Here is a 252,287-nt window from a genome sequence, read left to right on the forward strand (position 1 = left end):
TTATATTGTTTTGCAATCCTTTCCTCCACAAGGTGATACTATAGAAGCCACTGACAACTAAATCAAATCAAATCCAATTTTATTGGCCACATACACATGGTTAGCAGATGTTATTGCGAGTGTAGCGAAATGCTTATGCTTCAAGATCCGACAGTACAGCAGTATCTAACAGGTAATATCTAACAATTCCACCACAAAACCTAATATCTAATCAATTCCACAACCAACTCTAATACACACAATCTAGTAAAGGAATGGGATGAGAATATTTAAGTATAAAATATATGGATGAGCAGTGAAAGATCGGCTAAGATGCAATAGATAGTAAAGAATAGATAGTGAAGGATACAGTATACAGTTATTACATACAGTTGAAGTCGCAAGTTTATATACACTTAGGTTGGAGTCATTAAAACTTGTTTATCAACCACTCCACAAAATTCTTGTTAACAAACTATAGTTTTTGCAAGTCGGTTAGGACATCTACTTTGTGCATGACACAAGTCATTTTTCCAACAATTGTTTACAGACAGATTATTTCACTTATAATTCACTGTATCACAATTCCAGTGGGTCAGAAGTTTACATACACTTAGTTGACTGTGCCATTAAACAGCTTGGACAATTCCAGAAAATGATGTCATGGCTTTAGAAGCTTCTGATAGGCTAATTGGCATTATTTGAGTCAATTGGAGGTGTACCTGTGGATGTATTTCAAGGCATACCTTCAAACTCAGTGCCTCTTTGCTTGACATCATGGAAAATCAAAATAAATCAGCCTTCAGAAAAAAATTGTAGATCCCCACAAGTCTGGTTCATCCTTGGGAGCAATTTCCAAACGCCTGAAGTTACCACATTCATCTGTACAAACAAGAGTATGCAAGTATAAACACCATGGGACCACGCAGCCATCATACTGCTCAGGAAGGAGACGCATTCTGTCTCCTAGAGATGAACGTACTTTGCTGTGCGAAAACTGCAAATCAATCCCAGAACAACAGCAAAGGACCTTGTGAAGATGCTGGAGGAAACAGGTCCAGAATAATCTATATCCACAGTAAAACTAGTCCTAAATCGACATAACCTGAAAGGCCGATCAGCAAGGAAGAAGCCACTGCTCCAAAGCTACCATAAAAAAGACAGACTACGGTTTGCAACTGCACATGGGGACAAAAATGTTACTTTTTGAAGAAATGTCCTCTGGTCTGATGAAACAAAAATGGAACTGTTTGGCCATAATGACCATTGTTATGTTTGGAGGAAAAAGAAGGATGCTTGCAAGCCGAAGAACACCATCCCAACCGTGAAGCACGGGTGTGGCAGCATCATGTTGTGGGGGTGCTTTGCTGCAGGAGGGACTGGTGCACTTCACAAAATAGATGGCATCATGAGGCAGGAAAATGATGTGGATATATTGAAGCAACATCTCAAAGCCCTGACCTCAATCCTATAGAAACTTTGTAGGCAGTACTGAAAAAGTGTGTGCGAGCAAGGAGGCCTACAAACCTGATTCAGTTACACCAGCTCTGACAGGAGGAATGGGCCAAAATTCACCCAATTTATTGTGGGAAGCTTGTGGAAGGCTACCAGAAACTTTGACCTAATTTATAGGCAATGCTACCAAATACTAATTGAGTGTATGTAAACTTCTGACCCACTGGGAATGTGATGAAAGAAAGAAAAGCTGAAATAAATCATTCTCAACTATTATTCCGACATTTCACATTCTTAAAATAAAGTGGTGATCTTAACTGACCTAAGACAAGGAATGTTTACTCTGAATACATGTCAGGAATTGTGAAAAACTGAGTTTAAATGTATTTGGCTAAGGTGTATGTAAAATTCCGACTTCAACCGTGTGAGATGAGTAATGCGAGATACTTAAACATTCTTAAAGTAGCATTATTAAAGTGACTAGTGTTCCATTTATTAAAGTGGCCAATGATATCAGTCTATAGGTTGGTAGCCGCCTCTCTGCGCTAGTGGTGGCTGTTAAATAATCTAATGGCCTTGAGATAGAAGCTGTTTTTCAATCTCTCTGTCCCAGCTTTGATGCACCTGTACTGACCTCGCATTCTGGATGGAAGCAGGGTGAACAGGTAGTGGCTCGGGTGGTTATTGTCCTTGATTATCTTTTTTGCCTTCCTGTGACATCAGGTGTTGTAGGTTTCCTGGAAGGCAGGTAGTTTTCCCCCGGTGGTGCGATGTGCAGACCGCACCACCTTCTGGAGAGCCCTGCGGTTGTGGGCGGTGCAGTTGCCGTACCAGCACCTGTAAAAGTTAGTGAGGGTTTTCGGTGACAAGCCAAATTTTTTCAGCCTCTTGAATTTCATAATTCCTATATGTGTTCATTAACCAATTCAATTGAAATCACTCTGTCTGTTTCAAAAAAATTGTAAGATCCTTATTTGCATAAAATAGACAGAGACCAGTCTTATTAAAATTAGATAGTAGTATTTATTCTCGGAGCGCACTACCCATAGAACAATGTACAACAGTTTATATATCAAATATGACGTCATTGGTTATAGAATGAATCTCCTCCTCTCGACCAAGACAAAGCAGGTTCAAAAGTGTATTCCAACCCACTAGCGCACACTCCCGACACACACACTATATCAAGATTAACTTCTGAAGTCTCAACATTATCTATCATTACTTTAGCAGACAGTTCCAGATACGGAAAACCTGGAGAGGCTCTCGCTGTCTTATTTAATCGCCACAGAGTTATAGCTGAGTGGGTTCAAACACAAGTTAATGATCCTCTTTTGCTTACTTAAAACACACAACACATACCTCTCCAACAAAGTTGGAATGGTGTTTATTATGTTTAATTACTCCTTGTTCATGCTACATAATCTCTTCCTTATGAACTAACATTATTAATCAGATATTGTAAAACAGGGTAGAGTCGAATTAGTTATAGTTATATTTAAATGTAGATATTGTTTAGTCATTATTCATAAAATTCCCATCACCTCTTGAGGTTGAAGAGGCACTGTTACGCCTTCTTCACCACACTCTCTGTGTGCGTGGACCATTTCAGTTTGTCTGTGATATGTACACCGAGGAACTTAAAACTTTCCACCTTCTCCACTGCTGTCCCATCGCAGGAGGTTGCTCCTTTTGCTGTTTCCTGAAGTCCACAATCATCTCTTTTGTTTCGCTGACATTGAATGAGAGGTTATTTTCCTGACACTAAACTCCAAGGGCCCTCACCTCCTCCATGTAGGCTGTCTCGTCGTTGTTGGTAATCAAGACTACCACTGTAGTGTTGTCTGCAAATTTGATGATAGAGTTGGGGGTATGCATGGCCACGCAGTCGTGGGTGAACAAGGAGTACAGGAGAGGGCTGAGAACGCACCCTTGTGGGACCCCAGTGTTGAGGATCAGCAGAGTGGAGATGTTGTTTTCTACCTTCACCACCTGGGGGGGGCGGCCCGTCAGGAAGTCCAGGACCCAGTTGAACAGGGCGGGGTCGAGACCCAGGGTCTAAAGATTAATGATGAGTTTAGAGGGTACTATTGTGTTGAATGCTGAGCTGTAGTCAATGAACAGCATTCTTACATAGGCATTCCTCTTGTCCAGATGGGATAGGGCAGTGTGATGGCGATTGCATCGTCTGTGGACCTATTGGGGTGGTAAGCAAATTGGAGTGGGTCTAGGGTAACAGGTAGGGAGGAGGTGATATGATCCTTGACTAGTCTCTCAAAGCACTTCATGATGACAGAGAGCTACGGGGCGACAGTCATTTAGTTCAGTTTCCTTAGGTTTCTTGGAAACAGGAACAATCTTGAGCTACGTGGCGACAGTCATTTAGACAGTAATTTAGTTCAGTTACCTTAGGTTTCTTGGAAACAGAAACAATCTTGAAGCATGTGGGGACAGCAGACTGGGATTGGGATTGATTGAATATGTCCGTAAACACACCAGCCAGCTGGTCTGCGCATGCTCTGAGGACGCGGCTGGGGATGCTGTCTGGGACGGCAGCCTTGAGAGGGTTAACACGTTTAAATGTTTTACTCACGTCCGCCATGTAAATGCAGAAGCCGCTCACTGCCACAAAGCATGAACTACACAGGTACCAAGTCCAACAACATAAGGGCCTGCTCCGTCGCCTGGATTTGGAGCATAGATACTATATGAGGGGGATCGAGCAGCAGCAGAGACAGTACTACAGGGCACTGGGGAGACTGGGGCCTGGCTGCTGTCCCTCATACCAGAGGTCTAGAGCAAAGACTCCTTGCAGCTCCACTCTTCCTACCCTCCACAGTGCACAGACAGGGAGCTGGAGAATGGGGTGCACCAGGGCCCAGATGGCCACATATTTGGATGGGCAACCTTGACGTTTGCAGATATAAGACACAGACACATGGCCATGATCCAAACGATGGAACCCTTCAGGAAATGGAAACACATGATGTTGTCATCTACATGTCAGCCAGACAACAACCAAGAGCCTAGCTGGAACCAGTAAGATCCAAACAGCTCACAGGTCATGAGGTCAGCCAGCATCAGAACACAGAGTGCATCCACACAGAGGTTTAAACAGTTTAACAAAACTGACAGATAATAGACAACCTACCCACCACTATTGGTGCTCCAAGAGATAGACTAGGACTTGTAAACTGAGTGACAGACTTGTGAGTGACCACCATGTGGCTATGCGAACCTGCATATTTGGTCAATAACGTCAGTAAAATGAGAAGCAGTGCCAATGCATGCCACATGGTGGTGTTATTACACTTTCTATTGAGGACGTAGACCAAGCCTACATACCATATTTGTGCAGTCTATGTTTCACACAGTAACCTAGCCTGCATGCATTGTTTTCATTTAAGGCTAGAAAGTAACCTATATTTTAAAATATATGTTTATTAAGCATGCCAAATGCACTACTTTCATTTAAAAATGCATATTAATACTGTTGCAATTTCATGTTTCGTGTTGTAACCATGGGCCTACGTGTTTTAGGACCAGTACTGGTCCATGCATTTACTTTAAACGAATCAATGGACCGCATTTCGGACAATGCACGTAATGTCAGAGTAATCAGCGGAGCCGAAATGGCGTCCTCTGGTCACAGTTCAAGCTGTGAAAGCTCGTGCGCAAGCCAACTAACTACTGAACGATCCAGAGGAAGTGACTGGTGATGTTGTCCACACCTTTCCGGTAGATCAGAGTAGCGTTGCAACTCGGATGAAAAGGAGAGAGAGGTAGACGAAAGCGGTTTGCAAATTACTGAGAGAGGAGGGGGGAAACAGAATGTAATATATATATTTTGGGAAGATTTGTGTTAAAAATACACGGAACGTAAGTTGCATTTTTTTCAATTTTGTTGAGCTATCCACAATGCAGCATGTAGGTAGCTAAGTTAGCAAGCTAGTGTCAGCTAGCTAGCTGTTAACTTGCTAAGTTGAGCTTTCTGACACTCCTCATGATCCTCTTCTGTTTCAGGGGGACAAGAAGGGATTTTTTTATTGAATCAATGACCTTAGTCGCCGGGACTTTAGGAGAACGGGCTCCTACGAACGAGTGTGTAGCCCAGCGTGACGTTTGATGGAATAGCTGCAGAACATTGCCTTTCTCCTCCGGTGGTGTTGATCGGAACAAGGACGAGGAGGGGGACCTCGAGACACATTCACCAAGAGGAAGTAAGAAGTACCGCAGGTTTTTTGGAGGGCCTATTTGACTTCCTTGCTCTATCAACAGATCCACTACCCCGCCCCTCCCGACCCTGAAGAGAATAGAAATCAATAGTATGAACATTTTGTGACCGCTACAATTAAGTAACAATATACTTAGACGGCTTGTCATACAATTTACTTATCTCACCTTTGGGTACACATTTGAACTTGGATGTCTCAAACTCTGAGAATTAAGTTATGAACAGCAATACTACAAGTTAGCTAATGATTTGCCACCAGGAATATTATTGTTGCCAGTTTGAGATTCCTTTCTTTGGCCGACACATTGTGAAGCATTGATAGACCCGCACATGACTCAGTTTGAGCTTCATATTTCACACCATGTCCATTTGTAATTAGTTGCCTAGTTACGCCCGGTTAAGCAAATAAAGTTAACCTGCATGGTTTTGACATTAAGGAAGTTTAAAAAGGAAATATTGAAGAATCCAACCATTTTGTTTCATTTTGAACGGAATATTTATGCACTGTTTACATGATGGGGAAAATGCTATCGAAAATCTTTGGCAACAAGGAGATGAGAATATTGATGCTTGGACTTGATGCTGCTGGAAAGACCACCATCCTTTACAAACTGAAACTTGGACAGTCGGTCACCACAATTCCCACAGTTGGTTTCAACGTTGAGACTGTGACTTACAAAAATGTCAAATTCAATGTATGGGACGTTGGAGGCCAAGATAAGATCCGTCCCCTGTGGCGACACTACTACACGGGCACTCAAGGGTTAATCTTTGTTGTGGATTGCGCAGACAGAGATCGCATTGATGAGGCCAGGCAGGAACTCCATCGCATCATTAATGACCGTGAGATGAGGGACGCCATCATCTTGATTTTTGCCAATAAGCAAGACCTGCCCGATGCCATGAAGCCACACGAAATCCAAGAGAAACTAGGATTGACCCGCATTAGAGATAGGAATTGGTATGTTCAGCCCTCCTGTGCGACCACGGGAGACGGACTATATGAGGGGTTGACATGGCTAACATCAAATTACAAATCCTAATGATTGAGTGATTACTGTTTTAGATTCAACTACAAAAAAGTCAAATTGAGGCAAGTAACACAACTTTACTTCTCAAATAAATATATAATAAAGAGAAGTTTGATCTCCATTTATTTTTTATTACTATGATGACCCTATAACTAATTTATCTTTATAAACTTGGTTTTCTGGCTTATAGTTTGCTTCTACTTAGTTCTTGAGAACCCAAGGTGTCTTAAAGCCGGTCCCTGTCTTGGGTTCTTAGCTGATGGTATGGAGGACAGCTGGCTCCATGTGAACTACATTCCAGATGCTCCGTTTTAACCTTTAGAAACTTTAATAATCCTTGCTTGCGATACAGTTTTGGAAACCTTTAGTTGCAAACTTTTAGATCAGGGTGAAATAATCATTCAAATACAAATGATGCAGTTTAGCAAAGTTGCACCTGGCATTGTTATTTTTTAAACGGCCCTCTGCCGAGGTATGAAACTTCCTCCCCGGTTAAGGTAAATTCACACTGCGGAAGCCATGTAGCGTACAGGAGGCTCCTTGTAATGCGCTCCGGCATTCAACGTACTTTTGTACTACCTGAACATTTTGGAGAGCTGTACCATTCCTTCCGCAACATGGGGGCAGTGTTGCCGCATGGTTCCTTGATCTGACCAATGCTGTATGCCGGGCTCTCCAACCCTGTTCCCCGGAGAGCTACCCTCCTGTACGTTTTCGCATGGAGATGTGAGAAGCTAAAAAGGCTAGCTATGTTTTTAGTCAGGCTAACGCCAGCTAGCCAGGCTGCCAACTAGCTACTACTAGCAAGGGAAGGCGACTCTTCCTTGATTTCACAAAAGGAAATGACAAAAATAAAAAATAAATGCTGTCGCCCCCTTGTGAATTAGAGTGGGAGCGGTGAAGATATCATTTTGCCAACAGGGGTCCGCTGCTCCAAAATTTGCACGCACGTAGATCAACAAAGTGAAGATTGTAGTAACCTTTACGCGCCATTGGAGACTTTTGAAGTGGAAATTGGAGGGGAGAAAGTGTAGCCTGTTGGAGGCAGTGTTCTTGAAAATACAGCCGGGTGCAACTTTCCTAAACTGCTTAGAGTACGTGTATATTTTGTATTTGAAAAAGTTCCAAATGTTTCCAAAACGGTATCACGTGCAAGGTGTATTTGAGTTTAGGCAGAGCATTTGTGCAGTGTTGGCATTGAGCCAAGTCCAATGGCTCAATGTAATGCAGTGGAATTGGAGTCATGAATAAGTGTTAGCTTCTACTCTGTAGCAAGCCTAGGGGACATTATGTGGCTTGATGAATACCAATTAAATGTGTTCATAATTCAAAGCTACAGAGATTACCAACTTTGCCTATTCTTTATCACATTTTTATATATTTTCTAACAGAGCTGGATTTGTATTTTCATTAGGGCTCAAGCTTGGTTCATGTATGCTTTAAAGATACTGTTGGATTGTGAGTAACATAAGGGTCTGATTCATAGTTTTTCCTTTCAGAACTAAAGTCTGATGTTTAGTCTAGCTTGTTTGGGACAACTACAACACCTTATATTAAACATGTTTTTAATACAGAAACCATTTAGCAAATGTAGGTATTTGTATTGACAAACACTGCAAGGTGTGATTTAAAAGTTTCGCCATTGCGTACATTTAATTGTCAACATTCTGGACATTGTTGTGACAAAATTGTCAGGAAAGACATTGACTGTGTCCGAATACCCATACTTGCATTCAAAATAGTAGGTGTTTTGGGTATGCAAAAATGTTTCATAGTATGTGCAATGTCAAATTGTGTATGCCTTAAATGCCAGGATGTCATACTCATTTCGGGTATTTCATCTAGTAAAATTTACTGCACACTATTAAGGAAGAGAATAGTTTTTCGAGACCCACTGGTGTTTGATAAGAGCTGATAATCAGATATGGCGATGTGCTTTACCAAAAATAAATGAATGGCAGGAATCAATACAATTTGAGCATTAGATTATGCATTCTCAGTATGGATGAGCCTAGTATGTTATTTGTTGCTTACTGTATTCGATTTTACTGAACAGTACGTTCTAAATAGTATTTAGTACGATTAGTAGACAGTATGCAGTTTTAGTAAGTAACAAGACAGATTTGGGACACAGCCAGAGTGTAGTGCTTAGACTCACCATCTGGAACCCAGTTGCACAAGTGATTCCCTATAGTGGGCTATATTGTGAATTAATTGGCCTTTTTGTGTACTCGTGTTTTGATCCCAGATTGTGCTCAAGCAAACAGGTCTCCGTTAACCCAAACATGCTTTTCAGAATGCAGCTTTTGTTCATAGGGTAACATTGATGGTTATGAAGCCAATGGACTCAATATTTCCAAAGGAATGTCATTCAGCTCTGAGCTCTCAACCTACTACCATTCATATGTCTCAGGATGCGAGACCTTTTACTAGCCTGTATCTACAGCATGAGTACAGAAGTATAGTAACCCTTCAGCGGAGTGGGCCTGTCATGCAATGGGAGAGAGCAGCTCCCTGGTGAAATTATGTTTTGGTTCAGCTCTCTTATTCCTATGTTGACTTGGAGAACCATGTACAGAACAATGTCATTGTAATGTCTAATTAAAAAAGTAATTTTAAATGTCTAATTTTCTTATGTTGATCATAACTTGACCAAAAGTGATTTAATTGAATAAATTGCCTTCATTTTGCTCGACTCTGCTTTGGCAGCAGCTAATGGGGATCCATAATAAATACAAAGGAACACAGTTATCATAATACACAGCTTCCCAAGGACTCAAAATCCATTATAAGAAAGTATGTACAAAATGCTAGAGATAGGATTGTGATTGTTCTTTGCTTATAGTTTACCACCCTTGAGGAATGATTTATAATATAACTTGTTCTCAACCTGCCTACCTGGTTAAATAAAGGTGAAATGACAATTTTTTTTACATGTTTTTAACAAATCTAATTTTCCTGTGTTTTTCAGCATTCTATTCACATTAGGTAATGACTCATTCTGTTATTTTATGTGAAGAACACAATGTCTTGTTGGTGTGTTGCATTGAGACTTTTCAGGCAGGTTATATAGCTGTCCACCCTCAAAGCCTTTTGGCACTGTTTGCCACCATTGAATTGGGAAATATGTTTTTCTTTTTACCCCATATACAAAACAGGAAGTCAAAATGGTCTCAGTGGAATAACTACAGAGCCACATTGCTAGCCTGCATTGGGGGTTGACAGGCTGCATAAATGTTGGAGCAATACAGCAGTTTCTGAATTCTGTCAGCTGTGGTTCAAAACAGGCTGGAAATTTAATAATCCCCCCCCCCCCCCAACCCACCAATATTTGTTTAGAAGGAACATACTATGGTGCATGCTGACTGCAAAACAAAGATTAAAAAGCTATTTTTAAAAAACAATACATATATGTTTCTTGGGATAGTGTACAATATTGTTTTAAAAAAACAGACCAACATCTGCTACCAAGTTGTTGTCCTCTCCAGTAAGCAATCCAGCTGTGTGCTGGTTTATATCTTGTCTGGGGTCCTGTGAATATTGTAAACTGTCCACCAGATTGGTTAAAATCAGAAAAACATGTTTTTGTTTGTAGAAATTGCCCTGCTAAATGTGCTTTCTTTTTCTTGAATTGGGTTTTATATTTGCCTAGAGGTAAATGTAGATTAAGGAATCAAATTAAAGGTCACAATGTGACAAGGTCTCTAGTTACTCATTAATTTCTATATTATCCCACACCAGGCAGTAATGGTGCCTTGTCTTTCTGGGTCTCACTAGGCCATTTCCTAATTGTACCAGCCCAAGGTGTTTTCCAAGTCTTGACTTAATGAATCTTATTGAGTAGTCCTCATTACAAGAGTAAAAATAATAGGGCCAGAGACTGTAGCCTCTATACTCAGACACACTGACTCGATCAGCTGAAGAACCAGCATGAATTTATCTGGTTGGCACATGCTGAAGAGAGATGCCAAGGCCATCGTCTAGTCAACCTATTGGTTCACTAAGAGTCCAAAGCCCAGAGAAGTAGAGGCAGGCTTGACTTTTAAACCTAAGAAAGTCATAGGACAGATGCACAATATCAGTGATAGCCCAGGCAACGGGAGGTTGTCATACAGTTGCGATAAATTATATGGCTTCGTTTGACTCTGTGTCTAATATGGACCGCTGCTGGTTGGTGTATTTTGACTGACACTGCAGAAGCCCAGGCAGTGGTGTCACATCACATGGGACACCAGCTGATAGTCTAGCTTCAGGAAGTTATGAATCATGCCCTTGCTACTATACACCCCACACAGCTGAGTTAGTGGATATATACATGTTCACTGTTCAGAAGCATTTCTAGTGTTGTCAATAGAATGTATGGCATACCATGAACATTATTACTTAGATGGAAAAGGATGAACATGTTTCAGCTGTGCTGCCAAACTGTCTCTAAAACCTGCAGACAAGTTTGAGTTCCAATGTGGATTTCTCTTTGCTTGCTAGTTGCTACAAGTCAGGAAGGGGTTGTTGGTGGGTTCTCTAGCACTGGGTGGCCATTGTTGAGAGGATGTGGACATTGTATGCGGAGTGCGGTGTGGGAAAGGACTGATGTCCAGAAATTATGTTTGATGAATTGTGCCTTGTTTAAATACAGCACCATCACTGTACTGATGAGGATACAGTTACATAGTAGGGGGAATTTGAACCTGAGCAGGATTGTGGAAGGAAAGGGGTGCTCGAACTGGCCCTAGCATTTGGTACAGGATGAGTTTCATACTTATTTGTCAACAAGGCCCAGGGATAGGTCTCCTGTCCCTCGACATAGGATGGATGGTTTGGGTAGAACATCATCAGCCTGGGATGTGATGGGCATCCCTCAACAGTGGGAGGAGAGTGATCCACCCCTCGATCGATGTTGAAGGACGGAGGACTCGCAGCATCTCACAGAGTCAATATCTAGCAGTGCCACAGAGAGGGAAGGCAGGCCTCTCCTGAGATATTTATTGATCCCCGTTTTAAACTGCAGTGGCTTGGTGGGACTGATGAATACATTTTAATAGAATTGTTCGAACCCCACATGCTTGTTATAGGGCAGGACAAGTCAAGACAGACCAAGTCCCTCCAACTTTTAAGTTTTCATGGTCAACTGTCATTTTTAACATTATCAATCATTTTCATATCGGTTCTTTATTGTTAATTATCTGACTGATTGGATTGCATTTCTCTAGATGTCATGTATATAAAACATACTGATTGAGTGTTTGTATATTAACTGGTTGCCTGAAATAGTAATGTGAATGTAAATACAAATAGTGCATGCACTGTGGTGCACCCCTACAATATATACAAAATATATATTGCTTATTGTGCTGAAGTCTTATTTCTTGTGGTCACGGGGTCTATGAATATGATTAATCTGGTGTGCCCCCTGTTTTAACAATTAAAAAAATAATAATAATTACAATTCACCAGCAATAGGACTCCATTGGAGCCAGACCGAGACAGACACTGAGGAGGAGCAATGTAAGGAATGCTTTAGTTCTCCCATTTAAATCTGATTAAGGACAAAGGGAGTGTTTACAGTCCTCACAAAGACAGGATTGATGCGGGTAGGCCCTGGGGTTTTGGGCAACAGAAGATCGTTAGTTTTATTCAACAGCAATGGGTATTTCCTTTCTCAGCAGCACAGCACAGGACAGTGTCCTTTTATAGATTTGATAGGTTATGTATATAAATAAATGTCTATCATTTAAATTGAACCTTTATTTAACTAGGCAAGTCAGTTAAGAACAAATTCTTATTTACAATGACTGTGATCACTGTATCCCATACATTTCAGAAAATCTGATTTTGAAGTTAACCACGCTGCTACCACTCATGCTTAACCCTAACCTTAAATTAAAATCAAAAAGCTCATTTTAGTTTTCATGAATTTTTTAAATATAACAAATTTTGACATCGCAGCTGGCCTATTTACAGGTAAGCGGAAATCGCTCAGTACACGACCATTGACTGTAAAAAAAAATATGAACGAATTGTTTCCTATGAAAATGCTCAGTGGTGTGTTTGAAGACCAGGAAGTGTAATTTCAGCGTGTCACCGTCTTGCAACATGGGGGTGTTTTTGGAAACATTGCAATGCCCAGTTGGAGCTGCGTCTTTCTTTTTCCCAACCCAGTTAAGCCAAAACCACGCCTCATTATTCAGAGGGCCGTTCTTCAACGCCTTTGAGCGCTCTCCATGTCCGGGAGTGAATATCACGTAGCACACAATTCCAGTCACTGATTAATAACATTTGCCCTTCTATTTCGAGATTGAAAAATATAACAACATAATGTCGTGGACCAAGCTAGCCATTAACGTCCCTTAACGCTCAAAGACCGATTCAATGGCTGTAGTATAGCGTATTCGACTGAATGATTAGCGAATAAATATTTGAGAAATTGTGAATAATAAGCATATGCTTTTACCTGATAATACACTACTAATGATAATATAAGAACCCCAAATACTGAGCTAGTAACGTTAAGTAGCCTAAGTTAACTTAGCTAACATTTTCTCAATTGAAGGTCAGCTGAGTTCTGAGACATTTTTGCAACTCATTGAAACTGAAAATAAATACATGGGCAAATGTTACCAAACATGATGATAATAATAGGCCTTTATTACGGTAGGCAGCTAATTGTTAAATTACACTCCATCCTTACCAGGCGCTGATCGCCTGTCAGTGAGACAACGCTAGCTAGCCAATGTGAGCATAGAACGCCCCTCTGAATAACGGGGTGTGTTTTTAGCTTAACTGCGTTGGAAAAAAGAAAGATGCATTTGAGCTATTCTAGGAAGTGATGTTGCAGGCTAGCTCAGTGCTGCCCCCTCATTGAATATATCAAGTTGAAGGCTGACTGAGGTACTGCAGGCTGCCATTAGCTACTAAATTATCCTTTTAACTTCGTCTGTATGAAATTTGAAAGTAATTGGTTCAAGGACATACATCTGGTGAAATAGAAGCAATTATTGGTACCATGATTGTGTTTGATGTTTTTTTATATATCCACTAATATTGACCACGAAGATCGCCATTTCCCCATTCACATTAATGGGGGATCCTGTTTTCTGGAAACAATGCCTGCAAATAATTATCAATTACGGTCCCATTCTCATTTGCTTCCAACGGTACCAAAAATTAGAACAGGTTATCGTAGAAATAGTTTTAGTTACTCAGCTCCATGGTCCTGGAGTTCTCTCCTGAACATTTAAAAATTTGATCATCTTTTTTATTTTACCAGGCAAGTCAGTTAAGAATAAATTCTTATTTTCAATGGCGGCCTTCCAGAGAACAGTGGGTTAACTGCCTTGTTCAGGGGCAGAACGACAGATGTTTACCTTGTAGCTTAATAGTCCAATGCTCTAACTACTAGGCTACCTGCCGCCCCATCTAGTTTTGTTGGTGGAGTTTAAACACTTGATCAATGTATATATCATAGAATAGTGTAATTGTCTTTAGGACAGCTGTTTTTTTGGTCAAGACTTTTGTGTTTTTAACGTAATATGTAATTGTTGTACTGTATGTGTGTTTATAAACTCAGCAAAAAAAGAAACGTGGCAGGGTTCCACTTTTTCAGGACCCTGTCTTTAAGATAATTCGTAAAATCCAAATAACCTAACAGATCTTCATTGTAAAGGGTTTAAACACTATTTCCCATGCTTGTTCAATGAACCATAAACAACTAATGAACATGCACCTGTGGAACAGTCGTTAAGACACAAACAGCTTACAGATGGTAGGCAATTAAGGTCACAGGTATGAAAACTTAGGACACTAAAGAGGCCTTTCTACTGACTCTGAAAAACACCAAAAGAAAGATGCCCAGGGCCCCTTCTCATCTGTGTGAACGTGCCTTAGACATGCTGCAAGGAGGCATGAGGACTGCAGATGTGGCCAGGGAAATAAATTGCAATGTCCGTACTGTGAGATGCCTAAGACAGGACAGACAGCTGATCATCCTCGCAGTGGCAGACCACGTGAAACAACACCTGCACAGGATCGGTACATCCGAATATCACACCTGCGCTGGACCAGACAGGACTGGCAAAAAGTGCTCTTCACTGACGAGTTTTGTCTCACCAGGGGTGATGGTCGGTTTCGCGTTTATCGTCGAAGGAATGAGCATTACACCGAGGCCTGTACTCTGGAGCAGGATCGATTTGGAGGTGGAGGGTCTGTCATGGTCTGGGGCGGTGTGTCACAGCATCATCGGACTGCGCTTGTCATTGCAGGCAATCTCAGCGCTGTGCGTTACAGGGAAGACATCCTCCTCCCTCATGTGGTACCCTTCCTGCAGGCTCATCCTGACATAACCCTCCAGCATGACAATGCCACCAGCCATACTGCTCATTCTGTGCGTGATTTCCTGCAAGACAGGAATGTCAGTGTTCTGCTATGGCCAGCGAAGAGCCTGAATCTCAATCCCATTGAGCACGTATGGGACCTGTTGGATCAGAGGGTGAGGGCTAGCGCCATTCCCCCCAGAAATGTTCGGGAACTTGCATATGCCTTGGTGGAAGAGTGGGGTAACATCTCACAACAAGAACTGGCAAATCTGGTGCAGTCCATGAGGAGGAGATGCACTGCAGTACTTAATGCAGCTGGTGGCCACACCAGATACGGACTGTTACTTTAGATTTTGACCCCCCCCTTTGTTCATGGACACATTTTTCAATTTCTGTTAGTCACATATCTGTGGAACTTGTTCAGTTTATGTCTCAGTTGTTGAATCTTATGTTCATACAAATATTTACACACAATAAGTTTGTTGAAAATAAACGCAGTTGACAGTGAGAGGACGTTTATTTTTTTGCTGAGTTTAGTTGTTTAATGTTGTTAGTATGTAAGTTGTTGTGTATGAAACATTGTTCCCCCTGCTGCTATTGGACCAGGTCTCTCTTGGAAAAGAGATGTTATCTCAATGAGGGGAAAAAACTACCGCGGTCGGCCTTTAGCTTGAAATCCTCAATGCGAGGGGGCAGTCATTCTCTCCTGGACAAGATTCATTACACTAAGGCTGTGGTGCAAACTCATAAAAGACACACCCTCGTCCATTTACACTCGCCTTATGCCCTTGGGGGAATCCCCGTCGCCATCTTGGAGGATGGTCCAAATGATTAGCCAAGCAACCTTCGCCCCTCAGCCCTCGTTTTTAGTCGGCTTTGCGAGTGTACAATTATGCCTGAAACTCTTCATAATTCAATTCGTGACGATTGTACATCCGTTAAGAAAGTCAGCCAAAACTTAAAAACAACATCAATGGAGAAGTCAACATACAAGTGTAAGTAAAAACGAATGCAAATAAGTTAGAAATTGTGCTACTAATGCACATGATGGCACAACCATGTCTTGTAAATATGTTTTTGTTTGGTTATCTTTTGGAAATTGTAGGCGTTTATTAATATTTATAGTTAATATAAGTGGACATGCAATCATAATTGACTGTAGCGCATATAAAGCACCCACAAGCTACTGGTGGCTGAAAACACAATCATTGCGGGATGAACAAGTGACAAATTTCCAGTTGACCATGGACTGATTCTGGCTCATTCAGTTTCGGTCAGACAGGTCAGGTGACATCTACCCACATGATAAGGCACTGGATAAATGTATCATACAAACCACATGCCACAAGCAAATGTGCACCCCACACAGCTGAGTTAGTGGATAAAAACGTGTTCACTGTTCAGAAACATTTCTAGTGTTGTCAATAGAATGTATGGCATACCATGAACATTATTACTTATTACTGGAAAAGGATGAACATGTTTCAGCTGTGCTGCCAAACTGTCTCTCAAACTTGCAGACAAGTTTGAGTTCCAATGTGGATTTCTCTTTGCTTGGTATTTGCTACTGGTCAGGAAGGGGTTGTGTGATTTACAGCACTGATAAAACACATACAAACACTTAAACATATGCTTACTTGCATTTCCTCAGACACAGTTAGTGTGCTTGTGTGTTGGTGTCAACACACACTCCATCACCCTCCTCCCAGTAGGAGCTCAGTCAAGGGCCTCCATTAGGACACTGATTGCAGTTTAATTGGGCAGTATTGACTACCGTGGGTCTCCCTGATTCATTACTACCAGATGATCTCTACAACCTTTATGACAGCCATACGAGGACAGAGATAGTCAGCCAGGTTTTACGACCATTCCTCTGTGAAGATGAGACCCCCTGCCCCCCTCTTTATTCCTGCTGAGGTTGGCTGAAATCCCAGAGGCTTCCTGAGAGGAAAAGATGGCTAGCAATGGGTTTTCATTCTTTTATGTAAGGAAGGGAGATGTGCATTCGGAAAGTTTCAGACCCCTTGACCTTTTCCACATTTTGTTATGTTACAGCCTTATTCTAAAATGGATGAAATTGTTCCCCCCCCTCAGCAATCTACACACAATACCCCAGGTTTCTATACATGTTTTTTTTTTAAATACATTTGCTATTTCATTTACATAAGTATTCAGACCCTTTACTCGGTACTTTGTTGAAGCACCTTTGGCAGCGATTACAGCATCGATTCTTCTTGGGTGTGACGCTACAAGATTAGCACACCTTTATTTACTGACAGTTTCATCTCCATCTCTTCATTCTAAGACTCAATCCTGGACACTCTTACTGACAGTTTCATCTCCATCTCTTCATTCTAAGACTCAATCCTGGACACTCTTACTGACAGCTGTGGCTGCTTTGTATGATGTGTTGTTGTCTCTACCTTCTTGACATTTGTGCTGTTGACTTTGCCCAATAATGTTTGTACCATGTTTTTTTCTGCTACCATGTTGTGTTGCTACCATGTTGTTGTCATGTTGTGTTGCTACCATTGCTGTGTTGTCATGTTTTGCTGCCTTGTTATGTTGTTGTCTTAGGTCTCTCTTTATGTAGTGTTGTGTCTCTTGTTGTGATGTGTGTTTTGTCCTATATTTATATTGTATTTTTCGTCCCCGCAGGAGGCCTTTTGGTAGGCAGTCATTGTAAATAAGAATTTGTTCTTAACTGACTTGCCTAGTTAAATAAAGATTAAATAAAAATATAAAAAATTGTTGGGGGGTTCCCATTCCTCTCTGCAGATCCTCTCAAGCTCTGTCAGGTTGGATGGGGTGCGTCGCTGCACAGCTATTTTCAGGTCTCTCCAGAGATGTTCGATCGGGTTCAAGTCCGGGCTCTGGCTGGGCCACTCAAGGACATTCAGAGACTTGTCCCGGAGCCACTCCTATGTTGTCTTGGCTGTGTGTTTAGGGTTGTTGTCCTGTTGGAAGGTGAATGTTCGCCCCCAGTCTGAGGTCCTGAGAACTCTGGAGCCTGTTTTCATCAAGGATCTCTCTGTACTGCTCTGGTCATCTTTCCCTCGATCCTGACCAGTCTCCCAGTCCCTGCTGCTGAAAAACATCCCATGCTTCACCGTAGGGATGGTGCCAGGTTTCCTCCAGACGTGACGTTTGTCCTGAATGCCAAAGAGTTTCATCAGACCAGATAATCTTGTTTCTCATGGTCTGAGAGACTTTTAGTGCCTTTTGGCAAACTCAAAGTGGGCTGTCATGTGCCTTTTTTACTGAGAAATGGCTTTTGTCTGAACACTACCATAAAGGCCTGATTGGTGGAGTTCTGCAGAGACGGTTGTCCTTCTGGAAGGTTCTCACATCTCCACAGAGGAACTCTGGAGCTCTGTCAGACTGACCATTGGGTTCTTGGTCACCTCCCTGACAAAAGCCCTTCTCCCCCGATTGCTCAGTTTGGCCGGGTGGCAAGCTCTACGGAGAGTCTTGATGGTTCCAAACTTCTTCCATTTAAGAATGATGGAGGCCACTGTGTTTGTTGCAACCTTCGAGGCTGCAGAATTTTTTCGTACCCTTCCGCAGATCTGTGCCTTGACACAATCCTGTCTCTGAGCTCTACTGACAATTCCTTCAACCGCATGGCTTAGTTTTTGCTCTGATATGGACTGTCAACTGTGGGACCTTATATAGACAGGTGTCTGCCTTCCCAAATCATGTAGAATCAATTGAATTTACCACAGGTGAACTCCAATCAAGTTGTAGAAACATCTCAAGGATAATCAATGAAAGCAGGATGCACCTGAGCTCAATGTTCGACTCTCAAAGCAAAGGGTCTGAATACTTATGTAAATAAGGTATTTCTGTTTATTTTTAATACATTTGCAAACATTTCTAAACACCTGTTTTCACTTTGTCATTATGGGGTATTACGTGTAGTTTGAAGAGAAAATATAATTTATTCAATTTTAGAAAAAGTCTAACATAGCAAAATGTGGAAAAAGTCCAGGCGTCTGAATACTTTCCGAATGCACTGTATATTTTCATGCGTTTGTGTAAGGAACGAAGATGTATATTTACTTGGTAGATGTTACATGGTCAGATGTCTCAACAGTTGGGATTGGCCTTAGATGCTTTGCCAAAATACCTTTACCACAGAAGGTGGAATGATCATGGATGTGGTCATGGAGCATGTGTAGTGCCAGTGCTCCAGGACCCAATAAAACCACTGCATATGACAGGGAAATGGAAAAGGATCAGGAAGCATGTGTTCACTGAACTTCAGTGTTACCAGTGATGTACAGCCACGTGTTCTTGGAACCCTGCCACGGAAGGTTCGATCATCAGTATCACTTGACTTCTGTATGTTAAACTGACATACCAGGAGGGCGAGAGCATAACTATATGCAAAGGGAACAGCTTGACGTGCACACCCTTTCAATGGTTTCTCCAAGAATGTGCAAGACAAATTCATCAGTTTGTTGGGCCGGTGGGTATGGTAACGCCCTAATGGGGCCAGTGGAGTGGTTTTGGTAACACTGAGGTTATTTAGTTTGAACTGTTTCCCGTAGTGGAGTTCTTCTATGCTATTTGGAAAGGGGAAGACGACGAAGAAAACGAGAGACCACAAACTTGTGAACAATTTCACATTGCACTCTTGGCCAGGTTGAGGTCTTTGCCCTCTAGGCAAATATTTCATATTAATATTTCAACAAAGGCATGTGGATAAACATGGTGAGTAGTACAGCATTGTAGACATGCACTTAGGCCTCACCCCTGTCTGTGGTGTTAGGCTTATTAAAGCATCAGGCCCTGTGAGTAACTCACCTCTGGCCCACTCTCTTCTGCTCTTAGTTTGGGCTGAGTGTGGTCAACTGATGGCCCAACGCTGGAGCTTACATTCAGCCACCACACCCAGGGGGATAAGCAGTGTGGTTTGTGAGTCACACACACAGTGACTATGGTAGATTATTTGACATCTGCCAAGTGGTAGAGGGAGCCCCACTCAAAACCACATTGCACAAAGCTTTGTTGGGTAACTGCTTATCCTCAAGTACAGTAAAACATCCATTACGGAATCTCTCTCCTCTGGTAATCCCAACCCACAATGAGTTATAGCTACCTCTGACACACTGTCAATAATATACACACACAAAAGTGCTCAGTTTAAAGATGGGACAGGAAGTGGTTTTGAATTTAGCTTTGGGTTTCCTGCCGGGGCTAAAATGCTTGAATGAAGTCATACTTGCAAGCTCTCAGCAGACCAGGGTGAAAAAAATACATACAGCTGCTGTCTGTGAGCAAAGTATTGACTTGAGGTTGAGGATTGGTTATCACTGCTGAATGTATTTTAGTTTAAATACATAGTAAATATTGAAATGCAGTGGACCTGTTTAGTGAGAATTAGGGCCAGAAAGTCATAGATGCACACTGGGCATAGCTCCAGAATACAGAGGTTGAATAAAGTCCTGTTATAAATGATTAACGACTGGTGGTCAGTGCTCTTTAATGTACTGAGGTGGTGACATGAGCCTGCTAACCACCATAGCAATTTGATCCATTAAACAAATGAAGAGTCCAGTCTAGTTGGCAGCTTGTGCATTGACCCATAATCAGCAACAGCAATGCATTATGCCTCACATAACACTCTTTTGTAAGGAACCCGGTAGGGGGCTTCTATTTCTATCCTACTCTGTGAAAGCCTCAAGTTTGTCTGTATTGGCCCTCTGGGGTATTGCAGTATATCTATCACAGCTGTGTAAGGGTGTGAACACACAGAAAAGCTGATTTATACAGTATTTGTCCCAGAATGTCTGGACTCATATGCAGAGAGCACTGTGTTAGACCAGCTGTACAGGACATGAGTAAAGAGTGTCTGATCTCCCATTCTCTTTGAGATGTGTTGTATAGTTGGAAGAACAGCACTCTAGACTATACCTGTTGTTGAGGGGAAAATAACTCATTTATAAATCATTTTCTAGTTGGATGTTTTACCCTCTTTTGAGGGTATGCGTGCTTGTGTGTACAGTATGTCTTTGTATCAGATCTTGTGAGTCAGAGGGCCTGTATTTGCCATGCACCTTTGTTAAGTAGAGGTGCAGCACTGACCTACCCAGTGTGGTGTCTGTCCACCTCTGTTATAATGGGATCACTTAGATGTGCACCTAGAACAGAGAAACTTATCGTGCTCAGTTGAGGTTAATTGACTGATACTGACACCTGGGCTTTGAATAACTGTCTTTCATTATCTATGTTGAGTAACTATCATACGCATATAAGTGGTGCATTTCAGCGACTGGTGTTTGGTGGTGATATTCACTGAGTGTCACTGGCGGCCATGATCAGTGACTAACCTACTCCATCAGTGACAGGCTGACGGATATAAGACATTCACCGCTCAGAGACTTCTCATTACGCTCCATCCACAGAGGAGCTCACCACCACACTGTCACACTCAATGTCAGACTCTAATTGGAGCAGTGGTGTAAAGTACTTAAGTAAAAATACTTTAAAGTACTACTTAAGTCGTTTTTTGGGGTATCTGTACTTTACTATTTATATTTTTGACAACTTTTACTTCACTACATTCCTAAAGAAAGTAAGAGTACTTTTTACTCCATACATTTCCACTGACATCCAAAATGACTAGTTACATTTCGAATTGCTTAGCAGTACAGGAAAATGGTCCAATTCACGCACTTCTCAAGAGAACATCCCTGGACATCCCTGCTGCCTCTGATGTAGCGGACTCAATTAACAACACATTCTTCATTTGTAAATGATGTCTGAGTGTTACGATACCAAACCCGTAAATAAAAAAAAAGAATAAAAGGGTGTCATCTGGTGAGCTTAATAAGGAATGTAAAATTATTTATAGTTTTACTTTTGATACTTAAGTATATTTTAGCAATTACGTTGACTTTTCACACTTAATTATATTTAAAACCAAATACTTTGACTTTTACTCAAGTAGTATTTTACAGGGTGACTTTCACTTGAGTCATTTTCTATTAAGGTCTCTTTACTTATACTCAAGTATTGGGTATTTTTTCCCCCACTCAATTGGAGTAGTGTCAGGGTTCAGAGTGACAACGTGTAGGCAGCCAAGCTGTTGGGCCAGTAACCGAAAGGTTGCTGGTTCGAATCCCAGAGCCATCAAGTGAACCCCCAACAACAACTGCTCCCCGGGTGATGATGTTGATTAAGACAGCCGTTGCTCTATCCATTCAATCTCTAGAATTGGGCTATGCTTCATTGGCACTGTACACTCCTTTCTTATAGAACTGAGCTTTGAAAATAATCAGCCATCTGTGCCTTCTTATCCAAGACCGGGACACTGCTGTACACAATGCAAATACAAAACATCACAATAAAATGTTATGCTCTATTTAGAACATTGTCAGATAATTTTGAGCTTTTGTGTACATGACTCTATGGGCCTGCCAGTCTGAAATCAGAGAGTTGGGTCTGTAAAAACAGACAATGGGGAAGGAGGAGGTCTTTCGGGAGGGATTTAGTCAAATCAGAGCAGTGGAGGTTGATGGGAGGAGCTATAGGAGGACGGGCTCATTGTTATGGCTGGAATGGAATCAATGGAACGGATTCAAACATGGGGTTTACATACATTTGATACCGTTCCATTAATTCCATTCCAGCCATTACAAGGAGCCTGTCCTCCTATAGCTCCTCCCACCAGCCTCCACTGTATCAGAGGAGCCCCACTTTTACACTACTGGTACCAGTCTATTTTTAATCATCTCAATCTGATTTCTATTCTTAAGTAGTCAAGAAAATGTGTGTTCTTTTGTGGAGCAGCGACAACATCTCCTGGCTAGGATGAATTGGCAGCAGCTTGATGAGGATGACACAAAGGCTCTTCTGTGTCACTAGGCTGTGATGCAGCAGTCTCTCTGCTCTCTCTCACTGTCTGTGGAATTTATGCAGAGGTTTGGGAATGTGCTCCAGAATGGCTGGCACCTTTACAGAGCACTCCATAACATGAGAATGATGACCTACATGCAAGACTGGAAACAGTAGCCCCATCACATGATCTTCATCATTATGACTTAATGTTTTCCCTTTTCACAGAACTGTGAAATACAGAGGAAGTGGTATTTGGAAGTTGTATCTCACAGTAACAATGTGTAGGCAGGTTTACAGAAGTATGCTCCACATTGAGGATGCTCCAAATTGCCTCTGAAATACTAAAAGTATTTCCACCAGCAGTCCTTATTGGGGTTTTTTAAGCAGTAATATTCTGCTTGTCAAAAATGTAATACGCTAAAAAAATTTAATAAAAAGGATTCTCATATACACTGGACAGGTGCACACATACAGTATAACTATCAATTGAAACAGTCAGGTCCAAAAAGATAAGTTCATCATCAGAATGCAGCAATCACAGCGCTCCTCTGGTCATGGCAGCTGTTCTCATTTCAGTGAAAGCCTTCTTACTGTAGTGCTAGCCTAAATAAAGAAAACGAGGATACATTTTAAGAGAACGTAAGCGTTAACATTTTATAGCAGGAGAAATTGTAAGGGAGAGGAGAGAGTGGGACAATCTGAACTGCTGCTCAATGACACCATGTACTGGACTTCCCCTTCATCCCTCTGCCCTGTCATGCCCTGTCCTCACCACCCAGAGGGGAGGAGGATGACACTCAATACCGGCTCTGTGTCAAAGTAATTAGGCTAAACATATCCTGGCCAAGGAGAAGAGGGGATTGAATAGGAAGCCCTACAGTCCAGTGGCACTTGGACAGCATACAGAGGGAGAAAAGAGAGCCACTAGCAGTAATTCTCAAATGATCTGTTTTGGTTATTTATAGCAAAGGCAACAAATGGCAATTAATCTCTGTACAATTGCCACATTCCTCCTGCCTTTTCCTGTTGAGTGGAAGGACTTAGAGGCTATGTATTATCAGCCAAGAAGGCCTTGAGGGATATGAGGGTGGGGGTCTGTGATTCATTCAACTAACATGCACACTTTCATCTGTCTCCTGTGTGTGTTTGTGACTAGGACATTTTAGAATGTACAGTATGTGCATTTGTAAAAGGTTCTGATATCCAGCACTTTTTTTGTCTCTCGAGTGTCTTTTTGATAGGAAAGGGAGGCGTGTGTATTCTGATTTGGTTACATTTTTTTATTTAGTCACATGCACATGTAGTTTCAGTGTACAGTGATTCTTAAGCACCGAGACCCCAACAGTGCAGGTGTGAATGAAACAACAATTGTACTATATGTTTACAACTGTGACAATGATAAATCTACAGTAAATCCACTGTTTAGTCATTCAAAATTGGATTATGGAGAATTCATTCATTCGCTGTCCGACCGCTTTAGATTTAAAACAAATCTCTTGGTATTCACTTTAGATTACAATCCTTTTTAAATCTGAGAAGTTTTTTTATTTTATACAAAATGTCCTACTTCAACAAACAAGGCCAAACTCAGGGGAGTGAATAGTATACATCACAGATGGTCATTTAAGCAGGTTTTAAGATAGTAGGTTTTTCACTGCTAAGTGGATCACTTGATTGAACCCAGACAATGACTATCCCTATTAATCATCATTAATGAATCTGCCAAAATTGATTTAGAAACAAAAATAAAATAAAAATATAAAGTAATTAGTCAGCAAACACTTAACATGGGGATTAACCCCGACTTGCTTGTTAGTAAATGTCATTGAGTCTCTCCATATAGCTGAAGAGAGGGCATTGGAATCAGACCTGCCAACCAACAACACTACAGCCCCACTATGTAAACAGAGATATGCATGAAAGGCTGCGAGGGGGCCCATGCATGCCTGTGGGAGTATGCAGCGCGCTTCATGGTTTATGCTTGAAAAAGAGAATCTTCCTACTAATCTGGGGCTTGATGAGGAATTCCCCCTGCATGGAGGGCCATTCAGGGAAGCTGGCTCTATGCTCGATCTACTTGGTGATGCATGAACATTGAACTACAGTATGGAGTATAGAATAACTATGACATGTAACATGGTAAATTATTTGGTGGTTCATTGTATTAATTATGGTGAATGTCTACTTTAGCTTAAATGTTAAATCTTAATCAAATCAACATTAAACATCTACATTTAGAAATGTTACCTTTCCATGTTAACCAGCACAACTTGCTGTTTCGCACTGTGAGCAACTATTGCCCCCTAGTGCTCAGAAATGGAAGTAACTGGTCCTTTCTTTGGAAATCATCCTGGGCCTCATCTGAGGGTCATGTGCTTGATTACCCCCAACACTACATATTTTTGCTGTGGCCTCAGACAAAAACACCTGATTCTACTTGGCAACTAATCATCAAGCCTTTGACAAGTTGAATCGGGTGTTTTTGTCCTGGGCTACAACAAAAAATGTGTGCTGTTGGGAGTACTTGATGACCAGAGTTGGGAAACACTGGTTTAGTGTACCCATCCATTTGAGGCATATGAAAGGCAGTGGGTGCCAATTCTAGAAACAGTTCACCTGAAAAGGACAGAGCTAGAACCATTCCCATCCACCAGGCCTGTTCTGCAGCAATCTGTTTGCATGGAGTCCAGTTGCTTCCGAGTGGCACAGCGGTCTAAGGCACTGCATCTCAGTGCTAGAGGCTTCCCTACAGACCCTGATTCGATTCCAGGCTGTATCACAATCAGCAGTGTTTGGAAGTCCCATAGGGTGGCACACAATTGGCCCAACGTCATCCGGGTTAGGGTTGGGCCGGTTAACAGACTTGCCTGGCTAAATAAAATCATGCAGAATAGAACGAGCAGGGTATTGCTCAGAGCCAGTAGGATTTAACGTTCAGTGCTCCATGCTGTGCACCAATGTGTAAGGGCTGGACAGGGCGCACACACTGAACAAATAGCTCAGTGCATCACAGAGAATAGTGATTGTCTGCTATCTACAGTGCCTTCAGAAAGTATTCACACCACTTGACTTTGTGTTACAGCCTCAATTTAAAATGGATTAAGTTGAGATTGTGTCACTGGCCTACACACAATACCCCATAATGTCAAAGTGGAATTAGGGTCTTTTTTTTTTCTCTTTTTTTTTTTTTTACAAATTAATTAAAAATAAATCTATTGTCTTGAGTCAATAAGTATTCAACCACTTTGTTATGACAAGTGTAAATAATTTCAGGAGTAAAAATGTACTTTACAAGTCACATAATAAATTGCATGGATTGTGTGCAATAAGTTATTAAAATGTTTGAATGACTACCTCTTCTCTCTACCCAACACATACAGATCACTGTAAGGTCCCTCTGTAAAGCAATGAATTTCGAACAGATTCAACCACAAAGGTTTTTCAATGCCTCGCAAAGAAGGGAACCTATTGGTAGATGGGTAAACATTTTAAAAAGCAGACATTGAATATTCCTTTGAGTATGGTGAAATGATTCATTACACTTTGGATGGTATATCAATACACCCAGTCACAGTAAAGATAGACGTCCTTCCTAACTCAGTTGCCGGAGAGGAAGGAAAACAGCCCTTACCACGAGGCCATTGGTGACTTTAAAAGTTATTAATGGCTGTGACAGGAGAAAACTGAGGATGAATCAACATTGTAGTTACTCCACAATAGTAATCCAATTGACAGAGTGAACAGAAGGAAGCCTGTACAGAAAAATGGCTGCATCATGTCATGGGTATGCTTTTAATCGGCACGGACTAGAGAGTTTTTTAGGATAAGAGAAACAGAACAGAGCTAAGGCAAAATCCTATAGAAAAACCTTGTCTCCTTTCCAACAGACACTGGGAGACTAATTCACCTTTCAGCAGGACAATAACCTAAAACAAAGACCAAATATACACTGGAGTTGCTTACCAAAACCATATTGAATGTTCCTGAGTGGCCTTTATATCAGATTTTAAAAAATTGATGGCAAGACTTAAATGGCTGTCCTGCAATGATCCAACTTGACAGAGCTTAAATATTTTTGTGTATGCAAATATTGTACAATCCAGTTGTGCAAAGCTCTTAGACTTACCCAGAAAGACTCACAGCTGTAATCACTGCCAAAGGTGATTCTAGCATGTATTGATTCAGGGGTGTGAATACTTATGTAAATTAGATCTGTATTTAATTTACAATAAATGTTAATGTTTCTACAAACATGTTTTCACTTTGTCATTATGGCTAGTGTGTGGGGACTGGTGAGAAAAATGTTTTAAATTTAGGCTGTAACTACAAAATGTGGAATAAGTCAAGGGGTATGAATACTTTCTGAAGACTATATCCACACACTAGCACTCTGCTGCTGAACATGATATACACTGAGTATACAAAACATTAAGAACGCCTGCTCTTTCCATGACAGACTGACCAGGTGAATCCAGACTGACATGGATGTCACTAACCACTAGCCGGCAGGGTAGCCTAGTGGTTAGAGCATTGGACTAGTAACCGAAAGGTTGCAAGTTCAAATCCCCGAGCTGACAAGGTACAAAATCTGTCGTTCTGCCCCTGAACAGGCAGTTAACCCACTGTTCCTAGGCAGTCATTGAAAATAAGAATTTGTTCTTAACTGACTTGCCTAGTAAAATAAAGGTAAAATAAAAATAAAACTTGTTAAATCAGTGTAGATGAAGGGGAGGAGACAGGTTAAAGAATACTTAAGCATTGAGACATGGATTGTGTGCCATTCAGATGGTGAATGGGCAAGACAAAATATGTAAGTGCCTTTGAACGGGATATGGTCGTACGTGCCAGGCGAACCGGTTTGTGTCAAGAACGGCAATGCTCCTGGGTTTTTTATGCTCAACAATTTCCTGTGTATTAAGAGTGGTCCACCACTCAAAGGACATCCAGCCAACTTGACACAACTTATAGCCTGTGTATGACACTTTAATTAGCTAAAATTATATTTCATTAACTTCTATTAAAAATTAATTTAAATCATCCCACAAATGTGTTCCAACAGTTAAATACTGCAATGAAAAAAACAATGTTCTGAAGGAGAATGTTTTCTTTTCCTTTTCAAAGGTAGACCCAGCGAAATGACGTTGCCACGTTCAGCACCACATATATTGCGATGAGTGAGATGCAAGACTTCGCTTCCACAGTCACACACAGTATCTGCACGTGTACGAGTTTGCGTCTCGTGGTACGGGACCAAAACAGCTGAGAAGTTTAGCCTCACGCTTCAACACTCTTAGCTGCTGCGGAAATTGATCCCCTATGCTGTTTACTTTGTGCACCCAAGTCATATCGTGGAGTCTACCTCTAACTGGGATTTGTTTTAGAATCATGGTGCAATGAGTATCACAGTCTGGTAAAACTCATAGTCCGTACTAAGACAACATGGATATATCGATAAAGGATTTTCAAATGAGTTCTTTCAACATTAGTGCTCTCCCCTGGGGTCCATTCGATTTAAATTACAATGTGAACTGTACATGAGTGCAATTCAATTATTTGTATACCACAACCCTGACAACCACATATACACAAGACACTCATTCACTCAAGACAGCTCTGCGAATGTGAAGGATGCGGATGTCAGGACTGTTATACTCTGGGTCCTGCTTGTTCAAAGGGATCTCCTCAGACTGGAAGTCTTGTAGAAGCAACTGATTGGACAACAGAACAGAGGAACAGCACGTCATTGAAGAGGAAGATGGTCATAAGATCTCCACAGAAGAAATGAAAAGTTCACATATAACAGCTAACTACATTTCCTTACACAACAGTATATATGATAACAAGAACTGACAGATTTCTCACCTCAAAAAATTGTTTCTCCACTTTGGGGTTGACACCCACTGTGCGTTGCTCATAGCAGCATATGATGGTGGTCTCTGGTCCAACCAGGTGCTTCAGGGTTTCCACCAGTGGCTTCACGGACTAAGTACAACAGACAGTAAAAAAGTTATTTTTCACCCATGTATTGAACTCCAAGTAACTCATCCCACTATCAATAGTGTTGTATTACTAAATGTGTTGAGTAGCTGTATAGGTGTTCAAGCAATAAAAAGCAAGTCCAACAAAAAATGAGCCTAGGTTAGTACCCCCCAAAATTAAAATTGCACAAATTCAGTATCACAACAGTACAACACCTGTTCATAATAGATGCAGTCCGCCATCAGGATAAAATGTGGGTGTGGTAGAAACTCTGACACATTTTCACCCCTTTAAAAAAGGTAAGAGAATTCCACATGAGACATGAACAAGGCTAGATTACATGGCCCATCTATAGAAAAGCCATGGTTTGCTTACACATTATAGCCTACTGTGATAACTATGGTTGTAGTTTGCCTTCTCTTAGGAAATAGAATCTATATTAACTAACAAGTACTGGGATAAGTACAGTACAGACCATTTTAGTACCTTGGCTTCGATGGATCCACTGCTGACAAGTTCCTGGTTGTCTTGGATATTGACTTGGAGTAGAGACTGCAGGTCCTCGAGGTCTGTCACAGTAACCTGAGCCCTACGGGACAGAAAGAGAGAGGGATTAAGACAATATGTTCATTATTATTAAAATAATTTCATCAATCAGTTCTGTACCAATGTAATTTCAGACCATTCGATAGGTAGCGAACGTAGCTATGTATTTATATACAGTTCAGCTAGACAGAAACGTTAGCGAGCTAACTAATGTTAGATAGTTTACTTTAGTTAGAAGCGAAGCAAATAGTCAACGATTCATATAGATAAAAGGCTCACAATAAAATGTAGTAGCTAGTTAACGTTACTCACCCCAAAGATGCTGCCATAAGGCCCACAACTCCTGTTCCTGCTCCTAACTCCAGAATGTTTTTGCTAGCCCACATGTTCACACCCGAGCAAGGGTCATACAACGGTTTAGTTTCTAAATATTTTGACAGGACAATTGCTGCATCCCACACCACACAACCGACGTCTCCTTTAAAGCACTGTTTGATTTTCAAGACAGATCCGTCGTTTTTCTCAACGTCTCTTGTAAAATAATTATTGTGGTGTAACGTATGCTCCGCCATCTTTTCTTCTTCGTTGAGGTATAACGGCGGTTGGCATCCAATAAATGTTGCATTACCGCCACCTCCTGTAGTGTTATGAATACAAAAAAAAACTAATATTCAAAATATAATTTTAAAACAAATAAAAAACACAAGAAATACTCTACCATCTAACACTACACTCACAAATAATACAACATAATAATAATAAAACAAAACTCCCACGTCTTCCTTGTTTCAATTCTCCATATTTTAAAAAGGCTAATCTGAAAACAAGGCTCCCTAAATTCAATCAGCATATTGATTGCGCAACCCGGGCTGGCAAAACCCTGGATCATTGTTATTCTAACTTCCGCGACGCATATAAGGCCCTCCCTTGCCCTCCTTTCGGAAAAGCTGACCATGACTCCATTTTGTTGCTCCCAGCCTATAGACAGAAACTAAAACAGGAAGCACCCATGCTGGTCCGACGCTGGTCCGACAAATCAGATTCCATGCTTCAAAATCACGTGGACTGGGATATGTTCTGCATAGCGTCGAACAACAAAATGTATATATACAATGATTCGGTGAGCGAGTTTATTAGCATCGGTGATGTTGTACCCACAGCGTCTATTAAAACATTCCCCAACCAGAAACCGTGGATTGATGGCAGCATTAGCGCAAAACTGAGAGCAAACCACTGCTTTTAAATCGGGGGTGATCAGAAACATGACCAAATTCAAACAGTGTAGCTATTCCCTCCGCAAGGCAATCAAACAAGCTAAGCGCCAGTATAGAGACAAAGTAGAGTCGCAATTCAACGGCTCAGACACGAGAGGTATGTGGCAGGGTCTACAGTCAATCATGGACTACAAAAGACAAACCAGCCCCGTCGCAGACCACGATGTCTTGCTCCCAGACAGACTAAACAACTTCTTTGCTCGCTTTGAGGACAATACAGTGCCACGGACACGGCCCGCTACCAAAACCTGCGGGCTCTCCTTCACTGCAACCGACGTGAGTAAAATTTAACCTTTTAACCCTCGCAAGGCTCCTGGCCCAGAAGGCATCCCCAGCCGCGTCCTCAGAGCATGTGCAGACCAGATGGCTGGTGTGTTTACGGACATATTCAATCAATCCTTATCCCAGTCTGCTGTTCCCACATGCTTCAAGAGGGCAGCCATTGTTCCTGTTCCCAAGAAAGCTAAGGTAACTGAGCAAAATGACTACCGCCCAAAATGACTAGCACTCACTTCCGTCATCATGAAGTGCTTTGAGAGACTAGTCAAGGACCATATCACCTCCACCCTACCTGACACCCAAGACCCACTCCAATTTGCTGACCGCCCCAATAGGTCCACAGACGACGCAATCACACTGCACACTGCCCTAACCCATCTGGACAAGAGGAATACCTATGTATTCCTATGTTCATCGACTACAGCTCAGCATTTAACACCATAGTACCCTCCAAACTCGTCATTAAGCTCGAGACCCTGGGTCTCAATCCCGCCTTGTGCAACTGGGTCCTGGACTTCCTGACAGGACGCCCCCCAGGTTGAGGGTAGGTAACATCTCCACCTCGCTGATCCTCAACACTGGGGCCCCACAAGGGTGCGTTCTCAGCCCTCTCCTGTACTCCCTGTTCACCCACGACTGCGTGGCCATGCATGCCTCCAACTCAATCATCAAGTTTGCAGACGACACTACAGTGGTAGGCTTGATTACCAACGACGACGAGACGGCCCTCAGGGAGGAGGTGAGGGCCCTTGAAGTGTGGTGTCAGGAAAACAACCTCAATGTCAACAAAACAAAGGAGATGATCGTGGACTTCAGGAAACAGCAGAGGGAGCAGCCCCCTACCACGGGACAGTAGTGGAGAGGGTGGAAAGTTTTAAGTTCCTCGGTGTACATATCACCGTGTGGTGACAATGCCTCTTCAACCTCAAGAGGCTGAAGAAATTCAGCTTGTCACCAAAGAAGGCGAGGTCAGTACAGGTGCATCAAAGCGGGGACCGAGAGACTGAAAAACAGCTTCTATCTCAAGGCCATCAGACTGTTAAACAGCCATCACTAACATTGAGTGGCTGCTGCCAACATACTGACTCAACTCTAGCCACTTTAATAATGGAAAAATTGATGTAATAAATGTATCACCAGCCACTTTAAACAATGTTTACATACATTACTCATTTCACATGTATATACTGTACTCTATACCATCTACTGCATCTTGCCTATGCCATTCGGCCATGACTCATTCATATATTTTTATGTACATGTTCTTATTCATTCCTTTACACTTGTGTGTATAAGGTAGTTGTTGTGAAATTGTTAGGTTAGATTACTTGTTAGATATTACTGCATGGTCGGAACTAGAAGCACAAGCATTTCACTACACTCGCATTAAGACCTGCTCACCATGTGTATGTGACAAATAAAATTTGATATCTCCCTTCTCAGGCTCTAGGGCCTGAGAAGGTGGTACGGCTTGTGACAATATAGCATGTAACTTCTTCGCCAAGAAATCTCACAGCCCCAGGAACCGCTCCTCCGTTTCCACAATGATTTATTTATTCATGGGCCTTCTCTCCACCTTGGCAGTGTCATTTATCATTGTAGCTATAAAGGCCACAAAATCCACCTTCTTAACCTTTAAAATGTCAGGATCCTGCTGGTGAAAGGCAACCCCTGCACCATGCAGTGAAGGCCTATCCACCACCATGGACTCTTCAAGTGCCCCCATTCACATCCTCAACCCTTTTAACAGCTGCTGCACATATGCTCTGGATAGCCCTGACTTTGGACTCCTCATTCTCTTTCACCCTTGTGGGGCATTTGAAAGATGTGTCTTCATGGTTCCCACCACAATTGCAACATGTCACATGTTCATTAGTTTTATAACACATAACATGATATTTTCCACAACTTGGACATCTTGGCTTCTCCCTTCTGCAAACACTTGAAAGGACCTAAAGCTTTACAATGATCTCACTGAATTAGTCTTGGGATAAAGGCTCTGACTCTGTAGTTAAGATACCCTAACTGCACTTGAGTAGGGGGACTTCATATCAAAAACAAAAGAACAGAGAGACTTCACTTCTTCATTCACCACTCAATTCATCCAACATGCATCAATCACTCCAGGAATATTTATAGTCTCTTCAACATCTACTTCCCACGATATTCCAGATATAACCTCTTTGATGGGTGCCCTGTTCCTAAGAGACACACACAACCCTTCAAACATATACATTCGAGTGAGACGCAACACATTTTTTCTGATGCTCAGAAGCACAAAAAATCTAAACCAGCCCGCCTCTCATGATCCTCACAGCCTTCACTCTACCCAGCACTTTCTCTACCAGTTTAGATATCTCAAATGGATTCCTCAAGATTGGTAATTTGATCAGCTGCTCATTTACAAGCCATACTCCTACAAGACACAATGTGATATTCTCATAAGTGTAGTCTACTTTGCTCCGTTTTCCATTCTTTTGGACAATATTCGAATTCTCCTTGATTCTACCGCCATTAGATTCAGAATCCACTTCATCGTCCGCTTCCGCATTTGGCTGGCTAACTAGCTAGCTCCGTAGTAGGCTCCTGCCAAAGACAGTACAGGTTTAGAAATGGCCTGCACTACTGCCACTGGCAACAATGTAGTTCCTCTGGGAGATTTTCTGGGGTGTATTCATTATGCCGATTCTGTTCTATGGTAGGTCCCTTCCCGTTTCATTCCGTTTGCTCCAGTTTGGTTCTTAAATGGTAAATGTAATGAATACACCCCTGGTAATTTCTCTCTGAACGCCATATTGTTCTCCACAGTTGTTTTCCGCTTCCTTATTATGGCCACTGTGACGTGTAGCACCTCTCACCAGGGGTTTTTAGTTCTCCTTGCTCTTTTACCTTCTTCAAAGTTGGTAGGTTGCTTGGTAGTGGTACCCTCCTTGGCAACAAACTTGGCAACCAAATGGTGATGATGATGAATTATGGTGTGTGGGCCAGACAAACATGACCCTGGCAAATTATTGTAATGTTTGCTTTGCCTTCGCGATGACAAACGCAACATCGTTTGTGGGTGAACTTTGCCTGGCATTGCGCTAGTGCGCTGAATCTGCTAGCTGACTCGCCCCCAATGACCTTCCACCTAGGCCTGGTGGGAAAGTTTTGAATGAAGGTTACCTGAGCGTTGAGGTAGCCATCAACGCAACATGCAATAATTTAAACGATTTTACTGAGTTACAGTTCTTATAAGGAAATAAGTCAATTGAAATAAATTCATTAGGCCCTAATCCATGGATTGCACATGACTAGGAATACATATATGAATCTGTTTGTCACATACCTTTAAAAAAGGTAGGGGCATGGATCAGAAAATGAGTCAGTATCTGGTGTGACCACCATTTGCCTCATGCAGTGTGAGATCTCCTTGCATAGAATTGATCAGGCTGTTGATTGTGACCTGTGGAATGTTGTCCCACTCCTCTTCAATGGATGTGCATAGCTGCTGGATATTGGCGGGAACTGGAACACACTGTCGTACACGTCGATCCAGATTATCTCAAACATGCTCAATGGGTGACATGTCTAGTGAATATGCAGGCCATGAAAGATCTGGGACATTTTCAGCTTTCAGGAATTGTGTACAGATCCTTGCTACATGAGACTGTGCATTATCATGCTGAAACATGCGGTGATAGCGGTGGATGAATTGCACGACAATGAGCCTCAGGATCTCGTCATGGTATCTCTGTGCATTCAAATTGCCATTGATAAAAATGCAATTGTGTTCGTTGTCCATAGGTTATGCCTGCCCTTACCATAACCCCACCACCACCATGGGGCACTTTGTTCACAACTTCCACTCGCCCACACGACGCCATACACATGGTCTGCGGTTATGAGGCCGGTTGGACGTACTGCCAAATTCTCTAAAATGACATTGGAGAGGGCTTATGGTAGAGAAATTAACATTAAATTCTCTGGCAACATCATTGTTGGACATTCCTGCACGCAGCATGCCAATTGCACGCTCCCTCAAAACTTGAAACATCTGTAGCATTGTGTTGTGTGTTTTCTGGATCTGTTAGTTTTTTAGCAACCTCTAGTGGCAGTTTAAGTGCAGCAGTGTAGAACTAACCTGTTTGTGTCATGTGACAGAAAGCCATTTCAGAAGTGAAGCAATGTGTAAGATGTACAAGTGTGACAGAGTAGTTACAATCCTTCAACATCCTTTATAAGCATTGTAAAATGCAATGTCTGTAAGTATATTTGTTTATTAACACAAGATAAATGCTTATCACATACATTTTATGTTTCTGTAAAAGATTAAAAACTGAGTTAGCTGTTTGCTTCTTTGCATTAGCTTCAGTGCTATTTCTCTCTAGGGACACCTAGCTTAGCAATATCAAGCATAGTTGCATTCTAGTAACTTTATCTTTGACTCTAGATTGAGTATTCTTATTCCTTATTGCGTACATTTAGTGCAGTTATTGTGTAAGACATTCTGTGCTCTATACTACTGTAACTGAAAATATGTCATTTTTTGTTTGTTGCAGTTGCACACTGTGATTCAAGTAAACTTCCAAAATGCCAGCCTGCTAGTGAAAAGACAGGCATAGCTACCCGTAAGAGAGGAACCTCCACGTAGAGCAGCAAGGATTTGAGAGCTAAGGGGCTGTCATCTTGGTGCAGAGCAAACCATCACGACATCGCCAGCTTAAGTCTTGATCCTCCGTGCCACACTTACCTCACATCCTAGCAGAAAGTAGTGAGGAAAATGCTATGCAGCAAGATGAAAACAGAGAGCTTCTCCTTTCGGAAAAGCTGACCATGACTCCATTTTGTTGCTCCCAGCCTATAGACAGAAACTAAAACAGGAAGCACCCATGCTGGTCCGACGCTGGTCCGACAAATCAGATTCCATGCTTCAAAATCACGTGGACTGGGATATGTTCTGCATAGCGTCGAACAACAAAATGTATATATACAATGATTCGGTGAGCGAGTTTATTAGCATCGGTGATGTTGTACCCACAGCGTCTATTAAAACATTCCCCAACCAGAAACCGTGGATTGATGGCAGCATTAGCGCAAAACTGAGAGCAAACCACTGCTTTTAAATCGGGGGTGATCAGAAACATGACCAAATTCAAACAGTGTAGCTATTCCCTCCGCAAGGCAATCAAACAAGCTAAGCGCCAGTATAGAGACAAAGTAGAGTCGCAATTCAACGGCTCAGACACGAGAGGTATGTGGCAGGGTCTACAGTCAATCATGGACTACAAAAGACAAACCAGCCCCGTCGCAGACCACGATGTCTTGCTCCCAGACAGACTAAACAACTTCTTTGCTCGCTTTGAGGACAATACAGTGCCACGGACACGGCCCGCTACCAAAACCTGCGGGCTCTCCTTCACTGCAACCGACGTGAGTAAAATTTAACCTTTTAACCCTCGCAAGGCTCCTGGCCCAGAAGGCATCCCCAGCCGCGTCCTCAGAGCATGTGCAGACCAGATGGCTGGTGTGTTTACGGACATATTCAATCAATCCTTATCCCAGTCTGCTGTTCCCACATGCTTCAAGAGGGCAGCCATTGTTCCTGTTCCCAAGAAAGCTAAGGTAACTGAGCAAAATGACTACCGCCCAAAATGACTAGCACTCACTTCCGTCATCATGAAGTGCTTTGAGAGACTAGTCAAGGACCATATCACCTCCACCCTACCTGACACCCAAGACCCACTCCAATTTGCTGACCGCCCCAATAGGTCCACAGACGACGCAATCACACTGCACACTGCCCTAACCCATCTGGACAAGAGGAATACCTATGTATTCCTATGTTCATCGACTACAGCTCAGCATTTAACACCATAGTACCCTCCAAACTCGTCATTAAGCTCGAGACCCTGGGTCTCAATCCCGCCTTGTGCAACTGGGTCCTGGACTTCCTGACAGGACGCCCCCCAGGTTGAGGGTAGGTAACATCTCCACCTCGCTGATCCTCAACACTGGGGCCCCACAAGGGTGCGTTCTCAGCCCTCTCCTGTACTCCCTGTTCACCCACGACTGCGTGGCCATGCATGCCTCCAACTCAATCATCAAGTTTGCAGACGACACTACAGTGGTAGGCTTGATTACCAACGACGACGAGACGGCCCTCAGGGAGGAGGTGAGGGCCCTTGAAGTGTGGTGTCAGGAAAACAACCTCAATGTCAACAAAACAAAGGAGATGATCGTGGACTTCAGGAAACAGCAGAGGGAGCAGCCCCCTACCACGGGACAGTAGTGGAGAGGGTGGAAAGTTTTAAGTTCCTCGGTGTACATATCACCGTGTGGTGACAATGCCTCTTCAACCTCAAGAGGCTGAAGAAATTCAGCTTGTCACCAAAGAAGGCGAGGTCAGTACAGGTGCATCAAAGCGGGGACCGAGAGACTGAAAAACAGCTTCTATCTCAAGGCCATCAGACTGTTAAACAGCCATCACTAACATTGAGTGGCTGCTGCCAACATACTGACTCAACTCTAGCCACTTTAATAATGGAAAAATTGATGTAATAAATGTATCACCAGCCACTTTAAACAATGTTTACATACATTACTCATTTCACATGTATATACTGTACTCTATACCATCTACTGCATCTTGCCTATGCCATTCGGCCATGACTCATTCATATATTTTTATGTACATGTTCTTATTCATTCCTTTACACTTGTGTGTATAAGGTAGTTGTTGTGAAATTGTTAGGTTAGATTACTTGTTAGATATTACTGCATGGTCGGAACTAGAAGCACAAGCATTTCACTACACTCGCATTAAGACCTGCTCACCATGTGTATGTGACAAATAAAATTTGATATCTCCCTTCTCAGGCTCTAGGGCCTGAGAAGGTGGTACGGCTTGTGACAATATAGCATGTAACTTCTTCGCCAAGAAATCTCACAGCCCCAGGAACCGCTCCTCCGTTTCCACAATGATTTATTTATTCATGGGCCTTCTCTCCACCTTGGCAGTGTCATTTATCATTGTAGCTATAAAGGCCACAAAATCCACCTTCTTAACCTTTAAAATGTCAGGATCCTGCTGGTGAAAGGCAACCCCTGCACCATGCAGTGAAGGCCTATCCACCACCATGGACTCTTCAAGTGCCCCCATTCACATCCTCAACCCTTTTAACAGCTGCTGCACATATGCTCTGGATAGCCCTGACTTTGGACTCCTCATTCTCTTTCACCCTTGTGGGGCATTTGAAAGATGTGTCTTCATGGTTCCCACCACAATTGCAACATGTCACATGTTCATTAGTTTTATAACACATAACATGATATTTTCCACAACTTGGACATCTTGGCTTCTCCCTTCTGCAAACACTTGAAAGGACCTAAAGCTTTACAATGATCTCACTGAATTAGTCTTGGGATAAAGGCTCTGACTCTGTAGTTAAGATACCCTAACTGCACTTGAGTAGGGGGACTTCATATCAAAAACAAAAGAACAGAGAGACTTCACTTCTTCATTCACCACTCAATTCATCCAACGTGCATCAATCACTCCAGGAATATTTATAGTCTCTTCAACATCTACTTCCCACGATATTCCAGATATAACCTCTTTGATGGGTGCCCTGTTCCTAAGAGACACACACAACCCTTCAAACATATACATTCGAGTGAGACGCAACACATTTTTTCTGATGCTCAGAAGCACAAAAAATCTAAACCAGCCCGCCTCTCATGATCCTCACAGCCTTCACTCTACCCAGCACTTTCTCTACCAGTTTAGATATCTCAAATGGATTCCTCAAGATTGGTAATTTGATCAGCTGCTCATTTACAAGCCATACTCCTACAAGACACAATGTGATATTCTCATAAGTGTAGTCTACTTTGCTCCGTTTTCCATTCTTTTGGACAATATTCGAATTCTCCTTGATTCTACCGCCATTAGATTCAGAATCCACTTCATCGTCCGCTTCCGCATTTGGCTGGCTAACTAGCTAGCTCCGTAGTAGGCTCCTGCCAAAGACAGTACAGGTTTAGAAATGGCCTGCACTACTGCCACTGGCAACAATGTAGTTCCTCTGGGAGATTTTCTGGGGTGTATTCATTATGCCGATTCTGTTCTATGGTAGGTCCCTTCCCGTTTCATTCCGTTTGCTCCAGTTTGGTTCTTAAATGGTAAATGTAATGAATACACCCCTGGTAATTTCTCTCTGAACGCCATATTGTTCTCCACAGTTGTTTTCCGCTTCCTTATTATGGCCACTGTGACGTGTAGCACCTCTCACCAGGGGTTTTTAGTTCTCCTTGCTCTTTTACCTTCTTCAAAGTTGGTAGGTTGCTTGGTAGTGGTACCCTCCTTGGCAACAAACTTGGCAACCAAATGGTGATGATGATGAATTATGGTGTGTGGGCCAGACAAACATGACCCTGGCAAATTATTGTAATGTTTGCTTTGCCTTCGCGATGACAAACGCAACATCGTTTGTGGGTGAACTTTGCCTGGCATTGCGCTAGTGCGCTGAATCTGCTAGCTGACTCGCCCCCAATGACCTTCCACCTAGGCCTGGTGGGAAAGTTTTGAATGAAGGTTACCTGAGCGTTGAGGTAGCCATCAACGCAACATGCAATAATTTAAACGATTTTACTGAGTTACAGTTCTTATAAGGAAATAAGTCAATTGAAATAAATTCATTAGGCCCTAATCCATGGATTGCACATGACTAGGAATACATATATGAATCTGTTTGTCACATACCTTTAAAAAAGGTAGGGGCATGGATCAGAAAATGAGTCAGTATCTGGTGTGACCACCATTTGCCTCATGCAGTGTGAGATCTCCTTGCATAGAATTGATCAGGCTGTTGATTGTGACCTGTGGAATGTTGTCCCACTCCTCTTCAATGGATGTGCATAGCTGCTGGATATTGGCGGGAACTGGAACACACTGTCGTACACGTCGATCCAGATTATCTCAAACATGCTCAATGGGTGACATGTCTAGTGAATATGCAGGCCATGAAAGATCTGGGACATTTTCAGCTTTCAGGAATTGTGTACAGATCCTTGCTACATGAGACTGTGCATTATCATGCTGAAACATGCGGTGATAGCGGTGGATGAATTGCACGACAATGAGCCTCAGGATCTCGTCATGGTATCTCTGTGCATTCAAATTGCCATTGATAAAATGCAATTGTGTTCGTTGTCCATAGGTTATGCCTGCCCTTACCATAACCCCACCACCACCATGGGGCACTTTGTTCACAACTTCCACTCGCCCACACGACGCCATACACATGGTCTGCGGTTATGAGGCCGGTTGGACGTACTGCCAAATTCTCTAAAATGACATTGGAGAGGGCTTATGGTAGAGAAATTAACATTAAATTCTCTGGCAACATCATTGTTGGACATTCCTGCACGCAGCATGCCAATTGCACGCTCCCTCAAAACTTGAAACATCTGTAGCATTGTGTTGTGTGTTTTCTGGATCTGTTAGTTTTTTAGCAACCTCTAGTGGCAGTTTAAGTGCAGCAGTGTAGAACTAACCTGTTTGTGTCATGTGACAGAAAGCCATTTCAGAAGTGAAGCAATGTGTAAGATGTACAAGTGTGACAGAGTAGTTACAATCCTTCAACATCCTTTATAAGCATTGTAAAATGCAATGTCTGTAAGTATATTTGTTTATTAACACAAGATAAATGCTTATCACATACATTTTATGTTTCTGTAAAAGATTAAAAACTGAGTTAGCTGTTTGCTTCTTTGCATTAGCTTCAGTGCTATTTCTCTCTAGGGACACCTAGCTTAGCAATATCAAGCATAGTTGCATTCTAGTAACTTTATCTTTGACTCTAGATTGAGTATTCTTATTCCTTATTGCGTACATTTAGTGCAGTTATTGTGTAAGACATTCTGTGCTCTATACTACTGTAACTGAAAATATGTCATTTTTTGTTTGTTGCAGTTGCACACTGTGATTCAAGTAAACTTCCAAAATGCCAGCCTGCTAGTGAAAAGACAGGCATAGCTACCCGTAAGAGAGGAACCTCCACGTAGAGCAGCAAGGATTTGAGAGCTAAGGGGCTGTCATCTTGGTGCAGAGCAAACCATCACGACATCGCCAGCTTAAGTCTTGATCCTCCGTGCCACACTTACCTCACATCCTAGCAGAAAGTAGTGAGGAAAATGCTATGCAGCAAGATGAAAACAGAGACATGGAGAATTCGATGCACAGTCTATAAGTTCTTGCTCTTACAAATCAGTCAGTTCGAGGTCGTCAGCCAGTTCAAGGGTGCCAAAGCGAGAGCCAAAGAAGAAGCAGCGCAAGCCAGAGCAGCTTATGCAAAGAGAGAGATAGGCATTAAGGTTGAGAAGGCCCGCCTCAAAGCTACCTTGGAAGCCCTGCAGGAAGAGAACATGAAAAATGCTTATTTTACTGAGGCAGAAATACTGGAGGCAGCTCTACAGGAAGTAGATCTTGGTTTAGCTGGCAGGGTCTCACCCCCAATCCCACGTCAGAAAAGCCTTCAGCACACCTTAGACCACGCTAGCCTTAGTTCAAGTCAGCAGTTCAACAGAGTGAGGGACGAAAAACCACTTGACTCTGCCGACACAGATACATCAGATAACATGCCCTGTGCCACCAACCAAACGCAGACAGATGAGCAACTTACACCAGGTCATACGATCCTGGCCCGCACAAGCAAGGGATACAAGAAGGAAGTCACCAGCAGTCTCCTACTCGTTCCCGTGGGATCCCCTTCAGAGCCTCTACTCAAGGTGACCATGGCATAACCCCCACCACCTACGACCTTGCCCGCAGCCAGTTGGTCACTACCAGGTTAACCACATTAGATTATAAACCTATTGGGCCTGGAAAGCCTCCTTCAGTCAGAGTTAGGCCTTTCAGCGGGAGAGGAGCTTGTCATTCTCATCAAATGGCTTGGTGCAGAGTCCTCCGAGCAGGCACGCAGAACAAAGGCAGTCCATGTCAGACATCCTCCACTTGCGTTGATGATGCTCTGAGAGAGACTTGAAGAAAGCTACGGCTCACCCGAAGCCATTGAAAGGTCTCTCTGCCATGTTGGATCACTTACCCAAGGTGACAAATAAAGAATCCCAGATAATCTGTGACCTTATAGATCTACTATTGGAGCTTGAAGCTGCAAAGCAAGATGGCTACCTACCTGGTTTATCGTTCCAGGACACATCCAGAGGGGTGAGCCCAATTGTAGAGAAGCTCAAAATTCAAGCTAGAAAACCACGTCACCTTCCCTCCATTCTGGGTGTTCGCCAACTTTATCCATAGAGAAGCCAAAGTCAGGACAGACCCCAGCTTTAACCTCTTCTCCTCCCATGCGGCAACCTGTCAGAAGAGACAAGCAGCAAGACAGACATGGGAAGACAATATCTGTCCACAAGACAGTGTCTTCAACTGAAAACACGGGGAATAAGAAGAAACAAGTGGATTTGAATAACCATTGCCCCATCCACAATAGGCTCCATCTGTTAAAGAAGTGTAGAGGTTTCAGAGATAAGTCCCTAGAAGACCACAAACAGTTCCTCAAAGAGAACTCTGTGTTTTCAGTGTTGCTCTTCCACAAATCATCTCGCCAAGAACTGGAAGGAAACGGGGGGAAATGCAACAAATGCGAAAGTGACCGGGACCACTCAGCACTCCATCCCGGCCCAGCTCCATGGAAGTTAAGCTCATCCCCTTCCTCTTCAGAGCATGGCGGGGAGGAAGAGGAACCGGCCAATCAGGAGATCACATCGAAGTGCACCAAGGTGTGTAGAGAAGAAATGAGCGCGAGAGCATCCTCCAAGATAAGCCTCGTTAATGTGTTCCCCAAAGGACGTTGTGAAGATTCCAAAAGGATGTATGCTAAACTGGATGAACAAAGCAATCGGTCTCTAGCAAGATCAGAGTCCTTTGACATTTTCAAAGTCAAGGCGTGTGCGGGACTCACAGAGACAGCCAGTAGGAGGGCCTGTGGTTACGTTGTGGAGTCAGTCGGTGAGAAGATGAGTCTCCGACTTCCCACACTCATCAAATGTAACCTAGTCCCTAACAACCACTTAGAAATTCCCACTCCAAAACACAGCTCGCCACCACAGTCATATGATACGCATCGCAGATTGGATCTGCATCGCAGATCCCACCTCTGGATCCTGACAGACATACTTCTCCTCTTAGGCAGAGATGTCTTTTTTTTAACCCTTTTTTCTCCCCAATTTCGTGGTATCCAATTGTTTTTAGTAGCTACTATCTTGTCTCATCGCTACAACTCCCGTACGGGCTCTGGAGAGAAGAAGATTGAAAGTCATTCGTCCCCCGATACACAACCCAACCAAGCCGCACTGCTTCTTAACACAGCGCGCATCCAACCCGGAAGCCAACCGCACCAATGTGTCGGAGGAAACACCGTGCACCTGGCAACCTTGGTAAGAGCGCACTGCGCCCGGCCCGCCACTGGAGTCGCTGGTGCGCGATGAGACAAGGATATCCCTACCGGCCAAGCCCTCCCTAATCCGGACGACGCTAGGCCAACTGAAGAAGAAGCTCAGTTACGGAGCACAGCAGCAGATCCTCGACGAGCCAAACCTGCAAGACAACTCACTGACACTTACTGCAGAGAACCTGGGTCAGTCAATCTGCTGTGGCACCACTAGCGATCACAAACTTGCACCTTCGATCAACGACACGAGATTCCTTCAGATCATGGACATTAAGGTCTGCCAAGACAGCTCCAACAGCTGGGTCACGCCCTTGCCCTTGCCCTTCCAGACACCCAGACGACAGCTGCCTAACAATAGGGAGTACACTTAGTCATCTCACCTCACTCCATTGTACTCTAGAAAAGCGGCCTCAGATGAAGGAGCACTTCCTCGAGTTTGTGCAGAAAATGCTCCTCAACGACCATGCAGTGGTAGCTCCACCACTCCAGGAAGGTCTAGAATGCTGGTACCTCCCTTCATTTTGAGTCAATCACCCTAAAAAGCCAGACCAGATCCGTGTGGTGTTCGACTCAAGTGCACCATTCGAAGGAGTCTCCCTCAATGATGTACTCCTCACAGGCCCTGATCTCAACAACAGCCTGCTGGGGGTACTCATGAGGTTCAGGAAAGAACCCACTGCTTCGTGTTGAGGGAGGATCACAGAAACTTCCTCCGCTTCCTGTGGTATCGCAACAATGACCCCAGCAGTGACATTGTGGACTACAGAATGTGTGTCCATGTCTTCGGCAATAGCCGTCAGATTCTGTCGTCATATACGGCCTAAGGAGCGCTGCCAGGGAAGAAAAAGATGACTTTGACCGCAATGTGAGAAGGTTCATCGAACGTGTGTTCTATGTCGATGACTCACTGAAGTCATTTGCAACCGAAACAGAAGCCATCAGTGTCCTTGAGCACAGGAATATAAACCTCCTCACTGATGATCTCCCCCTACAGCACAGTCTAGAAGTGTGTTGGAACATCACAGCAGACATATTCACATTCCAAGCTGTAGACGACAAGAAGCCATACACACGCAGGGGAGTGCTCTCTACGGTCAATAGCCTATTTTAACCCACTTGGCTTCCTAGCCACTGTCACCATACAAGGCATGCTACAACTCAGAGCTCTATGCGAGCGGAAGATTGGGATTCACCCCTTGCTGCAGACATGGAAGAGGAGTAGAACAAATGGAGAGATTCACTTCAAGACTTACAGGAGCTACAGATACCTCGCACCTACACGTATTACTCTACCTCTAATGTTCAGCTCAATGAGCTTTGTGTCTTCGCAGATGCATCAGTGAAAGTTATCGCAGCTGTAGCTTACCTGACGGTCAACACTCAAGATGGAAAAAGTGAAGCCAGACCTCACTATCCCAGAGTTGATAGTTGAGGAGATGGATCTGAAGTTTGACAGCATCACATACTATTCGGACATCAAAGTGGTGCTTTGGGTACATCCACAACCAAACAAGGCAGTTCTACATCTATGTGAGCAACAGAGTTCAGTGTATCCGGCCAATCATATCCCCAGACCAATGGAGTTACGTGCCCACAGATCTCAACCCAGCTCACCATGGGTCTAGAGCCGTAACAGTAGCCCTCCACAGCAACATGACATGGCTGTCAGGACCAGACTTTCTTCAGAATCCAGCCCTGCACTCCTCCAAACCTCTAGTGTTGTTTGACCTTATCAACTCTGCTTCTGATATAAGCCCACAGGTGACTAATGTCACTCAAATCTCCAAGAACCTTCTGAGCTCCAAACGCTTTGAGTGTTTCTCCAAGTGGAACAGTCTCATAAGGACAGACGCACACTTAATACACATAGCTCGGACCTTCTCTCAGCCTGCACAATAGAGCACCTGCCATGGATGGCACATCTGTCAGAAGAAACCCACTGAAGAATAGTGTTAGAATTGCGTCAATTCGAATTTGGTATCAGGATAAATATGACAATGAGTCACCGATTGTATACTATGTATTTTTTATTAGCTAAGCAATAAGTGGTAAATGCAATTTTCGTATATACGGGCTCTCTGTCCCACCTCGCAGGGCAAAACAGAGAACTGACTTGTTCCTGACAAAGATATTATAATATACCCTGATGACAGTAGTAGTTCCGGCTTCCGAGCCGGCCTGTCAGAGTAGAGACTGGGCATGGTTTAAACTCACCAAGCCTATCGTTGATTGTTGTCGTACGAGCTGGTACCAGCCCCCGGGCGCTCCAGTTGATAGATGTAACTTGCTGTGTCGAGTATCTATGCGCTCATTCCCTAGATACCGTTATCACATATCTGGTTTCTGTTATTGTTAAGTTTGAGTTCTAATAAAAACAGTCTGTGGTTTGCTACACTACGTTCTATATGTGTCCGTTTTTATGTTATTCTGTATTTTTCCATCATGAAAAAGGCCCATGGTCCTGAAACTGTTAACAATGTTTCAAGTCAGCTATGTTGCATAACACCTACATACATCCACACAAGCCAACAGCAGATAATATTCAATCACATATATGGTAACAGGCTATAGTGCATAACACAGAATCGTCATAATAGCTGAAAAGAGCCCAGACGAGTGTTATGCAGAGGAATTAGGTGCATAGCAGCAGAACGCAGTCTTCCTACTGACAGCAGTCTACGAAGGCTGAATCCTATCGTTGACAGTGATGGACTGCTCAAAGTTTGCGCGATTTGGCCTCCATCTAAATTAAGAACAAACGATGTCAACCCCATCATCATTCCAGGTCGTCACCACCTGGCAATCTTGCTTGTGCGTCACCACCATGAGGCTGTGAAGCATTGAGAGACATTTCACAGAGGGTGCCATCCAAGCAGATGGACGAAGATGCTCCGTGGGAAGACGGAACACCAGCAGATGGCAGAACTGCGAAATGAGCGGCTGCAGGTAGCACCACCTTTCAACAACGTAGTTGTGGACGGTTTCGGCACATGGGCGGTGGTCTCACGCCGCACCAGAGGAGGACATGCCAATAGCAAAAGGTGCACGGTGATGTTCTCTTGCACAAGAGCTGTTCACATATAAGTAATTAAATCACTAAGTCCTTCCAGCTTCATAAACGCCCTGGGAAGATTATTCTCAGAGGCATAGCAAAGCAGGTACGTTCAGATTGCGGTACAAACTTTGTTGGTGATACCGAGACCTGAGGATGGATTGATCAAGTTCTAGTTCAGAAAGCACAGAGATGTATCTCCAAGAACATGTACCTACAGTTGAGGTCAGAAGTTTACATACACTTTAGCCAAATACATTTAAACTCAGTTTTTCACAATTCCTGACATTTAATCCTAGTAAGAATTCCCTGTTTTAGGTCAGTTAGGATCACCACTTTATTTTAAGAATGTGAAATGTCATAATAGTAGAGGGAATTATTTATTTCAGCTTTTATTTCTTTCATCACATTCCCATTGGGTCAGAAGTTTACATGCTACCAAATACGAATTGAGTGTATTGCCTTTCAATTGTTTCACTTGGGTCAAACGTTTCGGGTAGCCTTCCACAAGCTTCCCACAATAAGTTGGGTTAATTTTGTCCAATTCCTCCTGACAGAGCTAGTGTAACTGAGTCAGGTTTGTAGGCCTCCTTGCTCGCTTTTTCAAGCAAGGAGGCCACACGCTTTTTCAGTTATGCCCACAAATTATCTATGGGATTGAGGTCAGGGCTTTCTGATGGCCACTCCAATACCTTGACTTTGTTGTCCTGAAGCCATTTTGCCACAACTTTGGATGTATGCTTGGGGTCATTGTCCATTTGGAAGACCCATTTGTGTCCAAGCTTTAACTTCTGATGTCTTGAGATGTTGCTTCAATGTATCCACATAATTTTCCTTTCTCATGACACCATCTATTTTGTGAAGTGCACCACTCCCTCCTGCAGCAAAGCACCCCCACAACATGATGCTGCCACCCCTGTGCTTCACGGTTGGGACGGTGTTCTTCGTGTAACCGATGTGAAATTGCTAGCTAGTTAGCGGTGGTGCACGCTAATAGCGTTTCAATCGGTGACGTCACTCGCTTTGAGACCTTGATGTAGTGGTTCCCCTTGCTCTGCAAGAGCTGCGGCATTTGTGGAGCAATGGGTAACGATGCTTCATGGGTGTCAGTTGTTGATGTGTGCAGAGGGTCCCTGATTCGAGCCGGGGAGGGGACGGACTAAAGTTATACTGCTACATTGATGCTGTTGACCCGGATCACTGGTTGCTACGGAAAAGGAGGAGGTCAAAAGGGGGGTGAGTGAAACCGATGTGAAATGGCTAGCTAGTTCGCAGTGGTGTGCGCTAATAGCGTTTCAATCCGTGACGTCACTCGCTTTGAGACCTTGAAGTAGTGGTTCCCCTTGCTCTGCAAGAGCTACGTTTTTTGTGGAGCGATGGGTAACGATGCTTCGTGGGTGACTGTTGTCTGTGTATGCAGAGGGTCCCTGGTTCGCGCCCGGGTCGGGGCGAGGGGACGGACTACAGTTATACTGTTACATTCGGCTTGCAAGCCTCCCCCTTTTTCCTCCAAACATAACGATGGTCATTATGGCCAAACAGTTCTATTTTTGTCATCAGACCAGAGTACATTTCTCCAAAAAGTACGATCTTTGTCCCCATGTGCAGTTGCAAACCGTAGTCTGGCTTTTTTTATGGTGGTTTTGGAGCAGTGGCTTCTTCCTTGCTGAGCGGCCTTTCAGGTTATGTTGATATAGGACTCGTTTTACTGTGGATATAGATAATTTTGTACCTGTTTCCTCCAGCATCTTCACAAGGTCCTTTGCTGTTGTTTTGGGATTGATTTGCACTTTTTGCACCAAACTACGTTAATCTCTAGGAGACAGAACGTGTCTCCTTCCTGAGCGGTATGATGGCTGCGTGGTCCCATGGTGTTTATACTTGCGTACTGTTGTTTGTACAGATGAACGTGGTACCTCCAGGCATTTGGAAATTGCTCCCAAGGATGAACCAGACTTTATTTTCCCATGATGTCACGCAAAGAGGCACCGAATTTGAAGGTAGGCCTTGAAATACATCTACAGGTACACCTCCAATTGACTCAAATTATGTCAATTAGCCTATCAGAAGCTTCTAATGCCATGACATCATTTTCTGGAATTGTCCAAGCTGTGTAAAAGGCACAGTCAACTTAGTGCATGTAAACTTCTGACACAATGGAATTGTGATACAATGAATCATAAGTTGAATAATCTGTCTGTAAACAATTGTTGGAAAAATTACTTGTGTCGTGCACAAAGTAGATGTCCTAACCAAATTTCTAAAACTATAGTTTGTCAACAATACATTTGTGGAGTGGTTGAAAAACGGGTTTTAATGACTCCAACGTAAGTGTGTGTAAACTTCTGACTTCAACTGTAGGTGTTCAACCTACCTCACTCATCCCATATGGGTGGTACATGGGAGCGGATGATTGGCATTGCACGTCGTATACTTGACTGCATGTTCCTCCAACGTGGATCAAGCCTTACAAATGAAGTCCTGACAACACTGACGGCCAAGGTCATTGCTGTGATGAATGCCAGGCCCCTCGTCCCAGTATCTTCAGACCCAGAACAACCCCTTATCCTCACTCCAGCTGTGCTCTTGACCCAGAAGACTGTCGTCCCCCCTTCCTCCACCAGGCAAGATCTGGGACGTAGAACTCTACAAGCAAGAGTGGAAGCAGGTACAAAGTCTAGCGGACACCTTTAGGAACAGGTGCCGGTGGGAGTATCTCTGCACGCTGCAGAGCTGACGTACGTGGCAGGACAAGAGGCTAGATCTTAAAGAAGGGAATATGGGGGAATATGCTAAAAGAAATTAATGGCCAATGGCCATCGTTGTGAAGACCCTTCACAGCCGGGATGGGATGGTGAGGAAAGTCAACTTCATAGTTCCCTCCTTGACAACTCTGAAGATCTTCTCTCGGCCTATCTCCGAAGTTGTTGTCCTTCTTACTTCATAATATCCCAGTGGTCAGAGTTAGGTTTATATGGGATCGTTAATGAGTGTTCTGGACCTGTTCGTTGTTTAGCACCCCCTAGTGGCAGTTTAAGTGCAGCAGTGTAGAATGTATCTTTTTGTGTCATGTGACAGGAAGTGTGTGACAGTTACAATCCTTCAACATCCTTCTTTATAAGCTTTGTAAGATGCAATGTCTGTAAGTACATTTGTTTATTAACACAGGATAAATGTTTATCACATAATTTTCCTGTTTCTGTAAAAGATTTAGTTAGCTGTTAGCTACTTTGCATTAGCTTCAGTGCTATTTCTCCCTAGGGACACCTAGTTTAGCAATATTAACCATACAGTTGAATTCTAGTAACTTTATTTTATTTGACTCTAAATGGAGTACTCTTATTCCTTATTTCATAAATTTAGTGCAGTTATTGTGTAAGACATTCTGTGCCCTTACTACAGTAACTGAAAACATGTATTTTTGTGTTTATTGCAGTTTCACACTGTGATTCAAGTAACGTCCAAAAGCCAGCCTGCTTCTCAGACTATTTTTAAGAGTGTTTAGTTAATTGGATAGCTGGATAAGGACTACTGTATGTTTAGCAAGTCCAGTATAGTGTGAAAAAAACTGTACATTTTAGAGTGTCCTTTTACTGTACCCAGCACAAGGTGCACCTGTATAATGATCATGCTGTTTAATCAACTTATTGATATGCCACACCTGTTAGGTGGATGGATTATCTTGGCAAAGGAGAAAGCTCACTAACAGGGATGCAAACAAATTTGTGCACAACATTTGAGAGAAATACATTTTTAGTGCATACGGAAAATGTATGGGGTCTTTTATTTCAGCTTATGCAACCAGCGTATAGTTTCTCTAAATTCACAAATTTGAGGACTGCTAAATTCTGTCAATAAAGCTTATACACATTTTTATATTTTTAATTACAAGGCACAAGTGACTCATTATTTTGAGATGTACAGTAGCCTAGTAACTTACAAGTTGATTGCCTTTCTTTGACCCAGGTCAAGTGAATCACAGCTTCAGAGGGGGAAGGACATTTTAATATGTCCCACCCTCTGGCTCCTTGTTAGTGGGACTTCCAGACCTATAGGGGGAACCCCCAGACTTAGGAGGACCCCAGGCTAAGCTGGGGCTGTAGGAATACACTGCATAAATGCCACAGACTGAACCCTCTGGTAAAGCTACAGCTCAGACACACACAGAGGAGTTGGTTTTCACTAGGCTGTCGCAGTTTGAGAGTTTAATTATTCCGCTCTCTCCATGCCTGCAGTGACCACTGGCTGCTCCTCTGTGACCTCACCACTGCTGCCTCTGTGATTGTTGCGGTGGTAGAAGGGCATGGGTTGCGAGGGGAGAGTTTGGCATGGCCAGTATCAACCTGAAATGTGCAGAACTGGTTCTCTCAGTTTGCAGACACTGGGACCTATGCCAAGGTAGAACATAGTAAACAAACAGGCTGAATTAGTTTACTATCGGCAGTATCTCAGAACAGGGAGAGGCAGGCAAATTCATCTCCATGAGGCCTAGCTAAGTGCATGGTTATCTCAGTCTGTACTAAAAGTATGTTAAACTTGTCTCTCATCAACTTCCAGGTTATCACCAAGGTTCACATCCTGGTGCCACTGGAGATACTAATGCCAGACACTGCCAGTACTGCCAGTGAGAAAGGCAAAGGGACCAAACCATACAACCTCATCACAGAAAACATTCAGGTACTAGGTGGTCTGCCCATACTGCTGAAGTGAGACACCTTTGTTATGTCTTATTTGTTGCCTAACCTTTATGTTTCAGTCAGTAGCTTTCACTGCAATGAGAGAAAAGGGCTGGAGTACATCCAGCAGATGTGTGCCCCAGAGATACTTGGAGTTCCATCTATGCACCCAAATCACTTAAAGTGAGCTTCAAAAGGTAGTGAGCAGACTGCCATGACCACTCGGGCTCCTGAGTGGCACAGCGGTCTAAGCCACTGCATCTCAGTGTTAGAGGCGTCACTATAGACCCTAGTTCGATTCCTGGCTGAATCACAACCGGCCGTGATTGGGAGTCCCATAGGGAGGTGCACATTTGGCCCAGTGTTGTCCGGGTTTGGCCGGGGTAGGCCGTCATTGTAAATAAGAATTTATTCTTAACTGACTTGCCTAGTTAAATAAAGGTTACACATCAGCTCAACGTCTGCCACTAACCTGGAGTTGGTTGTCAACAAAAGGACCACAGGTAGGGGGGCATGTCAGAAGTATGGGTTGCCGATGAGCTTTAGCACAGCTCGAGGGATCATCCAGATGAAAACTGGAGGGGTGGCTTCACCTGATGGGAAGATCCAAGCTGACTTCATCAAGGTACCTCTAATAGCCTATTTGAACACCTCTATAACTGGCAATACTGAACAATTGCAATGATGAATAGGTTATACAGAGCTTTAAGTGAGGGAAACTCATTACAAGGTGTCATTGCTTCATGTTCATTATTTAAATTGGGCTGTACCTGTCAGAATTGCTGTGGCTCTATATTACAACAACACGCGTCAGCATTCTCTATAGTAATGCATTTTTATACCTTTGTTGTTTTTTATAAATGACTCTTCCCTCAGGTGACAAAGCACAAGGGCAACTACAGCTTCACCACAGCAGACCTGATGAAGATGACTGATCTCTGTGAGTAAAGAGGCGCCAATTGACCCTTTGCTAAGCAAAGACCCCCTTAGTTAATATTGCAACCTCGGCCATAATTTTTCCTGGGAAGCCCAAATCAAATCGTTATTTGTCACAATACAACAGGTGTAGACCTTACAGTGAATTGCTTACTTAGAAGCCCTTAACCAACAATGCAGTTAAGAAAAATATAGTAAGTGTGAAGTAAAAAATAGCCAAGTTAAAAATAACAAATAAAAAGCAGCAGTAAAATAACAGTAGCGGTACAGGAGTTACCAGTAGAGAGTCAATGTGCGGTAGTTAGTTGAGGAAATTGAGGTAATATGTACATGTAAGTAGAGTTAAAGTGACTATGAATAGATAATAACCAGAGAGTAGCAGCAGTGTAAAAGAGGGTGGGGCAATGCAAATGGTCTGGGTAGCCATTTGATTAGCTGTTCAGGAGTACTTGGGGGTAGAAGCTGTTAAGAAGCCTTTTGGACCTAGACTTGGTGCTCCGGTACTGCTTCCCATGCGTTAGCAGAGAGAAGTCTATGACTAGGATGGCTGGAGTCTTTTTGACAATTCTTAGGGCCTTCCTCAGACACCGCCTGGTATAGAGGTCCTGGATGGCAGGAAGCTTGGCACCAGTGATGTACTGGGCCGTACACACTACCCTCTGTAGTGCTTCGCGGTTTGAGGCCGAGCAGTTGCCATACCAGGCAGTGATGCAAACAGTCAGGATGCTCTGGATGGTGCAGCTGTAGAACCTTTTGAGGATCTGAGGACCCATACCAAATCTTTTCAGTCATCCGAGGGGGGGGGGGGGGGGAATAGGCTTTGTTGTGCCCTCTTCACAACTGTCTTGGTGTGTTTGGTGTGTTCATTTCCGGTCACAACTTGCAGACGTGTTTACGTGTTGCTGTGTGTTTTGTTGCCAACCTTACTTTGATACCTGACAACTTTACGGTTTTTACTTTTTAATTACCGTTTATATTTTTCGTTTTTCCCTCACTCAACTTTTTTCCATTCAACTTTTTCACTCCGGACGCTTTATCTGGACATGGTTCATCAGGACTTCCAACAGCCGAAGCTAAGTAGTAACATTAACATGATGCCTTCTACTTGCAGTCACTGTATTCATAATATACAGGAGAACGATCGCCTTAAGGCGAGGATAGCTGTGCTGCAAGCCCAGCTTCAGACGCAATCTTTAGGCAAGGGTAATTTCAGTGTAGGAAAGGATGAAACAGCGTCTGTGCAACCAGTAAGTACAGATAGTAACGTCAGTATAAATCCCCTTGCACGGTCCCAGCAGCAGGTCAACTTTCTCATGGCTTCTGGAGGGAAATGCTGTAGGAATGCTAGAATTTGTAGATAATTGGCCCTCTTTCTGGGACTCACCCACAAACAGGACCAAGCCTGGCCTGCTGAGGAGTGACGGACTCCATCCTAGCTGGAGGGGTGCTCTCCTCTTATCTACCAACATAGACAGGGCTCTAACTCCTCTAGCTCCACAATGAAGTAGGGTGCAGGCCAGGCAGCAGGCTGTTAGCCAGCCTGCCAGCTTAGTGGAGTCTGCCACTAGCACAGTCAGTGTAGTCAGCTCAGCTATCCCCATTGAGACCGTATCTGTGCCTCGACCTAGGTTGGGCAAAACTAAACATGGCGGTGTTCGCCATAGCAATCTCACTAGGATAAATACCTCCTCCATTCCTGCCATTATTGAAAGTGATCGTGATACCTCACATGTTAGATCCCTTATTTCAAAGGCAGTTATAGTCAATGAACTAATCACTGATCATAATCTTGATGTGATTGGCCTGACTGAAACATGGCTTAAGCCTGATGAATTTACTGTGTTAAATGAGGCCTCACCTCCTGGTTACACTAGTGACCATATCCACCGTGCATCCCACAAAGGCGGAGGTGTTGCTAACATTTACGATAGCAAATTTCAATTTACAAAAAAAAGAAGACATTTGTCTTTTGAGCTTCTAGTCATAATCTATGCAGCCTACTCAATCACTTTTTATAGCTACTGTTTACAGGCTTCCTGGGCCATATACAGCATTCCTCATTGAGTTCCCTGAATTCCTATTGGACCTTGTAGTCGTAGCAGATAATATTCTAATTTTTGCTGACTTTAATATTCACATGGAAAAGTCCACAGACCCACTCCAAAAGCCTTTCGGAGCCATCATCGACTTAGTGAGTTTTGTCCAACATGTCTCTGGACCTACTCACTGTCACAGTCATACTCTGGACCTAGTTTTGTCCCATGGAATAAATGTTGTGGATCTTAATGTTTTTCCTCATAATCCTGAACTATCGGACCACCATTTTATTATGTTTGCAATTGCAACAAATAATCTGCTCAGACCCCAACCAAGGAGCACCAAAGGTTGTGCTATAAATTCCCAGACAACACAAAGATTCCTTGATGCCCTTCCAGACTCCCTCTGCCTACCAAAGGACGTCAGAGGACAAAAATCAGTTAACCACCTAACTGAGGAACTCAATTTAACTTTGCGCAATACCCTAGATGCAGTTGTACCCCTAAAAACATTTGTCATAAGAAACTAGCTCCCTGGTATACAGAAAATACCCAAGCTCTGAAGCAAGCTTAGAGAAAATTGGAACGGAAATGGCGCCACACCAAACTGGAAGTCTTCCGACTAGCTTGGAAAGACAGTACCGTGCAGTATCGAAGAGCCCTTACTGCTGCTCAATCATCCTATTTTTCCAACTTAATTGAGGAAAATAAGAATAATCCGAAATTTCTTTTTGATACTGTCGCAAAGCTAACTAAAAAGCAGCATTCCCCAAGTGAGGATGGCTTTCACTTCAGCAGTAATAAATTCATGAACTTCTTTGAGGAAAAGATCATGATCATTAGAAAGCAAATTACTTTTTAAATCTGCGTATTCCCCCTTCAAAGCTCAGTTGCTCTGAGTCTGCACAACTCTGCCAGGACCTAGGTTCAAGAGAGAGACTCAAGTGTTTTAGTATTAAATCTCTTGACACAATGATGAAAATAATCATGGCCTCTAAACCTTCAAGCTGCATACTGGACCCTATTCAAACTAAACTACTGAAAGAGCTGCGTCCTGTGCTTGGCCCTCCTATGTTGAACATAATAAACGGCTCTCTATCCACCAAATGTGTACCAAACTCACTAAAAGAAGCAGTAATAAGGCCTCTCTTGAAAAAGCCAAACCTTGACCCAGAAAATATTTAAAAAACTAATCGGCCTATATCGAATCTTCCATTCCTCTCAAATTTTAGAAAAAGCGGTTGCGCAGCAACTCACTGCCTTCCTGAAGACAAACAATACATAAACTGCTTCAGTCTTGTTTTAGACCACATCATAGCACTGGGACTGCACTTATGGTGTTAATGACCTTTAAAATGGCATCAGACCGAGGCTCTGCATCTGTCCTCCTAGACCTTAGTGCTGCTTTTGATACCATCGATAACCACATTCTTTTGGAGAGATAAGAAACCCAAATTGGTCTACAGAGACAAGTTCTGGCCTGGTTTAGATCTTATCTGTTGGAAAGATATCCGTTTGTCTCTGAATGGTTTGTCCTCTGAAAAATCAACTGTACATTTCGGTGTTCCTCAAGGTTCCGTTTTAGGACCACTATTGTTTTCACTATATATATTTTACCTCTTGGGGATGTCATTCGAAAACATAACGTTAACCTCTCTGCACACCGAACCCGCTACATAAATAGTCATATTAAACATTCATGAAAATACAAGTGTCTCACATGGGTCGAAAGCCTAGAGTCTTGCTAATCCAACTGCCTTGTCAGATTTTAAAAAGGATTTACTGCGAAAGAATACGATACGATTATCTGAGGATAGAGCCCCATTAAAAAAAACTATTTCAACCAGCACAGGTGTAACATCACAAATTGCAATAAAATAAATTGTTTACCTTTGACGATCTTCCTCTGTTTGCAATCCCAATGCTCATTGTTACACAATGAATAGGCTTTTGTTTAATCAAATCCATTTTTATAGCCTAACACGATACATTTTGTGAACCGCTTGTGTCGTGAATTCCGTCTCATTCCATTTTCGACGACACATTCGATGTAAATACACATACTAAACGTGACTTTATCCAGTCATGTTTGGTTTCATTGCAATCAACTGTTTTTTTGTAACACAACCAAACGTGATGGGTCATTTCGCGGGACGTATTGACTGAAAGAAACCGATTTGAAGACAACAAGTAATGACATCATTGTGCACCAATAATATGACCGCTGTTTCGTTGATTGACTGTATTTTAACCCAATGACCACTGATCGTCTTGAAATCTAGCTGGGTAGATAGCCAATGAGCTGAGGTAAACGGCAATATGTAATGTTTATGTGTTGGAAGACCAACCCATGTAGTAAACTCCGGCGTAAAGAGGGTCATTCGCCATTGAAGATTCATACCGGAAGGAGCCACACATGTTACGCACAGCATTATTTTGGTAAAGCGCATCTTCAGCTGTTTATATATCAATCAGTATGGCGACTAAGTCAGGGAACGCTAAATCTAAGTCTAGATATACAGATGTCCACACAATTTTAGAAGAAATTGATCGGGAAAGTGAGACAGAGATTGTTGGAGGACGATTCATTTAGCGATTCCCAAATGGAGGAATATTTTTTGAACGGAGAGGACATCGTTTTGGACTGGTAAGTTCTTCTCATGCTAATGCCGTTGTTTGAAATTACTAATATAAAATATTATTTGTGATTTTTTAACATTTTAGTAGCAATATATAAAAATGCAATGAAATGTGTAAATTACACGTTGGCTACACATTGTGTGACCCATAGCCTATGTTTGTGTGTGTATATATACGGTACATATTGTGGATTAGAGGGAGCATGGCCGAGATGCGTGTCTGCCGCTCCACCCCACCCCCACGTGAAATAGCCTATTTGAGGCTGTTGGGGGGGGGGGCAGGCCCACAACAATGGCCAAAGTGAAATGGAGACAGTAGATCTAGCTGGTCTGTCATAATATAAATGAGACAGTAGATCTAGCAGGTCTATAATAATATATTCAACCTTTTGTTCCCTGTACTCTATATATATCTGTTTATTATACCTGTTGATACAGGGCTCATATGTGAAACTATTCTAACTGAACATTTTCTTTCACAGTGACACTGACTCTGAATGGGAGCCCACAGTGCCAAGGTGTCCATCCCCCACTGAAGCTGGTTCATCCAGCCTGAAACCTGTTGTCTCAGCGCTACTGGGGCATGGACCGCAAAAAAAATCCCCATTCCAACTACAATAAAGGACTACAACAAGAGCATGGGAGGTGTGGACCTGTCAGATGCGCTGCTAGGCTATTACAATGTTCTCCATAAGATGATGAAATGGTACAAGACTTTCTATCATTTCATCGACATTGCTGTGGTGAATGCATTCATCCTACACAAGGAAATGGCTAAGAGCTGTGGAAAGCCCCCCATCTCACAGCTAGCCTTCAGAGAGCTGCTCATCAAGGAGCTCGCTGGCTACAGCACCACGTTCTGGCCCCTCTACCTCTGTCCCTTCTGCTCCTGCCACAAGTGGTGTTCCTCTGCCCAAATGTATTTCTGCAGGCATGGATGTGCCTCAATTTTGGGGGGGGGGTGTGTTAGAATACCATTTTGGTATTTTGTATATAGTTATTCCATTCAAAATGTATAACTTCACCAATTTGGCCACTTGGGTACATTTGGGCTACTTGTGTGGGACACCTGGGTGACTTCATGATAAATGTCATATAGCACAGTCATTTTGGAAGTTATCATTCTGAAAGTACGGTTGCTGTCTTAAGTTTTTCACTAAAATTGTCCCCATCATCCTATCTGAATGTTTGTTTTGTCTTGTTCATTTTAAAGATGATACAACAATAAAAAATTAAAAAAACGTATGTTTTTTTCCATTGTATTATCTAAATCAGATCTATTGTGTTATATTCTCCTACATTCAATTCACATTTACACAAACTTCAGAGTGTTTTCTTTCAAATGAAACCAAGAATATGCATATCCTTGGTTCTGGGCCTGAGCGACAGGCAGTTAGATTTGGGTATGTCTTCAGGCGGAAATGGAAAAAAGTAGGTGGGTAGCTGCTTTCACTGCTATGCGGATGACACACAGCTGTACATTTCAATGAAACATGGTGAAGCCCCAAAATTGCCCTCGCTAGAAGCCTGTGTTTCAGACATAAGGAAGTGGATGGCTGCAAACTTTCTACTTTTAAACTCAGACAAAACAGAGATGCTTGTTCTAGGACCCAAGAAACAAAGAGATCTTCTGTTAATTAATCTTGATGGTTGTACAGTCGTCTCAAATAAAACTGTGAAGGACCTCGGCGTTACTCTGGACCCTGATCTCTCTTTTGACGAACATATCAAGACTGTTTCAAGGACAGCTTTTTTCCATCTACGTAACATTGCAAAAATCAGAAACTTTCTGTCCAAAAATGATGCAGAAAAATGAATCCATGCTTTTGTTACTTCTAGGTTAGACTACTGCAATGCTCTACTTTCCGGCTACCCGGATAAAGCACTAAATAAACTTCAGTTAGTGCTAAACACGGCTGCAAGAATCCTGACTAGAACCAAAAAAAATCATATTACTCCAGTGCTAGCCTCCCTACACTGGCTTCCTGTTAAGGCAAGAGGGCTGAATTCAAGGTTTTACTGCTAACCTACAAAGCATTACATGGGCTTGCTCCTACCTATCTTTCTGATTTGGTCCTGCCGTACATACCTACACGTACGCTACGGCCACAAGACGCAGGCCTCCTAATTGTCCCTAGAATTTCTAAGCAAACAGCTTGAGGTAGGGCTTTCTCCTATAGAGCTCAATTTTTATGGAATGGTCTGCCAACCCATGTGAGAGACGCAGACTCGGTCTCAACCTTTAAGTCTTTACTGAAGACTCATCTCTTCAGTGGGTCATATGATTGAGTGTAGTCTGGCCCAGGAGTGTGAAGGTGAACGGAAAGGCTCTGGAGCAACGAACCACCCTTGCTGTCTCTGCCTGGCCGGTTCCCCTCTCTCCACTGGGATTCTCTGCCTCTAACCCTATGTCAGGGGCCGAGTCACTGGCTTACTGGTGCTCTTTCATGCCATCCCTAGGAGGGGGTGCGTCACTTGAGTGGGTTGAGTCACTGACGTGATCTTCCTGTCTGGGTTGGCGCCCCCACTTGGGTTGTGCCGTGGCGGAGATCTTTGTGGGCTATACTCGGCCTTGTCTCAGGACGGCAAGTTGGTGGTTGAAGATATCCCTCTAGTGGTGTGGGGGCTGTGCTTTGGCAAAGTGGGTGGGGTTATATCATCGGATGGGGCCACAGTGTCTCCTGACCCCTCCTGTCTCAGCCTCCAGTATTTATGCTGCAGTAGCTTGTGTCGGGGGGCTAGGGTCAGTTTGTTATATCTGGAGTACTTCTCCTGTCTTATCCAGTGTCCTGTGTGAATTTAAGTATGCTCCCTCTAATTCTCTCTTTCGCTCTCTCGGAGGACCTGAGCCTTAGGACCATGCCTCAGGACTACCTGGCATGATGACTCCTTGCTGTCCCCAGTCCACCTGGCCGTGCTGCTGCTCCAGTTCTAACTGTTCTGCCTGCGGCTATGGAATCCTGACCTGTTCACCGGACCTGCTACCTGTTCCCGACCTGCTGTTTAACGCTCTAGAGACAGCAGGAGTGGTAGAGATACTCTTAATGATCGGCTATGAAAAGCCAACTGACATTTAGTCCTGAGGTGCTGACTTGCTGCACCCTCGACAACTACTGTGATTATTATTATTTGACCATGCTGGTCATTTATGAAAATTTGAACATCGTGGCCAGCCAGAAGAGGACTGGCCACCCCTCAGTCTTGTTCCTCTCTAGGTTTCTTCCTATGTTCTGACCTTTCTAGGGAGTTTTTCCTAGCCGCCGTGCTTCTACACCTGCATTGCTTGCTGTTTGGGGTTTTAGGCTGGGTTTCTGTACAGCACTTTGAGATATCAGCTGATGTACGAAGGGCTATATAAATACATTTGATTTGTTTGGACCATGATAGTTTGTTGGTGATGTGGACACCAAGGAACTTGAAGCTCTCAACCTGTTCCACTACAGCTCCGTTGATAAGAATGGGGGTGTGCTCATCCTCCTTTTCCTGTAGTTCACAATCATCTCCTTTGTCTTGAACACATTGAGATAGAGCTCGTTATCCTGGCACCACACGGTCAGGTCTCTGACCTCCCTATAGGCTGTCTTGCCGACAACACAAACTTAATAATGGTGTTGGAGTCGTGCCTGGCCATTTAATTATATATATATATATATATATTTAACCTTTATTTAAATAAGCAAGTTAGTTAAGAACAAATGACAGCCTACCAGGGAACAATGGCCTTGTTCAGGGGCAGAATGACAGATTATTTTACCTTGTAAGCTCTGGGATTTGATCCAGCAACCTTTCGGTTACTGGCCCAACGCTCACTGGGCTACCTGCCGCCACCATGCAGTCTTGGGTGAACAGGCAGTACAGGAGGGGACTGAGCACGCACCCATGAGGGGCCCTCGTGTTGAGGATCAGCGTGGCAGATATGGTTACCTACCCTTACCACCTGGGGGCGGCCCGTCAGGAAGTCCAGGATCCAGTTGTTTAATCCCAGGGTCCTTAGCATAGTGATGACCTTTGAGGGCACTGTGGTGTGCTGAGCTGTCGTCAATTAATGGCATTCTCACGTAGGTGTTCCTTTTGTCCCGGTGGGAAAGGGCAATAGAGATTGCAACATCTGTGGATCTTTTGAGTCAGTATGCAAATTGGAGTGGGTCTAGGCTTTCTGGGATAATGGTGTTGTGAGCCATGACCGGCCTTTCAAAGCACTTCTTGGCTACAGATGTGAGTGCTATGCGTCGGTAGTCATTAGTCATTCATTCCGTGTAAGGCAGTTCCCTTACACGGAACCCAAACTGGCTGCGCACGTGCGCCATCATGTGCCATTGTGCAAAAATGTATTTTGTCCCCCCACACCAAACGTGATCAAGGCACGCAGGTTAAAATATCAAAACAAACTCTGAACCAATTATATTAATTTGGGGACAGGTCGAAAAGCATTAAACATTTATGGCAATTTAGCTAGTTAGCTTGCACTTGCTAGCTAATTTGTTCTATTTAGCTAGCTTGCTGTTGCTAGCTAATTTGTCCTGGGATATAAACATTGAGTTGTTATTTTACCTGAAATGCACAAGGACTTCTACTCTGCCAATTAATCCACACATAAAAGTCAACCAAATCGTTTCTAGTCATCTCTCTTCCTTCCAGGCTTTTTCTTCTCTTGACTTCATATTGCGATGGGCAACTTTCATAAATTAGGTGCATTACCGCCACTGACCTTGTTCGTTTTTCACACCCACTTGGGTATAACCAATGAGGAGATGGGAGAGGCAGGACTTGCTGCACGATCTGTGTCAGCAATAGAACTGATTTCTATTTTAGCCCTTGGCAACGCAGATGCTCAATGGTGCGTGCAATAATTTAATAACATACATTTTTGCCATGCTTGCGTGTGGTCTGCCATTTAGTGTTCTTGGGCATAGGGACTATGGTGGTCTGCTTGAAACATGTTGGTATTACAAATTACAAACTCCGTCCTGGTAATCAGTCTTCCGGAACAGCTAATGCTCTCATGCATGCTTCAGTGTTGCTTTCCTCAAAGCGAGCATAGAAGTAATTTAGCTCGTCTAGTAGGCTCGTGCCACTGGGCAGCTCACGGCTGCCCATTTAACCACTAACGAAATCCCCTCACATTGATCCAAATTAGGTTTAGGAAACTCTTGGGTATGTTGTGGTGGACTGTCATTATAATTGCTTTACGGGGAACCTGGTAAAATTATGTTTGTAGTATAGCTAGCCACTGAATGGCATTGAATTCAGTCAGCGTGCAGTGAAAGCTATAACTACTTTTGGAGCAAACCAGTGCTCTCAAATCGTATCCTGATGTCAACAGCAGATGAGAGTTGTATTCATAACATTGCTAACTTAACTAGTTAACATACATTTTGAGAAAAAAGTTATATTAAGTGACTAGCTTAGCAACGTTTGGTGGTCAATGAGACAGAGAGCTAGCTAGTAGATAACCAACTGAACTTGCAAACATTATAACAAAAGTATAATTTCTGATTTAAAAAAATACTCAAACAGGCTCTGCATTTCAGCAATCACAGTAGCAAGTCGTCCTGGTACACAGTAATTATTTAGCCGTTGAAACATTTTTTTTTTTAGCCATTGCACTCACTGGCTTTCATGCGATATAAACGTGAGCTTGTCCAAGGTGTCCGATTTGATGACAGTTGCTATCCATTGGAGTGCTGCCATTGGTTGCCCAAAATTATGGGGAAGAGCTACATTTTTCATTGAATAATGTGATCATAAAAATAGTTTCTTTGCTTTGTTCTGATTGACCAACCTACCGTTTATTTCTGTATTTATCAAGTGGCATGAAATAAAACTGGGGGAAATTGGATGTACTGATTGTTTACCCAGTAGATGGAGCTGTTTGGTTTGTTGTGGAGTTTTAGATCATGTTGACCTGTTTACACCTGTCTCTTCCCAGGGTGGTACCAGCTGCTGAGTACAGTTCATGAGCATATCCACTGCCTATACAAGCTGTCCGATGCTGTGTCTATGCTAGACATGCTGCTGTCACTAGCCAATGCATGCACCAAGCAGGAAAGTGAATAAATGTAATCAATTAAACATTTTTCACCCAACATTTCTGCAATAGAACATAAAAACAGTTGTTCAAATTCATAGACACGCTAACCATATGATCCAGTCAGATTCAGGCTATCCCTGGAGTTGGTTGACCTCAGTCTAGTCAGTATCTGAAGAAACAACCACCCACTCACCCTTCTCACATAGCAGCCAGTAAATGCAGCATGATTGAATACAGTGCGTCAGCAGTAGCGCCCTCTCTTCTCCTCTCTGATTGACAAAGAGGCTGCTGTGCTCTGCTGTCTATGTAACATTGGTTGCCCTGTCAGCTTCAGTTGTCTGGGCAGCAGCCCCAATAGCAATGTGGTTGGTAACCACTGGCCCCCCCAGCTGTCTGAAAGGATCTCTGTAGAGACACGTGCTGACTGCCGGCCTTCTCCGTCTCATTCATCTCACTTTCAGATGACCCGAGTTACGTAACCGTTACTGTATTTGACCAGACCAATCTCTCTGCATTACACGACAACTGTAGATGTCTGTTTTCACTGCATGTACTGTACGCTAGTAGTGTTTGGAATTCACATGAAATTAGTAATAAAATAACAAACGCAACTGAATTTCATTCACAGCAATTCAACCCAGATGGATTTTTTAAAATTGACCAACAATGTAATTATCAATTATCAAAGTGTTCTTCCTGAAGTTATTCTGCTCTGTGCCTGCAACGCATCCTTAGTTCACAGACACACTGGCCATCAAGCAGGGTCGTTACCCCATTCTGGATCTTATCACTGGCCAGCAGCCCATGTGCAACAACAGCTACATCTCTGAGGGCAGCAACATTGTCATCATCGCTGGGCTCAACATGAGCGGCAAGTCCACCTACCTCAAACAGGTGGTGCTGTGCCAGATCATGGCTCAGATAGGTAGGTGGAGAAACCACACACTTCATTCAAAATGGAATGTTGTTTTATAGTACCTGAATTAACTTAATTTTCAGTGTGCCAGTGTTGTAACCATTCAACAGGCTTACTCACAGGTTATTTATATAATGAGTCTGATTTGTCCTAGGCTCTTTTGTGTCTACTTCCGCATTTCTGAACAGATTTGACAACTTTAAGACAAACTCCTCAACCTTCATTGTGGAAGTGAAGGTGGTACATTTTCAATGTACAGACTTTTTGATGCAGTGATATGGTATGGACTTTTAAAATCTTGGCAAAATAGTTGTTTCATTTTGTCTGGGTATTCCCAAGGTCTCTTATATAATCCATAATGTGAAGTGACAAATCTCTCATCATAGACGCGCTTGGGCGTAGCACCAGTGCTGAGTGGGGCGTAGTCATATGTCACTCTATCTGCAAGTTCCTCGTTAGCCTCAGGGTAGGTACACTGTCCAACCAGCACAGTGCCTCTGTCTGAAACAATAGATGATTAATTGGATTGTTGTGTATGAATCATAGAAGCCTTAATTTTCTTTGACTTCCTGTTACTTGCACTGCTCAGATCAAACTATCATCAGTTAAATGTGTACTCCGCTCTGTTTCCCTGGCGGTCTCAGGTGTTCACTCTGTTTGCCACACACTTCCTGGAGCTACAGTATGTGAGCTGGAGACATTGTACCCCAATGTGGAAAACCAGCACATGGAGGTTCAGCACACCTGCACTGGCAACACGGGTACAGAGAGTGTTGTCTACACTTTCCTGCTGAGCCATGGAAGCTCATATTTCCTAGGGTAAGGAAATATGATTAAACATTCTTAAAGGGGAGCTGAACTTCCTGATTTACCCTCGGTTGCAATTCTCCTCATTAGGAAATGCGACTGAGGCAGGATTTAAATAAACCTAACCCAAGTAAAACTGTTATGGTGCCCGTTACTCTGTGACATACCATTTTTTCCCCCCTAATTATCTCACAAATCTCAGTTTTGGATTAGATACTTTTACCAAAATGATCCTATTAAACACTAAGTAAATTTTAGAATAAATGTTTGACTCATTGATGCCACAAAGGCAGTTTTCAAAAGGATAAGATGCTTATTACGTAAGGTTACTCTTTAACATTGTCCAATCATTAACCTAAATAGTCAAAGGTTTACTGTAATGTTTAACTTGCAGTTCTGAGGGCTGCAGAGATGATTGCACTGCCTACAACCATAATCCAAGAAGGATTCCAAGTAGGCTATTTGTTCTTGTTATTTAGATCAAATGTACCTCCCATCTTATTCTGTGGTCCCTGCTGGTCTGTCAACCTGTCTTCCTCCTCTGTATCACCTGGCCACCCGGCTCCTGTAAACATCCAGGGACTCCATACTGGACCTTGACAGCCTGCGAATCTATCTAAAGGGCCCGAAAAGACACTATGAAACAGAAGAACATGTGTCCATGGAGACAGAGGATGTCAGGTTGAGATGGGTCAATGAAGGAGGTGAGAGGAATTGAAGAAGCTTGTGGATTTCAATTATGCTGTTCGCTACAAAAAAGGTTAAATAAAAATATCCTATATGATATTAAATTACAAGTTGTTAGGTGTAATATTTTCAATGTTTCTGTAATATTTAATAAAGAGTTCATTATTAATGTGACATTAAGTGGGACAAGGGCCCAAATGTAAACAGCCATGTAGGTTTAAAACCCCTAGAGCTAGCATGGAAACCTGACATAGTATTTAATTCTACGTCGGGCATTAATGAGCATTTGGGTCAGGAAAGTTTCCTCTCATGACCACTACAAGCCAGCATGTTGAATAAAATTGTATTTTAACTTACTTTACCGGTTGTCCATGTGGTTTTTGCAAGTAGGAATCTGTAAGAATAATTACAACTATTCAAAGCGCTGGTGGTAGTGCATTCAGATTTCTATCACCTCAAGCATCACAAGATAAATACTTGCCGAGCTCGTGCATGTGTTTACATGGTTCTTGGCATTCTTATGGTGATAGAAATCCGAATGCACTACCAGTGCTTTGAAAAGTTTAATTATGCTTTCTGGTGGATATTGTCCCACATTCCTACCCGCAAATAGACCAACCGGCAAAGTAATTTAAAATATAATTTAACACTTTTGCTTGAGGTCTTGAGGAAACTTTCATAATCACTAATGTATGCCCGACATAGAATTAATTCAATTCAATGTCGTGTTTCCAGGCTACCCTGGTGCACCCGGGGTGGTTGTAGTCTAATCGGGTGCATAGAGCAAGAGGCCATGCCTTCTCCACATCCTCTTATCCAGTCCCATCCCTTCATTGAATCATACGCTATGTGCTGAGACAGACCGACCCGCCCCCGCGAAACCGAAACACAAGATACGGGCTTGGGTTGGAGCTGCTCCGGGGAACTCGCCATTTCATTTCAACATTTAGGGAACTTTGGCACTAAGATACAGGTATGTGCATGGCATTTCCTCCTACAACATTTCTTTTTAAACCGATCTAGTCATTCAAGGATTTTCGTAGCTGAAACCGTTATCTGGGCCTGGCACTGCCTGAAAATAGGGACGCGAGAGTGGGTCAGAGATTTCAGAATAGAGGGGGCGCTAGGTCACTTTATAGGCGAGGCCTTTTGTTAGGATTGGCTTCTCAGGTGCTGTACACTGGGTTGGGTTTCAGAATAAAGCCAACATTAGCTGTGATTTTCTTTAAACGTTATTTGTAAAATAAAGTATGTGTAGTTTAGACTAGAGTATTTCACCTATTTAAAATATAGAATAACGTTAGCTGTGTCCGTGCATCTCGAGACGTCTTGTCAGTGAGTGACGAGCCTTTCCGCAAATGTCACGATTCGTAGCTGGCAAGTTAGCTGGGTTGTTGAAGAAAAGCTAGTTAACTAGATAAACGCCCAGACCGCCCCCACCCCCCCCCCAAAAAAAAATTGGCCTACCCCTTTTGTGCCTATAGCTAATATGAGGTAGGCGTCACTGGAAATCCAGAGTGGTTAGCTAACTAGCCACCAACATGTGCGCCCCTTGTCAAATAATGACATTAGCACGGCTTTGTAGCTAGCAGGTTCGTAGCCATCGCGTCGGTATATCTTAACCAGGATAATTTCGCTGTCGTGTCCAACTCCGGTGTACGTTGCTAGCTAAGTTAACGTTAGTTATATAATACATTCGCATTATGATTAGCTAGTCTAGTGTCACTAGTAGTGATTAACGTTAGCTAATAGAGTAATATCTAACCACAGTGCTGCACGCTAGCTTACTTAGCTAGCTAAGTTACGTGCAAGGCCATGACATGTTAGCAAAGACTGAATATTATCGTCTTGAAACGGAACTGATCAGCCTAAGACTAGGCAATACCAGAGTTGTGCTTAGAACATATGCTACTAGTCTGTACTTAAAACATGCTACAAACATGCCTTGTAGGCAACTTTTAGGTGTAAAGAAATTACATCTGTAGAATAGTTTCATTAGCTAGCGGTTTACATCATTACAAGCTATGCAACGTTTCACTGTTTCAATGGACAGCAGGATGTCTTTTGAATTGTTAGGCTTATCACATGATCTCGAATAGTGATTGTTCGGAGCCTCACGTAAAGGTACATTTGTCCTACCATCTGTAGTAACGTTAGCTGTTGCGATTGAAGAATGAGTAGTCCTTGAGGTATGTGTTTAACTACAGGTATTTTGAAAAATGCTCTGCATGTCATAACATTTTTACTGGGTTAGCTAAATCCCCCAAGTGCTGTGTAATTTTACACAGACAGTGACTTATGATAGGGGCCCATCTACAAAATGTAGTGTATAACATTTGGGAAATGCTCACCTTATGTTGCAGCCATTAAGAATTTATACAGTAGACTATATACTTCCATATTTCCACCAGTCCTGCCTGCATCACTGACCAAGATGCTGTTTGTATTGTATACAGCACATTCATAGAACCACGTCATCACCCATTTCACCTTTGAGTGAGGCCTTGTTCTCTTCCTGCATTCTCTGGCTATGTAAAAATGGGGAGATGCACACAATTCTCTCCTCCCACTCCCCCAGTATCTCATCTAAATTTTTCATAAACGGAGACCATTAAAGAGAATAGATCATTTAAACGATTTACAGATTGAGGCATTTAGGACCAACTGCCTTTACCACTCCCCTGCACTTTCGAAGAGGCCAGTGCAAGTATTTGACCTGCTCCTTAAGTCATTGAGTAGAGAAATTGTCACTGGTTAGCCTACTCACAGGTCATTTTCCTTACATCAGTAGTGATTGGTCAGTTAGGACAGTGTGCATGGAAACCTCTAGTGAGTCTTATTCCAGATATGGCTTGAGGGGGTAGTTCTATTTGTGTGCACACACAGGACTGGCTGCTGAGATACCTTATCAGCCTCTGGCTCCAGAAAGGAGTATTGTGGGATACTGAACTCACCCACGCTAGAGTAAACCTCATGGCTTTACCTGGATACTGAGGGATGTAATGGCTGGTTCTAATCAATGTCACCGTCTCCCGTGCGGTTACATGATCACCAATGTGGTTATTGTGGAAAGTCGGATGAATATAAGTTAATTAAAATGTTTACATGCTTTGCAAGAACAATTTCCCCAATCCTGTTTACATGGACATCTGAAATATGCAGAAAACCAGCAATCAAAATGAATGTTCTACCTCAGCGAACATTATTTTTGCAAAACATTTGAGTACAGACATCTAAAGTTTGAAAACCTCATGCGTTCGCTGTTCCAGACACACTAAAGAGAGGCCTGCCCGGCTGGTGCAGATCAAATACACTGCCGATAAGGTTTTTACATGTTCTAACCATTAGAAAGATTGCTCAGAAAACCAGGTTATAATTGGTGTATGCTTACTTCAATTTTGATCTCACAGATTTAAGCTAAGCATAGTAAAGTGACTATTGCATAATCTGCCATCAGTTTTAATATCAAATGATTACTGTGCGTGTAAACCGTATCTGTTGGGTTTATTTGGAAGTTGTAAATTATGCTTGTTCGAGAATATAGGCCCTAGAGGACCAATACTGTATTTTGATGGATCCCCATTAGCTGTCAAGGCAGCAGCGACTCTTCCTGGGGTCCAGCAACATAAAATCGTTAGTTTAAATACGTGACACTTCATAACAGTGTAATACCTCAGGCCACCACACATCTACAATACAAAATCCATGGGGCGGCAGGGTAGCCTAGTGGTTAGAGCGTTGGACTAGTAACCGGAAGGTTGCAAGTTCAAATCCCCAAGCTGTCGTTCTGCCCCTGAACAGGCAGTTAACCCACTGTTCCTAGGCAGTCATTGAACATAAGAATTTGTTCTTAACTGACTTGCCTAGTTAAATAAAGGTCAAAATAAAAAAAGATACATGTGTCTTGTATAGCCTTGTCCCTTCAGTCCCTGCTGTGCCATAAGTTGTATTTTTTAAATTAGATTCTACTACTTCATCAGTTGCCTGATTTAGACTAGAGTTCCATGTAGTATTGTGCGCCTCCCATAGGCTATTCTTAATTTGGGAATTGTGAAGAGACCTTTGGTGGGATGTCTTGTGGGGTATGCATGGGTGTCTGAGCTGTGTGCTAGTGGATTAAAGGACACCCCGGTGCATTCAGCATGTCAACACTTCTTACAAAAACAAGTAATGATTAAGTCACTCTCCTCCACTTTGAGCCATGAGAGAATTACATGCATGTTATTAATGTTAGCTCTGTGTACATTTACAAGCCAGCCATGCTGCCCTGTTCTGAGCCAATTGTAATTTGAGGTCCCTCTGTGGCACCTGACCACCTGATTGAACAGTATTCCAGGTGGAACACAACTAGAGCCTGTAGGACCTGTGTTTTTAGAAAGGCAGAGCAGTGCTTTAATATGGACAGACTTCCCCATCTTAGCTATTGTTGAATCAACATGTTATGACCAGGACAGTTTACAATCCAGGGATATACAAAGCAGTTTGTCACCACGTTATTTATTAAAAGATTTAGTGAATGTCCCAAATACAATGCTTTTAGTCCTAAATACCTTTATTTAAACAGGTAGGCCAGTTGAGAACAAGTTCTCATTTACAACTGCGACCTGGCCAAAATAAAGCAAAGCAGTGTGACAAAGACAGTTACACATGGGATAAACAAACGTACAGTCAATAACAATAGAAAAATCTATGTACAGTGTTTGCAAATGTAAGATTAGGGAGGTAAGGCAATAAATAGGCCATAGTGGCAAAAATGACAATTTAGCATTAACGCTGGAGTGAGATGTGCAAGTAGATACTGTGGTGCAAAAGAACATGGATGAGGTAGTTGGGTAGGCTATTTACCGGTGCAGTAATCGGTAAGCTGCTCTGACAGCTGATTCTTAAAGTTAGTGAGAAGTCTCCAGTGATTTTTGCAATTCGTTCCAGTCATTGGCAGCAGAGAACTGGAAGGAAAGGCAGGCAAAGGAGGAATAGGCTTTGGGGGTGACCAGTGAAATATACCTGCTGAAGCGTGTGCGTTGCTATGGTGACCAGTGAGCTGAGATAACGTTCTACATTTCTGGAAAGGTGGATTTTAAAAGAAAAAAAGAAAAGTAGAAGCCCGGAACTGTTTGGGCACAGACCTGGTTAGTTTGACAGTACACTGCAGGCCATCTCTGCAGTAGATTGCAACTCCGCCCGCTTTGGCAGTTCTAGCTTGATTGAAAATGTTGTAGTTGGGAGTGGACATTTCAGAATTTTGTGGCCTTCATAAGCCAGGATTCAGACATGGCTAGGACATCAGGGTTGGTGGTGTGCTAAAGCTGTGAATAAAACAAACTTAGGGAGGAGGCTTTGATGTTAACATGCATGAAACCAAGGCTTTTACTGTTACAGAAGTCAACAAATGAGAGCACCTGGGGAGTAGGTGCAGTACTGGGGGCTACAGGGCCTGGGTTAACCTTTACATCACCAGAGGAAGAGTATGATAAGGGTACGGCTAAAGGCTATAAGAACTGTACGTTGGGAACAGAATGAAAGGAGTAGATTAGAGTCAGGGCATAATGTACAGACAAGGGTATGGTAGGATGAGTACAGTGGAGATTAACCAAGGCATTGAGTGACGAGGTTGCATCTCTGGAGGCACGAGTTAAGCCAGGTGAGGTCTCCGCATTTGGTGGGGCGGGTTGGACAAAAGAGCCGTCTAAGGCATGTTGAGCGGGACTGGGGGCTCTGCATTGAAATAAAACAAGAACTAACCGAAACAGCAGTAGACAAGGCATATTGACAGAGGCATAAAGCTATCACGGGTGTTGATCAGGAGAGCTAAGACAACGGGTAAATGGCAATGAATGGGCAAAGTCAGTTAGGTACATACAGGACCGAGTTTAAGCTGGGGCCGACCAACAAAACGAGGTGCAGTGTTAGTGAACAGTCATCAGCTGTGTAGCTGAGTGATCATAGGGTTCAAATCAGCAGAAATAGGTGAGTCAGGGAGCCGTTCAGTAGTCGCTACTACGCTAGGTGAGCAGGAGACACGGCGTTCAGAATGCTAGCGGGCCAGGGCTAGCAGTTGGGTCTTCAGCAATATCGTAACGGAAAAGCCTGTTGAAACCACATTGACGTTTACGTCGGCAGACCAGTCGTGATGGATCGGCGGGGCTCTGTGTCAACAATAGAGTCCAGGGCAATTGGCATAAGTAGTATTGTAGCCCAAGAATTAGCTGGTAAACTTTGTCAGCTGGCCGGGAGATGAGGCTAGCCCAAGGCTAACTGGTGCTTGCTTCGTGACAGAGGCACTAGCCAACAATAGCCACTCTTTTGCAGCTAGCTAGCTGCAATGATCCGGTGTAATGGTCCAGAGCTTGCGGCAGTAATCCTGTGGTGTGGTAGAGAAAAGAAGTCTGATATGCTCTGGGTTGATATCACGCTGTGCAGACTGGCGGGTATTGACAGAGTTAGTTACACCAGCGTTTCTACAGAATGTCATTGTCGGTGAGGTGTGGACATTTTGCAGGTGAAAGATTGTTCATTTGCACAATTTTGTAGCATACTTTTCTGAAGGAAGAGCTGCATGTGTACACGGAGCAGAGGGGAGGAGAAAAACGCTAATAGGAAGAACGGGGGGAAAAATGATATCTGTACAAACTCATCCAGAGCTCCCCGACTTCTGGCAGAAAGACATACGATATGATGGAAAACATGAAGTTACACTTGTAGGAAATTCACATGCACCGCACAGAGACTCGCAGATATAGAACGCTATGGACTCAGTCTCCCGTTGTGCTATTTACAAATGTGACTGGTCAACTTCATAATGTCAAATGTGACGGTGAAATAAAGAATACAATCTCCCAATGTATTTCACAAGTTGACTGCAGGTATTAACTAAAAGTAGCTACAAAACATGTATTGAAAAACGTCATACTCCGTACAAATATTTAAGACGCAACATGTCAACTGTTAGTCCCATGTTTTATGAGCTGAAATAAGATCCCAGATATGTTCCATATGCAAAGCTTCTCAAATTGTGTGCACATGTTTACATCCCTGTTAATGAGCATCTCTCCTTTGCTAAGATAATCCATCCACTTGACAGGTGTGACATATCAAGAAGCTGATGAAACAGCATGATCATTACACAGGGCACCTTATGCTGGGGACAATAAAAGGTCAGTTGTCACACAACACCACAGGTGTCTCAAAGGGAGCATGCAATCAGCATACTGACTGCAGAAATGCCCACCAGAGCTGTTGCCAGAATTGAATGTTCATTTCTCTATCATAAGCTGTCCCACAGCCCTCACAACCTCAGACCACGTGTATGGTGTTGTGTGGGCGAGCAGTTTATCCGCCGTCATCACCTCATGTTTCAGCATGATAATGCAAGGATCTGTACACAATTCCTGCAAGCTGAAAAATTCCCAGTTCCTGCATACTCACCATACATGTCACCCATATTTGGGATGCTCTGGATCAACATGTGCCAGTGTTCTATTCTGCTTAAGAGGTCTTAACTTTCACATCTCCAATTGTCCCAACTAGTGTTTTCTGCTCTTGCAGGACAAGACTGAAATAACTGAGGGTGGGTGCTCTGGTTTGGTGCTGAGAGTTAACACACAAGACAGTGCCAGAACTGAGAAATAAAGTATAAAGAAACATGCTAATCAAAAAAGGCCTTTGTCAAGATCTATAAAACTCAGAATATAAGAAAAGGAAGTAGTCTAAGTAAAGTGTCACTCTGATTGGCAATAAACCTACAAAGTTAATGTTATACATGTTAAAAATAATTATAAAATAAAAAACACCTACTTCAGCACCCAGTACACACAACAAAGGACTTAAGCCACCACAAACAATGAGGTGAAAAAAACCCCACACAAAAACAGCTCCTTATATAGGTGAGGAAGGGAGAGGAATGCTGATTATCAGAGTGAGTTCAGGTGTGAGTTGGCAGGAGAAGGGGTGTGTCCAGAGGGTAATTAGGGAATTGGTGAGGTGGCATACTCCTTCAGGGGCTTGACGTTAATATATAGAACTCTTAAATATTGGCATGAATTCACCTTTAACCACAACAACCACGCAAAATGTAGCTCATGGGCAATTCCATGGTAATGGAGACTCAGATTTTTCACTTTAAAATCTATACCAAACAAAAGCCATTGATTTCAAAGTTTAACAATCCATTGAACTCTATACGCAAGGACTACTTAACAATTTCCACAGAATTTGACAAAAACACATTTACAAGAAGAACTGCAGATAAAATGCTGTGTTACTGTTGTTTGTTTTCTTTCTGTGTAAATTGTCAAGTAGTCATTGTGCATAGAGTTGTATGGTTTGTTAAACTTTGAAATCAATGTTTTTTGTTTGGCACACATTCTAAGTGAAAGATCTGAGTCTCCACGGTAAATCTTGCCCCCATATGCATTCGTGCTCTGTGAGAACTCACTTGAATACAATTTATTTCTAATTGGAGAAGTTTTGTCATCGGAAATGGTCTGAAGCAATCTCTCAGAATGAGGAACAAGTGAATGATAAGTTAGCCTTACATGATGACAGTTGTTGGATATCTATCTGGCTGCTTGCTGGACTATGTGTGTGTTTGTTTGTTTGTGCATGAGTCGGTGTGTGTGTGTGTGTCAGGTGTGAAATAATGGGAGAGGTTTTACAGGCCTAGGTGAAACTGACTGTTGCACCTCAAGCCCATCAGGCCCAGAGAAGCACTGCAGCGGGAAGTTATTCTTAATGTATTATCATGGGTAATCTGCTTAATCCAAATTAGGGCCTAACTAAGAGGCCCAGCATAGGAGATGTGCTAGCTAGACAGAGGGGGCTGAGTCCTGTGCTATTGCTGACACCAATCTGAATCCAGAGCAAGCGGGTATTGTCCTGTCAGCCACGTGCGCAACTGTTTGTATTGTTGACAACAATAGTACACTTCAAACTAGACCATGCCCCAGGGCTGAAATGTTTTAATTTCCACTCAGTGTACAAATAAAGTGATGCCTGACTAAGTAAAACAATCTCTGTTCAGGTGGTTGTTGGACAGGCATTTCTTTCTACTAATGTTATTTGGCAATGTAATGATCCTCGTGGTGAGTTTTACCACTATATTGTCTTCCACTATTGTGGTTTCTTGAAACTAATAGAATACAACCATTTCTGCAGCACTCCACCACCAATCAGGCCTTTATGCTAGAGTGGCCAGACGTAAGCCACTCCTCAGTAAAATGCACATGAAAGCCTGCTAGGAGTTTGTCAAAATGCACCTAAAGGACTCTGACCATAATAAACAAGATTGAACTCTTTGGCCTGAATGCTAAGAGGAGGAAACCTGGCACCATTCCTACGGTGAAGCATTGTGGTGGCAACATCATGCTGTGGGTATATTTTTCTGCAGCAGTGTCTGGGAGACTAGTCACAATCAAGGGAAACATGAACAGAGGAAAGTATAGAAAGATCCTTGATGAAAACCTGCTCCAGATTGCTCAGGGCCTCAGACTGGGGACTAAGGTTCACCTTCCAACAGGAAAACAACCCTAAACACACAGCCACGACAATGCAGGAGTGGCTTCAGGACGAGTCTCAATGTCCTTGAGTGGCCCAGCCGGAACCAGGACTTGAGCATCTCTGGAGAGCTCTGAAAACAACTGTGCAGCGACGCTCCCCATCCAACCTGACAGAGCTTGAGAGGATCTGCAGAGAAGAATGAGAACTCCCCAAATACAGGTGTGCCAAGCTTGTAGCGTCATACCCAAGAAGACTGGAGGCTGTAGTCACTGCCAAGGATGCTTATGAGTGAAGGGTCTGAATACAAATCAAAGTCAGAGAGGCTGCAACCTACATTGAGACCCAATCCCTTGCTACTTTAATAAATGGATCACTAGTTACTTTAAACAGTGCCAATTTGAAATAATCCTTACATATCATATCTTCTACATTACTCATATCACATGTATACTACCGTTCAAAAGTTTGGGGTCACTTAGAAATGTCCTTGTTTTTGAAAGAAAAGTCCAGTGTCTGTGTTCTCTAGCCAATCATAATCTTTTCTTTTTATTGACCAGTCTGAGATATGGCTTTTTCTTTGCAACTCTGCCTAGAAGGCCAGCATCCCGGAGTCGCCTCTTCACTGTTGACGTCGAGACTGGTGTTTTGCAGGTACTATTTAATGAAGCTGCCAGTTGAGGACTTGTGAGGCGTCTGTTTCTCAAACTAGACACTAATGTACTTGTCCTCTTGCTCAGTTGTGCACCGGGGCCTCCCACTCCTCTTTCTATTCTGGTTAGAGCCAGTTTGTGCTGTTCTGTGAAAGAAGTAGTACACAGCGTTGTACCAGATCTTCAGTTTCTTGGCAATTTCTTGCATGGAATAGCCTTAATTTCTCAGAACAATAATAGACTGATGCGTTTCAGAAGAAATACCTTTTGTTTCTGGCCATTTTGAGCCTTTAATCAAACCCACAAACGCTGATGCTCCAGATACTCAACGAGTCTAAAGAAGGCCAGTTTTATTGCTTCTTTAATCAGAACAGTTTTCAGCTGTGCTAACATAATTGCGAAATGGTTTTCTAATGATCAATTAGCCTTTTAAAATAATAAATAGCTAACACAACATGCCATTGGAACACAGGAGTGATGGTTGCTGATAATGGGCCTCCGTAAGCCTATGTAGATATTCCATTTAAAAAATCTGCTGTTTCCAGCTGCAATAGTCATTTACAACATTAACAATGTCTACACTGTATTTCTGATCAATTTGATGTTATTTTAATGGACAAAAAATTTGCTTTCCTTTCAAAAACAAGGAAATTTCCAAGTGACCCCAAACGTTTGACCGGTACTGTGTATATACTGTATTTTATACCAGCTATTGCACCTTTCCTATGCCGCTTGGCCATCGCTCATCCATATACTTACATGTACATATTCTCATTCACCTCTTTAGATTTGTGTGTATTAGGTAGTTGTTGGGGAATTGTTAGATATTACTGCTCTGTCGGAACTAGAAGCACAAGCATTTACATTTACATCTCACATTAACATCTGCTAACCATGTGTATGTGACCAATACAATTTGATTTGAGTAAAGGGTATGAATACTTATGTAAATGTGATTTATTTTTTATTTTAAAACATTTGCAAAAAAGTTTAAACCTGTTTTTGCTTTGACATTATTAGGTTGTGTGTGTGTGTGTGTGTGTGTGGGGGGGGGGGGGGGGGGGTTGATGAGGGGGGGGAAGGAAAAAACAATTTAATCAATTTTAGAGGAAAGCTGTAACGTGATAAAATGTGGAAAAAGTCAAGGGGTCTGAATACTTTCCGAATGCACTGTATAAATAAAGTCCATGTCTCAAGGCTTAAATCTTTCTTTACCTGTCTCCTCCCCTTCATCTACACTGACCACATTACATGCACACCAACATCCCATTATTATTCGGGATACTCAAGTATTCTGTTTTTGAGTTGACACATATCCCGAAAATGCTTTATCCCGGTTATGAGAAACCCGGATAAGATGCCTGGGCAATGCTAATCTAAGACTGGATACTGTGCATGTAAACAACTTATCCTGTTTTACTGTCGTTTTTTGCAGTCTGCTCAGTTTTGCATATCATGGGTGATTTTATGTTTTCATTTTATTGTCAAACAAATTCATTCAAAAAGTAGACTATATGCTCAGTTCGATCCACCATAATTTTGCCTACTATAATGGGTGGCAGGGTAGCCTAGTGGTTAGAGTGTTGGACTAGTAACCGGAAGGTTGCAAGTTCAAACCCCCGAGCTGACAAGGTACAAATCTGTCGTTCTGCACCTGAACAGGCAGTTAACCCACTGTTCCTAGGCCGTCATTGAAAATAAGAATTTGTTCTTAACTGACTTGCCTAGTAAAATAAATATATATATTTTTACTGCAGGACACTTTCATCACCTAATTTAGACATTTCTGCTTTGGTAGCCATATTATAATTCACAACATTTGGTAGCCATTTGTCAACAGTAGTTTGATACATGTAGCTTCTTTTCTGCCACAACTTGTTGCCTCAGAAGTCTAAATAGAGTAGTGCTCAACGGAATATTGTCTTACATAACTAGATTACTAATGCATGCATTCTATCTAACGCTGGTAAAGTTGTCTGTTTTGTTTAGTGACCGGGGAGAAAACAGTGGAAAGATTAGTCCTGTGCAAAATGTCCAAATGTCATCAGCTTGACCGGTTTTAAGGAAATGAAAAGTCCACACTTTTCTGTTAAGACTTCGGTTTGTCTTGGGTGCATATTTTATGTGGTTGAAATACTATCTGCTTGCATAACACCAGTGTCAAAAGAACACATAACATAGCTTTCACATTTTCTCAAGAAATGCTGAAAGGAAGAAATCCTATTTCTCCACTCTTGTTCCCGAGACAAAATTAACATTTGTTGTATAATTTCACTTCAAGAAATGTATAATTCTGCAGGAGTTAATATTATTATAGGCCGACACTCAGTGTGCCTATTTCAAATACTATTCTATTTAACCCATATACTTAAATTAGGAATATTCTGTTTATTCATGGCTACAAGGATACTCGTGAGTGGGATAAGACCTTAAGTGGGATATGAGCTACTATACGCATGTAAACACTGTGCGCAAACACTGTGCTACTGTACGCATGTAAACATGGTCACTGATTGAATTGGATTTAACAAGGACATTAAGGGATCATAGCTTTCACCTGGTCCGTCTGTCATGGGAAGAGCAGAGCTGTGTTTGAATGCTCATACTAACTCTACTATTTGTGACGTAAATGTAGTATGCTTACTGGTCATAGAATGGATCTAGTTAGAATGCCAAACGTTCCGAGATGTCATACTACATTCGCCAAAATACGAAGTATACAAGCAGTGGACACTATTTCTGTGATTTTAGGGCCCATAATGCAATTGATCAGAAAATGGGCGTGTCTTCACAACGTTTTCAGATTTTTTTTTGGGGGGGGGGGGGGGGGGGGGGGGCGGTTTATTAGGATCCCCATTAGCTTTTGGCTACTCTTCCTGGGGTCCACACAAAACATAATACAGAATGACATAATACTGAACATCAATAGACAAGACCAGCTCAGACAGAGCTACATACATTGCAGAAATCGGTGGAAATATGCAGCCGAAGTCCAACAAAAGCGGATACAAATTCATTGCTTTAACTAATTATGACAAATGTTAAAATGTTGAGCAATGTAATAAAGTAATGACTTTTCAAATAAGTTACCTTAGACGCTATGTCGGCTGACAATTTGTTAGCTACACTATCCTTACGAACCGCATAGAATATCATTACAGCAGTATGTACCACCGGTATGTTAGCTAGCTGCCTAACGTTAGTTGGCTATTAATACATCGAACTTACCTGTATATTAACTATATGCTATCTAACTAACTAACCAACGTTTATTGACTTGATTATTCCCGTCATAATTAGCTTAGCTAAGTAGTATAGTCGGGCGTTAGCAATGGACATTCGGGTGCGTAAATTCGCTCTGGCTATCTACTCCGATTTCAGCTCACTCTTATCTGAGTGTACCAGAGACCAGAATAACTGATGAATCTACGAACACTCAACACCTGTTGAATATGGTCGATGGTAGTAAACGTCGGCAAAAAAAGCATAATTCAATTGTTGCCAGCAGCACAGTCAACGCTCTGAATAACATGAAAACAGCTTAACCGACTGCTGCTTATTTTTTGCTCTTATCTCTTACTTTCTTTGTTGGTATTTTCTTAAAACTGCATTGTTGGTTAAGGGCTTGTAAGTAAGCATTTCACTGTAAGGTCTACACCTGTTGTATTCAGTGCATGTGACAAATACAAATGTATTTGATTTGTCAGAGTGAGGTGTTCTCTCATTTGTGTCTGGTAGTAGCAAACCAGTTAGCTTGGGTGATTGACTGCCGTTGTATGGTCAGAATGCTCAGATCAACCCTACTTCTCGGCCAGAGCGTTCAGTGTACGCTCTAAGAGCGAAATGCTCTGAAGTAACAAACGGACAATCTGACAAAGCTTTGAATTTACTAATGCCCAGAGCACACTGAGCACTCTCTGGCACTCCAGATTGAATTTAAGAATGCACCCGAAGTCGTAAAATGTATAGCTAGTAATTTGTTATGCTAGCAAAAGGTTGCATAGCAACCGCATCATCTTCTGGTAGACAGGCGAGCACTAGTACACACAACTGAAAGGATACCGTTCTTTTACAGTATACTAAAATGAACTAATAGTATGTAGTATATACTCATTAAGTATGTAGTATACAGTATGTTAGTATGGGTATTCAAACACCGCTCAGGTGTTTCTAATGTTTTGTACACTGTTTATGTCCAGCATCCTGTGTAAATGCTAAGAGACATGCGTAGGCTTTACCTTGCTTGACAACGACATATTGCTGTGTCTTGGGCCTGCCAGGAGAAGAGAAATTTTCACCTCCCAACAGGCTGGTGCAAAACTGCAGCTGCAGCACTGGGACAATATTTACACGTTGGTGTATTTTTGCCCCTTGCAAAGCCTTCCTCTATTGAGTTTAGAGTGTCATGTCACCCTCGAGGTGCAATCCATCAGGGTGTCCATTTTGTTTCTTTCATCTAGCTAATACACACACTATGGACATGATAAAAGGTAGACAGATTAATTCAGTGCATATTGTTTCTCGTAAGTACATTGTTTATAAGCGTTACCACCTTTAGTAGCTAGTCTACCGTGTTTGTGTGTAAAGAAAGTGTTAGGCTGTAGGCTAGAACAGTGTACTCTACTAGTCTAATAGACCCTATCACAGAGATGAGAGGACTATGGGTGAGGGAAGACACAAAGGTGTCCTTCGTACATGCTAATTACCCCTCACACACACACACACACACACATTCCCTCTGCACAGGGCTGTCTCCCTCTGACTGCAGATAACCTCCAGCAGTTGTCATATTTCTTACCAATAAATGTATGCAGTGTGGAAAAGGCATTAGCATTTTTGCTGTAGTATATCAAACCCATAACGTATTGAGGAAGTGTCAGCAGCAGCGCCAGCGTCCTCTTATTAGGGAGGCACTGGGAGAGGTGGAATGTGTTCTGGCACCACAGCTATTCGTGTCAGAATGATCTGGGATGTCTGGAAGCGCCTGTAGCTGTTCATCTTGTAAATCACGTTACCCCATTTCCCCTTTCACTGGGCTGCCCTGGCATGGATGGGGCTGTGCCAGTGTCTGACTGGCCTTGAAGTTTGGAATTGACCTAGTCCGTGTGAGAATCAACTTTTTCATCTAAAATATGTGGCAACGAAGAAGAGGTATAGGACATTTAGGAATGAACTGATCAGCTATTTTGCTATGCATTATTTGCAGCTATGACGCATTTGTTAAATGTCTTATGTTGACAGTTGGCTTATCATGTGCATGATACTCATGACTCATTCTTGCTCTGTCTCTTCAGAATGGCGCTGGACATCTATGACTCTCAGTACTTGGTGATCCTGGCCCCATCCCTGGTCATCGCCCTCATCTTCCTCTTCTTCTGGCTCTTCATGAAGGAGACCTCTTATGATGAGGTGCTAGCCAGGCAGAAACGAGATCTCAAGCTGCCACCCTCCAAACCAGACACTCGCAAGAAGAATGACAAGAAAAAGAGCAAGAAGAAGGAGAGCAGTAGCGGAGGAGGTGGTGGGGGAGGAGGAGAGTCAGAGGAAGACCTGCGGGACTTTGACATGGCTGACGCCGTGAGCAGCTCCACCGCTGAGGAGGAGGAGCCTACCCCTATGGCCCCGCCCACCCCGGTTCCTGTCCCTGTGGCAGCGCCAGCCGAGGCCCCTGTAGGGGTGAGGGAGAGGAAGAAGAAGGAGAAGAAAGCTGCCAAAGCTGCAGCTGCTCCCCCTGCCGAGGAACCTGAGGTGAACGGCTCCAAGCCAGCTGGCCGCAAAGCAGAGCCCCCTGCCACAGTGGCTAAACCCAGTCCCCCCTCACCCCAGCTTGACCACCAGTCTCAGCCCCCATGCCAGGCCCAGCCCCCATGCCAGGCCCAGACCCCACCCCAGCCCTCTGGCAAGAAGAAGAAGGAGAAGAAGCAGAAGACAGAGTCTGGTGAGTAGAAGGCCAGAGTGGCTTTAGTAGGATGAGGATGTGTGGTGTCCGGGGCACTTGCCTGCGTCTGCAAACGGGGCTAGCATCTTCCCTGAGGCCACTCATTAGTGTCTATCCTCCCGAATCAAATCTGATTATTTAAAGCACAGTATGAGTAGGGAGCGGGAGGGAGTTTGTTAAAATGGCCATAACCTCAAAATACCTTCTATACAAATGTGTCTATCATAGTGGCATCCTTTTTCGTCGTATCTCCTAAACCTAATTGTCCTCTTGTTCGTTCCTGTCTAGTGGAGGAAGAGATTAAGGTGGAGAAGGCTCCAGCTCCAGTCAAAAAGGAGGCTCCAGTGCTGGTGGAAACCAAAGCACAGGATGGTTCTGCCCCCCCAGACACCACCACAACCAGTGGCAAGAAAAGAAACTCTGCCAAGAAGCAGAAGACTGAGCATGGTAAGGATGATGAATACTTACTGTAGTGTAATCAAAGTCAGAGCAGGTTCAGAGACATTGTTTGACGCTGCTAGCAAAAAGCAGAATATATCTAAATCTGCCTTTTTTTGAAAATGAAATCCTTGGGCCAACAATATCTTGATTTGTGTCTGGCACCAAATATGACCATGTGCTTCTGTCTCCCCCAGCCCCAGTGGATGATGTCCAGGCTGACTCTGCGACTTCTGCCAACCACAATGATGACGCGCCCTCTAAGGGGAGTGGCAAGAAACAGAAGAACGAGGCCAACAAAGGTGCGAAACCTACACTTTAACATATAGCTGATTGGTTAAAACTTAATTCCAGCCAGTATCTATTCCGCAAGTTACCACCGGCTAAATTTATGATGTTAAAATGGCTATTTACTCTGTTCCATCTGACTGCGCAATCCACTGTCTCATCAGCCCAGCCAGGCAATTTATCAACTTGATCTCCATTATAAAAAGCATCTAGACATTATCTCACATTTCTTTTAGACTAACATTTAGTTTTCAACAGCAGAGATTTGTATAAACCTTGCTGTCTGTCTCTCCGACATTTGCAACATTGTTTCAATATTCAAATTCGATCTCCAGCCGTAATATTGTGAACGTGTCAGGAGTCGGGATGAGACAGACAGCCAGGCAGCTTTTCTCAGCCAGTCGGAATCATGAATCAGCTTCATTTTTATGGATATACAAATAACTATCAATGGAAAACAGGTCAAACGAAACAAGGTGCAGCTAGTTTGCTATCTTTCCAGCTTCAGTTGGAAGTGATTGTGTTAGCTGGGTTGTTGGCTGTCTCCTCTGAACAACGAGAAAGCACATTTTCTATGCCAGGCGAAATTGTGCATAGCTCTTTTGTTATGGCTGTATCCAAATAAATGTCACTAGCAAACAGCTTAAACGAACACAAATGCAGCTACTTTGCTGTTATTCTGGCTGCACTATTTGATGTGACTGTAAGTTAGCTATAGTTGGCTAGCTAGAAAGCAAGGTTTAAGAACGTTGCCAGCCTGTATGGCAATGGAGCATTTTAAATGAACGATTGGGTCGCGTCCATAGACAGAACAAAAAGACTGAATGACTGGGTCGTGTCTCTAGCAACCGAACCATTAGAACGAACGACCAGCCGGCTTGGGTAGCAACCCTAGATTTGTGTCCGGACTATATCTTGTGGAAGGATGAAATAGTATGAATAAACAACACCTGTGCCAATATATCCTCCAAACACCGGCTTCTCTGGCATTATAACTTAATTAAAGCTGACATATGAACAGGGATATTTTATAAATGTATTTACACTGCACTCATTTATTCAACACATCAGCTACCATACAACACATAATATAATTCATCCTCTACCTGTATGTGTGTATATTTGCAGAGAATTCTGAGGTGAAGCTGAAGGAGCTGCTAGTGGGCCTGGGCAGTCTGGCCCTGTCACAGGCAGAGGCTGTGAGTGTGGTTACTGTGCTTAAAGAAAAGAACCCCTCTGCCCTGGACGCTTGGCAGAAGTCTGCAGTGAAGACTGACCCCTCATCCCTGGAGAGAGAGAGGCTCCTCACCACTCTGCAGGAGGAGGCCTCCATCGCCAAGGACAAGGTCCAGCAGCTCAGCAAGGTACAGCTGCACACACTCATAAGATAACCCTAAGATACCGGTACAATAATGCATATCCATTGACTACATCACTGGTTGACTACCTGTGGCTTGGTGACATTTCACTGCTGCTGTTTCTGCCCTTTCCTCTGTTAGGAGCTGCAGCAGGAGAAGCAGAAGACTGTGAGAGCGGAGGCAGTTCTGAGGGACCAGCGTGGGGCAATGGAGAAGGAGCTGAATGTCGTGCAGGCTAAAGCCCAGGGAGAGCTTCAGGGCATGCAGATGAAGGTGAGCACCATCCACCACTGATACAACCTTTACCTTAACAGGCCAAACCTCAACTACCATCACCCTTTTACTGTCATGCTTCATACTCAGACATCAGTCCTAAGGCAGTATACAGAGTACTGTTTCTGATGCTGTATGTTAGGTGGTTAGAGCAACAGGTAGCCTAGTAGTTAGAGTGTTGGGCCAGTAACCGAAAGGTTGCTAGATCAAATCCCCGAGCTGACAAGGTAAAAATCTGTCGTTCTGCCCCTGAACAATGCAGTTAACCCACTGTTCCTAGGCCGTCATTGTAAATAAGAATTTGTTCTTAACTGACTTGCCTAGTTAAGTTAAATTGACTCCCAGTGATTTGTACTGTGTAGTTCCAGAAGCTGAGGGAGCAGCTGGAGGGTCAGATCGCCAGGCTGCAGCAGGAGAACGGCATCCTGAGAGACGCAGTCAGCTCTGCCACCAACCAGATGGAGAGCAAGTGAGAGCCACTTCCCAGCCCTCCTAGTTTGTAAAATGTTAAGGTCTTCGTTGTCCCCCACGTTCGTACGTTAGTCGCACACAATACCTCGGACAGCGCTGGCTTAATTCTGACTAAACTTGGGTGAATGATGCGTCTTGCCAAAGAGATCCTGCATTTACAAAAGTACACTGATTGGCCAGATGGTGGTGCTATAACAAAAGATTGAAAATGCTAACTTTGAAAGGTCACGCTGCTCACCCCATTTGTCCTAGAGTCATGAAATTTGGTGCATATGTCCCTCTACTCACAAGGAGCAATTTTGCCATTAAGAATTTTCGGCCATTTAGAATTTTGTGGAAAACACTTAAAACGCTACTCTTCTGGCACTGAAGGACCGAACTGCGTGAATCTTGGTATCAAATTGTATTAGTCACATGCACTGCACAAAAGTTGTAGATCTTACAGTGAAATTTACTTAAAAGCCCCTAACCAACAATGCAGTTTAAAAAATAAGAATAAGAAATAAAAGTAACAAGTCGTTAAAGAGCAGCAGTAAAATAACAGCGAGACTATACAGGGGAGGGGATACCAGTACAGAGTCAATGTGTGTGTGTGTGGGGGGGGGCACCGGTTAGTCAAGGTAATAGATACTTTAATAACTCTACCTACATGTAACTTCATAGATAATAACAGAGAGTAGCAGCGGCGTAAAAGGGGGGGGCAATGCAAATAGTCTGGGTAGCCATTTAATTAGATGTTCAGGAGTCTTATGGCTTGGGGGTAGAAGCTGTTTAGAAGCCTTTTGGACCTAGACTTGGCACTCCCATACTTGCCATGCGGTAACAGAGAGAACAGTCTATGACTAGGGTGGCTGGAGTCTTTGACAATTTTTAGGGCCTTCCTCTGAAGGCATCACTGCCATACCAGGCTGTGGAGCAGCTGTAGAACCTTTTGAGGATCTGAGGACCCATGCCAAATCTTTACAGTCTCCTGAGGGGGAATAGGTTTTGTCGTGCCCTCTTCACGACTGTCTTGGTGTGCTTGGACCATGTTAGTTTGTTGGTGATGTGGACACAAAGGTACTTGAAGCTCTCAACCTGCTCCACTACAGCCCCATCGATGAGAATGGGGGCGTGCTCGGTCCTCCTTTTCCTGTAGTCCACAATCATCTCCTTTGTCTTGATCACATTGAGGGAGAGTCTCATCGGTGATCAGGCCTACCACTGTTGTGGCATCGGCAAACTTAATGAAGGTGTTGGAGTCGTGCCTGGCTGTGCAGTCATGGGTGAACAGGGAGTACAGGAGGGGATTGAGCACGCACCCCTAAGGGGCCCCTGTGTTGAGTATGAGTATGGTGGATGTGCTGTTACCTACCCTTACCACCTGGGGGCGACCTATCAGGAAGTCTAGGATCCAGTTGCAGAGGGAGGTGTTTATTCCCAGGGACCTTAGCTAATTGATGAGCTTTGAGGGCAATATGGTGTTGAACGCTGAGCTGTAGTCAATGAATAGGATTCTTAAAAGGTGTCCAGGTCTTACTCACATCGGCTGCGGAGAGCCTGATCACGCAGTCATCCAGAACAGCTGGTGCTCTCATGCATGTTTCAGTGTTTTTTCCTCAAAGCAAAGATAAATTACTTCTAACTCGTCTGGTAGGCTCGTGTCACTGGGCAGCTCTCGGCTGTGCTTCACTTTATAGTCTAATGGTTTGTAAGCCCTGCCACCTCCGACGGGCATCGGAGCCGGTGTAGTACGATTCGATCTTAGTCCTGTGTTGACACTTTCCCTGTTTGATGGTTTGTCAGAGAGCATAGCAGGATTTCTTATCAGCTTCCGGGTTAGAGTCCCGCTCCTTGAAAGTGGCAGCTCTAGCCTTTAGCGCAGTGCGAATGTTGCCTGTAATCCATGGCTTCTGGTTGGGGTATGTACGTACGGTCACTGTGGGGACGACATCATCAATGCACTTATTGATGAAGCCAGTGACTGATGTAGTGTACTCCTCAATGCCATCGGAAGAATCCCAGAACATATTCCAGTTTGTGCTAGCAAAACAATCCTGTAGCTTAGCATCTGCTTCATCAGCCCACTTTTTTATTGCCCGAAATCAGGAGGTTAGAATAATGGTCATTATTTGCCAAATGGAGGGTGAGGGAGAGCTTTGTACGTGTCTCTGTGTGTGGAGGAAAGGTGGTCTAGAGTTTTTTTTTTCTTTTTCTGGTTGCACATTAAACATCCTGATTTGGAATTTGGTGAAACAGGTTTAAGTTTCCCTACATTAAAGTCCCCGGCCACTAGGAGTGCCACTTCTGGATGAGCATTTTCCTGTTTGCTTATGGCGATATACAGCTCATTGAGTGCGGTCTTAGTGCCAGCATCGGTCTGTGGTGGTATATAGACATCTATGAAAACTCTCTAGGTAAATGGTGTGGTCTACAGCTTATCATGAGATACTCTACCTCTGGCGAGCAAAACCTAGAGACTTCCTTAGATATCATGCACCAGCTGTTTTTTTACATATATGCATAGTCCTCCACCCCTTGTCTTACCAGACACTGCTGTTCAATCCTGCCGATACAGAGAAGAAACCAGCCTGCTATATTTTGATAATGCCGTTGTTCAGCCACGACTCCGTGAAGTATAAGATATTACAGTTTTTAATGCTAATGAATGCTTATTTCTAATGAATGCACGTTAGTTAGTAGAACGGAAGGCAGGTGGGGTTTATTCGATCGCCTCCAAATTCTCAGAAGGCAGCCCGACCTCCGTCCTCTTTTTTTTCTTCATTTTTTTTCACACAAATGACAGGGATTTGGGTGTGTTCCCGGGAAAGCAGTATGTCCTTCACGTCAGGCTCGTCGGGACTCGTTAAAGGAAAAAAAAGCTTCTGCCAGTTCATTGTGAGTAATCGCTGTTCTGATGTCCAGAAGTTATTTTTGGTCATAAGAGACGGTAGCAGCAACATTATGTACAAAATCTGTTTTTAAAACGTCTTCACCGGCGCCGTCTTGAATCACATATGTGGTATCTATGGACAAACGTCTCTCAACACAATATTTTTCAGACTACTACCTAAAACAATATTGACCAATAAAACTTTGCCGTGGGCGTGGTCTGGCACATAAATGCATAAATGGATATTCGTATTGTAACAACATTTGGTACACATGTTGTAAACAGTGTCAAGACTAAACATATGCAACAGTTATATTGACCTCACGGTGACGCTATAACGGGCACATGTTTATCTCTTTGATCTGTTTGAAATTTGGCACCCATGCTCAGGGATATGAGTCTAGCTAACCCACGTGATATCTGACACCACTGGCCCACTTTCTATGAAACTTGGGTGAATAATGCGTCTTGCCGTAGAGATGAGCCATTTGCAAAATTACACTGATTGGCCCAAGGGGGACGCTGTAGTAGTCAACTGTACATAGTCAGCTGTTTGTTCACTCGCACCCGCCCAAAATTGCTAATAACCCATCAGCAACTGCCCGACTATATGTGATAAAGTGAAAATCTGAGGCCTGCAACCAACCCTAACCCGCTAATATAGAAAATGCGCTGTAGGCTAAAGTCAGAGGGCAGAATATATTTTTTTGACTGGGTACAGGATTTTTTTTGACAGCTTTTTTTATATGTTTCTGCTTATAATTTCCAAAATTTTTGTAAGCTATTTTTTTATTAAACTTGTCTAGTTAGATGTATGCAGCTTCTCTTCTGTCATTATATGTTGCCATAAAAGCCTAAATAAACCCTTGCTCACCAGAATGTCATAAATCGATTGAAGCATTCATTCTATCTAGTTGACATCGGTAAAGTTTTCTGTATTCTCTGCTTCTTTCGCGGAGCAAAGACGTTTAAGGACCGGGGAGAAAATGCAATAACAAAAACAAAACTACAAAGATTTTCAGTGCAAAATGTACCAAATTACATCAGTTTGACTGGTTGTAAGGAAATAGAAAGCTGTGAAAACGACCCAACGTGTTTCTGATAAGATTTTAGCTTGGCTTCGATGCATATTTCATGTGGTTGAAATACTGTCAGCTTTTATGATGCTAATAAAGATGGCACCTCTACAGATGGTATCTAACTGAGCATTTGCATTCTCTCAAGATGCTGAAATAAATCAATCATATTCATCCACTCCTGTTCCCAAGTCCAAATTTTGCCTACATTTGGTGTATCATTTTACTCCCAAGAAATGCTTCATTCTGCAGGAGTTAATATTAAGGCTGTGAAAGAGGTTATTGACCTACAGTGTGTCCAGATTTCAGTTTCCATTTAACCCATCTTAACAGTAGGACACAGTTCCTACTGACGTGCCATAGGCCTATTTGAAGTCCCCATCTTGTGACTGTTGAATTTGTGTAGCGCTTCAGCTATACACCACTGGCCCCATTTTGACGAAATTTGGGTGAATGATGCGTCTTGCCATAGAGATCTGTAATTTACAAAATTACACTGATTGTGGGATGACATGTTTAGTGTTGCCTTGTTTGGTATTGTATCGCATCGTAGAAATACTAGTTGTCTTTGAAGCATGGCATTGATGAGTGTGTGGGTTGTAATAATTGGTGTGGTGTGTATGGCAGGCAGTCGTCGGAGCTGAACCAGCTGCGCTCGGAGTACTCTGGTCTGATGAAAGAGCTGGCGGAGAACAACAACAAGCTGCAGCAGGAGGAGCACCAGAGGAAGTCGCTGGAGGTCAACTACAAGCAGAACGTGTCTCAGCTGGAGGTGTGCTGTCTTTCAGGGGAGGGACCGTGCCTAACACAGGCATCTTTTTTAGTTATTTATTCAGCACATAGTTCACTAGGCTGCCCCACAGAGATGAAACACAAAGGAATATCTCCTTCATGGTGAGACCTGGACTGTTTAGGGTTTCTCACTGTAACCACGGGAGGGCCTGTGTCTGTCGATCCTAAGGAGGGCTGGGTGGTGTGTCATAGAACAGGGAAGTGGAGAATATGTTGGTTTAGGAAGTGGGGCTGTTTGAAGCTTTGTGCTCAGTATAAACACTGCTTCCCTGCAAAGCACACCCAGGTCAGCCTTTCTTGTGTTTTTCATAACCAATACAGTACAGTGAGAGGTTGTGTCAGTGTATGTACACTGTTAAAATGCTAAATGTTGTGTCCCGTTGTCACCAGGCTCAACTGCAGGATGCTAAGCGGGGTTGGGAGGAGCTCCAGAATTACCTCCACAATGTCAACGCAGAGAGGGAGAAACTTCATGCTGCTAAAGAAGGTGCTCACAGAGTTTCTAGAAACAGACTTCTAAACTCAAGCTAATGAACCTCCCATTGCTAATAAGTAATAATAGTATTTGTAAGCCAATTTTGAGCACCAGTGTCATGAGCACCACATGTATAAGTGGCTTGTGTTGTATACCCAGTAAGTGATTTTATCTGTTGTGGCTCCTCTCTCAGAGCTGCAGAGCCAGCTGCTGGCGGTGGAGACAGAGATGAGCAACAAGAACAAGGAGATCCAGACGCTGCACAGCAGCCTGACCGACACCATTGTGTCCAAGGACCAGGTGGAGCAGAAGGTGATGCAGCTGCTGGAGGTGTCCCAGCACAGCCTGGCTGAAGACTCAGTGCAGGTCCAGGTAGGGGAACACAGCCCTTATTGTTGTAATGACAGATGTGATGTGTATAACAATAACACATTCTCTAGGATTTACAGTTGACAGTTCTACTTGGATGTTGTGGTTATTGTGCCAGTTGTGGACAGGTCGTCTTTACACTCTCAAACCTTTCAGAAACAAGGGAGAGGGGTAATTAAAAAACAGTGAAATGGCTTGGTTGAGAAACGGGGATAAAACAATAGGCTTATTTTTAAGTATTTCTGTAATATTTATATTTTTTTGCACAAAGATATTCTGGTATGCATTGAAAATAACCTCCTTTGTTCCTGACAGGATCTCCTGAGTGAAAAAAGTGGCCTCAATGCCCAGATTGAGACTCTGCAGGCCCAGTTGAGCTCTCAGGTATGGATGAACATTGTTCATCCTTTAGTTCATCAACAAGAGTTGATATGTTTCTATTTGTATACCGGTATGTGAGTATGTTGTGACTAGTGTCTTCCCTCCTCTTTCAGGCCACTACTGTCTCCCACTTTGAAGAGCTGCAGAAGCTGTAAGTGTTTTGAAAGTTTGAAATGAATGCCCACACCTCTTGCTCATGTGCTTAGCCTGATCCTTGAATGTCCATTTGTTCCATATAATGTCCTCTCTGACTCTTCTCCCTGTCCTATGGGTTGTGTTGCTGACTCCTGTCATGTGTGGCGTCCAGGCTGGCTGAGAAGGAGCTGCAGAGGAAGAGTCTGGAGGACTCCCTGAATAGTGAGAGGAGCAGTGGCGCCAGCAGGGAAACTAACATGCAGGTACCTACAGTAGTACTGTCTAAACCCCCATTATTACTCCTGCTCTATATATGATGGTCTGTTGACCAGCTGGAATGTGTTGAGCTACAGGAATGCTGCACACAGTACGGTGGGTTGATTTGAAGGGCTTACTGTACATGCAATTTCTGTCTTTGTGAAGCATATTAGTTAATGCAGTAATAAAACAGATATGACATCACTCTGGGCCGCTTTTGTCCATTTTGCAAAGTGAATTAGTTGGAAAAATTCAATAGTATAAAAATATTATCAAACTGTAGACCTACATACATACTGTCAACGTAATAGTAAGATGTCTCCTTTATTTGAGATGAATGTTGTTGACTCTTGGCCTCCTGCCCTCACCCTCTTTTCCTTCTATGTTGCTTCTCTGGCCTCCACAGGCCATGCACAATGACAACATGTCACTGAAGGCAGCGCTCCAGAATCTGCAGGCTCAGATTTCTGAACAGGTCAGAAGTGAAATACGGCTGTTTTCTTAGATGGAACTCCTGCTGTGATCTACCAGTCCTTCAGTATGCGCACCCTCTGACACCCTTTCTCTCTCTCTCCTCTCCTTCTATCCTCATCTAGACTGTTTCTCAGCTGGCCTTGGATCAGTTCCAGAAGAGGTGTGTGTGTGAGAGCATTTTTAAGCAATTTAGATCCTGCCAGAGAGTTGACTGTTCTGCTTCCCATTCTATCTAGTTACATCAAATGTGCACAAATGTGATCCTTATTGCTGGGTAGTTTGACAAGTAGATAAAATGTTGTCGTCTTGCCTCTATTTAGAAACGTGGTATTAATACCACACCTGAAAACAATGCTATGATTGTAACCCTTATAACCCTGTCTTTGTGTTGTGCCCCCTGCAGTGTCCAAGAGAGGGAGGAGAAAATCAAGACTGTGGAGGACCTGCTGAAGATGGGAATGATTGAGGTGGCCAATAAGGAGGAGGAATTGACGGTGAGTAGGGGTCAAGGGTCGGGAATAAGCTTGACCCACCTGACATCACTGTTTTGGTCGTTGTTTAGACAAATATTGTTTTAAGTGTTGTTTAAAATCAAATAGCTTTCTCTGTCACAGACTGTAAGAGAAGAGAATAAGGCTCTGAAACGTGATATGGAGGCATTTATTCTTCAGACTACTGAGCAGGTAAGTACTCACACTGATCTCCTGTGTTTTCATTTTGGATAGTCTCAACCCCGTTCCCTCATTGGATTCTCATTACATTTTTCCCTCTTGTATTTTCCTACTCTCAAGACATCATCCGATTTGATAATGGAAGGTCTACAGAGCAAGTAAGTCAATGAAAATACCACTTTTTGTCTAGCAACTGCTATGAAACATCTTGCCACATTCATAGACAATTTGTTCTGTGTTTGATACGTTTTGTAATTCCGTGTTTCTCAAGGATCCAAGAGAAAGATGAGCAGATTATGTCAATGGAGGAGAGCCTACAGGCAGCACAGGCGAGTGGCTCCAGCAATGGGATGACCATTGAGGTGTGTTCATAGTAGTACATCTCTCTCTCTGACATACAGCAATGTACTCTGCATTTTGATTCATGTGATTTTGGAATGCCAAACTTGTAACAAATGTGAAATTAAACATTGTATATAGTGTGTTTTGACTTTGCCCAATGTTACAGTTTTGGTTCTGGATTGTGCTGTGTCTCCCTGCTGGGTGTTTATGTAAATGTGTGTGTGTGTTGTCCCTGCAGTCTCTGGAGCAGCAGGTGGCTGGGCTGCAGTCTGACATTGAGCAGCTGAGACAGAAGCAGGCTATGGACACCACCAGTGCCAGCGACCAGCTCCTAGAATTACAGACACAGTAAGTCTACTGTACTATCCCTCTACTCTGACCTACTCGACTGCATTGTACTCTGAAAAGATAGACTAACACAGTCTTTGTCCAGGCTTGCTGCTAAGGACCAGGAGATCCAGACACTACAGAGTGAGTTGGAGTCAAGGGCCAAGGAGGTGAGCGACAAGGTGCAAGAACTACAGCAGAAACAGGTGAGGGAAGGGGTGGAAACAGTTGATTGGTGACCTTTATTGGCTGAGAGGGAGAAACGAGAGTTAACTACTTTTATTTTCTACTTCTCGCAGACCCACACAGAGGCCCCAAGCCTGGAACTGCTGACAGCGTGAGTCACTGTAATACTTCACTGAATTCCCTTCAGTATACAGTAGGTGTCCCTTGGCATGGGGCCACCCAGCAGTGTTGTGATTGGTAGTGGTAGTGTTGGTAATGTATGTGTGGTGGTGTTCTGTCCTCCAGGTTGGCAGAGAAGGAGAAGCAGGTGTCTGATCTCCAGGGAGAGCTGGCTAAGCTGAGGGAGTCCTTGGAGCTTCACAGGAACAAGAACAATGTAGGTGTCCTGTCCTGTAGACAGTGCTGCTACTGCCTCAGCCCACACTACCAGCCTACCCTCCACATCTCCAGTCTGGCCCTGCGATACATCTGCAGACCTCATCCTCGATGTGCTCCCCTAAACCACACCCTCTCAGTGATGTCACACTATGCATGCATAATCTCCCTCTACTCCTTTTACAAAGTTGTTAGGTTGCATTTTATCGCAGACTATGAATATTTATTAATCTAATTGAAACTATTCAAGACAATGATACATTTACCATTTATATTTTAGAGCGGTTCATTTGCTATTCTATGCTTATGCTCGCTAAGGCTTGCTACAATCAAACAGTACAGTTGTTAGGGCAGTCAGTCTACTCTGCTCTGTCCTTTGCCATGTTTACAAGGACTGTATTTCTGTGTGTCAGCATGCATGTCTGCGTGTGAATGCTCTGGGGCTTAACAATGGCCTTGTTTTGCAGAGACAGACAGCTACCTTGTTGACTAGCTCTATGTTATGTGATTTGGCTTTTCCTATCTAGACTCATTGGACTTTTTTGGCAGTGAGTTGCAGCTCTCATTCTTCACGTTATTTCAGTTTGTCTATGCCAAAGACCTCTCTACTGTGTTACTATCAGAGCTGTTTCACTGTTTGTTTTTGACAATACAGTTTAGTGTCTGATCCTTCTAAAGACTCAATCTTTAGATGGCCAACTCATGTTAAGTTGAGCTTGACCCTCAGACTGGTTTACGGTAAAATGCAGTGAGGATTTTCTTTAAACCTAGACTCCGAAACAGGATAGGATAGGACAGGACAGCCGTAAAGAAAAGGAGTCACATTTATTTTTGCTAATGGTTCTCTGTTCATCCCTATATAAATTGTGTTTGTGGGTCACTGCATACTTTTCCCTGAGGCTAAACTGAAAGTGATATCTCTCTGAAACTGACCAGGAGCTTCGGGTGAAAAACTGGAGCGCTATGGAGGCTCTGGCAGCCACCGAGTCCATGCTTCAGGGGAAACTCAGCAAGGCCCTCAAGGTTCGGATCCCACTTCCAGTCTGCTTCACTCTAGATTGAAAATCTGATGCATCCCCAAACAGTTATTGCCATAATCGACCAGTGAGATTACTCCATAATTTCTACATGCTGCTGCATACTCATTTCTCCCCTCCCTCTGCATTCTGGCCCTGAATAATTGGCAGTTTATCTCCATTAATCTATTCCCCTCAGGAATTTCATAAAGACTCAAATGTATTTTTATGTAGAAAAAACACTGCTCTACTTGAGTTCTGCTTGCTATTCCGCACTAGAATGCATTGACCTCTTTTAAAGGACACAATCTTTTTGTTTCATACAGTACAACTATTTATTTTAACTACATCAATTCCAATACAAAGTAAAGAAATAGACATTTGAAAATGAGTGTGCAGTGACTGACTCCAGATTTCCTGTAGATGGTCATAATAAGTTTGAGATCCATGGTCTTCATGATGCTCCTCTTGCTCCCTGCCATGTGCTTTCCTCATTTTCTCTCCCAAATCCAGCATGTGTTCCATTCTGCTTTGTGTATATACTGTCATCATTACAGCAATCAGCCTCTAATGAAATTCGATTATAAGATTTTCAAAATAAATTTGGTCTTTCAGAGTTGCCTTTTTGAGAAATTATGTCCAGAATATGTGTAATTAGTCAACATAATTGTTTTGTGTACAATCATTTTTGGACGCAACAAAACATATACTGAACATAGTCGGCTCGGGATTCGAACCAGTGACCTTCCTGTACCTGGCCCAATGCGATTAACTGCTAGGCTACCTGCCGCCCCTCTTCAGTGAGAATCTGATCTGCCATAGCCCTTTTTTTTTCATTTCTTTTTTAAACTAGGCAAGTGAGTTAATAACAAACTCTTATTTTCAATGCGCTTAACTGCCTTGTTCAGGGGCAGAACGACAGATTTTTACCTTGTCATATCAGGGATTCGATCTTGCAACCTTTCGGTTACTAGTCCAACGCTCTAACCACTAGGCTACCTGCCACACCTACCTTTGCTTAACCATATGTATTTAGGGATGCACTAGTAAACCATAGACTAACAGATTGCTCTTACTATAAACAGTTGTGGGGGGTTCAGGGAATTTTTGCCTAAGCTGTCACCCCCGTTCCTCTCTATGTCAATACAGCAGACAGGACACATAGTGAACTGATTTACCCAGCAGCTGCTCTCGGCCATTTTGGTACAGTAAAAATGTAGGCGTTCCTGGACACCTGTTGTGTACGCTCAGGAAAGTGCATGCTTGTACACAATCTAAAGCATATGTCGTAGTGTAGAACCTATTCCCCTTACAACACGATGTGTTAATGAGAGGTGAATGTGCCAGCTCAGCTGTCTGTTACAGGACTCACTCCATCGGAGGGTAGAGGGGTTATACATGACATCGCTCTCCTTCTGAGAGTTTCAAGCCTTGTGCGGCTAATGTGCTTAACGGCACCAACATTGTGGTTTTTGTTTAGGGGTTCCTGATAACAGAAGTATGTGTGGTGCTCTATGGATGTCTGTCTCTGGACAGAATGTTAGATACTCTGGGGCATTACTGTGCTGCAACTATATGAACACAAGTGACTTTGATGTTCCTCCTTGAGAGGATAAACATCTGAAATAATTGAACCTGTGTAGGGTGAGGTCTAAAGCCTGAGGAACTTGTCTTGAGGTTGTGTGTGGCTGCTGAACAGTGGGGCGTATGAATACTTGCTTGGAGTGCACACTAAATAATTGAGCCATTGTAAATGTTAGCAGTTTGTTCACTGGAGTGTCATGGAGAGGGAGTTGTGCTGGTCAGAGGCTATGCTCCTGTATGTACTCTGAGATGGGAGGAGTGAAACCAAGCAAGCAGAGGTAGTGACTTGAGGTTGGATGTTTGCCTGCAGAGCTATTCAGCTAACTACTGTACAGGTTCCCCAAGTGTGTGTGTGTGTGTGTGTGTGTGTGTGTGTGTGTGTGTGTGTGTGTGTGTGTGTGTGTGTGTTCCCTGAGAGCAGTCTATGTTGAATGTTCTCTCTTCTCTTTCCTCCTCCTTTACCTCTTCAGGAGAACCAGACAGCCCTGGAGATAGCCCAGGCAGAATGTCGAGGTGTTCTGCAAAGACTGCTTCCGAACGTGCCTCTGCCCACTGAACGGGTAAGTGCTCACATAATATAATCTAGATATTATATATACAGTACCAGACAGAAGTTTGGACACACCTACTCATTCAAGGGTTTTTCTTTATTTTTACTATTCTCTACATTGAGAAAAATAGTGAAGACATCAAAACTATTAAATAACAATAATTTAGTAACCAAAAAAGTGTTAAACAAATCGAAATATATTTGAGATTCTTCAAAGTTGCCACCCTTTGCCTTGGTGACAGCTTTGCACACTCTTGACATTCTCTCAACCAGCTTCACGAGGTAGTCACTAGGAATGCATTTCAATTAACAGGTGTGTCTTATTAAAAGTTCATTTGTGGAATTTCTTTCCTTCTTTTGAGCCAATCAGTTGTGTTGTGACAAAGTAGGGGTGGTATATAGAAGTTAGCCCTATTTGGTAAAATAACAAGTCCAAATTAAGGCAAGAACAGCTCAAATAAGCAAAGAGAAACGACAGTCAATCTGGAACATTTCAAGAACTTTGAAAGTTTCTTCAAGTGCAGTTGCTAAAACCATCAAGCGCTATGATGGAACTGGCTCTCATGAGGACTGCCACAGGAAAGGAAGACCCAGAGTTACCTCTGCTGCAGAGGATAAGTTCATCAGAGTTACCAGCCTCAGAAATTGGCAACTAACTGCACCTCAGAGTTCAAGTAACAGACACATCTCAACATCAACTGTTCAGAGGAGACTGCGTGCATCAGGCCTTCATGGTCAAATTTCTGCAAAGAAACCACTACTGAAGGACACCAATAAGAAGAAGACTTGCTTGTGCCAAGAAACACAAGCAATGGACATTAGACCAGTGGAAATCTGTCCTTTGGTCTGAGTCCAAATTTGAGATTTTTGGTTCCAACCGCTGTGTCTTTGTGTGATGCAGAGTAGGTGAACAGATGATCTCCGCATGTGTGGTTCCCTCAGTGAACAGTGGAGGAGGAGGTGTGGGGGTGCTTTGCTGGTGACACTATCAGTGATTTATTTTGAATTCAAGGCACACTTACACTTAACCAGCATGGCTACCGCATCATTCTGCAGCGATATGCCATCCCATCTGGTTTGCGCTTAGTGGGACAATCCATTTGTTTTTCATCATAACAATGACCCAGAACACACCTCCAGGCTGTGTAAGGGCTAGTTGACCAAGAAGGAGTGTTGGAGTGCACCATCATGACATGACCTGGCCTCCACAATCACCCGACTTCTACCCAATTGAGAAAGTTTGAGATGAGTTGGACCGCAGAGTGAAGAAAAAGCAGCCAACAAGTGCTCAGCATATGTGGGAACACCTTCAAGACTGTTGGAAAAGTATTCCAGGTGAAGCTGGTTGAGAGAATGCCAAGAGTGTGCAAAGCTGTCATTCAGGCAAAGTGTGGCTACTTTGAAGAATCTCAAATATAAAATATATTTAGATTTGTTTAACACTTTTTTGGTTACTACGTGATTCCATATGTGTTAATTCACAGTTTTGATGTCTTCACTATTATTCTGCACTATAGTAAAAATGAAGAAAACCCCTGAATGAGTAGGCTGAAGATGGCGCCGAAGAACATGGCTGACGTTTTACATTCTCCCAAACAATTGTGCTATTTTGTTCGTTTTTTGCACTTTGTGTAACTTGTTTTTTAACTTATTGTGAACATAATGTTGCTGCTACCGTCTCTTATGACCGAAAATATATTCTGGACATCAGAACAGCGATTACTCACCGCGGACTGGAAGAAACCTTTTCCTTTAATGAGTCTGACGAGAGGGATACCCTGCTTTCACTGGATCAGGCCCAGATCCCGCCTTTTGTATGAAGAAAAAACACAGGAAAAGGGGCCACAGATCGGGCAGCCTTCTGAGAATCCGTAGGCGAGCGAGTAAACTGCCATCCATTCTTCTTGCTAACGTGCAATCATTGGAAAATAAAATTGATGACCTACGATTAAGATTATCCTACTAATGGGACATTAAAAACTGTAACATCTTATGTTCCACTGAGACGTGGCTGGACGACGATACGGACAATATAGAGGTAGTGGGATTTTCCATGCACCGGCAGAACAGAGATGCTACCTCTGGTAAGACGAGGGGTGGGGGTGTGTGTCTATTCGTCAATAACTGGTGCGTGATGTCTAATATTAAAGAAGTCTCGAGGTATTGCTCGCCTGAGGTAGAGTGTCTAATGATAAGCTGTAGACCACACTATCTACCAAGAGTTCTCATCTATATTATTCGTAGCCGTCTATTTACCACCACAGAACGAAGCTGGCACTAAGATCGCTCTCAATCAACTCTATAAGGACATAAGCAAAGAAGAAAATGCTCACCCAGAAGCTGCGCTCATAGTGGCCGGGGACTTTAATACAGGAAAACTTAAATCAGTTTTACCAAATTTTTTACCAGCATGCAACCAGAGAAAAAAATCCTAGACCACCTTTACTCCACACACAGAGATGCATACAAAGCTCTCCCACGCCCTCCATTTGGCAAATGTGACCATAATTCTATCCTCCTGATTCCTGCTAACAAGCGAAAACTAAAGCAGGAATTACCAGTGACTCGCTCAATACGGAAGTGGTCAGATGACACGGATGCTACACTACAGGACTGTTTTGCTAGCACAGACTGGAATATGTTCCAGGATTCATCCAATGGCATTGAGGTGTACACAACCACAGTCATCGGCTTCATCAATAAGTGCATTGATGAAGTTGTCCCCACAGTGACCGTACGTACATATCCCAACCAGAAGCCATGGATTACAGGCAACATCCGCATCGAGCTAAAGGCTAGAGCTGCCGCTTTCAAGGACGAATCCAGCGGGAGACTTCCAGACTAATCCAGCCGCTTAAGAAATCATGCTATTCCCTCAGACGAACCATCAAACAAGCGAAGTGTCATTACAGGATTAAGATTGAATCGTACTACACTGGCTCTGATGCTCGTCGGATGTGGCAGGGCTTGAAAACTGTTAGGGACTACAAAGGGAAACGCAGACGCAAGCTCCCCGTGACGCGAAGCCTACTTGACAAGCTAAATGCCTTTTTATGCTCGCTTTGAGGCAAGCAACACTGAAGCATGTACGAGAGAACACCAGCTGTTCTGGATGACTGTGTGATAACGCTCTCAGGAGCCGATGTGAACAAAACCTTGAGCCGTTGTGAACAAAACCTTGAAACAGGTCAACATTCACAAAGCCGCTGGGCCACACGGATTACCAGGTGTACTCAAAGCATGTACGGACCAACTGTCAAGTGTCTTCACTGACATTGTCAACCTCTCCCTGACCGAGTCTGTAATACCTACATGTTTCAAACAGACCACCATAGTCCCTGTGCCCAAAGAAGCGAAGGTAACCTGCCTAAATTATTACCACCCAGTGGCACTCACATCGGTAGCCATGAAGTGCTTTGAGAAGCTGGTCATGGCTCACATCAACAGCATTCTCCCGGACACCCTAGACCCACTCCAATTAGCATACCGCCCCAACAGATCCACAGAAGAAGCAATCTCAATTGCAATCCACACTGCCCTTTCTCACCTGGACAAATGGAACACCTACGTGAGAATGCTTTTCATTGACTATAGCTCAGAGTTCCACACCATAGTGCCCACAAAGCTCATCACTAAGCTAAGGACTCTTGGACTAAACACCTCCCTCTGCAACTGGATCCTGGACTTCCTGACGGGCTGCCCCCAGGTGGTAAGAGTAGGCAACAACACGTCTGCCACGCTGATACTTAACACTGGGGCCCCTCAGGGGTGCGTACTTTGTCCCTTCCTGTACTCCCTGTTCACCCACGACTGTGTGGCTAAACACAATTCCAACACCATCATTAAGTTTGCTGACAAAAGCACAGTGGTAGGCCTGATCACCAACAACAATAAGACGGCCTATAGGGAGGAGGTTAGAGAACTGGCAGTGTGGTGCCAGGACAACAACCTCTCCCTCAATGTGAGCAAGACAAAGGAGCTGATCGTGGACTACAGGAAAAGGCGGGATGAACAGGCCCCCATTTAACATCGACGGGGCTGTAGTGGAGCGGGTTGAGAGTTAAGTTCCTTGGTGTCCACACCACCAACAAACTATAATGGTCCAAACATACCAAGATAGTTGTGAGAGGGCACAACAAAACCTTTTCCCCCTCAGTAAACTGAAAAGATTTAGCATGGGACCTTAGATCCTTAAAAGGTTCTACAGCTGCACCATCGAGAGCATCCTGGCCGGTTGCATCACTGCCTGGTATGGCACTGCTCGGCATCTGACAGTAAGGCGCTACAGAGGGTAGTGCGAACAGTACATCACTGGGGCCAAGCTTCCTGCCATCCAGGACCTATATAATAGGTGGTGTCAGAAGAAAGCCCATAAAATTGACAGAGACTCCAGTCACCCAAGTTATAGACTGTTTTCTATGCTACCGCACGGCAAGCGGTACCGGAGCATCAAGTCTAGGACAAAAAAAGCTCCTCAACAGCTTCTACCCCAAGGCATAAGACTGCTGAACAATTAATTAAATCGCCACCGGACAATTTCCATTGACCCCTCCCCCCCATTGTTTATTATCTATGCATAGTCACTTCACCCCCACCTACATGTACAAATTACCTCAACTAACCTGTACCCCCGCACACTGACTCGGTACCGGTGCCCCCTCTATATAGCCTCGTTATTGTGTTTTATTATTACTTTTTACTTTAGTCTACATGTTAAATATTCTTCAACTGCACTGTTGGTTAAGGGCTTGTAAGTAAGCATTTCGCAGTAAAGTCTAGACTTGTTGTTTTTAGTGCATGTGACAAAGTTTGATTTGTGTAACTTTTGTTGACTGGTACTGTGTGTGTGTGTGTGTGTGTGTGTGTGTGTGTGTGTGTGTGTGTGTGTGTGTGTGTGTGTGTGTGTGTGTGTGTATATATATGTAATTTAGCAGACGTATATGGGTGGTCTCCGGAATTGAACCCACCATACACCCATTGCAAGTGCCGTGCTGTACCAACTGAACTACAGAGGACCATATGATGTGATATTAAATTATAAGTTCATCTTTTCCACATATCCTATAGTTTTGTATCTTTTCTACTGTGTTCTCTCTCAGAACCACCAGGAGTGGCTGCAGAGGTTTGAGACTGCAGTGAAAGAGGCCCCGGCAGCAGAGCCCAACCCTGCCCCTGAAGCAGCACCTAAACCTGCTCCAGAGGGCTCAGAGGACACCAAGGTGACGGCACAGCCTTTACTGTTTCTTAAGAAATCGTTGTGTTTTCAAATGTCTGAGAACTGAGGTGTCTGCGCCCTCAGAGCATGCGCAGACCAACTGGCTGGTGTGTTTACGGACATATTCAATCAATCCCTATCCCAGTCTGTTGTTCCCACATGCTTCAAGAGGGCCACCATTGTTCCTGTTCCCAAGAAAGCTAAGGTAACTGAGCTAAACGACTACCGCCCCGTAGCACTCACTTCCGTCATCATGAAGTGCTTTGAGAGACTAGTCAAGGACCATATCACCTCCACCCTACCTGACACCCTAGACCCACTCCAATTTGCTTACCGCCCAAATAGGTCCACAGACTATGCAATCTCAACCACACTGCACACTGCCCTAACCCATCTGGACAAGAGGAATACCTATGTGAGAATGCTGTTCATCGACTACAGCTCGGCATTTAACACCATAGTGCCCTCCAAGCTCGTCATCAAGCTCGAGACCCTGGGTCTCGACCCCGCCCTGTGCAACTGGGTACTGGACTTCCTGACGGGCTGCCCCCAGGTGGTGAGGGTAGGCAACAACATCTCCACCCCGCTGATCCTCAACACTGGGGCCCCACAAGGGTGCGTTCTGAGCCCTCTCCTGTACTCCCTCTCCTGTACTCTCTGTTCACCCACGACTGCGTGGCCACGCACGCCTCCAACTCAATCATCAAGTTTGCGGACGACACAACAGTGGTAGGCTTGATTACCAACAACGACGAGACGGCCTACAGGGAGGAGGTGAGGGCCCTCGGAGTGTGGTGTCAGGAAAATAACCTCACACAAAACTAAGGAGATGATTGTGGACTTCAGGAAACAGCAGAGGGAACACCCCCCTATCCACATCAATGGAACAGTAGTGGAGAGGGTAGTAAGTTTTAAGTTCCTCGGCGTACACATCACAGACAAACTGAATTGGTCCACCCACACAGACAGCATCGTGAAGAAGGCGCAGCAGCGCCTCTTCAACCTCAGGAGGCTGAAGAAATTCGGCTTGTCACCAAAAGCACTCACAAACTTCTACAGATGCACAATCGAGAGCATCCTGTCGGGCTGTATCACCGCCTGGTACGGCAACTGCTCCGCCCACAACCGTAAGGCTCTCCAGAGGGTAGTGAGGTCTGCACAATGCATCACCGGGGGCAAACTACCTGCCCTCCAGGACACCTACACCACCCGATGTCACAGGAAGGCCATAAAGTTCATCAAGGACAGCAACCACCCGAGCCACTGCCTGTTCACCCCGCTATCATCCAGAAGGCGAGGTCAGTACAGGTGCATCAAAGCTGGGACCGAGAGACTGAAAAACAGCTTCTATCTCAAGGCCATCAGACTGTTAAACAGCCACCACTAACATTGAGTGGCTGCTGCCAACACACTGACTCAACTCCAGCCACTTTAATGATGGGAATTGATGTAAAATATATCACTAGCCACTTTAAACAATGCTACCTAATATAATGTTTACATACCCTACATTATTCATCTCATATTTATACGTATATACTGTACTCTATATCATCTACTGCATCCTTATGTAACACATGTATCACTAGTCACTTTAACTATGCCACTTTGTTTACATACTCATCTCATATGTATATACTGCACTCAATACCATCTACTGTATCTTGCCTATGCCGCTCTGTACCATCACTCATTCATATATCTTTATGTACATATTCTTTATCCCCTTACACTTGTGTCTATAAGGTAGTAGTTTTGGAATTGTTAGCTAGATTACTTACTAGATTACTAGATTAAGCACAAGCATTTCGCTACACTCGCACTAACATCTGCTAACCATGTGTATGTGACAAATAAAATTTGATTTGATTTGAACCCGGGCTGTTCCTTACACCAGGTATTGGCTGATAAGCTGAAGGAATCTGAAGAGGCCCAGAAGGTTCTACAGAAAGATTGTGAGACGTACAAGAAAGTGTTGGCTGAGACGGTGAGGTGATGCTCTATCAGTGTCCTGTAGATAACTCTATAAAGGCGTCATGAGGTCTTTTAAACTAACCTGTAATACCCTCTAATGTCCACAGGAGGGCATCCTTCAACGTCTCCAGAGCAGTGTGGAGAAGGAGGAGTCTCGATGGAAGGTGAAGCTGGATCTGTCACAGACAGAGCTGAAAGAGGTGAACACTGAAGACCATTCGATCAAACTGAATTTGTATTTATATTGCCCTTTTAACCACTATATAATTGTTATGTGTGCTGCTTATGTTCACTCTCCTGCCCTCTCTTTCCTAGATGAGCGTGAAAGTTGCAGCACTGGAGCAGGATGTAGACAGACTGAGTGACGTCGGGGAGTTGGACAACGTCAGTCCAGTTACACACTTAACACATCTCTCAGCAATTGTATTAGGCACTTTACATCAGTTGACTCACTAAATGTAAGTGATTTTTCGTTTTATTCTTTCATAGTTGATAAGAGACAAGCAGCACCTTGAGTCTGCGCTGGAGAGAGCAGAGCGTGAGAGCGCCACCTATGTGACAGAGGTCAGAGAGGTGAGCTGACTAGACTTCCTGTCATCTACCAGTCATACTCGGTCATGTCATAGTGGTTATTCATCTATGTCATCATAGATCTAGTCATTCGCCTCTGCATTGTTTGTTGGTGGCTTTGTACTGTATGTTTATGGTGCATGTCTGTGTTTACTGGTATCCACCAGTGTTTGTTCATGCAACAATTAGACATTACATTCACAGTTCACACACCACACAGTTCATTCTGGTATGTTCTGTTATAGAATTTGGTTGAGAGGGTTTACACACTTTACACAGTAACTTACAGACTGAGTCTGCCCCGTTGTTGTTAAAACATTGGCGTCACTGCAGTTACACAGAATAAAAACATTGTCAGCCAGCTGCATTCATTCATATCACCACACAATTCCTCCATTGTTTGAGAATGTGTTTTATGTAGATGCTGTAGAGCATTGATTAAATGTAGAAAAACCAACCAAACACCTTGATGCTATAGGCTTGTACACTCACCATAGCAGCCGATCGACCATCCCGTTCCCCTGCTTCAGCTGTGTAGCATTCTGTCCCCTGGCTCCTCCGATCCCACAGCTGCCTGTTACAGTCATATGAAAACGTTTGGGCACCCCTCTGAGGCTGCATAATAATTTACTCTGTCGTCACAGAAAATTATCACAGTGGCATGCCATTCATTTTCTAATAAAATCTGAGTACTGGGGTATTGTCCTGACAAAGATTTTTAGTGTAGCAATATTAAGTTGTATGAAATTAAATCAGATGTGAAAAACAGGCTATGCAAAAATGTGGGCACCCTTGTCATTCTGTTGATTTGAATACCTGTAACTACTTAGCACTGATTAATTGGAACACACAATTGGTTTGGTGAGCTCATTAAGCCTCGAACTTCATAGACGAGTGCATCCAATCATGAGAAAAGGTATTTAAGGTGGACAATTGCAAGTTGTTGTTCTCTTTGACTCTCCTCTGAAGAGTGGCAACATGGGGGCCTCAAAACAACTCTCAAAGGACCTGAAAACAAAGATTGTTCAACATGATGGTTTAGAAGAAGGCTACAAAAAGCTATCGCAGAGATTTAAGCTGTCAGTGTCCACTGTGAGGAACATAGTGAGGAAATGGAAGACCATAGGCACAGTTCTTGTTAAGGCCAGAAGTGGCAGGCCAAGTAAAATATCGGAGAGGCAAAGGCGAAGGATGGTGAGAACGGTCAAAAACAGCCCACAGACCACCTCCAAAGACCTACAACATCATCTTGCTGCAGATGGTGTCACTGTGCATCGTTCAACAATTCAGCTCACTTTGCACAAGGAGAAGCTGAATGGGAGAGTGATGCGGAAGAAGCCTTTTCTGCACACACGCCACAAACAGAGTCACTTGAGGTATGCAAACGCACATTTGGACAAACCAGCTTAATTTTGGAATAAGGTGCTGTGGACTGATGAAACAAAGATTGAGTTATTTGGTCATAACAAGGAACTTTATGTATGGCGGCAAAAGAACACAGCGTTCCAAGAAAAACACTTGCTACCCACAGTAAAATATGGTGGGGGTTCCATCATGCTGTGGGGCTGTGTGGCCAGTGCCGGTACTGGGAATCTTGTTAAAGTTGAGGGTCGCATGGATTCCACTCAATATCAACAGATTCTTGGGAATAATGTTGAAGAATCAGTCACAAAGTTGAAGTTACGCCGGGGCTGGATATTTCAACAAGACAACGACCCAAAACACTGCTCAAAATCTACCCGGGCATTTATGCAGAGGAACAAGTACAATGTTCTGGAATGGCCATCCCAGAGTCCCCAGACCCGAATACCATTGAGAATCTGTGGGATGATTTGAAGCGGACTGTCCATGCTCGGCAACCATCAAACCTAACTGAACTGCAGATGTTTTGTAAGAAGGAATGGTCCAAAATACCTTCATCCAGAATCCAGACACTCCTTAGAGGCTATGGGAAGCATCTAGAGGCTGTTATTTTAACAAAAGGAGGCTCTATTAAATATTTATGTGATTTTTCTATTGAGGTGCCCAAATGTATGCACCTATCTAATTTTGTTTTGATGCATATTGCAAATTTTCGGTTAATCCAATAAACCTCATTTCACTACTGAAATATTACTGTGTCCATCACCACCTGCCTGGGGAATACAGGGTTCTCTTTGTCCTCTGGGAGTCAGTCCATCGATCTACAACCTATGGATACAGTAGTGATGTAAGCTCAAATGCAACATGGGCTAAACTGTTTTTATATGCATAAGGTGTGTTTTCTTTGCTTTTTAGGAGGCAGTTTTTTCTTAGTGTAATGTTAGACTGGAGTATTAGTATCATAGGTTATAGATGATGGACCACTTTTACTCAGTGAGAGGACAGACACACTACTGTTTCCACTCGGCACACTATCTACTCTTCCATCACTTCTACTAACAGGCTTATAGTGGCTTACTGCTACTCCTGCACAATGAGCTTTTCCATGTCGGCCATCTTTGGGGATACATTCTATGCCTTCAACTGCACACGCTTTCATCATTCATCTGCCTCCACACAGTTGAAACATTTTCAATGTCTGTCTGGTCTTGTTTGTCTCTTGTCTTGCCACCCTCTGTCTGTGAACATCTTCAATGATAATTAAAGCATCTCTGCTGGTTTTTCATTGATAATACAACATTTAATATCTTTATCAGTCTCTAGCTAATCATTGAATAGCTAGTTTAGTAGAGACATAACTGACATCAGAGTTGCCATAAGTAGCTATCTATACATGTCTCAACCACTCTAAAAGCCAAGTGAAACCAGTTTTGGTGTATGCAAAATCGTCTAATTTGTCTTGGTAGAAATATTTGAATACCACCTTGGTGTTTATGCAAATTCCCTCCTCCAAACAGTTTGAGATCAGATTTCACCAGGAGTGGGGCTGTGATTGTCATTTATCTCATCGCTGGTGTTTTCGCTTGCAGCTGAAGACCCAGCTGACTGAGACTCTGTCAAAACTGGAGACCGAGGAGAGTGAGAGGCAGAAGGTGGCTGGAGATCTCTATAAGGTAAGACGGCCCCTTGTCCCTTAGGATTGGACTACCTTTAGTTTGTTTGGATTTACATTACTGTTAGAGAAACAATTAGTCACCAGTCCAAGTCTAGAAAGAAGCAACTTACTCAAGGAGCTGAGGATGTTAAGCGGTTAGTCGCCGAAAAAAACATTTGACCGGTAATGCTTATTGGTCTATAGGGCCATTTGCATAATTGTGCTGTATTAAATTGGCGAGTGTGTATTTTCGTTAGTCGCCATGCATCTTATTTATCACAAGTGCACAACACTGAACTGCAGAGCAAACTTGATGGCTCTTATATAGAAGCAGTCAGGCAAAATGAGGAGCTGAATTTGGTAAGCCTTGCTCACCCAAATAGGCGGAGCTCTCATAACCTGTCCCTACTACACCAGTTTGAGGAGCGGAATAGCCTACCACATGTCAGACGGCGTGAGAGTAGCTCCTTAAAAAGTCTGTAAGCTACTGGAATGAAACCTGCTTTTGTAAGCCCAGTCATTGCACAACAAATAACAATTCTAAATGCAGTCACCTGTTAACTTCGGTGGCCACGAATTAAAGGAGCTATTTTTATTCCTCCATCACAACTCGTAATTAAAGCGCGCCTCCAATTTGTCATTCGGTTGCATAGGCTATAGCCTGCCTAGCGTTGACTACCAGCAGGTCACCCACCACTTTGCAATGGGAGCTTGAGGCAGTGGAATTGTTTGAAACCTGAATTGTTTTGGTTCACTTCAAATAATGAGGCATGTCTTACCTTGCTTCAAAGTAGCCTTGTGAAAATCCATCTGTAGAAACGTGGAGGCAAATATTTTACAAAGGCTTGCTATTATTGCATGTTTCTATTAAGTGCTTAATGAAAAATGTCCTGCGCATGCATAGTACCAGAGAGGAAGAGGCAAAGGGAGAGGTTTCACTCTCCACAAAATCTGTCCAAAATAAGCCTAATACGTTTCTATGGGCTTATTTTGGGACTAAGTTTGTCTCCTGCCTTGGGTCGACTCTCATTGTTAGGGCGGAAACATAAGCATCTCATCATTATATACAGATCTCTAATATTTTTTGTTAACCGGTTAAAGAGGGTCAGTTAGTCGGCAGCAAAATTGACCGAAATGTGCATCCCTACTAGGAGATAAATACACACTGAGCATTTGAATACGTGGAAGAGTTGAACACACTAATATTACCTGAAATGTAAGCTTAAATGTTTCTTGTAATTTCCCCCACCCTGCTCCACCTCAGGCCCAGCAGTCTCTGGATCTGATCCAGGAGGAGGTCTGCAAAGAGACCGGCCAGGGTGACCTGATAGAGAACAGCAACCTCTCATCACACGTAAGACTCACTGGACGGGGAACTGTCTGTGGCTATATGTTAAAGACAGTCCGTTGCACATATTATCTAGGTAGTGTATATTCATGGTCAAAACAAAGGTATCTAGCTACTAAGAGTTCTAATATTGATAATTATTAGATGTAGTTGTGTATTAAATGTAACCAGTCTTTTAAATAGGGGTAGTTTTATTGACAAGTTATATTGAAAGTGACTACAGGGTAGTAACCAACCTGTCACTGTGTCCCTCAGGAGGAGATTGACAGGAAGGAGAAGAAGACTGCAGGGCTGAACCAAACTGTGAGGGAACTGCAGCAGCTGCTACAGGCCGTCAACCGGCAACTCACCAAGAGACAGGAGGCGGTACGACGTATTTATTATGGATCCACATTTAGATAATACAGCCATCAAAAGAAGGCTTTCAAATATAGAAAAGGACATTCACTGAAGTAAATGTGTGCGCTTGCTACTCTTGCAGTATTTATGGTTGTGAAGTGGTAGTGACAGCAGTAGTAATGATAGTAATATGGTTTTCATAGGCTGTGGGTTAGTTATAGTGACCTATTTTGGGGTGGTTTGTAGTTGTGTAGTTATTATAGTGGGATATACACAATGCATTCGGAAAGTATTCAGACCCCTCGACTTTTCCCACATTTTGTAACGTTACAGCCTTATTCTCAAATGGGTTAAATAAAAACATTTACTGTAATGTAACACTGTAATGACAAAGTGAAAACAGGTTTTTAGATTTTTTTTTAGAAAATGTATTATAAATTAAAAATAAATTAAAAACAGATACCTTATTTACAGTATTCAGACCCTTTGCTATGAGAAATTGAGCTCAGGTGCATTATGTTTCCATTGATTATCCTTGAGACGTTTCTACAACTTGATTGGAGTACACCTGTGGTAAGTTAAATTGATTGGACATGATTTGGAAAGGCACAGACCTGTCTATATAAGGTCCCACAGTTGACAGTGCATGTCAGAGCAAAAACCAAGCCATGAGGTCGAAGGAATTGTCCGTAGAACTCCAAGACAGTATTGTGTCGAGGTACAGATCTGGGGAAGGGTACCAAAACATTTCTGCAGCATTGAAGGTCCCCAAAAACACAGTGGCCTCAATCATTCTTAAATGGAAGAAGTTTGGAACTACCAAGACTCTAACTAGAGCTGGCCACCCAGCCAAACTGAGCTATCAGGGGAGAAGGGCCTTGGTCAGGGAGGTGACCATGAACCCGATGGTCACTCTGACAGAGCTCCAGAGTTCCTTTATGGACAACCGTCTCTGGAGCAAAGTACAGAGAGATCCTTGATGAAAACCTGCTCCAGAGTGCTCAGAACCTCAGACTGGGGCAAAGGTTCACCTTCATCAGGACAACGGCCCTTAGTAGACAGCCAAGACAACGCATGAGTGGCTTCGGGACAAGTCTCTGAATGTCCTTGAGTGGCCCAGCCAGAGCCCGGACTTGAACCCGATCAAAGATCTCTGGAGAGACCTGAAAATAGCTGTGCAGTGACGCTCCCCATCCAACCTGACAGAGCTTAAGAGGATCTGCAGAGAAGAATGGGAGAAACTCCCCAAATACAGGTGTGCCAAGCTTGTAGCGTCATACCCAAGAAGACTCGAGGCTGTGGTCACTGCCAAAGATGCTTCAACAAAGTACTGAGTAAAGGGTTTGAATACTTACGTAAATGTGCAATTTATTAGTATTTATTTTTTTACTTTAATAATAAAAATGTTGCTTTGTCATTATAGGGTATTGTGTGTAGATTGATGAGATCATTTTTTGTTTTAATCCATTTTTAGAAGAAAGCTGTAATTTAACAAAATGTTGAAAATGTGAAAGGGTATGAATGATTTCTGGATGCACTGTAATTGGCTAGTATAGTAGGCTAGAGTGAGTACTATAGCATCATAAGCCATAGATTGTCTTTTCAAGATCTCAAAATGTTTTAGTTTGAACATTCTAAAAGTTGTGGCAGTGATTTCAGTTTATAATGTTGAATCCAGCATTCCACCGTTGAAATGAATAGGGATACAACAATCTTTATAGTTTCTGAATGGTTGCAAGAAGCTGGGTTGTAGCCATCTAAGTTGAGTCAGTCTGCACATTTCAACGTTGGTTTCGTGTTTGTGGCTTTAACGGTTCAAGAGCAATGGCAGATCCAAATACTTTCCATTGAAGCCCATGGATCTTTTATGAACATTTTAAAATGGTTACAGTTCAAAAAGCATAAATGGTTGAAATCTAGGTACGGTGCAAAGTTTTACCATTCAGTCTATGGCTGTTGAAATACATAGGAATTTATGCAAATATGGATGTAGTGTAAAAAGTACAAGTAGTATCAATGTTTTTTTTTTCAGGTTCCAGCAGGAGGAGAATAATAATAAGTATGAACGGTTTCTAAAATTGTGATTGGTTTTCAGCAAGCACATCTGTTAAATCGGGGTTATAACTGGCAAGCAAGTCTTTCTTGTAACACACAAAGAGCTCTTAAACTGTGCTTCCTTTTTTTCTCTCAGGAATCGGACAAAGACTCGCCTGAAGTATAGGGAGGGGAGGATGGACACTCCCAATCTTACTACAAAGACCACCCCGAACCTCCCCACCACCTCTCCTATCATGGCCTCTCCTCTCCTGTCACACTCCTTTCTTTCCCCTCACCTGTACTGTAGGCAGCCTCTTGCTGATCCTCTGTCACTGCCTGCCACTGACCTGTAACCTCTGACCTCCAGCTGCTCCTCCTCAGCAGGGTCAGGGAGAGACTTCGCTGGGCCCCAGAGGAGAGGGGCTCCCTCACGCTACACACACACACACACACACTCCGGACACCAAACCAGACCTTACTACTCCAAAGTCCCACCACATTCCTCATGATCCCTACAGTAGCACAGCCAGCGCTAAAGACATCCTACACATGTCAGACTGTGGCATCTTCCCCCGTTTACCCCCTTTTTTCAATGGAAATCTTTGAATACAGATGTAGTTTTTTTCTCTGTTAGTTTTCTTTGTCCAGAGGGTGATGAAGTGGATTCCTACTTCATTAAATTAACTTTGGTTCTCTTTCCTTTTTTTAAGTTAAAAAGGAAAAATGTATTGTTAAAAAAGTAACTGTTAGGACCTGCTGACATTACACTACAATTGTTGATCTCCTTTGCTGACAGCTCACAAACTGTAAATGTGCATTGATCCATGAATACATAGGTACTGTATATGCATACTTTGGCTGAGGTATTTTGGAGGGGGCAAGGGCATGAGGGAGGGTCCCAGCATGTCAGACGGGTCACTAAGTAACTAACCATGGAGGAAGTCTAAGTGCAGAGCCAGTAGGAGGGAGGCTGTGATCCATCCTCGCTGTGGGAGCAGTAGGACAGGTCTACAGAATGGAGGTTGTAATCCTACTGTAACTACTTTAGGAAGAGGTGGCCCATATCATCTGTAATCAACACTCGCTATATTGTTGCTCATTTCATTAACATGGAATATTTCTTTTTTTTTTGTAACAGGTGACAGTTAATTAAAGGGATGCTTGATAAATCTGCTCACTGTCCTGTGTTTAGTTCTGCTTCTCTTGACTGGACTTCCTTTGCCATACCACCGTGGGGCACCAATGTCCTTATCCCTCTACTTGTTTGTTAAAATGTTGTCTATCCTGCACATACAAAATCAACCCCTTAACACATCTAGACACCACCTCCAAATGTAGTGTACTACTTTGCCTACTAGAGGCTTGAGTGAAGTGTTTGTTTTTTCTTTCACTTATCTGATACTTTCAGACCTATGAAGAGCCATCAGTCTAGAAGTAACGGGCTGCGGCCAGGGGTTGACTTTTGGGCTGGATAATCTTGTATCTCTGTAATGTGCCATTCAATTTGATTAGACCCTGACTTACTACAAATAAAAGGTAAGGCCATTCCCTCAGCTCTGGTTTTTACCCTGATGACAAACGTGCTACGGGCTGCATGACTGACTAATAAGCAGAATAATGTTACGCTGTCCTCCCCCTTTCAAGACACACATCTTACTGTCATGTGGTGGGTGTAATTTTAGTTATGTGCTCCTTGTATGAGGGAGTTATATTAACCTGAAGATGTGGTGCACCGGTCAAAGGCAGTGAGGGAGGACCCCCCTTCCCAAATGGAACAGTAATCTGCACCACGCGGTCATGTTGTCTATGGTGCGTTGTCCAGAAACATCTCTTTTCCATAAAATATATTTTTGAATTCATTGGGAAGGTAGATAAAGCATTTTTTTCAAAAGCAATCACTTTTGCATGTGAAAACAGTCCTACACGTCACTTTTGTTTTGTGTTGAGGTTCTAACCTCACTCTTGCGAAACATTGTGCAACATCGATTCATCATGTTTACTGAAAGGAGGTATGGCTGTCATAATGGCTCACCAAGGACTGCCCCCTCCTGTCATACTTTACAACTGGAAATGACATCAGTGTGGTAGATGTACAAGCAGTGGATCTGTGAATGACGTCCAAGTTTTACCTCCCATTCCCAAAGAAGTTCAACATATTAGACGTGGGGAAGAGCTGAAAGATCTTAAAGAATTGTCTGTGTGGAGTGAGTGTTTGTCTCCAACTTCTTTATATTAGCTTAGATGGAGAGGAAATACCAGTTCCAAGGGATTGACATTCGGTGTGTGAGACAGATATCGGAAAATGGCGCTTACAGAGGGCTGCCTCGCTTCTAGTCCTTAGGAAACTTTTCAGTATTTTCTTTTTTTATGTATTATTTCTTACATTGTTAGCCCAGAAAATCTTAAGTGTTATTACTTACAGCCGGGAAGAACTATTGGATATCAGAGCGGCGTCAACTTACCAGCACTAGAATTCTATACTATCAATTGCATCTTAGCCTATGCCACTCTAACATTGCTTATCCATATATTTATATATTCTTATTCCATGAATTACTTAGATTTTTGTGTATTAGGTATTTGTTGTGGAATTGTTAGATATTACTTGTTAGATAATTTGCTGCACTGTCGGAACTAGAAGCACAAGCATTTCGCTACACTCGTAATAACATCTGCTAACCATGTGTATGTGACCAATACAATTTGATTTGATACAGTGAGTACAGTCATTGCTCTGCTCTTGTTGTTCTATATTGGACTATATTGGTCTATAAATCTGCATGCATAAATCTGCATGTGGTCCTTCAGGACTGTAGAAGAGCAACACAGAGTAACAAGACAACTTTTGTACATTAAGGGGTCAGGGGAGAAAGCAGCACAGGATCAGCACATTGCAAACATTCTCCCACACTGTCATGCTGTAGTCAGCTGATTGTGGGCCTGTCATGGACACCAAGCTAGCGACAAACAGGCACCACACCATAACCTCAGCATACCCCTCTATACACTGATATGATACAGGCGAGGCCTTTTCTATGGTACATCAGTGCCTCTGTCAAACCTCTTATCAGATGTATGCAACCTATGGAATAAACACAGTTGATTAACTTTCCTACACTGCAGATCTCCAGGAATCCAGTCACTAGATTTCTCCAGTGTTGGGGAAGCTACTCTGAAAATATTGTTTGCCAAACTACCAATTACTTCACACTGGAAGAAGTTTAGCTCCACTAAAGCTACCCTAAAGAAAAATATAGTTTACTTAACTAAAGTTACTTTGAAAAAGTAGTTCACTACATCCAAACTACTTATCATATATAAACATAAGCACATCTAAAATATAATTATTATCATATATCCACACCTAATATGTAATAGACTACAAATTGCAAGAACAGATCACTCTTCAATCAGATGTTAACATAATGTGTACTGTGCCCTATTAAACACAAAAGAAAGTGAGCATTAGGCACACAAAAAGTGTTTCAAGTGAGAATAAGCCAGGTCTGTTGCTGAAAATGCAAGTCTTTCCTGTCACCCATATTTTATTGGATTTAAAAAACAATTGTGTGTAGTTCCAGTAGTTAGCGACACCACAACATGAAAAAACGTTATGAACTACTGAAAACACTACCAATATTGGAATTTAGTTCAACTACCACCAAGCTACTGCAAAATTAAATTACTAGTTGAAGTACATGTAGTTCACTACTCCCCAAAACTGGATTTCTCACACACATGCATGCATTTTCCTGTGAAGCATGTCTCACTCTCTGTTTAAATATGACTCATCCCTCTTCTTGGAATGTATATACGAGTGTTTAAATGAGGACCATGTGAAGTTATGGAAATGTAGCCGAAATAGTAATCTACAACAATCACATCCCACATCCCACAAACTCTTAACAACACACACATGTACACACTTTCGCTCTCTTCTAAGACTTCCAGGGAACTTAACCACAGATGAGGATGCAAGGGGAAGGCAGGGAGGGAGTAGGAAGTAAATAGGAGCTTTGTCTTTATTACATCATCATGGCTCATACAGTTAGTCACTATTGTGTGATAGTCTCTGTTCCATGCCTATTACCAAGAAATGTCCGACTTTGTACACAAACAAGCCAGACCCATCTCAGCAGAGCAGCTCCCTCTCTGCATCTGCTTCCCATCAGTGTGGTATGTGCTAGAGAGCCTTTGATCCATCCACTCTGAGTGTGTGTATGTGTACACTAAACTGTGTATGTGATGAATAAAATTTGATTTGGTTTGTGTGTGTGTGTGTGTTTGGTGGAGGTGGGGGGGGCTCTTTTAAACAGACAGTATGCTCTCAATGAAATGGGGAGACAGAGACTGTCACACACAAAAGTCAATAGTCATTATACCCCAGGCTGTTAAAACTAGCCTGGGGGCAGAAAGTTGGTGTTCACAGCACAAGTAGCTTGATCCTAATATACAGACAGACGTGGAGGTTTATCTGTAGTAACAGTACTATTAATGGCCTGATATGGAGAACTATGAATGTAACCAACAAATGCCATGGTTTAAAGTGGGTTGCAGTATTGCTTACAGATAGACAGGATTAGTACATCAAAAATAACATCAAAGTCCAGAACTCCTTTTGATGATGCATTACATATGAAGTAACACTCCTTAGACCGCCGTGACCCCCCATCACCCCGACCTTTTGTTTTTGTGTTAACTGTTATTGCACTTTGAAATGTGCTATTGACAATGGAGAGTTAGGAGGTATGGGGCACTTAGCCAAGCAGAGCCTTGTGAAACAGGACAGAGACAGCCAATTGTTGATGCAGACAGAACTGTAGAAGTGGCACATTCACCAGAAAGGTGTGACAATGACTGGACATACAGGATAGGAAGACCAGAGGGATTTCCTAATTTGAAAATGTGAGATTAATTTAACATTGGTTTGGATTCTGCTACTCTTAGCTCAGTAAGACGTTCGAGAAAAGTATTGAATAGTGAATGGCACTGTCTTTTATTTTATGCTCAACACATACAGTTACCTATCTAACAATATAGGATGACTCATGGACCGTTATGTGGCTCTTTTTGAAGGAGACAGCAGTGTGTGCCATAAAGGGGCAGGTTTCCAAGTGGGGTAGGGAGAGTATAATATTGATGCCTTGTGAAGATGGGTAAAACAGGCCCATGAAACGTTAGCTGCATATACTGTAAGTTGATGAGTGGTCAGAACCTCACCATTGCGTTACAGTGAATCACATTAAAGTGAGGCTAGAAGCTCAAAGGTGTAGGTCAGAGATATTCATTCCTGGGGGTAGACTAACTTATATTGAAAGAAAACTTTTCCCCAGCTCCCCCATTATTGTCACCCGATTGCAGCATTGTGTCTAACGGCAGTTGATGTGTTATTCACTTGAACTGCTGACTTTTCTTTGACCAAATAGAGAATGGTCTAATTCGACCCTTGTCATCCCTGTGGCCCCTCATTCTAGTTAGTCGCAGCAGTCCACAGTATTTACATTTGCCTCACTTGCTCTCAACACAAAACCGAGAGGATATCATTTTGACTGCTCAGTTTTATGCTGCATTCTGATAATCAGTCAATATGTTTAAACATAGTCATATGCACCCCCACCTACTTCTGTCCACGTGAGAAGAAATCCCGGCATAAATTGATGCGTTTTTGGGATACTCACCTTGTGGACAGCCTAAAGAATAATCATTCATAGGTGCGCTCTGCAAGCTATAGGAATCGTCTTGGACCCCCTGCCCATAATAGGACAGGTCTCATCTAAGTCTACGCTATTATGGTCTGAAAATGAGAAAAATTGGCCTAAGAACGTGTGAGTTTCAAACGTTCTGTTCTTTCTAAATGATATGAACGTGGCAGTGTGAAATGTGAAAGCTATGATCCCTTTAAGAATAGCCAGATAGTACTCTTTGTTTACATAATAGAAGGTGCCGCCTCATTCTAGCCATGCCCATGTGAGATATCGAACAAGGGACGTCTGTTCTAATTTCTCGTATTTATTTGACTAAGATGTATTATAGAAATCAAATGATGAAAAATAAAATGTCATATCCCTATATCAGCTTACATCGATAAAGTGTTGTGTAAATAAATGAGTCCAAAAAAAGTGATGAGAGGAATTTGTCTAAAGGTCCCCCCTGTTTAAAGTAAAGGACTGCTGAATGGTATGGTCCACCCCTGTGCCTGGCTGCTTATGCATCCGCTTTTAGAGCGGATTGAACTGGCAAATTGCGTTAATTACGACTTGCTTGTAACATATCTAACACAAAAATAATTATATTCGATTTTTTTTTTTTAAATAAGACGGCTCTATATGGTTGTAAAGACGTATACGACGTGATATTGTGTGAAATGGCATCTGCTTACACCCTTTGACGTGAATTTCCTATGATCGTTTCCTTTTGAATTTGGGCGAGTGCATTGAGATTGAGGGGCGCCTGCTGTCCATAGAAGCAAGAAAAAGCCTAATGTTTTCGCAAAGCCAGGAGGAACACTGCGGCCCGACAAAAGACCCAATAAAATACGGGGAGCTGGTAGTATTAGGGTAAGTTGGAGAAAGGCTTGTGTATTTTCTAAAGTCAACCAGTTTAGCTAGCTGACATTTTGTAGGCTAGGTGAAAAAGTCGAAGCTATGTTTGTGAACGTCAGAACTTTTTTCCTGCACAGAAAACACGGGCTGGAGTTAAATATTTTTTATGTGAATAAATATTCATGCTTAACTTCGATTCAGCTGTTGACAATAGGGTTAACTTACATGCACACTAATAATTGGATATTCAACTAATTCAAATAAAACTTTTATTTGACACATGCGATGAATACGAAAAGTGTGGACTTTACCTTGAACCACTTACGAGCCCTTACCCAACAATGCAGTTAAAAAGTAAGAAATTGACAAATTGGTAAGAAAATAGTGAGACAATAAAATAAGGTAGTTTGGGGGATTGAGGTAAAAATGTAGGTTTGGTTAGGTGATTGCTTGAAGTACCAGCTATGTACATGTAGGTAGGTGGCGAATAGCAGAAAGTCAATGTAGCCGTTTAATAACTGTAAAGCAGTCTTATGGCTTTGGGGTAGAAGCTCTTTCAGGAGTCTTTTGGTCCCAGACTTGGCACTCTGGTACTGCGTGCTGGGTGATCGCAGATAGTACAGACTGTGACTTGGGTGGCTAGAGTCTTTGACAATTGTTAGGGCCTTCCTCTGACACCGCCTGGTATAGAGGTCCTGGATGACAGGGAGCTCGGTCCCGGTGATGTACTGGGCCGTACACACTACCCGCTGTAGTGCATTGCAGTTGGATGCAGAGCAGTTGCTATACCAAGCAGTGATACAGCCAGTCAAGATTCTCTCAATGGTACAGCTGTAGAGTATCTGAGGGCCAATGCCATTTTTTTTTTCATCCTCCTGAGGGGGAAGAAGTGTTGTTGTGCCCTCTTCACGTGTTGCTGTGTTTGGACAATGATTGGTCCTTAGTGATGTGGAAATTGAGGAACTTGAAGTTCTTGACTGTCTCCTCTACAGCCCTGTTGATTTGAATAGGGGCATGCGTGGCCCTCCATTTCCTGTAGTCATGATCAGCTCCTTTTGTCTTGCTGACATTGGGGGAGAGGTTGTTGTCCTGGCACCACACTGCTAGGTCTCTGACCTCTTCCCTGTAGGCTGTCTTATCGTCTTTGGTGATCAGGCCAACCACGGTTGTGTCATCAGCAAACTTAATGATGGTGTTGGAGTTGGGTGTGGCTACACAGTCGTGGGTGAACTGGGAGTACAGAAGGGGGCTAAGCACCTACTCCTGAGGGGCCCGTGTGTTGAGGGTCAGCATGGCGGATGTGTTGTTGCCTACCCTCACCACCTGCGGGTGGCCTGTCAAAGTCCAGGATCCAATTGCAGAGGGAGGTGTTTAATCCCAGGGTTTAGTCCTTAACCAACAATGCATTTCAATAAATAGAGTTAAGGAAATATTTACTAAATAAACTAGTGAAAAAAAATATAATAAAAGTAACACAAGAAAATTACATAACAATAACGAGGCTATATACAGGGGTACCAGTACCGAGTCCATGTGTGGTACAGGTTAGTCGAGGTAAAGTGACTGCATAATTAATAAACGGTGAGCAGCAGTGTAAAAACAAAGGGGGGGGGGGTGGCCATTTGATTAATTGTTCAGCAGTCTTATGGCTTAGGTGTAGAAGCTGTTAAGGAGCCTTTTGGTCCTAGAATTGGCCCTCTGGTACCGCTTGTCATGCGGTAGCAGAGAGAACAGTCTATGACTTGGATGACTGGAGTCTTTGACAATTTGTTGGGGGCCCTTACGGTCAGATGCTGAGCAGTTGCCATACCAGCCGAGCTGGTGATGCAACAAGTGCTCTCGATGGTGCAGCTATAGAACATTTTGAGGATCTGGTGACCCATGCCAAATCTTTTCAGTCTCCTGAGGGGGAAAAGGTGTTGCTGTGCCCTCTTCATGACTGTCTTGGTGTGTTTGACCATGACACTTTGTTGGTGATGTGGACACCAAGGAAGTTGACTCTCGACACCAATGATCTTAACTCTCGACCTGCTCCACTTCAGCCCGGTCAGTGTGAATGGGGGGCCTGTTTGGACCTCCGTTTCCTATAATCCACGATCATCTCCTTTGTCTTGCTCACATTGAGGGAGAGGTTGTTGTTCTGGCACCACACTGTCAGGTGTCTGACCTCCCTATAGGCTGTCTCGTTGTTGGTGATCAGGCCTACCACTGTTGTGTCATCAGCAAACTAAATGATGGTGTTGGAGTCGTGTTGGCCATGCAGTCGGTTGAACTGAGAGTACAGGAGGGGACTAAGCACACACCCTTGAGGGGCCCCAGTGTTGAGGATCAGCGTGGCAAATTTGTTGCTGCCTACCATTACCACCTGGGGGGTGGCCCGTCAGGAAGCCAGGATCTAGTTGCAGAGGGAGGTGTTTAGTCCCAGGGTCCTTAGTGATGAGCTTTGTGGGCACTGATGTTGATTGCTGAGTTGTAGTCAATGAACAGCATTCTCACATACAGGTCCTTGCAAAAGTATTCATCCCCCTTGGTGTTTTTCCTATTTTGTTGCATTACAACCTGTAATTTTGAATGGATTTCATGTCATGGACATACACGAAATGGTCCAAATTGGTGAAGTGAAATATATGGAAAAGTGGTGCGTGCATATGCATTCACCCCCTTTGCTATGAAGATCCTAAATAAGATCTGGTACATCCAATTACCTTCAGAAGTCACATAATTAAAGTCCACCTGTGTGCAATCTAAGTGTCACATGATCTCAGTATATATACACCTGTTCTGAAAGGCCCCAGAGTCTGCAACACCACTAAACAAGGGGCACCACCAAGTAAGTGGCAAGGAGCTCTCCAAACAGGTCAGGGACAAAGTTTTAGAGCTGTACAGATCAGGGTTGGGTTATAAAAAAGTATCTAAAACTTTAAACATCCCACAGAGCACTATTAAATCCATTATTAAAACATGGAAAGAATATGGCACCACAACAAACCTGCCAAGAGAGGGCCGCCCACCAAAACACACGGACCAGGCAAGGAGGGCATTAATCAGAGGGGCAACAAGGAGACCAAAGATAACCCTGAAGGAGCTGCTGAAGGAGTATCTGTCCATAGGACCACTTTAAGCCATACACTCCACAGAGCTGGGCTTTATGAAAGAGTGTCCAGAAGAAACTGTGAAACTGGTCAGAATTGAAGGAATGATGGATGGCGCTAAATACAGGGAAATTCTTGAGGGGAAACCTGTTTCAGTCTTCCAGAGATTTGAGACTGGGACGGAGGTTCACCATCTAGCAGGACAATGACCCTAAGCATACTGCTAAAACAACACTTGAGTGGTTTAAGGGGAAACATTTAAATGTATTGGAATGGCCTAGTCACAGCCCAGACCTCAATCCGATTGAGAAACTGTGACTTAACGATTGCTGTACCCCAGCGGAACCCATCCAGCTTGAAGCAGTTTTGCGTTGAAGAATGGGCAAAATTTCCAGTGGCTAGATGTGCCAAGCTTATAGAGACACCCCAGGAGACTTGCAGCTGTAATTGCTGCAAAAGGTGGCTCTACAAAGTATTGACTTTAGGTGGGGTGAATAGTATTGCACGCTTAAGTTCAGTTTTTTTGTCTTGTTTGTTTCACGATAAAAAAAAATATGGAAATGTGGTAGGCATGTTGTGTAAATCAAATTATACATTTTAATTCCAGGTTATAAGGCAATAAAATAGAAAAAAATGCCAAGTGGGGTGAATACTTTTGCAAGCCACTGTAGGTGTTCCTTTTGTCCAGGTGGGAACGGGCAGTGTGGAGTGCGATTGAGATTGCCTCGTCTGTGGATCTGTTGGGGTGGTATGCAAATTGGAGTGGGTCTGGGGTTTCTGGCATGGTGGTGTTTGTGTGAGCCATGACCAGCCTTTCATAGCACTTCATGGCTACCCACAGGGCGGTAATCATTCAGGCAGGTTACCTTCGCTTTCTTGGGCACAGGGACTATGGTGGTGTGTTTGAAACATATAGGTATTACAGACTATGACAGGGAGAGGTTGAAAATGTCAGTGAAGGCACTTGCAAGTTGGTCTGTGCATGCTTTGAGTACACGTCCTGGTAATCGGTCTGGCCCCATGGCTTTGTGAATGTTGTCTAGTTTAAAGGTCTTGCTCACATCGGCTACGAAGAGCGCGATCACATTGTCGTCCGGGATAGCTTGCGCTCTCATGCATGCTTCAATGTTACCTCGAAGCGAGCAATGAAGTAATTTAGCTCGTCTGGTAGGCTCGCGTTACTGGGAAGCTCGTGGCTGGGTATCCCTTTGTAGTCCGTAATATTTTTAAAGCCCTGCCTCATTCTCGCCGAGCGTTGGAGCCGGTGTAGTAGGACTCAATCTTAGTCCTGTATTGATTATTTTGCCTGTTTGATGGTTTGGCTGAGTGCATAGCGGGGTTTCTTAGATTAGTGTCCCACTCTTTGAAAGCGGCAGCTTTAGCCTTTAGCTTGGTGAGGATGTTTGCCTGTAATCCATGGCTTCTGGTTGGGAAATGTACGAAATTAACTTTTTTGCTTATCTACCAAGGGGACTGGTAGATGAAAAAATCCACCAGCCAATCATATTTTTTACATTTTTTTTTGTGTCACATATACATTAATTTCAGTACGTTTCATTGAGAAGGTATTATGTTGATTACAAACTTAGAGGCCAGAGCAAAATTTGAAACAATTGTTATTATATTGATCAACGGTTAATCAAATCAAGTTTATTTGTAGAGCACATTTTAAAAACAACTGTAGTTGACCAAAAGTCCTATACATAGTGAAAAAATGCCAAACAGTGGGCACAATGAAATAAACCAAACATATCAGATACAATGAATAAGCGTACATGGAAGTCAAAACAGGGCAACAACAATGGTAAGATACAATTATGAGAAGTGCAGTGGACATAGAACTGGTGCTCTTCTGATACAGAGGGGAAGCAGGTCTACAAATCCTTTACTTTGAGTAGAAATACCCTGAAAAAATACAGGTAAAATAGAGACTGGTTGCTGGTTATTTTTGCTGTGGCTCGATTTAATTTCCCAGCCTGAATACAACTTAAGAAGTCTTCAACTCAAACTTCTACTGAAGTATTTGCTATTATATGTACTTATGGAGCAAACATAATAGTAAATTAGGTTTTGTAAACCTATCAGATGCTTAATCAACTTAAACCTCATCAGACTCCTCACTCTACCGCAATCACCCTCTGCACAGTCCATGAAGTCTGGCCTCCTACTCCTGACAGAGTCCTGGTGCCAGAGCGTCACAGCTTTTATCAGATCATACTCCCTGATCTCTGGAGAGGACAGCTGTACCATAAGGAGATCTGACAGTGTATCAGACTTTAGGTTGGATCGCCAATCGGTTTTCACCTGTTTCATGGTATTAAAACCTCTTTCACATTCATCTGGGGAGGCAGGGAAGGACCGGACCAGTTCAACCAATGGCGGAAATCAGGGCAGGACTGCTGATGGCCTCTGTTGACACAGAACCAGGACATCTTCTGCAGGGACTGTGGCTCTTAGTACATCAGCACCTTCAGGACAGTCCACTGGTCAGGGATCCTTTCAACATGGATGCCAGAGGTCTCAACAGGCTTGTAGTGGTCCACCAGAGTTTCCATTTCAGTGTCACCAAAATCTAGAATTACTGTATACATTACAACAAGCATCATGCAGTTTTAATTCTCAAACTATAAAAATATGATGATGAACCTGATCCTAACCTAACTGCCCTTGAATATAAAACAAAGTAATCTGCTGCATCTCCTGACTCTGGCCAGTTGGTGAAGCTGACCAGCTTGGTGGCACACAGGACCCGTAACACTGGCGTCCTGGAACCTGTCACTCATACTCTCGACTAGCCCGTCAAGCGTTTTGTCTTGTGAGGTGACGAGGGTCTTGCTGTCACCTCTGTTCAGCGAAATTCCCTCATCTGTTGGCCATTGTGGCCTTCATGGGCCCATCTCTGATGATAAAAGGCTCATTTTACCATCCTTTCAGAATTTTCCTTTATGACACACTCACTCACTCTCTCCCTCTCTTATTGATGTCATCCTTTCTCTTAATTCTTTTAAGTTAAGTATTTCTTATTGCAGCTTAAATAAACATACCTAGTTTTGTAGTTTTTAAGTACAGCCTGTGTTGAGGAGCTTCTGCTATGGTGATGGTGGCCCTCTGCAGACAGGTTGCTCAGGTGTGTTAGTGTGTCATGCAGGAAGCCACAGAAACGGATAACAGCATCCTCCCTCGCAGTACTGGAGTATTTCCTGGCCTTGGCCTGCTGGACACCTCTGACATTTTGGGCATCAGCAGATTGAATCTGAAATACATAAAGAACAGACCTACAAGTAGACTATTAATTGCTGTCCAAAAAATCTATTAGATATGACACTTTATCAGTGCATAAAGCATTGAAACATGATGTTACCCATTTGTAACCGTGTTTGTTATTTACTGGACATTACGTATTGATGATGACTTTTAGAGTACGTAGCATGGCAATCTAGAATAACTACCTGTTCCAGGTGCTGGACATGCCCCTGGTAACCTTGCAGGAAGTGGTCCAGTGCACATAATGGGTGTCCTACCCATCGGGTCCCGACAATTCTGGTGGGCACCAGTGGTGTGCGCCCTGGAAGCTGTTTACCCTGTTCAGTGGACTGGTGTGGTAGAAGTTGTAGAGCCCACTGAAGAGGTCTTCTACTTCCTGAAACATCACGTTGGACCAGATGGCATCAGAGAAGGTCAGTTCAAGGCGGTGTGCCATACAGCGGATGCTGATGATGTAGGCCCTGCCCCCCTTCAGCTGGCTGACCACACCATTCTTGGCTCCGGTCATAACAGTAACTCCATCTGTTCCCAGAGCGACCAACTTGCTCCCCCACTCATCACACTCCCACTCCCTAAAATTGCATCCAAAATAGATCATCCTTTTCAAGATTGATATAGGCATATACTGTACCAGTCAAAAGTTTGGACACACCTCCTCATTTCAGGGTTTTTCTTTCTTTCTTTTTTTACTGTTTTCTGCATTGTAGAATATTAGTGAAGACATCAAAACTATGAAATTACACACATGGAGTCATGTAGTAACCAAAAAAGTGTTAAATAAATTAAAATATATTTGAGATTCTTCAAAGTAGCCACCCTTTGATGACAGCTTTGCACACTGTTGGCATTCTCTCAACCAGCTTCATGAGGTAGTCATTTGGAATGCATTTCAAATAACAGGTGTGCCTTTTTAAAAGTTAATTTGTGGAATATCTTTCGTTAATGAGTTTGAGCCAGTCAGTTGTGTTGTGACAAGGTATGGGTGGTATACAGAAGATAGCCCTGTTTGGTAAAATACCAAGTCCATGTTATGGCAAGAACAGCTCAAATAAGGAAAGAGAAATGACGGTCCATTACTTTAAGACATGAAGGTCAGACATTTCAAGAACTTTGAACGTTTCTTCAAGTGCAGTCGCAAAAAGGATCAAGCGTTATGATGAAACTGGCTCTTGTGAGGACTGGCACAGGAAAGGAACACCGAGATACCTTTGCTGCAGAGGATAAGTTCATTAGAGTTACCAGCCTCAGAAATTGCAGCCCAAATAAATACTTCAGAGTCTGCATTTCTTATACCAATAGACCATTCGACGAGGGATGCAAGCTCTTGTTTGCTGAATGTTAAATATAGCAGCCAATAGAACTCACGGGAAGTTTGAAAGAATTGCGAATATGGCGGTAGGATATAGCAGTTATTTATTCAGACCATATCCATTCAATCTTAGTGAAGAGAGACTGCTTTCACTTATATAATTCTAGACCAACTATATTATATTAAGCATGTCATTAGAATGATGAAGATGAGGACAACTTATTTCATTTAACTGTTGTGAGAAAGAGGTGGTAGGCTATAACAACATTAGGGGAAATATTATGAAAGGTATGAGTCAGCCTACTACTAATTATAGAAATAGGCCCTATTATATTTCAAAATGTAAAATCAAATTCGCTAGCCTATACTTGTGCTGCACCAGATTTGCATGTTCTCTCCCAACTTCATCATAATTTGAAGGAGGTGTGTAAATCCAGTCTATATAATAGTAATGTCATTCCCACTAAAAAAGATTACCCTACTGGAACTTTTTTAATTGATTTACCCAAGAGGGCATATAGCTAGCTACATCTATGGGCTTTAATGTTGTTTTTTCATGCATTATGTGCAGTAGCCTATATCATATGTATTGGATAATGACACAATCATTTAGTATTTTTTGGACTTGTGTGCATAAAATGTATTTTAATGTAGGGCTTCCAAAATGTATTTAATATATGGCTCATCAGGTTTGAAATATATTTCAAATCCAGACACAGGCCTATTTTCTATGCTATTTAGTTACACTTACGGTTTTGGGCGGAAATACTGGGTTAACTGGGAGAGAAGTGATTTGTTCTCGGGATAAAACATCTGTAAAATACTGGGAAAATATTCAACCATAGTGCCAACTATTGATGACAAAGTTAGGATCAGCGGAAAGAAATCACACAAAAATAGCACAATTGGTCAGGAGCCCGTAAAACGGCGGCCATCCCCTCTAGCGCAATTATTTTATGGCAAAAGGCTGTGGGGCATTAGTCATGTAAACACCTCACTCTGCTTATCTTAATTGCCTTAAAGTCATAATCGGGTAAAAAAAAACACCTGGTTTTCTGAGCAATCTTTTGAATTATTAGGACATGTAACAGCAAATGCATCCAACAAATGTAGAGTCACACGCTATGTAGTCAGTCGTTGTGTGCTAAGAATATAGGTCCAAATACTAAACTTTTGACTGCTTTAATACACATACGTGAATTTGTCCCAATACCATTGGTCCCCTAAAATGGCAGGACAATGTACAATAAGTGCTATCATTTCTAAACTGTTCCCCCGATATAGATGAAAAGCTTTAATTTGAACGTATGACAGTCAAGACTTTAACCTCCATAGTCATTGTATAATTTCAATGCCAAAACCAACAAAAAAAAGTCACTTTGGCAATACTTTTGGCGCTTACTTTTTAAATGAGCATACAAGTATGTTTAATTTGATTAAAGCAGTCCTACATGACTGTTTGAAGTGCTGTGCCATACCTTTAGCTCTGTGATGCAGCAGAGCTGGCACGCTGAAGATAAAGTAGCGGTAGATGTCTCTGGAGGTGTCATGACTACGCTCTAGCTGTTCTCCAGACAGTGTTAACACTGGAATGTGTCCCAGGCACTGTTGGTGGCCACGTCACCTCCCTCAGAACCAATGAAGATCTCCAGGTTCTTAGTGGGGTATCAGCACAATCTATAGAGGACAGAAGATGTAATTAGTGGGGAGGACTAACAGAGTCGATGAGTGTGTATGGGGACTGCATCACTGAGTGCAGAGTAGAGGGGCAAGCTCAGACAAACGGTGTAGTCTATACCTGCCTTAACACTGATCTGTGTTCTTAGGCAAAATTGTGAGTGAGCCCACTCCCTTGGCTGAGAAGCAACCCCACACATGAATGGTCTGCTTTACTGTTGGCATGACACAGGACTGATGGTAGCGCTCACCTTGTCTTCTCCGGACAACCTTTTGCCAGATGCCCCAAACAATCAGAAAGGGGATTCATCAGAGAAAATGACTTTACCCCAGTCCTCAGCAGTCCAATCCCTGTACCTTTTGCAGAATATCAGTCTGTCCCTGATGTTTTTCCTGGAGAGATTTGGCTTCTTTGCTGCCCTTCTTGACACCGTGCCATCCTCCAAAAGTCTTCGCCTCACTGTGCGTGCAGATGCACTCACGCCTGCCTGCTGCCATTCCTGAGCAAGCTCTGTACTGGTGGTGCCCCGATCCCGCAGCTGAATCGACTTTAGGAGACGGTCCTGGCGCTTGCTGGACTTTCTTGGGCGCCCTTAAGCCTTCTTCACAACAATTGAACCGCTCTATCTTGAAGTTCTTGATGATCCGATGAATGGTTGATTTAGGTGCTATCTTACTGGCAGCAATATCCTTGCCTGTGAAGCCCTTTTTGTGCAATGCAATGGTGATGGCACGTGTTTCCTTGCAGGTAACCATGGGTGACAGAGGAAGAACAATGATTCCAAGCACCACCCTCCTTTTGAAACTTCCAGTCTATTATTCGAACTCAATCAGCATGAGAGTGATCGCCAGCCTTGTCCTCGTCAACACTCACACCTGTGTTAACGAGAGAATCACTGACATGATGTCAGCTGGTCCTTTTGTGGCAGGGCTGAAATGTAGTGGACATGTTTTTGGGGGATTCAGTTAATTTGCATGGCAAGGAGGGACTTTGCAATTCATCTGATCACTCTTCATAACATTCTGGAGTATATGCAAATTGCCATCATACAAACTGAGACAGCAGACTTTGAAAATTAATATTTGTGTCATTCTCAACTTTTGGCCACGACTACACAACGTGTGTCATACACACGCGCTTGCATATACAAACCCACTACTCACTTGCTCATATTCAACAAACGTATAGAGAGTTAGAGACTAGGTGTGTCTTTATCGTGATCCAGGATGGAGGAATATTATTTGGTTGTCGTCATCTGGCATGGTGATGGCACAGTGGCTGTTTGTTGGTCACACTGCGACACATCACTGTCACCACCTTCAACTGGTTTGGTAACTACGCCAACACAATGGGTACGTAGGCATTGGAGTTTGATACCCCTGGTCAGGATTCCACCGAGGAAGGTGGAGGGCTACATATGCGTGTGCCGAGTTCTGTAAGGCACATGATAAGTTGGAACATTCATGACCCCAAAAGCCTTACAAGAAAGTTGCGTCAAGGTCAAAGGTGACTCACCTGTCAACTTGGCGTCCTCTGCCTCGTAGTGGTCCAGGGCGGTGCAGTAAAAGCCGGACTCCACCTTGTCAGACGTATGTTCTCTACACACACACTGACCTGTCTCGTGAGGGCGAGAGTAAAAACAGTCAGGAAATGGCATAGGACAGAGTTGAGATGTTGCATTCAAGGTGTAACAGTTGATTTTTAAAGACTGTTGGTGTATCAAAAGAAGCAACTAAGGATAATAATTTAGCTAAATAAGTGATAACGTACTGAGTCGAGCTGTATCCGATCACGCCACTCGTCAGTCAGTAGGGCCCAGTATTGAACAGCCTGCTGTCATTTCATGCCCAACCCTCGTTGCGGAGAGCTATCCAATTACATAAGGTATTGTACAAATTCTATTTAGAACCGTCCTCTGTATAGAACAATATTTCTAATCAAATAGAAAGCAGTTGGTGAAAGTCAATAACATGTCATCCTCTCAATGTGACAAATGTCCTAATAACAATGCCTTCGTACAGCGTCAATGCAATTACAGGAACACTCAGTACCACTAATGATTAAGTTATTGAGGTGATTTGATCGAAGTCATTGTTACCTGCAGGAAGACCCAGTGCGCTGTGTATAGAGAGCCTAGGTACTCGGAACAGAGTGGATCCTGTATCTGCTATCTCTGTCAGCTAAGGACAGAACAACTTCCCCACCACATAGTAAAAGTGGGCCTGTATGAAGAGATGGAATGGAGAAAGAGAAGATGGTTAGAGGTCATTATCTTTTATTGTAACTGCACAAAACTGCCAGAGTAAAAGTAATAACATCTGCATTTCACATAGACCATCTCAAAGTGTGCAGTTAGCAGCTTACAATATTGCCCATGTACACTGAACCAAAATAAAAACAAGATGTATTGGTGCACAAATGTGTCTATCCCTGTGAGCATTTCTCCTTTGCCAAATAATTCATCCACCTGACAGGTGTGGCATATCAAGAGGCTGATTAAACAGCATGATCATTACACAGATGCACCTTGTGCTGGGGGACAAAAGGCTGTGCAGTTTTATCACAACACAATGCCACAAGTTGAGGGAGCATGCAATTGGCGTGCCACCAGGGCTCTTGCCAGAGACTTGAATGTTAATTTCTCTACCATTAGCCGCCTCAACGTCATTTTAGAGAATTTGGCAGTACATCCAACCGGCCTCGCAACCACAGACCACGTGTAACCATGCCAGCCCAGGACCTCCACATCAGGCTTCGTCCCCTGCGGGATCGTCTGAGACCAGCCACCTGGACAGTTGATGAAAGAATTTCTGCACAAACTGTCAAACCGTCTCAGGGAAGCTAATCAGCGTGCTCTTTGTCCTCACCAGGGTCTTGACCTGACTGCAGTTCGGTGTTGTAACCGACTTCGGTGGGCAAATGTATTTTTATTTTACCAAGTCAGTTAAGAACAAATTCTTATTTTCAATGACGGCCTAGGAACAGTGGGTTAACTGCCTGTTCAGGGGCAGAACGACAGATTTGTACCTTGTCAGCTCGGGGGTTTGAACTTGCAACCTTCCGGTTACTAGTCCAACGCTCTAACCACTAGGCTACCCTGCACACCTTTGATGGCCACTGGCATGCTGGAGAAGTGTGCTCTTCTCAGACGAATCCCGATTTGGCAGTCTCGTCCAGTTTATAGTTCTTTATGATAGCCACATTAGCATTGACCTTTTGGAGTGTAATTACAGACTTAGCTAGCTATGTGCTTAAATGTTAGCTACGCTAACCTAGCTTGCCTAATCAATAGCCTGCTTTAATAAAAGAAGACCAACTTACTACCAATTTTAATATTGAAATCATAGTTGGTTGGTTAGGTTCTCTACTGAAAAACTATACCTTTTTATCGTCTGCCATTGTCCCTACATCACCACCATTGCCTTTCACTATCAAAATACGATTTCCTTTAAATAACTCAGCCACAGTCAATTGGCTGCATCCAAAAAATGTATTAAAACAAAAACGTTTTGGTCTTAATTTAAAATCATGGTTGGGCATAAGGTTAGTTATAAAATCTGATTTTAAGAGAACATGTCGAAATAGGTGTGGTTTAGCCATAATAATTAAGAATTTGAAGCGGTGTTAACTAGTGACTACCATGTTCATTGTCTGGAATTTTCCCCTGTAACCCTTCGATCATACGACAGCGTTCTTGCGCGAAATAGTACGCAGCATCACCTGGATATGTATGCAACAAAAGTTCAAAATTCACCTTCTGATACCATTTCTGTCAAGCCGTCTACGCATACAGTTTGACTCTATGTTCGATAAATCCAACATATGCACCACACTGCAACTGCCTCTGCAACGCAATGCTGCAAGGCAAACGCAGGGTTTCATTGGAAATGAATGTAATTCTGGTGTACCAAAATGCAATGACACTGTCGGGGATCTAAGCATAATAATACAACTATTGCAGTTGCAAGAGCAAGAATTTATTTTTTGTGAGAAGAGAAATCCATTTGGGGATGTTATGTTTGCGCAACCATCCTCTGCTCATTTGACCACATTCCGCGTGCGCTCACGGGACCCATCCTCTGTGCGCTAGTCTGTTTGCTTCCTCACTGATGTTTTAATCTTTCTCAACAGTGTCACCTCATGCTCAATGGGCTTTAGAAGCTGATTTGACCCCATACCTGGCAATACAATGTCACATTAATCTTAATCTATGTTGAAGAATACCCATCACAAAGAGCAAATCTGAACACTGATTTTTGCAGGTTTCACAAAAAGAGATGTCCCACAGATTTGAACGTTCTTAGCATGGCACTTGCTTTACATTTGGGCTGTATAATGCCTAAATATTTTTAGACATGGGTAACAACTGCCACATTGTTTTCAAATGATTTGTGTATTTTAAGGACCACATTATTGACATTTAGTGAAAACAGATTGGTTTACTGCGGTTTTGTAGAATTCTCACAGCATCCATTGTTTGCCAGGTGAACTGACTGACTACTCACATAATGAAAGTTATAAAGTATGTTCTCTCTAATTTTTAGATATAAATGCCATTTAGGGAATTTAAAACTCCTTAATTCAATAAACATCTCCCATTGACCCATTTTAGGAAAATCCAAAACCTCAGTAGACATGTTTCTAACATTTTACGCAATTGCATGCTATACAGTAAGTAGGCCTTCACTACACAGCTTTTGTTGAAATTCCCATGTAGGTATGTGCCATAGATGTGATGTGTCTGTGTCCACGTATTAGCTCCCATAACACTGGTGGTGTATTAATACCCCCCATGGGGCTAAGAAAAGCACTTTAATCTGAATTGTTCTTAGTGATGCGTTTCCGAGCCTGTTTTGGTGGGACATTGATTATTAATGCTCTGTCTTTACCATTGTAGATGTTACTTTCATTCAGCAGTGCTTCGTAGCTATCCTCCTTGGGCAACATTTCATTGTGCTTCAGGCACAACCACCTAGACTTTTTGTCAACAACAACAAAAAATCCGGAAGAAAAGTGTGGCCTTGCAGTGCTTTCATTGTAAGGTGTTATTAAACATTTATGGAGAGAGAACGAAATAATACATCAGTCATTTCTCTGGTGTTTGGTGCTTTGTGAATTTCATGTATAGAGCATCTGTTAAAAGCATTTTGCATTTCAAATCTATATGTGTGGCCTGTGTCCCCTGCACTCAGGGTTCTACACTAACCTTTTCTACTGGCGGCACTGGTGCTACCAACCTTTTCAGTTGGTGGCACCAGCACATGATTAGGTCGCACAATCTTTTAAATAAATATAATAATTGATCATGATCTGGCCTCTGTCCCATAATGTTCCTTCATTCCATATAGAACCAAGCTAGCCACATGTTTAAATTAACATGCATTTGTGTTTTTTTATTAGGATAGATTTACTGTAACAGCAAAGAAAAGATACTTAAAATAATGTGCAAAATATATTTATTACGGATGTCAAAGTTACATGTGTATTTTTTTCTTTTTTTATGCAAAGTCCTCTAGAGCAGGGGTGGGGGCCACAAAACATCGGAACTCGTGAGGGGCAGCAGTGACTCTTCGGTCTGCGTACCCACATCTCCCACAGGGCGGCGCGCAATTGGCCCAGCGTCATTGGGGTCGGCTGCGGTAGGCTGTCAATGTAAATAAGAATTTGTTCTTAACTGACTTGCCTAGTTTAATAAAATAAAAAATGTAACCACATCAGGGGACCATTTTGAGGTCTGGGAAATATCTGAGAAATGTAGATTTTTTGTTGTTAGCCTTTAATTCAGGTAGGGAGGCTTCCGGGTTGGATGGCGCTGTGTTAAGAAGCAGTGCGGCTTGGTTGGGTTGTGTATCGTAGGACGCATGACTTTCAGCCTTCGTCTCTCCCGTGCCCATACGGGAGTTGTAGCTTTGAGACAAGATAGTAGCTACTAAAACAATTGGATACCACGAAAAAGGGGTCAAATTAATTAACAAAAAAACCAGTGCAAGTTAGCTAACATTAGCTGGCTGGCTCGCTAGTTAACGTTACGTGTATGATCTGTGTAGTAATATTTGCATCTGAGCCATTTGCATTGCTAGTTATAGCCTAATGTTTGCTATCTAACATTGAACCTAGCTAGTTGGTTAGCTTTAGCTGCCTGTAGATTCATGCAAGGTGGTAACGTTATGAGTTGGGGTTTTGGTTAATTATTTAGCTACATGTCAAAAAAAGACTCCACTATGCAAGTAACCAGTTTACTGGTTATCCTGTCCATGTGACAAATTCACTTTTAGATTTGATTTTATATAGTGTGTGTTTACCAGAGACTGTAATAAGAAGAACTACATGATCTGCACCAAAGTCAAATTAGGGTATAACATTAGGCCAACAAGACAGTGTCCAAGTTATACAATTCTCTGGTAGAATGAATGCCCTGCTTTTATTTTGTCACACTCACAACCGTAAGCTATTTTCTGTCATTAGCTCGCCATTATCTTGTTGCGAGTTTATTGTCCTGTAATAATGAATACAATTTAGCTAAAGTTAAGGTGTTATCAGCTATAAGATGTATTAATAATTTTTTTATTTACCTAAACAAGTCAGTTAAGAACAAATTCTTATTTACAATGACGGCCCACCCCGACCAAACCCGGATGACGCTGGGCCAATTGTGCACTGCCCTATGGGACACCAAATCATGGCCGGTTGTGATACAGCCTGGAATCCAACCAGGGTCTGTTGTGATGCCTTAGGCACTGTGATGTAGTGCCTTAGATTGCTGCGCAACTTGGGAGCCCTGAACTGGCTCGCTAGCTAACAAGCTAGAAACAAATTCTTTTTTTTTTTTTTGCTTTTGGCCTGGTTTGCTAGATTGACATGTACTAAATTCGTGTTCAAGTACACCAGTTATGTTATTTTGGACCATCAGGCTGATGCCATGCAGCCTGTTTTTGTTTATACTTTTTCAAAACGATAGCCACAAGTTTGATGTCGGACGCCCCCCAAAAAATGAATGATGTCACTGCGACAACTGTATACAGACATGTCGAATAACATAGTATAAACTAGCTTTTAGTCTAAATCTTTGGTTGTACTCACTGTTTAGGACATGGCCTCGCATGTGAATCCTTAAAGAGATGGGTGGGGCTAAAGCTTAAGATGGTGTAAACAATGCTGAATGGGTGTAGACCAAGAAGAGCTTTCCAGTAGGTGTACCAAAACATTCAAGGGCCATTTTCTCAAAAGTGGGGTTACAAGTTTATCAACTTTCAAAGCAGAATTACTTTCCCATTGTTCTTCAACTGCACTGTATGATAAACAATTTTCTAGCTCTGAGTCTCTACTTTATTCCAAAGTAAAAAATTAAAAACACAATTTCAAATGTTGATACACAAGATTGAGCCGTTCAGCCACATGTGGAATAAGTCGAGGTATGAATATTTTCTGAAGGCACTATTAGCGCAGTAGAACTTCTAAATCGGCTACCATAACTTAAATGACTTTTCAAGGACCAAAGAGCCAAAAGAAAATGTCTGATTTTCAAGGTATACTGTTCCATTATGACTGAATTGCACATCACAAATACTTAACCAAGACTTTAAACTTATTAAATATGTGGTTTGCATACCCATTCTTGCCTTAGAATTTAATGGTAGTTATAACTTGGAACATCTTTCCTACCCTTACCGCTGTCGCTCTTCGCTCCTCGTAACAACCGGCTTTTTGAGAGCTATGCGTTCTCTCTGCCTGACAGTTTGTCTGTAGGCTATATCTGTGCAGAGAGCATGTGATAAATAAGCATCCATTGTTTAATCGTTTTTTAAAATCAATTATATAGCCTAGATTAAAAATAGCATTATTACAATATTTGTTTCTCTGCCCACTGACTGGGATGATTGACTGGCCCGGAGGGTTTCCGAAACCTCCCTCCATAAAGGCAAGTTCTGACACGCGTACACACGGGCATTTCCGTGCTGCTGTTGCTTCTTTATTTTTGGCCAATTGCAATTAAATTAAATTGTCATGATAATAAAATAATTATAACGTGACCAGGTCCATTGTTTTCACTGGCACCCTTGCGACCAATTAAAAATGTATGTCTCACTGCCAAGTCAAACGGTCGCAAGTGTGACTGTTTTGATCGTGGTATCGAATCCTGCCCGCACCCCCCATACACATACACATTTTCAGTCAGTGTGGTGTTGTAGGGATAAGACGCCTGCCATTTTTTTTTTTAATACAATAATTTGTGGGCTTATCCTTTCTGTTATAGTCTAGATTTTGATCCAAAGTTACATCTTCATGACATGTAATTTGAATGGAGAGCATAGTCTTATTTGAATTCCAATTCTCACCCTGGTTTGTCTTAACCCAGTGGTATTTGCATGGCCACTTCCCAGCTTTGGCTGGCAGCACTGGCACTGGGCAGTGAGTGGGCAGGCTGGGTGAGTGGGTTTAGGAAATGAAAGGGGGGATTGATCAGGATACAGCCTCTGCCTCTCCACAGTCCTCTTTGTCCATTCATTGTGCTTGTGGGATTGAACCTATTGATTGTGCAAGTCTCCCCTGAAGAACGATTCTGTGAGGGAAGATTGTATTTGATGGGGACATCTCCGGGTAGGTGGAGCACAGACCTCCAAACACCAAGACTGGAGTATGGTGACTAACTGTAGATAACATTGCTGAGGATTACATTATAGATGAAGAATCGGAAATGCTGCTATTGTCACATTTTGGACTGGTTCTGAAGACCTTAACCTAGAGCTGGGCAATATCTCAATTTATTTTATGTTTTCTCTTTGTTGTACAATTTTTTTAAAGGTCAAAATCACTCAATTTCAAACGGTCAGCAATGAATTCAGGGTTGTGAAATTATACAGGCTAGTTTATAAGCCTTCCACAACCATGATACCAGCTAATAATTACATTATTTTATCAAAATAGTTTAGCCTGCTTTTTTGATCTGGCTTTCAAATCTGTCTTTTGAAAATGCAATGTTTAGTTCCAAATTTAACCAGAGCCTTGCATAATGCACATTCACTAATAATGTCTAACTTCTTGTAGCAGGCCTTGGGCTGTAGGAAATGTTTATGAGACCGGTGTTCAATCACACAAGCCCACGTGCGAGTGAGTAGCCAGCTAATCTTTTTAAGTTTCAAGTTTAGCCAACTTGGATCTATTTGCTAGCTAACAAGGCAGAACAGTTGAATTGTTATAGGGGGAACGTTTAAAAAAAAATGTGCAACTTCATATTCATCTCCAGCACCACCCCTACATCAACATGACATAGAAAATCACCAATGTTTGATTGATGACATCATTGGAAACACACAGAGAAATGTAAGTGTTTCCAATGTCATCATCAACCAATTAGTAGGCAATGCCTACTCACAAATGGTCAACATCACACAATGATTGTCATTGGAAACACTTATCTTTTTTTTTTTTTTTACTACAAAACATAGAAATGCATAATTTTCACATATGTTGGGGTGGTGCTGGAGATTAATGAAGTTGAACATTTAAATGTCAGTTTATGAACAGTTTTCTGTGTCTCCAACTTTTTGAATAGCATCGTTAGCCTGTCCACTTTTGTTTAGATGTTGAAATCAAGTGACCTACCTAATTTCTCTCCAATTCCCAAAATAATTGTTTTATGCTTATTGCACATTTATAAAGACTAGACAGCTAGTATAAGTCTTTGGCTAAAATGCTGCTATTGGTACTTGGTACTGAAATGCCGCGTGCAACAAACTGAACATTCATTTCCCAGAATCAATGTTCATTGATACTCTCGTTTTAGTAGTGTCTGTTCTGTGTACATTTTGAGTAGTTGAGACATAAAAGGGTATGGTTAGAAAGGTGAACTTCTCTATTACAGTAAAATGGGTTTCTGTGGACCAAACCTGAAATGCACATAGCGAGTTGAAACCACTTGTTAGAGAGGATCCCTCATTTTTGTTGTGAGTGGCAGGTGGAGCGGCTTGGGGGGGTGTGTGTGTAAACTATAGGGGAAGAGTCGAAGCATGAGTTTTCACTCGCTAAAATCTATCCAAAATAAGCCCCATGCGTTTCTATGGGCTCATTTTGGACCTAAGCTTGCCATTGGGACAATGACTCCCATTGTTAGGGTGTAGACATGAGCATCTTGCAATTATATACAGATCTCTGGTGTAAATGGGAAGGTGCACACAGCACAGAAAGAGACAACCAAAAAGACATGACAACAATCTACCATTAAAAAAATGTGATTCTTGCAATACAGGCATCTGGAATGTCACACAAAAATATAAAAACATATTGCCCTACCTTAAGCCCCTCTGACCCATAATAACCCACTGTGCCATCCTCACATGACCCTAGAAGCAGTCATGGGGTCATAGCCAGGGCTATCGCTTTAACAAATGTCTCATACTACGTTAACGCTGTGCTATCACTAAGTCGATGACTAGGGGACTGCAGGTGGCTCTTTCTTGTGTATGGTGGCAGGGCTGGAGTACAGGTGATGCTCAGAGCCTCCATTCCAATCCCTTCTAAGAATCAAGAGGCTAAAAATGCCCACTCTGGCCCAGGTCAAAAGGCAAAGAGATTACAATAAACTAGAGCACAGATTTAAAAGGCTGTCCTGGCTAATGCAATGATGAAGAGGCCTCCAGGTGACATTGCACACTTCACTTCCTGTCCTTAATGATGGATAATGGATTGGCATTTATGTCCAGTCTTCCTATCCAACGCCAAATGGCTTCACTGGAATGGTAGAGATGTAATGGCCCAGTGTCATCAAGCTAGAGAGATTTCATTGACTGTTACCACTGACAATAACAGCTGTGAAGGGGTGGTTGCTGAAGGCTAACAGAAGAGTGGAATTGATCCTGCTTTATTGTGGACTAATCGCAGCGGTCATGACCTGTTTTCATATCATATTGATCGCACTCGTGTGCAGTCAGTCAGCGATGGCAGAGCTACAATATTCCCCTGTGAGTGGGTTGTGTCTAGCAGACCAGCTCTCAACCCTGTTCTGACTGAGACCATGTGTTTTCCAGGCTGCCTGGCTGTGGGGACAGGTGGCCAGGGGAGGGAGGAGGAGGATGAGTATGGGGAGGCGGTGGTAGTCGTTGCAGTAACGAGGGCTTTGGGGATTACAGTGTAGTGGTTGGTTGTTTAGCCCAATCGCTAATAAAAGGAAAGGTTGGTGGATTTTTATTCAATTAATATAATTGATTCTGAAATACTGTAATCAGTCAAAATGTCAACCTGAACTCTCTTATTCTGTGGGGGGTGGATGACCGAACAGAAGGCCTGTGTGTTGGATGGGAGGAGAGCATGGGGTTTCCCAGCTGTAGGGGCCAGCTGGTGGATGTAGAGTATTGGTCTGTTCTGGAAGAGGCATCTCCATTCACCAGGCAGACCAGGCCCGTAGTTACAGCCGACTGAGAGACTGGGCATCACAAGGGTGCACCAAGATAGAAATGTTAACCACACACTAAATAGAGAAGTTGTTATGATGAGGCCATTTTGTCCTGTGTATTTTTAATTTGAGTCAGCCAGTTCAGGCTCCAAGTTAGTGTGACTAATGCGGTAGAGGTATTATGCTGCTGACCATCATGTGAGTCAGAGAGCCTCCCCAGTCTGGTCTGGATAGTCCTGTAAAGGAGACCTGACACACATCTTAAACTCTGCTCTTCTACAGACTAGTGCAGAGTAACAGCTGCGGCGTGGCTAGCTAGCTGACAGACGGAGGGGGAGCATTTTAAAGTGCTTTATGTAATAACCCAGCTATAATCCAAGGTGACGCTTAGATAACTAATACAATGAATGTGATCTATGTGGATGAATGAAAGTGGATACAAATGGCCCTGCTCCAAAACCCCTAGGAACACACATTATTATTCATGCATTCACGTACAGACAAGAATATTCTGTAACGTTATTTTTTCAGAGACCTTTTCTCTCTTGGAAGAATATCTTTATCTACCCTTTGGGGGAATGAATGAACTATTCCTGAAATGTTAGAAACTCTCACATTCTTTCTCCCCTTTTTTCTGATAGGTACAATGGCTCCCTCCCAAACGGAGACCGGGGCAGAAGGAAAAGCCGCTTTGCCCTGTACAAGAGAAGCAAAGCCAACGGTGTTAAACCCAGCACCGTCCATATCCTCAACACGCCACAAGCCAGCAAGGTAAACCAGGAACCTGGCCTACTCACATATTCATGCACAAACTAAGTAATTGAAGGGTGAAGATTGAGTTCTCATGAATATGTTATTACCCTTCTTAGCAAATTGGTAGAATGACCAACAATTGACACAACAGTGAGAACCAACACTGAATTTAAGTCATTTGACTTTTTAACACGTTTTTCACGTAGCTAACTTGAAATCCCAGTCAAGAAAATATTGTTGCTCTATTGATGGCTCTGACATATACTACACAAAAGCTGCAGCCAGACCTCCTAGCTTTGCTATGTGTGGTGTCTGCCAGAAAACTGCCAGTCCAGTACAGCATGTCTGTCCTCTTGCATTCCTACATTTGGTATCCTAGCAGTCAGCTAAACAAGCTAGAGTGCCTGCTGCTGACGTCTGCAGTTTTTACAAGCACATGTTTCAAAGCACTTCTCCTTTTTGTTTTTGTGCCTTCTGGCTTAAGGCCCTTCAGTCTGTGTTAGTCTCCCACCCTGTAGCAAGACTGTGTCTGATAGCTCTTCTCACTGGGAGAAAAGGTTTAGGAGCTAGCTGTTAGCTGATAAAGGCTGTGTCATCTCTGACTGCCTGTTCAGTGAACTGTACTGGGCCCTGCTCTCTCTGCTGTTTCACGACACACACCAGTATGTGTAGGTTTATGTAAGAGGTCATGTACAGCCTGTTATATAATGATGGAGCTTTATTAACCCCCCAGCACCTTCACCTCCCCTTCCCTCTGCCACCCTGGTATCAGGGCCTCTATTAAACTTGGTTTAGTGGGGTGAAGTGAGGAGGATGTTGTTGCAGTTGGCTGACCTTCCCATCACAGCTGTACACACAGATGAAAATAGCTGTTCCTTCTTCTTCAGTTTGTCAAACTTCTGCCCTGCTAGAGCTGCCCTGGTCAACTGTATGTGCTGTTATTGTGAAGTGGAAATGACTAGGAGCAACAAGGGCTCAGCTGCGAAATGATAGGGCACACAACACTCAGCAGACTGACTCTGGAAGCAACGTCAGAACAAGAACGGTTTGTCAGGACGCGAGCTTCATGAAATGGGTTTCCATGGCCAAGCAGCCGCACAAAAGCCAAAGATCACCATGCGCAATAGCAATGGTTAACTGGAATGTTGTAAACATCGCCACCATTGGACTCAGTGGAAACGAGTTCTCTGGAGTGATGAATCATGCTTCACCACCTCCCTCAATGCCTAGTGCTAATTGTAAAGTTTGGTGGAGGAGGAATAATGGTCTGGGGCTGTTTTTCATGGTTCGGGCAAGGCCCCTTAGTTCCAGTGAAGGGAAATCTTAATGCTACAGCAGAGATTGTAGACGATTCTGTGCGTCAGACTTTGTGGGAACAGTTTGGGGAAGGCCCCCTCCTGTTTCAGCATGACAATGCCCCCCGTGCACAGAGCGAGATTCATACAAAAATGGTTTGTCGAGATGGCACAGAGTCCTGACCTCAACCCTATTTGAACACCTTTGGGAAGAATTGGAACGCCAACTGCGAGCCAGGCCTAATTGCCCAACATCAGGGCCCGACCCCACTAATGCTCATGTGGCTGAATGTTGCAGGGACTTGCTTCCAATGTTCCAACACCTAGTGGAGAGCCTTCCCAGAAGAGTGGAAGCTATTATAGCAGCAAAGGGGACCAACTCCATTTTAATGGCCATGATTTTGGAATGAAATGTTTGACAAGCAGTTGTCCACGTACTGTTGGTCATGTAGTGTATTTGGCTGTTTTCGCAGCATAATATTTAGAAATTGTCCTTTTCGGGGTTAGAATAAATGCTAACTCCTGTTCGTATTAGCTTGTACCATACTGTAGCTAGCCATATACAGTGCATTCAGAAAGTTTTCAGACCCCTTTTACTTTTTCCACATTTTGTTACGTTACAGGTTTATTCTAAAATGCATTTAATTGTTTCTTTCCCCATCAATCTACACACAATACCTCATAATGACAAAGCAAAAAAAAGGGGGGTATGATGCTACAAGCTTGGCACACCTGTATTTGGGGAGTTTCTCCCATTCTTCTCTGCAGATCCTCTTAAGCTCTGTCAGGTTGGATGGGGAGCGTCGCTGCACAGCTATTTTCAGGTCTCTCTAAAGATGTTCGATCGGGTTCAAGTCCGGGCTCTGGCTGGGCCACTCAAGGACATTCAGAGACTTGTCCCGAAGCTACTCTTGTGTTCTCTTGGCTGTGTGCTTAGGGTGGTGCCAGGTTTCCACCAGACATGACATTTGGCATTCAGGACAAAGAGTTAAATCTTGGTTTCATCAGACCAGAGAATCCTTTAGGTGCCTATTGGCAAACTCCAAATGGGCTATCATGTGCTTTGTGTACTGAGGAGTGGCTTCCATCTTGCCACTACCTTAAATGGTGGAGTGCTGCAGAGATGGTTGTTCTTCTGGAAGGTTCTTGCATCTCCACAAAGGAACTCTGGAGCTCTGTCAGAGTGACCATTGAGTTCTTGATCACCTCCCTGACCACGGCCCTTCTCCCCCGATTGCTCAGTTTGGCGTAGTGGCCAGCTCTAGGAACAGTCTTGGTGGTTCCAAACTTCGGTTTAAGTATGATGTATACCACTGTGTTCTTGGGGACCTTGAATGATGCAGACATTTTTTGGTACCCTTCCCCAGATCTGTGCCTCGACACAATCCTGTCTCGGAGCTCTATGGACAATTCCTTCGACCTCATGGCTTGGTGTTTGCTCTGACATGCACTGTTAACTGTGGGACCTTTATGTAGACAGGTGTGCCTTTCTAAATCATGTCCACATGTGGACTCCAATCAAGTTGTAGAAATATCTCAAGGATGATCAATGGGAACAGGATGCACGTGTGCTCATTTTCGGGTCTCATAGCAAAGGGTCTGTATACGTACGTAAATAAGGCATTTCTGTTTTTATTTTGCAAAACATTCAACCTGTTTTCTCTTTGTCATTATGGGGTATTTTGTGTAGATTGGGGGGGGGAAACGATTGAATGCATTTTAGAATAAGGCTGTAACGTAACAATGTGGACAAAGTCAAGGGGTCTGAATACTTTACGAATGCACTATAGAAATCGATGGTGTTACTTGAAGCCTAGTTTTAAGTGTAATGCAGTTGATTGGGGACTGACATTGGTTTGACATCAATACAAGCATTATTCTCTTATTACCCCCAAGAGGGTATGAAATGCACATAAATATAGGCACATTTTGTTGGTAGGCAATAAGGAGATTTTGAATCTTGCCCGCATGGGGGATGCGTCAGTGGTGTTGCCATGGCATTCCCATTGTTTTGATTGAATCGATTCATCTCTTTACCGCATCTATACCTAACGTCGTTGAGCCAGCACTGAGGGTTCTATTTGAAAGTAGAGATGTGAGATATCAATTGAGAGGGTAACTGTTACATGTGGATTTCCAAGTGTGTACTTGTCCACCGATGCTTTCTTGCTCAGCAGGAATGTGTTCTCTCACTCTCAGACACTACACCAAATCTCCCTCCTCACACTCTGTAGTAGGTCCATCTGAACACGTTGAGAAAGCGCTCCGACTGAGTAGGGCTCACGTGTCTGTGCACACTCTGGTGCTAATGACCGATAATGAGGAGCTCCCATGATCACTACCAGACTCCTATTCAAATCCTGCCTCTGCTCCCTAATCTGCCCACTTGATCTCAATTACAGGTGTCTGTCTGGGTGTGTTTGTGTTCCTTTGGGTGTTCCCTAACAAATGGTTTAGACCTCGCTCTCTTCAGGTCTCAGTTGGTTGTGTGGGATTTTAGAACTGGGTATGTGGCTATCCAAAGTAGCCAAATGTTGTGTTGAAAATGTGGAATGCTTTACACTTGTGGGAATTGACCTATATGGAACAGATTTCTTACAAAATAAATATGAAAAGTACATGCATAAGCATGTTAGCAATTGAAAGGGAACAGTTTGGAGATAATAGGAAAAATGATTAGACCTAAGTTTAGGACACAACAGTTCACCTAACACAACACTGAATAAACTGTTGCTTTTTATGTGCATTTTTTAAATATTTACCGTACTTTTCACCACATTTGTTGATAATGACATTTTGAAAATACTCTAGATACATTCAGCAACATGATAATATTCCTCAAATGTGGGTTAGGTGCAACATAACACAACACAAAAAAATAACAAGGGTTTGAGTGAGAGGACTAACTGGTGTCTCCAAGTGGTCGCGCACAGTTCTTAAGTAATTTCAATGCTGTGCCTTTTAGAAACTAGAGCAAGCACACTTGTAGTTGTTTTGTTTGAAACCCAGCCCTGCGTCCCCACCTTTACACAATTACTATTGTTTACGCAATCCAAAAACGGTCCGTTTTATAAATCCAAATCTGGGTCAGGTGACCATAATATGAAAGCTTGTTCGATTGCCAACATGACTAGCTAAGTTATAAAATGTGATCTTATATTGTTAGGCTTTCACAGGGAAATTCTGAGAAACCGACGGTAGTGTTGGTGACCATAAAATGACGTCATGAGTGCATTCCGGTGCATACTCCACTGCGATTTGTTTTCACAATAGACAAACCGGCTCATTCTGTTCAGAACAACCCATGGTATGATACCATGTCATCTTGTAACTAAATCAAACATGGTGATCATAAACATTGACACTATGACACGAGTTTTATGATTCATAAAAAATACATATTTCACCTTTTTTATTTAACCAGGTAAACTAGTTAAGAACAAGTTCTCATTTACAACAGCGACCTGGCTAAGATAAAGCAAAGCAGTGCGACACAAACAACAACACAGTTACACATGGAATAAACAAGCGTACAGTCAATAACACAATAGGGGGAAAGTATATATACAGTGTGTGCAAATGGCGTGAGGAGGTAAGGTAATAAATGGGCCATAATAGCGAAGTAATTACAGTTTAGCAAATTAACACTGGAGTGATAGATGAGCAGATGATGATGGGCTAGTAGAAATACAGGTGTGCAAAAGAGCAGAATTTTAAAAAACAATCTGGGGATGAGGTAGGTAGATTGGGTGGGCTGTTTACAAATGGGCTATGTACAGCTGCAGCGATCGGTTAGCTGATGTTTAAAGTTAGTGAGGGAAATAGAAGTCTCCAGCTTCAGCAATCTTTGCACTTTCATTCCAGTCATTGGCAGCAGAGAACTGGAAGGAAAGGTGGCCAAAGGAAGTGTTGGCTTTGGGGATGACCAGTGATATATACCTGCTGGAGCACGTGCTACGGGTGGGTGTTGTTGTCATGACCAGTGAGCTAAGGCGGAGCTTTACCTAGCATAGACTTATAGATGACCTGGAGCCACTGGGTCTGGCAACTAATATGTAGCGAGGGCCAGCCAGCTAGAGCATACAGGTCACAGTGGTGGGTAGTATATGGGGCTTTGGTGACAAAACGGATGACACTGTGATAGACTGCATCGAGTTTGCTGAGTAGAGTATTGTAAGCTATTTTGTAAATGACATTGCCGAAGTCGTGGATTGATAGGATTGTCAGTTTTACGAGGGTATGTTTGGCGGCATGAGTGAAGGAGGCTTTGTTGAGATTTTGGATTGGAGATGTTTAATATGAGTCTGAAAGGAGAGTTTACAGTCTAGCCAGACACTTAGGTATTTGTAGTTGTCCACATATTCTAAGTCAGAACCGTCCAGAGTAGTGATGCTAGTCGGGCGGGCGGGTGTGGGCAGCGAACGGTTGAAATGCATGCATTTAGTTTTACTAGTGTTTAAGAGCAGTTGGAGGCCACGGAAGGAGTGTTATAGGGCATTGAAGCTCGTTTGGAGGTTAGCTAAGTGTCAAAGAAGGGCCAGATGTGTACAGAATGGTGTCGTCTGCGTCGAGGTGGATCAGGGAATCATCCACAGCAAGGGCGACATCGTTGATATATACCGAGAAAAGAGTCTGAAGAGAATCTTGAAACCTGAAAGTTAACTAGTCCAACGCAATAACGACCTGCCTCTCTCTCGTTGCACTCCACAAGGAGACTGCCTGTTACGCGAATGCAGTAAGCCAAGGTAAGTTGCTAGCTAGCATTAAACTTATCTTATAAAAAACAATCAATCATAATCACTAGTTAACTACACATGGTTGATATTGCTAGATATTATCTAGCGTGTCCTGCTTTGCATATAATCTGACTGAGCATATATGTATCTGACTGAGCGGTGGTAGGCAGAAGCAGACGCGTAAACATTCATTCAAACAGCACTTTCGTGCGTTTTGCCAAGAGCTCTTCATTGTGCGTCAAGCATTGTGCTGTTTATGACTTCAAGCCTATCAACTCCCGAGATGAGGCTGGTGTAACCGAAGTGAAATGGCTAGCTAGTTAGCACGCTAATAGCGTTTCAAATGTGACTCGCTCTGAGCCTTCTAGTAGTTGTTCCCCTTGCTCTGCATGGGTAATGCTGCTTCGAGGGTGGCTGTTGTCGTTGTGTTGCTGGTTCGAGCCCAGGAAGGAGCGAGGAGAGGGACGGAAGCTATACTGTTGCACTGGCAATACTACAGTGCCTATGAGAACATCCAATAGTCAAAGGTTAATGAAATACAAATGGTATAGAGGGAAATAGTCATAATTCCTATAATAACTACAACCTAAAACTTCTTACATGGGAATATTGAAGACTCATGTTAAAAGGAACCACCAGCTTTCATATGTTCTCATGTTCTGAACAAGGAACTGAAACGTTAGCTTTCTTAGATATCACATATTGCACTTTTACTTTCTTCTCCAACACTTTGTTTTTGCATTATTTACTTGAGGCTAAATTGATTTTATTGATGTATTATATTAAGTTAAAATAAGTGTTCTTTCAGTATTGTTGTAATTGTCATTATTACAACAACAAAAAAAAGAAAATAATCGGCCTATTAATCGGTATCGGCTTTTTTGGTCCTCCAATAATTGGTATCGGCGTTGAAAAATCATCGGTCGACCTCTAATAGAGACTACCAGAGGTCCAGACAACAGGCCCTCCAATTTGACACACTGAACTCTGTCTGAGAAGTAGTTGGTGAACCAGGCGAGGCAGTCTTTTGAGAAACCAAGGCTGTTGAGTCTACCGATAAGAATGTGTTGATTGACAGAGTCGAACGCCTTGGCCATGTTGATGAAGACTGCTGCACAGTACTGTCTTTTATCGATGGCGATTATGATATCGTTTAGTACCTTGAGTGTGGCTGAGGTGCACCCGTGACCAGCTCGGACACCGGATTGCACAGCGGAGAAGGTACGGTGGGATTCGAAATGGTCAGTGGTCTGTTTATTAACTTGGCTTTTGAAGACTCTAGAAAGGCAGGGCAGGGTGGATACACAGTGGGGCAAAAAAGTATTTAGTCAGCCACCAATTGTGCAAGTTCTCCCACTTATAAATATGAGAGAGGCCTGTAATTTTCATCATAGGTACACTTCAACTATGACAGACAAAATGAGAAAAAAAATCCAGAAAATCACATTGTAGGATTTTTAATGAATTTATTTGCAAATTATGGTGGGAAAAAAGTATTTGGTCACCTACAAACAAGCAAGATTTCTGGCTCTCACAGACCTGTAACTTCTTCTATAAGAGGCTCCTCTGTCCTCCACTCGTTACCTGTATTAATGGCACCTGTTTGAACTTGTTATCAGTATAAAAGACACCTGTCCACAACCTCAAACAGTCACACTCCAAACTCCACTATGGCCAAGACCAAAGAGCTGTCAAAGGACACCCGAAACAAAATTGTAGACCTTCACCAGGCTGGGAAGACTGAATCTGCAATAGGTAAGCAGCTTGGTTTGAAGAAATCAACTGTGGGAGCAATTATTAGGAAATGGAAGACATACAAGACCACTGATAATCTCCCTCGATCTGGGGCTCCACGCAAGATCTCACCCCGTGGGGTCAAAATGATCACAAGAACGGTGAGCAAAAATCCCAGAACCACACTGGGGGACCTAGTGAATGACCTGCAGAGAGTTGGGACCAAAGTAACAAAGCCTACCATCAGTAACACACTACGCCGCCAGGGACTCAAATCCTGCAGTGCCAGACGTGTCCCCCTGCTTAAGCCAGTACATGTCCAGGCCCGTCTGAAGTTTGCTAGAGAACATTTGGATGATCCAGAAGAAGATTGGGAGAATGTCATATGGTCAGATGAAACCAAAGGAGAACTTTTTGGTAAAAACTCAACTCGTCGTGTTTCGAGGACAAAGAATGCTGAGTTGCACCCAAAGAACCCCATACCTACTATGAAGCATGGGGGTGGAAACGTCATGCTTTGGGGCTGTTTTTCTGCAAAGGGACCAGAACGACTGATCCGTGTAAAGGAAAGAGTGAATAGGGCCATGTATCGTGAGATTTTGAGTGAAAACCTCCTTCCATCAGCAAGGGCATTGAAGATGAAATGTGGCTGGGTCTTTCAGCATGACAATGATCCCAAACACACGAAGGAGTGGCTTTGTAAGAAGCATTTCAAGGTCCTGGAGTGGCCTAGCCAGTCTCCAGATCTCAACCCCATAGAAAATCTTTGGAGCAAGTTGAAAGTCCGTGTTGCCCAGCAACAGCCCCAAAACATCACTGCTCTAGAGGAGATCTGCATGGAGGAATGGGCCAAAATACCAGCAACAGTGTGTGAAAACCTTGTGAAAATGTTTGAGATAAACTTTTGTTATTGACCAAATACTTATTTTTCCACCATAATTTGCAAATAAATTCATTAAAAATCCTACAATGTGATTTTCAGGAATTTTTTTTCTTCTCATTTTGTCTGTCATAGTTGAAGTGTACCTATGATGAAAATTACAGGCCTCATCTTTTTAAGTGGGAGATCTTGCACAATTGGTGGCTGACTAAATACTTTTTTTGCCCCACTGTAGGTCTATAACAGTTTGGGTCTCGAGTGTCACTCCCGTTGAAGAGTGGGATGACCGCGGCAGGTTTCCAATCTTTAGGGATCTCGGACAATACGAAAGAGAGGTTGAACACACTGGTAATAGGGGTTGCAACAATGGCAGTGGATAATTTTCGAAAGAGAGGATCCAGATTGTCTAGCCCAGCTGATTTGTACGGGTCCAGGTTTTGCATCTCTTTCAGAACATCTGCTATCTGGATTTGGGTGAAGGAGAAGCTGGGGAGGATTGGGTAAGTACGGAGGGGTACGGAGCTGTTGGCCGGGGTTGGGGTAGGCAGGAGGAAAGCATGGCCAGCCGTAGAGATGCTTCTTGAAATTCTCGATTATTGTGGATTTATCGGTGGTGACAGTGTTACCTAGCCTCAGTGCAGTGGGCAGCTGGGAGAAGGTGCTCTTATTCTCCATGAACTTTACAGTGGAAATATGAAGTGCAGGTATTTGGCTTGCTTGTATGACATTAAAGAAGTATTTATAATCCTGACAGCTTTCAAAATACATTGAGTCCTCTCAATGTACAGCATTTCCCTTACTCAGACAACAGTTGCCCAATTAGCGGGAGGGATTGGGGGGGGGCAAGTTCTTGTCGCGTATGGTTCAGAACGTCTGTCAGTCGAAACCCATACAGCGCTGTGAAGCGGAGACCCTGAGATCTGACATCGTGTATAGCATGTTACTGTACAACCACTGCGTTCCAATTTAGGAGCTTATCAGTGTCCAAATCTGCCATTTCCAACCTGTATGGGTACGAGTGTAAAAAAAAAAAAAAAAGGCTTTTTTTCTTTTAAGTGACAACTACCAGAATTGAGTGGTTACTGCCCTACAATCAATGAAAAAACAGGACCCATTTTGAATGTATTAGTATGTCGTTCTCCAGCTGGCGAGCATGATGCAGCTGTCTTCAGAGCGTAGGCAATTTTTTTGCTGTAATCTACAGTTTGTTACTGTTAACATTCTAAGTAACTTCTAACATTAAACTGTTCTTGTACCTGTGTAATAAAACTGTAATTACTTTTGGAGCAACATTTTATTAGCATGTTTTTATTAATACTTTGCATTTTAATTGCCCAATGAGCTGAGTGTTTTCAACTCCTGTACATGAGGAATAGTCACTTTTCCTTATTCCATGTATGTAATCACGCCATTATGCAATTTTAAAACGATTTACAAAGTTATGTAACAATGTTGTTTTTTTAGTAATCACTAAGTTACTACACATGTATAAGAACTTGATGTAAACTGTTACTTTACCACTCATTATGAAAATATATGTGTTAGTAATTCTGAAGCTGCAAAAGTGTTCTACTCTAATGTTGACGTGTCCCTTGTGTATTTAATTATAGGCTATATTATTTAGACTAATTCAATTAACTGTAGTTGAGGAAGCATTTGGTTCTTAATCAAATATTTGTCAGCCATCCATTTTATTACTGTCATTAAAATACCTTCACATTTTTATTTGCTTTTCTGAGATCTGTATTTGAATATCAAAGAAAGTAGTTGACTTTTAGTTAACTCTATAAACTATATCCAACTACCTTGATTATTTGAAAAGTTGGTATTTTCTACCCAGGTCTGGCTGACTGAGTATGAATTGTATCCGACTTCATCTGATTGACTGGCCTATGTTGACTGAGCCTAGAGTACAGTTTATGGTCACTGTCATGGAAGTGTTACTTCACAGGAACACTGATCCCTACTGTCCCATTCCAGGAATTCCTTCCAACGTTTTTGTCCAGTGATATAATGAAGGGTTAGTGCAACCATCTAATGAGTCCCCATCACGAGTGGTGGTGCGGTTGCGGAAGGCATTAGTTCCCATCCTGAACTGCTGGCACATGGCTGATCTGATGGTGTGAGAATCAAATCAAATCAAATGTATTTATATAGCCCTTCGTACATCAGCTGATATCTCAAAGTGCTGTACAGAAACCCAGCCTAAAACCCCAAACAGCAAGCAATGCAGGTGTAGAAGCACGAGTACAAAGTAGACGCATGACACTTCCTAGCCCAGTTTAGACCCGAGTGGAACTCTGGTTTAGTATTATAACATATACCCACCTTTCAAATTATTTGCCCACCTCTGTGTCTCAAATCAGTTTATTTGTCATGTGCGCTGAATACAACAGGTGTAGTAGACCTTACAGTGAAATGCTTACTTACAGGCTCTAACCAATAGTGCCAAAACGTATTGGGTGAACAATGGGTAGGTAAAGAAATAAAATAGTAAAAAGACAGGCTATATACAGTAGCGAGGCTATAAAAAGTAGCGAGGCTACATACAGACACCAGTTAGTCAGGCTGATTGAGGTCGTGCGTACATATAGATATGGTTAAAGTGGCTATGCATATATGATGAACAGAGAGTAGCAGTAGCGTAAAAGAGAGGGTGGTGGGTGGGACACAATGCAGATAGCCCGGTTAGCCACTGTGTGGGAGCACTGGTTGGTCGGCCCAATTGAGGTAGTATGTACATGAATGTATAGTTAAAGCAGTGTAAAATGAGGGGTTGGAGTGGGGGGGGGAACACAATGCAAATAGTCCAGGTACCCATTTGATTACCTGTTCAAGAGTCTTATGGCTTGGGGGTAGAAGCTGTTGAAAAGCCTTTTTGTCCTAGATTTGGCACTCCGGTACCTCTTGCCATGCGGTAGTAGAGCGAACAGTCTATGACTGGGGTGGCTGGGGTTTTGGACAATTTTTGGGGGGGCCTTCCTCTGACACTGCCTGGTGTAGAGGTCCTGGATGGCAGGCAGCTTTGCCCCCAGTGATGTACTGGGCCGTTTGCACTACCCTCTGTAGTGCATTGTGCTCGGAGGCCGAGCAGTTGCCATACTAGGCAGTGATGCAACCATCCTGGTTGATGCTCTTGATGTTGCAGCTGTAGAACCTTTTTGAAGATCTCAGGACCCATGCCAAATCTTTTCAGTTTCCTGAGGGGGAATAGGCTTTGTCGTGCCCTCTTCACAACTGTCTTGGTGTGTTTGGACCAATCTAGTTTGTTGTTGATGTGGACACCAAGGAATTTGAAGCTCTTAACCTGCTCCACAACAGACCCATCGATGAGAATGGGGGCGTGCTTGGTGCTCCTTTTTCTGTAGTCCACAATCGCTCTACGGATATGGCAGTGCGAATGTTGCCAGAGTCCAAGTTCCAGCTTAAATTTTTGCTTGTAAGCAGGAATCAGGAGGATAGAGTTGTGGTTGTATTTACCAAATGGAGGGCAAGGGAGAGCTCTGTACGTGTCTCTGTGTGTGGAGTAAAGGTGATCTATATTTTTTTCCCCCTCTGGTTGCACATTTAACATGTTGATGATAAATCTGGTAGAACTGATTTTAAGTTTCCCTGCATTAAAGTCTCCGGCCACTAGGAGCGCTGCCTCTAGGTGACTGGTTTCTTGTCTGCTTATTTCCTTATACAGCTGACTGAGTGTGGTCTTAGTGCCAGCATTTGTCTGGTGGTAAATAAACAGCCAAGAAAAGTATAGCTGAAAACTCTCTAGGCAAGTAGTGTGGCCTGCAATTTATCACAATATACTCTACTTCAGGCGAGCAAAATCTAGAGACTTCCTTAGATTTCATGCACCAGCTGTTTACAAATCTGTATAGACCGCCCCCCCCTCGTCTTACCAGAGTGCGCTGTTCTATCTTGCCGGTGCAGCGTGTATCCCGCTAGCTGAATGTCTGCATGTTTGGTGACACTTTTCCCATGTCCGAATGGATCTCCGTAATCGGAAGACAGTTCTGATTTAAGAGGTTATTGTTTGCATCGGCGAGCAGTGCCCAGGAAAATAAATAAATCCAATTGTTAGATGCTACCACCCCCCTCCCAAACAAAACCAAACATTGATTCGATGTGGTCTTCCCACTTTGCACGCACACCTGTTTCACACCTGCCGCAGACAAGAAGTAGACTGGACGTGTGCACACGAACATTGACATCCATGTTACATTTTGATTTGTAGGGGGGTGGTAGCATCTTAACAATTTCCTTAAATAATTTATTGGGCTCTGCGACACAAACAAGGATCTCTTAATCAGAACAGTCTACCGATTTACGGACATACCATTCTAAACATGGTAGTCATTTTACGTGTCCTTAACTCGAACGCTTCTCCAAAATTATGCTGGAAGACGTTACTGCTAAAATAACTATTTACTTGTGTTAACTGTATAGGTGACGGCAAGCTCTTTAGGATTAGCTGCTTCCCTGATTTCATCACCCTATAGCACTTAAGAAGCCCTTTTGTTTCAGTAGATTTATGATATCATTATTAATGAGCTCATACAATGTAATTTATATTTGACTTCTAATATCCTATTAACCCTTTCAGTGTAGGAACTGTCATTATCAGTCCATTGCATGGTATAGAAGGCCTCTTCTGATGTGCTTCCTCTGCTGTTGCAGGCGGTGAACTGCAAAGTGCAGCACAGTATTTCCTACACTCTGTCCAGGAACCAGACAGTAGTGGTAGAGTACTGCCATGACAAAGACACAGACATGTTTCAGGTAAGTCCGCCCGTTTCAACATCCCAGATACTCTGTTGGTCTAAGCTTAGCAGATGACCCTGCCGTATGTATATTATCCGTCAGTCCTAAAAATCGGTGTCATTTTCTTAACACTCTAACCATAAGTTTACAAGACAATCTGCTTAGTAATAGACATTGATATTGCATTTCAACAATCAACTGCGGTCTGTTTTGCAGAACTTAAATTTTTTATGAAGCGCTAATCTGCCTCATGGATTTGTTTGCTACATGGCAGTGTTTCTATAGCATTCAGTCTCTGTGTTGGTCTCTCTCTTAGTCCCTCTCCGCTCTCCTTCCGTCAAGTGAAGACATGTTCTGTTACCCCCTAGCATTAATCTAAATCCAGAGCACAGACCGCTCTACTCCCACCAGAGGAATTGAGACTGCTCCAGACACCACCTTCACATTCAACCCTTTATTGTGTTCATGTTTCTGCAAATGGCACTAAGTTCACAAAAAGCCATAACCAGCAGAGAGATGATAAATACCAACAAAATTATTATGGAAATGAGATGGAAAAGCATTGACTTTTCTGTGTGAAGCTGACATTTATATAATTATTTAATCAGTATCTTTTTGTATTACAATTCATACAAATTCTATTGGTTTGTGACCTTGATTTGATAAAATAACAAATGGGTGTATTTAGCTAGCTGATGGAGGCCTTTTTATATTGATACATTAACAGTCACTGTTCATTCCTGTCTTTGGACCATTCAATGAGATTCTTTCATACCATTATTTTCTGGTTGTGGGAATTTGCGATCATTAGTGGTGGCAGTGTCTAACCCGATGGTTTAATTGACTATTTATGAAGGAAATTGCCCATGATTGGGGACGTTGACCATAGACAACGATCGGGCCGATATTGGCCTTTTGTAGTGTTTCAGCCCTTCTCTATCTCTACATAGCAAAGCTGCTGCTATGCCAGCCGCCACTCGGAATGTCTAGCTGGGAAAATCAGCAACAGCAAGCTAGCTCATTCTCCAACTGAAAGGTGCAGTATTGAGAAATGGATGAATTGGCAGTGACCAAAATTGAACTCCTGTTGCAAATATTAGTTTAGTTAATATACTAATAATAAGCATTGCTGCCAACTCTCATACATTGGCCCATTTGAACCTCTTCTCAAGCTCACACGCCACATCTCTTTATATCTCACACATTGAAAAGTACTGCTTTTATTTTTCTAATTAGTCTATCCTATAGTCGGTGCATTAACTTTTCAACTGTGTTCCAAATCGTTTTCAAATCTGAGCATCTGCGCCTGCAAATTAACATCACAGAACCTCCATTGTCCTGCCACAGCACTGTGAACCACACCACATTTAAGCATATGATTGATAGTTGTAAGGGATCAAGGGGATTGGATGAGCGTTTTTATAGAAACGCCCCTCAAGATTAGAGCAGAGCTGAATAGCAAGAGAACATTCTCCGCTGAGTTTATAAAACTGTAAACAGAGCAGCATGGTAGGGCTGTTTTTATGAACAATTTCCATAATATGTGGTTGCTGTTACTTACTTGACAGCATATACTAGTCAATATACTCCACACTTGCATTAGTCCCCTGTTTGGTGATTGGCATTTAGGCTGTTACAACGACAAGGCAGCACACAGACCTACAGTATGTTTTAGCAGGGAAGTTTGGTAGGGTGACCTGACATGTAAGTATGAAAATAATTTTGTCAAACCGATTGTGAACCAAAAAGTGTACGTTTGATTCAAGAGCTGGGAAAGTAAATATACAAATAATTTGGTTAGGGTGTAGGGGCAGGTTTGTATGATCTATTTACTTATTTAGTCTGATCAGTGGAATAATTCTCATTCTTAACAATGGGTTAAAATGTATGGTAATTAGTGTGCTTGTCAGCACAATTATTTTTATTATTCCACTTCCCAATTTTGCCTGTGTAAAAATATGTTATATCTGATATGCCTACTTGTCTTTGAAAATGAATTAGAGGCTATGTACTTTAGCAGCCTTTTCATGAAGTTTAAAAAAATAAGTAATGCAAATAAACATTGGATATTAAATGCTCCCGGCCTCAAATAATCATTTGACATTAATTAGTATTGTGCACATGCACAACTCATAAACGCATCATATTTTGTATATGTAGAGTAAGATGATGGCAAGGATCGTCAACTAGTAGGCATAAACCACCTGAATATTGATATTCATTACATTTTTCTTGCAATAAGCACGCTAACTAAGCAGATGGGTATGTGACGATTACGATAACTAACCCTTTCATCTGTGGTCTTAGCTAGCAATATTAGCTATAATGCTAGTTAGCGGGATAAATATGCTGCAAAGATATCAGATAGGCGCTTAATGGCCAATTTAGCTAGCAAACGTTAGCTGGTTATCATTTTGAACATGCATCATTTTTGTCAACGAGCCATCTGATTTGTAGTGTAATGTTAGCTATTTATTGGTGTGCTGATTTGACCAACCGCAATCGCAGCCATAAATAAACAGTTGCTAGTCGAATTAGATCATTGTCGTAATAGAGAGAGAATATTTTAGTGTTTTAAATGTTATCTCGTAATTGCAGTCAACAGCACCAAGTGATATGAGCAATGGAGAGACATGGGAACGGGAGCAGAGTTATAGCCTCGCTCTAGCCAATCGTAGCAGTAGGATCAAATTACAACCCGCCCATTTCTTTACCGCTGAACTAGCCAATTGAGTAATATAGAATTTCATCTTGGCAGTGGAGTTGTTTAGAGATGTGTCCTGACAGTTGGGGATTAGCATCCGTGATCACAAATCACGACATTACGTTGGACCCGTTTTCATTGAATATATGTTATTTTATATTCTCAAACTAACAGCAGTGCCTATATGATGTCCTTACATGCGGGAGTGATGCTTCTATGCAAATGTTGTTTATCTCTGGGCTAATATAAGTCCCAAATGGAAGTCAGTCATCTGTAGCACCATAGACTCTACTGATCAGCCAAAACAAGCTAGATAACTCAATGCATGCACACACTCTTATTTAATATGCCTATTCAATCTTCATTTACCCAGGTTATCAAGATATGTGCCTTGTTTTTTAAACACATGACCGTTAATGTAGTTATATTGGTGAAAACATAGTCAAATGTATTGTTTTGATAAAGAAATGGATGCATTAATGCACACATTGCTGTCTCTGGAAAATGTTGTCATCAACATTTTCAATTGTGATATTGAGTATCAGCCTAAAATATCAGCCACTGACTTTCTTGACCCCCACAAATCTACATTGGCTCTAAAAAAAATAAATGGTATCTGCCATTCCCTAAAAACAAACACTTTCTAAACAACTGTTTTACAAATGGCTGTTCAAATTGGAATGGTGCACTTGTCTGTTCTAACCTGGGCGGATTCTGTTGTCCTGCAGATTGGCCGCTCCACAGAAAGCCCCATAGACTTTGTGGTGACGGACACGGTGTCTGGGAGTCAGGAGGGAGAAGAGACGCCCATCACCCAGAGTACCATCTCTCGCTTTGCCTGCCGTGTTGTCTGTGAGCGGGTCCTGCCCTACACCGCACGCATCTACGCTGCTGGCTTTGACTCCTCCAAGAACATCTTCCTGGGGGTAAGACTGGGCTCAGAGGACACTATCCCAGGGATAGAACATCTGCAGGGTTGACTGGAATTCAAATACAAATGTTTCTAATGTAAAACAACACATTTCACTGCACCTATCCAGTGTGACAAAATATATATATATTTTAATGTTCTTGCTACAGTATCTATTTTATGACAATGAACACTAGCATGTTTTTTCGTTCTCCTCTTGTTTTCCTGCTAAGATTCAAAGCCTGGTTTGCATATGCATGCCTAGCATTCCAAGCAGAGTAAACTAGATTAGCACACAATGTATACTAGCACTAGTGTAATGTATGTTCACTACAGTGTGTTTGTGTGTCTGACTTTCCTCCTGTTTTACCCTCAGGAAAAAGCCGCCAAGTGGAAGAACCCGGATGGTCACATGGACGGGCTGACGACCAATGGCGTGCTGGTGATGCACCCCAGGGGTGGTTTCACGGAGGAGTCCAAGCCGGGTGTATGGAGGGAGATCTCTGTGTGTGGGGATGTTTACACCCTTAGAGAGACCCGCTCTGCTCAGACCCGCGGCAAACTGGTCAGTAGCACTGATGATGCTCCACCATTACGCTCACCAAATCTGTTCAGTCATTTAGGAATGAACCATTAACAAACATCAGGCCATTCAACATCATAACTGTTACACTGTTACATCTTTACAAATAAAATTCCATACCCAATTATACTGAAACCAAATTGATCACTATACAACTTTTATGTAGGAAGCAGATGTTTTAGGTAGCATTCTCTTAACTTAGTTTCCCTATACTTAGTGCTCTCACCCATGGGTTACTGGGATCCCTGGACTGTCCCGGGATCATTCTTCACATTTCCCGGGAAAATAATTTCCCAGGTCCTGTCATTTTATCGTACAATGTTGCACTAATGCAATTCCACAAAATAAACATGTGCAGCAAAAGATTAGCAAAAAATACAATAGCACATTATCCAAACGGGTTGTCGCATGGAAGCTTTTAGCCTAGCGCATTTACTTCACACAATGTCCCCATAAATTCAAAGCACATGCATAATTGACACTGTCGGACTGCACATGCGACCGTTAATAAACCCTACAGTAGGTTATAACCTATAACATAACTTGTGCCTCTTTGAGCTGATGATGTGATTCTTCAGATAGTCACACATTTTGTAGGCCTATGCACAATTCACTAGGTATCTCTATCACACATGAGGCATGAGGAAGAATTATAATTCTGTCCCTGAGCCTAGTCTGTTTTGCTGTCCAGTTCCAATACCACTGAAACCCAAAGTCCTGACTCCTGTGTCGCGTGAAAATTCGTAACTTTATTCTATGATTCGTAGGTTGCATTATCAAAGCATGTCTCTGGCCTATGCATGTCAAAATACCCCTATAGCATGTCCCCCACTACTCAGCGTTGTCTTGTACTTGCTGTCCATATGAGATCTTCGGTAGAGAATGTGTGAACAAACGTAGATATGGATTTTTTTTTAATATAACTTACTATTTACACTAATCTCCCTGTTATTCATGAGCTGATCTGCTATCTGTATAATCAACTCGATTTTGACATATAGGAGATATTCTGTCATTCGTTGAAGGATGTTATCTAGCAAGTTTAGCAACTTGGGTCATTTGACTTTTGTTACACTGCTGTGACAAAGTTTGTATGATTTGACCAAGCTATACTCCGGGTGTGCTCTGTGTGGAGATATAACCTACTGCTGAAATGCGCTGAATTAATTAAGGAACATACCGCTCGGAGATATGCCCTTCACAACAATGTCATTGGCAATCAGAGTAACTATCGTTACTAAATATCAGTTTAATTTACTTTGAAATCTTTACATATTGGTGCAGCCAAGCCGATAACGTGGGGCAGCGCTCCTCTTATTTAGGGAGAACCCTGCTTTGTGACCATATCTTGGTTTTAAATGCTTTCAATTATTTTTGCGGTATTTCACAGGACTCTTGGGATAAATATAAATTATTCCCGTTATTGAAACTTGGTAGATTGTTGGGAAATATTAAACCCTAGTGTTGAGCCCAGTCTCTCCCCTCCTAACTGAATATAGTGAATGTACAAAACAGTAGGAACACCCTTTTCCTAGAGAAAAGCCTAAATTTGCCGGGACATGGACTCTACAAGATGTCAAAAGCCACAAATTAATATATTGTACAAAAAAAAAATGTCAAAAGCGTTCAACAGGAATGCTGGCCCATGTTGACTCCAATGCTTCCCACAGTTGTCAAGTTTGCTGGATGTCCTTTGGGTGGTGGACCATTCTTGATACACACAGGAAACTGTTGAGCGTGAAAAACCCAGCAGCATTGCGGTTCTTGTGATACACACTCAAACCGGTGTGCCAGGCACCTACTACCATACCCCTTTCAAAGGCACTTAAATATTTTCTTGACAATTTACCCTCTGAATGGCACACATACACAATCCTTGTCTCAAGGCTTAAAAGTATTTTAACCTCTCTCCTCCCCTTCATCTACACTTATTGAAGTGGATTTAACAGGTAACATCAAGAAGGGGTCATAGTTTTCACCTGTTCAGTCTGTCATGGAGGGAGCAAGCGTTCCTAGTGTTTTGTACACTGTTTAGAGCTGTGTGTGTGCTGTGTTGCCCCCTGCAGGTGGAGTGTGAGAGCAACGTGCTGCAGGACGGATCCTTGGTAGACCTGTGTGGAGCCACCCTGCTGTGGCGCACAGCTGACGGCCTCTTCCACACGCCTACCCAGAAGCACCTGGAGGCCCTGCGGCAGGAAATCAACGCAGCACGGCCCCAGTGCCCTGTGGGCCTCAACACCCTGGCCTTCCCCAGCATGCAGCGCAGCCGCGCCCTCTCCTCCCTGGAGGACAAGCAGCCCTGGGTCTACCTGGCCTGTGGCCATGTGCACGGCTACCACAACTGGGGCCATCGCTCGGAGCAGGAGCCCAACGCCCAGCGGGAGTGCCCCATGTGCCGGACCGTGGGCCCGTACGTGCCGCTGTGGCTGGGCTGCGAGCCCGCCTTCTACGTGGACGTGGGCGCCCCCACACATGCTTTTGTGCCGTGCGGACACGTGTGCTCGGAGAAGTCGGCAAAGTACTGGGCCGAGATCCCTCTGCCCCATGGCACCCACGCCTTCCACGCCGCATGCCCATTCTGTGCCACCCAGCTCAGCCTCACTCAGGGCTATGCCAAGCTCATCTTCCAGGGCCCCATCGACTAAGCTGGGGGACCTTGGGCTGGGGGAAGGGATGAAGCAGGAGGGCCAACATGCTGTGAAACTGTTCAGACTATTTAGTGCTCTTAAGTTGTTTTTTTCACCGGACTGTAAAGATCCCAAAGCTGATGGTGTACTACAAGTGTGTTCCAAATTTCAGTGGCGATTGGCCTGAAGGCAGTGGTCCATCACAGTGTTTGGTTTGGGCTTCTGGTCCTCTGGATGAACACCGTGGCGTGGTGTACACAGAGACGTGGAGCACAGTGAACCTAAGGCACAACTACAGAAATCCAACATACTCTTCAGCTGCCAGCCATCAGCTTTCAACTGAGCTAACTCTCTGGACTGTGCAAGCTAAAATGACTGCTCAGTTCAAGTAAAAGGGCTACAGAACGGGTCGCTGGAGTACATTTTGTCCCCATGTTATCGGTCATAAACTCCAAACGGATTACAAAGAGCAGATTGGGTGGGGGTTCACGGTCTCATTCTGATGTGCATGATTTTCACAGAGCCAAGACAGCTGGACTGTTGTCTGGGAGGACGAGCGAGCCAGCGAGGTTCATAAATGACTAGTTAAGTGCTCCCCATTGGCTCCTCAGCCCTGATCCGATCTGCAAAGCTATCCAGAACATTTAGCCTTTCCAGAGGTGAGCTGAACTCTGCTCATCAATTCAGGGAACAGATCTTTAAAGAAAACACGTTTTTCTCTCCTCTTGTACAGAGATGTATTCCAGTGCCTGGGGCTCCCAGTAAAACTCTGGGAATATTTTTACTAGATAAAACAAAATTATAATAATTGTTAAGGGAGGGAGATAATTGTGCATACTATAAAGAAATGTAACCCACATTGATTATTTTCCACCTTTTTATTCTTAAGAAGTATTTTACTACGCTGAGGCCCTTGTACAGTTTTCTAATGAAAATGTTAATATATTTTTCTCTATTGTAACTTGGGTGCATGTGGGCTGGATCACGCGGGTGTGTTTGAATGTGCCAACACTGGCTCATACTGAGACATAAGTCCCTTCTTTTTTATGACGTTACCAACAACCGGCAACAACAGGGCGCTGGCTTCAACCTTGTGGGCCATGACAATGAATGTATTCAAATACATATTGTCCTCACCATTGGTGCTTTAGCCTTAATTATGCCATTGTTTTACTGAATGGCTAGGTTTTTTTTAAATGTACTGTAAAACCTGGGTGTCTCATATCAGTAAGGCCTTCATCTCCAGTGCAAGTTATTCGCTTTTTGAAGTGTAACTCACTCATTCACACATCCACTCTCACCTGCGAGCTGTCTTTGGCCTTGTCCCACACTCCAATACTGTTTTCAATGTGCACTTTTAAATTTGTAGCTTTATCTAATGCTGGGTTTTATCCAATAATTTGTACACTTCCAAACCTGGGCACAGTCACTGCAGCATGGAGTTTTCTCTGTGATGCTTCCTGCAGCCCAAAGTGTTATTGTTAACAAACTAAAAACCAAACTGCTATTGTAGAATAAAAAAACAGTTCTGGATGACAGCCAAAGCTGTTTGAGTATACTCAATCTCACAAGGATATTATCATATGCAATGCCCAATTTAGCAAATAAAATTGTGGAGATGGATCAAGTTGGTCAAATACTTGTGTCGATAAAATCAGACTTTAAAGTTGGACAACACGGTGGAAATAAGTTGAAAATTAAGAATTAGAAACAAATATGTGGACTGTTCTTAGATTCTGGCTAGTTTGACTCTGCCCATATGTAGAGCGAAGCTCAACTCTATATACAAATGACCATCTTAGCTTCATCATGGTTATGATAGTGAGCATCATGATAATGACATGTTAGCAATGTTCTTACCATGGCTTTCTACAAGTTGCATAATGAATCAACAAGTTTGAAGAGATGGTCACAAGTTATTATTTTCAGCTACACTGAGAAGCCAAATAACATAGTCACATGTCTACTATGCACACAGGAACACTACAGATGTGGTGTCCTGTCCTCTTCCTTGTTGGTGGACTGCAGAGGTTCCCCCTCCAGATGTGTGGTATACTCTGTGGAGGGTAAAAACATGACCTTGGTAGTATGAAGCCAGAAGCAGTCGGACAGATGTGAGACGAGTAGCAGGGTAAAGGAGGGGCGTCTCACAGTAGCATTCCTCCCACAGTGCCCAGTCAGTGCTGACAGTAGATAGACCATGCTCTGGAACAGCTGTAATGTACCTGCCTGACACCAACCTTCCTCCTTGAACATTTGGGAGGGGTTCTGTTGTTCACCTAAGGGCCTGTTCAGTGCATTTCGTCTCCTAACCCTGTACACAGGTCATAGCTCGCACTGATGCTCCCAATACCTACTTGCAAAAATAAACAATTTGTTTAAAAACAAATGTTGCTGGTCTTTGTTTGGTTTCAGTTCTGTGTAGGGACTCGCCATACGTTCAGTTTTTTAAAGCATCACACTGGGTGAACCTCGTGATTTTAGGTGTTTCCCCTGCCAGGGAAATATACATTAGAAATTCTACAACCGTATGAGTCAACTGATAATCACGTGTAAAGGTTATTAAATGTCTATTGCCAATATCTATCAAAATCACTTCTACTGTAAAGAGTGAGGCTTACGTTAAGGCTCCCAAAGCCTTCTGAAAGATAATACTCAGGAACACGTCTACGTTAAGACAGGCTTTGCAAAGGTAAGCAGATGTATTTTTACAGAATGGTGACCATGTTAAAACACTAGCGGAAGGAGGTTCCAGTTCTGAGTAACAGCAGGCCAAGGATTATTTTGGACATAAGTAGCCTGAGATGCCCTGGCTGAGTCTCTAGCTCCCTCACAGGATAACTGGTATTACTGCACTTCACTGAGGCCATCTTTCATCATAGTTGCTGACATGTTGCATCATTCCTCATTACAAACATTAACCATCTTCATTCTCAAATGTTGATAAAGTTGGCTCTATCAAAGAGGCACAATTTTAGATAAGATATTTTTATCTGGTAACTTTTTACGTGTCATCTAATCAGTGGCAGCCTACTCTTCTTTTTTTTAGCATACAGAAAAGCCCATCAGCCACATTTTCTGATACTATCCTTGTTTCAACATGGTCATAGTATCAAGTTGGTATAGGCCTCGTTTTTTACTGTAAATAATGGCAAAATGGGAACATTTTCTGACCCTTTCCTCTGTTTATGCAGATCACTGTACAAACCACTAGAGGACACTATTTCCTCAACTATGGGCATACTGCTACCCAGTGTCCTGTAAGGTGCAAATGATGCCCAGGGGAAACATTGAACACACAACACATGGCAGCAGGGTCGTCTCTAATTACCACAGCCACAAAGTCATAAGCCTTGCCTATTTCTACAATTGATCTTCTTAAAATGTGATTTTAATTCAAATCAACCTTAACCACACTGCTAACCTTAACCAAAAAGCTCTATTTAGTTTTCATGAATTTTTACAATATAGCCAATTTGGACTTTGTGCTATGGATGACTGATGAAGGGGATGGAATAAAGGCAGCCATTTATTGCATTATGAATAACAAGACACAGAAGGCACATGTTAATGCGGGTTAAGATTCATGCTTGTGTTTCTAGCTCCAACAGTGCACTAATATCTAACAATATGCACAGAATGCCAAGGCAGCAGCTACTCTTCCTGGGGTCCAGGAACAATGTATGGACAGTATGTGGATATAATATTTAGTATACCTGTAGAATACGTAGGATAGAATTGTGTGTGTGTGTGTATATATACAGCAATAGATGGCATTGACTAGAATACAGTATATACATATGAAATGAGTAAAACAGTATGTAAACATTAAAGTGACTAGTGTTCCATTTAGCTATACTAGTGAAAAAGATGGACTCCTGAGAGTTCATTCAGTCTTCTTTACTTCGTAGAATAATTACACTACTTGGCCAAAAGTATGTGCTTGTATGGATGTCAAACCAATACATGTTCATGTCATAGTCACCAATCAACTGCATTACACCTAATAACAGCTTCAAATACCACCATCGATTTCTATATGGCTAGCTGCACTACATGAGCAAAAGTATGCAGACACCTCATCGAACATCTCATTCCAAGTTGGTCCCCCCTTTGCTGCTATAACAGCCTCTGCTCTGCTGAGAGGGCTTTCCACTAGATGTTGGAACATTGTATCAGGGACCTCCTTCCATTCAGCCAGGAGCATTAGTGAGGTCGTGCACACAGTCTGCGTTCCAATTCATCTCAAAGGTGTTCGATGGGGTTGAGGTCAGGGCTCTGTGCAGGCCAGTCAAATTCTTCCACACCGATCTCGAGTAACCATATCTGTATGGACCGTGCTTTTTGCATGGGGGCATTGCTGAAACAGGAAAGGGTCTTACTTAAACTGTTGCCACAAGGTTGGAAGCACAGAATCGTATAGAAAGTCATTGTATGCTATAGCATTAATATTTCCATTCACTGGAACTAAGGGTCTTCGCCCGAATCATGAAAAACAGCCTCGGTACATTATTCCTCCGCCACCAAACTTTACAGTTCACATTGTATTGGGGCAGGTAACGTTCTCCTGGCATCCGCTAAACCCAGATTTGTCTCGTCGGACTGCCAGATGGTGATGTGTGATTTTCACTTCAGAGAACGCATTTCCAGAGTCGAATAGCGACGAGCTTTACACCACTCCAGCCGAAGCTTGGCATTGCGCATGGTGATTTTAGGCTTGTGTGAGCCTGCTCAGCCATGGAAACCCATTTCATGAAGCTATTATTGTACTGACGTTGCTTCCAGAGGCCGTTTGGAACTTGGTAGTAAGTGTTGCAACTGAGGACAGACGATTTTTAGTCGTTGTTGCTCCTAGATGTTTCCACTTCACAATAACAGCACGTACAGTTGACCGGGGCAGCTCTAGCAGGGCAGAAATTGGACTAACTGACTTGCTGGAAAGGTGGCATCCTATGACAGCGCCAGGTTGAAAGTCATGTTTGACTATGGAGATTGCATGGCTGTATGCTCGATTCTGTGTGGCTGAAATAGCCAAATCCACTCATTTGAAGTGGAGTCCACATGCTTTAGTGGATCTGTTCATGTAGAAATACTGTACAAAGACAGCAACATTTTTCATCATACACAACTTGCTCCCCTCTAAACTAAGGGCACACAAAAGGATTTAAATAGATAACATGTCATTTAGTCATTTTGCGGATGAGGATGGAACAGTGGGATGCCGTGCCTCCTAATTAACATTAATCCTGTCGATGTTCAGAGGGGTTTGTGTGTCTGCACCCTCACCTGTTTTTCTGAATGACGGAAAAGACACTGGTGAGAGAATGTTAATTTGGAGATCACTGGTTGGCTGCACTGCTTTAAGCAGGGCAGGGTTATGCAAATAAATGACACTGACACAGTGCCAGTTTCTAAATGTTAATGTGACTTTAATACACATTTACTATTGGTAATAGTGATAAACAGTTTATTTGATCAGCCCTTGACACAGGAAAGAAACATTTTTAAAACACAGAACTTCAAGAGCAGTGAATGTGACCTTCCCTTAATTCATATACTCTAATGTTAACTTCACAAATTCAAAGTGCAAATTAACCTTAATGCAGATCACATACATACTGCAGCAGCAGCACGTTAAAGGGATCAGGCTGCAGGCATTAAAAAAAACATTTAACCTTTAACTAGGCAAGTCAGTTAATAACAAATTCCTATTTAAAATGACAGTCTACTCCGGCAACACTGGGCCAAATGTGGGACTCCCAATCACGGCCAGATGTAATGCAGCATGGATTCGATCCAGGTACTATAGTGATGCCTCTTGCACTGAGATGCAGTGCCTTAGACCGCTGCGCCACTTGGGAGCCCAAGACTCAAGCATGAAAATAGTTTCCAGGTTTGTAACCAAGTACAAAAATGTAACATTTGCCAAGATAGTATTCATTTTTTGTGTATGCTAAATGTCAACATTACTAACATTATTCATCTAAACAGCATTGCTATGGTATAGTCTTTAGGTAGTAATACAGCAGAATTTTGGGTGGGAGTGATGGTACAATGTTGAAGCATTTCCCATCAAGATGGGCATATGTAACCCATTTGTAGACCGGCCCTCGAAGTGTGGCGCTTAGTGCTACTGTGCTCTGGAGGCTTCACAGCATGTATGCCATTGCGGAGCGGTCCATCAAGAGCGCACCACAAACAGAGAAAGGTAGACACAATTTGTGTGATTATTTCAGCCCACTGACAGACTGTCAGGATGCCTGCCTTCAATAGAAGCCCGTACCTGCAGGATCAAAGACAGAAGCAGGATACATGTCCTATCAGCCAAAGACACATGCACCCAAGGAAGGGGAGATACAGGTGCCCAAGGAAGGAGATTGAACCCAGAACAAACTTGAGTCTTTGTCGTCTCCCTTCTGATAACCATGACTACATCACTCCCTTTTATGTTGCACCAAAACATATTTTGAAGTTATGAGGTGAACAGTGTTTGAGTAGGGAGTGGTGTGTTTTAACAGCTGTTGGACAGGTGTGTAGATGGGAAGCTGGCAGTAGGTGAGGAGATTTGTTACAGAGTGGAACAGGGAAACCCAAGAGCAGACTCAGACGAGGAGACTGGGATGAAGTAACCAAGGTATTTATTGAAACGCAGGGGGAAGATGGAGTGCAGGCCAGTGGAAGCTCAGACGGGTTGCAGGAAACCACGTGCTGAGGCTGGAGCGAGAGGTGTGGGGACAGGGTAAGCAGGTCCGGCGGGGAATCCAAGGGAGCAGTAGAGTGGAGAATCCAGGGCAGAGTAGCAGGATGATGAGACGTGCGACTGGAGACAGGGACCAGAGTCAGAGCGGGCAGAACTGTAGCAGAGAGGAAAACCGTGTCAGGCAAGGAAAACGGGCACAACAGGATCTAAATAGTAACAAACAGCTAGAAACAGACTGACTGAGCAGAGATTACAATCTGTCAGTGTGGAAGTGGCAGGACTGAGTGTTTGTAGAGGTCTTGATTATGGAACAGGTTGCAGCTGGTGGGGATCTGCTCTGACTCCAGCACACCTGTCTCTGCCCACACAATCACACACACAGAGGGAGAGAGCACTGGGGGAGTGGCGGCAGGTCAAGGAGACACAGGATGAGCAGTAGAGGGCGTGACAGGAGCAGATGTAACAAGATCAGATGTCAACCTCAGTGAATGGTGGGTAATGATACTGGGAGGATGGTGTGGGTATCATGAATTATCATTTGCAGTCCATTACAAAACCACTCAAATGAATTTGATAATATCCATCTTATTATTGAAAATGTGAGTAAACAAGATATCAATTGATAGCACTGCTACATATTTAGGAGGAAAATAGGTGGTGGTGGTGGACAATAATCAAATAGTAGGGGAGAGCGGGAAAATGCTAGGCCTTACTTGAAAATGGTTTAGAATATGACCATGTGGCATGGTGGGGGCAGCATATGCAATGTATTGCCATTCAGCTATATTGTCATGTAAACCTTATTATCCTAGCAGGAGACGGCATATCTCTTGCTGTGTCTGAACCGTGTAACCATAATTTATCTTTGTCTCATCTATTTTCTGTCCAAGACCCGGTGAACTGGCATGCGAAATGCCACAGGTGGCTGGAGGCTGCACGCAAAGCTATCAATAGGACACCTTAGCTGGCGACTTGAAGTCTGTGATATTTACCTATGTCCCAGCGTGCTACCAAGGCAAATAATATGCAGATCATCGTCTGTAAATAAGAGATAGGGTTATCCCCCCTCGCTTTAAATGAAGTAACAACAACACGCGCACACCGTCACACGCACAAACACAACAAGACGCACGTTTGTTTCCCCGCTTTTTAATTTAGTAAACTTGGCATTCGTTTTAATCTCCCGGCAAATTGAACCGGTAGGGGATCATGGCAAGCGTTGGATGAATATTATTAATTGCTGGCTAGATCTGTCTTGCGCAATTAGTCACTGTTTGCCGCAGAAAACGTCTCATTAATTATCCAAACCCGTTATTCAGCTATAACTGAAGTTACATTTACCTTGAAATAGTGGCAGGCAGAGGTCTACACTTACCTGGGCCCCATGGTCGAGCACCTCTGCAAATAAATCAGGGTAGAGAGGGTATTTGAAATAATGTTTTAATTCCTCAACTCAACCTCCTAAAAACAGTCCTTCTCCAGGTGTAGTTTGAATGTTAAATATTGCATTTTGCTCTAGGACTGTTTTTTTAATTTCACATTTGTCCCTTGTTACATTTGTCCCCACTCTCCCCTATGACCTCTGCCTGTTGGAACTCAAAACAGGCCCAACCTGGTGAAGAAGACCTTGACTTTGATTATGACCTTTGTGCTGTTGCTGGGCATGCTCTGCGCATGTTTGTCATCAACTATATTTGTTTGTGGGAAGATGGCCTTTCTTCTTCTGATTTACCACTCTCTCTTCTCTGTCACTCCCCCCTTCTCCAATTTCCTATTTTGTGGAAGCTGTGGCATATAGCCTACTCATCCCAACAAGGGGACAAATTACTTTAATTACAGAGTAATTGCAGGAGTCGTGTGTTAATTAAATCTTTATCAGTTTAAGTAAGTGGATTGCTCCCACATGGAAACCATGCTGTGACGTGCTGTCTCTCTCCCTCCTGTTATTTCTAAATTCTTCACACCACAGTCATAGACCATCTTATTTCCTTTATTCTCACTCTCCTCCCATTCTCTCTCTCACACACACTCCTCTCTCTAACTTCATTGTGTAGGATTAGTGCCATGTTGGAGGGGTAGTTTGGACCAACTCTGTCAGTAGCCAGCTGCTTTTCTGAAATGCCACAACAAACATGATAGAAACCAAAGTGAGGTAGTGGCCTTCACTGCAAACCAAGATACAAGATTTATCTTCAGGTTCCTGTTGTTTTGCAAAATTGAATCCTCAAATTTTAATTGGTCTCCATTAGGTGTACTGCTCTGGGCGATTGGAACAAGGACTCACTTTGTTGTCCTCTGTTCTGCCAACCCCATTGTGTTCCATTGTGCAAAAGGTTGATTATGATTTGTTTATCCTTTCCATCTAGCAGTCTAGTTTAGGAACATTTTCTAAACCAAATGGTGCAAAGGGAAAACGGTTAACGTTAGCTTTAGTCTACAACCTTGTTATTCAGTTGATACACAAGTGCGTTGGGACCAGTGTCTATTTTGTTTCCCCTGTCAACTGACTTACATTGAGTGGTAGCTAAATATCTTTTCAATCACAACCACATCAGTAAGAATCCTGTCTGAAATAACTTTGCCACCTGCAGTGTTTAGACCACCTAGGACCCACTAGGAAAGACTCTGGATCATAAAAGAGGAGTTTCTCTGGTACAGTCCCTGTGCAGCTTTTGTGTTGCGTACGTGATCACTACGTTCAGGGTGCTATATAAAAGCAGCAAAGTATGAGGCCGACTTTCTGCTTGTTTGCATTTGATCTCTATGGATATACACAGTGTGGATAGTGTCAGTCTGTGTGTGCAACTCTTTGGCGGGAGGACGAACAATTCTATTATGACTGTGAAGCATATTTCACAGGGGCTTTCGTGGATTACACAGGGTTTGCAGGATGCTTAAGGTAAGATTAAAATAGATAATATAGTAAATCACAGTCAGAGATAAATCAGACCAAATAGATATATTTGAGTAGCCACTTCTTTGCATGAGTGTGTGTGTATATGCGCTCTGTATGTGTATTTGTCAATGTAAGACATACAGTACGGTGTGGATATTATGGTGAGCTTCACTCTTTACAAGGGCAGGGAGAGAATTACAGTACAGAGACAGATGTCAGACATTAACCGGCTAGCTAGCCTACTTTATCTAAGGCCCCCAACCCCCACTACCTGTCACGGGCGTCTTAAGAAGTGGACCAAGGTGCAGCGTGGTGAGCGTACATATTCCTTTTATTAGATCAATGTCATCAACAATAAACAAGACAAAACGACCGTGAAGCTTAACAGTGCTATGATGCCTCTAACAAAGTTTAACTACCCACACTGAAAGGAGGGAAAAAAGGGCTACCTAAGTATTATTCCCAATCAGAGACAACGATAGACAGCTGTCCCTGATTGAGAACCATACACGGCCACAACATAGAAATAAAGAAACATAGAAAACAAAACATAGAATGCCCACCCCACATCACACCCTGACCTAACCAAATAGAGAAATAAACCGTCTAAGGTCAGGGCGTGACACTACCATTTATGATGGATGCCCTTTCCCCATCACTGCACTTTACAAATCACCATTGCTAACACATTAATTTTATTTCTGTACACATAGGCTAACTGCAAAGATAATGAACGTAATACCACAGCCATTACAGACTAGTATTATTTGCTAATAGCTTGGCGCCATATGGAACCGGGGATTCACCCATGTGGGTAATTCCCATCGTTGGACAAGCTGTCAATAAAAAAGTCTTACATTTTCAACAAGCATGGGGGGAGGGACAGGGAGGGGGCTGTGGATGCTGTATAATCCCTCAGGCTCTGGGATGAGTTCTGTGTCACTAATGTGGCCTGCCAGCCTGCCACATACAGTACAGACATGCCTCTGTGCAGGCAGTTGAGTTTGTAGCTACAGTAGCAGCCTAGCATGGGCTGTCTACAAAGTTCAGAAATGCAGCATGAGACAAATAGAAAGGTGAGTTGTTGTGGTGGCTGGTGGTCCAATCTGGGTTTCCTGGCCAAGAAAGACATTTTAAACTAACTAATGAAACATGTTTCAAGCTCAAAAAAGGGAAAATACAGAGTAGCAACTGTTCTGTATTGTCCAACGATCCCCTTGGAGGATTCCTCCGTTGACAACCCTCTTGTTCGGTTGTTTGGGGGAGAACTTGAATCTGTGTGTATGCTAAATACACCACGGTGCATCTGTGCATCTATAAGGCCTATCGTAAATCCTCCTTTTCTATGTGCCGGGATTTGAGAGAGTAATGGAACACTCCAACTTCCCCCTCCTCATATCCCTCTGCCAGCGCTGCAGCCCAGCGGATAACCAAGCGTGGATTAAGAGTGACATTACAGTGAAGAGATGGCTGAGCTGAGAGTGAAGAAGGGTGAGTGCTGGTGTGTGTGTATATATGCTGGATGTGAGTGTGTGTGTGTGTGTGTGTGTGTGTGTGTGTGTGTGTGTGTTTAAGACTGATTAGACAGTACGGGTGTTGGTGAGAGGGGAGAGAGGATTAGAGAACCATCTGAGTTCTTTAGGTGCTGACACCACTCCACCTCGCCAAGGGCTCAATTTACTGAGGGATCAGACCCATTTATGATATAGTGTGATTATTATCAGTTCAAGAGGGCAATTTCTTTACTAGGGTAACCCTTCAACTTGGGAACTTGGACACTTGTGAGACATTTAGGGGTGCATGTACACCTCATTTCAGTATCATTGCACATTAGCCCACATTTGAACATATACTGTGATGTAGCTGGACTTATAGAATAATTAATCTATGCAGCTATAAAACACAAGAGAAAGGAGAAGTATATAAATGTGTCCCCACAATTATGTGTCGACACTTCCCTCTCCAGTCATGATTTAATGCCTAAAGCGAACCAAACACTTTAATAATTTTAGTACATTTTATGGACAGATTTGTAGAGCTTTTGAAACAAGAATATCTGCACCATCTACATTCTACACCAGTGAAAATATTATTTGATCTGAGATGTTGACATGATCATCTGCTGTATGTTAAGTGTTATTCATATAGGATGCTAATCTCTCCTCTCTCCATCATATACAAGAACCTAGAGCCCTTTTCAGCTTGACTGACTGTATCAACACACCCAATCAGGAACCAAAACAAACACAGCTCCCTTCAGTAATTCCTTAACACCTCACAGGATGACCGTGGCGTATAGCTTCATTCAAAAGACTCCAAATCCAATAAGGCAGCTGGCTATGTTTGAGTTTAAGTTTACCTGGTTTGTCAACATTCTTAAGCTGGCCCAGTGTATTGGCTCCCTTGTAATGCATTGTACTTCCTCCTCTGTTTGATACAGAGTAGTTCATCATTGAGCATGTGATTACACACAAAATCAGGTTAGAAGATACAACAAAAAAATGACAGAAGTCATGGTCCCCTTAGGTTTTTCTCAGCATATTGAGCAAGTTTACAGGGCAATTTAATCTTTCTCTGTCCTTCCATAATCACTTTAAAACACCTAGGTTACAAACATTTCAATGTGCAACCCAAATACATTTATGGAGCCTTATGATGACCATAGGTCGGGATGAAGTATCAGATGATATCATAATGATGCCTGTCAATCAATCCCGAAAAGAGCAGGCAAATGTTAAATTTTCAAATAGATGTGCAAGATGTGGATGTTTGTGTGTGTTTGCCAAATGTTCAGACATTTTAACAGGATTACTGAGTAGTAGCAGGATCTGGTAAAAGTGTAGGGTATCACACATGCACTCTATTCCCTCTTGTTGGATGTGACCTAGACTACCCTAACCCATTTTTTTCTCCCCAAATCTACCATCTGTCAATACTGCAGTTCCCTCTGGTTGTCCCCCTGTCCCTTGGAGAATGCTGCTGATGGGCAGACCAGGAAGTGAAATCAGCAGTGTGACTATTGTCATTTGAACTTTATACGGAATAACCTGTTGTGGACCATGCAAGTATTTTTGGAAGCTAGCTATTGATTTGTTTCTTACAGTAAGACGTTTAATCAATAATACCTAATATGTACGAGTCAATATGAATGTCGCGTCTTTGTAGCAGAGAAATAGAATGCACATGGCATGGGTCTGGAGCAGTTACCAGTATCTTGGACATTACTTTCAATGAATAGGCTAGCTAGCTACCGTAGCTGGCTAGGCTACGTTAGCTAGGCTGTGCTTTAAAATTAGAATAGCTAACGTTACTTTGGCACAACAACAAAAAAACATTTGTAAATAGGCGTTGGGGTGTTAGCATTGAAACCTAGCGCTAGCTAGCTGCTCATTGTTTCAGTGCTAGCTTAGCTTTCCAGCTAATTGTGCATGCAAGCTAGCTAACAATTCGTGTTTTTTCCCCTCTATCTAGCTAACTAGCCATGGTGGTGGAGCAGAGAAGCTGGGTGCTGACTTGCGCCACTGTCGCCTTTGTCGCAGCGCTTTACCTGCCCTGCACACAGAAGGCTGTCCCCGGTGGAGACTCAGGTAAAGCTTATGAGCTTGTCAGGCAGCCAATCGTGTATGGTTTATGACGAGTGACTGGTGGTGACGTCTCACCTACCGGTGATCTGACTAATCATACAGGTACTATATGTAGCATTGCTCTTGTTAAGGATACCATTTAATCACAGTAGATCATGGTTTGTGAGCAAATAACTTTTGCATACACCTTTTCAGTGTGCATGCAGAAGTAGCTAATGTCAGTTCCATACTCTTTACATTCAAAATGTTCTCTACTTACCCATATAACTTGTTACTCCGTTACATCCAAAAACGTTTATATTATATTCAGTGCACACTATTCTGGTGGAACATTCCAGTGCATTGAATCTTCTCATTATATGAGGTGCCTGGATACAGCTCTGTTCAGTGGCATTGGTGTTGAATAAGCCATCAAGTCCTTTGTTTTAGTTTGTACTGTACTGTCCATGGTGCTGAATGTTTGTTTTCATGTGTCCTGCGAACATACAGTAAACATCTATGCAGTTCTATAGGCTTATTTGATAACATTTGCTAATATTCTTCTATTTGTTTAGTATATATTGTGCACACTCAGTCTCTTATAGATTGTCTCTTTAACCATCAAACAAACAGTAAAATTGTATGTAGTTTTATAGGCCTACTTAAAAAAAGTGAAATGTTTCCACTATTTGTGGTCAGAACATTGTTTTGTTTCTCATGTGCTTTCCTCTGTCTCTTCCTATCAGAGGAGATTATTTTGGCATGAAGTGAAGATTGGCAGTGCACATTTATTTAGTGATAAAGTAACATTTTCATTCAAATTATGACAATGAACTGCGTTTTAAAGTTGTTTAGTAATGTATTCAGCAGGTAGTGGTGTGTCTCTGCTTGCCTGCAGACGGAGACAGGGAATTACTCCAGTGTCAGGATTACTGATTCATAGATAACCATGGATGGGAGACTGACATTCACATCTGCCACAGTACTTTTGTCAGGCTTTAGTGTCAAGTCTCCTCTCCTCCACCATTTGCATTGTTATTAACATAATGTGGGTTTATTTCCTAAAGAGAAACTGCATTTCCTTCAAAAATCTCTCAATAATAACAAGATCCAAATGTTTCTCTTTAAGAAAAACGGTTTTGTGTTGGCTAGTAGTTTACTAAGTTTAACATTCACTTTTGATGTACAGTAGTTACTAAAATAAGAAATGCCTCATTTATATGCCTTGTTATTGCAGAGAGCAATGGTTATTTAGTGTAGGTAATCTTTAGTCTATATGTTGTTGCAGGGATAATTGCAGCTACTCTTGACCCATGGTAACAAATTTCCATACTAAATCCTCTTTTTATTATGATTTTTGACAACATTCATTTAATGCATTTCATGAAGTAATGGCCTGTATAAGTAGGCTACAAACGGTGCTTAGAAATATCATACCCGTATGTACACTACATGACAAAAAAATATGTGGACACCTGCTCGTCAAACATCTTTCCTGCTATTCCAGCCTCCACTCTTCTGGGAAGACTTTACACTAGATGTTGGAACATTGCTGCAGGAACTTGTTTCCATTCAGCCACAAGAGCATTACACGGAACCCAAACCGGCTGCGCGCGTGCGCTATCGTGCATACATTTATTTTGCCCCCCCACACCAAACGCGATCACGACACGCAGGTTAAAATATCAAAACTCTGAACCAATGACATTAATTTGGGGACAGGTTGAAAATCATTAAACATGTATGGCAATTTAGCTAGTTAGCTTGCAATTGCTAGCTAACGTTAATTTGTCCTATTTAGCTAGTTTGCTGTTGCTAGCTAATTTGTCCTGGGATATAAATATTGAGTTGTTATTTTACCTGAAATGCACAAGGACCTCTACTCCGACCAAAAAACGTCCAACCGAATCGTTTCTAGTCATCTCTCCTCCTTCCAGGCTTTTTCATAATTTAACTTATATGGTGATCGCATCTAAACGTTAATTGAATTACCACAACTACAGGCAAAACAGTTCGCCTTTTAGTCACACCCACGTGGGTATAACCAATGAGGAGATGGCACGTGGGTACCTGATACTATAAACCAATGAGGAGATGGGAGAGGCGGGACTTTCAGCGCGTTCTTCGTCAGAAATAGGAATGAGTTATATTTTAGCCCTTGGTGTAGCAGTGTGGGTGCAACAATTGAATAACATGGATTTCTACATTTAATTTGCAGCGCACGGTCTGGTCTGGTCAGCATGTTAGCGATGTCAGAGACTGATGTTGGGTGATTAGGCCTGGCTCACAGTCAGCGTTACAATTCATCCCAAAGGTGTTCGATGGGGTTGAGGTCAGGGCTCTGTGCAGGCCAGTCAAGATCTTTGACACCGATCTCAACAAACCATTTCTGTATGGACCTCTCTTTGTGCACAGGGGCATTGTCATGCTGAAACAGGAAAGGGCCTTCCCCAAACTGTTGTTACTTTTTACAATGTTGAAAGCACAGAATCGTCTAGAATGTCATTGTATGCTGGAAGTAAGGGGCCTAGCCTGAACCGTGAAAGTAGCCCCAGACCATTATTCCTCCTCCACCAAACTTTAGAGTCGGCACTATGCATTGGGGCAGGTAGCTTTCTCCTGGCATCCTGCAAACCTAGATTCGTTCGTCGGACTGCCAGATGGTGAAGCGTGATTTATCAATCCAGAGAATGCTATTCCACTGCTCAAGAGTCCAATGGTGGCGAGCTTTACACCACACTGTGCATGGCGATCTTAGGTTTGTGTGCGGCTGCTCGGCCGTGGAAACCCATTTCATGAATTCCCCGATGAACAGTTCTTGCTTCCAGAGGCAGTTTGGAACTCTATAGTGAGTGTTTCAACTGAGGACAGATGCTTCAGCACTCGGCGGTCTCATTCTGTGAGCTTGTGTGGCCTAGCACTTCTTTGCTGAGCTGTTGTTGTTGCTCCTTGACATTTCCACTTCACAATAACAGCACTTACAGTTGACCGGGCAGCTCTAGCAGGGCAGAAATTTGACAAACTGACTTGATGGAAAGGTGCCACGTTGAAAGTCAGAGCTCTTCAGTAAGGCCATTCCACTGCCAATGTTGTCTATGGAGGCTGTGTGCTTTATTTTTATACACCTGTCAGCTGTGTGTGGCTGAAAAAGTTAAATCCACTGATTTAAAGGGGGTGTCCACATACTATTGTGTGTATATATAGTGTAGGTTCAGCTACAGTGAAAGTAGATTTGGGGGCATAAATGCTTTGCTCACTAGGCTTGTGTTGTTCTGGCATACATTCTGCAAAGGGGAAATACATTGAAACTGCATTTTGCAAGATGGAACCATTTGAAAAGCCTGGGCCAGATATGGGGGAGTAGGGGAGAGTACAGGAGAAAAGCCCCGAGTAGCCCTGCTGGTTGTGATGCTGCCGAGAGGCCTGGGCCTTTGAAAAAACGTCCAGACCCTTCTCCACAGCGTTTAGGGACGGTACAGGATGCCCGCTCTGATAGTGCCAGCTGAACACCCTTTCCCAATCCTCCAGGTCTCCGTTTCCATGTTCTAATCTCTTTAGGTGTGATGCGCCCCAGAGAGGCTTGAGCACACCCTGCGGGAACGCTGTTGTCTAGGAATGTGGTGTGTGGAAGTGACAGGGATTATGGGAAGGCTGGTGTGGGTGCCTGTGCTCTGCTATAACAAAGACTCTTGGCGTCCACGCTGCTACCCTGTCGACTCATATATTTTCCCATTTTAGTAATGGGACCGCAGCACTGCTGAATCTCTGTGCCTCTGCCACTCTGATGTTGTGGCCCTATATTATTTACAATTGTATGTTGGTGTGTAAAAGTGTACAATATGGAATATGTAGTGTGAAATGGAAGATGAGACAGAGTGATGATAAATGATGACAGGTAGTTCTCATGCCAAGTGAAATGGACCAATGGAAACATTTGAGCTGTGCAATTGAAGAGGTTTCGGGTTTCATGGCCTATTAAACTGATAAGAGTGAGGGCGCTTCATGCGCCAGAAAGTCCAACATGATAATGCACTGTATCACAGAGGTTAAATGCAGAAAATAGAGCCACGTCGGCCAACTGTTTGAAATTATACTGCAATGTTCTGTCATATACTGCAATGTTCTGTCAAACCCCAGTTCTTGCAATTCTACAGTCATTTTCTATGTTTATGTGTGTTACTGATATTTATAAAAATCATATTTCTCAACTGAAAAATGTATTTTAATTCAGTCAATATGGCCAAACATAAATTATAGCACAGAGCTAGAAGAACCATTTCCAACTATATAGCCTACATTTATTGCAAATTGACCACATGTAACACCATCAGTACAATTATATAGGCATATTTGCAAAGACTCTCTAATACACAAATGTTTCAGTCAAGTTATATTTCATACAAAACCTTGATGCAAAAACTACAATTCTAATTTCTTAGTCTGTTTTTATGTCGAAAAATATTGCAATTGAATTGTACCCCAGAGAAAACAATATCTGATTTATCTATATTCGGCCAGCAGAGGGTGTTGTGTAGGGCACACGCATTTATCAATTACATTTAATCTGAACAAAATTTCAATTTTCATGAGTGGGAGATGCAAACATTGGGTGAAAAATCTGTGTAATTGGAAACGCATTGGATAGATTCTGGCACAAATGGGTTTGTGCCCAAAATGATCTGATGCATCCTGAAATAGCATTTAGGGGGATGAATGCATTTTATGCTGCACCCCACACAGAGGTAGAGACAGTCATAAACCTTGCAACCAGCTCCTGTGTCCTTAAGCTTACCTCATCATGCTCTCATTGTCACCAACACTGCCTCCATTTCTGTGTCCTCTCTGGACCAAAGGACAGGCTGGGAGTGTGTGAACAGAGAGAAAGGGATGGAAAGACGAAAGAGAAGGGACCTGGTGCATGGGGAGGTTTGGAACAGGAGCGATACTCTCAGATCAGCCTACGTGTTTGCCTGTGTGGCGAAGCATTGGGGAGGAAGTGTTATGGTGTGTTTGTGTGTGTGTGTGTGTGTGGCGGAGATGGGAGTAGTTTTGCTGTGTGTGCGTGTGTGTAGGGGGGAGAATCGAGAGAGGAAGAGAATGAGCGTGCCGCTTAGGAAATGTCACACTGGGAAGATTTGCAGGTTTTGATCCAGGAAAATTAATGCAAAACCCCAGTGCAAGTATTTGATTTGGGAAAACTTTGGAGCAGACTTGTCTCTTAATAATAATTATTGGGTTTACATTAATTTCCTCCCCTATTGTCTTCCACAGGAGAGCTGATCACCGCTGCTTGTGAGCTGGGGGTAAGCGTTAGCCGTATTGTTTAATCAATTCACTCATTAACTCCTTTAAGCATTACGGAAGTTTAATTAAGCATGGGCAGAAAGCAGATTCATTTACTTTCAGTCCACAGGTTTTTCCCTTCTTTTCTATACACTTATTTGACTAAGTTGGAAGTAGAGAATGCTATAATTTGCAACCCGTTTTTCAAATCCAATTAAAGTCAATGGTAAGGCAATGGCTTTCTTAGGCTCTGCCTTATGTATGGTATAAGGCTCATTATATCTTTTTTATGTGTGTGTGTGTAAGCTGGGAAGAATGAACTAAATCGGGTTAACAGTTATAATAAGTTGTATTATTTAATAAAGTTTATTACGCTGCTGTGATCCTTTTAGGGAGGCTGTGTCGGTGTCACTATGCCAGTAATCCTGCCGTTAGTGCCGCAGTCCGTGTGGCCTGCGTGTCAGGCCTCCCCAGTGTTCGGAGGTCCTCCCTGGGCCCGGGAACGCCGGCCCTCCCCTCTGATCCCCTGAGCTCTGGAGCTCTCTCTCCCCACAGCTCCCAGTGGCCTTGGTGTCCCTCCGCTGTCCTTTAGCTCTTTAACTATGAGCCGGTCCATCTGGATTTGCCCCCACATCCCGTCTTTCCTACCTCCACCTCATGTTCACCTGTGTGGTGCTGCCTGCCTGTCTGACCCACCCATCTGTTTATCAAACTGGGATTTTTCACTGTCTCCCTTCACCCCTTCTTTTTCTTTCTCTCTCTCTCTCTCTCTTGGGCTCCTCCCCCTTCTCTGTGCCTTTTTTACCGCCCACATTTCTTCTCCTTCTGTCTTTCCATTTGACCTCCCTTTGACCGCCCTCGCTCCTCCAGTCTCTCCCCACTCTCCTCAGACCTAGCTGAGGCTGGTTGTTGTGGACATACCCAGGGATCCAGTGAGCCTCGGCCGTGTCCGTGATGATTGGTGGTGCAATCACTCTCTCACCTCTCAGTGGCGGCTCCATTTGAAGGGCTGCCCCTGCTCTACGGCTGACCCAGCCTTATCTGTGTCAGGGAAGGAGTCTTGTGTAATGACTGAGCCCTTATCGGCCTGGAGGAGACTTAGCGGCTAATTGCAGTGATTTCTGGGATCCCCCGGGTGAGAGTGGCTGCGGCTCTGAGGGGATTTGGGGGGCTGGTGTGCACCACGTGCTGCAGCACGGACCCCAGAGAGTTGCCTTGTCCTTGGGAAGTGATGAAGGGAGGAAGAGGAGGAGGAATGGTTTGTGTAGAGAGACAAAAGAGGGTTGGGAGGCCCTCTCATAGCAGAGTCAGTCAGTCAGCGGTCAGGACACAGTAACAGTATGGCTGTCTAGGCCTACCACTCCATCCCTTCACTTCCACCACCACTCCCCCTGGGGCACTCAGGTGCAGCACTGGTGGAAGTGAGGCTAATTAAAATGACAGGCTTTCATTACCCTGCTACCACCTCTCCCTTTCATCCTGCCTCAGCCCCGTACCCCCACTCTGTATAGTTCCACCACACTTATTTAAAAATGTCCCACTCCTCAAAAGCATTAGCCTGATATCCTGGGCCAGGAGTATTTCCTGAATGGGCCAGGAAAAACTTCTACCTATACACTGATGTCCTCAGGATAGTGGGCTCCCTCCTGTCGCTCTCCTCATCATCCCTCCCCCGGTTACTGTCCTCTCTCTCTCTCTCTGTTGGTGCAGGTGGCTCACCCCCCGGGATACCCAGTCTTCACCCTCTTAGCCTGGCTGGCTCTGTCCCTGCTGCCCTATCTCTCCCTCTCCGTGTCTCCGGCCCACAGTGTCAACCTGCTGAGCAGCTTGCTGGGGGCCGGGGCCAGCGGGGCCCTCTGCTTCACTGTCTGCAGGTAAGACTACAGCACATCGCTAGGGCCAGGCGTCTCTCCTGGTCAGGTCACCTAGTCAGGAAAAACTCCAGGTCCTTCTTATCTAATTATAATCAACATGGTTAGTCTGCTGCATCCAATAGTCATTCTGCTATTCTGCATGTTTGTCAATGATATAGATCAGTGGTACCCAAACGTTTTATAGTCCCGTACCCCTTCAAACATTCAACCTCCAGCTGCGTACCCCCTCTAGCACCAGGGTCAGCGCACTCTCAAATGTTTTTTTTTCTCCATCATTGTAAGCCTGCCACACACACACTATACAATACATTTATTAAACATAATAATTTGTTTTTGTCACAAACCGGCTCGTGGGAAGTGACAGAGAGCTCTTATAGGACCAATGCACAGATAATAATCTAATAATAGGCACGTGGTAGCAAAGGGCATCAGTGTCTTAACAGCGCGATTTGCCAAGGCAAGAAACTCTGAGCACAGCTCAATTCAAAAATCTAGCAGTGGCTTCTGATTTAAATTCAATTTTCACAGAACTGCTTGTTGCAATTTCAATGAGGCTCTCTTGTTCAGATATCGGTAAGTGGACTGGAGACAGGACATGAAAGGGATAACGAATCCAGTTGTTTGTGTCATCTGTTTCGGGAAAGTACCTGGGTATATTGCGCACCCAACTCACTCAGGTGCTTCGCTATTTCACATTTGACTTTGACTGTCCGTAAGCTTGAGTTAATTTGCCCACAAAAAATCATACAATGATGGAAAGACCTGTGTGTTGTCCTTGTTAATGCAGACAGAGAAGAGCTCCAACTTCTTAATTATAGCCTCAATTTTGTCCCGCACATTGGAAGTAGTTGCGGAGAGTCCCTGTAATCCTAGATTCATATCATTCAGGCCAGAAAAAACATCACCCAAATAGGCCAGTCGTGTGACAAACTCATCATGCAAGCGGTCAGACAAGTGAAAATATGGTCAGCGAAGAAAACTTTAAGCTCGTTTCTCAATACAAAAAACGTGCCAATACTTTGCCCCTCGATATCCAGCGCAATTCTGTCTGTTGTAATAGCGTTACATGGTCGCTGCCGATATCATTGCATAGTGCAGAAAATACACGAGTTCAGGGGCCTTGCTTTAACAAAGTTAACTATTTTCACTGTAGTGTCCAAAACGTCTTTCAAGCTGTCAGTCATACCCTTGGCAGCAAGAGTCTCTCGGTGGATGCTGCAGTGTAGCCAAGTGGCGTCGGGAGCAACTGCTTGCACTTGCATTACCACTCCACTATGTCTACCTGTCATGGTTTTTGCACCATCATTACAGATACCAACACATTTTGACCACCAAAGTCCGTTTGATGTCAAAAAGCTGTCCAGCGCTTTAAAAATATCCTCTCATCCAGCTGTAACGCATAGAATTCATTGGCTTGTATGCGAAACAGTAATTTTTTCAAAACATCTCCTGCCATGTCACTGATGCGTCGTGAAACAGTGTTGTTTGATGGAGGCAATGTCTGTATAGTTGTTTTGCCTTTTCCCCTAGCATTAACCCAGCAGGAAGAACTAAGTCCTCCAAAATAGTATGGGACTTGCCTGTCCTAGCCACTCGATAGCTCACGATATAAGACACTTCTAGCCCCTTCTTATTAATGGTATCTGTTGCTTTTATACATGTCTTACTACTCGAAAGTCGTCTTAATTTTCCCTCAAAAAACTCCAGTGGCTTATTTTTCAAATCGTCATGTTTTGTTTCTAAATGTCTGCGCAATAGTGAAGGTTTCATTGAGTTGTGAGATAGTACTTTTGCACATATAACACACTGTGGCTGAGGAAAGGCACAACTCTCAATATAATTGAACCACAAATCAATGTAGTTCTCATCATATTTGCGCCTCTTCGATGGTCCAACGTCCCTGTCTGTTGTTCGGTGCTTTACCGGGTAAGGGGGCAGTAGCTCTTCGGCTGCATCAGATTCACAACTCTCAGTGTCCATGCTAGCTGGGCTAACAACAAATTACTGATGTTAGCATTGGATGTGCTCGTGGAAGCAGAACAACTTGTGTCATTGACAGGTGCAGGTGTAGTACTGCTGGTAGTAGCAGGAGTACCAGTAGAGCTGGTATATGTCTCTATGGACGCGGGCCTTACTTGTTTTAACCATTTATCAATTTTTGAGAAAATGGAACGAGCAGCAGCTATGTTTGGCTACACACCGACACTTCGTGGAATTCCCATGAGAGAGTAACGGTTAATGTGATTGGATGTTAATTATTGTGTTGTTATTTCTTGAACACTAGATGGTTTAATTTTATTTTTTGCAGTGAAACGAGGCTACTCAGGTGAGAAAAAAACCTCACCCAAAGATTGGAAAATATAAATGTTTGAAAATGTGAAAAGAAAGATATATATATATATCATTTATTTTTAAAGTGACTCACATTTTAGATATATATAATAACTAAATGGATAATTACTAAATGAGCCAACAAATGGGTTTTTAGCACAAAATGTAAACTCTCTTCGTAGCACAATTCTGTAATCCCTGAACATTTTCCAACTGACGTTTGCATCCTGCTGCTTGGTGAATGGACTGGTGATATTTTTGGGTCGTTTCTGACTGGCAGTGGTGTTCCTGATCCCCCTGTTCTGTATTCAGAGCAGAGTCCCAGCACACTCCTCCCCCACAAACACACCCAGCCTGTTTACCCATCACCTACCCGTTGTGTGTGTGTATGTGTGTGTCACACAGTCACAGCCCCCTCCAAGTGCCTGACACCTCCCATCACCCAGCATGCTCCCAATCCTGACATGGCACGATTTTTTATCTCCCCCTTCTGCACTCCTGGGTCTAAAAGGGACAGGATCCTCCCTCCCTCTCTCCCTCCCTCCAATCAGGACCTCAGAATGTTAGCCACTGTGTCTCTGTACATTCCCATGCCACCCTGCCTACGGCCCTCCTCCTGCAGCTCTGCCTGCCTGCCTGCTGACCCCATCATGTAAGGAGTCTTTTCCCCCCTCTCTCTCTTTGTCTGCTTTTATCTCACACGGTTGCCTGGCCTATCTTACATCGACCGTTTGTTGATTTTGATAGTTTCCTACGTGTGCTCTGTGCACCATTGGTGGCAGCTTAATTTCAGACGTTTTCCCCATAGTTTTACATGTACATGGCCCATTTATGCATGCAGTGCTATTTTGAGAATGTACTGTGCACCGTGTTAGATTTACCATTCCAACAAATGAATTGTGGCGTATGTTAAAAACTGCCATTTGTAGCACAGATACAGAACCAGCAAGCTGTTTTGGGCCAGAGAAAGCAGGTGATACAGGGCTGGTAAAGGGAGTGTCACTGCTCCCATGTGGGCTGCAGTGAGCTGGGTCCATTTCCTGTGTGCTTGGCCGGTGGTGTCTGGGTGGCAGGTGGGCTGAAGGGGGTCAGGGTACAGGGTCAGCCCTGCTGGTGCAGGACAGGGGCTGGGGAGGAAGTGCTCTCTCCATGTGGACTGGCCCTCAGCCCGGACTGACTGACTTCAGCCTCACTCTCAGCCCCTGTCCTGCCTCTCCTCCTCTCTTCAGAGGTGACTCATAACCTGAAACCGGCTGGCCTCCCAAGAGAGGGCAGAGGAGAGGAACATTCTTATTATTTCTTTCCACTCTCACTCACTCACTCCAAAAATCCCAGTATGTTAGTGGCTAGCCAGAGCTTAGTGAAATGATGCGATTGATCGTTTATGAAACAAATTCCAAAGCGCAGTTGAGTCCAAATCGGAGACAGAGACCGAGAGAATGAGATCCACAGAGCAACAAACCACAGAGGGAACAGTTAGAGAGTAGTTGTTCCTGTTCCCTCTGTGGTTTGTTGCTCTGTGGATCTCATTCTCTCGGTCTCTGTCTCCGATTTGGACTCAACTGCATTTTGGACTTTGTTTCATAAACGATCAATCGCATCATTTCACTAAGCTCTGGCTAGCCACTAACATACTGGGATTTTGGAGACAGCATCTATGCATGCTGTCTGAAGATATTTGGACCACAACACATGGAAAGTTCTGCCCTGTTTGTAATCTCTAAGGATTTAGATCAAATTTAGGATTATAATTAAACTAAGTGAAAAGTCATTATGAGGACCCCCATAATGGGCTGATGGGCACTGAGGACTTCAGCCAGAGCACCCAGTCATACCCTCTAAGCTTTTAAGTATGAATGTATAATTTACGCTTTTCAATTTGAAAAATAAGCATAAAGGTTTTAGTCATTATCTGTCTGGAGCATGATTTGGGTTGAGGCTGTGGCTGAAGTTCAGCTGGCAGACTTGGTATGGTACTGATAGGGCTTGAGGGGGCAAGGGGGGTAGATGGTTTCCGGAATGGTCGCTGGGGGCATTGGGTGCTTCGCCCGTGCCCGGTAGGGTGGCAGAGATGACATGCCACGCCCCTGTGGGGGTCCCTCCGGCCAGACCTGGCCCTCAGACTAAATGCCAAGACTGACCAGTCTGCACTCCCTCCCTGCTCAGCCCTCTCAAGAACATTTGAGCTAATCTCACTAAGCTGAACTATAGTAATACCTATTCTATGTCTGTGATTGACATTTCCCCTGGTTGGTATCCAATCTCCATATAACTTTTGTTTGTATCACAGCAGTATTTTGAGAGTGGTTATGCAAGTGGTTGCACCAGAGGAATAGTCACAGTTTCAAATGCGTAGGGAATTATTGCATTGAAGTTATTACATGATATCCACTTTTTTATTTTTTCATGGACTTGAAGGCAGTTCCTCCAAAACAGTAAATTGCAAGACCTTGAAATTCGTCTGTAATATTCCCAACATAGCAAGCCTTTGATGTATCAATTTAAATTAGTCGGACAGATTGCTGTTTTTTAATGTGGTGGAATGTAAATTGATAGACTTGGAAGCCATTTCTCCCTAAACTGCCAGTTGCGTAAGTGTAAAATGTAGCACTTAGCTTCCCTTTGATTTGCCAATTACAGCACACTTGGCTTGATCACATGGTTTGATGGACAAATTGCCCGTCTCCTATGTTATCACACCAGGACTAAACAAGCCTTTAAGGACGGGGGCCATAATGATAATAATTAGTAAATCAAATGTTTTTTTGTCACATGCTTCGTAAACAACAGGTGTAGACTAACAGTGAAATGCATAGTTACGGGCCCTTCCCACAATGCAGAGAGAAAAATAGAAAAACAATAACACAAGGAATAAATAAATACACAATGAGTAACGATAACTTGGCTATATACACGGGGTACCAGTACCGAGTGGATGTGCAGGGGTACGATTGCACTTGAAACTTCCTAGGAATAAAATATGACCCTATCAGTCCTACAAAAGTCCTCTATACAGTCTCAGGAGGACTATAAGAACGTGTGTACCCTGTGAAAGAGGATAATCCAAAGAGCTCAGTATTTGGTGCTCCCTCATTTCACAGTTTATCTACTAAAGCTCCTCTGAATCTGTGCTACCTGAGAGGAATCTCTCTCACGCCGTTCCTATAGTAATCCTGAGACCAGAGACGGAGACGGAGTACACTGACACAGCCAGTGGAACGCTAAAACTACAAAAACACTGTCCCCACCAACATCCAACAATCAGCACTTTTGACACGTCGTGTGATCGTACGATTACATAACAACAGGATTCGTGAGGCGCACCAAATGTGCCCCGTCCCCTCCCTCCCCCATCCCAAAGGCACACCGGCGAGACACTCACCTGCCAAGAGCGGGCCTGTGTGGACCAGCTGATACGTCAGTGGACCGCAGGGCGGGCGGTGTGCCAGACCATGCCTAGTGCCCAGTGCTGTGGCCCAGGCTCCTTATAGGGCCTCCACCATATGGCCCTGATGGTGCTCCCCCTCCCTACCCCCCGCTGCTGCTCACTCAGGTGGCTTGTTTTTCCACTGGGCTGGGGCTGCTGGAAGGACATGTGTGGCGAGGTCATCACTGGATCAGTGTGTGTGTGTGTGTGTGTGTGTGTGTGTAGTTTTATAGGAATGAATGGGGTGGGGGGGAAACAGCTGAGCATCCCCCTTTCTCCATCCGCTACCCCCCTGCTGGTGGCAAGGCAGCCCCTCCCTTTCTGTTGTGGTAGAATCTACATCAAGGCACTTAGTGTTCAGAGCCATACTTCTCTCAACCATAGATTGAAGGGGGTAGTTGTATTGGTATTGTTTAAAAGCTCCTATGTTTGGACCTTTGCCCTGTCTGTATGATATCCTACTGTCTCCTGGGACATGAGGCCTCCTGCTCCTCTCACCCCCCATCCTCAGCATGACCAATGGTTCCCCCTAGGATTCATCCTGTAATACAGTTAAACAGATGTTTAATGAAGATGTTATTTCCTCATTACTGGCAGTGGGATGGGGATAGAGGGGGGTATGAGGGGGGTAGATAGACAGCATAACAAAGTACCAGTTTAATATTCCTCTCGCCTGTGGCCCTGAGATTGTGTCTGCCTCGGACGTAAATTGTACATCCCTCACCCACCACAGGCAGTCTTAATAAGACACCAGGCTAGTCGACGGATCAGACTCGGCAATTACAATTCAGCCAGAATTAGTTAATGGAATCTATAGAGTAACATTTATATATCAGTGGTGGCTGCCTAATGACTTTGTTGAAATAGCCGCAGCAGCAGCATAAAAATGGCTTTCTGTGAATCACATAAGCACCGGATTTCTGTAATTTGTTTTTTTCTGTTTTGTGTAATTTTTGTGTGTTGGGCTGGAGATTAAGATGGCATTCTGGGAGAAATTGTCATGTCAGTGGCTGCATTGTTTGAGCGGGATTGTGGTGATTAATTTTGCATGTACGCGGGAGCATTGGGGGAGGGCGGGTGCTCTCCTGGAGGAGGGGTGACTGAGGCACGCTCCACTCTCTGGTCCTGATTTACCACTCCTCTTCTCTCCTATCTGCTGCTGTGGTTGCTGCTTCTGCCTGATTGGGGAATTTAAACAGGAATGTGTGCACATTTAGGAAGGTTTGTTTGCTAGCTGCTGGAAGGCCAGGTATTATGAATAAATTCATAACATTTTTATAATGATATATGTAGCACCCATAATATCATGTGTATGATCTACTTAGACCTGTGTAATATATGCTTTATAGTAGATAGTTAAATTGTTACCTTTATTACTTAGCTTGGCCCAAAAACAGAGTTGCATGTCTGTTTCTCAAATGTGATGCAACAGAGCACTTAACCAGAAACACTGTCATATTATCTAAAGATCCTCAGTGTTCAGCCCACTGTCCTGTCCTGGCCACATCTAAACCCTGGGGTGCCAGTGTTACTGAGCCAAGGCCAGCTGGAACCCTCTGTCACACCAGACCAGGCCAGGACACCACTTCATGGGCTTCATCCTAGCCTCTTCAGGAATGTGTGGTTCTTTTCCTGCCATGTCTCTCCCAAAGCGCCACTCATAGAGTGAGAGAACAGTGGAGGGCTGATCTGCGATGGCACGGCTGTGGCATTATATGTGACAGTCCATCCCCTGGTCTGGCGCTTTGTGTTGCCTCATTCCCTACACGTTCACTACAGACAGGCTGCTGGTGGCCCTTTGTGTTGCCTCATTCCCTACACATTCACTACAGACAGGCTGCTGGTGGGCCCTTTGTCTTGCCTCATTCCCTACACATTCACTACAGACAGGCTGCTGGTGACCCTTTGTGTTGCCTCATTCCCTACACATTCACGACAGACAGGCTGCTGGTGGCCCTTTGTTTTGCCTCATTCCCTACACATTCACTACAGACAGGCTGCGGGTGGCCCTTTGTGTTGCCTCATTCCCTACACATTCACTACAGACAGGCTGCTGGTGACCCTTTGTGTTGCCTCATTCCCTACACATTCACTACAGACAGGCTGCTGGTGGCCCTTTGTGTTGCCTCATTCCCTACACATTCACTACAGACAGGCTGCTGGTGAACCTTTGTGTTGCCTCATTCCCTACACATTCACTACAGACAGGCTGCTGGTGACCCTTTGTGTTGCCTCATTCCCTACACATTCACTACAGACAGGCTGCTGGTGCCCTTTGTGTTGCCTCATTACCTACACATTCACTACAGACAGGCTGCTGGTGGCCCTTTGTGTTGCCTCATTCCCTACACATTCACTACAGACAGGCTGCTGGTGCCCTTTGTGTTGCCTCATTCCCTACACATTCACGACAGACAGGCTGCTGGTGGCCCTTTGTTTTGCCTCATTCCCTACACATTCACTACAGACAGGCTGCGGGTGGCCCTTTGTGTTGCCTCATTCCCTACACATTCACTACAGACAGGCTGCTGGTGGCCCTTTGTGTTGCCTCTTTCCCTACACATTCACTACAGACAGGCTGCTGGTGGCCCTTTGTTTTGCCTCATTCCCTACACATTCACTACAGACAGGCTGCTGGTGGCCCTTTGTGTTGCCTCATTCCCTACACGTTCACTACAGACAGGCTGCTGGTGGCCCTTTGTGTTGCCTCATTCCCTACACATTCACTACAGACAGGCTGCTGGTGGGCCCTTTGTCTTGCCTCATTCCCTACACATTCACTACAGACAGGCTGCTGGTGACCCTTTGTGTTGCCTCATTCCCTACACATTCACTACAGACAGGCTGCTGGTGGCCCTTTGTGTTGCCTCATTCCCTACACATTCACTACAGACAGGCTGCTGGTGGGCCCTTTGTCTTGCCTCATTCCCTACACATTCACTACAGACAGGCTGCGGGTGGCCCTTTGTGTTGCCTCATTCCCTACACATTCACTACAGACAGGCTGCTGGTGGCCCTTTGTGTTGCCTCATTCCCTACACATTCACTACAGACAGGCTGCTGGTGAACCTTTGTGTTGCCTCATTCCCTACACATTCACTACAGACAGGCTGCTGGTGACCCTTTGTGTTGCCTCATTCCCTACACATTCACTACAGACAGGCTGCTGGTGCCCTTTGTGTTGCCTCATTACCTACACATTCACTACAGACAGGCTGCTGGTGGCCCTTTGTGTTGCCTCATTCCCTACACATTCACTACAGACAGGCTGCTGGTGCCCTTTGTGTTGCCTCATTCCCTACACATTCACGACAGACAGGCTGCTGGTGGCCCTTTGTTTTGCCTCATTCCCTACACATTCACTACAGACAGGCTGCGGGTGGCCCTTTGTGTTGCCTCATTCCCTACACATTCACTACAGACAGGCTGCTGGTGGCCCTTTGTGTTGCCTCTTTCCCTACACATTCACTACAGACAGGCTGCTGGTGGCCCTTTGTTTTGCCTCATTCCCTACACATTCACTACAGACAGGCTGTTGGTGGCCCTTTGTGTTGCCTCATTCCCTTACACATTCACTACAGACAGGCTGCTGGTGGCCCTTTGTGTTGCCTCATTCCCTACACATTCACTACAGACAGGCTGCTGGTGGGCCCTTTGTCTTGCCTCATTCCCTACACATTCACTACAGACAGGCTGCGGGTGGCCCTTTGTGTTGCCTCATTCCCTACACATTCACTACAGACAGGCTGCTGGTGGCCCTTTGTGTTGCGTTATTGAGGCCAGCCCAGACAAGCGCAAGGCAGGCAGGCGTTTGGTGCTGGGTTTCAGTGCAGTGCTGGCAAGCCTCTGGCCCATGTTTAGGAACTGAGGTGGTAAATGAGGCAGGTTTTGCTTTGACTCTTCAAAGTGACAGTGGCAAGCTATGTGTGTCCTACTGTCTGTCCCCGTAGACGACACTGGGAACTATATCTGTGTTGGTTTGAGGACATGGAGTGTTTGTGTTTATCTTGAATGTATTTTTTCTTCTTCTGCTTACTGACCTACGGTTTATACTCTATTTAGGATATTTCTCATTTAGAGAGTGAATTGTTGTGCGATTTTGGTCGATGTATTTTACTTCAGTAAGAGCTTGATGATTATTGTTCAAATTTCCAGGATTCTTTCCTCTTAAATGGTTTGGATGTTTCTTTAGCAGGGCAATGATCTCCCAATATCATCATGAAATACATAGCATTTCTGTACAGCATTTCTGTTTAGAATTCCTTTGTCATCCTGTAAATTACCCCAGTGATGAGACTGAGACATTCTGGCACACTAGATCAGTTCAGGGTAAAATACACTCGCTTGACAACATATTATTCTCATGCCATGTCTCAACCAGACAGCTATTGTCAGTGAGCCACAACATTACAACACAGCAGCATCCTGCAAAACACTGAGCTTTGATAACAGGAAACATGGCCACAATTGAGTCAGAGTCCCTTCCTCTTCATCTCTCTACCACGGGAGCAGCCAGCCCCAGACTTAGCCCAGAGAATGAGCCAAGGAGAGGCTAAAAGACTGACCGGGAACCCAGGCGGTCCTCTGCAGACAGACAGGTCATTTAAACCTGAGAGTACACACATCACTGGGTTGTTACACACTGACAGGCCCTAGGAGAGAGATGTGTCAGTCTCTCAGAAGGAATAAAGGGCCAGGGGACAGGAGTGTGATTGTGTGTATGCGGGAGTGTGCTTGTCAGGCAGGTCTGTAGAAGCCAAAGCAAGCCTGGTGTAATATCCCCATTACTTCCAGGGACCCCCACTACTGCGCAGCACCTTGCTCTACCTCAAAACCAGCCCCCCTGCTAAGCGTGTGGGCTGGGGTTAATTGCCACGCAGGGGGGTAGAATTGAGGGTGCGGGGAGTCCCTGCCCCTCAACAAATGTCCCCATCTGCCCCCACCCCTTCCTCCTACCCTTCAAGTTACAACTAATTCCTGGATCGGTGCAGTGAGAAAGACGCTGCTATCTCTTACTAAGACTGAACCCACACCCAGACACCCCTTCAACACCCCCCACTACAGCCCTGCATCACATAGAACACAGAGCGAAAAGACTGGAGGATAGGAGAGGTATTTTTTACTCTCCTCTCCGTCTCTTTTTTCTTGATTTACCGCGCTTTCCTCAGAAAGCTCCATTGTTCCCCTAGCCTAAGTCTCATCAGGCCTTTTGTGGCTGACTATCACAGCGGCAGGCAGCGAGCTGGAAATGTATAAATGGTATCATGCCTTGTGATTAATGGCGGTGCTTATGAGTCAGGTCTGATAACGGGCCTGCTCTCTACTCAATTTCAGATACCGTTAATGGAATCTGTCTTCTGCGATTGTAATGTGAGAGCGCCTAATTTGCTATGGAGCTTGAAGCTGTCACCGGCAAGGGATTGTGGGGTCATAAGGGACCTGGCAGCCGTTTGGCCTGCAGCTTGTATCTGCCGTGCTGAATAGAGCAGCTCTCTGCCTGTCAGTTAGCTGATAGGCTGATGAGGACTCTAAGCCACTCCACACAATGGCGGAAAGGGCCATACTGCCTGACTTCCTTAATTGTGGAGCCCGCTCATATTTCAGAGCCAGCGTGCCGGGGACTAGGCTGCTGTTTTTCTTCCTCTTTCTCCCCCTCAACTTTTTCCTCGTACTCTCCCCCCCCCCCCCCCCCCCCCCCCCCCCACACACATCTCTTTACTCTTTTTCTTTTCTTCCCCTTCTTCTCCTCCTCATCATTTGTTGTCCCTCTTCCTCTCCCACTGTCTCTCTTTCTAGTAAGTGGTGGGTCTTAGTATATGACGGATATATCCCAACTTTGCTTCAGTTACCACTAAAGAGATGGATGCAGGAGAGGAAGCAGGGGGAAACTTTTTGTGCACACATTATTGAAGTAAAGGACCATATCTCCCATAATGGTTATTTATGTCAGGTTGCTCTGGTGCTGCTGGAGAGGAAGGTTGAAGGATAGGTATGGGAATGGCCTAGATTTTAGATAGTACCTATAGCTATGCAAATCTAAGATTTATTGAAATGACTGGTACTCCATAATTAACAAAAATGTGCCAATGATTTTTTGAGCAATCATATACGTCAATCCTAAATATGATTTTCAGATCTAGCTTTGGGATAATTACTCATGCCCACATTGCCCGGAGCTACTCATACCTATGATTGGACAGTTACTCTACAATTAAAAACAGAAAGAAATTCTATGATTTCTTGAGCAGTTAAATTTGTGTGTTAACCCCCGTGCCTCACCCTCTCCTTCTACTCTAGACTGGCAGGCCCAGGGCCGGGTGCGGTGCTGGCTGGGGGGGTGTTTGCTGTGTCCAGGCTCAGCTGGCAGTGGTCGGTGGTGGCTGAGGTCTTCTCCCTCAACAACCTCTTTGTTGGGCTCCTCTTCTCCCTGACTACCAGCTTCCACTGTGCTGACAGTGCCCCCCAGAGGAGGAAGGTAACCCAGCCCTCGGCACACACTCCCTCCACAGCTTCCACCCTCACACGGGACAGAACATGCATATCAGCCACATCTCCCAGACCAGATAGACTGTTCCGTGGTGATATCACAACTGGTGATATCACAACTGTCTGCCTCAGGAAACTATACTGTACAACCTATAGAAATATGGTGTGAATTTACAGATTTCATGTTTCGTCATTTGATTTGTATATTTCTTTCAATGACAGAAATGCTATATATAATATGAGGAATTAAGTCTCCTCTTGTTGTTGTCAGGTTTCCCATTGGGGGGCGCTGTGCTGTGGCCTGGGTCTGTGTAACCAGCACACTCTGGTGTTGTACGTGGTGGTCATCATTCCCTGGGTCCTGCTCCAACTCTACTCTCACAGAGTAAGTTTAACGACAGGCTCTTCTCCATCTGAGTGGCCATAGAGACATAACACAACCAGGTAGAAGAACTGGCCCATCTGTAAGGATGCTGAATAGATCTTTATTGTGTGATTGTGTCAGGAGCTGTCTGCCTGTGGGGTGATGTCTCTGGGACTGTGTTTCCTGGGGGGTCTACTGCCCTACGTCTACCTGCCTATCTCCTCCTACCTGAACACAGCTCGCTGGAGCTGGGGAGACCAGACTTCCCTCTCAGGCCTCTTTACTCACCTACTGAGGACTGAATATGGCACCTTCAGCCTGGTACATACTTCTATACATTTACCTGTACCAACATACATTATCTTTGAGCTTGACCACAAACTCTAGTGTGGGACGTGTAGTGGTGATTGATGTGGTTGTTTCTTTAATATGTGACCCTAGGCCAAGACAGAAGGTACCGGGAACCTCACCATGATGCTAAAGTGAGTATGCCCATCTTTATTAGAATATTCATTCACATTTTACAGATGAAGTCATTGCTATAGCATGAATTGTTCTGGTGTCTTGCTTTTAAATGTTGTGCATTTGAAGGTCATTCATTGGATAATGTGATCTGTAGAAGTGACAGAGTGGGTTTTCTCATGGTTTTGGCTCGAGACAGACAGGTTTAAACATCACACAAAAACCCATCAGTTCTGTTCTGAAGGAGGCAGCCCATCCATCGCCAGCACTGGAGCCCGTCTCTCTCCTCTCTCTCTCTTTTGTTCTTCCCTCTCTCCCATCAAAGCAGAACTGAACCTGCTTAGAGGGCCAAATCCCTGTGTTCTGTTTCTCCAGCAGTTTGAAATGATCACTCTGCTCTGGTGTTTAAGCGTGACAAGCTGTGATGACAGACACTGCAATATAGCGGAGAGATTTGTTTTCCTCCAACAACCCCCTCCATCTCCCCCCTCCGTCATCCAACTTCTGTAATTGTCTATGGCTGACGACGGGTGGGGAGTATGCGTCTTAAGACCCCCCACCACCAGCCCCCCCGTCTGGCCCCCGCCCCCTTCCATCACCCCTGCTGGTTGATGGACAAGCACACCTTCAAGACAAGGGAGAGAGGCAAGCATGACAAGCATGTCACATCGGGGATGTAAACTCCGCTAGACAAGCTGACACAGTCTCACACACATATACACACACACACACACACACACACACACTCTCTCTCTCTACCCTGATAGAGACTCAATAAGCCATCAAATAGAGATGGGTATTAAAGAAGATGCTCTGGGAAAGTGTCTCTGTGACTGACAGGCACTCTGACATGGGTTGAGTGGAGGACACATTCATTGGTGTCTGTCGCTCGAATGGGAATGGAAGGGTGGGGACTGGGGGTGCATACAGTCAACAGCGTTAGTCTGTTTGATTGGGGGGGGGGGGGGGGGGAACCGTTACTGGTGTATTCCAATCTGATGAGGAGGAAATGAGAGGACATTCAGTAATTGGTGTCCTTCAGTGATGGAGGTTAGAGGGATGCGGTCATCAGAGGTTTTGTGTGTGTGTGTGTGTGTGTGTGTGTGTGTGTGTCAGGGCTCAGCTGGACCACTGTATGGCTGACCTGTCCCTCCCTGTGCTGTTCCTGGCTGGACTGGGCATGTTCCTCATCTCCTGGGACAGGTAAGGAAACACCTGGCAGACGAACCTTGCTTCAGGGCAATTATTAGCATTTGGGATGTGAATTTGAATCCCTTCCCACCACCTACCTACCCCTATCCATTCCCTGCCTCACCCTATCCATTCCCTGCCTCACCCTACCCACCCTCTGCCTCACCCCATCCATTCCCTGCCTCACCCTACCCACCTTCTGCCTCACCCTACCCACCCCCTGCCTCACACCTACCCACCCTCTTCCACCCACTACCCACCCTCTTCCACCCCCTACCACCTCCTACCCACCCCCTGCCTCACACCTACCCACCCCCTACCCACCCTCTTCCACCCACTACCCACCCTCTGCCTCACCCTACCCACCCCCTGCCTCACACCTACCCACCCCCTACCCACCCTCTTCCACCCCCTACCCACCCTCTTCCACCTCTCTTGGGGGGCACTTTGATACACTTGGCTTTACACACAGACACACAAGCATGTATGTACGTGAACGCCTGCACACACACGCAAACATACGTGGGTCATTCCATTGATATTCCATGGAAAGTCAAGTTTCCTGAAATACAGCATAATAAATATGCTATTTTTTCCAATTCTCATTTCCATTCACATAATTGTGTTTTGATTACCACTAGGGGATAGTGCTTTTTCGTTCGTTTATAAAACCATTTACAACCATCCTCTGTGCTGTAATGGTGATGTGAGGCAGAGTGGTTGGCCCGTCACACAGTGACTCACACACTGTCATCCAGACCCAGTATTAGGAAAGCAATCATGCTGTGGGCTACAGAACATGTTAGCTGTAATAGTGAGTCTGTCTACAGGCGGTGTGATGTTATCTCTCCTGTACCTTGATGAATTTGGGAGTGAATTGCACTGGATCTATTTTCATGTATTTGTTGGGAGGGTGAAAATAAATGTGATATTGAGAAAGTAATATATATGGTATTTTTGTGTATATGTCTGTGTAAGGCCAGTTCTCTCATGGCGATGCCTGTCCTTCCTCTCCAGGAGACGCCTTGTTGTTCCCTGGCTACTGACGGCCATGCTGCTACTCTACTCCCTGTTCTTTGCCTGGAGAGCCAACCTGGACATCAGCAGACCCCTACTGCTGGGAGTGGTGAGTGATGGGCCATGGGGCTTAGTTAGGGCAGGCAGGGAAAACGGGCAGGGACGCTACTGGATGCGCCTGAGTTGGGATGCCACAGTCTCCTCTGACCCAGGTAAAAGGCTGTGTTGTGTGTTTGGTCTCTGCAGGTGGAGCGGTTCTGGCTTCAGAGCGATGCTGTGGTGTGTGTGCTGGCTGGGCTGGGCCTGAGTTGGACACACACAGGCCTGGAGAGGAGGCTAGGCCATGGGGGTCTGTGGAGGGCCGGAGGCTGGCTCTTCACCGTAGGTGTCCTGGCACACATGGTGCACTCCAACCATCGGTAATCATAACCTGTCAACTGACTTAGGCTTGATGGCACATCCTGTGTGTGGGGCTATAACACTGTAGTATCTTCACCGCCAACTGTTTTCAAGGTTTGCCGCACAAACTAGAAAATACATGTTGTCTAATAGGTAGGGGGTCGCACACAACGTGTTGAGTCTTTTACTCCCAAAACTCCCTCCACACTAGTCTCACCTGAGCTAACCCAGTAGTTCTCTCTGTACTTCAAACTGGAGCCTGCACTCCACATGGCAGGTATTTTATTCTCCCGTCTCTCCTCACCCCATGGTGGGGGCTAAAGAGAGGCACGGTTAGCACATAGATTTCACTGTGAATGCTGAGTGTGAGATGTTAGCCATGAGAGGCAGCAGATTACACCAGCATGGCGCTGCGCTCTGCCTGGCAGGCTGAGGCCGCTATCACACAGCTGCTTTGATCAGGAGGAGAGCCTGGCCTACACTGTCAGACCCATTGCACCTGTCTACCCACGATTAGATAGGCAGAGCTGGGGCTGTGACAACTTACCACAGAGCAACTTGAAAGCATGCATACAGTACATGAATGCACACACACAATCCTCAGAAGTGAAGACCTACAAACACAACCTCGCTGCTGTGTACACAAACGTACACTTGTTAAGTGTCAGTGTGGTTAGAGAAAATATGTTAGCTCCCGTTGACTTGTAAAGGTTTGTGTTGCATCCCTCCCAGAGAGTGTGATCAGAGCATTAACAGTGTTGTGGAGCGGTTCGGCAGGGAGCTTCTGGCCTCTGTTCCTCCAGACTCTATCATCCTGACCCGGGGAGACCTCCCAGGGAACTCCCTGCGCTACCTCCACTACTGCCAGGGGGTCCGGCCTGACGTACACCTCGTTGACCAGGAGGTTAGTACTGAGCCTTATATTGGGTTTATTTAGGCCCAGGACACCATGCCTAGCTTTTGTATATATTATAATTAGAGCTATATTATAATAGAATTGGAAATGAATCTGAACCTGATACTGAAGACAGGCCATACAAGTTAGACAATAGAGTTGCGATGATGATGATCTCAGTAAGGCTCCTATTCATTACTACTCTCTCCCCCTCCAGATGATGACGTACAGCTGGTACGTGGCCAAGCTGGGCCAGCATCACCCTGGGGTTCATTTCCCTGGGCTCTGGTGGGACCCGGTCCACACTGAGGAGAAGGACACCTTCAGTCTGGAGCAGTTCCTCTCTCACAACACACGGTGAGTGAGAGAGTGAGTGAGTGAGTGAGTTGAGAGAACTGGTGAGGTTGAATGGGAGCACTGAGTGGTTGATACAATGATCAGTGCATTGAGGAAATAAGACTTATAACTGCTGCCTCAAGAGTAACAATGCTTCAGCCATATGTGGGAAAGACTGCAGAGAAATACTGAATACATAATGAGTAGATATGATTTACTGTGTGACTACTGTATCCATCTGACTATAGTAGTCTGGGGAAACATAGATCAAATGGGTTGGACAGTCATTTTAAGAGTCCTTAAAATGCCAAGCCCACCAGGGGGCAGTGTTTGCTTGGCCAACATGAACGTCTCTAAGGGGGGCAACACTGACCAGTGGGATCAACCCTGTAGGGCACAGCACGGGAGAGGAGAGTGGAGCAGAGCAGTAGGAATGGGAGAGAGCTGAATGGTGTGTGTGCACATGCTCATCTGTGTATTTGTTGGGTAAGACTGGAGGCATACAGTAACCAGTCAAGAGTTTGAACACCCTACTCATTCAAGGGTTTTTCTTTATTTTTACTATTTTCTCCTTTGTATAATAATAGTGAAGACATCAAAACTATGAAATAACACATATGGAATCATGTACTAACCAAAAAAGTGTTAAACGAATCTAAATATATTTTCAAAGTAGCCACCCTTTGCCTTGATGACAGCTTTGCACACTCTCTCAACCAGCTTGGCATTCTCTCAACCAGATTCACCTCAAGACTTTTCCAACAGTCTTGAAGGAGTTGCCACATATGCTGAGCACTTGTTAGCGTCTTTTCCTTCACTCTGCGGTCCAACTCATCCCGAAACATCTCAATTGGGTTGAGGTCAGGTAATCGTGGAGGCCAGGTCATCTGATGCAGCACTCCATCACTCTCCTTCTTGGTCAAATAGCCCTTACACAGCCTGGAGGTGTGTTGGATCATTGTCTTGTTGAAAAACAAATGATAGTCCCGCTAAGCACAAACCAGATAGGATGGCGTATCGGTGCAGAATGCTGTGGTAGCCATGCTGGTTAAGTGTGCCTTGAATTCTAAGTGAATCACCAACAGTGTCACCAGCAAAGCACCATCACACCACCTCCTCCATGCTTCACGGTGGGAAACACACATTTTTTATTTTATTTTTTATTTTACCTTTATTTAACCAGGTAGGCAAGTTGAGAACAAGTTCTCATTTACAATTGCGACCTGGCCAAGATAAAGCAAAGCAGTTCGACAGATAAAACGACACAGAGTTACACATGGAGTAAAAACAAACATACAGTCAATAATGCAGTATAAACAAGTCTATATACAATGTGAGCAAATGAGGTGAGAAGGGAGGTAAAGGCAAATGCGGAGATCATCCGTTCACCTACTCTGTGTCTCACAAAGAACCTAAAGTCTCATATTTGGACTCATCAGACCAAAGGACAGATTTCCACTGGTCTAATATCCATTGCTTGTGTTTCTTGGCCCAAGCAAGTCTCTTCTTATTGGTGTCATTTAGTAGTGGTTTCTTGCAGCAATACAACCATGAAGGTCTGATTCACACAGTCTCCTCTGAACAGGTAATGTTGATGTGTCTGTTACTTTAACTCTGTGAAACATTTATTTGGGCTGCAATTTCTGAGGCGGGTAACTCTAATGAACTTATCCTCTGCAGCAGAGGTAACTCTGGGTCTTCCTTTCCTGTGGCGGTCCTCATGAGAGCCAGTTTCATCATAGCGCTTGATGGTTTTTGCGACTGCACTTGAGTAAACATTCAAAGTTCTTGAAATGTTCCAGATTGACTAACCTTCATGTCTTAAAGTAATGGTGGACTGTCATTTCTCTTTGCTTATTTGAGCTGTTCTTGCCATAATATGGACTTGGTCTTTTACCAAATAGGGGCTCTCTTCTGTATACCACCCCTACCTTGTCACAACACAAATGATTGCCTCAAACGCATTAAGAAGGAAAGAATTTCCACAAATTAACTTTTAACAAGGCACACCTGTTCATTGAAATGCATTCCATGTGACCACCTCAAGAAGCTGGCTAAGAGAATGCCAAGAGTGTGCAAAGCTGTCATCGAGGCAAAGGGTGGCTACTTTGAAGAATTAGTAGATTTGGCTATTTCAGCCACACCCGTTGCTGACAAGTGTATAGAATCAAGCACACAGACATGCAAACTCCATAGACAAACATTGGCAATAGAATGGCCTTACTGAAGAGCACAATAAAAATCAAGAAAAACCCTTGAATGAGTAGGTGTGTCCAAACGTTTGACTGGTACTGTATGTGCTTCCCATGTATGCCTATTCAGTTCTATTAGCAGCCACCTGGGTTTGTGGGGAGAGTGGGTAGTGTTTGTGGGGAGAGTGGGTAGTGTTTGTGGGGAGAGTGGGTAGTGTTTGTGGGGAGAGTGGGTAGTGTTTGTGGGGAGAGTGGGTAGTGTTTGTGGGGAGAGTGGGTAGTGTTTGTGGGGAGAGTGGGTAGTGTTTGTGGGGAGAGTGGGTAGTGTTTGTGGGGAGAGTGGGTAGTGTTTGTGGGGAGAGTGGGTAGTGTTTGTGGGGAGAGTGGGTAGTGTTTGTGGGGAGAGTGGGTAGTGTTTGTGGGGAGAGTGGGTAGTGTTTGTGGGGAGAGTGGGTAGTGTTTGAGGGGAGAGTGGGTAGTGTTTGTGGGGAGAGTGAGTAGTGTTTGTGGGGAGAGTGGGTAGTGTTTGTGGGGAGAGTGGGTAGTGTTTGTGGGGAGAGTGGGTAGTGTTTGTGGGGAGAGTGGGTAGTGTTTGTGGGGAGAGTGGGTAGTGTTTGAGGGGAGAGTGGGTAGTGTTTGAGGGGAGAGTGAGTAGTGTTTGAGGGGAGAGTGAGTAGTGTTTGAGGGGAGAGTGAGAAGTGTTTGAGGGGAGAGTGAGAAGTGTTTGAGGGGAGAGTGAGAAGTGTTTGAGGGGAGAGTGAGAAGTGTTTGAGGGGAGAGTGAGAAGTGTTTGAGGGGAGAGTGAGAAGTGTTTGAGGGGAGAGTGAGAAGTGTTTGAGGGGAGAGTGAGAAGTGTTTGAGGGGAGAGTGAGAAGTGTTTGAGGGGAGAGTGAGAAGTGTTTGAGGGGAGAGTGAGAAGTGTTTGAGGGGAGAGTGAGAAGTGTTTGAGGGGAGAGTGAGAAGTGTTTGAGGGGAGAGTGAGAAGTGTTTGAGGGGAGAGTGAGAAGTGTTTGAGGGGAGAGTGAGAAGTGTTCGAGGGGAGATGGATAGCTAGGGTTAGGTCCCTTCAGGGTTTTCCAGCCTTGCCCACTTCAGAAGCACGGTGCCTGCCTGATTGTGTGTGTCTGCAGGTGGGCCGTGCTGGCCTGCATCGGGCTGCCTGACGGGGACCCCAGCTGGGAGAGGAGCTTCTCTCGCTGGCCCCTAGGCGTGTGTGACCACCTGGTGCCTGCCCAGGAGCACTTCCACCCAGAGGAGTGGGCCCGTCGCACCCGCTACATCTATAACTGGACCGAGCCACACAACAGGTACACAGTACATTACACACAAAACCCAGAGGGCCCACTGGAGGGGTGGGGGGGAGAGGCCTACACTCCATGGGGAGTCTATGGGATTCTGCTAGTCACCTTGGAAGTGGTCATACTGTAAGCCAGATATCAAACTCATTCCACAGAGGGCTGAGTCTGTGAGTTTTCATCCCTTGGACTTGATTGATGAATTAAGGTCACTGATTAATAAGGAACTCCTCTCACCTGGTTGTCTAGGTCTTAATTGAAAGACGCTAGGCCCTCCATGGAATTAGTTTGATACCCCTGCTGGAGGCCTATGCCATATCATTTCTGTACACTTACTGTATGTTTGTTTCTACCATGACAAACATGCTAGTTAGGAATCCATTGAGGAATCTTATGTCCATAGATACTCTTTGGTGTTGACTATTCCTTCTCTATGTGGTCTTTCATAATACTGGCAGAGAACCAACATTCCTACAGCAAGGTTTCCTCTGTTTTCCGTGCTCTGATCCAGAAGCTCTTTCTGCATTATACCAAAGCAAGACATTAGGCCTTCAGCTATTTGAAATGAGACTGAAGATGAAACATAATGAGTTTCTTATTGCGTTTTGTCAATAAGTGTGTCAAAAGTGGAATTAGTCAAAGCTCCATATTCTGTTGCCGTTGCCAGCAGCCCCTCATTCACTGCGATAATCATGGCTGAATACTGTGACGTTATTTCCCTCGCCCTCACAAGCGTGTCCGTCGATGCCTACAAGCCAAATATTAGCTCAGAACCCTGTTAAAATATTATTTTGAAGAAGAAGAGGTCAAGTGTTTATACACAACCAAATGGAAAAGGATATGTGGGTTATTCCATGTCTAATGTGTTGGTGGTGTTGCTCTGCCGTCTGATGTTTTGACAGTACTGTCTATATTCACATTAGGTTTGTGAAAACCTAAACCTGCATACTTGGTTGAACAATATACACTGAACATAAATGTAAATGCAACACTTAAAGTGTTGGTCCCATGTTTTATGAGCTGAAATAGAAGATCCCAGAAATTTTGCATATGCACCAAAAGCTTATTTCTCTCAAATTTTGTGCACAAATCTGTTTACATCCCTGTGAGTGAGCATTTATCCTTTGCCAAGATAATTCTTCCACCTGACAGGTGTGACATATCAAGAAGCTGATTAAATAGCATGATCATCACACAGGTGCACCTTGTGCTGTGGACAATACAAGGCCGCTCTAAAATGTGCAGTTTTGTCACACAATGCCACAGATGTCTCAAGTTTTTTGAGGGAGCGAGCAATTGGCATGCTGACTGCAGGAATATCCACCAGAGCTGTTTCCAGAGAATTGAATGTTAATTTCTCTACCATAAGCCGCCTCCAACGTTGTTTTAAAGAATTTGTCATTACGTCCAACCGGCCTCATAACCGCAGACCACGTTTATGGCGTCGTGTGGGCAAGCGATTTGCTGATATCAACGTTGTGAACAGAGTGCCCCATGGTGGCGGTGGGGTTATGGTATGGGCAGGCATAAGCTACGGACAACGAACAGAATTGCATTTTATCGATGGCAATTTGAATGCACAGAGATACCGTGACAAGATCCTGAGGCCCTTTGTTGTGCCATTCATCTGCCGCCATCACCAAGTGTTTCAGCATGATAGGCTAATGCACGGCCCCATGTCGCAAGGATCTGTTTACAATTCCTGGAAGCTGAAAATGTGGCCTGCGCACTCACCAGACATGTCACCCATTGAGCATGTTTGGGATGCTCTGGATTGTCGTGTACGACAGCGTGTTCCAGTTCCCGCCAATATCCATCAACTTTGCACAGCCATTGAAGAGGAGTGGGACAACATTACCAGGCAACTACCCTTTTTTTAAAGGTAGCTGTGACCAACAGGTGCATATCTGTATTCCCAGTCATGTGAAATCCATAGATTAGGGCCTAAATAATTTATTTGAATTAACCGATTTTACTTATATGAATCTTTGAAATTATTGCATGTTGCGTTTATATTTTTGTTCAGTATATATTAAAACCAATAATGATACAGAATGAATATGATAGTGTGGAAGGAATGATGCATAAGAAAAGCCCCAGAGGTGTTGAGATTAAGAGCTGTTTTTGTGTCCGGTTCCAGTTTCCACCCAGGGTCCTGGGAGAGGGTGGCTAATGAGGAGATGTGGCAGGCCAGGTACAGTAAAGAGTTAACACTGAAGACACTGACTCCTTCTCTGTTACGGTCACTGTATATGTATAGTTTACAGATAGAGCCTCTATGACAGATCACCCTTGTCTGCTAGCTTAAACATCTACATAACCCAGTCTGGTGTGGTAGAGCACCAGCTATTCTACATGAAATGCTGTTGTGTAGCTAGCATCTACATAAATCACTCTATTCTGCGAGTGCATCTCTGCAGATAGATCTCTACGGTTCATCCATCCATCCAGCACTTAGCTCTGAGCCTGTGATGTATCCTCTTTGTTTCAGGATGAAGACGGCTTTCTTTCTGTTTGACCTGGCTGAGAGGATCCAGGGAGAGGGGAAAGCTCGCCTGTTTGAGCTCTCCTACACTGTGAGTCAGTCCTCCCATAGTAAACATATAGGAGTATGAGCATAAACCAATAGATTATAGTTATTGTGTACAAGTTGTGTTCTTTGTGATTGACAGCTGTATAAGGAGATCGTGGAGAGCCATACAGACTACCCTCCCAACTGGGATAAAAATCTGGCCCTGGCCAGCGAGAGGCTCCTGCGTTCAGGGAAGCAGGGCCACAGCCCTGACAGCCTGCTGACCTGCAGCATCCAGCACTTCAGCCTGTACCTGGACAAGGAGCCCACGGACTCCCAGGCCCCCGCCATCCACACCGCCGTCTCCCACCTGCTGCAGGAGAGGACCAGGCTCCGGCAGAAACACACCCCGTGAGGGAGGGGAGTGTCAGATAGAGCAGGCATACAGGAAGTACTGCAGGACACCATGGAGACTTAGGAGGAGAGGTCCTCTCAATGAGTGTGGCAGCCAGGGGATGTTGACTGACCTACAGGCTGCGTCTGGTGCTCTAACTTCTCTGGTGGTTGGGATGAAGGGTTTTCTCAGGGGTTGAACACGCCCAGTACAGTGGAGAGTAGACTGGGCTCTACCGGCAGTCATCATGGACAAATGTATGTATGATGCCCTGGAAAATTCTGTGATGAAGTAAGGCAGGAAAAACATCCCTTGTCAAAGAATTGGCTACAACATGGGACCTAATATGGAGGTAGTGCTGGTGATGGGGTTCTCTTTGATGAGGTGGGGTTGTCCAGACAAACAGAAACCAGGCTGCACCTCACACTGCAGCAATGTTTTCCACTGGGGACATTACATGACTTTTGCAGCCTGGATTGAACCCAATCAAGCTGTTCAAGTCTCCCACACATACACACTTGTATTTACTATTTCCCTGTCTAATTCTTCTCTCTCTCTCTCTGCATCTCTTTCTCTCAAACAGCTTTTAACGTTATGATTATGTGGCCGTGGCCACCTGCTGATTTAGTTATCTTTTTCTCCCATTAGGTGGCAGGGCTGAGATTGAGGGAAACCCAATTTGGGTACAGAAATGGGAGATTAGAGCAGGCTCTTAATCTGTGACAGATTTGTGCATTGCCACGCTGTCCTGGGCTCTGGTCTCTTAGCGTGACCCTGGCTCCCAGTCGCCACCCCTGCCCACCGACTATCCATCCATCTGAGTTGGTCCTTTAAAAACGAATGGATTCAATGAGCTTTTTTTTCTCCCTTTGACGACAGAGCTATAATCCCTCATAGATTTAAATTAAATATGAAATGTTACAATGCCAGGGACCCTTTCAGAGGTGTGTGTGTGTGTGTGTGTGTGTGTGTGTGTGTGTGTGTGTGTGTGTGTGTGTGTGTGTGTGTGTGTGTGTGTGTGTGTGTCCCTCCAGTGATACGCAGAGAGGAAAAACACACGCGCACACACCGAGCAGTGGAACGCTTTCATTTCCAGAGAGACATTCCATCACGCAGACATCGAGTCACAACCACAGTCACGCAGACACTCAGCGACGTTGCATCCAGACATGCAAAGGTCCTCAGCAGCACGACCCACACTCCTGGATAGATGGACTCAGTCAATTGAGGCTGGTCTGAGAGACATGGTGATTCAGTACACTTAATTACATCTTTAACTACTTTCCCTTTCATTCCTTCTCCCCTCTGTTCTCGCATAGACTTTCTACCTAATTTACCGTAAACATTCTCAGTCTGTGAACATGCCATTTCACTCTTTTGGGGCTGGTGTGTTTGATATTTGGGCGCCACTGATTTCTATGAGACCTGGTCCACAGCCACTCCTGTGTCCTGTCCTGTCATCTGCTCTCATTGTACTTTTAATGGCATGGACAGAGAGGGCAGAGCACTAGAAGTGCTGCTCTGGGTCCTTTCAGAAAACAACCTGCCCTCTGCTCTGTCCACGGCGCTGGCTGATGAGAACGGGCCTAGGACAGATGGTACATCTCTCTCTCTCAGAAAAAAATATTTTTCTGTTCTCCAAAGATTAAAATACTCTAAGAAAGATTTTTTCCACTTTAGCCTGTTATGGCTGCATCCCTTTGTTCTCAATTTCCGCCTGAAGACATACCCTAATCTAACTGCCTGTAGCTCAGCCCCAGAGGCAAGGATATGCATATTCTTGGTATCATTTGAATGGAAGCATTCTGAGGTTTGTGGAAATGTTAATTGAATGTAGGAGAATATAACACAGTAGATCTGGTGGAAGAAAAGAGAAAGAAAGAGCATAAGTTTTCTGTTTTTTATTGTTGTAGTATCATATCCTAGAATAGCCACACAGTCAGATAGGATGCTGGAGATAATTTTGATTGATAACACAAGAGGGCAACTGTAGGTGTGCAAAGTTTCAGACTGATACCTTCAGGAATGGGTGAGCTACATGACATTTGGCATGAAGTCACCCAGGTGTCCCACACAAGTTGCCCAAATGTACCCAAGTGGCTGAATTGGTGAAATGACCTATAACTATATACAGCAGTGCAAATAACTATATACTACAACACATCAAAAAGCAATTCTAACACAAACACACGAAAAAAAAATGTTAAAAAAAATATTAGAAAATAAATATAGAAAAAAGAAGTACACCCCTTGGAAATCCTCGTCACAGTATTTTGCTGCCTGTGCCCTGTCCCATAGCAGTCTCTTTCTGATGTAAAGCAGATGCGACACAGAACACAACGACGCCTCCATGCTGTGCCCTTTTGGCCCTGAGGCACAGTCATGCCTGCAGTAATGAACTGTGGCATATGAACACCACTGGGGGCACAGGTAGAGCGGGCAGTTTGGCACCGGGGCCTCCCAGTCGTTACCCACAGTTATCACTGTGAAAGAAAACATAAAAAAAATATTTGTATTGTATGAGCCTTTTATCATCACATAAAATAAACAGATATGTATTGATTGTATAGAGCAGAGGGAACAGTCACTAAGGTGTTCCATTCAACTCCGGCCATTGTTGTGTGTATATACACACTCACCCAAACAAACCAACACACACAAAAACAAACTACACATTTCATTGCAATTTTTTTTAATATATATTTTTTTATATATAATATATATATATTTTTATATTTCATAAAACGGCATTAGCACTTACCCGTCCAGAAGTACGTCCTGTCCTTGCAGAAACAGCTCCTCAGTTCGTTTGAATCATAACACTCCAAGACCCCTCAAAAAAAAAATCTGTCTCACTTTCACTTTTACTTTAGAGTTTGACTTGGCTTTACATGATGTATTCAGCCAGGATATCTTCAATGAAATCACTGAAACTACAACTTTCCGAAATACAGCTGCACGTAAAAAGCCTTACAGCAACTCCTCTGATCATCAAGGCGAAAATGGAGTTCCCTGCGTGTGCGATTACAACCAAGGAATTGTGGTCCAACCCAAACCATTACATACTGGCGTTTACCTCAGCTCATTGGCTATCTACCCAGCTAGATTTCAAGAAGATCAGTGGTCATTGGGCAGAAATATAGTCAATCAATGGAGCTTCGCTAAAATTATTGGTGCGTAAGGTAGTCATTTATCATTGTCTTCAAATCAGCTCACTTCGGTCAATAAAACAATGATGTTTGACTGTGTTGCAAACATCCAGAGGAATGCACTGAAACCCACCATGACTATATAAACGATTGTTTACAGGGGCGAATCACGCCGAATGCTCCGTAAAAAATTGATAGAGATGGAATTCACGGCACAAATAGTTTACAAAATGTTTAGATTTAGGCTGTAAAAATTTATTTTATCAAAGAAAACGGCACTTCATTTGATCAATGGGATACTCAGGAAGAGACATAAGAGCAAGATATCAGAATGTAAGTCATAATTTTACCTTCAAATGTGAATATGTAAAAACTGTCATGGCGGAAAATGTTTCTGTTCTTGATTGCTCTTCTCAAACAAAAGCATGGGATTTGTTCTCTGTAATAGCTATTTTAAATTGGAAAACGTAGTTTGATTACCAAGATTCTAATCTTTTTAAGGGTGTAAGACACTTGCATTTTCAAGAATGTTTAATGTTACGAAATTGTATTTTTAGTTGTCACTCTGAAATTTTCCCTGATGTTGGTCCCTGTACGGGGATCGCAGCCATAACAGGTTTTAAACATTCTCAGAGCTTTACTTTACTGTTTCTACTGTGTTAGTAATTTTTTTCTATGAGACATTTTATTTCTGGTGTAAGTATATTTACTGATATATACAAATATATACAAATCAGTATTAAAAGGAGATGCAAAAAAATCAAGGCCTATTTGAAGCAGTTTAAATCTGCCATTATATTTCTTGTGTTTTTCTCCCTCTTTGCCACCTTTCTGTGTCGTTAACCTTTTCTCATCTCACATCCTCGGTTCTGCTTTATTCCCTCTGTCCTCATTTCTGTCTCCCTCCCTCTCTAACACCCCTCTGTCCTCGTTTCTGTCTCCCTCCCTCTCTAACACCCCTCTGTCCTCGTTTCTGTCTCCCTCCCTCTCTAACACCCCTCTGTCCTCGTTTCTGTCTCCCTCCCTCTCTAACACCCCTCTGTCCCCCTGTCTCTGAGATTCAGTTGCCCACCCCAAATCAGCAAGCTGCCGAAGGATTGTAGGAACCCATGGAATCGCCATGACCACGGATGCAGGCAGGGAGCCACGGCAATGCTGGAATGTGGGGCGTCTGAGGAGATAAGAGCTGTGAGCCCAGCCAGGGAGAGGGAGTGGGGAGGGATGGAGGGAGAGGGGGGAAAGAGACAGGGAGGGTGAAAGAGAGAAGCAATCCTGTGAATGGGAGACCGAGACGACAGAGAAATAGGGGAGGGGGGAGAACGAGAGAGAGAGGGGGGGGGGGGGACATGGGGCACACACACTGGAGAAGGGAAGCCAGCCTTATTCCTCTTTGCATTTCATTTACATCCCTGGCCGTATCGACCAATCGGATTGGGAGCAAAGCCCAGGGCTTAGGACGGGAATAAAAAGACAAAATGCCTTTGCTGCTCTCATCCCTCCCTGATAATACCCCTTCTGTTTTTCTTTTCTCTTTTTCTCCGTCTATAAGTAGATACTGTCCGAAATGCCAGCGGAAAAGCGACACCTCCGCTTTCTGTGTATCTCAGATAGACCGAACGGGAGCAGGGGCTGAAAAAACAGCTTTAGTGGCTGGGTCTATCTCCTCTGCTCTCTGGCTGGATGGAGAAGGTTGGAGGGGGGTAGGGGGACTGGTGTTTGGTAACAGAATGGGGGGTTGGAGAGACATAATGTACTGAGCTGGCCACAGATTTTGCCGCATATTACACTGAAAAACTTCCCTGCAGATCAGTTTTCTAAACAGGGAAACCTGTTTCATGGGTGTTTACTCTGCGCGACCCATTTCTGTGTTCCTGGCCAATGGCCGTGACTGAACTTACTGTGCTAAAACATATTTTTAGCACAGGATTGTTCTTGTTATTCATCCATACTTGCAGGTTTATCTAATGCGGTGGCTCTTGTCGGTTGGTTTTGCACAGTAGGTCTTATAGACGACAGTATGGAGTGGAGTGTCCCCATAGTCATGACTAAGACTCCAAGGTGCCTTAGCATCATACAGACTAGCTGGAATATTCAACTTGTTTCCACCTTTTGTCGTTAGCTGTTTTTATACTGTAAGCACAACACAACAAGCCAAGATATGGCTCAAGACTGTTCCTTTGTGTTATGCTATAGGTTATTTTCCTCTGTGGGAATGACTGTTGTTATGTGTGAATTGTCTTACAGATTAAGTTTGCCATTGCCTTCATGAGTGTGTCTCTCAGTGTGTGACAGGTGTTGTTTGAAACCCTGCAGGCACCGTGTGTTTGTGGGTTTACAGAGTGTCTGTTTGTACAGGTGCGAGCAGCTCTCTCCATTGTCTTTATGTGTTTGTGTTGGTTTGTTTATCTCCTGTTTACGGAAAGTCTCAAATTTGTATTCTCCGCCTTTAAGTGTCCCTGCCTGTTTTTAAATGGATTAAGTCATTGTGTTGATGAGTACTTTGTCCATGTATTTTTGTAAGAATATTAGGTCTATTGTGTTGTCACAGGCCCTTGTGTTGTTGCTGCTGCTGATATAGAGCTTATTGAAAGGGCTTGTTGTTGAACAGATGAGAATCCTTCACAACAGTGGCCTGCTGCAAAGCATGTAGACACAGGGAGGGATGCCCTGTTACCTGCTTCCACCAGAAGCCTGGGGAAGATAAAGTCACCTCAGGACCCCCATTACTACACCTCCACAGCATTTTCCACCTTCTCCACCTCCTCGTCCACCTCCTCATCGTCTCTTTAATAAAGACCTCAACAATAGGAACAGATATGGGAGGGATTAGGGGTCAGGGGGTTGGCCATCTACATTTCCAGGATCAATCTTGAACCCTTGCTTATCTCTGGCCCCAGCCCCCATATACCTCTGGTGGGCTGCTTGGCCCTAGCCTGGGTGAGGCCTGGCCCTCCTGGCTGTGTTTCTCCTCTATAGCAGGGCATGGGGGGCTGGTGGTGCCTGGCTGATAGGAGAGGATCCATGGCTTCTCTGTCCAGGCTGGGGAGGTGGGGAGGGATAAAGGCTTTACCCAGGCAGCCAGGGGCATGGAGGACCACAGGGGATTTGTGGACAAAGGGTTCTTACACTCTGTCTCTATAGTACACCTCCGCCCCTAAAGCTCCACTGACAGGTGTGTGGGTGTTTTGAGTCTATTTGTGTATGTACTTTAAATGTGTATTTTAGTATTCCGGTATTGCAAATGTGAAATAACCTCTTGGAGTTATACTCTGCTAACTGAATTGTATCCTAAGTTCCCGTTGTTATCTTGCATACACACATTTGTTTATTTGATACAGCCCCTCTCCACCACTGCAATTTCTTATATCAAAGACAAAACAGTGCAGAGCGTAATTGAAAATGGCTACCGTGGAGAAAGGACTCTCTCCGCATTGACTACAGAGAGTCAGAAAAAGCCCCTTTCTCCGCTCTCTTCTAAGATCTATTTAAATAATTGAGGAGTAAACTGACCATTTAGGCCCCTTTATGGACGCCCCTGGCCTTTCAGGGGTCCCTCTGTTTGCCCCGTACAAGATGGTGCCACTGGGCATGGGATAATATCTTTGTTTGCTTCGAGAGGAGCTGAAGGAGGGGGATTGGCGGGGAGCGGGCCAGAAGCGGTTTTGCCAATCAAGCAGGCAACACTTTCTCCCCCAGGTTCTAATTTTGTTCCATATTAGGAGAGCTCGGCCTCCGTTTAGGACACATAGGTATTTTCATAATTTGCCGCGTCTCTCGGCTCACTTGGGGTGCCATTCCTTCTCTCTCACTCCGTGTCTGAATGAGAGGCCTGGGGAAGAAGAGTGATTCATGCCCTTGGTTTCTGTCAGCTGACTGTGTTTCTGCAGAAAGCAGCTGGTAGTAGGTGAGGATACAGTAATAGTAACCACTATAAACAACATCTGTTTAGGACTATATTTCAAGGTAAAACATTGTGTTTAATGTCAAGTGTACATCGATATAAATGATGTGTATCATCAACTCACAATAATAAGTAAAACAACATGACCCTATTAGAAATCGGCTCACATTGTTTCTAAACACACGTGTTTTGACAGGTTAAAGTGGATGGTTTTTCTTGTGCTTGACACCACTGGTTCATGCACAGCACCAGCATGCGTAAGCAATGATTCACATGTGATTGGTCACATAATTCACTATCTCAGGGGGGCATTTCACCGCTGACAGACAGGCAAGCTAATCTAAAATCCCTCAATTTACAAATGGAAATCCCACCATCCAATTGAGCTAATAGAGGGACTTGAATGGGATAATAAGATGTGGTGTAATACTGTGTAAAAAGCCTGTAATGTTGTGTTGGTGTATGAGCCTTTGTGACTGCGTGTTTGACTGTGCAGTGATTACCGGGGCCTGCGGGCATGGCGGCAGCTCCATGGCTGGGACAGGGTGCTCCTCTCTGGGCTGGAAGACATGCCTGTCTACCCCTGGTGGTGGAGCCTTCGGTACCGGACCAGAGGTGCAGGATTGAGAGTTACCCTGTGCTCTGATTTCTCTCGGTTTCTCTCTATAACTGCTTCGCTTGCCTTATGTCTGTCTGTCTCTCTGTCTCTATGTCTCTCTGTCTCTCTCTCTCTCTCTTTCTCTCTTCTCTCTCTCTCTCTCTCTCTCTCTCTTTCTCTCTCTCTCTCTCTCTCTCTCTTTCTCTCTTTCTCTCTCTCTCTCTCTCTCTCTCTCTTTCTCTCTCTCTCTCTCTCTCTCTCTCTCTCTCTCTCTCTCTCTCTCTCTCTCTCTCTCTCTCTCTCTCTCTCTCTCTCTCTCTCTCTCTCTCTCTCTCTCTCTCTCTGCTGATGCTGCAGTGCTCGCAGATGTGCACAAACAAGGGAGGATTAAAGCAAAACGAATCTAAACAGACAAACGGAATTAGAGTGATGGGTGTCGGTGGGCTGGTTCAGAGTGATAAACATAATGATGCTGTGTGTGTGTGTGTGCCAGTGTCTAGGGGATTATATGTGGTTAGGTGTGTATGGCTGGGTGACCGCTTCTGGGTGTCTTTGTGTGTTTGCCTCTCCGTCTATGTTTTTGTAATTATGTGTGTGTATATTTACTCGTTTTTTTACTTGTGTATGTGACAAATGTGTTGCTGCAACTTGCCTCACAAACCCTAGTCTGTGCCCTCTGCTTGTGACTATGTGTATGTCTCTCCTCTGCCTGTCGGTGTTTGTTTGGATCATGTTTTCCTTTTTGTTTATCACAGTGTAGGTCTGTGTACAGCTGTTAATTCCAGACAGACAGAACTGTTTTTGTCTACTGGATATATGATAGGCTACACATGTACAGTGAGGGAAAAAAGTATTTGATCCCCTGCTGATTTTGTACTTTTGCCGACTGACAAAGAAATTATCAGTCTATAATTTTAATAGTAGGTTTATTTGAACAGTGAGAGACAGAATAACAACAACAAAAATCCAGAAAAACGCATGTCAAAAATGTTATAAATTGATTTGCATTTTAATGAGGGAAATAAGTATTTGACCCCCTCTCAATCAGAAAGATTTCTGGCTCCCAGGTGTCTTTTATACAGGTAACGAGCTGAGATTAGGAGCACACTCTTAAAGGGAATGCTCCTAATCTCAGTTTGTTACCTGTATAAAAGACACCTGTCCACAGAAGAAATCAATCAATCAGATTCCAAACTCTCCACCGTGGCCAAGACCAAAGAGCTCTCCAAGGATGTCAGGGACAAGATTGTAGACCAACACAAGGCTGGAATGGGCTACGAGACCATCGCCAAGCAGCTTGGTGAGAAGGTGGCAACAGTTGGTGCGATTATTCGCAAATGGAAGAAACACAAAAGAACTGTCAAACTCCCTCGGCCTGGGGCTCCATGCAAGATCTCACCTCGTGGAGTTGCAATGATCATGAAAACAGTGAGGAATCAGCCCAGAACTACACGGGAGGATCTTGTCAATGATCTCAAGGCAGCTGGGACCATAGTCACTAAGAAAACAATTGGTAACACTCTGCGTCATGAAGGACTGAAATCCTGGAGCTCCCGCTTGGTCCCTCTGCTCAAGAAAGCACATTTACGTGCCAGTCAGAGGACAACTGGGTGAAAGTGTTGTGGTCAGATGAGACCAAAATGGAGCTCTTTGGCATCAACTCAACTCGCCGTGTTTGGAGGAGGAGGAATGCTGCCTATGACCCCAAGAACACCATCCCCACCATCAAACATGGAGGTGGAAACATTATGCTTTCGGTGTGTTTTTCTGCTAAGGGGACAGGACAACTTCACCGCATCAAAGGGACGATGGACGGGGCCATGTACTGTCAAATCTTGGGTGAGAACCTCCTTCCCTCAGCCAGGGCATTGAAAATGGGTCGTGGATGTGTATTCCAGCATGACAATGACACAAAACACACGGCCAAGGCAACAAAGGAGTGGCTCAAGAAGAAGCACATTAAGGTCCTGGAGTGGCCTAGCCAGTCTCCAGACCTTAATCCCATATCAAATCTGTGGAGGGAGTTGAAGGTTCGAGTTGCCAAACATCAGCCTCGAAACCTTAATGACTTGAAGATCTGCAAAGAGGAGTGGGACAAAATCCCACCTGAGATGTGTGCAAACCTGGTAGCCAACTACAAGAAACATCTGACCTCTGTGATTGCCAACAAGGGTTTTGCCACCAAGTACAAAGTCATGTTTTGCAGAGGGGTCAAATACTTATTTCCCTCATTAAAATGCAAATCAATTTATAACATTTTTGACATGCGTTTTTCTGGATTTTTGTTGTTGTTATTCTGTCTCTCACTGTTCAAATAAACCTACTATTAAAATTATAGACTGATCATTTCTTTATCAGTGGGCAAACGTACAAAGTCAGCAGGGGATCAAATACTTTTTTCCCTCACCGTACACACATCTACAGTGTGTATAATGGTATTTATGTGTACTGGCCATATAAACCAGGGACAGGAAACTCCAGTCCTCGGGGTCCTGATTGGTGTCACACTTTTGCCCCAGTTAACAGACCTGACTCCAATAATCAACTAATCATGATCTTTCATTTAGAATGCAATTACTTTAAATCAGCTGTGTTTGCTAGGGATGGGGATAAAGTGTGACACAGCTCCGGCAGCAGGCTATGTGTGTGCTGAGGAGTAGGAGATGAGTGGAGAGGAACCAGTGGGGGGTTCTGATCAGCAGTCTGGGGCTCCCCTGCTGAGGGCCTCTGGAATTAGACCTAAACCCTGCCCTGCCAGATGGCACCAGCACCACATCAGCCCCACCACCACCCACCTTAGACGTCAGGGCCAGGCGGAGCCCTGCACCCCCTGGCCTGCACTGGGCCCTGAGGATCAGACACTAGGGAGATGGGACCCGTGATGGGTTCTCTTCACCACAGTGAGGTAATGCTGATAATAAATAATGTTGATTGTGATGATATTGAATTTGGAATATACATTTCCCTCCCCAATAGCTGTGGCCTTTAGCCCTGGCCCTGGAACTGTCCTACACTGCTAGCTTACAACACTCCTACTGTACTTGTAAACAAAATGAGGGACATCTGTGACAGCAGGAGAAGCCTGAGGTGGACTCTTTAAAGATTCTGATAGTGGCTGGCCAGTATAGTGGCCAGTCAGCAGGACTAGAGAGTGGTGTAGTAATATGATGTGGAAATAGGGCTCATGGTGAGTTGTTTTGATCTACCTGTCTGGGTAATATGTCTGGAGGCAACACTTCGGGGGTGGAGTTTGTTGTAAGTTTGTGTGTGTTTGAACATGCTGGCTCAGGTGTGAATATTGCGTGCCCTCTGCACATACCTGCTTGGAAGTAACTCAAGAAAATAATGCACCCCTTTTCTGTGTGTTAGTCTGGGTTTCTCATTTTTACTTTAACCAAAGAGTTCAATAATAAATTATTCAACTGGTGTTAAATCAGACTAATTGCACTGGATGTATTATTAAGGGAAAATATGAAATATTAAGACTTCAAAATGATGAGTGGTTAATTTGTATACATTTGAAGAGTCATCCCTGGCAAGCAGACAATGCTAAAATATCCACAACAATGGTAGTATTTCCCCACCTGGATCAGTTATCCACAGCCTCTCCGGCAATGTTACTTAGAGAAGATTTCCTGAATTACTAGTAAGCAGATTACATGAGAGAAGTGTACAAACAAATAAAAGATTACAGGCTGTGAACATGTTCAGTCTAATGCCCTTTCAACAAGCTGTGCTCCACACAATGCCTTTCTCTCCCCGAGCTAAATGTGGATTTCTCCCTAAATATTCACCCCTGCTGACCAGCCATGTCTTCCTCCAGGAACTATGAGCAGTGACTCAGCAGCACCTCTGTAACCTTCCATGCCACTGGCCTGTCTCCTCAACTGGTACTAGCTAGGCTTTGGAGTTCAAGTGACTACAGGGTTTAGACACTGATATTTTTTTTAAAGGGAAGAAAGAGAATCTGGCTGTTGTTCTTGAAAAGCTGTGTTTATCCAGGATTAGAGACACCAACATGTTAATAATTGTTTCTCACAGAACTGCAAAGAAGTACTTTCCTGTAATCCCCTAATCAGGCATTACACCTCTGAGCAGAGCCACAACGCAGGCGCATGCTGGCTGTGACGCAGCACACCCACAGTATACAGTAATACACCCACTTTTCAAAACACACCACACCCACACTGTATAAAACACCCACATTTTCCCTATCTTACCACTTTAGACACCCACCACCACACTTCTTGCATCATGTCTTTAACAGTACAACGTGTGAATTTCATATTATGTGCAATATACTGAGAATAGGATTTATGCATCTTGATGAATGGTGTAAAGGTGATTAGACTTACTGAGTACTCATTCCATCGCCCTGCTGCCACACTATTGGTCGCAGGGGTCAGACATGAGTTTTAGACAAGCGTTATTGCCCCACAGTACAGGACGTCCCATAGACATGCTAACATGAAGAGGCCAGAGCGGGGTGGTCTGACTGTAGACTGGCTGTTCTGACAGCCCAGTTCCTGGTCCTCAGAGGTCAGGCCCTCTGCCGTGTACACCAGACTGCTCTGGGACTGGAGGTTATTGCTTTGTTTGACTTGATAGACACTTGATAGTCTGGCCCTAATGTGTCCTCAGACTTTGGTTAATAAACACTATGGTTGCTGTTGTTGATTGTGGTGTGATTTTTAAATGACAGCCATAACATTCAGTGGAGGGGGAAGAGAGATGTCACCTACCAGCCATAATGCTAAAAAAACACAAGATTTGTGTGAGCCTCCAACATATTGGTTGGCATCGTATTATAGACAGAGGAGGTCACCAAAAATACCCTCAGAATGCCTATTTCCCTCTGTGTTGGGAGCCACAGGGTCAGACATAGGGCAACTTATGAGCAATGAATGCTGGGAGAGTAACAGGGCCAAGGCCCATCTCAGTGGGCGAGGTGCAGGACTTCACACCCCTGGCCGGGACCAGGCCAGAGGGCAGATACACATGGCAGGTTAAGAGTAGCAATGCACTGATTAATAGGAAAGTTATTCCACATACAGTTGAAGTGGGAAGTTAACATACACCTCAGCCAAATACATTTAAACTCAGTTTTTCACAATTCCTGACATTTAATCAGAGTAAAAATTCCCTGTCTTAGGTCAGTTAGGATCACCACTTTATTTTAAGAATGTAAATGTCAGAATAATAGTAGAGAGAATTATTTATTTCAGCTTTTATTTCTTTCATCACATTCCCAATGGGTCAGAAGTTTACATACACTCAATTAGTATTTGGTAGCATTGCCTTTAAATTGTTTAACTTGGGTCAAACGTTTCGGGTAGCCTTCCACAAGCTTCCCACAATAATTTGGGTGCATTTTGGCCAATTCCTCCTAATAGTGCTGGTGTAACTGAGTCAGGTTTGTAGGTCTCCTTGCTCGCACACACTTCTTCAATTCTGCCCACAAATGTTATATAGGATTGAGGTCAGGGCTTTGTGATGGTCACTCCAATACCTTGACCTTGTTGTCCTTAAGCCATTTTGCCACAATTTGGAAGTATGCTTGGGGTCATTGTCCATTTGGAAGACCCATTTGCGACCAAGCTTTAACTTCATTACTGATGTCTTGAGATGTTGCTTCAATATACCCACATAATTTTCTTTCCTCATTATGCTATCTATTTTGTGAAGTGCACCAGTCCCTCCTGCCGCAAAGCACCCTCACAACATGATACTGCCACCCCCGTGCTTCAAGATTGTGATGGTGTTCTTCAGCTTGCAAGCATCCCCATTTTTCCTCCAAACATAATGATGGTCATTTTGGCTCCTTCATGATCGTTATGACGGCTGCGTGGTCCCATGGTGTTTATACTTGCATACAATTGTTTGTACAGATGAACGTGGTACCTTCAATCGTTTGGAAATTGCTCCCAATGATGAACCAGACTTGTGGAGGTCTACAAACATTTTTCTGAGGTCTTGGCTGATTTCATTTGATTTTCTCCTGATGTCAAGCAAAGATGCACTGAGTTTGAAGGTAGGCCTTGAAATACATCCACAGGTACACCTCCAATTGACTCAAATGATGTCAATTAGCATATCAGAAGCTTCTAAAGCCATGACATAGTTTTCTGGAATTTTCCAAGCTGTTTAAAGGCACAGTCAACTTAGTGTATGTAAACGTCTGACCCACTGGAATTGTGATACATTGAATTATAAGTGAAATAATCTGTCTGTAAACAATTGTTGGGAAAATGACTTGTGTCATGCACAAAGTAGACTTTCCAAAACTATAGTTTGTGAACAAAAAAATTGTGGAGTGGTTGAAAACGTGTTTTAAGGACTCCAACCGAAGTATTTAAACTTCCAACTTCAACTGTAGCTATAATATATAATAAAATGAGTTGGACAGAAGGCAGTTGTTGGTAAAATGAATTATTAACTGAGCTGAGAGAGTATCTTTGTTTGGACATATACAGGACATCCATTGAATTCTGTCTGTATTGCGTGTACACAGTTGCTCTACATCTCAGTACAGAAGAGGCCATGAGGGCTAATGGATATTGTTCAGGATGTTTTAGCATGTCAACAGCTTGGTCATATTAACATATGTCAATAGCGGCAGGTGTTTGTCTCTGTGTTCTGTTTGACGTGTTTCGTTTAAGTGCTTGTTTGTAAAGATGCATTTCATGAAACATGCGCACAATACAGTAGGGCTACGCCGTTCCAAGCCCACCCATCCTGCCATCTATTGTTTCATTATTTCACTTTGCTTTTTACCGTCCTTTTGTTTTCTCTTGCTTGCGACCATTGTAGCTGTTTCAATGATCACGTTTATTGTTTGTTCTCCCTCACCCCCTCCTCTCTCTCTTTCTCCCTCCCCCCTCTCTCTCTCCTTGCAGGGACTGGCTGGAGAGTGTGATGAGTTGATCGGCAGGGATTAACCTGGGGAATTTAATTAGTGGAGCTGTCGTCCCTGCCCTTAACAGTTCAATTCCCCTCTCTCTCCCTGCCTGGGGCCTGGCGCCATGGGGAGGGCAGGCAGGCAGAGGCAGGACACACATTTTACAAACAGATCAGTCCACCAGCCCTGAGTGGCCCTGATGGAGGGATGGGATGGGGAGATCCAGGTGGTGTTTTTCCTGTTGTAGAGGATGAGCGGTTGACTGGCCGTGTGCCTGGACTCTCAGTGACCGGTAGCCTGGCCACAACCATCCCCAGTTGTTGAAAGTGGGCAGTAGAGGAGGAGGGGGGTTTAGACAGTGTGCGCTTGGGGTAATCGTTACTCAATCTGAAACCTGCAATGTTGCATTGTAATCCTGATGCTAAACTTCCCATTAACCCATCTGGGACCCCCAACCCCACACCCCCTGCAAGACAAACACACACTCGTCAGGGTTGTGGTGGTTGTGTGCTAGAAGTGTGCCTGGCTGTCCCCAGATCACCTGCTGGGGAGCATGTCCAGCCAGATCACATTAAAGACCTGCTAAAGGAATGTCCCCAACTCCCCAGCACTGCCCTGCCCAGTCCCCTGACCTACTGGTCACTGGTGATCCCCTGTTAATATTCCACACACACACGTCTGTCTCTGGGGACTGGTCCCTCTGCCCCCCTATGGGGCTGCTGATAATTCAAGTCAAACATGATGTCTCGCTTGTTTGTCACACTTAGTGTTTCATTCGGTCAGGGTGGGCAGGGTCAATGTCCTAACGTTGCAAGATATCAATGGCACACTGTGTTTATAGGACAATCAACTCAGTTTGAACGAGTTCATTTAAAAAACATTCGACAGAGATAAAGTGAATGAATTTATGGACTCCTATTTGGTTGTGTTTCGGGGGTGCACTAGATAGATTTGATGATGTTCAGATATAAATGAGGGAAGGGAGGTGCAACAGTATGCTTCTTGTTTACTCCGTCTGCCTCCTAACCCCCCCCCCCCCCCCCCAGCGCTTCTTCTCCTCCTGCTCCCTTCTCCCCAGTGTGCCCCCCATCCCCCGCTGGGCCTGCGCTGTGTCAGTGTGCCACTAATTAAGGACTCTTAAAGCTATGGCCTACACTCATTAGTAAACTGTAGCATCCTTACTGTCCATGGAGGAGGAGGAGGAGGAGGGGGGCCCCAAACTCAACAGCTGATTCAATTTGAGGACCTGCTGTCACCTGTGGCAAACACTTCTGTTGGGGTCCATAAGGTCATGAAGAACAACTATTGCGTTAAAATATGTATTTATTTGACATAGTTTTTTCTTTTTGTTATTGTGGTCTTCTTCCATCCAGATTAGTAGCATGTATTATCATTTATGTTTCTAATAAACTGCTCCTTCCAAAGAAAATACTGGACCAATTCTGGAGCTTGTTGAGGGCTTGTTTGTTTTATTTCATTGTGCTGTTATCTTTTGTTCAGTATTCACTGCCTATTCAAATGGACTAAGGCAGCGTTAATCAGAGTTGTATTTTGTTGTTGCTCGATTCATGTGGGTACTGTTCGTCAGATCTTTTAGGTGTCGCCATTGTTGTCGCTATTGTTCTGGTTGTTAAAATCCAACACTCCTCCTCCCTCTCCCCCAACGTTCAGCTGCCCCTCCACTTGCCGCTTTGTTTCATCCTTTTTAATGGAAACTAAGAACTAAACAAATGGGTGTGTTGTTGTTTATGAAAGTAGGCCAAACAACTGCTGACAAACAAGAGTGGTAGTTGTAGGTCAGTACGGCACAAGCCATGCGTTACTGTGTCAGAGAGGGCAGGCTGTCGTCGGTCGGCCACAGTAGACAATAACATGAGCTACATGCATGCTCCCCCTCTGAGAGGATGTAGACTGGGCACATACACGTCATCAACAGAATTATTACCAACAAGTCAACAACTCAGAATACGAGGGATCACAACCACACATAATCCACAAATATACCAACAACAAAAAACTCCCGGGCTGGATACTTTGGATTATATTATGGCAAATAGAATGGAAATATAAAGTGCAATTGAAATTAGAAACACTCACGTTAAGGTGACAGTTAAATCAGACTGTGATACCAATTCTTGGTTTACAGTCTGATACAAAGCACTGCAAAAACCTAGTTTACTTACAAAGCCAGAGCGTTGAATAAAATGTCAACTTACTGTAAGGTCTGTCGGTGCGGTTGGCACCTTCAGTGGGTGGAAATATGAGACCACAGGAAAGTATTATTTACCCCGACTTGTTCGTGCACCGGTACTGCCGTTGATATTTCTATCACCTGGTACATGAGCAAAACCATTGTAAACGACACCTGCGAGACGGTTAGTATGCATGCATCACGTGCCTTAGGTCTGCAACAAACTCATCTTGACTGCCACACAGAGGGCCCAAACTCATCTTGACTGCCACACAGAGGGCCCAAACTCATCTTGACTGCCACACAGAGGGCCCAAACTCATCTTGACTGCCACACAGAGGGCCCAAACTCATCTTGACTGCCACACAGAGGGCCCAAACTCATCTTGACTGCCACACAGAGGGCCCAAACTCATCTTGACTGCCACACAGAGGGCCCAAACTCATCTTGACTGCCACACAGAGGGCCCAAACTCATCTTGACTGCCACACAGAGGGCCCAAACTCATCTTGACTGCCACACAGAGGGCCCAAACTCATCTTGACTGCCACACAGAGGGCCCAAACTCATCTTGACTGCCACACAGAGACCCACGTATTGAAGTCTGTCTAATAATACTTTCCTGTGGATATTTTGACTCAAATTTCGACCGACTGAAGGACCAGCCCCGCTGACAATTGGCAGAGTAAGTTTAAATATAGATTTTATTCAACATTCGTGACAGACAAAGGACGTTTAGGTTTCTATGCCTACACAACGGAAGGCGTCGCCACAATTGATACTAAGGTGACAGCTACACTAACTGCTTCTACTCACCCAACGTACAAAGATCTTGTTGATAATTGGCATGTTCCAGGGACTCCGTATCTGAGTTGTTTGACACTTTGTTTAATTTTTCAGTTGACCTGGAGGTTAAGATCTTCATCATCACAACCAAGAGGGACTTGACCTCAGTGACTCCTAGATGCTTCTGAAACTAACCCAATAACCTGTCGCAGATTTTTCGCTCCACTCACCAAGGAGTTAATAAATCAAAGACCAACACAAGCACTTCAATTCATCTGTTTTATTCATCTGTGAAACAACAATCTTTTCCTATGAGTGAATAAGGCATTATCCCTACTGTCCAGAAGCAGCAGCCCATGGTTGAAGTACAGGTGTGACTAATTACCTTGTTATTACAGGAAGCAATCTCATTGGTTAATTGAATGTCCCTACCTGTATTTAAACCCCCCTGTTTTTGTGTTTTAGGTGACCACCCACAGAAAGTCATGATGTCTGGCATGGTGGACCCGTTGTGCAGCTATGCTTGGTGAGAGCAAATGGATTTTGTGTTGAAAGTTTATAATGGAGAAAACGGCACCTGCCTGCTGGGCTTGCTGCACTTCCTGTGCCCCTTTTTATTTCATGTTGGTTTTGTATTTGTGATTTCAATTAGCAGGGTTTTTAAAGTAAAATAATGGAAATGGAGTAACTGATAAGTGGAGGCAAAGTATGGATAACTCAATGAATTGATGGTTAACATTTGAAATGTTTAATGGAGAAAGCCATGCCTTTAAAACTGGTCCACTGTTGTCTGTCTCTAGCCTACTTCATGCTGCCTGCTCAACCTAGATCCTAAGAACCTCTCACTTTTTCACCTCGTGACATACACAGAGACTCCATCCTTTGGTAAAAACCTCTGGGGGATCAGCCATCAGCAGGCTATAGAGGCCCAGTCCAGACAGTTCTTGAATCAGGGGCTGAATACCCCAGGCTACAGAAGGAGGGGATTGGACTGAAAACTGTTTCAACTAGGGGGTGCTGGAGGACTGTGGGAGGGTTCCCAAATGTATAGAATGCCTACCGTATTTATTGAACTTCATTCATTGGTTATGTTTCAGCATGTATGGCACCTCATACTGACACTGTATCAGTAAAGGGATTACGAAAGTTGCCTACTACTCTATACTATAATAGATAGCAATCAGTATTGAAAATACAACAATAAAACCCAATACCCTATAACTGCACTATTAAACAGCAATAATGGACAGCCGTGTGTATGTCAACAGCAGTGGAGACTGACCTGTTATGAGTGGGCAACGCTAGAGCCCACAATACATTTCTTTGTAGACCTCATTTAATCATAATGGATACAATTGTTTTTAAACACCCCCAGTCCCCTCCCTTTCTCCTATGCCCCCCCCCCTCCTCTCTTCCTACCCCCCCATCCATGGCATAATACCTCGGGTGACACACACACACAACAGATGCCCCCTGACGCTCACACACACAAGCGGGCACGTGATTCAGGAGCCTGCGGCCACAGGTCCACCAGCCTCATGGCATTGTGTTCCCTCTGGGCAGGCAGGCTGCCCCCGGCCTGCCTAAATACCCTTTTGTCTGGGGTAGGATAATAACTGGTGGCCAAGCCGCTGGTATGGCACATGTGCGGCTTCTCAGCCCAAATTTTTGGCCCAAACAGGTGGGTAGGGGAGGGGAGGGGGGAGAGAGGGGAGATAGCGAGAGGGGAGGGAAGAGGCTGCATCTGTCCCTATACCCAACGACTCCCTCGCCTCACCCAGCCCAGCCCCAGCTACCACCCCATAAGGTCTCACGAGAGAGGGAGGCAAACCAGAGACAAACAGGTGGAGGGGAATGGGGGGATTAGAAGAGGTAGATGGAAGACATTGGAAAACTGTCAAATAGACCTTGTAAGTAAGATTTCACAATTCTTGTAAGATTTCACTTGAATCAGACCAGTACCCCTAAGCCATATTAAATGCTTGGCCTTCAGTTAGTGATGCCCTGTTGTCTTGTCTGGGCTCAGTGGCCTGTCATACTGGCTCATAGACCCAGAGAACATGAGACAGATACTATACATGACATGTCAATGTGTTTGTTGGCTCCACTTCCAAGCCAAAACACTGGCGTATTTATGCAGTGGAAATAGAGTTGGCTGGAACGGAGAACTAATTGAGAAAACAAAAGCCAAAAAGGGCAGGAGTTTGATGAGGAACACATATAATTTATTTAATGTTGTAAAGGGGAATGGGACTCAGCTTTTTGGATGTTTATTACATTTGTATTTGATTTATTACATATTTATTGTGTTTCTGTGTAATAAAATGCATATACTAATGTGTTTATGTGCCTTTATCAAAAATACTTCCATCAGTTAGTTATATTAATATCTGTGCCTGGTTTAGCCTACCATAACTACACCTGGCTGAGCCTCTGCAAGCATTATGCTGGTGACTGGTTATGGTCTGCTGTGGTGTGGGTAGGCCCAGTAGGACATTGGGTCTGAATCCAGCAGTAGTGTTGGATGGGCCAAGGATGGTAAGAGGAGGGCAGAGCAGTAAGATGATTGGGAGCAGAGCGGAGTGGAGCAGGGCACGCAGACTGGGCTCTCCTCATTTTGTCTAATTCTCTCTTAGCTCAGCAGCATGGAGGACCTGGACCTGCGTAGGTTACAGCTGACAGTATTGTGACAGCTGGAGCAGCTTCTCCTGATCCTGCACTGTAAAATAAAAAAATGAAATTAGTCAAGGTGTCCTGGAGGTGGGGACAGGGTCTGAAGGGAGGGATGTAAGGAACAATGTTGATGGAAGTGGTCTCTCTCTGTGTTTCCTCCATTCTCCTTTGACCTTCTGCTCTTATACTTAGCACTGGTTGCCAAAACGCACTGTTCTATATCCAACCTCAATAATCTGACCCTATTCATAGGTTGCACGTTTCATCACAATAATGTTTTTAACATTTGTTTTAGGACTAATGCCCAGCTGAGCATTCTACTCAATGCAGTCTCAATGGGCGCTGATGAAGATTTTGTCTAAAGAGCATTACTGTGGCTTGGAAACACAGGATATTTCAAAAGGCAGCCTGGTCTCATAGACTAGACATAACATAGTAAATGTAAATCCGGGACACTCAAATTAGGCTGAAAGAACCTAAAGGTCAAGGACAACTTTAGCATTTTAGCCAATTAGCAACTTTGGAACTACTTACTACTTTTTAGCTAATTTGCAACTACTTAGCATAGTAACTAACCCTTCCCCTATCCCCTGTCCCTTTAACATAACTCCTAACCCTTATCCCCTAGCCTAGCTCACATTAGCCACCTAGCTAACGTTAGCCACAACAAATTGGCATTCGTAACATATCATACATTTAGCAAATTTGTAATATATTGTACAAAATTCGCAACAAAATACAAAATGGATGGTGGACATCCGCAAATTAATACATACCATATGAAATATAACATATTATACTAATTGGTGTTACGAATTTACATTTACTCTGTAATGTCTACCCCTGAGTCCAGGTTGCAAAGAAGGAGTAATTAGTAGGACAAGATTTTGTCATCATTGTGATGTCTCCAGATTGACATTAGATGCAGTATAACTTTAGCCAGCTAGCTAAGATTGAGGGGAGAGCGCCAAAAATTGTGACCAAGTGACAGAGGTGCAACCCATGAATTCTCTCTCAACCATAGTAAACAGTAAAACTGGCCTTTGGGTAACTTACCCCCTACACCATGAGAACACAATGCAACCTTGAATGAGGGATCAGATTTCTCCTGCCTTTGATCAAGATAATGAGGTGGTCCTGTGAAGGCCTTAGTCACCTTTTCTCCTAACAATTCAATGCAATCTGAGCATTTGTGGACGTATTATGAAGTAGGCCTACAGAACAAGAAACAGAGTTGAATAACAGTGAGAGGGGCTTGGAGGACAGCAAGTCCTTTCCTTTCCCTTATCATGTGCCCACATTGATAACAATAACCTCTCAATGAATGTGAGATTTTCATCTTGAAGCAAAGAATAAGTGAAAAGGCTCTGATCTGAGTGGAAAAGTGGATAAGTATTGGTGTTCTAGAATTTCAGTGAAAAAAAGTTATGCTTTCGCTTCCCATAATAGATATTCAAAGCACGTTGGGTGCATAGTTGTGTGCCATGACTTCAAAAAGGCTTAGACTCTGTCTGGATGACAACTCGAAACAGTTCATTGATGTATAACACTTAATGGGGAAAAAAATGAAATAAAAAGGAGCTGTAGTGCTGTCTGTCGGGGCTGCTCTACATTAACCTCATCCCATTCCCAACTTCTAGTCTCATTACTAACCGCTGTCCATCTAGGGGGTCTCCCAACTGTAATCTGTTAGTTTCAGCTAATTAATTTCTGGTTCTTTGTACACTTTCACACAAGGGTATCTTGTTTGCTGGAGATTAAGAGCTGCCGAGAGTTCGTTAGAAAGGTGTCGCCTTAATTATCAGAGGCCTCATCGCGTGCACCTGTCTAATTGCCATAATGAGGTGTCTCAGTGGGATCATGTGGGAGAGAGAAGTGCCTCGCTCACTGGGACGCGCTTTGGGTGAGAGTGTAGTGGTGACTCATCCAGCATCGAATCATGAATCTGTTTTCTTATGTTTGTTTAGATCAAAGCCTTCATGCGTTGGATATAGTCTGCATCACCATTTTTCTTTAGTTTCCCTGTCGAGTTGATTGATGGATGATGCTTAGGTAGGCCTGTACACTTTTATACAGGCCTAAGTGACGTTTCACTCAAATCTTTCACAAATTTGGCTATAGATTTGTAGGATTAGAGAACATATGTGGAGGATAATATGAATTTCACATGACCTTTCCAAACACAGCTGATGTCTACAGTTAAATCATATTATTAAATGGCTTGTGGCCACACCAACGACCATTAGGGTTGTCAGTTCTGGGAATATTTGTTGATCAGGCGATTATCATTTCGCATTCCACCTCATTTCGAGCACTTTAGTCCCCATCAAGCCGCTGAGTGTAGGACATTAGATACATGTAATCCACCATAAAAGTATTTCCATTTGTCTCTTAAGGAGATTTTTTATTTATGGTTTGTTAGTCAATGGGGGGTTGATAGGAAACATCTATCATGGAATACTCTGTTAATCCAAGAGCTGTTAAATGTCTGGTCCTACATGGACTCCATGTTTAGTTCTAACTAGGTAGACATTAACTAACTAGGTATTAGCTTGACCAATATACATAATAACATGTGGTTTTATTATAACCTATGCTGAGATCCTGTAATCATCTTATGGCATTGAGTTTTCCAACAAAATATGATTCTTCCTAATGTAATGGATCACGCTGCCCCCATTCAAACCCACCTATCATACAAGTAGGTCGAGGTTGCATCATGTTCTAATGAGAAACACCACCAACACCTTGAAAAGGCCCTGGCAACTGGCCTGATAAACTTCTATATTAATCTTCTGTGAGGGGACAGAAGACAAGCAGAGTAAGAAACTTACTGGTCCCTGACATCAATAGCCTGTGAAGAAATGTTATCCGTTGTTAATGACTTAACAAACCATGTAGTATTTAGTGAAATAGTGCTGCATCCCAGCAACTGTTCAGAGAGGAATACAACATGTGTTATTGATTTGCACATAATATTTGCTAGCTGTAGCTAATAATATCTATTTTTCACTTTTTGATCTGACTTTTGGACCTCAATGGAGTATGTGTTAGTATGCACCTTTAATCTCTGAAACTATTTTGATCGTTCAAATGAATATCACATTTTTTGATACACGTCACAAGTTGGAATAAGCCTGTTGTCAAGCAAATAAATAAGTCACAAACCTTGGTTTGCTCAGTAAAAAGCATTCATTGTAGCTTATAACCAGGCATGAGCAATATGTTACAGTAGGCCTATGTGGAAAGAATGTGTGGTCCTCTGCTTTATCAGACCTCCAACTAGTCCTGCTGTACTATTATCACTTTCAGATCTCTGGAAATCCACGGATTTGTGTGAGCAGTCGGACAAATTAAAATCACATGCTTTTTAGTGGTTTACTCCAATCCCGTTATATATTTTTTTTAAACATCTAAATCTGTTATTATGGGTACAAAACCCTTTTAATTTAATCTTTGGCAAGATTATCAAATTCATTGATGTTACACACTTAAATAAGTAATGCAGAAAATATAGGACTGTGTTTGCTAAGCCTGGATAAGAGGGATAGGGATATTATAATTATTATTATTGTACTGTAGTAGTAGTAGCAGTAGTAGTAGTAATAGTAGTAGTAGTAATAGTTGTAGTAATAGTAGTAGTAGTAATAGTTGTAGTAATAGTAATAGTAGTAGTAGCAATAGTAGTAGTAATAGTAGTATTAGTAGTAATAGTAGTAGTAGTAATAGTTGTAGTAATAGTAATAGAAGTAGTAGTAGTAGTAGTAATAGAAGTAGTAGTAGTAGTAGTAATAGTAATAGTAGTAGTCGTAGTAATAGTAATAGTAGTAGTAGTAGTAGTAGTAGTAATAGTAGTAGTCGTAGTCGTAGTAATAGTAATAGTAATAGTAGTAGTAGTAGTAGTAGTAGTAGTAGTAGTAGTAATAGTAGTAATAGTAATAGTAGTAGTAGTAGTAGTAGTAGTAGTAGTAGTAGTAGTAATAGTAAGTGTAGTAGTAATAGTAAGTGTAGTAGTAATAGTAGTAATAGTAATAGTAGTAATAGTAGTAGTAGTAGTAATAGTAGTAGTAGTAGTAGTAGTAATAGTAGTAGTAGTAGTAATAGTAATTGTAGTAGTAGTAATAGTAGTAGCAGTAGTAATTGTAGTAATAGTAGTAATAGTGATAGTAGTAATAATAGTAGTAGTAGTAGTAATAGTAGTAGTAGTAGTAGTAGTAGTAGTAATAGTAGTAGTAGTAGTAGTAGTTGTAGTAGTAATACCAACGACTCCCTCTAACACCAACGACTCCTCCTAACACCAACGACTCCTCATAACTCCAAATACTCGTCCTAACACCAACGACTCTCCCTAACACCAACGACTCCCTCTAACACCAACGACTCCCTCTAACACCAACGACTCCCTCTAACACCAACGACTCCCTCTAACACCAACGACTCTCCTAACACCAACGACTCTCCTAACACCAACGACTCTCCTAACACCAACGACTCTCCATAACACCAACGACTCCTCCTAACACCAACGACTCCTCCTAACACCAAATACTCTCCCTAACACCAACGACTCTACCTAACACCAACGACTCCCTCTAACACCAACGACTCTCCTAACACCAACGACTCTCCATAACACCAACGACTCCTCCTAACACCAACGACTCCTCCTAACACCAACAACTCTCCCTAACACCAACGACTCTCCCTAACACCAACGACTCTACCTAACACCAACGACTCCCTCTAACACCAACGACTCCCTCTAACACCAACGACTCCCTCTAACACCAACAACTCCCTCTAACACCAACGACTCTCCCTAACACCAACGACTCCCTCTAACACCAACGACTCCCCCTAACACCAACGACTCTCCCTAACACAACGACTCCCTCTAACACCAACGACTCCCTCTAACACCAACGACTCCCTCTAACACCAACGACTCTCTCTAACACCAACGACTCTCCCTAACACCAACGACTCCCTCTAACACCAACGACTCGCCCTAACACCAACGACTCTCTCTAACACCAACGACTCCCCCTAACACCAACGACTCAGCCTAACACCAACGACTCTCCATAACACCAACGACTCTCCATAACACCAACGACTCTCCATAACACCAACGACTCCCCCTAACACCAACGACTCTCCATAACACCAACGACTCCTCCTAACACCATTCATCTTTTTTATTTTTTATTTATCATTAAACATTTGCCAAAAGGTCAAATTGATTGTTCAAGTCGAATTCTGCACAAATCTCATCATGATTGGTTGAGAGTGTCTTATAATTATTTGTTATTTTTTTCCAAATCTGTAATTTGAGAGGTCTGCATGTGTAGCATACGGATAGTGTGCCAGTTTTTCATTGCTCAAAGTAAATGATGGGTGTTTTGTTTACATGTAGCCATATATGCAGTATTTCTCGAAAGTATATATGTTCCAAGCCATAGAGGATTTGTATCCATACCCGAGACTGATGGAAAGGACAAAAGAAAAGGGGGAACAAATTGAAGCTTTTCGAACTGATAATGAGAAGGTATTTTGCATACTATTTTTGCAGGATAGTTCTTTTAAGTGTTGCTTGCCAACCTTTGGAATTAGGGACAGGGTATGTTTTCTCAAGATGCACACATTAGCCGACTCCCACTTTCCAGACCATATTCTTGCCTAAATAAATCTGTCTGAAATATAATGTCCTTCCTTAACGGTATATCGTCTGATATATGAAAACGTTAAACCAAAAGAATATAGCAATAATTGTCATTGTCAGCACAATAGTGGACGCGGTTGTCATAAATGTAAACTCATTATCGTGGTCCTCATTCCTAAATCGTCAACTGATAACGGTTGACTTGACTTCTAATAAACTACCAATAGCCCTATACATAGTACGCTATAATTAATTATATTAATAATACACATTTACTTTTTGATATTGTCGTTTTTATTTTTTTTATTAATTAATTAATGTCCAATAATAGTTGATCCTGTCTAGAAGAAGGTGCTCATCAGCTGTTTATTTGTTGAAGCGTCAGTCGATGGCCTCGTAGCCTGTAATCAGAGATCGTGTTCACCTACTTTGAGGTAATAATCTGGGAATGCGTTTTAGGGCTTGTAAACATTTTCCCAACATCACGCGGGCCACTCACGCGTCTTGCGCAGGTTGCATCCGGGCGTCTCCAGTGAGCACTTGGTGTGGGCCTTCCCGACGTTGGTTATGGTGATGCGTTGCATGGCTGGCAGGACCAGGAGTGCTGTAGGCTAAGTGCAGCCTATTGTTGTGATGTTAACAAAAGATCGGAGGGATTAATGCAGCGTCTGCGGGTCCCATATGCTCTTCAGTGCGGTTTGCTTTTGATTAAAACTCGGAGTCTGACTGTAGGTATGGGGTCTTCAATACGGAGAATGCGCACCTGGTGTCTAATCTCACCGTCACTTGTGCACGCTTAAAATATCACATTCAAAAGTTAGAACCCTCAGTGAGCCTGTTGTGTCTCTCAGAATGTCACTGCACTTATCAACAAGACCTGATTATTAGTGCAATGTTTAGGTGAATGATTTATTCTGCGTCTTCCTTAGATCTCGATGGTTAAACACATTAGGAAGGCAAATAAATCACATCCTTCATATGGAGGAACACATATGGATAGTTAGTGGCTCATTTATTTTAATGATAGGTCTACAAATGCAATGGGTGTTTTGCACAAGCATGTGACATAACAATATTGAATCCTGTATTTTAAACCTAATCCAGAAATGAGAATTGCACCAAAAATGAAAGCAATTGTCTAAGGGTGGTGTTGGACCATCTGACATAAAAAGAAAAGGGGACCGTTGGATGAAGAAGCTTTAGATGGTGGTGATGGTTGTGATTTTGTCTTCTTAGTATTATTAATTAGTATTGTTTTTTAGCATTATTATTATTATTCTCATTGGGTCTATTCTTTTTATTGTTATCATCACTTATCACCATGTTGTGCATGTGCGTAAAGTTGTGCGTAAAGTTTCCCTGCTTAAAGTTGCTCCTCATCTGAATATGTCAACCCTACTGTACTACACTGTCTGACCCGCCAGCCAGCTACAGCCCAGCCCAGCCCAGCCACAGCCCAACCACAGCCCAGCCACAGCCCAGCCCAGCCTGGTCTGACAGTTATTTAGCAGCCTATTTGACCTCTAAAATAATATTTGTTGAGTATGAGCATTCATAGAGAGTATACATGTTGTTATTTAACTTATGTTAACCCTAATTACAAAGGGGTTTTTATTGCATTTTATGAGTTAGTTGATTTTTGTTATATTTCCATCCTAGGTCTAGATAAGGGTGCAAAAAAATTTAAATCACAAAAGCTCTGACGAAGGCCGTGAGGCCGATACGTCAGTTTATTTAATATCAGTGATACTATCAAGAGCAGTGTGCGGTTTCCTTTTCCCTTCTTCTTGTTCAATTCTTGCCATGAACCTGCAAATTAGATTGCTCAGATGTGCGAGTGCCTTTTGAATGTTGTTATATTTCCATTAGAATCTCTCATGAATAGTTTATGTGCTGTGAATCAATCAAACGTATTTATAAAGCCATTTTTACATCAGCAGTTGTCACAAAGTGATTATACAGAAACACAGGCTAAAACCCCAAAGAGCAAACAGTGACGAAACCTAGAGCGGAACCAGGCTCTGTGCGCTAGGGCCCAATCCGAATCCTTAGTTCCCGCGCCTAAAATTAATTCCACACTTTACACACATGTCCAAATTACGTGCGTTTATATTTGGGATTTCCCCTTATGAACACTGATCATTTATGGTCAAACCAAATGCTTATAGCAGACCGAAAGTTGTCCGTTGTTATAAAAATCTTCCTGCAAGTGACCTTCAATTTCAAACATGGAAACACATTCTGGAGGGCAGAGGCCAGTTGTTGTTGACACTGCACGAGGAGACGCAATCTCATTAAAAACGCATGCCACAGACAACTGCATCTATTGTTTATATTTGAATGATTATTGTTTCATTGTTTGTTACATATACGTTTTTTGTTGTTATTTTTTATATATTTATTTATTTTTACAATTACTAGGCTTCTTGCACTCAACTAGACCTTTAGGTTGATACAACCGAACTTTCACTTACATCTAAACTAACCATCTATTTTAGCTGATAATAATGATGATTTACAGTACACACACGAACACACACGCGCACACACAAACACGCGCGCGAGCACACACGCACACACGGTTCAGTCACCACTTTTTCTGAACTAAGGGATAAAATGGAATAAAAAGAATGAAATACAAATCTTTAGCCCTCTTTTTAATGGTTCAATTATTTCTAACCCGGGTTTTAATTAGTGTGTTTCCTTTACTGAGGACTCGAATGAAAGAGAGATTATTGGCAATGTCAAGGATGCTAATTGAATGTTCGACTTCTAACAATTACTGCATAGGCATGGAGTAATTAAAGATTCGATTGCCTGTCTGACTTTGCCTCAGTCAACTCACAATAACGTTAAATGCTCAGAGTCGGACTTTCAGAAATAACCCGGAGCCGACGGTAAAACCCTTTCCCCGCCCACTTTCTTTGCCTTCGCCAGATTTAGTTTTGTAGAAGTTCTCCATTGAGCTCCAGAGGACTCCCGGGTGCCAATTGTTCTCAAACAGTGCACCCCCTAAATCAGATTATTAAAAAAAAATGTTTTACTATCAAGGCAAGCTTGAAACTTTGTGCAATGACGAGTCGTAGTGGAACTTTCCAGAGAGCTGCGTTTCAATATATTTGATTAACTTAACTAATCAGACATCTTTTGTTGCCTTTTAATTGATTTCGGAAAACGTTTGCAGAATATGGGCAGCTTCAGTTTAGCAATCTGCAATTAGAGGTTCTTAAAATACATCCATATTATTACTAAGTGGCATGAATCGTTGCTATAACCTCATTATTTTTGTAGAGATCGAGTCAATCCATGAGTTGAACAAAAACTCAGTCAAAGTGTGTTTGTAGGGAGGCTGCTTATAACGAACTGGTACGGTAGGCCAGCTTTTGGAATGCAGGGTTGGGCAGAAGCATGCGGCGGTCTTTGAATGACTGTGCCCTAAAGAAACCCCGCTAGTAAAATATTGAGATTAGTTTCTCTTTGAGGCCAGGATTAACACTACTTTCCCAAGAAGCACATTCCTGTCTCTGAGATCTGAAATGAGCACCGGAAACTAAGAAAAAGCCAAATATAAAAAATGTGCTATACCCTGGCTGTTGCAGAAATACATAGGCCCTAAACTTATTTTGTATAGCAAAAATAAACAACGCAGGGCTGTTCACTGTCATCGTAGCCTATTTGTGTTGGTTATAACGTGGAAGAGTCAAATCCATGTTTTGTGTCTGTGGGTTTGACAAAGAAAAGAGCAACAACTATATTGTATGACTTGAAATAGGCCTACTCTGGTATTATTTATCCAATGTATGACTGAAACTTCAGCTAAATGTTTTATTTATTAAAACAATGGTCAATGTAGAGAGTAGGCTGCGTGTTTACCGTTTGAGGCTGATTAGAGGATATTGAACGGCCAAGTGTGGCTAATGATTGCTCACTAAGATAGTAATTACAGACCTAATTAACACACCTCTATTAAATTCGTTCATTAATTTCATTTAGAAAATATTGTAATCTGTGGTAAAATAATATAATGGCATAGGCCTCCTGCAATATATCTTGGCCACCAAGATTTTGCTTGACTTTTTGCTTGAAAGGCTGAAGTCGAGTCAGTAGTTTGCAATAAACATATCCAACGTTCATTCTCTGTCAATTCATCCAATAAATGGTATTATGGCTCTTCCTAGGAATATTTATTTGTTCAATTCAAGGTGAGGGAACATACATATAAACCTACTTCCACAGCGTTTCATCCATATCCGATGTCCACGGATGACGTTGTAAAATACATAAATATGTATCAACACACACACACACTCACACACAGTCAATAGTGAATCCATATTTAGCTCATTGATAAATGAGGGGGTCTGATCTCAGGACCTTTATTTGTGTCTGTTCAGCGGTGGGGTCACACCATTTTTGGAGCCATGTTAGGGATCCACAATCAACGTGAGTGATCAATGGATAGGGACGCGCTAGGCTAAGTCCAGAGAGGTCTCAGCAATCGAATTTATTTTCCAGTATCCCCTCAGATGTTCTACCATGTGTTTGGACAGTCAGGTTGTCTCTTGCAATAATCATTATTTAACCATTATCCATTATTTTCTTGTTGTTCAAAAAGTTACAAATCTATTAAAATCACAGCAGAGAGTCATCGCTAATGCGAGGGAGCTCACAAATTGCATACAATTACAACAGATCACAGTTTCGAAGGCTAGCACAGATTTAAAAAACAAACACATATGTACCATTTATATAAGACACACACTGATTGTCTCTTAGAAACTACATTTTGATTCCTTATAAACACTTTTTCTTAAATAAAGTAGTCAATCCGTGTCGCCTCGGGGGAGCGCAGTCCACACAACATTCCTGGTCAAAGTGTTCCTCCGCCAATAGGTCGGCAAGTTGTAAGAGGCTTAAATGAAGCCTGTCCATCCCAAGCACTTAACCAAAAGATTGGCTCCTCTAGCAATGTTGTTCTTGAATAAGGATTTGTTCGTGGCTGTGATGTACCATAAATTACTACGAGTCGACTTCAAGTTTTCTTTTCCTTCAATTAACCAACAGGTGCTGTACTGTAAGCATAGAGGTACACACTGACAGACAGATGAGATGGCTTCAACCTGTGAGATTTATGAAAAGAAAATATCTTTGCCAGTGCTAAAATAAATTATAACTTCTCCTCTGCTGGACGGGGACAAACTTCATGCCATCAACACCAGCCGCCACCGAAATCCCCCCCCCCCCCCCCTTCTCTCTCGAAGTTCATACCGGCGACACGAATAATCAGTCTTTTACGGATATATCTTATTGAAGGATGGCAGGGCTAGATGTTTGATTTATCATCATTATCTTCGTTTGAATAGTTTACATAGCCATATTGTTCTTTTCACAGGACTTGGAATTTCCACGATGAAGTCTGGTCTTTATAATCCAAGCAATCGGCATTGAAGTTCAGCTTCCAGGATGCCGCTTGGTCCTTATAATCCAAGCAGTCCGCCGTGGAGTTGAAGCCTAGCCCCGAGGCTCCGTAGCCCTGAGTGGAGAGGGATGCAGGGGACTGGTTCAGATGGCTTGTGACGGCGTTGGTGCTCATAGGACTGACTGTCGTCCCTGGGCCAGACAACTGGTGGTGCATGGGTGTAAGGTAAGAACCGCAGTCCATTCCGCCGAAGTATGACGTTGATCCGGCATAGCCTTGGCTGTATCCCGAGGCCTGTGTGTAGGTCATTGGGTAGGATCTTTGCATGCAGGAGGAGGATGTAGAAAGAGGGTCAGCCAGTGGAGAGATGGAAGCTGGACTCCAAATAGATACCGGTGCGGTGCTGGTTGATATGGAAGGGACCGAAGTAGTACTTGAGGGCGGTGTGAACTGGCCACTCGCCCCGCTCTCAGAGCTCGCTTCTCTGGCTGGAGAACTCTTCTTTTTGGCTGGTCGCACTTTGTTCTGCCCCCCGTTCTGCTGCTGCTGTTGTTGCTGGCGGCACTTTGCCCTTCGGTTCTTAAACCAAACCTAAAATAAACACAAAATAGCAAACACAATTAATCACCCAAACAGTAAGGAAAGGTTCACACGTAAAAGCAAAATGTGACGCAAATAGGCTTTTACGTGTGAACCAGATCATTTTGAAAAAAGTGTGTTGTGTTGATCATAGACTTCGGAGATGTTTTATTATACTGATGTTGAAAAGCACTGCTTGACACAGTAAACGTAGTCTGAGTAGTAGTCTATTTTGTTTTTCAAAGCTTTTGTTTATGACTGCCATGCCAATTACTGTTATGGCCATCTGTCTCCTCTCGTTTGAGTTGCCACAAACAGCGGATATATATTATTCATTGATAGGGAGTATTTGTGCCTGTGTCAACACTCACCTGTACACGAGACTCTGGCAGATTGATTTTCAGTGCTACCTCCTCGCGCATGAATATATCAGGATATCGAGTTTTTCCGAACAGTGCCTCTAAAACGTCAAGTTGTGCGCGTGTGAAAGTCGTCCTTTCTCGTCTCTGCTTGCGGGGCGTCGCTGTTGAAAATAAACATATGCACATAACTAAAAATGTTAATTCTACCCACATGAGATTATCAGAATACAAAGTAGGGATATTGTGACACAACTGTGAATGTATTCACTTTTAAGTGTAACTTATAACAACATTGTTTAACATGTATTTGCTATTCAGGGATAAGACGAATTCAGGACCAATGACATTTTACAAACATTTAGTGAAATAAGAATTTTTAAGTCAGTACAAAAGAATGCAAAATTTAGTTGATGTCTTGCCTCATTTTAGCATTATGATAATGCATTATTTACATTCATCCCTTGGTGTTAAAAAAGCATGTTTTAGATATAAATCAGTAACCAGAGGCATTATATCCATGATGGCTTTACGTGATTTGACCCTAATTGGAAAATCTAAGCAAATGAAGAGTTGACATAAATTATTAAAGCATCCATGCACACGCGTAAAAAGTGCTGGAACTTACCTGGGTAGCCCACGGATGGATGCAGAAGGTCCATTCCGGAGGTCGTTAAGCTCAGTCCGTTGACTGTGTAAGGTGGTTGCTTGAGATACGACATCATGCTAATGTTGGACTGGGGGGTAAAGTTGGAGAAAATGTTGAAAATTGGGTATGGCCCGTAGATGTCCTTGGTTGTTTATTGGTTATTTTTCTCGAGGTCTCGATTTTGGCGCTGGATGCCTATTCCAAAAATCATAAAAAGAGAAGAAATTGAGCAAAGTAAGTTGCATCCAGTTTGAATAGCATTTGATGGACTCAGCGCTGTGATTAGTTGGCAATAAACCCTATCCAACCGCAGAGTGCTTTTAAAACAGTCCCAGAGCCCCAGCTGTCCTCTTCAAGAAAGCGTGGCTCATCTTGACAAACGTCCCCCCCCCTCCCCCTCCACCCCCCAGGCCAAAAAAGCAACATCCTTAATTGCAACAAGTACTCTCAAAGAACAAAACACAGTCGCTCAAATGCACACACATTGGGACGCAGCAAGGATCATCATTTACATAGAGCCCAGCTAATTGTCTCAAATATAAGGGAATTGATTGGGGGCCATTTGCCGAGACAAAGACACTGTAGGCCCGATAAATGAGACTGATAACAAAAACCTTTGGCGTAAAGTAGCTAACAATGCAGTCAACTTATCGGCCCATTTTGTACTGTAGCCATTTCACTAGGCCAAGCTTTTCACCATGGCTCTTGGTTTTGTCCGCACAAGTAATCGCTGTAAACGTGAACAGGATGCCATTCAAATGTGAAAAAATAAGGCTACTTCAGCTAACAATTTAAAACTAGTACGGGACTCGACTGTGCCCAATAGGTTCTTCTCAATTTCCATCCTAATTAATTGCTTGCTGTAATTAGATTTACAAGGTTGAATAACGTTCAGAAGGCAATCGAAATGTTTTAATAAGGAGGCCCACGCTTAGGGGACTTGAGTTAGCCAAACAGGCAACCAACCCTATTAGCAGTTATAGGCTAACTCCCTCCCCCTATCTCCTACTGTCAAAACGCCTCTTGACTAATTTAAGGTGTTAAAACCCATTAAAAAACCCTCAGCCTTGGGCTGTAGGAAACATCAGCCCTGCCAATCAAACTGCTATAAAGTAACCTATTTAGACAATGTAGATGATTCATGAAGGGCCTGGAGTACATAGGCCTAATTCCTTTTAATTGGCCTAAATAATGTCATTTATTGGTAAATACATGCTTCATTAATGATTTATTGACATTGGTTATGAATCAATCAAAAAATAATATTACTCGCAGAAATATTTAGTTGTTGAACTGACTAATGACACAGCATAGGACTAACTTGAATATATTTGATTGTAGGTTATGCACTCTCTTATTTCAGGTAGCCTATAGAGCATGGACATTTCCATTTTAGTAGACGCTCTTATCCAGAGAGACTTACAGTAGTGAGTGCATTCATTTTCATACTTTTTTCGTTCTGGTCCCCCGCAGAAATTGAATCCACAACCCTGGCGTTGCAAGCGCCAGGGTTGTAAGAAAAACACTTACTCAATTACTTTAAATATGTCTGATTTAAAGAGAGGTTAACAACATATTTCCAGGAGTATCTTCATAAAGATTGAACAATTCTATACTATTGGAACAGTTCAACCTGGAGAACTGGTTTAAATAACATTTATGGTAACCCCCCCCCCCCAGTGTCTCTTGATTATTCGACCGGAGTGGCATTTTTTAATATCCATCCAACGGTTTTTTTTCCTCCACTCAATCTGTCACACTTAAAACAGACTTCGTCTACCAGTTGCACACCCGCTCAATAATAATTACCCTGTCCAATAATTAATTATGATAAATGTTTATGTTGATGAATTAACGAGATAATCCGGGTGGCACGCGCAGCCTAATTACAGGACGCTATCCTCAACTCTGCACTGCATTCAGTCATAATAATAATAATTTTGCAGGCTGAAGAAAATAAGTCAGGTTCTCCTCTTTCATTTAATATCCATATGCCATGCAGAATCACAATAAAACAGTTTTTCGTTGTAGTTAGACATATGGATAGCCTAATGGAAACAAATCAATATACAGGACTATGCTAAATAATAGCCTATAGGCTACATTTTTAAAGAAACATCAGGTCTATAACTTGACTAACACATTTCCAGATATTGTTTTTTTTTAGGCTACTCAATCGATATTAAAGTGTTAGAAAAGATTCCGTTTTAGAATGGGAATTTGATTATTTTACATGTAAGACTTTTTTTTACGGACAAACACACCTGTCCCTCTAACAAATACAACTATTTTTTTTAAGCAAATGTGGGCCATTTGTTTTTTAAACTATAGGTCAAGCGTAATTTGCATAAACCAAAGCAAACAGCTCATACGCGAATAAAAATAGCTAAATGTTTGAGATGTTAGGCTATATTTCCGAGAATTGCCAGGACCCTCCCGCGTGCCCTGTCACGACTGGCCGTTCCATATAGGACGGTAGGGGAGGGAGGTGCTGTACAGGCGGAAAGAGGGTTCACTACACGCCTCCTCAATTATCGCCCTTTGTCTGCATGTATTTTCACACCAACTGAGAACATTCACTGGAATGCATTCAGATTGAAGAAAGTAATCGAAAGAGTCGAAAACACATTAGCTATTCAAATTTCTCCAAGACAATATTTCTATTGAAGACAAAATTACGGCTGAAATTATTAGCCTTATTTGGATTGAATTAAATGTAGCTACAAACTAGCGCTGAGTTTTAAAATGACAGAATTGATTGTCACATTTAGGACAGAAACTGTGTCATAAAACTGTTTTCCAGTGTCCTACAGTAGGCTTCAGGCTAAAATGGAAGATCCATACACAATACACACCGGAGTGTTCAATGGTCTAATGAGTTTTTTTTAATCATTCGATTAACATGTGTCAGGACGTTTCTCTCTTTCTCCAGGTTATGCAAGGTGTTAATTGACCATAAATTGTTGTCCAAACACAGTGACCTAATAGGGCCTAATACACATTTTATGAATGTATTGTTATATTGTTAATGACATTTTATTGATATATATTTCTGCTGTGGGATGTTGTCTGTGTAGCGTATAGGCTAATAGGTAGCCAATACATCCTTTTGTTGTACAACAATTACGACTCCTATACGTATAATGGTAGGCTATAATAATAGTCTAATAATAATACAAATAATAATAATAATAAATGGCAACTTACTCTCGATTGTGGGCCGGAGTAGAATGTTCTTTGTCCAGTTCTTTCCTTGAATAAAATAGCTCTCTCGAAATCCTGTAATGTAAACAATCAAAAGTAACTGTCGCTTTGGATATATTCGAATAAAAATACCAACAAAACGTTCATCTTCAACACTTGCACCAATGTATGGGATAGTGCAAAAGCGTTTATGACGGTAAAATACATGCGGTTGTGATTTGTTAGTCTGTTCTGGGGAAGTTGCTGGAGTTGGATTTGTAGAGAGGGCTGGCCAATGAGAACGTCTGGAGGACTCGAAGCTGGGCTCTGTCTCTCTCTCTCGCGGGGAGATTTGCTGAGAAGCAAATGTCGCCAGCTACGCTTTGACGCAAACTCCTCAGCCAATGGCAGCGAAGGGGCGACTGAGCACATTTTCATCCCTGAACTGAGGGTAAATTAATCATAAAACCTCAAACTCACAGGGCTGCAAATCTTAGCAAATGGATAGGAGCAATTGTGTCCCTGCATCAAGACTCATTTGAGTGGTTAATGGACGGAGCACATTTAATCATCACAATTGACATGATCACATTTTGTGTCTATTTAGCACACTGAAGTTAGAACTATATTTATATAAACTGTTCCCAATTATGGTAAATATGAAACTACCCCCACGGTTAATAAATGGTTCTAACCAGTGGGAAAGGTAAAATCAATAACCACCGTATTTTAATCTTACGAATAATGACTTATAGCAAGAGCTAAAAACAACATGGAGCATTCCCCACGAATCCATGACAATTCTGGGGCCGGTGACAAAACCGTCCGGGCGAAAAGCAGGAGCTTCAAGTGGAGGCTAAAACACGGTCCTCTCACATTCCATTGCGTAGCAAGGGGGGATTTAGGGAGACTTATTTCCTTAAAACTGTCCTCCCATCCACAGAGCGCCCAGTCTGCTCTGATCAAGTTGATATAGCAAAATTCAGCCAGGGTATAGGGAATACTATACGAGGCGGACTAACCGAAGATTTTACCCTTATATATTATTTACCAGATATAATACTAATTCCTGGTGGTGTATTTTTTAAATAAGTTAATATCTTTAAATATCAGCCATGTTAAGACATGCTGTTGTGGCTGGAACACAACGACAGGGAAAATACCATCCCTGCAGGAGTTTGGTGGCATCCGACTTATTTCAGTGGATGCATTTTTACTGCCCCCTTGAATTGACTGGAGAACTCAGTCGGCCACTTACAGCTCAGGAGAAAATCAACGCCAGCTTTTTATCTCTCAAAGGTATGACTATTTTAAATTAATGTGAATAATGAAAACGTCATTTTTTGGATATTCAGAGTTATTCAGAGGCCTACATTTTGATTGATCGTTTCACAAAAATGTATGATATGTGAACATAATAACAGGTTTAATAGTTTTATGACATCCCTCTACAAAAAGCAAATCACATAAAAAATGTTTTTCTATAATATTATTATTATTATTATTGTTATTATTCACTTTTACAATTAGGCCTAAGTACTATAGTTGATTAGTTAACAGAACAGAAAGTCTAACTGAGTTCTTTCATTGCTATTGACTCGAGCCACAACTAATAGCCTACGTCACTTGTAATGAATGTAACCTGTATGCGCACCAAAACAATATGCCGAGGGTTTTGGCACGCCTTGGTAAATGTATCATCTTAAGGAGCTTTGAGGAACACACACACACACACACACACACACACACACACACACACACACACACACACACACACACACACACACACACACACACACACACACACGCACACGCACACGCACACACACACGGACAAACCCGCTCACTTCAAACAGATTCGAAATTCGAATATTGATTTAGATTTGTAAACAGAGACAGAACCTGGGTTTTATACATCGTCAGTTGCCTCTCTAGCAGTCTTAAGAGTAGCCTAGGTGCAGTATTTAATCGTTAGACCTGTCTTTTTACGCAATCAAAAACATTGACTAATGTAAAAATCTATATGATTTATTTTGACAGACTTTGATGAATGGAAATCGTCGGGGATCACTCCGTCTAGACTCTTTTTTTCTCTCTATCAATATTCTGTTCCGGACTCGTCATGTTTGCATCTTGACTGGAGTAAAGTTTTCCAACATGTTATCTAGTTTATGACCGGGGTTTCTTCAGCCTACAGCCGTTCTCTTTCTGAGGGATGGAAAGGGACATGGCAAGGTGTCAGGTATCTGTTAATACTGTATCTGCATTTTCTCTTCATTTTCTTCATTTGTGTTTTTGAAGCAAATTAGCCAATTCCATTTGTTAACCTTAGCGATTCGATTGTCCCGCGGTGCTTTTGGGTATAGTAATAAAAACAAATATATATATATAGGTATTTGTTTATACTTATATTATGAAAATAAGCTTTCAAAGTGGTCCCTCTTTTTCTCAGGCCTCTCCTTGAATTCAAAGGCTTTGCCTGAAGCAATTTTCATTATTAGGCCAAATCAGAAGTCATGTAAAAACAAACGAAATTTGTTATTTGTTTCTTATGTTGTATTGTCATAAAACATATCCTTTAAAATAAGCAAATTAAAAGCAACGAAGGCCCTGCGGTGTGCTAATTGTAGGCTATTGAAATCTATACTCATTTTAAGGCCTACTTTTCAGCATGCCATTTCGTTTTTTAGGCTACCTTTATAATGATTAACTCACGTATACTAAAATAATAGCCCGATCATAAAGGTGGCACGAGCAACCAGAGCTATCGAATAACGCACAGAGGTTGTTTACCTGCATTAATAGCCTAATAAATTACGGTGTTGTGTGGAAAATCATTGTGCCTGATATCGTTATCCGTAGCATCGCGCTTGCTCCTCGCCGTTTAAATTGCTAAATTATTTATTAAATTCAAACACCAGCCCTCCTCCGGGACTTTCTATCTTAAAAGGAGGACGATGTTTAAAGGGAAAACGAGTTAACGCCTCTGGCAATCAGCGCTCCCACTGGCTCCCGGCTAATTGACAAGGACGAGGTCTTTTATCTGTGCCTCTGGTAAGTGAACCCGGGGGTTAAGAGTTGCGGGATTCAAATCCCAAATTCAACACAAATTGGATGTATGAATCAAACTCTACCTATACCTATTCTTCTTCCTCTTTTCATCTATTCGCACTATGACTTACCACTTCACACTTTAACCTCAATGTTTTTTTTTTTACCGATTATTAAATCCCCGTTGCCTTCTCGTGTTCATGTAAATGTATCCCATTCATCATCATTCATCACCATGATGCAATTATAAAATATATATATTTACACCGTTTTATATTTACACAAATTTAACAAAAATAAATATTATACATTTTCAGATGTGCACTCTTCGGTCCATCTCGCTCTCCCTCTCTCTTTCTTCCTCCCTCACATGCACACTTCTACACACGTCTCTTTTTTAGACTAGAATAGAACAAACAAATACATACATACGTACTGTACATACATACAAATACATACACAATTAGGCTAGGCTACATAAAAAAAGCTGCTCTTCATTGTTTGGTTGTGTCGAAGCATCACCTTCCTCCTCGTTTTAAAATCCCGCACGATCACTGATTCAGTGGAATGTAAGGGGATTTCTTTCTGCGCCAAAACTCAATATACACTGTTTCACCTTAAAACGGACATAATCTCAGGATCAAGAGAAGACGTTGACAGTCTACTATATTGTAGGATTAATATCTGTGACTTAACAGCATAAAGGACCTTCAATCTTTTTGAAATGGCCTAATACAAGGCCTTCTTTTCCTATGAAATAAAGAATCCACGTCAGGAACTTTAATGAAAAACAACGAATCAAAACAAACTTTTCCTCTGCAATCTCATTCATTCAACCAAGGATGATTCAACAGTATTATTAAGATATAACTTCATTTAGGAGAACCTACTAAACATTTTAGTTCGTTTTATAATGCTCAATCATTTGTTTCTTCAAGCGACTGTTGTATACATTGTATCTTAAATATGTTATGCTGAATATAATACAACATATAATAATCCGTGTATAGTGTAAGAATAACAACAACATGAAAATGTACTTGTACATGTAAATATAATTCGTTCAGGATGCTATTAGGCCCATAACCTTGTCACTGGTTGGAATAACTTTTGTTCTGGTAGTTTATGCAGTGCACATTATATATGAACCTGAGATTCTGAGATTGTCAAGCCATAATAATTTGTTATTGATCCGTAGTCGATTTTAAAATGCCATGATGATTGATATTGGTACTATAATTCATGTTGAGTAGAAGTGAAAATAAAATAAATCAATAATAATTGTCGTACACGAAGACGAAGGAAATGTGGAGAGCATATTTAATGTAGTTGTAGACGTAGCATCCCTCTGGCGTTGTGAGGAGAGAGAGAGAGAAAGAGAGAGAGAGAGATAGGAGCAGAACAGAATGGTTTATCACAAACTGTATTGAAATGAGTTCATCAGGTTTGATGGATGTGCTAGTGTCCTGGTGAAGGTGTGTAGGTAACACAAGGCTTCAATGAAAACCTTGTTTTATCTGCTATTCCCTCATGGCAAAGGGGCTAACCCTTTGTGTAATGTAACATGTAACATTGACCCTTCAGGTCATCAATACACATTCAAAGTATTCCCCTGGGTTTAGGGGGGCGGCAGGCATTTTCACTGTCATTTTCTCACAGTCTAATGAGATGAAGGCTGAAATTGTACACTCTCCTGCGTCATGTAGTGTGTTTGTTTTTATTTGATTCGTTTTGTAAATGAAATCCATGGGTCTGTTTACCATTTGTACCATCATTATACTGTACACTGAACCTGTAGAATCACACACTGTGTGGTGTTGAAGAAATCTGCTATCTGCTAACTGTTGCCTACCATATTTAGTCCGGATCTGCTGTCTGGTGCTTAGATTTCTTCGCTACAGAAACATTGTCTTGCCTCTTGACTGAGTGTGAACAGATGGGTAGTGATATGGTGAAAAACGTTAGAGATGGAATAATCTAGAGAAGCTCACTTTGCGGAATACTTTAAAGGATGCTCTTGAAAAGTTGGATCTGTTGTTTGTAGATCTTAATTCTCAGCGCAGTGTTAACTATACTCATCTAGAGCCTACTTGGTTTCTAGGGCTGAATATGAAATAGAAAATGAAAAAATTCACAAGTGTATCAGTATTGGTGTTCTCACTCGCTGGCTGTATTACATTATCTTGTAAATCTGTTATCGTGTTATAAAATCCTCGTAAAATGGTAGCACTGTAATAGTCATGACTCTATGTGTATTCATCTTATAGAATCGTTTTTTCCTCTATAAAACTGGATAGTGAGGAAGGGGATAGTGAGGAAGGGGAGTGCATATGTCAGCTCAGTGTGTGCTGAGTTTGCTTCTGCCGTTAATATGGCATACCTAATAATCAGTGCTGTAATTGTTTTCCTTGTGTTTGCACAGGGCCTCTGCAACAAACACATAGATTCAATTAAATACACTCTCCTTCAGACCATCAACATGACGGAGCAAAGTCCAGATACACGGACATCCAACAAGGACAAATAATACAAGGAGGAAGATACCTCTCACCAGACTCACACTGACTTGATGTTCATTAGTTTACGAAGCAAGTTTTGCTTTCCAATGGAACTTATGATTGCTATGATTTTTTATTCAAATGTACCTTATGTCAAATGTATTGTTGATATATGTTGCTACCATTGTTAATGATATTCAATATATTTTAAATCATGTCCCTTGCATTCAAACTAAGTGTTTGTGGTTTTCACCAACCCGGGACACTGTAATATTATGGCTGACTTATCCTCCAACCCCAGCGGTGTGTAAATAAAGATATCTATGTTGATGTAACTGTCAAGCAGCCTCTTCCTCCACTCCTAGACATCCTGTGGACCTGGGCTTACAGACAATACATGCTATCTCTCTCTCTCTCTCTCTCTCTCTCTCTCTCTCTCTCTCTCTCTCTCTCTTTCTCTCTCTCTCTCTCTCTCTCTCTCTCTCTCTCTCTCTCTCTCTCTCTCTCTCTCTCTCTCTCTCTCTCTCTCTCTCTCTCTCTCTCTCTCTCTCTCTCTCTCTCTCTCTCTCTCTCTCTCTCTCTCTCTCTCTCTTTCTCTCTCTCTCTCTCTCTTTCTCTCTTTCTCTCTCTTTCTCTCTCTTTCTTTCTCTCTCTCTCTCTCTCTCTCTCTCTCTCTCTCTCTTTCTCTCTCTCCCTCTCTCTCTCTCTCTGAGGCTCTCTCCGAGGCTTTCTCTCACGGCCGCCCACCCAGTGCTAGGCTAGCTCACTCTCTCTCTCTGGAGGCTGAGGTGTCTGGTAAAACCTGGCGTGGTAAAACCTGCCCTGCAGACTGGACCTCTCTCCGTTACAGAGTTAAAAGGAGTAAGAACTAAATGTGGAGGATTTGTTCAGGCTTATTTGGTAACCCAGGATTTGAATTGGATTCCGGGAAGCATTCTTAACACATTTGAAAATGTAACATTGTGTGAAAAAAGTGTGTAATCCCCATAATACATTTAGAAATGGTCACAGTGCGCTAACACAACTGTGACTATTCATGATTCCTATCAAATGGTTTCTTGTCTTGACTCTCTGGAGTGAGGTGAGTTTTGGAGGGATTGGTGAGATCTCAGGCGTTGGAGAGCCAGTTAAGTAGTGGTTCTTCCATATTAACCTCTCTCTCAGCGCTGTTTTGGTTATCTGACCTGAATATGAGATGGGATTCAGCCACCATGCTACTTGAGGTATTCTCTTAGCCCCCCAACAGCAGTGGAGCATTTCAACCCCCAGTGGGATTATACCTCCCTGGGAGGAAGGTGAGTAACACACACAGACACACACACACACACACACACCACACACACACACACACACACACACACACACACACCACACACACACACACACACCACACACACACACACACACACACACCACACACACATTGTACTTTGTGTCTCAAATATAGTGACTGTTTTTAAGACAGTGAAATATTTCAAACTTGGTTTCCCATCAGAGTCATGGTCTCTACCCTGTTTGAATACATTGTCTGGTACTACTGTTAGAAGAGAATGAGAGAGAAGTGTTTTTATGTCAGTCAGTCAGTCGGTGTTTGTACCTTGTCCAAACCCCACTTTGCTTTGACTGACACTTTGGCGGATGCCCCCAGCTCCCTGCTTCGACTTCTCAAGCGTACCCCCTGTTAGCCCTGACGCTGCCAATTCCTCTCATGTCTTTAATATCTCTCTTTCTGCCCTCAGGTTTTGCCAGTCGAGGCTCCACCATGACAGTTGGACGTTGTTGCCGTCACATTTTGGAGACAGTGCTGGGTGGGTGTTTGTGGCGTTCCCAGAGGGGATCTGAGATGGGACGGCTGGCCCGTCAGTCAGCCCCTCCCCTGTAATTAGGAGAGTTAACAGAGGCGGCCCGGCCAGGGAGGGAGGGGAGGGGCCTGGGGGGGACAACCGGCTCATGTACTGATTCTACTTGAGCTGTCCAGGCCAGGGAGGGGAGGGGCCTGGGGGGGGACAACCGGCTCATGTACTGATTCTACTTGAGCTGTCCAGGCCAGGGAGGGGAGGGGCCTGGGGGGGGACAACCGGCTCATGTACTGATGCTACTTGAGCTGTCCCGGCCAGGGAGGGGAGGGGCCTGGGGGGACAACCGATTCATGTACTGATGCTACTTGAGCTGTCCAGGCCAGGGAGGGGAGGGGCCTGGGGGGGACAACCGGCTCATGTACTGATTCTACTTGAGCTGTCCCGGCCAGGGAGGGGAGGGGAGGGGCCTGGGGGGGACAACCGGCTCATGTACTGATGCTACTTGAGCTGTCCCGGCCAGGGAGGGGAGGGGCCTGGGGGGGGACAACCGGCTCATGTACTGATGCTACTTGAGCTGTCCCGGCCAGGGACAGACACTGCTAACAGAGAGATTCTCTTGAAGGCTCATCTCCCTCTCCCAATTTAGAAAGTCCCAATAAAGTTGTACTGTAGCTCACACTCTGTAAGATCTAGAAGAGACTGCTATTAGTTCAGTTGTTTTCATCATCTTTATAGTGAATAAACAGTTGACAACTGATGCTATACATCTTGATATTTTGAAATGTTGCTAAAAATGAAGTATATGAACCACAAATGGGTTTTTAGGAGGTTACATATGATTTTATACAGGCCTATCTCTGAAGGCTATGCTGAGACTGTGAGTAGTATGTGTAGTTTAATACTCTATTTACATTTGAATTTGATCTAGAACACAACAGTTAAGGATATGTACAGTACATGTTATGTATGCAAGTGAGTGTTGATGAAGTGTAAATAATGAATCAATAAAAAGTTACAATTTCATCATGTTGTCCTGTCATATATGCCTGACTGAAATCAATGAAACTATTCCACTGTTATGTATCCTCCTCTCCTCTCCTCTCCTCTCCTCTCCTCTCCTCTCCTCTCCTCTCCTCTCCTCTCCTCTCCTCCTCCTCCTCTCCTCTCCTCTCCTCTCCTCTCCTCTCCTCTCCTCTCCTCTCCTCTCCTCTCCTCTCCTCTCCTCTCCTCTCCTCTCCTCTCCTCTCCTCTCCTCTCTCCTCTCCTCTCCTCTCCTCTCCTCTCCTCTCCTCTCCTCTCCTCTCCTCTCCTCCCTCTCCTCTCCTCTCCTCCTCTCCTCTCCTCTCCTCTCCTCTCCTCTCCTCTCCTCTCCTCTCCTCTCCTCTCCTCTCCTCTCCTCTCCTCTCCTCTCCTCTCCTCTCCTCTCCTCTCCTCTCCTCTCCTGGTTGCCGGGGGGACTGGATAGCAGCTAGTGGAATGCAGTGTAGGCTGGAGCTGCAGACTGGGACAGGCCCCGGGGGAGCGGAGCGCCACAGCAGCCATCGCCACTGCTCCGGCCAGGCAGGGAGGCTGGCTGTGGGACTGCTGAGACTACGAGGAAGGAATTTCACAGGAGAGACTGCCAGAGAAATGCCATGCGGGGAACGATGAAGAGAGAAAAGAGAGAGTGAGGGAGAGAGAGGAGAGGGAGAGAGAGAGGAGAGGGAGAGACGCAGAGGAGCAGAGCCAATTGAAATGCAGCCTGTCAATGTCACTTGGGTTCTGCACTTGTATGATACCTAGTGATGGGCCAGTAGCTAGATGAGGGGGTGTATTCTCCCAAATGGAGAAGAGAACTCAGAACTTACTCTTATTCATCTCAGATCTGGAATCATAACTAAATATGGGCTGTTTTTAACAAACACAGCAAAATATTGGGGATTTGAGACTAACCTCCTCTTACTAAATTCTAAACCATTGATAATAATATAATAATATAGCCTAATATATGCCATTTAATCCAAAGTATTTATGGTCATGCAGACCCCGGGAATCAAATCTACAATCCTGGCTTTTGCTCACTACTGACCACCATTTATTCTGACTGTGCCCATTTGTTGTATTGTTCCATTTTTGGGGTGTCCATTTTGAATTACTGTGTAGATTATTAGTGTCAATGTGTAGGCCTTCATGTGGCAAAGAGAGAGGGAGGGGGCACGGAAAGGCCCAGTGTAGCCTATCTAGCCTACTGGCCAAAGCCATGGAGGGTGCCCAGAGAGACATACTGCAGCATCATGGTCCACAGCATGGTAAGACATGGGGCAGATGGGTTCAGTGTAGCAGCACAACCTCCCCCTTCTCCTCCCAAATGTGAGGCAGCCAGTGGTGGGAAAGGCACAGTGTGAGAGGGAGCCTGGGCTCAGGGCTGAAACAGAAAAGCTGTTGGGGAAGCGTTTGGGGGTTGGGATGGAGCGGGGGCTGAAAGCGGTTGGAGGGGGCATCGGTTTTGGGGTGGAGAAGGAAAGCCAGTCCCCCTGTCACATCCCTTTGAAAACCCAGTGCAGGGGCACGAGCCCAGGGAGGAGTGGCAGTGTGGCCCAGCGCCTGGGCAGACAGGCAGTCACCGCTCTGGGCTGTGGTCCAGCTCGCCCCACCCCACCCCTACCCCAGCCCAACCCGTCTGGCCCAGGCCTCAGGCAGTAAGGCAGCCGGCCCCCAGTGGACAGGCCAGAGCCCTGCGCGATGGAGCCCCAACCCCAAAGCCTCATCTAGGCCCCTCAAGAACAGTCTAGGTTTCCACCCAGCTCAGTGAGATGGAGATGCTGCAGAAGACATGAATCCACTTTTCCTTCCTCTCTGCTGTCCTCCTGGGCCCAGGCCCCTGGATCGGACCCAGTAGAGTCTGCTGGTGATGATAACCCCCACCTCTCCACCAGGCCACTCTGCCTCCAGGCCTGCCCAGCGCAGGTCCACACGTCCCCATGGCAACAGTGGCAGGCCCATGTGAGTCCACACAATGTGAGTGGGCATGGAGCCAAGGGCTGCCAAATTGGGATGAAGGAGAAGCTTTTTGGGGAAAACGGCTCTCAGGAATACTGAATCTTTTTTGTTACTTTGCTCTGTCCCAGGATACTGGTATGTTTTTGGCCCTCTTGACAAAATGTCACAGACACTGTTTTATGTGCCTGTGTGTTCAGTCCTCCTGGTCTTTGTTTGAAATATACTTTGACCATGAGACATATGCCTTGTCTTGGTGAGGTTCTCTCTGTCTGTTCCATGCTGCTCATGTTCTATCATCTCTCTTGAGGCTGGGAGGTTTGATTTGCTTTAGGTTAGTGGCAATTTCATAACTTTGATGCAGAGAGGACTATTTCTTAAAGTAACCCCTTGGGTAGAGTTGATCTAATGCATTCCGGAGCGTTCACTGTATATTTAAAGAAGCCTTGTCATAGCAATACTAAGCCTGTGCAAACACAAGTAGTTCAATGACATTCACAGCTACCACCTAAAGTTGATTCCCTGCCCCCTCTAAGCCATTGGGAAGACAGAAGTGTTTGGCTGGCCGTTTACTGAAAGTGGATCTCTGCTGTTTGCCTTGTTGTTCTCTATCCCAACCGTCACAAGTGTTTAGCTTTCCTTGACTAGTGTTAGGAGCGGATGAATATGTGTGACATGTGGTATATTTGCTGATAACAGGATTTACTCAAATTGCGAAATGCCAATTGAGGAAGGTTAATTGTGAGTGCAGCTGGTAGAATGGCTGTGTGCAATAATTATTAGTGTAAGATGCTTTATTATCTAGTTGTGCTAATTAGGCTGTTGCCTTTGGATCACCACTTCAATCACATGTCAAATTGCATTAAGTTCTCTTTGACATTCATTAATCACTATACTAAAATAATGCTGTTTTGTAATGTCCTTAGCCTGTTTATTATTCTTAAATGTATCTTTTTTTGAAGTATTGATGCAGAACATTTGAAGAACATTTGAGGATTCGGGCTCAGAAATTAATAAATGGATTATTACATTTTTTCTCATTTTGTTATTTAGTGAGGAGGACGTCACAAGTCCGTTTTTAGTATTCAGGTGCTTAAATATTTAGCAGCGTTACTTCATATTTCTCATAGCTGATATTGTTTAAAAAAAAATCATCTGCAGAGACTGTATCCCACTCTCACACTGTATTCCACTCTCAGTCACGCCAATTAATCCACGGCTACCTAGTCAGACAAGTGGAGAGGTTGGTTTTTGTCCTGAGTGTCTCGATGTGCCCACCCATGAAGACGAGGCTGGCATGGGCCTGGCATATACTATTGGTGAGGCAGAGAGTGACAGGGAGAGAAAGCAAGAGATCAAGGCATGACTGCCAATGCATGTCATTGCCCTGCACTCTCATCAAATAGCCCCGTGCTGCTTATGTAGCTGCCCAGACACAAATTAATTTGGATGCCTGGAAAGGCTGCGATGCCCTGGACCCATCCCTGCTCCTTAGAGAAGAAAAGACACCAGCGGAGAGCGCTATTCCAAGGAAGGGGCAGGGGGCGAGAGAGGCCTTTTGATGGATTTCCGTGGAGGGTAATAGAGGAGTCTGGAATAAGATGGGAGGGTGGAGAGCACACGGTTGAATGTGCTTGTCCTGCTATGAAGACAAGATGGCTCAGCCACCACTGTGCCACCGGCCTTCTCATCCCCTCCCCCCTACATTTCCCTTCAGGACACCAGTGGAGAGGGGGTGAGGGGGACCTTGGCTGACATTTAATCTTCTCCTTTGCTCACCACAGAATCTTTGTACCCCAAATCTGTACCTGCTCATTCCTGGGCCTGTTTTACCGGGGCCTGCTTTACCGGGGCTGCTCTACCGGGGCTGCTTTACCAGGGCCTGCTTTACCGGGGGCCCTTGATCAGTGAGCTGATGGAGAATGGAGCTCGTCACACACTCCAAATGGGATGGGATTGCCAAGGATGTTAGCTACCAAACACCACCTCCATAATGAGACCAGCAGCACTGTTTGGGATGGAGTTTACAGGTGGAGAAAACAGGGGTTTCGTGGGTTGTAGTGGCTAAAACTACACCGCAAAATACTACATAGCTGGCAAAAAGGGTGATTGGCAGGAGGAGGGAGGGAGGGAGGGAGGGAGGGAGAGGGAGGGAGGGAGGGAGGGAGGGAGGGAGGGAGGGAGGGAGGGAGAGGGAGGAGGGAGAGGGAGGGAGAGGGAGGGAGGTGGTCTTGTTGTTGGCTGGTACGTCATTAGCCTCCCAGGGCTCTGGGGAAAAGAGTCAGGCCACTGTGCGTGCTTAAACCTCGGCCCTCGTTTGTGGAGTTCCCGGGGAGCGCTGGACCCCTGCAGGAGGACAGAGTAACAAAACAGCAGCCTGCTGACAGGAGGGGTAGGGAGAGGGAGGGCTGGACATTGGAGTGGAGGAGTTGAATAAAAACACATGCTGGGTTCCCCCTAAGGCATGTAGAGGCCCCCATCACCCCCCAGGCCTAACCCCATGGAGCTCTGACTGCAGTTTTTACAGGTAGGCCAACCATTCATTTATACAGCACTTGATATCGTCAAGGTGCCTCTCCAGTCCTCTTCACCAGAGACAATTGCAACCAGCCTGAACCAGGTTGAACAGCAACCTAGACCCTCAAACTCTTCAGAAAGTCCTTCAGCCTGTCTGCAACATGTTGAAATGTACATGAGCATGTAGTGCCAGGGAGAGAGAGAGAGATAGAGATAGAGACAGAGACAGAGACATAGAGAGAGAGACATACAGAGACAGAGACAGAGACAGAGAGAGACAGAAACAGAGACAGAGACAGAGACAGAGACAGAGGGAGAGAGAGAGAGGGAGAGAGACAGAGACAGAGAGAGAGACAGAGACAGAGAGAGAGACAGAGACAGAGAGAGACAGAGAGCGAGAGCGAGAGCGAGAGAGACAGAGACAGAGACAGAGAGCGAGAGAGAGACAGAGAGCGAGAGAGAGACAGAGAGCGAGAGAGAGAGAGAGAGAGAGAGAGAGAGAGAGAGGGAGAGAGAGAGAGAGAGACATACAGAGACAGAGACAGAGACAGAGAGAGACAGAGACAGAGACAGAGACAGAGAGAGAGGGAGAGAGAGAGGGAGCGAGACAGAGACAGAGACAGAGACAGAGACAGAGACAGAGACAGAGAGACAGAGAGAGAGACAGAGACAGAGACAGAGAGAGAGACAGGGAGAGACAGAGAGCGAGAGCGAGAGTGAGAGAGAGACAGAGACAGAGACAGAGACAGAGAGCGAGAGAGAGACAGAGAGCGAGAGAGAGACAGAGAGCGAGAGAGAGAGAGATAGAGAGAAGAAAGAGAGAAAAGAGGCAGACAATACAAAAAGTTGATAAGTCTTGCATGGTCTTGTGATCAAGCATCAGTGGTGAGAGTACAAACTTCTATCCCTCTTTTCACCATTTCTCCTCTCCTCCCCCACTCTCTCTCTACAGTAGAGCCCCTTTTTCTACTTCTTTATCCCTTTTAATTAGAAGGCAAATTCTGCAGCCTGGAGAGACCTAATCCCCTACTGCCCAACAATGCACAGAGTGGCTTTGAACAGCCGACCTGCA

At 43.4% G+C, this 252,287-nt stretch overlaps 6 protein-coding genes, 1 long non-coding RNA gene and 1 pseudogene across 9 annotated transcripts; 6 read left to right on the forward strand and 2 right to left on the reverse strand.

Moving 5' to 3' along the window:
- The first annotated feature begins 5,508 nt into the window (after positions 1–5,508).
- On the forward strand, positions 5,509–9,623 carry LOC109894477 (ADP-ribosylation factor 6-like). The gene has a single exon (XM_031828965.1). The coding sequence runs from the start codon at positions 6,181–6,183 to the stop codon at positions 6,709–6,711; it is 531 nt and encodes a 176-aa protein (XP_031684825.1). The 5' UTR covers positions 5,509–6,180; the 3' UTR covers positions 6,712–9,623.
- A 6,211-nt stretch (positions 9,624–15,834) lies between these two features.
- Positions 15,835–29,492, forward strand: LOC116374698 (uncharacterized). The gene is made up of 2 exons (XR_004210635.1): positions 15,835–16,006; positions 27,978–29,492. It is a non-coding gene; the product is annotated as an uncharacterized LOC116374698 (long non-coding RNA).
- Positions 26,628–29,982, reverse strand: vcpkmt (valosin containing protein lysine (K) methyltransferase). 2 transcript variants are annotated; one of them, XR_002255809.2, is made up of 5 exons: positions 29,694–29,975; positions 29,322–29,424; positions 29,051–29,123; positions 28,719–28,838; positions 26,628–28,564 (listed from the first exon to the last, which is right to left on the reverse strand). XR_002255809.2 is itself a non-coding variant. In XM_020487132.2 (5 exons), exons 1-5 carry the CDS (start codon positions 29,951–29,953, stop codon positions 28,451–28,453), a joined length of 681 nt encoding a protein of 226 aa, XP_020342721.1. In that variant the 5' UTR covers positions 29,954–29,982; the 3' UTR covers positions 26,628–28,450. The 2 variants fall into 2 exon arrangements, 1 of the variants encoding a protein (XP_020342721.1); XM_020487132.2 differs by having other exon boundaries at positions 29,311–29,424; positions 29,694–29,982.
- A 21,664-nt stretch (positions 29,983–51,646) lies between these two features.
- On the forward strand, positions 51,647–65,194 carry LOC109893751 (mutS protein homolog 4-like; annotated as a pseudogene).
- Positions 65,195–65,995: 801 nt separating this feature from the next.
- Positions 65,996–111,629, forward strand: LOC109894478 (kinectin). Of its 2 annotated transcripts, XM_020487998.2 has the most exons (34): positions 66,047–66,136; positions 80,603–81,246; positions 81,535–81,693; positions 81,882–81,986; positions 83,101–83,336; positions 83,472–83,603; positions 83,966–84,072; positions 88,650–88,794; positions 89,205–89,301; positions 89,483–89,661; positions 89,974–90,042; positions 90,153–90,190; positions 90,347–90,437; positions 90,839–90,907; positions 91,029–91,066; positions 91,310–91,400; positions 91,521–91,589; positions 91,698–91,735; positions 91,849–91,939; positions 92,158–92,267; positions 92,353–92,452; positions 92,546–92,583; positions 92,718–92,808; positions 93,744–93,830; positions 95,878–95,967; positions 101,057–101,176; positions 103,070–103,159; positions 103,254–103,346; positions 103,462–103,530; positions 103,636–103,719; positions 106,668–106,751; positions 107,997–108,086; positions 108,336–108,446; positions 110,611–111,629. In XM_020487998.2, the coding sequence occupies exons 2-34, from the start codon at positions 80,604–80,606 to the stop codon at positions 110,638–110,640; spliced, it is 3,684 nt and encodes a 1,227-aa protein (XP_020343587.2). In that variant the 5' UTR covers positions 66,047–66,136; position 80,603; the 3' UTR covers positions 110,641–111,629. The 2 variants fall into 2 exon arrangements, with proteins under 2 accessions (XP_020343589.2, XP_020343587.2); XM_020488000.2 differs by lacking the exon at positions 93,744–93,830 and having other exon boundaries at positions 65,996–66,136; positions 110,611–111,623.
- Positions 111,630–116,625: 4,996 nt separating this feature from the next.
- Positions 116,626–161,099, forward strand: LOC109894479 (E3 ubiquitin-protein ligase pellino homolog 2). The gene is made up of 6 exons (XM_020488001.2): positions 116,626–117,013; positions 138,372–138,501; positions 151,803–151,904; positions 155,319–155,516; positions 155,877–156,065; positions 158,150–161,099. Exons 1-6 carry the CDS (start codon positions 116,937–116,939, stop codon positions 158,726–158,728), a joined length of 1,275 nt encoding a protein of 424 aa, XP_020343590.1. The 5' UTR covers positions 116,626–116,936; the 3' UTR covers positions 158,729–161,099.
- A 4,694-nt stretch (positions 161,100–165,793) lies between these two features.
- tmem260 (transmembrane protein 260) lies at positions 165,794–203,992 on the forward strand. Its single transcript, XM_020488002.2, has 19 exons — positions 165,794–165,901; positions 169,717–169,797; positions 171,248–171,408; positions 171,778–171,893; positions 177,141–177,172; positions 178,863–179,026; positions 191,082–191,259; positions 191,542–191,655; positions 191,776–191,955; positions 192,076–192,116; positions 193,213–193,299; positions 194,305–194,413; positions 194,551–194,723; positions 195,436–195,607; positions 195,816–195,955; positions 199,257–199,433; positions 201,562–201,615; positions 201,913–201,997; positions 202,094–203,992. The coding sequence occupies exons 4-19, from the start codon at positions 171,788–171,790 to the stop codon at positions 202,346–202,348; spliced, it is 2,067 nt and encodes a 688-aa protein (XP_020343591.2). The 5' UTR covers positions 165,794–165,901; positions 169,717–169,797; positions 171,248–171,408; positions 171,778–171,787; the 3' UTR covers positions 202,349–203,992.
- A 26,284-nt stretch (positions 203,993–230,276) lies between these two features.
- LOC109893932 (homeobox protein OTX2) lies at positions 230,277–238,823 on the reverse strand. Its single transcript, XM_020487133.2, has 4 exons — positions 238,399–238,823; positions 235,171–235,386; positions 234,555–234,706; positions 230,277–234,195 (listed from the first exon to the last, which is right to left on the reverse strand). Exons 2-4 carry the CDS (start codon positions 235,265–235,267, stop codon positions 233,572–233,574), a joined length of 873 nt encoding a protein of 290 aa, XP_020342722.1. The 5' UTR covers positions 235,268–235,386; positions 238,399–238,823; the 3' UTR covers positions 230,277–233,571.
- Positions 238,824–252,287: the final 13,464 nt, after the last annotated feature.

Source organism: Oncorhynchus kisutch, linkage group LG7 (genome assembly GCF_002021735.2).
Source record: "Oncorhynchus kisutch isolate 150728-3 linkage group LG7, Okis_V2, whole genome shotgun sequence".
Taxonomy (NCBI): Eukaryota; Metazoa; Chordata; class Actinopteri; order Salmoniformes; family Salmonidae; genus Oncorhynchus; species Oncorhynchus kisutch.

Excerpts from the sequence above, each read along its gene's own strand:
- LOC109893932 (XM_020487133.2), bottom strand. The coding sequence starts at position 235,267 with ATGATGTCGTATCTCAAGCAACCACCTTACACAGTCAACGGACTGAGC. Across the intron at positions 234,707-235,170 it reads TCCATCCGTGGGCTACCCAG|CGACGCCCCGCAAGCAGAGA; the intron begins GTAAGTTCCAGC and ends TATTTTCAACAG. Across the intron at positions 234,196-234,554 it reads TGCCAGAGTCTCGTGTACAG|GTTTGGTTTAAGAACCGAAG; the intron begins GTGAGTGTTGAC and ends TGTTTATTTTAG.
- vcpkmt (XM_020487132.2), bottom strand. The coding sequence starts at position 29,953 with ATGGCGGAGCATACGTTACACCACAATAATTATTTTACAAGAGACGTT. Across the intron at positions 29,425-29,693 it reads CTTATGGCAGCATCTTTGGG|GGCTCAGGTTACTGTGACAG; the intron begins GTGAGTAACGTT and ends TCTGTCCCGTAG. Across the intron at positions 28,839-29,050 it reads ACTGCATCTATTATGAACAG|TCCGTGAAGCCACTGGTGGA; the intron begins GTGTTGTACTGT and ends TGTTGTACTTAG.
- LOC109894478 (XM_020487998.2), top strand. The coding sequence starts at position 80,604 with ATGGCGCTGGACATCTATGACTCTCAGTACTTGGTGATCCTGGCCCCA. Across the intron at positions 84,073-88,649 it reads ACCAACCAGATGGAGAGCAA|GCAGTCGTCGGAGCTGAACC; the intron begins GTGAGAGCCACT and ends TGTGTATGGCAG. Across the intron at positions 91,401-91,520 it reads ATAAGGAGGAGGAATTGACG|ACTGTAAGAGAAGAGAATAA; the intron begins GTGAGTAGGGGT and ends TCTCTGTCACAG.
- LOC109894479 (XM_020488001.2), top strand. The coding sequence starts at position 116,937 with ATGTTTTCGCAAAGCCAGGAGGAACACTGCGGCCCGACAAAAGACCCA. Across the intron at positions 138,502-151,802 it reads ACACGCCACAAGCCAGCAAG|GCGGTGAACTGCAAAGTGCA; the intron begins GTAAACCAGGAA and ends CTGCTGTTGCAG. Across the intron at positions 151,905-155,318 it reads AAGACACAGACATGTTTCAG|ATTGGCCGCTCCACAGAAAG; the intron begins GTAAGTCCGCCC and ends GTTGTCCTGCAG.
- LOC109894477 (XM_031828965.1), top strand. The coding sequence starts at position 6,181 with ATGATGGGGAAAATGCTATCGAAAATCTTTGGCAACAAGGAGATGAGA.
- tmem260 (XM_020488002.2), top strand. The coding sequence starts at position 171,788 with ATGGTGGTGGAGCAGAGAAGCTGGGTGCTGACTTGCGCCACTGTCGCC. Across the intron at positions 195,956-199,256 it reads TTCCTCTCTCACAACACACG|GTGGGCCGTGCTGGCCTGCA; the intron begins GTGAGTGAGAGA and ends GTGTGTCTGCAG. Across the intron at positions 201,998-202,093 it reads TGTTTGAGCTCTCCTACACT|CTGTATAAGGAGATCGTGGA; the intron begins GTGAGTCAGTCC and ends TGTGATTGACAG.